This window comes from Microchirus variegatus, assembly GCF_963457635.1.
Source record: "Microchirus variegatus genome assembly, chromosome: 10".
Classification (NCBI taxonomy): Eukaryota; Metazoa; Chordata; class Actinopteri; order Pleuronectiformes; family Soleidae; genus Microchirus; species Microchirus variegatus.
The window spans coordinates 8,221,030-8,473,008 of record NC_139811.1 but is presented as its reverse complement, the minus strand read 5'-3'; the positions used below and the strand labels follow the sequence as shown (position 1 = coordinate 8,473,008).

Genomic DNA, 251,979 nt, shown 5'->3' with positions numbered 1-251,979 from the left:
AATGAAACGTGTGAGTATCCGTGTGTGTGTTTGCTTTGTACATGAGTGACGATGTAGAAAAGCTTGAAGGAAAAGGGGAAAGAGGATTTGTACTTTGCCCTTTCCGAACCCTTTTGCTGTGTGTTGTGTTTCAGCTCTGTTCTCTCTCTTCCTTATCACGTCATTCCGTTATCGGCAGTCATGTTTGTCTCTTGTCATTTTATTTTTTTGGTCTATAACCGTTTTTCAAACTCTTAACATTCTTCTTTGCCACCATCTCTGTCGGCCTCACTTATTTCTTCTATATTTTATCAGTTTCCTGTCGTCTCTCCTGTGTTTATCCCTTACCATGTTATTTTGTGGTGACTGGTAAAAGATGGGAATTATAGCCACTCCTACCCACAGCCATTTTAAAAACCGTCTTTTGTGGCCTAACTTTACCTCACAAGAATGAACTATTGCAACAGTTAAGTAAATACCTGTGCTTGTGCTTTGGAGTGGAATAGAATTAAGAGAGCGTTAAATCAAAAACGTTGCTGCTCTGCTCTTATGATGGAGGGTGGTGTACATTTGTACCCGCTGATCTGGCTTTTCTGTGGAGGTGTTTAAATTCGCTGCTAGTTTTTTTTTTTTGGGTTTAAAGTCGAGGTTTTTCTCCATTCTCCTGTACCATGTCTTTTGTTCTCTAGAGCACCAAATAACTTCCTGTCACTGTTCTGATTGTTGTACTGATGCTCCGCTGCATTACGCACTGAGAGCTAGCATCCTCTCTACCCTCTCCTCCTCCTCCTCTTCCTCCTTCTTTCTCTGACACTCTGTTCTGAGCTGTAACACTGCTGCTATCAGGTTTTGTTTATTTATTTTTTTATTTCACAATAAGGGCGGGGAGGGGGGCGGGGCATTTAGGTTTCATTTGTTACTCGGATTATTTGTTCCTTTATTTATTATATTTTTTCTGTTTCCCTGACGACTTCTGTGTGTTGTTGTCAGTCTCCATGGTAACCACTCGCTGTTTCTACGGCAACGGTAAGTTGTGTACAAACATCTATCACTGAACTGACCCCCCCACCCCCCACCCCCACCCCTAAAATGGGCAGTATTATGTACAGTAGACTAAGTTAAGTGTTTTTTTTTTTGCTTTTATATTAACCATACATGATAACCATAGACCTGAAACACACAGACAGCACACTAGGGTCTTTATATTTATATTTTGTCCACATGTCCGTGTCCCTTACCATGTCATTAACACCTCAATGCAAATGAAAAAAAGAATGTAATCACCTTCCTCTATCAAATCACACAGCTCTCTGCGCTCCGTTTGATTAATCCTCCGTCGGACATGTGTTTAGTTTCCCCCCCTGTTCCTAATGACTTAAAAATCAACAGAAAATGATGATGATGAAGCTTTGCTCCCTCCTTGTTGCTGCCTACCAATGCTTTTTGAGTGAATGCAGACGTCGAGCTGCAGGACAAATAACACTGCGCTGGATTAGGATTATTTCTTTGATTTCACTGACCTGCCTGCTTTTGAAATAAGTCATTTATCAACTGTTAGCCAATTGGGGGACAGCATGCATTAGAAAATGATAGAAACCACCCTGCCTCTGTTTACTGCCAAGACAAAGAGCATTGCTGTATTTTATGCAATAGAACATTTTAAGAAACTGTAAAAAGATTAGGGTTCCACCAGCTCTTCATGAATGTACTACTCAAACCTTGTTTAGTTAATTGGATTGCAAACTAAAAAAATAAGGTTTGTTTTGGTTACGTCACTTTGGTGATAATGTCGTCCCTTTATGACATAATTTAATCATAATGTTTTGTCCATAGTTCGACATCATTGAAACACATTTGTCAAGTTAATGATGATCACACTCTTAAAAGTGACAGTTAGTGGGTGTAGATATGAAGATAGTGAAAACCTTACCTACCTTACCCTTAATGGTTCCAGTAAGAACCATTGTGATCCAGAGAACCCTTTAAAACCCCTTTCCTGAAGTATAAAGGGTTTTAAAAGGGTTCTTGGTGGAATCCTCCCAAACGGTTCTCCTATGAGGACAAGCCGAAGAACCTCATATGGTTCTACTTAGCACTTTTATTTCTAAGAGTGTAAAAACAAGCTACTCTTAATCTGTAGTTAGGAGTAGTAGATGTATTAAATGTCACTTATAAATACTTTAGTCTCAGTTTTTAAATTTGAACTCGACTCCAACTCGCTGGTTATTTTAATAACAGCCAGACTGTTTCACAAATCATTCCCCATTTGACTACATCTGAGCACATCCACCACATCATGTCCTCAAAGGTTCCACGATGTAATGAAAGCGCACTGTCGAGTATTTCTGAATTTAACAGTCACTCGACGCATTATACCCGCATTTATTTTATCTTAAAAAAAGAAAAGTACCCTTTAGAAATCTCCATGTAGAGCTGTCTTCAGTCTGTCTGTCAAAGCAGGAGCTCGTGAGCGAGTGAGTGATTTGAGACACGGTCACAGTGTGTCGTGTCACCATATGCATCTCTAAACCGACATGGGGTTTACCTTTCAGTGTGTTGGGGTCTCTACTATGCTGCCATTTTATTTTTTTTTTCTCTCTCTCTCTCCTTTGGTTTGGTTTCTCGTAGTGGATTGTCTGTGTATTAGTACTTGTAGTAGTAGTAGTCGTAGTTGCAGTGTGTACTGGTCTCAGTTTGTGACACACAGTTTTCTAATGCCTGGCATAGTGACTCATGTTTATTTTATTTTGTTTCTCTCCTTTTTTGGGAATGAGGATTGCTCTCTCTCTCTCTCTCTCACTCTCACATGCTCTCTCTTACTCTCTCTTACTCTCTCTCTCTCTCCTTCATCCTTTGGTGCTCTGTTTCTCAACCCACCAATGATATTTTCAGGAGAATGGTCACCAAATCTAATTGCTTTATTTGAATGATGCACCTTGGTATACATGTTGTGTTTTCAAACAGTAATTGTTATTAGTTATTTTATGTTGCTCATGTAAACCCCCCCCCTCTTTTTCTCTGTCTCTTCACTCCATCTTTACATCCCCCTGTTTTTTTTTTTGTATATGGACTGGCTCTGTCTCTTTTTCCTTCTCACTTGCATCCTTGTTTTCTTAACTTCCCTGTCCACATCTTTGTCTCGTACGTGTTCGTATGTGGGAGTTCTGCGATTGTTTTAATTGGTCTCTATGCTGCATCCAACGCTTGCTGATTGGCTGAATTTTTTTTGTTTTTTTTCTTTATTTTGTTTTTGTCACTCACTCTTGGCCATGTTATCTGCCCATATTTGGCTGCGTGTAATTTCTGTTATATGAGTATTAATTTTGTCAAAACAAAATGTTTTTGCACCCCTCCTCTTTCTCTCCCTTGTGTTTATTTTTAATATTTCTTTTTAGGTATGTAAACCCCACAAGTTTGGTTTCATATGGAAATGTGACTTTGTTCTGTCCAGGTTTATTGTTCAGTGGGAGGGCAAAAGTGGGATTAGCAAGGCTGAATGTTTTTTATTAATTACCATTAACGCTTAAAGAAGACTGACCTTTAATATGCTCTGCTGATTTGCATGTGTTACTACAAATGTTAACCCGACTTCCTATAATGTGCAGTACACAAACACAGCTGATTGCCCACCGTTAGTAAGGGCTATGTGCACAATGGAACTTACGCCTAGCAACCGTGGCTGCTGGTACGCTGGGTTTCTTCCGGTAGGTCGTGTTGTCGTTGTGATTTCCCGCGAGTGAAGTGCTAAGTAGTAGAGTCAGCTTTATTAGTAATAATTGGCGTATTTCGGATACAAGAGAGACATTGTTGTGTACCCCTTTGTACAAATTTGTCTCGGTACAATAGTACAATAAACTTTCATAGGTTTCCGGTGGATGTGTGTGTGCGAGCTGAATGGATGGTGAAAGGACGGCGGGACGAGGACATCCGAGTTTATACGTCCTCGTCCGCACATTAAACATTTCTTATTTTTTTAAAGTCGTACCGATATACAAGTGATTAATAAGCACACGTCACAAGACTGAGCGCCGCATTTGCTGCCTGGGTCTCTGCTACCACACGCTCAACCTCCGTGTTGGTACTTGGGAATTATTCCAAGTATAAAGAGCAGGAACGTCACCTTTCTTAAACCTCGTCAATTTCCTCAGCGTGACAACAAAATCTTCCTTTTTGAAATGCCAGCTACAAACTTGTGTGAAGTTGTCCAGCCGTCCCCTCACCATCAATTCAGCTCGCTCACAAACATCCACCGGGAACCTATGAAAGTTTATCATACTATTGCACAGAGACAAATTTGTTCAAAGGGGTACACAACAATGTAGGGTTGAAGGCCACATTATACTTTGACAACTGCGTAATGCGTTTTCCAACTGCGTAACCACGGAGACACCTCGATAACTGTCTCTCTTGTATCCGAAATCCGCAAATTTTTTACTAACAAAACTGACTCTACTGCTTAGCACTTCGCTAGCGTCTCCGGGAAATCACAACAACAACACGACCTACCGGAAGCAGCCCAGTGTAACCAGCAGCTGCGGTTGCTAGGCAGAAGTTCCATTGTGCACGTAGCCTATCAGTATATGACGCAATGTTGACTTCGATCCTGTAAACATGCAAAGATATGAGCACGCAGACACTTGCAGGCAGGTGTGCCGGAAAGCGAGCCAGGCCACGCTAATTGAGACATTTGCCACTGACCTTGCAATTTGCAATGGAGCAAAAATGAGGAAAAACCTCATTTCCATTTGAATGAAGCTCAGTACATAAAGTACATGACTCACTGCAAAAAAAAAAGTAATGTGTAAGGCAGTCTGGGCCTTAATGGCCCCCAAAATAAGAGTGCTGTGGGTAAGTACGCACAAGCACTCTCTTCTTCTTTGTTACGCACACACACACACGCTCCCCTCATCTCGTCAAAAAGGTCATTAATCTTAATCTTGTCATGCAGTCAGATACGGAGCTTCATCCGCACACTCGGACAGTCTGCGTTATTACAGAGGGCTGCAATATCCGTCTCTTAAAGCCCATCAAAGGAAGCTCAGGAGACATCAAGAGGCCAGAGTGAGAGCCTTTGAAGCTCACACAGGAGATTAGCAGCCATCTTGGACTGGAGAGGCTTAAGCATTCAGTCAGAAATGTCACTTTGCATAAACACACATCTCAAAATCCACACTTTTTGTTACCTGCGCATGGAAAAACGAGTAAAGCTACGTTTTCCTTTGCGAGCGTCGTTGCCCATGGCAGCCCCCTTATCTCTCCACTGTCAATCACCAAAACCTGCAATTTTGTAATTTTTAATTGCATGATGACTGAAACAAGAAACCTTTTCAACATTCGCTGCACTCCGCACACGAGCAAGGACGCACACACGTACACTCACTGTCGACTGTGATGCTAGACGATTACATTAGTGAAGAGTTAAGGTCATGTGACATCCATGTTGTTGGTGGGCCAACAATTTTTAAAGCAGCTTTACTGCAAGCGACTAATCATCCCCTTAAATAAGCAAAATAGTAAATATAAACTAAATTTAAATAAATGGTGTATAAAAGATAATAATGTAATAAATCAGCCTCAACCATGTGATCTTATAATCTTTTATTTTATGTGCTGCATATTTTTTCTCTGTTTGAACTGTTGTCCATGTCCCTGACCGTCTGCTGCTCCATCTCCAGGTGAATAACGCCACCGCCCGGGTGATGACTAACAAGAAAATTGTCAGCCCGTACCCTAACGGAGAGGCTCTGAGCACTCTGCCTTATGGTAACCACACACACACACACACTTGTCTAATAACACAAACAGCATAGGTGCTGCAGAGACGGCGTGGATAAATTACACAACTTGACACGCAGCAGCATCATCAGCGTTCCCTCCCTGCAGGCTCTGCTCACCGTGTCCTGTTAAGCCTGTTCATGCGGAATATTTTAGTCGTAATGTGTTTTCCATTCTGCCGACCCTGACACAACTTCACAATTGAGCTCATACTTGGCTCCAGATCCACATTATCATACCGTGTGGTCATAAAAAAAAGAACAAGTACAAACAGCTTCATTTAAAAGCATGACGAAACAAAGATGACCTGGATAGGAAAATCGTCTTAAATGAAGCATTAATCAGTAAAAAAAATAATTAAAATAACTCTATATATGCTGTATAGAAGTGCCTGCAGTATGTTCTTTGTACATTTCTCTGTGTTAATTCTTTGCCCTCTCTCTCTCTCTCTGTGTGACCATCAGCGGGGTGGAAATTGAGTCCCATGATGGGGGCTGTGTATGGCCCAGAGCTGTATGCAGGTAAGAGCGTCTCATCTCCGTCGTCTCTTCAACCTCCCCCATTAAAATAACCCGTTTTACATTTTCTGAACTTTAACAGAACTTTTCATAGTATCTAATTGCCTAGTCTTTCTCCTCGCTGACATTTAAAGTGATATCAAGCCCTCAAGGCTAAATTTGGATTATTATCTTCTCTCTCTGCTCCTCAATTCATGCTACCACTCTTCTTTTTCTTCTCCTCCAGTGCCAGGGTTTCCCTACCCATCAGCAGCAGCGGCAGCCACAACAGCAGCAGCAGCGTTCCGGGGCGCTCACCTCAGAGGCAGAGGTCGTCCCGTTTACAGCGCTGTTCGAGCCGCTGTGCCTCAGCCGGCAATTCCCGCTTACCCCGGGTAAGAAGTGCACACGGGCTCCAAACGAGAGCAGCGGTTGACTTCACACACACACACTCACTCACAAAAAAAAATCTATTCGGCAACACCTCCAGGAGTGCCGTTTTTCGACAAATCTGTTTGACCAGGTCTGTTTCTCATACAGCTGTGCTCATAGCGCACCTCTCACGCTCAAACACATCATCCACACACATTACTCTCTTCAGCAGTCCAGCTGGCACATTGTCACAAGCTGTTGAGTGCAGTGCGACACACTGATGCGACTGCACCGGCGCAGGTTCATTTCAATAAACACTCCAGATAGCGCGCGCTCAGCACATTTGCATAAACACACACGCACACACACACCACAGTCATTATGCAGAAGCAGTCGCCTCTGCTCACACATTTGATAGAAATGATTCGCATTTACAGTCATGTTGATGTTCAAACTGCATGTCGTCGCTGTGCTGTGATGATTGGCTAATGGGATTATGATTGCGGTGTGATGTGGTATTCAGATCAAAGCGGAATTGATTGTTAACGGCCTTGCGGTTGCTTTACGACGACGACGATGATGATGATGATGATGATGTCATAGAAATCCAGCTTAATAGGATAAGATATCGGTGGCTGTAGGAAATACCCTCTCTCCATATTTGCTCCACTGAGAACTGCACTACTCACAATTTTACGACGTTATTTAGGCAAAGTGGCCTTTGCTGCCTCCATTTCCTTGCACCTGGGGACCGATCGCACTTTAATGGCGTCGGTTCAGTACGGTGAATTTTATCTATTAGCCCCGTGAGTGTGCGTTTAATGTTTTTTTGTTGCAGGAGTGGAGCTTAAATGGAAGTTGTATTTCCTCTGCATGCTGCATGGGTGTGAAATAATGTTTCTTTCTCTCTCTCTCTCTCTCTCTCCTCCCTCCTCCTTTTTTTTTTGTTTTTGCTGTGACCATCATCCACTCTGTTTTTTGGGACTGTGTGCACCACTCCAATTGCACCCCCCCTCCCCACTTTGCTTCCCCCCCCCTCCCTCTCTCCCATTTTCTTCTCTCAGTGTGGTGTATCAGGATGGGTTTTACGGAGCGGCCGAACTGTATGTAAGTAAACTCACCTCCCAACGACGACACACCTTCTCTGTCCCCTCCCCCTCACACCTTTCTCCTGCTCTTTTTTTTTCCTCTGGGGGTGATTCTGCATGTGTTGTCCAGTCATGCCCTGCACAGAGCTGCCTGCATTAAGGTGAATGAGCCCACAATGGGGGGGGAACAAACGATTGACTTATCATCGTCTGTTGTGACAATAATCGTACTTGTGATTTAAGTGTGAAGCAGGGGTCTCAAACACCACAGCTTAGGCTGCTCTGTGGGCGTCAGTGGACGAGTGTGTGAACATTTGAACAAGTGTGTGTGTGTGAGCGTGAGTGTGTGTGTATCCAGGTTGACAACAGCTGTTTCTGTTCTCTCTATAGACTAGTGTTTCAGGACTCAGTCCTTAGTCCCAGATTGCATCAGGTAGGGTCAACTCAATACCAAACCTACAGTGTGCATTGTTTTACTTGTACTACTTCCTCTGATCCTGAGAGTCGTCTTCTGATCTGATCTGGATCATGTTGTATTTTAGTTGTTATAATAATAAACTACCTTAATTTTTAATTTTTTTATCCTACTAATGTGACTGAAATGTGCATTTTCTGATTACGGGCGAAGGACTTTGTTTGTTTTCGTCACTAAACCACTAAATGTTGAGCAGAGTGTGGATTTTTTCTTCCAGTTTCTTCAAAAGAGAGCCTGGTCTCTTTTTCATTTGGCCAATGTGGAAAAGAAATTGATATGAAATGAACATATCTTGGATTCAGAGGTCGACCGATTGTGGATTTTTAAAAGGCACATAGAATAATGATAGTTTAAAGCATTTCAAAGTGGATTGCTGATAACCCCCACCCCGTACACCATTTTCAAAGAAAATGTGCAATAAAAATATTCATTACAATACGAAATAGACAAACTCCACACTTCCCTTTTTACAGCATGTCAGCCGTCGCAAACACTTATTTATTGGACTGCCTCTGTTTGCAGAAGTGTCCTTGAATGCGTCACCAGCAGGAGTTTTGATTAGTGGACTGCGTGTGTTTGTAGAAATATTGAAATGTAAGGAGGTTACTCAACTCAACGCTGATCCAGCAAAAAAAGGTCTTTAAACAGTTGTGTTCATTATTAAACATTAGGAGAGTATGACATATACACACAGCACGAGTGGCCCTTAACTGGTCAAGATGTGCACGGCATGCTACTAGCCATCAGCAACCTTGACTCTGGAGCTTTCACGCAGACCAGTGATCTGTCTCAACATAACAGGTTTTTTAAACGGGAATTTTAATCATTTAAATCCTTATATTTGGGACTCTGGAAGCCAAATGTGAAAAAAGATGACTTGTGTCATGTTTTTGTGGTCCACCTCAGTAGTGTGGGGAAGTGTTCTATTCTTGGCTGCACAGTGCAGCACAGAGTTCTACACAAACTTCCAGCCTCAGAGGATTTACGTGTCCAGTTTTATATATGATCGGCAAATGATGGCTTTTCCAAATGCTAAATGCTAATGCTCCTGTTAGCTGCTGGAGCCTCAGTGACTATGCTGACGTAGTTTCCTGTGTCTGCACAACATTTAAAGAGACAGGCGCTCAAAAGTAAGTGTTCAGAACAGAGCTGTTTTGTTCAGGGTGATTGAACTGCTGTGGTGCTCCATCCTTAAGGTGTTTTGACCAAAGCATGTCACAGACATGTTCATTAGGACACCAGGGAGCTAGGTTCACTTGGAGAAATAGGGTATGATATAATACGAGTCCTTTAAAATGTCAACACAATTCATCAATCGACCTCTACATTCCATTCAAATTGGAGGCAAATATCTGCTCTGTGTTTTTGGTCTGCAGTGTTTAAAGCCTTCTACGTCCTTTTAAAGTAGAGAGAACATGGTCTCTTCCTGAATTAACACCCCCGACCCACTCTCAGGATGATTCTTATAGCATGTGCTGATCAGCTGCTGCATGCAGACACACTGTATTAAATGTCCTCCTTTCCCCTCCACTCACCCAGAAGGCCTTGCACTCCCTCTCCTCTCTAATGAGCCTGTTTTTCTTCCTCTCTGTCCGTCCGCCTCTGCTCCGTCTCCTTCAGGGGGTGTCGGAGAACGCAGAGGTGTTTCTGTTTCTGTTGTTGTTGTTGTACTTTGTTCTGATCAGGTCCAAATGCAGCGATGTTTTTTTTGTTTGTTTTGAATAGGGTTGGATTATAATCTGGGTGCATGCATGCAGTGTCAGTATAGGCTTGTGTGTGCGCGTGTGTGTGACTTTTCTTTCCCTCCATCTTCCTCTCTGTTTTCTCTCTTCAGAATCCATGTGTATGAACACAAATAATAATAATAATATTTGCCATAAATGTGTATGTCAGACTCCAGCATCCCTCACTGTCACAGTGTTGGCGTTCATTACCACAATCTTCTGTTTTGAAAGGCCTGACGTTTTTCTATACGACCTTAACTGTGTGAACATGTGCATCTTCCACTGTTTTTACCTCCCCTCTCTCCTGTAGTGATAATAATACAATCTAACTCAACCTCCACAGCTCAACCACCCCCCCCCCCCCCCCTCTCTGCTCTCACTGATAAATCACTCCTTATCCCACATCCTACACCCACCTTTTCCTCTCCTCTCACACAAATGCAATAGACTGATGCAGGTTGTATTTTATTTATTTATTTATTATTAATGCTAGGAAAAGGTTATTTCTTGTATCGTGTAATAGGGAATTCATTATTATATATAGTGCTGGGCATGTTAACATGACGACTGACCAGAAAAAGACACGTGTGACGTCATGTTTACGTGACTCCCGATTGTTAAAATGTGTCTCTAAAGCAGGGGTTCTCAAAGTTTTGATACCTGAGGGCGCCAATTTGGGAACCCAACATTGGACCGAGGGCGGCCAAAGGAAAAAAACAGGAAGAAATCCCATTTGTAATAATTTTAATGACTAGATTGCAGTTCTACAGTTTACACTTTTTGGTCTGTATCCAGTAATGTCCAATAAACATTTAACAAGCTTAGTAGCTCCTGGATTAAAACTATCAACTGTAATTCATTGCGGGCCGCCAGAAATGTTTCTGCGGGCCACCATTGGCCCGCGGGCCGCACTTTGAGGACCAACGCTCTAAAGTAACCCTAAACAGAGGCACACATACGCAGTACACAGGTATGCTAGTTATTTGTAGCTCTGCTCTTTTCGTTTAATAAACAAACCGCTCTAGTTCGACTGTAGGCGCGCTAACGGTGCTAAAGGAGCTAAAGGAGCTAAAGCAGCTAACAGGGCTAAAGGAGCTAACGGGGCTAACTGGTAAAAAACGGTGCCTGGACTCCGGTGCCGCAGCACGTTAATATGACGTCACGCATGTCTTTTTTCCAGTCAGTCGTGCATTAACATTGACCCAGTTAACGTGCATTAATTATATAAATTATCATAATAATCATGGTGTCTATTACCCACCTCCCCAGTCCCCCATTTTAAACACCGTAGCCCAGTTGTTTCGTTCATCAAAGGCATGTGACTTAGCTCTCCTGTGTGTGTGTGTATGTCTCTAGGGAGGCTACCCTGCTGCTGCTGCCGCCGCCGCCGCTTACCGCTACGCCCAGCCTGCAGCTGTAACCGGAGCGACTGCCGCAGCTGCCGCCTACAGTGACAGGTGAGGTCATTCCCGGGCTCACAACATCAGACGCACAACACAAGTGCTGAGGGGGCAGAGTGTGTGTGTGTGTGTGTGTGTGTGTAGCTCTCTCTTGTTTTCTTTCCTACCACAGTTTAGAAGTGTAGATGAATTCCAAGGCCAAATGATTAATTCATGACAATGTGCCCATGATTCTTTTGTAACGGCGCTGAGAACGCTGGGAATACCGAGTCAGGACGTAATACAAGGACTTAACGCTCTGTGACGCAGTGTTAATGTAGGGATACTATATCATCTTATCCTACAGGGCAGAGCATTCCAAACTTCAGAGAGACGAGATCATGAAAAATTAAGCAAAATCTTCTTGGCGCACACTGGTATTTTTATATAACATCAACAAAAGTCAGCAGAAGTTGAGCACTGCAGCTTTAAGTAAACAGATCACACTGAATTAAACATGTGTTTCCCCTGTTATTGGTGAATAATTATAAGTAATCATCTCAACATTGACCTGATAGCCCTATTTTTGTGTTTACAAATAAGCACAGTATATATTTTCCCAATATGAACAACAGAAGAATGGATATGATATCTTTTGTGTCTAAGAGCCTTTTGTCAGGGTCAGACTAAAGCTGTTTTAGTTTGGAGAAGAAAAGGTGTATTTACACATGTAAACAACCTGAGTGTGGACACACTGTCTCCTGTATGTGTCCTTCGTCTCTAACAAACACACTGAATGCATTTAACGCCTCATGCTAAGCCGTCGTCTTCTTTCCAGTTTCCTCATCACTAACTCTGCTGACTTACCTTCCCTGTGTTTGTGTTGCTAGTTATGGCCGGGTTTACACCACAGATCCATACCATGCTTTAACTCCGGCTGCTGCTGCTTACGGTGTTGGAGCCATGGTGAGTACACGACGAACACGAGCTAAACACAAAACAACCGCAACATGGACTAATAATACACAAACATGTATGTAGGCTACATATATGATATATGTACTGTTTAAATGTGTTTAGTCTTAGGGATGCAAATGTGTTTGTTATTGTCTTTTACAGAAATGAACAAATTATCAGTGATATTGTGTTTGTATTGACTGAAAATACACTGAAAGACAGACAACTGTTGTGATAGACACAACATTGAAGGTCCTGTGTTTAAGACTTAGTGACATCTAATGGTGACACGTGTCCACTCATCTCTCCTGACAAGAAGGAAACACTCTTTCACAACTGTCTTCCACTCTCCATGCTCCTCCTCTTCCTATGGAAGCCCGTTTCTGCCAGAGAAAAAAATGAAAGTCAAAAGTTTTGACATAAAATGTCAAAAGTTTTGACATAAAATGTCAAAAGTTTTGACATAAAATGTCAAAATTATGATATGAGATAAAAATATAATTATGTCTAAAAATTATTTATGTCTAAATAATGACATAAAGTGATGATTATGAGAAATAAAGTCAGAATTATGAGATAGAAAAAGTCGAAATTATGAGATAAAAGTTGAAATTATGAGAAGAAAAGTTGAAAATCATCTCTACGAGATAAAAAGTCAAAATGATGAGATTAGAAGTGCTCAATGCGCCTCAACGGCAATGTTTGTATTGGTTCCTTAATCCATCGCCTCACTGGCTTAACCACTCTCACAATGTGCAATCTTAATGAGTTTTTAGCTCATAATTTTTTCCCCTCATTCTTTTGAGCAGCGCCACCGTGTGGAGACGGGTAGTAGCGACACCCGGCGTGTGAAATGTAATTAATTAATGAAGTATATTTGCCCTGCCGTATCGGTTATCATATTGTATGAGGAAGGACGATGACGATATCACCAGATCGATATTTTGACCCACACCCTAAATTTTGATGGCAGAGTATTTTACACACTGGACCTTTAAATCTTGATGTCTGAAGGTGTTTGTGGTCAGAACAGCAGTGTGTGTAGCTGTCGTCTCATGTTGTCCCTTGTGTTTCTTGCAGGCCAGTTTATACCGGGCAGGATACAGTAGGTTTGCTCCGTACTAAAAGCCACAAATCGCATCACCCAAGGAATTTCACGTTGCTCCAAAACACTTTTTCAAGCTCTTTGTTTGGCAGGAGCTCCCTTTCAGTTTTCTGCAGGTGGACTAAAGTGACAGCTCCTTTGTTTTTTTTTGTTTTCTTTTTCTTTTTGTGGCCTGGGAGGTCAACGCCACATCATCAAGTCAAATTCCATTTCTGTCCACTTCTGTCTGTCACTGACATGGAAACGATGGAAAAGAAACAAACTACCAGGAGCCGACTTCTCTGATCTACGTGGCACAATTTAGGATGTTTTTTTTTGGTTTTTTTTAGAAACACTATGGGACCTGGAAGGAGAGAGACTATTGTTCCTGTCTGATCCTGAACACTACAAACCTTTTTCCTCTCCTAAGAGTCTCTGAACTCACCATATATCCACTGCCCTACGCGACCTAATCAAACCTACATACATACTCAAACACCAAGTATACAGTCTCCATCATAGTTTACAGTTTGACCTGCACAGAACGACGTGAAAAAGAAGGTACTCTAGTTTTTGTTTTTTTTAAAACACTACATTAATGTAAAGCTCTCACAGAAGACACGCCCCCTCTGGTTTATTATTATTATTATTATTAATAACTCTTTGACTGCTCCATATACAGTAGAGATGTGGGGAAACATCCCTGTTTTTTTTTTTATTTTGTAAAAGCCGGGACAGCGGCGACGAACATTTCGGCGAAACCCCGCGGAAGCGTCCGACTGACGGAAACCACCGTTGTCCCGGTAACGGCTACAACTACCAACGACAAACACTACGCTTGTCCTTTTTTCAATTATGTCTCAACTTTCCCCCCCCCCTCTAAAGTTTAAGAGGAAACACACAACAAAAACAACATTTGTTAATTCTGCATTACCTCAGCTTGCTTGAACTCTGTCTCATACACACACACGCATACACACGTGTGTATGTAATATGGACCTGTTCCGACCCGTCCGTTATTTCTTACGTTACAATCCGTGCGACGCTATAAGCAGATTTCCCCGGTGCTCCCTCTCCGCCTCAAACAAACCCGTTCAACCCTCGATCCGCTCCGAGGAACGCGGTATATTTCTTTCTTTCTTTCTTTCTCTCTTCCCCGTGCGCCCACGGCATCGGACGTCGCAGCTGTAGCAGCGTTTGCGGGGAATGAACGCAACAAACACAAAACAACAATACAACTGATGCTACACTAGATTTTTAGCAAAGTTGAGGTGGAGGAAACGCGCAGAATCATCTGCCACCACAGTCAGCCCAAACGGGAATATCCCTCCTGGACAGCTGAGATATTTATGCCTGCAGGCTTCAGTTAGAGCAGCTCATGTGTGTGTGTGTGTGTGTGGAAACGCTGTCTGATCTCAGAACAGCACAGCCAGATCCCTGCAGAACAGAACAGCCCAGATTAGAACACACACACACAAGCGGTCGCGCTCGTGTAATAGTAAAAACCTTGAAGTAACGAGACGTTTCTATTTATATGCATAGTTTTCACTCGTCGTCCACATCATTTTTGTAATTTTTAAAAGAAAAATCCTGCGTCATCACTCTCTCTCTCTCTCTCTGAGAGTTTTAAAGTTCTCTTTAGCGGTTTGTCTGAAGGCGTCACGAGGAAGACTTTCCTCTGTCCTGTGTGTTTCACCTCTCCGTGATTCTCTCCTGCTCTACTATCGTCGTTATTTGATGTTCATTTGCCTTTTTGGTTCCAAAGATTTCACCTGAAAGAAAGCACACGTCTGCTCCTGATGTTTCTTCTTCTTATTATTATGTTTTCTGCTTGATTTTCCTGTTATTTTTTCATTTTTTTTTGTCTCTTTTTTTGTGGGTTTGACACTGTGTTTTTCATCACACACAAAAAAAAACACAGTTTGATATTTTGCTGAAATGCGATTGACACTTATTTATTGTCTCTTGCTTTTTTTAAAAAAAGAAAAAAGAAAAACATAGGTATATATATATATATATATATGAAAATGAAATACATGGCCACGCTGTAGATGAGAGAAACCGGAGCAGATGGAATCATGAGGGACACACACACACACACACACACACACACACACACACACACACACACACACACACACACACACACACACACACACACAGGAGCCTGTGTCCGAACAATGGAACAATGTGAGTGTGATCAGGTGATTTATCACGAGCTGACAGCGTTTTTTTGAGTTGTTTTTGTATGATTGTGAGATAACTGTGTGCAGTAAAGGTCCATTAAGTATTTCCAATGCTCATACCTCTTCTTTTTTTATTTTTTATTTTTTTTTTGTCTTATTATCCCTTACAAGTATTATCATAAGTGTTGCTATGCATGCTTCTGTGAGAGAGGAAAAGGCGTCAGGAGTCGGGATCTTTTTTTTTGTCGTTTGTGTATGAATTCAAATCATAGTGCTGGAGGAGGAGGAAGGTGGGGGTGAGGAGAGGAGAGGAGGTGTAGAGCTGGGTATTGATTAAAAATCCTCACTGCGGTATATGGATGTGAATCTTTGGGTGGCTCACGATCCGATTCAAAATCGATTCTCGTTTCAAAAATTGTGTGTTAAGGCAAATTATGGCATCAAAACAATACAGTTTGTATAAGATAATGTGATTATGTGATCACACAAAGGCAAACTTAAGACAAAAGTTAACATTTATTAATTCAAAACAAATCAAAACTTATTTCCTGTACAAAAAATAACTTGCGTAAACAAAAGCTTAGACTAGCTGCCTTTTTCTCACAGAAGTTACAAAAATAAACTGTACACAAATAACACAAACTAGTGTTTTGGGTGGTTTTTGCAGAATAGGAACTTTAAAAAAACAAAACCTTTTTTTTTTTTTTTTTTTTTTCAAAAATGTATTCTTGAAGTTTATGAATTGATTCAGAATCGTGATTCCTCTTTGAATCAATTTTTTTCCCCCAACCCCTACTGTGGTATTGATATGTGGATTTTTGATAACATCCATACATCTCCTACCGATTTTATAAAATGAATTAGTTTTTTACACGACACATTAGCTCTCTGTATTCCTTGCACTTTAGGTTTCCTCCCAACACTCGTCTCTGTGACTTCCTGCCGTTCTCTGAGACTCAGTGAGCTCCTGTCCCACAGCACGCTGCATGCTTATTGGCTCTTCAATACCCAGCTCCACGCTGACTTTTCCCCGTAGTGAGAGTCCCGTGGCTGGGCTCAGCTCAGCTCAGCTCAGCTCTGCGCCTCCTGTCAGATTTTGTCTAGTTTGGGTTTGTCTTGCTTTTATAACGACGGTGAATCTCAAAGATGAACGTGGAGCGTTAGATCACCAGTGCAGAGGATTCATTAAGAGACAGAGTGAGAGAGAGAGAGATGCTCATTTTGTTTTCGGCAACATCTCCGCCTCGCTCGTCCAGTCATTGTCGGGGTGTAATGGTTATCGAGCTTTGCCTCTTGTTGTTGTTTTTGTCTCCTCTAATTTGAGTATTTATGAGGCTGCAACAAAAAAAACAGGTTTTGATGCTGGAAGGACCCCCCCCCCCCGCACTGTGCCCCCCCCCCCCTCCTAAAGTCAACCCAGTGGGAGTTTTTGTACAGGGATTTAGTAAATGGGTTTAAATTGCATGTGGAGGCTTTTTTTTTTTTTTTTTTTAAACGTCACATGCTCCTAAAAACTCGTTTATCCAAGTGATTTTTGTTTTCTTCTTCTTCTCTCCAATAAGTGACATGTATTTTTCTCACCATGTTTTATTTTGCCACCCTTGTGTCTGCCTTCTGTTTATTCTTCTTCATTATTATTGAATGTATATAATAAATAAACTGTTTGGTTTTTATATTCTGGTGATTTTGATACTTCACCTTATTGCTGCATGATGCTCTCCCCCCACACACACACACTGGTTATCAGGGAGGTGATAGAGCACATTCTTAGATTATCTACAGTCTTATCGTGTGGCTGCACTGCTGCACAGAGGTTTCTCAATCACAGCTTTAAATGGTGCAACACTGAAGGATTTCTTCTGTGATGCAACACTTTTGAGTGAACTGAACAAGAATCCGAGTCACATGACTGAAGGCACGGTTTACCTCACTCTGCTGATTCACTCTTGACTTTTTCTTCCTCCAGACCAAATTGACCATGCGATGAGAACTTTAACCCTTTACGGTACGCAAGAAAAAAGCAAAGGAAAAATTATTGCATTTTTTTATTTACTTATGATACCAAATAATGACAATCAAAATATATATATATAATTATATATGACTAGACCCTACAGTATTTCAGATAGAGGCCTCTACCAAACGGTTGAGATGTCTGTTCATAATAAACCTGGTTTGCATAATTCATAAAGTACAACATTCACAAGTTACATGAGTTCAGCTTGAGTTTTTCAATGAGATACAGTGACTTAAAGGTGCCATATGTAAGGATGTGGCCAAAAACAGTTACTACATTCAAATTCAAAATACCGAGGTCTTTTAGGTTTCGTTTTCTGACGTAACTGGCAACCCGTGGTTGCTCGGCAGCTGAGACTCTACTGACTGGTAGACGGCAGTAGGTGGCGCCACATGCCAAAACATGATTTCAAAACATAAACATGATTTGCAGCAAAATATTTATTTTAATGCAGCTATTTTGTCTGTACTGTTGTTGTTGGTGAGTTCAGTTTGTTATATGAACATTATTCCTGAGTCTCTGTGACATATTAGGAGGATTTTATGACCAGTTGCTTGAGATTTATTACATAATGCACCTTTAAAGTGTGGTCGACCAAATGGTTGAGTAGTACCCCCTCCCCTGATGTGCAACAATGTTTAATTTCATCTGGAGTTAATGGCCGTAAATGTGACGGGGGGGGAAAAAAAACCCTCATATCCCGGCTAATTGCTCTAATGCACAAGGGGACGATTGTGGATGTAATGGCCTCCTGCTCTCTGTGAGTAATTGAAGCTCGGGCTAATCTGAAAAAAAAAAACTAGATTGAAGGCCTTCTGATGAACGACGGGGGGAGATCGTATCTGCTGGAGTTGACCGGCAACTTTTATGACACCACTTATTCTGCACTCTTGTGCAAATAATTAAACAATGTGAGAGACTTTGATGATGTCACAGTGCAGCTTATGTCCCAACATTGCCCCCTGGTGGTTTAATAATGAGAGTGTGACTGAATAAATGCAGGCTTTTTTTATCACAAACCTTTTATTGACAACGCTTCTCATACAAAAAGGATATGAAATAAAGAGCTGATCAGGACTTAGACCAAACTATAGAGTAGACGTGTTTTAATACTCACAATTTGGATTTTAGGATACAAGCCGTATATATTTTACATCTGACCCTTCATGATCAATGTTTTTCCTCAATGTTTACAGAAAGAACCGATCATATTCTTAGTAGAATTATTGTTTTATTATCCAGAATAATTGAACAGTATAATAATCTTATATTTTAATAATTCATACGTTTTTAAATCCTCATTCTTGCATTTGAATATAGAGCACTCGGTGCCTGAGCTCTCGCGTCATGTTTTAAACGTGTTATAGCAGGAAAAAAATGACTTGGTAAAATACACTGTAATCGCATTATGTGTGAGGAAAAAAAACATGTAAATGTCAAAACTCAACCATTTATTTCTCTATTCTCCAGTGTTTGCACTGTGTCCAGAGCAAAGAGAGAGAGAAGTCAGCTGTTATTCCTGGTGCTCGTTCCTTTGAATACGAGGACGTAAATGAGCGATGGCACAAGACGTCCTCACTGCTGACACTTTCTCCCGTAACTCTGGTCTTCCTCCTCCTCCCGTCTTCCTCCTCCCCTTCTCTTGTCATCCTCTTGTCTCCTTTCATCCATCATCATCCTCTCTCTCTATCTGCAGATTGTTCTGCCCTGTTCAGCAGTTTGGCACTTTGTGGATTTCCCCCCATCAGCAGATCCAGCTCTGGTGATGCTGAGTCTTTTCTTTCTTCTCCTTGTGGCAGATCATTTTAAATCCAGGCAAACATTAAAAAAAAAAAAAAAAATTCATGCCAAATCCTTATAATCCCATGTCCCTAATATTCCTCATACGGTTCCCTGTAGTTGGTGGACTGAGGCCGAGGAATGGTGTAATCCTTGTCAGGGTCGATTTCCTGAAACACACATTAATCCCATATTTGTCACGATACACTGAGCTCTCATCAATGTTAAAGGTGCCATATGTAAGAATGTGGCCAAAGAACAGTTACTACATTCAAATTCAAAATACAGAGGTCTTTTAGGTTTGGTTTTCTGACATAACTGGCAACCCGTGGTTGCTCGGTAGCTGAGACTCTAATGACTGCAATGATTGGTAGACGGCGGTAGGTGGCGCCACATGCCAATACATGATTTCAAAACATAAACATGATTTGCAGTCTGCAAAATATATTTTACTGTTATATTATATATTGTACTGTTGTTGTTGGTGAGTTCAGTTTGTTATATGAACATTATTCCTGAGTCTCTGTGACATATTAGGAGGATTTTATGGCCAGTTGCTTTACATTTATTACATAATGCACCTTTAAACAGTGTAATGCAGCTCTAACCGCCTGCAGTGGTTTAAAAAAAGGTCACAGCACTTAATTGCAGAGCGTGTGGAGGCCCCATTGTCAACCCTCACGCTTTATTACTCACTCTCATGGAGAATCCAGACTCGTACGGCGACCGCAGCGATGGATCGCCTCTCCTGCCTGAAGCGAGACACATGCTACAGTTACGGCTAATTACTGCTTCATCGTCATGTATACGATTCATCACACCCACCCACGACCAGAGCCACGACCAGAGCTCTCGCTCTGTATTCCAGTTAGAGCTGAAACAATCCAACGATTAATCGATTATTAAATGAATCGTCAACTGCTTTGATAATCGATTAATCGGTTCGTAGCTTTTTTCATGATTAAAACAAGATTTCTGATTGTTTTAGGGTCTTAAATGTGAATATTTTTTAAAGAAAGAAATCAAAGAAATCATTCAAACTGAATCATTTTTGGTTTGTGGACAAAACAAGACGTTGGAGAACATGGTCATTTCCAGGTTTGACAAACACTGATCGGACATTTTATGACGATTGGGAAAATAATCGTTCGTTGCAGCTCTAATTCCACTTCATAAAGACAAGAAGAATAATGTGTGATCCAGCAAAGCAAACCAGGAAATAAGTACCATAGGTTTCAAAGTGCTTTATGAGCCAAAATGTAAACGTGGGAGTTGCTAAAGTGCTCGTTTTATTGCACTTTCTGTGTTGATAATACGCCACATTTTGGCTCATAAATATGTTATAGTAAAGTGGATTGTGTTTGTTTTGATGTTGTTTTTGCTGTGTGAGATGGAAAAAAGGGGGAGATTAAAAGTGAGACTATTTTGTTTTCAAACACACTTTGTCCCTTTACAGATAAAACTCTCTCGTTCAGCGAGCGTTTGCTTTTAAAGTCTTACGACCTCCAGCTAACAAATCATATAGATGTGTGCGCTGCTGTGCGCTGCTGTGCGCTGCGATAACGACACATCGCTTTCTATACGACTGCATACGCTGAAGTGAACTGTGCTGCGTCGTCGTTTTCCATTAGCACTTTATTGTCACTTTATGCACACACAGATGCTGTTGTTTTGTGAGTCTCACTTTTATGTCTTTAAAGGGCCTGAATACAAGTGGATGATACGCTTCTGAGTGCAGTGGATCAGCCGGATCATCCCTGTGTTCCCCGCTCTCCCCCTAAAGGACCCACATGGAGAAGGCAGTAGGTTTAGAGCCAGGATGTCATGGGGAGGCTGTATAACCATGGAAATGATGGTGGAAAGAACAGGGAACATAGGTATGGTACGGTCCCGGATCAGCTGCACCAGAAAAAAGAAAATGGTTGTCGTACTTTTGCTTCACTTTAGTGAATTGAATTCCTTCAAACATGAGTCAGCAGGTTGTGTGAAAGCTTCTTGGTCAACCATTTTCTTCTTTTTCATAGTGGTTAATCACAAAAAAAAAATCAATCAATCAATCATTTACTCGAATAAAAGAAAACCAGCCAAACCAACCCCAGCTCAAACATTCTAGTTTCCTTTATGACTCTGATTGTGTTGAGTTTCAACTGTTGATTCCACAGAAGAAGCAAAGTTTTAAAAAAAAAAGTCACCTTCAGCTTCATTGTCTGACATTTTGTTGAGTAAACCTGTTGGTTGAGAAAACGATGAGCATGTTATTAGCAACCGTTAGCTTCAGCTGCTTTTATTTTTGCCCTGTGTCCAACTCTAACACACTCTTAGAAATAAAAGTGCTAAGTAGAACCATATAAGGTTCTTCGTCCTGTCCTCATAGGAGAACCCTTTCTGGCCCTTTTGGAGGGTTCCACCAAGAACCCTTTTAAAACCCTTTATTCAGGAAAGGGCTTTTAAAGGCCTCTCTGGATCTAAATGGTTCTTACTGGAACCATAAGTGTTACCAAGAACCCTTGAAAAACCCTTTCTTCGGGAAAGGGTTTTTCAGGACCCTAACCCTTGTAGAAGAACCCTTTTGGAACCCTTATTTCTAAGAGCTTCTTACCTCTCCTGTTCTCGCTCTCGCTGTTCTCAAAGCTTCCGTTTTCTCGTCCTTCCTTCTGACTCTCCAGCCCCGTCATGTCGGCGCTGGGGCTCGTCCACCCGGCGAAGCTCAGAGGGGCGTCCTTGGACTTGCCCTCGCCCCTGCAGAGGAAGGAAACCTGGGAAAGCCCGTGCCCCATCAGCAACACCCAGCCGTTGACCACCAGCGCGATGCTGAGCGCCGGGTCGTCCCACTGCGGCCGCCGGCCCTTCTCCGGATTCCCTCTGGTGAGCATCGCGATCCACGCCACCCAGACGCCGACGGAGAGCAGCAGGGTGAGGAACACCACCGTGGCCTGCACCCTGCCCTGCACGTTCGCGGGCCCCGAGTAGCTGTAGGAGTACGTGGAGCAGGAGCGGTGCAGGAAGTGCATGGAGAGGATGAAGCTGATGGCCAGGATGCACAGCACGTAGATCTGCAGCATGGCGAACTCCGCCTGGCTGTACTCGCACGGCCTCTTGTCGCGCACCAGCACCAGGATCAGCCACTGCGTGGAGATGATGACCTGCACGGCGAAGAGGCCCAAGGCCACGGCGGGTTCCCCCCAACCCCGCGCCGCCGCGAAACCCAGCATGGCGAGGCAGCGAGCCAGCAGGCAGGAGAAGGCCAGCGAGAAGAGCACGCTGAAGAGGAAGACCCTGGTGGGGCAGGTCTGATCGGTGAGGCGGATGATGAAGGCGAAGGTCAACGCGAAGATCCCGGCCGTGGCCAACAAGAACAAGGACGTGCAGGCCACGGTGCCGCCGATGCTGCTGCGCTGACGTTTGGACGTGGCGCACAGCCAAATGTACCAGAACAGGAGGCCCAACAGGAGGCCCACGCTGAAGAGGAAGCCTGCAGACGCCAACGTCTCCAGGATAATCCCCCACGCTGCCTTGCGGTCGCACAGGTACCTGTAGACGGGATGCAGTCCTTTGCCGCAGCCTCGCACTCCCTTCAGGGAGGTGTCGTTAGTGTTTACCGTGGAACTGGTTGAGCTGCTGTTGGTGGACTGGGACAGGCAGGCGAGAGGCACGGAGAAGAGGAGGAGCACAGGGAGAAGGGATTTGTGCTTCGAGGATAAAGACGCCATGTTTTTTTTTTTTTTTTTTTAGCGATCCACGTTCCAAGAGTCGGTCCTTTTTTCCCGTTCGCCGTCCTTTGTTTCCTCCTGAAACCAAACAGCACAACGTCGAGATATGTAAGCGCGAGTTTCACCGACGCCTTGACAGATGATGATGATAAAAGGGAAAATACAGAGGTCAAAAACAACAACAACAACACAGTGAGGGTTTGACAGTGAAGAGAGCAGGAGGAGGAGGGAGTGTACAAAACATGCCACAACAAGGCAGAGCTCAGTGTGAGCCAAGAAGGGAGAAGAAGAAATAACGTAGAGTTGATGTCGGGGCAGAGAGGTAATTACACTGTGGGAGACGGAGAAAGCTGTTCACGCACAGGCAGATATTCAGCTGTGATTGTCCAGAGTCACTTCCTCTTTCCTTTGTTTGGACCTCAGATTTAAAGACGACCTTTTGTTGTTTTTTTTTTCATCACACACTAAATAACTAACGCAGACCCTTAACTCTGACACAACACTGTTGTTGTTGTTATTATTCTGCCTCTGTTTGGCCTTTGTGGACAACAATGATGTCTTTCTTTTTAACACAGAAATTGTCGAACAATACTCTCAGACCTGACCGAGGGAGCGTTTGTGTGTATACAGCAGCAGAACGGTAGCGGGTGGGGAGCAAACTGTTTTTTTTTTTTCTTAAGCTGTAGAATTCACTGTTCTTTCTCAATCGCGGCAACAAGAGATCAAAAGACAACTGAGAAACCCAGTCGTCCAAACTTACTACACAACCAGATGTTTGTTGTTGTTTTTAAAAGTTACGTACTGCAGTTTTAAACGCAGATTAGCGTTTAAAACTGCAGTACGTAACTTTTAAAAACTGCGGTAAAGCTGATTGTAGCGGCTGCGGCCCGTCTTCCAGGTTTGCTCGTTGAGGCCAAACAGGAAGGTAAGAATACACTGAATAGCCACCAGAGGGGGCGATTCCTCTTGTTACAAAAGGAATATTTAATATTTAACGTAAGCTCTGTAGTTTTGTGTTTGATAATAGCCTCTTGTTTTACTGGCTACACAAAGCACATATGGTGCATTTAAAGGAGACGATGTCTAACGTTTGGTGACTACGACTTAAACTTTTTCAAAAACACTTACCTTCTCTCCTCCCGTAAACGTCAACGCCTCCGTGGCTAAAACAGCGTCGCCGTGCAGTCATGCACCGTGTGTCGCGACGCCGCGTCCATATCTCATATCAGCTCGAGGCGAAGGAAGCGATGGAACAAATGAGACCGGGTTTCCACCTCGGATCAACAGGTCGGGTTAGAGAAAGCTGCACCTCTGCTCGTTCCTTTCCCCTCACACACCCACTCCCGACTCTGTCTCTCTCTGTCTCTCTCTCTGTCTCCTCCCACAGATCATAGGTGGGGCTCCTCACACGCCTTCAGGTGAGGCTCCACACAAACCTGAATCCTGTTTCCTGTAAGTATTAGCATGCGTCACACGGCTGCACAACGTGCACAGATTGAGACGGTGTGTCATGTGACACGAGCTGTGAAGGGAGTAAGTTAAGGTGAGTGTGTGTGTGTGTGTGTGTGTGTGTGTGTGTGTGTGTGTGTGTGTGTGTGTGTGTGTGTGTGTGTGTGTGTGTGTGTGTGTGTGTGTGTGTGTGTGTGTGTGTGTGACTCAGACTCAGAACCAGGCGTCACCTTTAGTTACTGGTGAATCACAGAGTTTTCAGCCGCGGGGGCCGAGTCGCACAGAGAGAATAGAGAGTGCTTTTTTTTCCCCCCCTCCGACTGTTGTCTTTTTACAAGTCCACACGCAACACCCCGCGCTCATGCCCGCACATGCACACGGCAGCAGTTTATAAGGTGTGTTCGGACTTAATCTCAAGTCTCTCCTGCAACTCTGAATTCATTCCACCGTCATTAAAGTCACGTGATGCATTTTTGGTTCTCACGTAAACTTTCATCGACCGAACGTTTCATGCAAAGTTTTCCCAGAGTCTCGCTCACTGCAGCCTGACGGCAGCGCTTTTGTTGTTTTTGAAGTGAAACCATAGCAACGCAGAGATGTTGATGGACAACAGCAGTGTTGAAGGACACTGGGATAACAGTGTTGGAATTAGTGATCCACCGTTTTGGTCTCGGCAAGTGCTCGATGGAGCAGGAGACGTCACTTCTGATGCTTTTATTGTGTGTTTTACACTCGTACTCCAGCTGGTTTGCAGCCGTCTTGTTTGACAAAGATTACAAAACAGACATTTGTTGATATTCAAAAGTTACGTACTACAGTTTTAAAGGTAGAATAAAGGAGGCAGTTACTGCCAGCTGCAGCTGCTCTGATCATAGACCACACACTCTGAGAAATAAGGGTTCCAAAAGGGTCCTTCTACAAGGGCTGAGGTTCTACCTGGAACCATTTGCTTCTGAAAAAGCCTTTCCCGAAGAAAGGGTTTTTCAAGGGTTCTTGGTAAGACTTGATCCAGAGAACCCTTTAAAACCCCTTTCCTGAATAAAGGGTTTTAAAAGGGTTCTTGGTGGAATTCTCCAAAAGGGTTCCAGGTGAAACCTTTATAAAAAGGTTCTACCTGGAGCCAAAAAGGGTTCTCCTATGAGGACAAGCCGAAGAACCTTATATGGTTCTACTTAGTGCTGTTATTTCTAAGAGTGTATACATACAGTATGATCAAAACAAGTGGACGTAGTCTTCGACTAAGTGAATCCAACCAGGAAGTTAGAATATATTGAATAGCCACCGGGGGGCGACGCCTCATCTAACTCTGGTAGAATGGAAGTCTATGAGAAAAAGAGCCATCTTCTAGCTTGATTTATAACATCGATAAACATTTTCCTTAGGGGTTAATGATCAATTGCAAGTCTCAGGTCTTCTTCAATAGAACATGACGTCAATTTTGTTCTTCTGCGGGTCAAATCAAAAATATAAAATCTCTTCTCAATCTCAAGGATTACACATTAGAGATGTATTAAAGTATGCCTGTCCCACACTAGAGCATAACTGGCCTTATTTTGGTTCCAATTTGGCCCTTCCCACAATCGTGGATACCTTTCTGATTCTAGGCTGATTTGAACAGATTATCTGACCAAATGATCCTGTAGTGAGGGATTAACAGACGTGTGACTTGTACTCAAGCGAAGTTGATTCTTACGTGTAGTCAGAGAGCTTTGAGGATAAAATGTAGAAGCAAATGTGATCATTTTAATTCAGAAGAGTTTGTGATATCATTATTAAAATTCACTTTTATTTGTGTTTGAAGAAAAAGAAGAAGACAGAAAGCATGATTACTAAAAAATAGACAGATTTTACTGCAGCTATGAGGACATTTCCTGTGTTAGTGTTATTTTCTCTAAGGAGAGGGCGCAGGTTCAGATGGGAGGGGTGGAGATGGAGAGTCGAGGGACTAAAGAAGGTTCCTTTTCTGTGATTATGGGGTTTATTTCCACCGCGACACCACGTTGCACTTCCTCCTCTGTGTTGACAGTGTGCACAAAGAGGAGCAAATACAATGCAAATGCAAAAAAGAAAAAGGAGGGAAGGGAAGGGAAGGGAAGTAAAAAAAAAAAGGTGAGGTAAAAAGCTTAATGCAAAATATTTACATTCAAATAGACAGATATGAGCTAATACACGCGAGCATTAAGTGTTTTGCTTGCGTACATTGCCTTGAGGGTAAGAGGGCAGGAAAAAGCAAACGCATGTGGATGAAGGGGAGGGTTTTTTCTCGTCTTCTCATTTCAAGACCTGTAATCAGTATCATATTATAACAATAATAATAATAATAATAATAATAACAATAATATTAACAATAATAATAATAGTCATATAAAAAGAACAACATCATTAGGCTCAGTGGAGAAAAGCATGAGGTAGATAGACGAGAGACGACATTAGGGGACGGCGGCGGCCTTATCACGGCGTGCCCAGCTGAACAGAGGAGGAGAGAGGGAACAGACGAGTAAGGAAGGAAGGAAGGAAGGAAGGAAGGAAGGAAGGAAGGAAGGAAGGAAGGAAGGAAGGAAGGAAGGAAGGAAGGAAGGAAGGAAGGCAGGAGGCAGCAGCAGCTTTAAATGATTCCGTATTTGGCCAAGTCGCTGAGCTCCATGTCTCCAAAGGCTTCCCATGGGCAAACCACTGTGATGTCTGTGCCCAGACCCTCCATGCCGGGGATGTCGTCGCCGAATCTGCAGAAGAGGAGATTAAACAGAGACGTCAGAGACGTCCAGAAGTCCAAGTACATCAACGCAGATCTGATGGTAAAAATAGTTTTTCTTACCCCTTTTGCCCGGGTTTAGGGGCCTTGCTCTTGAACGTGCGAGTCTGCCTCTGCTTGAACTTGGGTGGGCCCTTCTTGGGGGTGGTGGGGCCGGGTGCCGCGCCAGGGGCGAGGGCACTTCCTGCGGGGGGCGCAGCGTTCATCGCTGCTCAGAATCTCTGAAACGCAGAGGAACGTCTCTGTGTCATCACATGCTTTGAACAAAACTTAGTCAGGTTTGTCTTCCATGTTTGTAGTCTAAAATACTGCCTACACATTTCCTCCCGTGTATATATATATATATATATATATATATATGTGTATATATGTATATACATACATATATACATATATGTATATATATGTATATGTATATGTATATATATACTGCCATCTTGGTCAGGGCAAGTGTCACCCTGTAAGCCTATACATAGACCATGCAAAAACTCCTTGTTTTCCAGGTGAAGCTACTCAGGAAGTGAGAATATACTGAACAGCCACCAGGGGGCAACTTTGCTGATTGCAAAAAGACATCAGTTAACATTTTAATGTGGAATTAATAATCTCATTCACTAGTTTAAGCTCTTCTTCAGTAAAACACGATGTTAAAAGTGTAAATAATGTTCCTGATGGGCAGCCCCTCTTCACTTCCTGCTTTTGCGTTGACGAGCCCTCTAACTTAATCTGGATTGGACACACGTTCAGTTGCATGTGATCACAGTTGCCTCCCGTGGCTTCATCTGACTTCTCTCCCTCTCTCTGCTGCCCTCTGCTAATCCTATTTCCTTCCACCTCCCAATGCCAATCAGTGGCGATTACGCAGATTATTTTCAGCAGCCAGATTAGCGTTAATCCCGCTCACATTCTCAGCGGAGTCGTTATCCTTCCTGCCAAGTTCAATTAAAAATGAGCCTCTGTTATAAACTTTTGTCGTTAAGTTTTTCCATTCAGCTGCTGACGCGTGACACCTTTGTCAAACTCGGCTCTCCCTCTTGATTTGTGACGCTTAATCCCGTGTATTAGATCAGCAAAGGCTGAGAACGCCCTGGATTGACTCCACCGTATGCCCAGATCTAGACTCCCTGTGGATGTACAGACAGACAGATGCTCATACAGGGTTCAATGTCAAGTCTACTGTCAAGTTCAGATATCTGTGCAGCAGGGAATCCGCCCCAACACGTTATTAACCATGTGCTGCTGTGACTGTTGCCTCCTAAAGTCAATCCTCTTTCCAGTGGGGATTAGGAAACACGCAGCTGATCTCCTTTTTAAGTCTGCACTGATGTCTCATATAAGACTGTTTTTTTTGTTTATATCTACAGTTGCACACACGTCTGTTCAATTAATACTCTCAGATTTAAAATATCAAGGCAGAACACTGACTTTACTGAAATATTTCAGTAAAGTCATCTTCATCCGTGTCACGGTTCACCAATGACTCACCTATGAGCAAATTGTACCTCCTGTAAATCCAGCCGCAGTTGCCGCGGCAACCCCGACTGTGTATTAGCAGCTTGACGCATCACTAGAGTCAGCTCTCACCTGTTGTCACAGATATCCCAAGAGGCCACCGCCGATCTCTCTGCTCGTAGCTCCTGAGCTTCTTTTTTTCCTCCTCCTGAGTTTGTGAAGACGTGTCGCCTTCGCTCCGGCTTTTTATATCTTCATCCCTTAATCCCACTTCCCTCCAGTCACATGATCGCCGCAAAGGGTCAGCCGAACACCCCCCACCCCCCATCACAGAACTCTCCATGTCCTCGATCCCATCACTGCGTCCATCGCCGCCCTCCCCGTACCCGTCACAGTGAGAGCGTTTGTCAGTCAGAGATCAGTCTGGAAGGGTTTTACTGGGATTATCCCTTTAAACCTCAGCACACGTCTGCCATGAGGAGACGATCTGCTGCTCGCGTTTCACGTCCATGTGAGACGCTGTTCTCACACGCGCCATCTTTGCTGTGGACTCTGTGCAGTCGCTGATCAAACTGACCTTGTAGTTATTCTATTGTATTCTAGAAACTGCAGTATAATTCAATCTAGATTAAAAACAACCAAGTTTTTTTTCTCTTTGGCTGGTTCTGTTTCTTTATACACTCTTAGAAATAAAAGTGCTAAGTAGAACCATATAAGGTTCTTTCGGCTTGTCCTCATAGGAGAAACCTTTTGGAGGGTTCCACCAAGAACCCTTTTAAAACCCTTTATTCAGATAAGGGGTTTTAAAGGGTTCTCTGGATCAAAATGGTTCTTCCTGGAACAATTAGTGTTACCAAGAACCCTTCTTATAAAAAAAAAAAAAACCTTTCTTCGGGAAATGGTTTTTCAGAAGCAAATGGTTCCAGGTATATTGTATGAGTATCATCTTATAACTAACTGACAACCTAATAACTTGACTGACAAACGGATCGTAATAAATAATCCTGACGTAAATGTGTTCTTCTTCTTCTCCTTTTTTGGAGTTGACAGACTGGACGCAGCTTTCGCGTTATTCTGCCCCCTACAGTCTGAAGACGTATCTGCATTTAAGGGGTGTCCCATTTTCTAAGTGACAAAATAACCCTCAACACTTGGTTTTGAGCGCCAGTTAAGATAAGAGTTGAGCTTGAGGGTAGAAAGGTAGGAAGATAGGAATTGGAAAAGCCAGAGATATTGATAGAGATGAAACTATCTACCTCTGCTCCCTCTCACATATTGACCGACTGCTGCGCTCATGGTTTGAATGTAACAGACATTTAAAAGTTTACCACCACAGTTTTAACTTCAAATATCTATTTCATCTAAAACCACAGATGCTAATGTGCTTCTAGGACCTAAGGGGGAAAAAAAACAGAGAATCTTAAATCAGTCAGAGTTCAATCTGTGGGAAACATGAGAGAAAGTTCATGGTAATCTATCGAATAGATTTGAGAGGTAAAGTAGTAGAGACTTTTCTTCAAGCACGGCTACACATTTAAAATAGAATTAGCAGCTCATTATCTCCCTGAAATACACGTCATGGATTAACCTCCGGCCTCTAAAGCAGATTAATGGTAAACCCGGGCTACGGCTCTAATAAATACTCTTATTAAACATCTTTGCTGTCTGTATTATTGTCATCATATTTAATGATTAACTTCTCCTCCAGTTGATTATTCAACTGAAAATGGAGGCAGAGATCAGTAAGTGAGATTTATTTGGACTTTTGGAATATAATCCTGACATTGAAGACTGATGACGGCCCTTCAAACTGACAACCTTCATTTAATTTGTCAAAGTGAATCGTTCTTTCATTACAAAGGTTTGGAAGTTGTCGTCCGTCAGCTCTGATACAGTGATATACTGAGGCTTTGAGGGCGTGAGGGTGAATACAGTCCAGCTGCCTGGTCCTAAAGGAGGACAGAGACTAAGCCTCTTTAACAGTACGTAGGCCACAGATCGCAAAGGAACAGCCTCATTATCAGCGACGCAGACTCAATATTCTGCTCTATGACGCCTCAGTGAGTCACAGGCCTTTTTACCAGGTCATATCCACTATTTCTGAGTCTGGATTTTTGGCACAATTCGCTTCTAAATCCTTTATGTTTTCAGTCATACTTTCAATTTATGTCAATAAACCCTCTCTTAAAGGTTTCACCCAGGGCCGGCCCAAGCCTCCATGGGGCCCTTAGCAAAATAAGATTTTTGGGCCCTCTGTTACTGCCAATAATAAGGATTCACACACCTACTATACTAAAGGTATTCTACTTATTCTACTCTGTCACGACTACGAATACACTTGTAAAACTAAATGTGAGAACTTTTTTTTGCATGGAAACCAGATTTGCAAACTTTTGGCAAAATCAGCAACTCCCCCTACTGGCGACACAGAGAATCAATACATAAAACCAAAGGGTTTATAAATAAAATAATAAGAAATTAAGGTCTGAAAATCTAAAAATTTGCATAAACTTGGGAGGTGATTCAAAATACACTCCTGTAATACAAAGATTTGACTTTTTTTATGTAAAAAAACCCACAACATTAAATAAAATAAACAAATAAATATCAAACAAATACTAAAATGATAATGTAAATCAACAGAGGCACCCTGGACAAGGTAATAAAAATGGTTCACAAATAAAATACAAAGTTTAATAATCACATCTGATTATCTGAAAACTCTGAAAAAGCTTTGGTAAAAATGGGGAGAAAAATTCTAAATAAATGGAACAGCAATACAGACTTTTATTTTTATTTTTTTTAGTTAATTGCTCTTGGGGGCCCTCTAGTGGTCACGGGGCCCTAAGCAGCGGCTTAGTTCGCTTATGCCTTGGGCCGGCCCTGGTTTCACCCACGACCTTCATAATAATTCACCAACCTCCTCAGATTAAAGTGACAACAGATCACAGAACATCACAGCGTCGACTCTCAGGAACAGGAGGTCAGTGAGTCAGTGGTGGAGCCACCGTCTTCTGATGCTCTAATTAGATTAACATACGAAGCCTCTAAGGCCAGAAAAATAAAATAGCATCGGGACAACAACGTGATACAAGAGGAGTTCAGTGAGTGGAATGTGACTTATGTCAACATTTAAGTATGATTTCAACACACAACCATGTCCTTTCATGAACCGTAGGCATTCCTGCACGTGTGTGTGTATGTGTGTGTGTGTGTGTGTTCAAGGGAAACCATACCCTGCACTCAAAGACATCATATACAGTGCTGCATACAGTGTGCGCGTGATCCCAATGTGATATATGGAGGTTTGCTTAAACACCACAAAAAGAAACCAGACGTGGTTATTCTCAGCGTGTGAACACACTCTTTCTTTTTTAATAATCTGAAAAAAAGAGTCTCGTCAGAACTAAACCACAGTCGTCTCTTAGTGAATCCTCTCTCTATGTCCAGGTCAAAATTATATGTGTAAATTACAAAGCTTCTTATATATTCAGAGAGAGGAAAACAGTCTGGACTATTTCCAGAAAATAGGGAAAAAAGTGACCGTAACCACAAACTGTGTTGAATTGGAGAGACATTCAGTCTACGTCCGGTCAATTCTTTAGTGGGCTTCAGAGCTGTCACTTTTTATCTGCAATATGGATATCCGTTCAAACTCCAACCTTAAAATCCTGTAATGCTGTGTTCATAAAGGACGTGATGTGAGTTTAAAGACAAAGGCAACACACAGGCGCGAATTTGGAGTCTATCGCTCCAACGTTCGAGTCCAAAATGTTCTACTTTGGCGAAGAATCGCGATGACTAATCGGCGTCGAGATTCCCCGGATGACGTCACGGACTCGGCGGTCAAGTTTATCCTCAAAATGGAGGAGAACAACGCTCCACAACACCATCTGGAGTCGGACAGAACTTGGAGAGTTTCCCCGTTCACTCTGGGAGCTCCGTATGGATGAGAACCTCTTCCAGCGATGCTTACTAATGACTCATGACTTTACTTAGCTCACATCGTTATCGTCCCAACAGCGGAGCATACGGAGCTCCCAGATTAAACCGCTGTGAGACTCGCCAAGTTATGTCCGGCTCCTGACGGTGTTGTGAAAACCATACGTGACGAAAAGAAAGGCTTGTTACTTCCGTCTTCTCTTAGGCCCACTTTACATCACGCTTTTAGCGTCAGGGTGAACCCCGTGTAAAGAGAATTCCCGCTGTCTTCAAATTTTCTCCCGACAACTGCGAAGTGGTCGCCCGACAACCCAGCGGGAGTCCCCGACAACTTCAAAGTGCGTATAAAGAGAACACGTAGGGCCTGCGACAGCGGGAGGTCAGGGTTTAGGCAATTAGCATATAGCGCTTGCTAATTAGCATATACGGCGGGACCCTGTTCCAAAAAAAATGTAGGGGGTGAAGGAGGGCGCTGTACGTGGAGCACCTCCGAAACCAAGTGCCTGATCAGTATCTGGTCGGAGGACGAGATCCAGAAGAAGCTAGAGTCATCCAGGAACAAGTAGGCCGACGTAAAAATGCAACAGCGGATGCGGGAAGACGGCTACGATCGTACAGTCGAGCAAGTAAAGAGGAAAGTTGTAAGCGCCGCGGGCGTCCTGCCAGATTTCCGGTCGGTGTGTCTAAAGACGTCGCAACAGCCGCGTCCCGACATCGGGAAATGTAAAGTGGGCCTAACACTGACTTTTGGAATGGTGCATAGCGACGCAAACATCCGTGCTTGGTCTGAACGCAGCATTAGAGTTCAAAATATCCAGTATGGAAGCACATCAGACCATCTTAAGCAATTAGATCCACTTTGAATGAACTACCATTGGGAAAAAAGACAGGGATGTTGTGTTATCTTTACACAAAGATAAGCTGAACCTGCTGAACAGACGATAACGACACCAAAGCCTGTGAAAAGGAAAGTGTGTTGCCACTAGCTTATTTCAGTGCTACATACTGTATATGTACCTTGATCCCTTTTGTCTGGGGCCCTCTTGTCTCTTAAAACAGCTCTAGAATTTGCTATTCTCTGCACGAATCATGACCTCCATCCAATTACTTGGTCACAGTTGAACGACTCAAGTGGTGATAATAAAGATTACTCCACTAAATTATTGGTTTAGTGCCTGGAGAGATTGTCTATACAGAGTATATATAGACAGAGAGAGACGTTTTTATCTGAGGTTTTAGCAGGTGCATGAAACAGATGAAGTGCACACAAGACAGCGACGGCAAACTCTTAACGGTCACCTTTCCAACTGTCACAATATCATTTCAAGTTAATGTGTAATTAAGTGTTAAAGGTAAGTCGGTGGCAGATCCTGGAAAAAAAACAGTTGGCTCTGCAGGCTACGTTTTTGAATTCAAAAGTCCACGCCCCTTCCCTCTAAAGCCACGCCTCCGGAGCACGGTAACGATGCTCAATGCTTGTTCACGAAGAGCGTTGGTTTTCATGCAGATTCATGAGCACTGCGTAACTTTCGGTACTTTTCCGTGTGACGCTAGGTTTTTTTAAGATACGTAAATACTCAAATGCTAACTCTCAAAATATCGCAAAGACATAAAGTTAACCTTCCCGTCCAGTAAAAATGAATACAGATGTTCACTCTGGTCTTGGATCGCAGCCTTTTAGTAGCTTAGTAGCTTTTCTTATGCTAGCCAGTTGTCTTTTCTGTGTTGTAAAAAGCTGTGCACGCAAAAATGAGTGCACAAAGAAGGGTACGTGCATGGGCTGAGGAGGGGAGGGTGGCAGTTTGATTGATGCATCACCATCCAGTTGATCACTTCGGGCCTTTCAATATGATTGGATGGTGTTTTTATACAGGCCTGTCTGCTCCCCAGCTGTGTGCGTTAGCTACAGTACATACATGTGACGTGTACTTACATTTGTGGCTCATATGAACCAGGTCAAAGAGCTCAGACTGTCTGGTTGTCACAGTATTTGTGTCAACACTCGTGGAAACATGTTCGGAGACCACAGCACGGCCCACTGTAATCCCGTTTTAGCACTCGCTGACTCGAGTCGCTGACAGCAATAACAACTTTAGTTGCTCATACGTTTGATAAGTCAATGGATGTGGTGGCAGATTTCCACGCAATGGTGCGTTAAGAGGGGTGGACTGCACTCTGGACTTTAAGCCTGTAAAGCCCAAACCATTAAATAATTGACAGAAAATTCTAATGGAGCCTTTATTGGTCGTTCTGAACAAATATCAATTTCCATATAGGGGTTTCAATTTGCATCATATTTGATACAGCAGGTCACAATGCTCAAACATTCTTTTTTTTCTTGAACAAATAATACACAAACCAATCCAACAAATCCAAAAAAAAACAATGCAGCAATGGAACTGGCAGGGTGGAAGTCTGGAAGACATAACATTTTCAGTTATTTTTACTCATCAGATGAGCGGATCACAACCTTTTTATTTTGAGTGATGGTCGGCTTGAAAACAGCATTTGTCACAGTACACATGGGCAAAGTGGCCTACGCAGTGTTTGCATCTCTGTCGGGTTTCTTTGTCGGGTTTGTCAAGGAAAAAATTGTGACACTGCTCATGTGGAGGGTTCAAAAACGAATGTATCACGTATGATACATTTGGCGTTATAGGGTTATTAAAGAGGAAGTGGAAGAGAAAACCTCTCACCTCTGTACGACACTTTCATACCAGCAATAACTGTGTGGATCTCATTCACCTCATTCTAACCTTAGAGTGAACCAGCAGCCATTCTAACATCTCTGTGTCCTCATTCTCTCATTCCATCCCACTGGCGCTGATAGAACGGAAGGATTTTTTTTTTAAAAACCACCCCTCCTTTGCATTTTTACATAAATTAGTCTTTTCTCTCCTTTGATTGAAATTCTGTGCCACAGCTTTACGGAAAATTCACTTCAAATGCAACTAATTATTTTTCCCCTCGTTGAAGCAAAAATATTCTGCATTTCCGTGACTATCTCCTCTACGCTTTGAAGTGGAAAATCCCCTTCAATTTTAACCAAAATCAATGTGACTTTTTTTTCCGCACCTCGCAAATTCCTTTATATTGGGATTTGCCTGTAGTGAATATATTCATTTTGTTCTTCTTTCACTTTGATTAGCAGGATTTCCCTCTCTCTCTCTCTGTGCAGTGTATTTCCATTTTAAAGCACTCTGTTGTTGAACTAGCTTAGAAAGAGGTTTTTTTTTGGTGGAAGTCATGACATTTTGACTCATTAGCATAAAGACTGAGACGACAGTGCAGTTAGTGTTCAGGAACTATGAACTTTATCAGCTTGTGTCACGAAATGACTCAGGCTGAACAACTTCTAAGTTTAAAATTGACTCTGCGATGTATGCAAATAGCAAGTCATGAATATTGTAATATACTGTACTTTCTTATTAATCCCTTTTCTTATTAATCCCTGTAGGGAAATTCTCTGCATTTAACGCGTCCTTAAAAAGAATCAGGAGAAGTGGGGGTTGAGTACCTTGGTTGGGACTTAAACTGGCAACCCTCGTGTTGCAAGCCAAGTTCCCGTTCCACTTGGTCATGGTTCTGGTCATGGTCATTGCGTCACAGTATGGAGGTTAATTTTTTGATGCTATCTCATGGGACAATGTTCCACATCTTATTCTATCTATAACAACATCTATATCTATATCTTTATCTATATCTATAACACAGCAAATATTGAACTCAAAACCTCAAATTGCCATCGCAGCAGAGTTATGTAAAACAGTGGCGTATTTTAATTGCATTATTTAGCCAATGATCCGTCCTTGTCATCTCCAGTTGCATAAATCCGTGTTTGTTTTTCCCTCCGCGGACGCAGCCGAATCTCCCTTTGTGTGCCAGCGTTGTTATGTAAGACGCTAAGAAGCCGGCGTGCTCAGCTAATTGGACGCTGACGAGGATTCTCTGAAGGATAAATTGACCTGAATCTCTAATTCGCAGGCTTACATCGCACGTGTCGTCATGGGTATTTCCCTCAAAACATTCTCAGGAACTGCTATTTTAGTCCTTTTGCCGAGCACTGTTGTTGTTTTTTATTGCTTCTATGGCATTTCACAGAGGATATATCTTGCTTTAAATCAATTTATTTGGTCAAATTGGTGGTCAGAGCTCATTCATTCATTCTTCTTCTGCCGCTTTTATCCTCCACATGAGGGTCGCGGGGCTGCTGGTGCCAATCCCAGCTGACATAGGGTTAAAAGGGCGACAAACAACCATTGACTCTTACATCTACGATCACTTTGCAGCAGGGGTCACCAACCTTTTTGAGACCGAGACCTACCTGAAGGGTAAAGAATAATATGAAGGGCTACCATATTCACATTTTACGCACCATTTTTTAAAAATTAATATCATCCATTCAATTGCATGCACATTAATTCCAGTGCTTACTCCTAACAATTTTACTGAGTGATCATATGGATACAAGTGAGGTGAAATGAAGTGAGCACCACGTTGGTGACCCCTGATTTAGAGTGTCCTATTTGTGTTTTGGGAGAACATACAGTACATACAACATACAAACTCATGCAGAAAATCTCTTCTTTTTGCTGCACAGGCAACAACCGCGTGGCCCCGGTGGTCAAAGCTGCATCCAGAGCCGTTTCTTGCCATATGCGGAATATGCAGCTGCATAGGGCCCCACAGCCACCAGGGGGGCCCCCAAACTGCAAATTCAGACTCATATTTTATTCTTGAAAATTAAAAGCACCTGTCTTTATTTGCATGTATTGGATGCATTCATTATGTGAGTTTGAAAAAAAAAATAGGGGTCCCGAAATAGTATCTCGCATAGGGCAACCCCAAACAGCTAGAAACGGCCCTGGCTGCATCCTTCCATTCAGAAAAGAAGAATTCGACTCCTGCTCATGTTCTGTCACGTCCAGGCACAAACGTCTCATCCATCAATGTCCTCATGCTCTCGAGGGCAAAAATAACTTGCTTTTAATTCTCTGGTTATACGATGAGAGTGACGTACACTTGAACATCCACGACGAGACTCTAAAACAGGCTCCTCTGCCCTTAAAACCCTGTTATTTTTTCACCTCACAGACTGAGAGAGCGGCGAGTGCGACTGTGTACGACGTGTGGGTGTCCAATTATTAATATGCCGTATTTGATTTCGTGGGGCAGGAATGAAAACAGTGTGGAGGAGAGGAAGGTGGCAGCCATTATGACAAAGTCTGAATGTAAAACAGGGAGAGAAACAGTTGCGGTGCATGTTGTTGCACAGAATACTGAGGAGCATGTGTTGATGCCCCGGCCTTGGCTGTGATGTATAGTGCTTGTCAGGGAGATAAGAAAACGCAGAAAAGTTTCAGAAAATGACTCTTGAGGGAAAAAAAGAAGTGTCATTCTTGTGTCGTCCATACTGATGTGACACAGAGGGAGAGTGGTTTCTACCTCACTGAGGGGGGAAGAATATTTTAAAGCACAGAATTGTAGGGTTGAGAAATATAGAGTTTGAATATCAGGTTCAACATTTGCGTGAATGATTACGTCACACGCAAACAGCAATGCTGCAAATGACATATAATTATTATCATTATTATTATTTATTACAGTCTGTAAATGACCGGGTTCTTTTACAGTGTGCATTTAAAACACTCACGTGTACATGGAAGTCTTAATAATTATCACATTCAAACACGGTCATGACAGTTTTTGGGCGATGTGATGATGATGATGAGGATTTGATTTATTTTAAACACGTACACAGATTTAATTGTACAATTGCACCGATGGTTTATACGGTTATTTCATTTTATATATGCTAAAAAACCCTTGTTTTTGAGCATCTGCATCAAATATATCATCCACTGTGATTAACAACAGTCAGAAAAGTCGATCTATTATTGTAATTAAATGTAATGTTTTTTTGGCCCCAGTGAAAGTGACGAGACGTTTAATTATCTGCGTATATATGTGCCTGGTAATTATAAAAGAACAGGTTTGATGTCATTTCAGGAAGTTCTGTCCTCACTTTACTGTAACTGTAAACTCTGTTTTTAAGGAGATCAGATCATAACTCGACACTGTGACAGAGAAGTTGCCTCAGAACAAACAGAGACAGAGAAACTGAACGTTCCGCTCAGGCCGACGATGACGGATCGAGTTCTAGCCGCACAAACTGTGGGAAAACAACTTTAAAAAAAATAAAAAATGAAAACAAAGACAAACACAGGGAAGAATCCAGAATGTACAGGATGTTCTCTCCGTGTTTAAGGATGAACGTGAAATGAAGGAGAAGACAGATGATAAAGACATTTGAAGTATTTTAATGCATGAAGATTATCAAAATCATCATCAAAATCATCTTTTATTGCTTTACTCTGTTTTATTGGTTCACTTTTTGTCATTTTAATTGCTCTTGTTTGTGTCATTTTATCTTGTTTTGAATACAAAATCAGGGCAGTGATGTTAAAATGCTCAGTATTTTTTTTCCCTGAACAAAAATAATGGCTGATTTTTTTCACTTATCATGTCCTTCTGAATGCTAATATGAACATTATGTACAAGACAAAGCAATAAAACATTTTATATACAAGTCAAAACCACGTGAAACACATATTAAAGCTCACATAGAGTGGTCCTATCGCACATATACGCGAGTTAGAGGTCTACTTACATACATTAACTTGTTTTATGGTCAAAAACCTCGCCGAGCCGATAAAAATCTCTCCTCGCTGAAGCTCTCGTCAGCCGCGCTGTTTCAGACTGATATCTCACCCCCAGTAGACAGAACTGTGTTGTGATTGGCCAGCCAGCGAGAGCTTTCTCAACTGTCTTGCGATTGGCCAATACCTGGAAGTGACGTAATTAGCACGTCAACTCTCGGAAGCACAGCTCCCCCCTCTGGAACGGTGGATGCACTGCTACTCATTATCAAAACATTGTTTTAACAAGGTTTAAAAATAGCTTCTTCATGACTCCCCGCCGCAGTCCCTTTTATGACTTTGACCCAGAGTCAGAAGACACTGTCGCTCGTGAAACACCTCCACAACGGACGTTATTTTTCTTCTGCGGTTCAATGTACGCAACCGGATGTGCCCGGACTAGTGCACGGAGCAGGAGGATCTGCTGTTCAGGAGAAATGCTGTTTACATAACCGGACCGGGTTTTTCAGAGATCTCCCTGAGGCCGAGATTACAATAAACACAGCGTTCTCAGCAGTGGCTGAACTGTTTGTTTTGAACCTCCAGGGCTTCTTAAACAAGGTAATGACGCTGATACACACTAAAAAACTGGTCTAGGTCCACTTTAATACACTTAGAATGACTTTAGAAAAGTCTATTTTTATTCTCGTTTAGCTCCAGCTCCAAACCGTTCCACATTATATTCATTGTTGAGCCAATCTTGTTTTGTTTTTTTTCTACACATAACGCAGCTCTCTTTTCAAATAATATTCCTTATGTAACATTTTTCTGGCTGTATTAAGATTAACACCACTCCTAATATTTAACGGATGTCTCCGTTTGTCTTTTGCTGCAGTGACAAACACCTAAAACCCTCGTCTCACAGACTCTAACACTGAGATACAGCTGCTGCTGCTGCTGCTGCTGCTGATGATGAGGCCGTGTGAATAAAAATAATACTCTGAATCCTGCAGGAAGAGAAAGAAAGGGAAGCGTTTGCTTTTTCATCCTCTCCAGATGAAGTCAAAGACTCTCTCTCTCTTCACACGGCGGGGCGTCCGCTACCCACGGAGCGATTGTAGTTGAGCCAAAAAGCTCAGAGTGGGTGTCGAGAGAGCAACAAAGCAGGTCCTGGAAATACAGAAGAAAAGCAGTGAAAAATGAGGCGCAGCAGATTTGCAAGGGGTGAGAGAGGGAGGGAGGGTGAGACTGCAGGAAAAGGGAGCTGCTGTAATCTGGGCTTTAAAGCTTCTGACGGTATTAACAGAGAACACTTATTAGATTGGGGCGCGCTCTGCTCACAGGGAAAGACTAATTGGATGTCACCAAATCAGAGAGCTTGACACGGGTCAGGACCGAGCAGGTGGATGACGCTCGCTCACTCGGGCTTGAAGGCAACGGGAAGCTGCACTGATAGCAACTCAGGAAGAGGCCAGAGATGCTGAGGCGACACAGAAATAAATCCCACGCTATTTCCACTGGACACGGAACTTTTGTTTATTGAGTATCTGATATTTGTGGTTCACTGAATAATGTGCATGGAAAAGGCTCCATGTGTGGCCAAGCAATGCATTGATTGCAGTGTCACGGAGATCTGATTCCCCTCTTCCTGTCAACCAGTGATCTTTGGAGATGAACACTTGTATCACCCTGAGGGGGAAAAAATCATATATTGAAACACCTTTATGAAAATTAGGCGACCATATTTAGATCACTCTTACACTATGTTTGATAGAGTAAGGATTTTAGTTTATCTTCTAGGCCTTGACTTTTGTTATATTGTTAGGTTGTTGTGTTCACAGGTTTATATGCAAAGATATATGTATAATTGACAATAAAATAGTCAAAAAGAAGACGTTTGGCTGGTCCTCACAAATTTAAAGGGATGTTTTGAGGGTTGAGATGTGGTTTTGTGGCAAATGCTGGAATTAAAGGTGCCATATGTAAGAATGTGGCCAAAAACGGTTACTGCACTCAAATTCAAAATACAGAGGTCTTTTAGGTTTCGTTTTCTCCGCCATTGTAGCTCAGACGTAACTGGCAACCCGTGGTTGCTCGGCAGCTGAGACTGTACTGACTGCAATGATTGGTAGACAGCGGTAGGTGGCGCCACATGCCAAGACATGATTTCGGGGGCCCACGGTTGGTGTAGTGGTTAGCGCTCTTGCAGCAAGAAGACCCGGGTTTCCGGGGATCGAGCCCCGTTTGGAACAACTTCGGAACAAGGGCCTCCTTTCTGCAAGGAGTGTGTGTGCGTGGGTTTTCTCCCGGTTCTCCGGCTTCCTCCGACAGATATGGGGATTAGGTGAATTGGTCACTCTAAATTGACCGTAGGTGTGAGAGTGTGAGTTGAATGGTTGTTTGTCTCTATATGTGGCCCTGAGATGGACTGGCAAACTGTCCAGGGTGTTCCCCGCCTATCGCACAATGTCAGTTGAGGTAGGCACAGCATCCCCCGCGACCCTCTGGTGGAGGATAAAGCGGTAGATGATGGATGGATGGATGTTGTTGTTGGTGAGTTCAGTTTGTTATATGAACATTATTCCTGAGTCTCTGTGACATATTAGGAGGATTTTCTGACCAGTTCAGATTTATTACATAATGCACCTTTAAGAGTGCCTTAATTTATGAACTAAAACATCGATATTTGTCCTGGAGTAATGATTATCCGATTATATTTTGTCCCACCCTTGATATGAATGTTTTTATTGCATTTAGATGCATCCTCGCTCTGCTGAAACACAGCGTGTGACACACAGAGTAAAACACAGTTAGAGGGCGGTGGATGTTTTGCTTCTGAATGCAGGAACGAGCAAAACGAGATTAGAGCAGATGAGTTGAATGGAGGAGACGTAAAAAAGAAGCGGAGAGGTTATTTAGTGCAGCAGCGAGCTCGCCGCCATCTCTCTGCAGCGATAAAGTCCAGGAGCCGCTGAGGCTGAGTGAGTCTCCTGAGGTGATGGATGTGAGTCCGCGTTCTGCAGTGTCATGCAGTCGTCTTTCACTCTTACAGCTCTGAAGCAGCACAGCCTCGCTGCGACTCTCCCCGAGTCCCTGTTTAATTTCCACACACTTTAGTGTGTTTTCCCTCTCTGTGCCTTGCAGACTTGATTAATGCTGCATTCATTACTGGACTGGAATGAAAAAGAAAGAAGAAGAAGAAGCTTGTTTATTTATTTTTTTAGAGCCCGTCTATTTCAACCGTCCCGTATATTTACGAGATAAAAAGACATGTTAATGACGTGAATGTCGAGGACATTTATCTGCGTTTAGACTCTAAGCACTGCAGTTTTAACGTTCAGCTTAAAGCACTGTTTTTCAGCGTTTATCATCTCTGTGGAAACTTGTTTAGTCCGTCTTAAAGACGAGTTAAATAAAAATCACATTCAGTATCATTAACACAGTTAAAACAAAGCTGGAAGGCAGGATTATATGAATAAAAGAAAAAAACATAACTCATTTAATGAAGGGCTGTGTTGAAATGGAACAAAGTACAAATACTTTGTTACTCAACAAATTCCACGTATCTGTACTTTACTTTACCAGCAACTTTTACTTTTACTCCACTACATTACTACCTGTAACTATCTTTGTTACTCATTACTACCAAATAAAATCAAAAGAAGAAGAGTTAGTAATGGTCTGTGTTTATATAGAGCTTTTCTACTCTTCGGTGTCTTGCTCAAGGACACACACATAGGAGCAGATCCAGCTCTTTGACTTTTGATACTTAAAGGTGCCATATGTAAGAATGTGGCCAAAATCAGTTACTACACTCAAATTCAAAATACAGAGGTCTTTTAGGTTTCGTTTTCTGACGTAACTGGCAACCCATGGTTGCTCGGCAGCTGAGACTCTACTGACTGTAGTGATTGGTAGACGGCGGTAAGTGGCTCCACATGCCAAAACATGATTTCAAAACATAAACACGGTTTGTGGTCCACATAATGCAAATATTTTGTATGTACTGTTGTTGTTGGTGGTGATTTCATGTTTGTTATATGAACATTATTCCTGAGTCTGGATTTTACGGCCAGTTGCTTTAGATTTCTTACATAATGCACCTTTAATACAGTGAATGTCATAAACTTTAAGAATTTTACTGTGACTTCAACTTCTACCAAAGTCATTTTCTGGTAACATACTTGTACTCAAGTATCCCTTTAAGGCTGACAAAGTGTGTTTATTTACATGTTTGTTTGTTTGTGAGGTTTGGTCTCAGCAGGTAAATGCGTCTCTGTGGTTGTGTCAATGGCGTAATGGACATTTGTTTACATTTAAAAGTAATGCACGACTGTTATAGTAAGTCATAATTAGTCACACTATCACACACATACTGAGTGTGTTTTTTTTTTAACCAGGAGCAGCTGTTTTGTACATTCATGTCGTTGTGTTTAACATATTCTTCTCTCTCTCACACACACATGCAGGGCCGGCCCTAAGCATGTTGGTGCCCCAGGTGAAACTGGGCTCTCAAGTAACACCTCAGACAAACAAAGCTAGTTTTCCATCAAACAAAGTGAAACAAGTACAGTATACACCACATGTGCCCGAGGGAGCTGTAGCACCGCTCTCTTCTTCTTCTTTGGTATGGAATTGCGTCCAGACTTGTACCGCCACCCGATGGTGAAGTCAGATACTACAGGACCCTGAAGTATAAGCTGTTAATAAATAAGTCATAAAACGCTATATAGTATGGAAGTATGGACACTACAAGCAAATACTGGAAAAGAGGGGGAAAAATACTACCTTAACAGTAAATTTGAATGAAAGTAATAAATACAGAAAATGGTAAAATAAACAAAACACTGTTTCATTACAGATCATTTCAATTTGACACGTTTGAACTTCAATACTCTCTCTTTTTCTGTTTTTTTCTGTCTTAACTATTATTATATAAATATGTTCATTTATGAAGCAAAGTAAGGCAGCGATTTTTTTACGTATATATATATATGTTTTGGCCAGAGTTTGTTTGTTTGTCTGTTAGCAACATAACTCAAAAAGTCACGGGTTAGGGATTTGGATGAAATTTTCAGGAAATGTCCGCAATGGGACCAGGAACAAGTGATTAAATTTGGGCTGGTAGGGTGTATTTTGTAGGCACTGATCTGCCTTGGCGGAGGTCTGCGCTCTCCGAGTGCTTTTCTAGTTATATATATTTATTTTCTTTGAGGTCATCTGGCGTCCCTCCAGCAGATGGCGCCCTAGGTGACATGCCTCTAGCCGGCTCTGCTCTCAGATGTTTGGATGTCGTACATCGCCTCTTTTTTCCCCAACATCAATCGATGAGAAATTGCATTTGTACGTTTGTACATGTTGACGTCTTTAAACGCAGCCTAAGCATATATTCGCAGTGCGTTCGACTTTATTATTCAGAACGAGGCAGGTTTGGCCCTCGGCTCACTAAACATCTCATTTCCAGCCCACACGGAGCTCATTAATACAATAACAATGCAATGCCGCGATTTCTGCTTTTGGGCAGTCATTAAAAGCGCGTGGAATGCCGAGGAATACACATTATTATAGATCGTATATGTTGTTGTTGTTGTTGTTGGAGGCTATGTGGTAATAAAAATACAGAGGGGAAAGACTGCGATACAAGAAGAATAGAGCAGTGATGGGTTCTCTCACGCTCAACAAGAGCCTGGTTTACTCCACATAATCGTAAATGTGACACTCAGGGATGAATTACCACACAGGTCCAATCAGCCAGGACCAGAAGGCTCAGGGAACACAGCGTCTGTTTGAAGTGATCATTAACATTCGCTGCTGGAAAGTCACAGAGCTCATTTTTATTTTGATCAGGCAGCTTCTCATCTCCACTCTTGAGAAATAAAGAGTTCAGCTCCGTTCGGCCGCGGATATTCAGTCAACGTCAACAAACATGGCAACAAAGAGATGAATGAGACAGAGAAAGAATACAGAGATGTAACAAACAAAAAAACAGACAAAACAACAACCACGCAGAAATACAAAGCAACAACAACAAAAAAACAGTGAAACACAAAATGATGGACAACACAAAGACACAACACAACTACAATGAGACACAAAGATGACAGAAAATAATGACAAAGCAACCACCCAGAGACACAACAGTGGTAAAGAGATTCAACGCAACAACGAGACACAATGACAGAGAGACACAGGAAGACTACAAAGACACAAAACTACAAACAGACATACAATGATGGCACAAAAACACAACAACACAGAAATACAAAGCAACAAGAATGAGACAACAGTGACATGGAGACAGAGGGACTACAAAGAAACAAAAAACAGGGAAACACAAAATGATGGACTAGACAAAGACACAACACAACTACAATGAGACACAAAGACAACACAAAATCATGACTTAGGTACACTGAAGGACTACAAAGACACAAAAACAACAAATAAACATAAAATAATGGCAGAGGGACAACAAAGAGACACAAAAACAGTGAAACACAAAATAATGGACAACACAAAGACACAACACAACTACAATGAGACACAAAGACAACACAAAATCACGACCTAGAGACACAGAAGGACTTAAAAGACACAAAGCAACTACCCAGAGACACAGGACAACAGAGACACAACGGTGGCAAAGAGATTCAAGACAACGAGACACAATGACAGAGAGACACAAAAGGACTACAAAGACGCAAAACTAAAAACAGACATACAACGATGGCACAAAAACACAACACAACAACACAGAAATACAGAGCAGTGAGACAACAGTGACATGGAGACACAGAGGGACAACAAAGAGACACAAAAACAGTGAAACACAAAATGATGGACTGCACAAAGACACAAAACAACAACAGTGAGACAAAGGTGACAAAAAAATAATGACCTCGAGACACAGAAGGACTCTAAAAACAACCCATAACAACCACGAGAGACATGGGACAACAGAGATTCAAAACAACAACGAGACACAATGACAGTCAGACACAGAGGAACTACAAAGAGACAAAAAACAACTACAATGACACACAAATTAATGACTTGGAGAAACAGAAGGACGACAAACTCATCAAACAACCGCCCAGAGACAACAGAGACAACAGAGACAGAACTGTGACCAACAACAACAACAACGAGACACAGGAGGACGACAAAGACGTCACGTAAAACCCGAGATTCACAACGTCTTTATCAGACCCTTTTCCTGCTGATTCACCAGAACGTGGCTGCAGCACGTCCTACATCAGTGTGTTTGCTCTCAAAGATGGATGAACACGCGAGGACATGGCGGTTGTGTATTTTTGATCTGCATGTGGAAGCAAAGGCTCACAAACCGTGCAATTATATTTAGTTTCCTGTATCTGCACCAAACGTGAACTTGAACTGAGCCTCCTCTGCACCCCGATCATTCACCTACATACATGACAGAGGAAGACGTGTGTGTGTGTGTGTGTGTGTGTGTGTGTGTGTGTGTGTGTGTGTGTGTGTGTGTGTGTGTGTGTGTGTGTGTGTGTGTGTGTGTGTGTGTGTGTGTGTGTGTGTGTGTGTGTGTGTGTGTTCTTGTACTTGCGCCATACTGAGGACCAGTGAGGGTTTTTAACCAACAAAGTGAGGACATTTTTACAGAGTGAGGACTTTTGGTTGGTCCTCACTTGTTTTCATTGAAATCACTTCCTTAGGTTGCTATAACATGCTATATTGTTTGTCAAAAAAAAAAATATCAAATTTTGTACGACATAGTATATAGTATGACTTTTTTTGTCAAATTTTGGACCAAACATTTTGGGTCCAATTTTTTTATTTTAATTTTGGACCAAAACTTGTGCGTCAATTTTTTTTTCTAATTTTTGACCAAACATTTTGGGTCCAATTTTTTTTTCAAATTTTGGACCAAAAATTTTGCATACATTTTTTTTGTCATTTTTTTTTTCAAATTTTGGACCAAAAATTTTGCATCAATTTTTTTTTCAAATTTTGGACCAAACATTTTGGGTCAAATTTTATATATAAGTAGATATTTGTAATTGTGTTGATTTATAAAGTGGAAATGCTGGTCCTCACTTTGTCAGCTCTTTTACCCAGTCCTCAGTATGCAGCAAGTACAAGAATGTGTGTGTGTGTGTGTGTGTGAGAGAGAGAGAGAGAGAGAGAGAGAGAGAGAGAGAGAGAGAGAGAGAGAGAGAGAGAGAGAGAGAGAGAGAGAGAGAGAGAGAGAGAGAGAACAGGAGGAGGATTCAGAATGTTCTGATGAGGCATGGAGCGATGAGGGAGTTGCACCATCCACTCCCTCCCCGTGCAGCTATCACTGTCAGAGCTTATATCTCATTACTAGTCTTAGTCGACGGCTCTGTAACAGTCAGACAGAGGTCAGGAAAACCCCAGAGACACACGGAGAGAGAGACACTGAGAGAGATCGAGCTTGTATCGCATTTAAATTCTGAGACATGGAAAGACTGGAGAGAGATGATGAGAAGCTTGTTGTAAGAAATGAAGCGTGTAACACATGTATCAATGCAGCTGCTTGTGTGTGTGTGTGTGCGTGTGCGTGCGTGTGTGTGTGTGTGTTGTTTGACGGTCGAGAGCATCCCAATTAGTGCAGTTTGTCTCACTTTGAGGGGGAAACTGAGACATTTCACTTGACACGGGAGATGAAGCATTTTTAGTAGAATAAAACATTCTGCACCGGAGCAGCAGAGGCAAAAGAAACTAGCTATAAGATTTTATTATTGTGCTCGTTTTTTTTTACGCCAGAACAGTCATCCTGCAGCTTTGAAGAAAACTCTCCCACAAATCATACATCAGGAGGAAAGCAGCATGTATAGTTTGTGCTATATTACATTGTTCTCCTGCAGCACATATACAACTAATACATATGATAATACAGAATAAAAACAAGAGTAAATAATCAAAAAGGTTGAGGCAACATGACAAACACACAGTAGAATACACACACAACAAAGAAGAGGATTTCAGTGAGAAATCAATAACACTGGTCAACACCAAATGTATTGTTTAAGGTTTTTTTTAGCTGATTCAGGATCATTTTGATGCTGAATCCAAAAATCACATTGGTTATGCTCAATCAGGTCAACTTTCTGATCAAAGCTACGTATTTGTTTTTTAACGTTTTTTTTGTGCTAAGTAGAACCATATAAGGTTTTTCGGCTTGTCCTCATAGGAGAACCCTTTTTGGCTCCAGGTAGAACCTTTTTTTATATAAAGGTTCTACCTGGAACCCTTTTAAAACCCTTTATTCAGGAAAGGGGTTTTAAAGGGTTCTCTGGATCAAAATGGTTCTTACTGGAACCAGTAGTGTTACCAAGAACCCAACCAGGAAATGGTTCCCGGTAGAACCTCAGCCCTTGTAGAAGAACCCTTTTGGAACCCTTATTTCTAAGATGGTAGAAGATCTTGCAAAAATGTGTTACATCTGCGGAGGAATCTGTTAAATGTTTAAATTTTTTTCCTAAAACCTTTTTCTGATGATAAATATTAATGAAAATCAACTGATAATGTCACAAAAATGTAATCAATCAGAATCAACCAGAAGATCGGATTTTTCTAAATCAAATGAGCATAAAAAGCTGACCTGACTGAGAAAAATTGATTCAGCGGTGCAAACTGGTCCTAATTCAGTTGAAAAGACATAGACAAATTTTTTTGTAACCCAGTGTTATCTTCCACTGTGGTGTAGTTCCTGTGTTTAACCTGCAGGGGGCAGACAAGCTTCACTCAGCAGAGCAGTGCGGCACCACAGAGAGAGAGAGAGAGAGAGAGAGAGAGAGAGGGTGAAAGAGGACAGGACAGTTTCTCACACTGCTGTATATCTGACCACAGCTGGACATCACACACACTTCATGCATACCAGAGTCTGCTATGAATAAAGTATGTGGCTCTGTGGGTGAGAGCGCTGTGTGAGCTCAGTCCCTCTGCACAGTCAGAGAGAGAGCTGAATTTATGCATTATTAATACATTGACTTTTATTATATTGTTATAATAATACAAAAAAATACACCACTGCAGAGTTATATCTCACTGTATGTTTGTTTTCTGACAGTCTGCACACTGTGTACAGTCTGCGGTTTATGATTTGAAGTAGAGTCTATATTTTACAGTTTTTGTTGTTGTTGTTGTTTTTTTTGCCACCAAGTGACTTTTTTTTGACCAGGAGGCAGAAAACAACCTGCGTAGCTGACTCATGTTTCCTCACTGATGAAAGCTTGGGTTTCAGTCACTTGTTTATTTTGTTTATTGTGCTGTATTTCACTGGTCATATATATATAAGTATATGTATGTATATATCACTGTTGTGTTGGGAACACCTGGTAAAACAACAGGAAAGCTAAAACAGCAAACATTATTCATATTTACTTTACTGAACTAATATAGTCTCCATATCTATCTATTTCATTTTCATTTTGATCTTAAGGTCTCTGCATAAAGGAAAGATTCATGCATGGACGTTATCTGTTCACTTCTGACACTTGGTGCTGGACTCAAAGGTCACTGTCTGTCATGGCTAACCATGTAGCAGGAGTTGCTAATGTTGCTAAAGTGTGGTGGTGATGTATTGTTTCGTCTGCGTCTGCTATTGTTTTGCGTCTGCTTTTCCGAGAGCTCTGTTTGGGCTGATGTCGTGTTTGAGCTAAATGCTAAATTAATGTGATTTGTTCATGATGTGACTGAAGCGCGTGTACTGGAATATCTGCCTATTTTTTTTCCATATTTTGATTGGGTGGCGCTCTAGAGTTGAACATTTTTCAATTCTCATTTCTTCTGCTGCATGCAACACAAGCAAAGCGAAGTATCTTCACCAGAAAATGACTTTGGTAGAAGTTGAAGTCACTTTTTATATAATATTACTTAAAGGGGAAATAAGTAGTTTATAGTGCCATCTAGAGGAGAGGCTGAAATTTACAACAAAGAACTGCTGCTCTGCTCACCCCCTCCCTTCCCTGAGCGCTACGGTATCTGCAGCTGGTCAAATGTCGTCCTCGTTGTCTTTCTCCGTGTCAGCAGATGAGGTTCGTGAGGTGAGGGAGAGGGCGAGCTACCACGGCCGTAGCAGACGGAGCGGAGAGAGAGGAGGCGGGACTTCCGCTACAAGTAAAGAGACGCTTGTTTTGTTCTCTCGCGTTTGTCCTTACAGGCTCCGGTAGAAACATGGTGTCTCGCTGCTAACAGTGGCTATGCAACCGCGGCCCGCGACCATGTTATTTTACATGACTTTTTGAAACACTATGAAAATGAAACAACAACTATTATACAGCGACTAGACAATGCAGGAGCACATAATATGTATAAAAAAGTGGATTTTGGGTTATATAAACCCATAAATACTACACATTGTCCCTTTAAGTAAAAGTCTTAAAGTAAATGACATTTACTGTACTTAAATATCAAAAGTACTTTTCTAATATACAATGTACTTTAGTTGAGGATTGTGCCATGGTAATATAAAAGTGCTAAGTAGAACCATATAAGGTTCTTCGGCTTGTCCTCATCGGAGAACCCTTTTGGAGGGTTCCACCACGAACCCTTTTAAAACCCTTTATTCAGGAAATGGGTTTTAAAGGGTTCTTACTGGAACCATTAGTGTCACCAAGAACCCTTAAAAAACCCATTCTTCAGGAAAGGGTTTTTCAGACACAAATGATTCCAGGTAGAACCTCAGCCCTTGTAGAAGAACACTTTTGGAACCCTTATTTCTAAGAGTGTAAGGCAAGTTGTCTTTCAACTGGAAGGTTGTGGGTTCAATTCCTGGCTCTGCTAGTCTGTATGTGTCCTTGAGTTAGACTTAACCCCATGTAAATGAAAGATGTGTGAATGGCAAAACTATGGTGTAAAGCAGCTCGTCGAGACTGGAAAAGCTCTATATAAATAGACATTCAACAACTCTTCTTCTTGTAAACATTGCTTTAAGTACACTAACAAAGTAGTTGCATCACAACACTGGAAGCAATGGACCCACAATGCACCACCTTTGATGCTCCAGTCAAAGTGAATGAGAAGCATTTTGTGTGATGTAGACATTTATACCAGTGCTTCCTAACACTCTTGTAAAAGTAGTTGAATTTTTTTAGGTCCTCAAACCTCTGGAGCTCTTATTTATGCCACTTTCCCTTTGACTGCAACAGGAGCTGAAACCAATTCCACCTGACATCAGGGTTCATGCTGGACCGGTCAACATTCACACCTATACAGGCCAAAATGACCAGTGTGTGGACTGTGGGGGAAAACCACACTGACTTTTATTAGCAGTTCTTCTAACTTCATTTTTACCTTGTTGTCTTAGAGATTGTGCCAAACCCTGAAATAAAGCTGAGACTGTGTGAGTCTGAGAGAAGTCGAAGGAGTTGACGATGGGTGCAGTCAAGCTCTGTTGTGCTAGGTCACTGTTGTGTTCATGGCTGCATGTATATATGTGATTACACTGACCGCCTGTGACGACCAGAGAAGAGATAGATGACAATAAAAGAATCAAGAGAAAGAAAACAGACATGAGATGATGAGAGGCTGAGGTTTAAGAGATGAAGGAGAAACAGATCAATCACAGAGTAAAGAGAAATCTTAATAACACAACATTTAAGCGCCAAGACGAGGTCACACCACAAGGTGGCACAATGACATCACTTTAGGGTCTGAAACTAATCATTTTCATAATCAGTCAATGAGGTGACTGTTGATGTTGTCCTCAATATTACAATGTCCTCACAATGTTGTCGTGTTCTCAGAGAACTTGTTAAACTCAAACAGACTCGTTTAATGTCAAGATACTTCTTTGTATTTGGTCCAGTGTGTAACATTTAGGATGGTTTATTGGTAGAAATCGAATTTAATACCAGGTACAAGTACGTTTATGTTAGTAATAACAATAATATACAGGACTTTAGGGAAGAACCGTGCCTTAAGGAGGCAGCCATTTTGTGCCTCGGTGTTTCCACAGTAGCCTGAGTGATTTAGATCATTGGTGTCAAACTCATTTTCACTCAGCATAATGGTTACCCTCAAAGTGCCAGATGTGACTGTCATAGAGAATAAATGTACCTAAATGTAACCAAATATAATGTAAAATAAAGGCAACTACTCTGTAATATATTGCTTAATAACTTTCTGTATTTATTACTTATTCAAGTTCCGTTCCGCGATGGTGTTTCTTGACAAACTAACATTCTGCTGCGATCACAGTCTCAATCTCAATTTCATTCGTCGCATGATGCATATACAATGATACACTGCGATCTAGTGGCAGGATGCCACGCATTGTGGGAAATGTAGTTTATGGTCAATGCACATGCCTTAAAGCAGCATAGACCTATTTTAACACAGATTTTAGAGACCAATTAATCACTCAAGGGCCACATAAAATGACGTGGCGAGCCACATCTGGCCCCCGGGCCTTGAGTTTGACACATGTGATTTAGGATATACAAAGAAGATTGACATTGAGTTTGGTGTGTGAGGGCCACCATAGTTCCCTGGTGCACTTGGGAAAAAGAGTAGTGAGTAGAGGAGTCCTCCATTTGTTACAATCTGCAGTCTCACTATTAGTGTGTTTGTACATAGTGTTGTACAGTAACAACGTATTTGTACTGTACAAATCCACGTTATCTGTACTTTACTTTGTTAGTTATAATTCTAGCAACTTTTACTTTTACTCCACTATTTCCTCTCACTATCTTTGTTACTCGTTACGGCCAAATAAAATCAGTAGAAGAAGAAGAGTTGGTATTATGGTCTGTATTTATATAGAGCTTTTCTCATCTCGATGAACTCTTTTATGCTAGTTTTCACCCATTCACCCATTTGCTGCATCATGGGGTTAAGTGCCTTGCTCAAGGACACATACACTCTTAGAAATAAAAATGCTAAGTAGAACCATATAAGGTTCTTCGGCTTGTACTCATCGGAGAACCCTTTTGGAGGGTTCCACCAAGAACCCTTTTAAAACCCTTTATTCAGGAGAGGTTTTAAAGGGTTCTCTGGATCAAAATGGTGTTACCAAGAACCCCAGAAGCAAATGGTTCCAGGTAGAACCTCAGCCCTTGTAGAAGAACCCTTTTGGAACCCCTATATCTAAGAGTGTAGACATACTAGAGCTGTTTCCTTGTCAGCGTTTCTCAGTTGGTCTCAGTTTAAAATAAAATAAAATAAAGAATATTTGAACCATGAGCTTATTTCCCATAAACTGCCTGCAAATCATTGCTCTGGTGTGAAGATAATAAACTAAAATAAGTTCTGGCTTTTTTTTTTTTTTTTTTTTTTTTCTTTTTTTACTGACGTGAAAACTGTGCAGTGTTTATTGGTCAAAGTCATGAATTACTTTAGCAACTCATCCAGATAGAATTAAACCCAAGGATTAATGCTTATAATTAACTCTTCCCCAACTGTGGCTTCTCCGTGGCAGTAAATGGAATGTGCCATTTAATTGTAATGTTTGGCATTACCAAGCTCTTCAATCAAATTCTGCCCAGAATATTCAGACAATGCCAAATATATTCCGTGTAAATCCATTTTATAGGCATTGGTGGGCATTTATTTGCGTTGTCGAAGTTACAGCAAATAAGCTTCAAGTCCAGCTGTAAAGATTAAATTTAGAGAAAACCCAAAAGAGGTGATGTGCAGTCCAAGGCTTTAAGGCTTTGGCTGGAATGTTTTTGGCAGAAAATATGAAGCCAAGAGTAACAAGATGCTGGACAACACAGGGCAAATTTGAGTTTTTTGTTTTTTTTACAAAACTGGTCAGAGGACAGAGAGCAACACATGATAAGAAACATGGATGGATAAAAGAAAAGGGGAGAAGGTGCATATCAGATGAGTTAATTGCAGCCGTCGCAGTGTGTTTGTGGTCAGTCGTAACCATCGTTGTTGGATCTTGGTTGAGGACATTCCACCACAGCAGGACACTTAAGGAGAAGCTGCTCGCTGCACTCAGTGGCCTCCACACACTGTGCCGATGCCTGTGATCACTTGTTTGTGTTGTGTGTTTGTTTGAATGCTATCTGATGTAGCACAAGCATGCATGTGCGTGTGTATATGTGTGTATGTCCAAAAAATCGTGAAAAACCACGTGGTATTGAGCACATTTTGTCTGGTCCTCACTTCTTTATAGAGGTTTTTGGGGATTAAGACCTGGTTTTAGGGTTTAGGTTAGGGTAAAGGTGAGGGTTAGGCATTTAGTTAGGGTAAGAGGCTAGGTAATGCATTGTCTATGAGTGTCCTCACTATGTATGAAGCGCAAACGTGTGTGTGTACGTTCTTTTATGGGTATCTTTGTGAGGACCAACGCACTTTTGGCTCGTCTTCACGTTCTGTCACCCCTTAAAAAGAGTTAAGACCTAGGTTTTAAGGTTAGGGTTTGTTCCTGATAAGTTGTTTAAGGGTCGAGGGAATGCATTATGTCTATGACTGTCCTCACTCTGAATGCTGCACAAATGTGTGTGTGTGTGTATAAACATTAACATTAACTTTTTTTTGGCAAAGTGAGGACATTTTAGCTGCTCCTCACTTCTTTGTAGAGCTTTTTGGGGGTTAAGACCTGGTTTTAGGGTTGGGGTTAGGGTTTGGGTAAAGTTAAGGGTTAGGCATTTAGTTGTGATGTTAAAGTTAGGGTAAGCAGCTCGGGAATGCATTACGTCTATGAATGTCCTCACTATGAATGAAGCACAAATGTGTGTGTGTGTTCTTTTATGGGTATCTGGGACCAAATCACTTTTGGCTCATCTTCATGTTCTGGCACCCCTTAGAAGGGCCTTTTTTAGAGTTAAGACCTGGTTTTAGGGTTAGTTAGTGATAAGTTGTTTAATGGTCGAAGGAATGCATGATGTCTATGCGTGTCCTCATTTTGAATGCTGCACAACGTGTGTGTGTGTGTGTGTGTTCCAGGTTTTACTCATGTTGTGAGGACCTACATCTGTTTGCACAGTCACATTGTGGGTTTTTGTCTTCCTTAAGTGGCCAAAAATGAAATCCCCATAATGTAATTTACTACATTTTTAGGTGAAGAAAAGTTGGGCTGAGGTTAGGGTCAGGGTTAGGCCGCTAGTAAATATGGTTAAGGTTTAGACCAAGTCTCCAGGAAATCAAGGAATGTAACTTAATGGAGTGTCCTCTGAAGTCATGGAAACCAGTGTGTGTGTGTGTGTGTGTGTGTGTGTGTGAGAGAGAGAGAGTAGGTGGGTGTTGGTCACATGCCCAGCACATGTCAGTTTGTTTGAGTTGGCAGCTCAGAAGAGAAGTGGGCCACCAAAGTAAACGGCACATAAAACGGAAAAAAGTTGGATGAGGTTCTTTTGAGAAATAGAAGTGGATTATTCCAAACTATGCAGCAACAGAAACATGAACACACACACACACACACACACACACACACACACACACACACACACACACACACACACACACACACACACAGTGAGAGAGACACTTAACTCCTTCTCCCATGATGGACACAAACATGCAGCTCTGAGATGTTTAGAATATGATGCATGGAAGGCATGCATGACAGTAGGGTTAGGTTATCCCTAACCCTAACCAATGAAGTTATAGCAGGTTTGGCTTCAGAAAAGAGAGATTAAATGAGACGGTGGGAAATAATTGACATTCTACAAAGCATTCCTCTTCATCCAGCCAACAACGTCTGTCGTATACCAACAACAGTATGACAGGTTTGACAGAGGTTTGTCTTTGTGAATATGAGGTGTAAAATAAAGACATGTTTCTCTTGGAAAGACGTGTGGAACAGAGAGAGGAGACGAAGATGCTGTGGATGATGGGAGTTTATAAATATTATGAGTCACTTGTGGTTTAAGATCTAAACTCCTCTTTTAAACGTTGATAGCCGGTGGGTTTAGTCGTCCAAATATACTTCTGCTCAGTCATGTAACAGCAAATGTTTGTTCTTGATCATTATCATCTGGAAAGCACAGAGCAGCATGTACCACCTTTTATCATTTTCTTTAGACAGATAAGATCAAGAATGAATGGCATGTTGGTGCTCTAAATTTCAGAGGTAGTTGTGAGTGGATTTTTTTCCTCATTTCTTTTCAAACACAGTGCAACATGTTTATCCCTGTTTTCAGTATTTATCATTAAATGCACGTTAAAAAGTGACACAGTCTCCAGATCTGGAAACTGAAGCCAATGCAGAAGTGCCTGAAACATGTACTCTCTTGTATGTCACCTTACACCAACATGGTATCTGTCCAGATCAGTCCTTGTTCCTCCTTCGATCCTCACACTAAGAGGAAGCATTTTCACTCGCTGGCCTGAAAACTGTGGAACGAGATGCCTTTGCACACCAGACAGTCCTGACTCATTTCCTGTTTTTAAATCCTCTCTTAGAACATGTTTTCTTTCCTCTTTGGCTTATAACTCAGATGAGATTATGTTTTTACTTTTGCATTTAGTCCTCATGTCTTTCTCCAGCTGTGTTGTTTTTAGAGTCGATTGTGCTACACTCTTAGAAATAAAAGTGCTCAATAGAACCAGATAAGGTTCTTCGGCTTGTCCTCATAGGAGAACCATTTTTATAAAGGTTCCACCTGAAACCTTTTTGGAGGGTTCCACCAAGAACCATTTTAAAACCCTTTATTCAGAAAAGGACTTTTAAAGGGTTCTCTGGATCAAAATGGTTCTTACTGGAACCATTAGTGTTACCAAGAACCCAACCAGCAAATGGTTCCAGGTAGAACCTCAGCCCTTATAGAAGGACCCTTTTGGAACCCTTATTTCTAAGAGTGTAGAAGATCTTGCAAAAATAAGCCTGACGTGTTCTGTTACATCTGCAGAGGAATCTGTTAGAATTTTATTTTTTTCTAAAAGCTAAAATATTAACGAACATCAACTGATAATGTCACAAAATGTTTTCAATTTCGTCAGAAGATCGGATTTTTCTAAATCAAATTAGCATAAAAACCTGACCTGACCTGACCTACCAAGAACCCTTGAAAAACCCTTTCTTCGGGAAAGTAGCAAAGTAGAACCTCAGCCCTTGTAGAAGAACACTTTTGGAACCCTTATTTCTAAGAGTGTAAACTAAGATAAAGGACTATACAGTGTTGATATACTATTAATATAGTTGTATTGTTTCATAAAATGAGGTTCAGTCACATCATTATTCTAACATTCACATGAAAGCTCGACCAACCATCGGGGCCAAGGTTGTAGACGGCTTTGATTAGTGGGGTTTGGAAGATTGTGCTTTCATTTAATGATGTGCTCATTACCATGCAGTGCTTTATGTATCTACATTACTTTTCAATTTGTTATTGTTCTTGTCCTTTTTTAACCGTCAAACTCTTGGCAAAGTCTATGAATATGTATTTACCCAAACTTGTCCTTTAAGGCTCTGTAGCCTCTCTTGAAGCACAACATGAAAAAGAACAGTCAGTTTGAAGGGAACGGCACTATTCAATACTATATACTTGATTATGAAACCAGGACTCAAAGCCTGGACACAAGAAAATGTCCTCTTCTGATGTTCCTTTCAAATGATTTACCAGAAAAGGAAAATAGTAAAAATACTTTTTATGTGTGTGTCAAATCAGGTTTTCTTGACAATTCTACGGCAAAATTCACAGCCGCAGGACAAAAGAAGCATCAGAGGACAGTCCTGAGTAATGTCTGTCCTTCATCCAGTCTGGCACAGATCCTCCTCCTCCTCCTCCTCCTCCTCCTCCAGCCCACGGACCGACAGAGCCAAGGAATGAGCTGACATCTCACGGTGTTTTCACTTAGTCTGAGTCACTCATTTCTTAATGTGTCTACTATTTTTTCAAACAGGAAAAAAAAATATCTGCATGTGCCAAATAAGGGCCAAACCTCTTTTGGTGCAGTTGTTGTTGTTGTTGTTGTTGTTGTTGAATTTGGATTAATGTTGTGTCCACAGAGTCCACAGAGCAGCCTGAGGTTCACCTGCTCCACCACTGAGGGAAACACTAGCCTGCACAAACAGGTCAGAATATGTGTTTATGCAGACTTTTACTTTTCTTTCTCAATAGTTTACACATTTATGGTCAGGCTCTCATTATGAAATTCATCATATTTCTTTCACCATTGTTTTGTCCCGTCAAGTTTTCCTTCTTTCCAGCCGTTTCCTCCATGTTTTTGTTTCAAGCGTTCACATTATGTTCAAACCGCGGCACAATCTGATCCAGTCACATTCCTTCTCCGTGGTCTCTGTTCACCAGATCAAGTCAGGTGTGTCATACAGGTCGCAAAACATCATCATCACACACACATCCTGTTTTCCACTTATCGTTCATCTGAGCTTCTGACACAGCAGAGTATTCAAGAGTGGGGAGATTGGGGGATGGTGAGAGGTCACTGGCAGGAACGGTCGATTACATCAGTCCGCACCCATTTTGGCCCCGTTTTCACGAAGCATTCAAGTTGGGCACATTGCGCAATAAAGTTCAAAATAACCGATCTGTACCATCCTATTTTTAGCACTCTTCTGATTGAGTGACTAACACAGTGTCTGGTGTCGCCAATATATTGTGAAAGTTCATTATCCGTCTTCTGATTGAACTTTGAGTTGTTGTTTTTTTTAGTTCTTTTTTTAGACACATTTTTCCTTTACCAGTTTCGGGGTGTATTTTCCACCTTCCTCGGAACTGTCACAATGATTGTTGGTGGCGGTGACGTGCCTTATCGTCAGTTGCTACGGAGGCGTCATCTTCCTGTCAGACTTGACGTGCCGAACGCGCCTTTTCCAGCTAATTAATCGCCAAGTCTGACTTTACCTGGATTTACCAATACAGATACACACTAAGAAATCGAAGTACAAGACTGTACCTAAAAAGGTACAAATGCTTTGTCACTCCAGTTGTATCCTATCAGGGTACAAGCACTGTACCTTTCTCAGTGTGTACTTTTTTGTACACACTGAGAAAGCATTTGTACCTTTTTAGGTTCGTGACCAGTTCTTACTAAACTACAGTTTATCTGCTATTCAGTATAGCAAAAGTTCTGTCTCATAAATGCAAATACATACAAAATGGACCAAAACAGCCTTCAAGGCCATTGGTATCGCAAGCTAGATCAGGATTTAACATACCTAAGCATACTATGGTGAGCCGAACTGCACTGTAGTGCTTGGTGGAAATTGGGCTCTTGTAAGAACTCTACCAAATCTTAACTTTAAAGCGGACCCAGACCGGAAGTTCCTATTAACGCTGTTTTTTTAGTGTGTATCTGCGTCATTACCTTGTTCATGAAGCCCTGAAGTTTCGAAACAAACAGTTCAGCCACTGTTGAGAACGATGTGTTTTATTGTAATCTCGGGCTCAGCGAGATCTCTGAAAATCCTGTAATAGTTACGTAAACATCGGTTATCCTGAACAGCAGATCGTCCTGCTTCGGGCACTAGTCCGGGCACATCCGGTTGCGTACATTGAACCACAGAAGAAGAATAACGTCCGTTGTGGAGGTGTTTTACGAGCGACAGTGTCTTCTGACTCTGGGTCAAAGTCATAAAAGGGATTGCGGCGGGGAGTCGTGAAGAAGCTATTTTTAAACACTGTTAAAACAATGTTTGGATAATGAGGAGCAGTGCATCCACCGTTCCAGAGGGGGGAGCTGTGCTTCTGAGAGCTGATGTGCTGAATAGTACTGGCCAATCACAAGACTCTGTCTTCTGGGTGAGAGAGTTCACTTTGAAACATCACGGCTGACGAACAACGTCAGAAAAGAGGATTTCAATCGGCTCGTTTACAGCAACTAGGAGGTTTTTGACCATAAAAACAAGTTAATATATGTAAGTAGACCTCCATAACTAACATATATGTGCAACAGGACCACTCTATGTGAGCTTTAAGTAAGTGACTTTTAAAAAAAGAAGAAAAAAAGATGGCAAAAGAGGAGGAAAAGAAAAATTAGAGAGTATGAAATTATGCTAAGGGTTTAATTTGTAGCGGCAGGAAAATTGCCAATTAGTCTGAACTGTTGAAGACAATTGGATTCAATTGTGGTCTGCTTTAATGTCGGGCCCCTGGAGGCCCCCAAAGAACCGCCTCTGCATGGAGGTGAAGAAAAGTGGTTGCACATGAGAAGCCACAACAGAAATGAAGAGACAGGAAATAAATAATAAAAAAAGAATGAAGAGAACAGCAGCACTGGGAGGAGAGGGGTGAAAAATAAAATATGTGCATGTGATCGTTTCTTTCCATGTAATCACCCGCTCCACCTTCTCTCATCACCTCTCGTTGCCTCTCCTCGTCACGTCTGTCTCTAATTTTAGGGGCTTAAGTGTTTAAATAAAAGCGTGTCCGTTAATAATAAAAAACCTCTTTGTGTATCGTAAAAAAAAAAAAAGGGGGAAACGATCGCTCTCATCTGTCTCTTCTCTGTGTGGAAATGAGTGTTGGATGTTGACAGATTCATAAACACACATCAGATGAAGTGAATTATGTGATGTGTGTGTATGCAGGTTCACAGCCAAAAAAAACTCCGAGACCCAAACAACATGGACTTTCTTCTCGGCTGACTCCGCCCCTCTCTCTCTCCGCCCCTCCCTCTCCTATCTGTTGGTGGAGTTTATCTCCATCTCTATGTCTGTCTGAATGTTTATCTTGTTGTCTGCGTCCTGACGACTCCTGGCATAGACTGTCCTGCTATTTGGGTTTGTTGACTGTTGGTGTGTGTGTGTGTGGGGGGGGGGGGGGGGGGGTGTGTGTGTGTGTGTGTGTGTGTGTGTGTGTGTGTGTGTGTGTGTGTGTGTGTGCGTGCGTGTGTGTGTGTGTTGCTATTCACAGAGAGTGAGTGCTGGCCGACCCCAGACGTGATGCATGTGTCATTATGTAACACACACACATACACACACACACACACACAGATATACACCAGATGGATGTTGCTCAGTGTGTAACTCCTGCTCTGCTGCTGTGACAACTTGTAGAAATGGAAACATGTGTGTTTTTAATAAATTCAAGCCCGTTCAACGACGACTTAAAGGCCAATTTCTTCTGCTGTGTTGGAAAAAAATAAAAAATAAGAACAAGTTGTTCAACTTCTGGGATATTATGATGATATAATATCCTGATTTAGCCAATTAGACGGAAACAGACTGTGGGAGTGGATGGACAAATATTTATAAAGGGCTTCTTTAAGGTGGATTTGAAGTGATTCAGTGAGCCTTAATATAGTTTTAGTTACACTTTAAAGTTATTAAAGTGAAATCTTCAATTCTTTCATTAACCGGTAGCCAGTGACGTGAAGCTCAAACAGGGATAATAATGTTATTGTCTTTGTCAAAAGTGGACCTGCAGCATTTTAACTCTCATGGCTCTCCCAGATGTTCTCCTATGACTTCACGACGGCTTTACTAATTCCTGTGCTCTCCACATGTGTTCAGGTTGCTTCGCTGGTTGCCTGATGCCCCTGACGCTCATCCTCGATGTATCTACGCCTCCTCCGCGCCGTCCGCCATCACTTCACCCTCGTTTCTGCACCTTCCATAAACAGTCTGAATGTGCTCCACGTCTCCACGGCCGCCTGCTCCTGGTATCCTGAGTCAAACCGAAACAACATCCCTATTTCAAATGTACTAAACTTCATTTTAATGTGATAAGAAATCATATTAACACACATTTATCGCACTCTTTTACTTGTAGTTGTTCATTTAGTGCTTTCATTCAACTTATTTCATCTCAAAAGACTTAGTTAGACCACGCATCGTTTCCAAACAGCTCTGGAAAAAATCTTACCAAAATCACACCATATATATATATATATATATATATATATATATATATATCTGAATATACCTGAATGTTTTCTTTACAGTGAAGATTTAAAGGTGCATTATGTAATAAATCTAAATCAACTGGCCATAAAATCCTCCTAATATGTCACAGAGACTCAGGAATAATGTTCATATAACAAACTGAACTCACCAACAACAACAGTACAGACAAAATATTTGCATTAAAAGAAATATTTTGCAGACTGCAAATCATGTTTATGTTTTGAAATCATGTTTCGGCATGTGGCGCCACCTACCGCCGTCTACCAATCATTACAGTCAGTAGAGTCTCAGCTGCTGAGCAACCACGGGTTGCCAGTTACGTCAGAAAACGACACCTAAAAGACCTCTGTATTTTGAATTTGAATGTAGTAACTTTTTTTGGCCACATTCTTACATATGGCACCTTTAAGCACTGTGGTGCAGCAGTAACACAGTGGACTGTTTGTGTTTACACAGACCCTAGACGTCTAAACTTTAGTCATATTTCCACAGAAAATCCACCTTTAAATCATCAATACTCAGCCCAACATGAGACCTCCTGAGTTTATATGACACTATCATGTCTCTAAGTCGTGTGGTTTGTTTAATTTGCACGTCCTCTGATAAAAGCCAGTGAAATGAAGCCTCTCTGTTCTGCAGTGTGTTCTTTTTCATGTACCTGTTACACGTCCTCTGAGCCAGACCTCCCCTCACCTTCCTCTCCGTCCCTGCTTGTTTTCCCTCCTCGCTTCTTGCCTCTCTGTCACCTATGAAGGGCTGTATTTTGAGATGGAGGCGTGGGACTTGGACAAGGGAGTGAGCTAATGCCCCACGGGTTATGATTAAGTGGTGGAAAAGAGGGCTGATAGAAAAGAGAAGGGAGGAGAAAGAGAGAGAAAGGGAGAGAGAGAGGGCGAGGGCTTATAGGGGAGGGAGTCGGTGGGTAGAAAATGAAGGGGTGGGGGGAAAAGAGGTGAGTATAAAAGCCTCCGTTGTCAGGAATTAGAAAATATTCTCCGGGAGAGATATTTCCAAGTCTATCCAATTATCTTTCAAGGGTAAGTACATTCAAACAAAAAATAAGACTTTTAATATGAAAGTATTTGTTTAAAAAGTAGCAAAAAAAAGTGCAGGAAGTGCTTATTTTCTTTAATGCATGCTGGAAAACTGTATTAAATGTGTAGTTGATGCATATAAAGTGTGTAGACTTGGTTTGGCTCAGTGTGTCTGCTCTATTAGCATCATTCCAGTGGTTTTTTCCGATGAGGTTGGCACATTCTGTGCACGGAGGGGAGCAATGAAACCTCTAAGACCCTTGCAAGGACTCAGATGACATGCAACGCTGTTTTTCAGCACCTAGCACACACACACACACACACACGCACACACACACACACACACACACACACACACACTTGTCTGGCCACACTCGCCAGTTGATGGACGATTCTTTTTGAACTGCGGCCCCCAGATGTGATGTTCCTGTGCCCACTGGCCAAGATACACCTGAGGACCTGATGTTAATGTTGGACGCACTGTGTGTCTGGTGTGTGTGTGTGTGTATGTGTGTGTGTGTGTGTGTGTGTCTGTGTGTCATGAAAGCTTCTATTCACGGTGAAAAAAAGATGGTGTGCTGATGAAACAGAATCCTGTCCAAATCCCACAAACAGAAGACTGGCATGAAAGCTTTAACACACTGGAGGCATATGTGTGTGTGCGTGTGTGTGCGTGCGTGTGCGTGTGTGTGTGTGTGTGTGTGTGTGTGTGTGTGTGTGTGTGTGTGTGTGTGTGTGTGTGTGTGTGTGTGTGTGTGTGTGTGTGTGTGTGTGTCACATTATGATTCAAAAGCATCATTGTGAGGACACCAGAAAGTCCTCACAACTGTAGAGGAACATTTATCTGGGTTATGGTGGTTTCAGGCTTAGGTTTGGGTCAGGATCGGTGTTGGGTTTGGCGTTTAAGTTTTTAGTTGAGATGATTAAGGTTCGTTTTACGGGTTTCCGCACAGCTGTGGAGATGCAGGTTTTTTTGTGAATGAATGGAATTATTAAGTTTAAGCATTTGCAAACATCACATCACAACAACATAAAGAGATCTCGCAAAAAAAAAAAAAAAAGAAGCAGTAACTGGATCTGAAAGGAGTAAAAGAGAGAAGTGTGGAAACATCTGGTGTAGTTATTTGTACAGGTGTCACACACCTTAGCGTTAATGCGTGCGATTGAGTGCATGCGTGTAAATATGTAGGATGAGCTAAACGTGTGCAGCATACCCACTTTTTTATAGTCACATTTTATTCAGCATGAGAGCATTTGGACTCATTAGTTGGCATCTGTGCAGCTATTGTGTGCGTGCGTGCGTGCGTGCGTGCATGCGTGTGCGTGTGCGTGTGCGTGCACTGTCCAGGGCGTCAGTCCGAAGCACAGAGAAGACACTGGAAAAGACACAATATTAGTTTAGCTCCATTTGTGGTTGGTACTTGTAGAAAGTCCTTTAATACTGTAACATGTATATAATACTGTAATATGTATATAATAAACTATAATATGTGCACACGTGTTTCGGCTTCTGGCCTCAGACACTTTCTCGGCTGCTTGCGGTCGCTTCACTGTTTACCCACAGATTCAAAGTGTGAGCCGAATGTTTTTCCTCCCTCTCTCGCTATCGAAGTCTTATTTTGGGCGCTGACAGGACTCACTGAAACACCTCTCTTCTCTCTCTTCCAAGCAGACAGGCAGCAAAACAAACCCCAGGATGAGGAGCCTTCTTCGGTCTCTGGCGCTCTGTGCCGTGCTCTCCCTCTGCGTGTGCTATGGTACAGATTCTGACTTTCTCACTTTGCTTTCATGCATTTATAGCTGTGATTTATCCTTTTGTGATTAACTCTTTTGTGATTCCATGTTTTTTTACCCGTAGAGTCTCATGAAAGCACAGAATCCTTCGAAGGTGATTTTAAACGTTGTCTCTCGTTGGCGGGGAGGGGAAACGTGCACGCAACTTCTAACAAACCTGAGCCTGCTGTAATTATATAAAACGCATTAAATCCCTTCACTAACGCACCCCCCTCGTCACCTGCACTGAGAAGCATGCCTGACCCAATTAAAATGAGGACTTTGTCTAGTAAAGTTTTGTGGTTCCAGATTTGTTTGTGCCTCCAAATCGAGCCAACTCCTTCATCACGCCGCAGAGGGGCAACGTATACAACCTCCCCAGAGGGAACGGCCTCAACCATTACAACTTCATGAGGTGAAACGGCAGCCACAGACACGCACACACGCAGCACATGTCGCTTTTACTTTATCTCGCACATATGGTGCGTAAGTGCATGGACTAAAAATGGCAGGCAGGAAAACACACACACACACAATATTGTAAACCATTAAGTCTAATTAGAGTATTAAACACTGACATATGCTTGAAAACACACACGCACAGCTTCAAGCTGCTTGCTGGAAAAGTTTGACAAAGAAAGACTTGATGATATCTCCGACCTGCTGTTCCCGCCGTCTTTTGTCCAACATTGCAGGAAGATAAAGTCTCCGGCAGAGAGGCGTGCAGAGACCTGCGAGGACTACTCTCCCTGCCGCTTCTTCGCCTATCGCCACGGTTACCAGCAGGCCTATCAGAGATACTTTGGCCAGAGACCCGTGACACCCCAGAGACCCGTGACGCCCCAGAGACCCGTGACACTCCAGAGACCACAGATACCCCAGAGACCACCGATACCCCAGAGAGTCCAGATACAGCCAAGAGCCCAGAGACCGGCTGTGATCCGTCGATACTAAACTCTAAAGTGTCAACAGGGTTGTCATTTATATCGATGTATGGATGCATATTAATACAATCCATTTATATAATTTATGTATATGTTGCCTTTGTGAAATCAGCATCCAGTATAGCTCAGACCTCATGGAAACACATCATTATATCCATGTTTTCTCAGGATAACTTTTATCCCCCTCTATTACCACCACCTTCCCATCATTTATAACGCTTTAAGCGAAATACTATCCCACTGACCCATATTTTTCCCAATATTATCTCTGCCTACGTATCCCAGGCCTGCACTGCTGTCAGTGATCACTTGTATGGCTTTAAAATAAATAAATAAAAAATTCAACCCCCCCACCCCCGAGTGGGTTTTTTTTTTGTCTTCATTCTGTTTGTGCCGTTTGTTTGCCAACAAGGCTGCGTGCAGCAGATGTGCAGCAGATGGTAAAAATAGTCGCGACAAATCAAGGTGAAGCAGCGAATTGTGATAAAAACGTGCATCGTAAGGGGGTGGAGGAATCGATTAATCTGACGATTATTTTCTCGATTAATCTGTAAAATGTCAGAAAATGCCGATCAGTGTTTGTCAAACCTGGAAATGACGATGTGCTCGAATGTCTTGTTTTTGCCCACAAACCAAAACGATTCACTTTTAAGGATTTCTTCACATTTGACACTTTAAGGTACTACTCAACCATTTGGTCGACCGCACTTTACGTCACTATATCTCATTGAAAAATACATCAAGCTGAACTCACTAACACTTAATGTGACTTGTTCTGAATGTTGTACTTTATGAATTATGCAAACCAGGTTTATTATGAACGGACGTCTCAACCGTTTGGTAGAGGCCTGTATCTGAAATACTGTAGGATCTAATTAAAAAAAAAATATATATATATATTGATTGTCATTATGGTTATCATAAGTAAATATAATAAAATAATAAAAAAAGAAATCATTTTTATTTAGCTTTTTTCTTGGTGCGTACCTTAGGCCCACTTTACATGGCGCTTTTCGCGGGAAATTTCGCCGCTGTCACGATTTAGACTTTAGACACACCGCCCCGGAAATCTGGCAGGACAACTTTCCTCTTTACTTGCTCGACTGTACGATCGTAGCCGGCCTCCCCGCATCCGCTGTTGCATTTTTACGTCGGCCATCTTGTTCCTGGACGACTCCAGCTTCTTCTGGATCTCGTCCTCCGACCAGATGCTGATCGGGCACTTGGTTTTCGGAGGTGCTCCACGTACAGCGTCCAGCGCTCCCTCCTTCATTTTTTTATTTGGAACAAAAGTCCTGCGGTATATGCTAATTAGCGCGCGATATATGCTAATCGCCTAAACCCTAACCTCCCGCTGTCGCGAGCCCGACGCGTTCTCTTTAAGCTACAGAAAGTTGTCGGGGCGACCACTTTGCAGTTGTTGGGAGAAAATTTGACCTTTGTCTTTACACGGGTTTCCCGCTGTCGCGAAAAGCGTAATGTAAAGTTGGTCTTAAAGGGTTAAGAAGCTAAAACAATCAGAAATCTTGTTTTAATCATGAACAAAAGCTTCAGTGTCGGTTATACCGTCACACAGACAGATGAATGAAGCTACTCAAGGATATTCACATAAAGGCGTGTAAGTGTGTGACCGGGGGGGAGATGTATCAGACAGGAAATAGACAAGACACACACACACACATACACACACATACGTATATAAATCTGGTTTCTTGTGACCTCAGAAGGAATCTGTGCAGTGAACCACACACGTCTGTGTGTCTGCGTCGCTGCCGCTGCTGCTGCAGGTCAGCACTCTGCAGGCTTCAGCGCGGCTCAGGACCCGAGAAAGATGGCTCACGTCACATCTGTCTGTTTTTATTTTTGCGTGTCGCCACGAGGCCGCAAATGTGCGTAATTGAAGTCGTCCTGATTTCGAATCCTTGAAGTCTGTCGCTGAAATGAAACGAGGCACCAAGATTGACTAGACAGTGAAATTACAGCTTATACTGGAACAACCAGCCAGAACCTAAATATTCAGTCAAAAAAAAAAAAAAAAAAAAAAGAATTGAAAGACATTTTCATATTACAAATGAAGGAAGCTCCAATTAAAGGCAAAAATAATTATGTTTTGGAACATTTGTTAACACTTTTCTCGCGGCGAGTCGTGTTTTAATTAAAATGTAATGACACGTTCCACTCAGAGTCGGCATTTATTGGCAAGCCGCGCACTTGTTATGGTAAAAATATCCCCATTATTCCACATTTCAAATTATCCTCCTTCAAATCTTCACCGTCTTTATGCAGGAAATCACTGCGGTTTGTAATAAAAGAGAAAAAGCCTTGGATTAAACCGTGCCATATATAATGGCTCCAGTTGGTGTTGGGACGCAGATGTACTGTAGAAGTGTGCGGGTTTCTGAGGGGAAACTCTGACCCCTGGAGGCTGCCAGCCGGCACTGCATCCCTAACGTTGATGCTGCAGATGCATTTAGCTGCTTTAACCACATCTTACATTCTGTCTCTTTGTCGTGATGAAGCACTCTTCCTGACATTTCTCTGGCATTTTAAAACAAGCAAAACAACCAAAACAACCCAAAAACAAGGCTGATGTTTGTGGCTGTGAAATGTTCACCTTTGCTTTAAAACAAATACCAACACACTGGACGTCAAGTCCATAATCTTTCCCTCTGCATTTATATCTATAAATACGACTTTTGTCTTGTCGTGGAGGTGTGTATTTCTGCGTGTGTGTCACATGATGCTCCAACCAATCACATGTCCATGTGATTCTATGTAGATATATATATGTGTGTGTGTGTGTGTGTGACAGCGAGAGAGGAGAGTGATAGAGGCGTATACTTGCTCTTTGACACCGTGGAAGTTGAAGACTTAAAGCTGAAAGATGAAAACTCTGTCCGTCCTGGTTCTCTGCTCCCTGGCCGTCCTCTGTCTGACGTCAGGTAAGAGTCACTTCAGAGTGAATTAGCTCCTTATTGAAAGAGCAGCACAACATTATATTGTAAATTATCAGTGAAAAGAAAATTCCAATTTGCTTGACTTATGAAGCATTTATCCTGGCTATAAGGCATGGTTTCGATTCAAATGTTTACACATTTGCATTTACAGTATGTGACACTTTGTATTTGACCAGAATCAATGATACTAAAACACTAATTATTTCCCCTGTTGTTTACCAGACGCTTCCATCACCTGGGAGATAAAACCCTCCGATGACAACCCAGCTCAGGACGGTAAGGATTTAACAGCTCTACACATTTAGTGAATTTGAAACATATAAAGATGTATTTCAGTCATCTGGAACCAGACTGAAAATTCTGACAAATCAACAAGGCCCTTTCACTCACAGGAGACGGTCTCTTTTTCTCAGAGGTTTAACCAAGAGATGGTCACGTCACGTCCAGAGTCAGTTAAATCACCTGTGTTCCATATCGTAACTTAAAGGTGCCATATGTAAGAATGTGGCCAAAAACAGTTACTACATTCAAATTCAAAATACCAAGGTCTTTTAGGTTTCGTTTTCTGATGTAACTGGCAACCCGTGGTTGCTCGGCAGCTGAGACTCTACTGACTGCAATGATTGGTAGATGGCAGTAGGTGGCGCCACATGCCGAAACATGATTTCAAAACATAAACATGATTTGCAGTCTGCAAAATATTTGTTTTAATGCACATATTTTGTCTGTACTGTTGTTGTTGGGGAGTTCAGTTTGTTATATGAACATTATTCCTGAGTCTCTGTGACATATTAGGAGGATTTTATGGCCAGTTGCTTTAGATTTATTACATAATGCACCTTTAAGTAAAAGACTTAAAGTATATGACATTTACTGGACTTGGACGCACCAAGAAAAAAGTTTGAGAAAAGGTTGAGATGTCTGTTCATAATAAACCTGGTTTGTATAAATCATAAAGTACAACATTCAGAACAAGTGACATTAAGTGTTAGTGAGTTCAGCTTGATGAGATATAGTGACTTAAAGTGTGGTTGACCAAATGGTTAACTATCTGAGATAAAATGTACTTAAAGGTGCATTATGTAATAAATCTAAATCAACTGGCCATAAAATCCTCCTAATATGTCACAGAGACTCAGGAATAATGTTCATATAACAAACTGAACTCACCAACAACAACAGCACAGATAAAATATTTGCATTAAAAAATATATTTTTCAGACTGCAAATCATGTTTATGTTTTGAAATCATGTTTTGGCATGTGGCGCCACCTACCGCCGTCTACCAATCATTGCAGTCAGTAGAGTCTCAGCTGCCGAGCAACCACGGGTTACCAGTTACGTCAGAAAACGAAACCTAAAAGACCTCGGTATTTTGAATTTGAATGTAGTAACTGTTTTTGGCCACATTCTTACATATGGCACCTTTAAATTAGAAGTAGAAATAAAAGTAATACTCTATATGTGAGCAAGACACTTAACCCCATGTTGTAGCGTGTGAATGGGTGAAAACTGTAGCTTAAAGCAGTTCATCAAGACTAATAATGCCAACTCTTCGTCTTCTGATTTTAATTGGTAAGTGACAAAGATAGTTAGAAGAGATGTAGAGGAGTAAAAGTAAAAGTTGCGACAAATACAAATAGCAAAGTAAAGTACAGATGTGTGAATTTTGTATCGAAGCGCAGTAATAGAGTATTTATACTTTGACAGCACTGGTATTGACGCATGTATGATGTTGTTGGACGTACAGGTTTGTTTGTGGAGCAGGAGCAGGCGTCTGCAGTGGTAAGACAGAAGAGAGCTCCTCAGGAGTTATCTCCATACCAGCTGGAGAGGTGCGTATATATGTCACACATACTTTCATTTCCCCTTTAAGACACCACAGAAACACCTATTGTGTGTGTATATGTACATTTATACAGATATATATATATATATATATATATAAGTATATATATAATACCCTAACTATGCTCCTGTTCTTCCAGCCTGAGAGAAGTGTGTGAGCTGCACCTGGATTGTGAGGACATGATGGACACCAGTGGAATCATCGCTGCCTACACCACCTACTATGGACCAATTCCCTATTAGACGCGAAACCACCGTTGCTCATCCCAAATGTCTTTTCTTTACTTTGCATATTCACTTTTCCAGTTTAACTTTGTCTTTCCTGTCCCACCCACACAAGGTCATAAGAAGACATTTCCCTTTACTTTAGTGCCAGTGAGCAAAATAAAACCACAGAGGAGAAAGATGCTAGATAGCAGGAGGAAATCATTATTTTAAAAATAATGATTTCCTCCTGCTGTATGTGGGTTTATGCACACAGTTCTGTTACACTATCACTTCAGACAGCCTGTAGCGTAGTGTGATATTAAAATAAAGATATAGAATATATAAAAAAAAAACTTGAAGTCTGCTGGTTATTAATATATATCCTTATGTCATCTAAAGGTTACACCAATGAGCCTTAAAGGCGCCATATGTAAGAATGTGGCCAAAAACGGTTACTACGCTCAAATTCAAAATACAGAGGTCTTTTAGGTTTTTCAGTTTCTGACGTAACTGGCAACCCGTGGTTGCTCGGCAGCTGAGACTCTACTGACTGCAAAGATTTGTAGACAGCGGTAGGTGGCGCCACATGCCAAAACATGATTTCAAAACATAAACATGATTTGCAGTCTGCAAAAAAAAAAATGTATGTGAATATTTTGGCTGCACTGTTGTTGTTGGTGAGTTCAGTTTGTTATATGAACATTATTCCTGAGTCTCTGTGACATATTAGGAGGATTTTATGGATTTATTACATAATGCACCTTTAAATGCATATTTTTTTTGTCTCCTTTATGTCCCGAGTATCTGAGTGTCCTGTCAGTACAACCTTGAATTTAGGATTCTCTTACTTACTCTGACCAGCAAACAGTGAAACGCCGCTGTTTCAAAACCTCAGTCATAACCGCGTTTTTCACATTCCACCATAAACCAAATACTGGAAGTGCAAATGAAGTTTACTCGACGATTAGGAAACGTTTCTTTGGGAAAACATTTTACTGTCATCTGTACCACGTTTTCCCCCCTGTGAAAAAATATCATTTGGTGCTGCAGTGTTTGTGTGAGGAGAACACGGAAAGCACCTCGCGTCCTAAGTTTTTTAAAAAAAACACAGAAGGAAATGAAAAAGCCGGCCCAACCTGCAACAGGTTTCTTTTGTTTTCATTGGAACTCGTTCTCGTCGAGTGTGTTTGTGGGTCAGCGCTAACTATGGTGTTGTCCTGCAAGCGCACACCCACTCTGTCACAGGAGAACTATGTAAAAAGCATTTCCCTGAAAGAACACTTTGTCTACACTTCACATTTATTTAGGTGTGATCACCCGAAACTGAGGTGCAGTGTAAAAAGCATGCTCTTATATCTGATCGGGAATCAGGCCCTTGATGCACAAACACTGGCTCCTGAGAGGGTCTTCAGTGTGTCTGCACTACCTGAAGCCCCCTGAAGGACATGCTTATGGCGATTTTACCTCCCCTCACCACTAGGTGCCACCAAACCCTCCACACTGAACCTTTAACTTTAACTGTTGAGTGTGTTTTTAGTGAGACAACTCTTGGCATGGTGACCTGATTACAAATAACAATGGAAGGAGATTTTCAGAGTGAGATAATTAATAGTTTTGCGAGTGAACGTGTGAATGTTTCATTATGTATGTATTAAATTTCAAGGTTTCAAGTCTAAAAACATGCAGATTATAGGAAAATTAAACACTGTGTGAGTGGATGGTTGTGTGTCTTTATGTGGCCCTGTCATGGACTGGCAAACTGTCGACCTATGTCAGCTGGGATTGGCACCAGCGCCCTCTGTGTAGCCTCATGTGGAAGCTTAAGCAGTAGAGGATGGATGAATAAAGGCGCATTATCTGAGTAGAAACCTCAGGTATCAGAGGTACAGAGCGCCACAGGAAGTCATTTCTGCCTGTGGCCATTAACCTGTACAACTCCTCCCTCTGATGATCAGACTCTTTATAAATACATAAACAAACAAACACCAAACAAACAAATTATAATTACCCATTCTCATCTAACTTCTTTTCATTTGTTTATACTTACATTCACTGTATATTGTATATCTTTCCAGATTTTCTACTTTATTATTGTAATTTATTTTTCATTGTTTATTTAATTTAATTTAGCTTATTGCCTATTTTACTGTTTATTTTCTATCTAGCTCTTGTTTCCTCATGCTGTATTTCTTCCTACTTTGCACGGAGCATCTGGAACAAAAACAATTCCTCCCCCGGGGATTAATAAAGTATTCTGATTATGATTATGATTCTGATTATAGAGCTTACGTGACTCGATTGATTTTCACCTCCATGTTGGCAGGAAAACATTTTATCTGCACCAGGGCCAGAATTGACTGTGCACTTTAAATCCACAGAGATCAGGCAGTACATATATATCACAGAACCTGACTTAATGTCCCCGGGTGCTTTTCACAAGTATGGAAACAGTCAGTGTGGACATTATTCTCCACCTGCTGTAACATTTTCTACTTTCTGATATAGCTAACTCTGCAGAACACTTACTAATCTCTATTTCTTTTAAAAAGCATGTAAAATAGGCAGGATATTAAAGATAAGAGCCCGTTTTATTGCTGAGTGCTGCATTACTGGACTGTGTCATTGTCAGCTAACAGAGCTCTATAGTTTGAGTGTGTTACCTTTTTATTTACTATACAGCTATGACCATAACTGACAGCGAAAGACGTATATTTTACATTTTTAGAAAGAAATTCCACTGTTTAGTCTCAGCCACTTTCCCGTAACATTCTTCAAAATTTAAATGTACTTCCTCATTACCTCACCCTCTCTGCCCTCCCTGTGCTCAAAGTTCCCTTCCCTCCCCAGAGTTGATTACCATGCTCTGTAGAACATACTAATTAGTTGATGATCTTGTAATTTTTTTTTTTTGCTCTTGTTTGTTAATGAGCACTACGTTAACGCAGGTCTAATAATATGTATGCAGACGCGCCACAGAAAGCCCCTGACAGTCGCAGCATGTGCGTGCGTGCGTGCGTGTGTGTTTGTGTGTGTGTGTGTGTGTGTGGGCTGAACTGCTCAACCGGTCTTACTATACAGGTTGGAAAAAAACAACAAAAACACAGCTGTGTAGCAAGCGTCAGTGTTTTCATTTAAAAACGTGTGCTTTAATAAAAAACTATAGCTTTAATATCAGCAGCAAGTGTCACATTTTGCCCTATGCATCTATATAAACACTGTCAAATTCCTCTTTATAGTTTTTGTAAATAAAGACTGCTTTTATTTTGCAATTCTACACGTGTGACAGATGAATCGACATCGCAATAAACGAGGGAAACACAAAGCACCACTTATATACTTTTATAGTTAACCTCCATAACCTGGAGGTAATGGAAGTTAAAACTGAAGTTGTTATCAGCTCATTTATAGAGTTGGCTCTTTAACTCCATGCATCCCATAAGTTAAACATGTTTTTTAAAATGTTTTTAAATGTTTATGTTATTACCGTACAGCACCGTTATTTTTAATGTGCTTTATAAATACATTGGATTGAAAGAAATGTATTATTAGTATATTTTAGATACATGGAGTAGAATAAAAATTACAATATTTTATGCATTTTAAAATCTATAACTGCCAATATGTAGTTTGTAAGTCTTGCAAAAGTACTGCCCATCTCTGTATGCTTTTTTTAAACTCAGATTTTTAAACAGATTTGTGCCCTCACGCCACCGTCTACATCTTGAAATTCATGTTTTGTTTGTTTCACTTATTTCCTGTAAATCATATTTGTTGTCAGTCTGATTTTGGGATTACCAGTTACGTCACCTCGAGCGCCGTATAAAGCTCAGCACAGATCTCGACACAGCAGCAACAATCGTTCAGCCTCAGACGCAGCAATGACTCAACTAGCATTTTCGAGAGAGAACCGTGAGCGCATCCAAGCATTGGAGCATTCATTCGGTCCGTCTGGGAGACCTCTGTCTAAGCCGGGCCGCATTCTGATGGGAGAGGGTCACCTGATGAAGCAGAACCGTAAGAAGACTGGGCCCAAGGTCTTCTTCCTCTTCAACGATATTCTGGTGTACGGCAGTGTGATTCTGAGTGGCCGCTGGTACACCAACCAGAGGATAATACCACTAGGTGAGCAGCTCATCTCTTTCTGTTTTCTCCTACATTGCATTGCAGACAGACAACGTCCCATAATGATTAAAGACATGGTCAAACTTGGCACTTTGGACTTTGAAGCTAGAATCAGAGATTCATCATGTTTTTTGACTCCATAGCAAATGCATCTGCACCTGATCTTTGACCTTGTTTTGCATTGTTTTAAATATGTCATGTTCACTGTGATTTACAGAGGACCTTCAACTAGAGGACATGGAGGATGGTGTGCGACGCCAGAACCAGTGGTTAATCCGTACCCCACAGAAGTCCTTCTTTGTGTCCGCTTCTACGTACGAGGAGAAGCGGGCCTGGATGGAGCACATCAAAAGCTGCTGTGACAGCCTGCTGAAGGGCGGCACCTGTCGGCCTGGCTCCTCCTTTGCTATGTCTTGGATCCCGGACCACGCCGCTTACAGGTGCATGCGCTGCTTGAAGAAGTTCACGGCCACCGTACGTCGACACCACTGCAGGAAATGCGGCTTCGTGGTCTGCGATTCGTGCTCCACGGCGCGGGAAGTGATCGAGCACATGCACCCCACTAAGAAAAAGAGAGTCTGCTGCAAATGTCGCTCAACGGATGAAGAAGAGGAGAAGGCTCGCCTCAGGGGGGGCAGCACAGAGAGCTGCTCACAGGAGGAAGATGCGGCATCATCCAGTTGTAGTGATGATGAGGAGGAGGAGATGACGACATCTCTCCCTCCCAGTAGCTGGGTGAACTACCAGGGGGATATCTTGAGGCGACCTGTCTCTTTTTAATCCTACGACCCCTGCAGTCCAACAGACATAATTTATTATAATGAAACACTTTCCACTTTTGAATGTACTACTTGAAATGTAAATGTTGATACAAATCTGTTTTTGTCAACCCCCCCCCCCCCCCCTGAAATCCCTTGAAACACCCCTGCTCATGGGCATCACTGTCAGCTAACATAATATATAATATATTTATATAAGAATAATATGTATTGTATTTGTATTTTATCTTTACTGCACTATTTACACTTTACTTTTTTGCATTAGGTATATATATATATTTTTTTAATCTTTATTTATTTATTTATTTATTTAAGAGTGTGATAATTATTGTTTGGTGTCTAAGGAAGTTGAGATCAGTTTCCTGGGGCCAAGAAGTTTGATTAAAATCATGTGTATATGTATCAGCCACTGTTAACATGTGGATAATCAATTATGGAAACAATAAACGTCAAAACGTCAAACATGAGTGTCTGCTGTGATCATTTGAATGTTAAGGCGAGACTATTGAATAAAATAAATAAATATTAAACATTTGCAATGTCAAGACTGATATAAATTAAACATAAACTGAAAAAAGACTATGTAATCATGGGTCATGCTGCCACTGATATAGATTCACTCTGTATTTTAATTACTAGTTCAGTGCCCGTAGGAAGTATGTATTCCTGTAGTGGGCGCTGAAGACGATGTTTCAGTTATGGTAATGCATGATAAGGAACGTAAAGGCTAACATCATACAAACACTGTGCAACCTCATTAGGCACACTACAGCTAGCTACGCTAATGCTAATTGAAAATGAAAACATTTTGCGCTGTGCCTAATGAGGTTGCACAGTGTTTGTATGATGTTAGCCCTACGCTAATGCTAATCGTAGCCTCGCTAGCTTACCTTTGGAAACAGGTTCGCCAAGTTAGCCGCAAAGTAGTAGCATGCTAATGCAAAATAAATGTGTGCTCCCGTATTGGTGAACGGACACACGACTTCGTCGTTTCGGTATAACACCGTGTTCTGCTGTGAACCTTGTGAAAATGTCTCACCCACTGTGAGGACAGCCTCTTCACTCACACCTCCACGCCCCAGACAGCGCAGCTGCTGCTGATGAGCCGCTGCCTGCCTGGTGTAGTTTGATAAATCAGTGAAAATTAAAATTCATCCATATAATTGGAAAATCAAGGATGCACACCATCGGGCCATGCTCAACACATATCCAAAGTCTTAGGGAAATCTGACTAAAGGTCAGTGAGATGTGCCTGTTACAGACACACAGACGCAACTTGCTTTATAGATAGATGTGGTTTATAAACAGTGAACGGACTATACATCTAAATAGATATGGATAGAGGTATTTATCCGTAATCTTTATAGGAACATTCCACAAAACAGAGCACTCCACACGTAGAGCAGTGATATTTTATTGAGTTAAATTACCATGGTTTGGAATATGATTATCATCCTTTTTTAACGAGTCTGCATTTTATAACAAATCTAATTGCTACTTTAAAAAATTGGGTGTGGAAGTCTGAACTACTTTTTCAACATTTCTGGTGCTGTGGTTTACTGTTGTTTTTTGTTTGTTTTTTTAAATAAAATTGGAATAATCGTTTTTTACAGTTCTTATAATCTCCTTAACCTAACATCTGTTTTTGGATCGCATCCAAAATAACAATCATTTAGTTATGTTGGTCATAAACAGACAAAGAAACAGACAGGCACTAAACCTGGAGGTAATGGAAGTTCAAACTGAAGCTGTTATTAGCTATTTTATATAGTTGAGTGTTTAATTCCATGCATCCAATAAGTTAAACGTGTTGTTTTTCATGTGCTTTATAAATAAACTGGATTATTAACTAGTACTACCTGCAGTATATTTTAGTAAAATTACATTATTTTATGCATTTTAATATCTACGGTCAATATTTAGTTTAATCTTGCAAAAGTACTGTCCACCTTTGTGTGTTATTTTTAAACTCACAGATTTGTGTCCTAACACGACCGTCCTGAATGTTTTTTTTTTTTTTAAAGATAGGTGTTCCCACACTTCACTTATTTCCTGTAAAACATATTTGTCTTCAGTCTGGAAATTCCAGTTGCGTCACCTTGAGCGAGTATATATAGAGTTCAGCACAACAATCTGACAACAACAATCATTCCGTCTCAGACGCAGCAATGGATCAACAATCGTTCCTGAAGAAGAACTGTGAGCGTATCCAAGCAGTGGAGCATGCATTCGGTCCGTCTGGGAGGCCTCTGTCTAAGTCGGGCCGGATTCTGATGGGAGAGGGTCACCTGATGAAGCAGAACCGTAAGAAGACTGAGCCCAAGGTCTTCTTCCTCTTCAACGATATTCTGGTGTACGGCAGTGTGATTCTGAGTGGCCGCTGGTACACCAAGCAGAGGAAAATACCACTGGGTGAGCAGCTCATCTCTTTCTGTTTTCTCCTACATTGCATTGCAGACAGACAACACCCCATAATGATTAAAGACATGGTCAAACTTGGCACTTTGGACTTTGAAGCTAGAATCAGAGATTCATCATGTTTTTTGACTCCATAGCAAATGCATCTGCAGCTGATCTTTGACCTTGTTTTGCATTGTTTTAAATATGCCATGTTCACTGTGATTTACAGAGGACCTTCAGCTGGAGGACATGGAGGATGGTGTGCGACGCCAGAATCAGTGGTTAATCCGTACCCCACAGAAGTCCTTCTTTGTGTCCGCTTCTACGTACGAGGAGAAGCGGGCCTGGATGGAGCACATCAAAAGCTGCTGTGACAGCCTGCTGAAGGGCGGCACCTGTCGGCCTGGCTCCTGCTTTGCTATGTCTTGGATCCCGGACCACTCCGCTTACAGGTGCATGCGCTGCTTGAAGAAGTTCACGGCCACAGTTCGTCGACACCACTGCAGGAAATGCGGCTTCGTGGTCTGCAATTCGTGCTCCGCGACGCGGGAAGTGATCGAGCACATTCACCCCACTAAGAAAAAGAGAGTCTGCTGCAAATGTCGCTCAACGGGTGAAGAAGAGGAGAAGGCTCGCCTCAGGAGGGGCAGCACAGGGAACTGCTTACAGGTGGAAGATGCGGCATCATCAAGTGGTAGTGATGATGAGGAGGAGGAGATGACAACATCTCTCCCTCCCAGTAGCTGGGTGAACTCCCAGGGGGATATCTTGAGACGACCTGTCTCCTTTTAATCCTGCGACCCCTGCAGCCTTACAGACATAATTTATTATAATGAAACACTTTTCACTTTTGAATGTACTCAGTGATGAGAACATCTTGATACAAAGCTGGTTTTGTCGTGTGTGAGTGTGTGTGTTTTTGTATCAGTATATTTTTGTATTTTTTTAATTTTATCTTTATTTATTTAAGTATTATTGTATTTGAGTATGATAACTATTGTTTGGTGGAAGGAAGTTTCCTGGAGAAGTTTCCTGGGGCCCACAAGTCTGATTGAAAATCATGTGTATATGTATCAGTCACAAAATAAAAGCACTTCAAAACATGATAAACAAGAGTGTCTGCTGTGATCATTTGAATGTTGAGTGTCGAGTTGGACGCACCAATCCTACATATATATATATATATATATATATATAAACTGTATACCTGTATACAGATATACAGTATATTTATACATATATAGGATTGCTGAAGTTATTATAAGAAATTTGCACAGACATTTGCAATGTCACGCCTAATCTAAATTAAACATAAACAGAAAAAAGACTATGTAATCATGGGTCATGCTGATATAAATTCACTCTGTGAACGGACTATAAATCTAAATAGATATGTATAGAGGTATTTATGCGTAATCTTTATAGGAACATTCCACAGACAACAGAGCACTCGACACATAAGAGCAGTGATATTTTATTGAGCTAAATTACCATGGTTTGGAATATGATTATGATCCTTTTTTCAGCATTTTATAACAAATCTAACTGCTACTTTAGAAATTTGTGGGTGGATTTCCATGGTTTCAGTCAAAGAAAGTCTGAAACATTTTCAACATTTCTGCTGCTGTGGTTTACTGTTTATTTTATAAACTTGTAATCATGCCAAGTCCTCTTTAATTGTCAGGGAGAGGTTTTCTTTGATTTTGACCTGACACCTGTTTGGCTCACACTGAAGGAAGTAAATGTCTTTTTAAAATGTTCCACAACAACAACGTTTGCTGATTCTAATCCAGCACCATTCCCAGCACACAGTGTCACAGACAGCGTCTCACAGATTTGTCCCCTGGGGAAAAACACATTTGACAAAAGCAACTCATGTTTTAACAACTGATCAATGAATTTGGTTAGAAAAATGCTCAAAATTCATGTGATTTTGTTGTACTTTAAACTGCATGTTATTCACACTGGATAATAAACTACCTTACCTCAAAGTCCTGGCTTATTTTATTCTATTGCGCAAACATTGGGGTTTATTTATATGTTAAATACTGTTGTAAATTTAGCATTTTACCTTAAGTGCACTGTTGCTGTGTGGATCACCCTCACCCACAATTCCGTTGTACCCTAATGTGCAATGACAATAAAGTCTATTCTATTCTATTCTAACCAGATGGAACAGACATTCTGTACAGGAAGGACGTTTTATTTTAAAATGGCGACATCTGTTGTCTGAATGTTATACTGTGCGTAACATTAAACCAGACTTTTAAAAGCGAGTTTCACACGGAAGAAGGAAGTAAATGTCTTTTTAAAATTTTCTACAACAACAACAACGCTGATTCTAATCATTCTCAGCACCCATCGTCACAGACAGCGTCTCACAGATTTGTCCCCTGGGGAAACCAACATTTGACAAAAGCAACTCACTGATCGATGAATTTGGTTAGAAAAATGCTCAAAATTCACATTATTTTGTTCTACTTTAAGTTGAACCTATATGTCATTCACACTGGGTTTAAGGTTTGAACAAATGCAGAGATAATAAACTACATTACCTCAAAGTCCTGGCTTTTTTTATTCTATTGTGCAAATATTGTGGTTTATGTTAAATGCTGTTATAATTTTGTATTTGTTTTTTTAAATTTAGTATTCTACCTTTAGTGCACTGTTACTGTGTGGATCATCCTCAGCCACAATTTTGTTGTACCCTAATGCACAATGACAACAAAGTCTATTCGAACCAGGTGGAACAGACATTCTGTACGGGTAGGAAGTTTTATTTTAAAATGGCGACATCTGTTGTCTGAATGTTATATTGTACGTAACATTAAACCAGACTTTTAAGAGTTTACTTCCTTCTTCACACGGAAGAAGGAAGTAAATGTCTTTTTTTTTTAAATCCACAACAACAACAACACTGATTCTAATCAAACTTCTGAGAAATATATTTTAAGAACTTTAAAAAGTGTGGATTGAAATACTAATTCTTAGAATATATGTATTTAGACTATTTGTGAAATTTAAGAAACAATGGATGTGGAAACTATTGAACATATTTTTTTCAAGTGTTCTCATGTCTGTATTCTGGTTTGACATACATGATTGCTTATCTCTGAAAATAGACAATATACAATATATATGTGTGTGTGATTTAATTTGGTAAATAATATATCCACCCATGTAAATGGAAAGGAAAACATAATTAACTAATTATTTAATGTAATTCAAAATAAGGGATAAAAACAATAAGGCCATATCTGTCTCGTTATCTCTGCTAGTATATATATAGCCTTGCTCCTGTGTGCTCCTTTTTGTTTACTTAAATTTTATTTTATTTCTGTTTAATGTTCATGTTCTAGGACAGGGGTCACCAACGTGGTGCCCGCGGGCACCTGGTAGCCCGCGGGCAGCCAATACGGTGCCCGTGGGCTCACTTCACTTTACCTCACTTGCATGTATCCATATGATCACTCAGTAAAATATCTTTGATATTGTTTATAAAAACTGGTAATCGTTAGTAGTAAGCACTGGAATGAATGTGTATGCAGTTGAATGAATAATATTAATCATTTAAATGGTAAACAAACAAAAAAATATTATATGGTAGCCCTCCATATTATTTTTTACCCTTAAGGTAGCTCTCTGTCTCAAAAAGGTTGGTGACCCCTGTTCTAGGATAACCCAGCTTCATGCCCCACTTCAGTTGTATTACATGTTGTAATAATTCATTCATTTCACTGTCTTGCCTGTTTTTTTTTACATCCATGGTTTTTTCAAAATAAAAACTTTTCTCGTGTCTCCTGTTGATGACGTAAAAGTCGCCACTTCCGCTCCAGCTCGCGGCAGTAAACATGGCGGGTGGCTAACGTTGTCTTTTTGTAGCCATTCAGTCGGGATTGCGTTAGTATTCTTTTTCAGGACTCAAGCAGCACGCTTTAGTTTACAGTCGGCACCCAGTGCTGTGTGAGGAGAGCACCGCTCTCTGCAGTTCTTAAGTAAATAAGAGGTAAATATAAGTTTCTCCCGTATGTGCTCCCGTATGCTAACGATGGCCTAGCCACAAGTGCATGCTAGCGTACCTAGCTAAGTTGCCAGCCAAATGATGTATTTCACATTAACGTATATATTTCCATCATACTGAAACACACTATCGTTATAATGTCTGTTATCCCCACAATATAAGCCCAGTTCTCCCCGGCGCATCTAAGATTCACTGCATTTTTGATAAATCATGCGTTGACTGTCAATTTTGTGTCACCTTGCTAAACAGTAGTAGCTAACCGTCAGTAAAAAGTTTAATTTTTTCTTCATTATTGCGCAGTTATGTATTCCATATAGTTACAATTTCAATAACCCTGCAAATATGACACAGCAGTGTAATAATACTTAAATGTTAGTGGTTTATTTTCTATAATTAAACAATAAATCTGGAACAACTATGCATGAGTCCTTACCTTTCACACTACCTGTCCTTCAGTACCTAATTTGTGATTATTGTTGTTTATACTTTTTATGTAACAGTGTTTGGATTTATGGTGTCGGGGTATTTGCTGCTTTAATTTCATTGGGTTTTTCCCACTTGACAGGGTGAAAAAGACGCACCGCCAACATGGGGCGACGTTCAACCTCCTCCACCAAGAGTGGGAAGTTTATGAACCCCACCGACCAGGCTCGTAAGTATAGATCATTAGTGAGAGCTACCATCTCTGACACCTACCTGCTGAATAACATGATGTATTGCCGTGTTTCCACAGGTGTAAGATCTAAGAATGATAACAAGATTGTTCTTATTCTCTCTCTGTCTTATAGGAAAGGAAGCCAGGAAGAGAGAGTTAAAGAAGGTACTCGAATTAAACGATTGTTTTGTTTTGTTTGTTTGTTTGTGTTATTGTGCTCATTGCTCATGCTTCTTTGTTTGTGAATATTCCTACTAGAACAAGAAGCAGAGAATGATGGTGAGGGCAGCAGTGCTGAAGATGAAGGACCCTAGACAGATCATCAGGGACATGGAAAAGCTAGATGAAATGGGTGAGAGGCCTGAAATTACATGATGTTACTTGAGGAAATGTGAATTTGATAAAGTCTTGAACAATAACGTATAAATGTTTACTATCTGTAGTCTTAATGTATTACTACAAATGTAGTCTCGCTTTCACTGGAGGTTGCATATTTCTTAGAAACATTAAACTTGAACTGTCAGCAGTCACTTTTCTAAAATATGTGCCTTTTCAAATTTCATAAAATATTTGTGGCCTTTAAAACGCATACTAAATCTCTTCATTTTACAGAATTTAACCCAGTTCAGCAGCCCCTTCTAAATGAGAAGGTGTTGAGGGACAAGAGGAAGAAGCTACGTGAGACATTTGAACGCATTGTCCATCTGTACGAGAGGGAGAATCCGGAAACTTACAAGGAGCTACGCAAATTGGAATTAGACTATGAGACCAAACGTGGCCAGCTGGCTCTCTATTTTGACTCAGTCAAGGTCTGTATATGTCTGTTTGTTTGGTTATTGTTTTGATGCTTATGTGTAATTTTAACTTGCATGTGTGCCCAAAAACAAATACATAATGCTCTATAGTTGTTCATTTACATTTAAAACCAAGTTTTTGATTCATTTTTGTTGAAATTATTTACCTTAAAACATCAGTATGCCCTGGTTATCTTTATTGCCCTGGTTTGGTCGCTATTCTTGACAACTATGTGTATCTTGCCCTGTTTTTCAGAATGCAGAGTCAGTGGAGGTTGACAGTATCCCTTTACCAGATATGCCTCATGCCCCCTCAAATATCCACATCCAGGACATCCCACTACCGGGGGCTCAACCTCCATCCATATTAAAGAAGAGTTCCACCTTTGGGTAGACTGAGCTTCTGCATTATAACACAGCATAAGGTGTTACTGTATGTTATCGTGCCACTGAGGGAATTCTTTCCTGTATCTCAGTAAAGGGCCTCTCTCATCATCTACTGGACCAGTGTTGGCAACAGTACCTGGTGTACCACGCTTACCTCCGGGGAAGAAGCCCCCTGGCCCCCCTCCTGGGCCTCCACCTCCACAGGTCCTCGCATTGTATGGCATTCCTTCTCGACGACCTTATGGCACAGACGCAGGTAAGACACAAACATTCCCCTAATTCTCGTATTTCAGATTTTTTGATTAAAATTCCCTTTCAAAATTGTGTTATGGTGCATTACTTTCATAATTGTTTTTACGTTCACATTTTTATCTGTCACTCTTTACTCATCTTGTTCTCTTTCTTTCCTCAAAAGAGCCTTCCATTCCTGGTTTAGACAAGGATTCTCTGATGGAGTTGGGAAGAGATCAGGATAGTGGCAGCGACAGCGACCGAGATCGGGATGATCTGGACGATGATGACAGTGACTCTGAAGAGGACAGCGAAGAAGAGAGAAATGAAGGGAACGATGGAGACCACAGAATGAGTGTGGACAGGCAGGATGATAAGAGAGAAAGGGAGGAGGATAGAGACAGAAATGAAAGACATGCTGGTGAGGGTCTGTTCAGCATATTTTGCAACTTTTCAACTACAACAGTGTTTTGTTCGTCTCACAGACCTATTTTATTTACATACTATGGAGCTCAGTTGTACTTGCATACAACCTTTCGTATTACATTAATATGCTCTTTTGATTAATATTTCAATGTCCTAATGCTTTAGGACGCAGTGTGCGTTTCGCAGACATGCCTGCTGAGGTACCCCGTGATGGAAAGAAGAAGAAAAAGAGGCTGGTGAAGAAAACCAAAGCTATTACCCCTCTGCAGGCCATGATGTTAAGGATGGCAGGTACTGTATGATAATGATGTCACTACTGCACACTGTAAGAGTACACTCCGTTTTCTCTTTCTGATGTTGTGTTTTTGTCATTTCCTTTTCTTCAGGACAGTCAGTGCCTGAAGAGGAGGAAGAAGAAGAGGTAGAGGAGGAATACACAGATGACTCAGACAGCTCAGACATTGAGGATCGGGGTCCACCAGGGGACACTCAGCCCCATCTCATGGTCAATCCGCGTTTACCCCCTCCTGCTGGGCCTGTGGGACAGCAAGGACCTCCACACTTGCAAGGTCCACCAATGACCGGGCCTCCACCACTGGGTCCACCCCCAGCTCCTCCCATGAGGCCTCCTGGTCCACCCTCAGGCCCACCTCCTGGTCCACCTCCAGGTTAGATAAAACATTTCTACCTATTGAACGTGCCCACTGTGGTCGGCTACGTTCTGCATGACATTCATTTTATCATCTGCTCCATTTCACACCTACAATACTTTGAGGGCAAGCTCTTGTTTTAGTCGAAACAGACATAGAAGAATATGGTAACCATGGAAACTTGCTTCTTCTTTCCTTCACTGGTACCAACACATGTACAACTCGGGAGAACATACAGTATATACTTACAAAGTACATACAAACTGGGGCAAACTCACTACAACTGGAATGGCATGTGGAAAGTATGATCCATCCCTTGAGGATGTGGTGGTTGTATTCATCCATTTGTATTTGTTTGACACATTCTGTTATCTTTAGGTGCTCCTCCGTTCTTGAGGCCTCCTGGTATGCCTGGAGGCATTAGGGGTCCAATGCCTCGCCTTCTGCCACCTGGACCTCCACCTGGTCGACCTCCTGGCCCGCCACCAGGCCCCCCTCCTGGCCTGCCCCCAGGCCCCCCACCACGTGGACCCCCACCCAGATTACCACCCCCAGCTCCACCAGGTACACATGTGTGCAGTGACTGTGTGAGAATGTCTGTGAAACCACATAATTATATCATAATGTGAGCGCATGAACACATGGTGGGGGAATGTAAATTATGTCACACAACATAACCTGGAAATTTATATATTTATTTTAAATAATTTTACTGCTCAGCAATCACTAAATGATGTATATTCAAGCATATCTTATGTGTACATACAGGTATCCCACCTCCACCACCAAGAGCAGGTGGGCCCCCGCGTCCATTAGCACCACCACCCTCCCTCTTCCCTCCACCCCTCACCACCAATGTGCTCAGTGCTCCTCCCAGCATTGTCCAGCGGCAAAAGGGCTCAGGACCCAGCCAGGACGGTTCACAGAGCAACATGCCACCCCCTGCCATGCCAATGCGACCGGGCGTCATGCAGATGCCACCTCCCCCAGGAACAGCTGCTGCCTCGATGGGCAACAATCCCCCAGGCCACCACCACACTGCCACGATCGAAAAACGAGCCAACATCACCTCGGTCACAGCTGCAGGAGGTGGCATGGCAGCGGGCGCTGGCTCTGGTGGGGCCACCATCTCCGCCAAACCTCAGATCATCAACCCAAAGACGGAGGTCACTCGCTTTGTGCCCACAGCACTACGGGTGCGTAGGGACAAGAGCGGGCCAATGCACGGGGCGGCACCAGGCCCTCTGGAGAAAGCAGGTGGAAGTTTTGGAGGAAGAAGAGGAGATGAGGGAGGCAGCCACGGCCAGAAACACCAGGCAATGGCTGCTCCAATGTCTAACCCAGCCCAGATTGGTGCTATGCCGCAGCCCAGCATGAAGACTAAGGACCAGGTGTATGAAGCCTTTATGAGGGAGATGGAGGGACTCCTCTGAGACTCATGACGGCTTGGAGGGAAATGTTAAGTGAGGCTCTCTGAACCACAGGAGTGCATAGGTTTTCTGTGTTTTCTATCCTCAAGGCATTTGGCTAGAGCAGTATGCCAGTGTTTCTGCTCTATTTTCATCACTGATCCACATCAGGCTTAACCTCATATGATCTGGACTATTTTTCTGTTGCATCAAGAGACAATGTGAACGTGGTTTACATAATCTGATTATGTATGCCATTGGGAACATTTAGGTTTGTTGCTATTCCATTAGGTTACCCGTGACAAAAGCCTGCAAAGAATTAAATACTGCACTACCAAGTGTTATAACATGTTTTGTTTTTTTGTTTTTCCATCAGCCAACTGTCATTTGGCATGACTAGAAAATAGATTTTTGTATGACGTTTGCTGTCAACGCTGTATTTTATCAGTGAACTCGGTTGTTGAACAGTAAAACAAAAGTGTGAAATGTTTGTCAACAACTGACAGAATACATGTTTGAAAGTGTTTGACATGCAGCTAAATAAATACTTCAGAAACTGTTTTTACTTCACGTTTCACTGTGGCGTAATGTTATAGATGTGTGTGTGTGTGAATTCACTGCAAACTGTGTTTATAAATGATAAATATTGTATTCAAAATGCAATATCATGTTCACTTTCTGTAAATATCCGTACCGTTCGTTTTTTGTTATGCCTTCAAGCCTAGTAATACAACTCCCATCATCCATTGCGGGAGCTCGTGCTCGCGCTTCCGCATCTGCGCACTCCTGATCTGACGACACGTTGGGAAGGAAGCAGCATGGCGGACGACGACAGGGAGGAGAGCGAGAAGACGAACACATGTGAAATACTCGATGGCTCGAGTAGTGACAGTGATAGCGGCGACGTTAATGGCGGTGAAGACGATGTAACGGTGAAGACCTTCAAAGACCTGGTGAGTTTGTCTCACACGAAGCAAAAATAAAGGAGGAACGTTAGCTACTCGCCAGGCTGAGTTAGCTAAAGCGCTCCAAACATCATCTGTAAACATTGTTATTTTGTCCTTAAATATTACCTGGTGTGTGAAAATAAGCTGTTGACTGGCTGGACAACAGTATGAGCATCTTATTCATGTGTTACCCGGTTTCTTTACCTTCAACAGGGGGTCACAGAGGTTCTCTGTGAGGCGTGTGACCTGCTGGGATGGAAGACTCCATCAAAGATCCAGATAGAGGCGATACCAGTCGCCTTGGAAGGTCAGACACTATAGTAACATCACCGTGTTATATAAACTGTTCCCTTTGAGCGGCTCCAATAATCGAGCTTGAACAACTGTATTTAAATAACTTGCCACTGTAAATATAGACATTCCAATGAGCATAAGATACCCTTACAGTTTTAAGTTGTATTGGACAAAGCAGTGGTCGTTCTCTGTATTAATTACTTACATTTTCTGTATTACAGTCAATGCATTTATTATATGCATTATGCAATGTTTACCTTGCACAAGTTCACAGTCATGAATATGACGAGTGACTGACTTTTCAAATGTCTTTGACTTGAGACGCATTTGATTGCTTTATTGATTGCCTCTAGATAAGGGTTGCAGTAGTGTCCAGTGAACATCTGTTTTGTTGTTTATTTGATTGGTGAGAAGAAGCTGGAGAACCCAGAGAACACCCACGTACAAACGTGGAGAACATGCAAACGTCACACAGAAAAGCCTGAAACGGGGACTTTTGTATGGAATATATCATGACTTTTATCTTTCTGTGCCCCTTTTATTGAACTGCAGGTAGGGATGTTATTGGCTTGGCAGAGACTGGTTCGGGAAAGACCGGTGCCTTTGCTCTGCCCATCCTCCAGTCACTGCTGGCCTCACCCCAGAGGCTTCATACTCTCGTCCTCACCCCCACCAGGGAGTTGGCGTTTCAGATCGCTGAGCAGTTTGAAGCTTTGGGCTCCAGCATTGGTGTTAAATGTGGTATGTGTCAGTTAATTAAAACAAACATTGATGCAGCATACTTTCAATGGTGATGTACCTAAATCCTGTCTTGTTTGTGTTACAGCTGTTGTGGTTGGTGGGATTGATATGATGTCCCAGTCTTTGGTGTTGGCCAAGAAACCACACATAGTTATTGGTAAGGTCAATTTATTTGTATTTTTGCAGCTATGTAATTAACACTAGCACATTCATTCACAATAGCCCCCACTGTTAGTAATTGTTACTATTAGAAGAATTGTAGTATTGAGATGCTGACAAATGAGTGATGCATGTGTGTTTGCAGCCACACCGGGTCGGTTAATAGATCACCTGGAGAACACCAAGGGCTTCACCCTGCGAGCTCTGAAGTTCCTGGTCATGGACGAAGCAGACAGAATCCTGAACATGGACTTTGAGACTGAGGTGAGTGTTGAACTTAAACAAACAAAAACAACTCGTCAACATTTATGGCTGTAGACATCCAAAGGGATTCCACTTCGACTGAATTTGTATCTGCACTAAGGTCTCCTTGTTATCTCTTGTGCTCTCTACTCGGCAGCCTTATAGATGTAAATGTGTTATAAGTGAATAAGGAAATCAAACTCGCATTTTTCTGTGAGGAAACGTGTTGGTGGTTGTTCTGACTTTGCAAATCCTGCAGTGTTCACACTATTTGTTTTAAGACATTGTAACCTCACAGTCGACGTCTTTGACATAGTGGCATGTAATGTAAAGATGACTTTGTGTTGGCTAATTTAAATGTCAAACTGGGGAAAAGGTCTTCCATCTTTGTCGATCTGGAAGTAAAGTTAGGCAGTTCTACATTTCAACCCCTTTTGTCTCACTTTCATTCATTTCAATCTCTAGTATGAATAAATAAATATACTATATGTATGTATTGTTAAAAGAAGAAAACATGAATAGTCATCTCAACAGTAGATTGACTGACACTGAGCTTATCTTGTCTTACACTTACAGAATACCAAAGATAGTTTCTTGAGTATGCTTTCTGTTTTTGCCAGGTGGATAAAATCTTGAAAGTGATTCCCAGAGAGAGACGCACCTATTTGTTTTCTGCCACCATGACCAAAAAGGTAGGTTTACACTTTCTTTTTTTTAAAGAAAAAAACAAAAGGCTTTGCACTCATGCTGCATGGTAACCAAAAAATCTAATTATCATGCTTCTGAGCTTCTTACCATTTGAAGAGCCTGTACGCTGTTCTCTGGCTTATTATATTATTATGTTACAGGTCCAGAAACTACAGAGAGCAGCTCTAAAAGATCCAGTGAAGTGTGCCGTATCCACTAAATACTCTACAGTTGACAAACTGCAGCAATACTATGTCTTCATACCATCCAAGTACAAGGTGGTGCTCTCACAACACCACTATACATACACTGAACTTGTATGTAGTCTGTATTTCATGTCACTGAACTTATTTTTTTGTGGCTCTAGGACTGTTACCTGGTGTCCATCCTGAACGAGTTGGCTGGGAACTCGTTTATAATTTTCTGCAGCACATGTAACAGTGCCCAGCGGGTGGCGCTGTTGTTAAGGAACCTCGGAATCACTGCTATCCCTCTTCATGGCCAGATGAGTCAGGTAGAGCTGCACAGAGAAACATAGACTTATTTGGCATTTCAGCCTCTAGATTTGTGTTATGTTAATTTCTTTACAGCTAAATGAGTTTTGATGTAATTATATTCTGTATAACATAAAAAAAAGTAATGCTGTATTCGCCCTGTGTATCTTTCTTCCCTCCCTCCCAGAATAAACGTCTAGGATCGCTAAACAAATTCAAGTCCAAGTCTCGATCGGTGCTGCTGGCGACCGATGTGGCGTCCAGAGGGCTCGACATTCCTCATGTCGACTGCGTCATAAACTACGACATCCCCACTCACTCAAAGGTACCATGGAGCTTGCAGTCACACTGCTGCTTTATTTAGTGATTCGGGTTATCGATTATAATGGATCTTTATCTGTCTCTCTCAGGATTACATCCATCGAGTTGGCCGAACAGCCAGAGCAGGCCGGTCTGGGAAATCAATCACCTTTGTCACTCAGTAAGAGCAGTTCATTATCACAACTGTGCTGATACATATGCCCTGTGCAACTGGATGAAAATGGAGTTTTCTGCCCTTTTGCCTCAGGTATGATGTGGAGCTTTTCCAGCGAATCGAAACCCTCATTGGGAAGAAACTTCCTGCTTTCCCAACACAGGAAGAGGAAGTGATGATGCTGGTGGAGAGGGTGAGCGAGGCCCAGAGATATGCCAGGCTGGTAAGTCAGCTTTACCAATGTGATGATAGCAATTATTTCTTTTTTAAATGATGTTCTATAACCATATTTTTGTGCAGTTCATTTGCATGTCAATGCATTGTTTGTTAATTGTTTTTGTCATCTTTATTTTCATCCATGATGGTTTTGCATCAACCAGTTACTGTGAACTACAGTAGTTTTGGTGATATGTGAATTTACATGAGACCCACTTTCATGTGCTTATCTGGATCAACCAGATCCTGATTTGGTTCTCACTCGCGCTCTACTTTCTTATGCCATGTTTCCACCATGGCATGGTTCGGTTTGGTACAGTTGGTACTGTACAGTGTGGAAAGGCTTACATCAAGCTCATACAAAGCTTGACGTACTAAACCAAACTGTATCAAGATGAAAACACGACTAAGAAGACATCAAGCTTTATAAGAGAAAAGACTGCAGCCGTTTGCCTCGACTTCCATAGGATATTTATGTCAATAGCAAGGGAGTGACGTTTATTTCTGTGGACCAGTCAGCTGACTGTCATGTCACTGACCATACCGTACCATTTTTGTACTATTCCTAATGGAAACACAAAAAAAATGCATACTGGACCACAGTAAACTGAACAGCTCCACATCTTTAGAGAGGGTCCCAGCTTTCCAAGCACTGGATGTTATGTAAGTTTATCACAGTTTAAACTCAAGTGATTGGGCTGATAAGGGGGTTTATTTGAGTCTATTTAACAGGGCTGTTGGATTATGTTTGTTCTAAGCTCTGTAAGTTTTAGAGTAAAGGTATGTTGACTCTTTTAAGTCAATAAACAACTAAGCTGAGGAAAGTAACACTATTTTCCTCCTCAGGAAATGAGGGAGCAAGGCGAGAAAAGGAAAAGGCCCAGAGGAGGAGGAGATGGAGATGGAGATGATACAGAACAGGCAACTGGAGTGAGGAACAAAGTGAGAGGAGGTGGAGGAGGAGGTGGTGGCAGCAGAGGCGGCGGTGGTGGAGGAGGAGGAGGAGGGAAGAAGAGCAGAGGTGCCTGGAGGGGAGGGCGGTGAATCCTCCCACATCAACAGACTGTACATAACCGCAACATGAATGCCATCCCTGTTTTTGGTCTAAAACTAGATTATGACAACAGCATGTTTTAGTATGAAAGCAAATGTCTATTTAATTACAGAAACATGCCTTCCCCCTCCCTCCAGCCCTCTTTGATTGTTTTTGTTTTTTCCCTCTCTCTCCCATTTGTAATAAAATACCACTGTAAAACCAAAATGCTTGTTTGTGGTGGAGTGACGTATGATTGTGACTGTTGCTGAGCTGCTGTGTCGCTTTCAGACACAAGAGGGCAGTGTTTCAGTTTTCATAATTATTCATAGTCCATAACAACAATACTCTTAATTTAACACATGACAAAAGGAGGTTAAAATGTTCTGTCCTGGTTACCAAAGAATAATCATGATCTCAATACCAGACTACCAATTTTGCATTAACTGAATGAACACTGTTCTTTAAGATTTTTCAGTCATATGTAAATAACCAAGTGAGACTTATTTCAATTCTTTCCTCAGAACAAATATGTTTATATCGGTGCAGGCAAGCAAACGGTTGAAATGTACATTGTTTTCCATGCATCTCATTGGTTTGGAGGAAATTTGGGGGGATGGTTTCTCCCAGCCAATGGCGGAGAGGGTGAGAGGAAGACCGCAAAGTGTCAGACCAATTGTGTCCATCCTGCACTCCGTGCAGGGGGGGGTGTGTGGGGTGTGCTGTGCATAGATATTAGGTAGATATCCCGAGTTTTATTTTCTCAACGCCTCCGCCACAGTCAAAATTACACATCTCACTGTGTCCACTCAGGAGTGTGAAGCCACGGTTCTCCTCAGGTGAAGCCATAACTGTGTGGACTTATTGATGGTGTTATTGATCTGCGTGGTTACTTTCTGTGTCACCGGAGGAAGGCGGGAGCAGCAGCAGCAGCAGCAGTAGCGGTCAAGTCTGCTCGGTTAGGAGGGGCAGCACTGAGCACTGAGCCTGACTGTGGTTGTGGTGGTGGTGGTGCATTCCAGAGCCCCACATTACATGCCTCCGTTTCAACTGTAGCCTCGGTCGCACACAGGTTCGCGTCACGGCTGGACCGAACACCGAGGGTTTGACTGCTGCTGCTGCTGCTGCTGCTTCTGCTGCTTCATTCGGTCTCTGCACCTGGTGAGTTTAGTTTGTGGAGAGTGTCCGGGGCCGCGGGGGCTGACTGTGACTCACTGTGACTGACGGAGAGCGCGGTAAGTGAGCGGTGGTGCAGCCTCCGGGAGGATGGATGGATAGATGGAGACCCACGTCTGGAAACTAAAGTTAGGCTGTAGTCGTTGTTTGTGGGACTGAGTTCAGAAGAAGAAGCCTGTTGGCTCTTCCTCTCAGTGGTGTCCTACTTATTCGTAACTCATGTTCACTTCACAGTATCGTAACTTAATAATAGACGAGAGTTAAGCGGTAGCTAGCTTACTTGTAAGTCAGCATTGAAACACCGTAGAAGAAGAAAAAGTAGCGACGATATTATTGTAATGTGGGGGGGAAAACAGACTTTTCTGTATAATTGTGTATGAATTTTAATATAACTAACATTTTAGTGGCATTAAAATGTCTCTTTTTATTGCCACCATATTTTAAATGATGTGTTTTAATGTAAAAACAGCCTGTTAATGAGACAACAATGAAACGTGATAGGCTACAGTTCTGACAGGATGGGACAGATGATGAAGGCCAAAGGAGGCATTAAAGGTGCATTATGTAATAAATCTGAAGCAACTGGCCATAAAATCCTCCTAATATGTCACAGAGACTCAGGAATAATGTTCATATAACATACTGATACCTCACCAATAACAACAGTACAGCCAAACTATTTGGAATCCAAAAATTATTTTGCAGACTGCAAATCATGTTTATGTTTTGAAATCATGTTTTGGCATGTGGCGCCACCTACCGCCGTCTACCAATCATTGCAGTCAGTAGAGTCTCAGCTGCCGAGCAACCACAGGTTGCCAGTTACGTCAGAAAACGAAACCTAAAAGACCTCGGTATTTTGAATTTGAATGTAGTAACCGTTTTTGGCCACATTCTTACATATGGCATCTTTAAGGCCTTAAAATGCCTTAAATTCTCCTAAAATCTCATAAAAGGTCTTAAATACAAATTTGAAAGGTCTTAAAAATCTATTAACATGTCTTTTATTTAAAACGTGCATAAACTTCATTCTTGCTTTGAAATGTTTCTATTTTTGAGGATGCGATAACATAACTACAACACGGAACAAACGTAGGCCACCTGTGCTGCCCGGTGAGTATTTATTGAGCACCACTAGCTAGTCTGCTATGTGCGCGGTGTGTTACAGCTTAGCATAGCAGCGGAGAAAACTTAATGAAAGCCCACCGCTAAGCCGAATTGCTTGCATAAGATGGGTAAGTGCAAGTTGAACGATTTGTGGCTCGAATTTTCCTTCATGTCTTTTGTACTTTTTTTGGCAGTATGGATGTGAAATGGGTCTTAAATTGTATTCATTATGGTCTTAAAAAGTCTTAAATTTGACTTGTTGAAACCTGCAGAGACCCTGTTTTTAACTATTTGAAGTCAATTTGCCAATGCACAGCCATGTCGTCAGTATAAACTCAATTTATGTGTTACAGAAGGTTAATTAATGCACAATAAGGTTTTTACAAGAAAAACTGGGGCGTTTAGATATGAGCCATTCAGGTTGTTTAAGCTCCAGCTGAGGCTGCAACACTAGATTAAAAACCTGGTTTAAAATGTGGTGCTCAGCATTAATGTCCCTGCAACCTTCTGTGTTCTAGGTGGCCATATTGCTCTGGTAAACCTCAGGAAAGATGTCTCATCGGAGTGGGCAAGAGGACCCAGAGCGCTACCTGTTTGTGGACCGGGCTGTGGTTTACAACCCGGCCACACAGGCTGACTGGACAGCCAAGAAGCTCGTGTGGGTCCCCTCAGAGCGCCATGGGTTCGAGGCGGCCGGCATCCGAGAGGAGCGTGGCGAGGAGGTGCTGGTGGAGCTGGCCGAGAACGGCAAGAAAGTGGTCATCAACAAGGACGACATCCAGAAGATGAACCCACCCAAGTTCAGCAAGGTGGAGGACATGGCCGAGCTGACTTGTCTGAATGAGGCGTCCGTGCTGCACAACCTGAAGGACCGCTACTACTCGGGGCTCATATACGTGAGTGGATTAGACTTGGACCCCCTCAGGGAGTGTGTTTTTGTAACCGTTTATGCTTTCCACACTGTATGCAATGTTGTGTGAATGATTAACCTTTAAACTCTCAGGGCGCCTCCTTCTTACAGCTACAGTTTGAGTTTTACCCCAGGATGACAAACATAATTACAGAATGATTGGGAGGATTTCTGCCTGGATACATGCATGGCTTAACTTTTGGCTGTCTGCAGTTTGCACCCTTACATAAGAGTGAGATCTGATATTTACCATTGAGGGCAGTGAACTCTTTCTTCCATGTGAAGCCTGACCACACACAATATGAGTGACAGATGTCTAAACCTTTTTAACCATTGACAGACGTTCCCCCCCCTCTACTGGATCACCTCTCAAAAGTGCCTCTGTGTTACAGATTTTGTCCTCCCCCATAGGTTCTGTCTCACCTCTGCTGAAGACTGGCCTCTTCCATAAACACTGCTGGTTTCAGTTTGTTTGTTCTGCCCTGTGCTCCTGCTGTTGGGCCTTGTTTGATCACAGATGGCTTGACCTGTCTCTTTCTTCGGTGTAAAACTAAACACATTTGGCCCAAGATGAGGGCTAGCAGTGAATTGCTTTGACACTTTTAGCCTCACATTTAGATGTAGAGGAATCACAGCCGATACAGTTGATAAACACACACCATATCAGACAAATGGAAAGATTTCCCAGATCATAACATGCATCTATGGTATCACCGTAAAGCCACTTTCTCTATGATCCCATTTCACTACAGACAGCGCTGTTCTGTGATGTTCTAGTTGTGATTTTGACCCATTTAGTGACATGTTTCCAGGAATAGAATATGGGTTGTTATCAGCAGAGACTCAGAATCAGGGTCTGAAGAATTATTGTATTTTTTTACCCATGTTGAAAACATTACTACTGACTCTTAAATTGAAGGAAATTGCCCCCTTTGTTTATTAGAAAATCTCCTGTCAATGCAGCATTTGACAGATTGGTATCTGTCACTGTGAAGAAAACGTCCCATCAGCTGTCTTCAATTTGACTTTCCATCCACCAAATCTCTCATCTTCCTTCTCTCATACCTCAGTGTCATGTTTTCTACTCTCTCGTAGCTTCATGGAATTGCTTTGGTGCTTGTAAATTTGCCTCTTGCCCAAAAGCAATTGAAAACATGTGTGTGACTGTGTTGGTTTTCTGTCAGGAAGAGAATCGTCCGGTCCTGTTGAGCTTGTGCTTCCATGAAGAAATCCCCTACGTTCCAGACTTTTTCCAATGGTGTTTTATTAGCCCCCCAAAAGCACAGCTACGTGTACTGCAGACATAGCATAATGTCTCCCCCAGGCTGTGTTCTTAGATGAGGTGGTTGGGAATATGTCCATGTCTGAATCGCAGTGTTGATCTGCATAGTCTGCTATTTTTTCTCTTTGGGTAAACATTTAATGGGGATGCATACATTTCCCAGTACATAGCTCCCTTCACTTATAGCACAGTCAAATAGATGAGGCTCTCATTCTCTTTTGTCCCCCATGGTCATGGCCTTCACGTTGAATTCATAAAGTAAGACTCAACACCTGCCAAATAAGTCAGCGCTACTGATCAGTGTTACCACTAACAACGCCAAAACAGCAGCTAGTTCCTGGCAATGTGATAATATGATATCGGTATCGGCAGATATTGGATTTAAAATGGATTATCGGATATCAACAAGCATACCAAGACCTGTTGATACAACAGTAGGCTGCTACCTCCCTGACCTCTATGATGGCGCCCTCTACAACTATTGTTTTTATTACATTTATGTATTGCTCGATGAAGAAAATGTATATTTACATCTGCTGTGTCATGCACCGGCAAAATATTATGTATTATACTGGTACTGGGCACTAGGTTAACGCACGATGATGACTGACCGGAAATAGAGGTGCTTGACGTCATGTCTACGTGCCACAACACCGGAGTCCAGGCACCATTTACGAGTTAGTTCTGTTAGCTGCATTAGCTCCTTTAGCGCAGTTAGCGCGCCTACAGTCAAACCTGTGAACTGCGTATGAATGCCTCTGTTTTTAAAGTTTGGCGTTACATTAGGGACTAATTTTTCCAGTCAGTCGTCATGGAAACGTGCATTAATGTTGACGCTGTTAACCGATACTACGCGCCTAGCACTAGTATATACTGTATATTGATATCGGCTATCGGCCCAAGCACTCCTGATGTATTGGCATATCAAATATCGACAAAAAGTCCAATGTCATGCATCTCTTGGTGTGACCATGGCGTCTACCTTTATGCTAATTCTGTGGGTTGTCGTCACACTCCACAGCTTGCCAGCACCGGATCTCTTTAGATCATCGCTGTGTTTTTAGTCCTCTGATCTGTGTGTGACACATACTTTTACACTTACTATGACACTTTTGCTAATGCTTCCATCCATGTCGCACTCAGTTCTCTGTGAGGTGGTGAGTCACAGGCTAACTCCGTGCTAGCGCTGTGCCCCTCCATGCTAGTGGGGCTACAAGCAGGCCTTTGTGTCATGAGATAAGCCCCAGCTGTCAGAAAGCCTCAGCATTCTTCCATGGCGAAAAAGATCGTCCGTCTGTCTGTCTCTTGCCGCCCACTTCAGCTCGGCTGCTGCTGAGTGTCCGTCCGATCTTCACCAACTCTTTCTCACACTCACTCTTCCCCCCCGGCTCACAGACGTGACATGATCTGATGTCTTCTTTCTTTATGTCGTCTTTTCCTGTCCTCGTTCTTTACGTCCTTAATGGTTTGCACTGTATTGCTGTGAAGATGTCACATGACACGTGTATATTAATCAAACATGTGCTGTGTTTCTGCTCAGAACTCTGTTCTATTTTTGAATGCTGAATCTGCTGCAGGGAAAGGGATGAAGCAGCATCTATGCAAACAGAAATACACAGTCATGCTCGTTCTCATATCTACGTATGATACAAGGAGTCTCATGTCTGAGGTTAAGTCTGGTTTGTTAAAAGCATGATTTTTCACTGAATTACTAACAGACTGCAGTGTGAATTTTAAGCCAATGGCAACGCTGCTCTAAAACCCCACGATGCAAAAATCCCCAAATAATTAAAGCTGGAGCGAAGTGGAGAGCGTCCTACTGTGGCCAGTGTGATTTGATACGTTGCACCTCAGTGTATTGGACATATTTCAAGAGGCTTGTTTAAAGTTTTCTCTGGCGTTGTTTTGAAATGACTAAACTGGAACCTTGCAGGGGAACGGTCAAGGTCTCCAGATCAGTTGCAACCAGGCAGCCTCTGCACCCACAGTGCCTTCTTCATTCAGCCTCTGCAGTGGAGAACAGCACTATCCACACAGGCACACTGACTGACTGACTGACTGGTCAGAGGCAGATGGGCTCGGCTGTTGTGTCTGCTGTTGCTCGTGTGTTGCTCAGCTGTTACTAGGCCACACTATCCCTTCCCCTGGATCTGATTTCACAGTTGAAATATCACCTTCTCTTTCGTGGACAAGGCTCGGCCTGGTAGTTTGGCAGGTGTTGTTGAGGTAGTCTTATGGTCACATGTTCTTTATTATACTGTATCTTTGATGCTGTGGGGTTATAGATTGGAAGCAGCAGCAGCAACAAACATTGTAGATATTGCCACTACTTACTGTCAGTGTGGACAGTACTGAGTACAGGTCTGAATGCACACAATGCTTCCTCAGATTCAGTCAAATATCCACAATCATGGGCCACATCGTGGTTGGCGTAGTGGTTAGCAGCACTCTTGTCTTTGCAGTAAGAAGACATGGGTCTTCGACCTGGTTGGAACAAGGGTCTTTCTGCATGGGTTTTCTCTGCGTTCTCTCCGGTTTACTCCCACAGTCCAAAAACATGCAGATTTGGGGATTAAGCAAATTGTCCATAGCTGTGAGAGTGAAGGGTTGTTTGTCTCTATGTGGCCCTGTGATGGACTGGCGACCTGTCCAGGGTATACCTTGCCTTTCGCCCCCTATATGCTGGGATTGGCACCAGCACCTTACCCGACCCTCATGTGGAGGACACCATGGCTCACGGATAACGGACACAGTAGATACTCACCACCATGTTAACAGTCATATTTACTGCATTCAGATCTGATATTAGCATTTGTCATCAGTGGATTATACATTTTTAAGTGCTTTACTGATCTTAAGGGTAGGTAAGTAAGTGCAAAAGCTACCCAATGCTATCAGGGTTTGAACCATCGCAGGGAAACCACATTGAATCTGATTTCAAGTCCAGTGACCCGACAACTCGGCCATCGCAGCCTTGTCTAAAGTAATCTTGTTACAATATATTTCATAAATGTTATTGGTTATCGCAACTATTTTATCTAGTGATCTAAAGCAGACTGCATATTATGTGCACAAGTAACCAAACAAAACATGACGGAGCACTACCTGCAACAGTCAATATTGGACCTACACTCCAGGTACCGCTCTCCAGCATTGTCAGCTGCTTCTGTGCTGTTTGTCATAAAGAGGAGACCCCTCCTTATTTATAGCAGCTCCAGTTTTCAGATAAGGGCGAAATTAACATTTCATAAGCCTTGAAAAGGAGAGTGGGCAGTTAGAATTTCAGTACATCCTCCGAGCTCTCCTTCCCACTGTTTACTGGGAGGAGCAGTTGCTGACAACACGATACAGGGTTTGTCAGACCACTGCTTTTCAACTGCAGTGGACCCTCTGGGAGTGCTGTCAGCTTGATCTTTGCCACACTCTTGATTTCTTTCTGCCTTGCTTGCCTTCCCTCACCGGTTTTCTTCCCCTTTGTCATTTCTGTTGCAGCAGTATAGAGTGTTGAGGGCCCAAATTGAGAGCTGTCTACTCTTTGTGAACCTATGGGCTGCTGAGTCACTCGTGCCTTAAATGTATTTTTCATCATGCAGCAGATGTCCTGATGCTATGATGGATAAAGATCACATTTTGACAGCTTTTAGAAATATTATACATATTATATACTTAGGTCTGATACCCACCACCTGGAGGGTCAGCAATGAATAAAGACCAACTGTGCTGTTTGCTCAGATTGGCATGCAAAGGTGAAAAAGGTTGCACTCACACACACTGCATTGTGTACAGCCAACAAGCATGGGGCCACATGGTTGGAGTAGTGGTTAGCACTCAGAAAACCTTGGTTTGTGACCCGGGCCTTTCTGCATGTTCTCCCTGTGTGTGTGTGGGTTTTCTCTGGGTTCTCTTGTTTCCTTCCGCTGTCCAAAAACATGCAAAGTTGGGGGATTAGGATGGTTGTTTGTTTCTATGTGGCCCTGTGATGTACCCTGCCTTTTGTCCTATGTCAGCTGGGATTGGCACTAGCTCCACTGTGACCCTCATGTGGAGGATAAAGCCATTGAGGATGGATGGATAGAGAAAGGAAATGTCTTTACTTCCCAGTATTTGGTGTTAGTCTATTAGGTAATGGGACTTTGTTTGACTGACTGACTGAATGACTTGTTAAAGCAACAGCAACAGTGTCTGGGAAGAAGATGGAAATTGTCCTGCTCTTGTTAGCCGTTGCTGTTTTTCTTGTGAAAGAACAGAGAAGTTGCTGTTATTTGCTTGCTTTATCATTTCCGTGTGTCCAATTGGCTGAAGCTAAACAGCCAATCAATCTGGTGGATGGCCAATGCCGAATTGGCCGTTCCATGGCCCCAACAAGGTCATAAGCTACCAAACATCCAACCCTTGTGGCAGCTTGCCCATCTTACACTGACCTTGAAACCACTGCTTCTGACCTTTGGGGTCTCCATATGCTTAGCATCTTCTTCATTCTAAAGTATCTGTGTGCTATGGGACATTGTTGTGGGCATTGTTGTGAAGCATCATCTGCAACAGGTGCTGTATGTATAGAATGCTAGTGTGATAGGCAGGCTGGACATTTGTGCCTCTAGCATGCCATGAAAGTCACACTACTGGCAAGCAGCACTTTTTCTATGTCATCTATAGAAGGAATGCATAGCCCCCTATAGCATCTGCAGAATGAAAGAGAGAGCCAATGCCCCACCAGGGCCTCACTCATTCCTAGCCGCCTTGCTGCCTGGTCCATTCAGCCTACAGCATAGCTGAGAAGTGTTCATACCACACACACTCTCCGGGGAGAGATCTTTGGGCTAATTGCACAGCCAGATGCAACACCGCAAGCTAGTAGTGCAAGCATTTTGCTGTGACATTAATATTCTTACACTCTTATTTTTAACTCTTTTAGATTATATGCATTCATTAGGATGACTCTTGTTTTTGCACAAAGAGAAAATAGACTGTTTAATGTTTCTTTGCAGTCTCCATTCCTCTAATTCTGTCTGACTCTATCAGTCTGGCCTAAGTTTATCACTGTGTTCCGTGACTGCTCTCATGACGTAAGCTCCTAAAAAAAGAAAAAATGAGTAACGACCAAGTGATACAATGCAGACCAGGTGACGCTTAAAAGCCAGATACTTGCATGTTCCCGTTTAACGTGAGAACACTGATATATTGCATGTTGAAATATTTATATTTACTTCAAAGATATTTTGCCTGTTTTAAACCACATGTGTTTTTATACTTCAGGAAAGGAAATATGGTCATATATATTTTGAGATTTCCCCTTTTTCGTTTTTCCTCACTGTGTTTTTAAACTTTTGTCTGTTTTCTATCTTTAATTACAGACATACTCAGGCCTTTTCTGCGTGGTCATCAACCCCTACAAGAACCTCCCCATCTATTCAGAGAACATCATTGAGATGTACAGAGGGAAGAAGAGGCATGAGATGCCTCCACACATCTATGCCATCTCTGAGTCAGCATACCGCTGCATGCTTCAAGGTATGACACAGCCTTGTTTTTTCAAAATGTCCCCTTTTGTTTGCTTCATTTCAGACAGGTTGATGAAAGTGTTAGGGCTCTGTAAGCCTTACACTAAGTCAGTATCATCAACTTTTCCTTTTTTTAAAAGCACGTGTTTGCACCTTTGGCAGATTCCTTTCATAAAAAAGGATTTTCCTGGTAGTGAGCGAGAATGCCTCTCTTCAGGCATCGCAGTTTCACTGTAGTGAATCCTCATTGTAGGTGTGTATTATTATTATTATTATTACAGCATATTGATAATGCACCTTTAAAATAAGAGTGGGTAACAACAATGATTTTGTAATACCATCTTATTTGTAATGCATGTGGTAGCAACAAATAAAGGTGATTTATAGTGCTGGGCGCGTTAACGTGTGTTCACGGTATCAACGTTAACGCACGTTAACGCATGATACGTTTCCATGACGACTGACGTCAATGTTTACGTGACTCCGGATTGTTAAAATGAGTCTCTTAAGTTAACGCTAAACTTTAAAACAGAGGCACATATACGCAGTACACAGGTACGCTGGTTATTTGTAGCGCTGCTCTTTTTTTTGAATAAACAGACCGCTCCAGTTCGACTGTAGGCGCGCTAACCGGCGCTAAAAGGAGCTAATCCAGCTAACGGAGCTAACTGGTAAACGGTGCCTGGACTCCAGTGTCACCGCACATAAACATGACGTCACGCACGTCTTTTTCTGGTCAGTCGTCATCGAAACGCATCATGCGTTAACGTGCGTTAAGCTAGTGCCCAGCACTAGTAATATAATATTACACAAATACCATGTTATTTCCAAAGTAATATACAGCGTAATTTACTATTAACTATAGCTCTATTACTAGGTTATAACTGTACATTCTATAATAATAGTAAATCCTATTACTTCCCTGTTACCAAATTATAACCATACTATTATCAGATTATCTGGAGGTTTGATTAGTAAGCAGAACTGTGGATTTTAGTATTATGGATTTGCATTAGCAGTTTGGTCTGTCCTGGCATGGAATTTAGCTCTCTTGCAGGCAGCATGAGGTTTGGCCGCATAGTCGGGGAGATTAGTGTGTGAAGAGAGTGTGTAAACTGTGTGAAAGGTCACAAGGTCAGAGAGGATGTGACATCACTGATTATGTCTGAGATGTCCACTGTCATGGCGGGTTCCAGTCAGAGATGTAACTGTAATTGCTGGGTTTTCCCACATGTACAACACAATCATTTTTTAATATTAGGTTTAATATTGGAAATATTTAATCGCTTCTTAAACATTGTAAAAATCAGTGGGGGAAAGGATTAACGATTGAAGTGTTAAGTCTCATTCTTCATACTGCTCTGGTTCTCAATATTGTTGGCACATGATAACACTGCGCTTATGTAACCTCTTGGCTCTGCATGTTATTATTTCTCCAAACTGTGATCTTATTTTGGTTTTGAACCACACAAGTTTAACAAGTACTTCATATGTCATATTTAAAGACATGTTTTTTAAAACTTTTGTTTAGTTTATTTTTTATTTTATTGCTTTAGTTTGTATTTTGTTTCAACATCAGTAAAATATAATCGTGTGGAGTGAAGCCTTGTTTATACTCGCACGGGACGCAGATCACTGCATGTACGGTGCATGCCCAATGAGCAGCCATAGTCTGGATAAACAGGCAACGACGGTAGCTCAGTGGTAGAGGGAGGGAGTCTTCATTAACTTGAAGGTTGTGGGTTCAATTCCTCTACATGTCATTGGGCCACACACTTAAACACATATCACTCCTGACAGCTGTGCTGGCAGCATGTTACTGGGTAGAACAGGAAGTCTCTGTGTCTCAAACTTGACATGGAACTTCTTCTGTGTGTTGTCTTGTATATTATACTGTAAAAACTCTACATCAAGACCATCAAGGTCTCTCTGGTCTTTTAACTGCTCACAAAGACAAATCAGCTTGGCTAGTTTTCCCTCTCTGAGGCTTCAATTCTGTGTAAAGTGCTCGTGCGCAATCACAAAATTCAGCGGTGTGCGACATAGCAACCGTGATATCTTTTGCAGCCCTTGCACCCAACGTGTCGGGGGAAGATTGCGTTATTTTCTGCCACGTGCAGCCATGTGCCAGATGTGCTTCAGCGAGTATAAACTGAAAGTGCTGCAAGTGAAAGATAGGGTTCAGCTAAACATCAGTCTTAGATTTGTCATCCACATTAGATTTCATCCACCCTGAAAAGGCAAAGACAGCCCAAAATGGTAGTAGCGCATACTATAATGGAGAAGAGTTGCTTAACCTGTTTTGATGGATTTGTATCAAAGCTTGCACTGGTGTGTGTCTTCTCAAAACATGTTCCATGTGAGCATGGTTGGAAACTAGAGACCCACTGACTCTCTTTGGACCTCACATTTTTTATCTGTGATGTAGAATATGTCCAATATGATAACATAGTAAATATATATGACAAACTTGAGTATGTACGGATATCAATATCACGCCAATACAATCTTGCTGAGCTATAACCAGCATTCGCTTTAACTTAAGTGATGTATCGCTGTCATATTTAGCATTAATGGATGGTATCAGATTCCCTTTTCCCTGTACCTGAACCCGTTATTTCAGCCAACACGATACTGAATATCTTATTGGCTGTTTCCTAAGAAGAACCGCTGTTATGAGCTCAACCTTTATTTGAGTCTATCACTGTTTCGAGTGTGCCATCACTGTCAAACTCCTCAACCACTGCAGTACTTTCTCTGTGTAAGATGTGCTGTTTTCACTGCAGATTTTCCAATGTTAACCCTATTTTTTACATATCCAACATGTGTCAGCCTTGACATGACATTGTCACTGGTTGTCTGGTTGACCTCCACAGCTGCAGTTGTAAAGCTCCAGGGTTTGAGTGTCTTGACTGATGTGCCATAGGCTCCCTGTTATTACAGGCTGGGATCTGGTCTCTTGCCTCAGCAGGCTGCACAGCTGAGAGCTGGCCTGCAGCCCTGGACTGTGCATGCTTGGAGCCTGGACCACCAAGTTTGGTTCAAGTCCCCATAACATCAAAATCAATATTTCCAACATGCAGTATATGGCCTTATTCCAGAAATATCCTTATCATCATCCTATTTCTCAGAACTAATACCTTCAACTTCCTCTAGCCATGTTGCAGCTCGTTTTAACTAGAAATATGTAAATATGTGGAAGATACCAGCGCTCTGAGAGGCTTGTCTGAATGTGGAACACCACGCCTCTCGTTTGCCACCATTCTTTCCCCTGGGTGACCCCCTTTTCTGTGACGCTGGTGCTCATTCTTTCGGACTGCTGTCCCTCACATGGGCCAGAGCCAGGCAACCAGTGCAATGAGGTCATCACTGTCCCAGCTTTCCATACCATGCTGCATGCTAAATTCTACAAGCTGAGTCACTGTCAAATTGTCACATTCCCCCCTGGCAGCCTATTGCACAACGTTGAGCTCCTGAACAGGGGTGCGTTACCATGGATACCTGTGTGTGCGACCAAAATAACCTTCCCTTGGGATCTCAAATGGAGGTGTCACTTGTTGAGTGGCGGTAGTTTAGGTGGCAGCAGTGGAGGGCTGCGGTGTGTGTTGTTTGCTGAATCTGGTTTGATACGGCTAATGTCTCGTCGAGGGTGAGAAAAGCTGCGTCCTTAAATGCTTGAAAGCGACTGCGAACTATTGAGGAACTCCTACGGTTTCAAAATTGCCTTCTTTCTTCTGTCTGTGACAAGAGCAACTGACCTCTTTCATTTCCACCCTTTGCTTTGCTTTAGTTTCCCGTCGAGTTCTTTTTTTCTGTCTTTCAACCAGTTCTGGCTTGGAAGACACTGAAGAGGAAAATTCCCCACATCCTTGAAGGCATTTCAGTTCAAATAACACGAAAAATACAAACCACAGCTCTGCTGGAAGCTTCGTGGTAGCTCTGTTTGCTTTGTCTCCTCCCACTCGTGCTTTGATCGGGAAACACAGGACGACAAGTGTGTGGAATGTCCACCTTCCCATCACTCCTCCTCGTCAAAATACAGCCAGGGTTGCCATGGTTACGGGCCTCTGTTTTACTGACAATGTTGTGACCCCATTTTCTCTTATTTCACATCTCAACTAGCCAGACCACAGAGCTAAGTTCTTGGCAGATGTACAGATTCCCTCTGTTTGTGTGCTCTGCAGTTTTCATTCATTTCTTCAGCTCATCTAATTAATTAGTTGCCTATTTCTGGCTCATGTTGCTGTTTCTCAGGATTAGGTCAACTTACACTTAAGTGGCAGTACACTGCGATTGCATAATCTTTCACATATGTGGTTCAAAGCAGGGGGACATCTATGCATTGTGTTACAATTTGACAAGGAAATGTTGATGCAAAGTAATTGTAATAGGATTTCGTTCAAATTAGTGACCAACAATGGTCCCTTGAAGTTAAATTATAAACCTGTCAGCCTCACCTACCTATGTTTGAATTGTTGATGTCCAAGTAGGAGAAGAAAAACAATAGCAAGAACAAGAACGCTAAGTTCTCATGGACAAGATGTCCTTATCCTGATGATGTAGATTACAGTTCAATTGTCCTAACAGAAACACACAAACTCATAACAGAAAAGACCGAGGGCAGACCTCAAGATTGTGCAAAAGATGTGAGTTTATTGTTCAGGAAGAGCAGCCGTATCGATTACTGCTGTGTCTGCGTAAACAGGGCTTTCCTTGGTACAGTAGCACCTTTTTAATTGCTCAGTGTTTTGTTGTCGTTACCTTATGGAGTTGAAGAGACCACAAAGACTCATATTGTGGGATTTCTTTGCATTGCCATATTTTACAGCAGCGCTGGCTGGCTCCTACTGTCCTCTATGGCCCCCATTTACTCTGTAAAAAGGAATGTTCTCCTCAGTTGTGGAAAGATATTGGCAGTGCAGCAGTCTTGGGTGCAATTTCACTAACTGCATTATTGTTATTAAGAAGAGCCCAACACACAGAGACACAATAAAATCTTTGCCAAAGTGTATCACAGAGTTGAGAGATGTGCCCACTTCAAAAGTAGTGTTTGATGCTCCTGAATTTTTTAGCAAAAAGCAGATCCATGAAGTGCTGAAAGAGAGTTGCATTCTGTATTTTTGTTTCCAGTAATGACGAGTCCCTCTGTGCATGTGCTGCACACACTAAATATGAAGACAGATGGGATATAGGAGGTAAATCTACAGTTAGACAACTAGAAAGTGTCTGGAGAGCATTGTGGGAGACACGAGAAGAGAAGAGGAAATGTCGAAGGCCTCAGTATTGGAGGAGGGGGGGTATTTTTTATAGGGGTTGAGCCAGGATAATAGGGGGCATATGCAAGACCCCTAACAACACGATAAACAGGATTGGTAGATGGACAAAGAATAATGAGGAGGGGGTCAAGAGCAAAGATGAAAAAAAGACTCAAAAGCTGAGAAAGAGGGAGTCGGGCAGAAGCAAGAGGGGAAAGAAGGGACGGGGTTATGGGGGAAACAGAGCAGACATTACAGGGGAAAGGCAGAGGGGGCGGTCAGTATTGTGCCTCACAATGGGGGCTTTGTGCAGTCTGAAGGGGGCTGGGATCAGGGTGCTCTGTATGTGTGTGTGCGGGTGCAGGCAAGGAGGCCTGGAACTACAGAGCTCTTCCCTGGGAAATGAGGCCTCTTGTTGGGGCAATGAGGGCTGCAGCGAAGGGGCTGGTGAAGGACACTCCCTGAGACTGAGTGACAAGACAGGTGTGGAAGGTCATGGGCATTTTCCAGGGGGCTTCAGAAAGACTGGTCTGTTCTCAGTCAGGACATATTCAAGAGATGAGTTTTCAGACAAATGGGGAAGCCTGTTTAGACCGCATGTTTGCATGAGTGTCTTACACACTCAGATACACACAGGAAGAGAAATCTTTGATGGCAGACTGGAAGCTGTAATAAAATCAGGAATAAAATCATATTTTAATTTCAATTAAAGACTGATTTAAAGTATTTAAAGTACGACCTAACATAGAAAGGGTAATCATTTGGAAAGCTGTTCATCATCATGCATAAGTATGTGATTGTTTCTGGGAAATAAAACAGTGTTTTTAACATATAAAAGTGATGTTATATTAGAGATGAACAAATTCCCTATTCAGTATTTGTATTGGTCTGATATTGGTCAACATCATGCTGTAGTGATTATGAGCTTTGTGGAAGAAGAAACACCAAAACAGATGAGTGTAATTTTGTATAAAGACTGATTGATATTGGTATTGGTCGATACTCAAGGCTGTAATATCGGTATCTGACATTAAACAGTGCAGTATCGCGCCATCCCTACTCCATATTGGCTTACGTTGTGTGTTTACACACATGGAGTCAATAGTCTGCACTCGTAACTACCATGTAGCAGGTCGTGACCCGTGGTGATAGGTGTGCGTCTGTGAGTCAGCCGAGAGACTCAGATGTTGTGGAGAGATGATTTAAGGCAGAGTCGCTGTCATGTACTGCCCCTCATTCTTGGAAAGTGTTGTCATGACAGACACATAGCATTGATACCAGAAACATCAGCGGGGACAGATAGGGTTTCCCGATTGATGCCGTGGCGGGTTGCGCTCGCTGAACTCACAATCTTACAACGGTGCCTTGTGCAGACCAGGGATGGAGCAGCGAGCTGACGAGCTGCTTGATCTACTAATGTTTAATGAGCTAGTGATGATATTAATAATAATAATACTATCGGCTGACCACAGACACAAAAATGTGGCGCTTATCCAAGACTGCATACCTGGTTTATACCTTGTACACTACTGGTCAAAAGTTTGGGCTCACTTGGAAACCTCTTTATTTTAAAGGAAAAGCATTTTTTTCCAATGAATATAACATTAAATTAATCAGAAATACAAAGAAATTATAAATGTGGTAAACAACTATTCTAGCTGCAAACTTCTGTTTTTTTAATGGAATATGTACATAGGTGTATAGAGGCCCATTTCCACTGCTCTAATGGTACATTGTGTTTGCTAATCGCGTTTGAAGGCTATTGGATGCTGTTGAAAACCCTTGTGCAATGATGTTAGCACAGCTGAAAACAGTTTTGCTGGTTCTTTGACGAAAGAAAAGTTTAAAGGGCAAAATTGTTATTTTAAAAATCATTATTTCTAATCTTGTCAATGTCTTGGCTATATTTTCTATTCATTTTGCAACTCTTTTGATGAATAAAAGTGTACCTTTTAATGGAAAACACAAAAATAATGTGTATAGGTGACCCAAAACTTTTGACCGGCAGTGTATTAGAAGCTAAAATCTCTTGGAGAGTTAGCGATTCCTCTATTTACATGCTGATACCAAAACTGATACAGATGCCACAACTCATTAATGATGATAAAAAGCTTGTTTGTCTTGTTTATAAAACTACTACTCCTGAAATACTAGTATTTAGATAGGTAGTTGGTGATTTTAACAGTAATGAGACAATGATTGGACATCTTTGCAGAAATGTTCTATTTCTAATTACTTGCGTTGCAGCATTTTGGCTATTAGCTTGCAGCTTTGTTTTATCATTTTCAGTTAAACAGACAATTCCATTTGAGTCAGTCATACACTGGGTTCCATTCTGTGACTGAACCTCTGCTCCCCCTTGTGTGTCTGGATTCCTGTGGAGCTGCAGAGCTTAGCACTGTGATATTGGAGGTGCCAGCAAAAACACACGTACACAGGGAAACAGCCAGGATTATGGTGAGCCTAGCTATCACAAAGAAACCACTGTGGACCAAACAAGTCACCCGGCCGCTGCCATCTGCAATCGATTACATTGCCAAATACTTTCTGCCACAGATCCTGCGACTGCTTTCCTCTCCACTCTCGTTGGCAAAATGGCAACACCCAATCGCATGGGCTAATTTTAAACTCCATGTAGGCATGCTGTTGTGCAGCATAGCATAAACAGACATGTGCATGTGTACAGAATGTGTATAGAGCTCCAACAAAAGGAACAAACAAACATCAGGGAAGTTCTCAAGACCTGTGGCGATACAAAATGGGCTTTTATTAAATCCTCAAAGAACCACAACAAAGAACCTCAGACAGCCAATGTAGATGAAGAAAACAACAGACGGAGAAACATCGTCATGCCATATGTGTCCGGCTTATCTGAGAAATTCAGCAGCATTTTCCAGAAGCACAAGATCTGTGTAAACTTCAAACCCAGCCACACCCTGAGGCAAGGACTGGTTCGCCCCAAGCGCGAAACACCCAAGTCCCAAACTGAGCAATGTTGTGTATGCAGTGCAATGAGGAGCGCTCGGTCCTCCAGAAGAGCCAGCTCCAGGGGGAAAAGACCCAGCTTTACACCTGCATAAATGAAAAGGGACAATCTTTTGAGGATGCCAACATGTTTTGGACAGAGAAGACAAATGGTTTGATAGAGTGGTAAAGGAAGCATCTATGTCCATTCAGAGCGACCTTCCCTGAACAGAAGAGGTGGCTAAAGACACCAATTGTCAGCCACCTACAAAGCTGTCTCGAGGGCCCTCCCCCAAATAGTTTCACCCCAATTCACACTTTGACTCATGTGATTTTAACGGCACTCATTGTACTCAGGGGGAACAGTCTCTGATGAATCACACTTTGGCTCACATGATCGTTATGTTAATGACCCCAAGGTGCCACCAAGGGTTTATAAACCTGGGGAATCCCACACCAATATCAGAACTGGAGGACCCTTTTGGATGGGAGGCAAAACGTCTTCAAGAACAGAAATGCAACTTAACTATTTTAGCTTGGGAAAAGCTGCTACCTGTTCCATACTGAAATAATCCCAGGCCAGGGAAGTGTGTAAAATGTTTCCATGCTCTCGTGAGCCCTTTAACAGGTAATCCCCTTTTACAGTGACATGCATCGAGAATGCATGATGAGGTGTGACAGGAGACCTGGGAGTTGTCCGTGATCCTTAACAGCAGTAGTTTCTAGACAGATGTGATGAAAAGTAGAAAACCAGATTGGAGCCTTGCTACTTTCTTTTCTTTATTTTGTTCTCATATTTTACTGAACACCAAACAGGAAACGTTTTCCTCGGATAGAGAATATCATATATTTAAAATAACTGATGATGCACAACTGCAGGTATTGTTTGTGCTGCACATGGACTGATGGCTCTGACTTTGACTCATAGCTTGCTCCAAGCTGTGTAGTAGAAAATATTTCATTGGCCTACTGGGCTTGCATTTCTTAAAAAAGAGGTAACTTATTTCATTACCTTGGTGAGATGACAAAATCCTGAATTTCTCTTTTGGATCCACAGCGTTGGATGAACTTTGCACACTAAGGAGAACTTTGCTCACAGAGTGTTAGCAGCAAGGCATCCAAACAGCAACAGACCTAGAACTGTCAATACATTGGAACAGGCTCTGTTTTTCTAAACTTTTTGAGTTGACAGATTTGTAATTATTTGGAACAGAGTGTGTAATTAAAATGTGTATAGCCAGACTAATGAACAATGGTGTTAGTAATGAAAGAGTGTATCAGAACCAACAATTAAAACCCCATGCTGAGTCACTTTTGTTGGAAATGAGAACATGAGCGTGTTTTTTTGTTCCTACACTCTGCTATTTTGATGCTGCGGATTCTTCATCTGGCATGACCACTGTGTTCAGTGAACCAAAGTTTACTTTCACAGTTTTTTATGTAGTTTACTCACTCTCTTTCGCTGCCTGTCATAGATTTTATATATTTTTCCTTCTCTTCCTTCAACAATAAGCACAAGCTACCGATCCAGTAGCACAACAAAACTTTTAACTGCAGTTAACTGTCTCAGTCCCGCCCTCACCAGATGCTACAGTTCTACTCAATGACTCCCAACAGGGAAGCTAAGCCAAGGATTTCCATTCCACCGTCGTCACTCAACATATGTTGTTTCTCTGCCGTGCTGCCAGATAGCGGGTACATATCTTCAGGGCAGCAGACACGGACTGCAGTTAATGTGGCAGGATAAACATCTCACATTACGTCGTCTTCTAATTAGAACAAAGATGATTACCACACCAGTCTAGCACCTCTCCATGAGAAACATGTGGGACCTGATCGTCTCTTTCCCTCTTTTACTCCCTGCTGTACTTTTTTAATTTCACCCCAGTGGCAGAAGCATTTGAAAAATGTTCACTGTTGGACTTGAAAATGGAAAGACACGCATATTATGTCTATTTTTTCTTATTCTGTGGAGTGCAGCTCAGACAGTATGACACAGTGTTCCACTCCGAGGAGAAGTCCACAAGGACTGGAGCTCAGAAACTGCATTTAAAAAGAGGAGACTTTGGACCAATTCCATTTCTCATTTTTAGCCTTCCCCCTTGGAACTGAGTTACAAGAGGCAGTACTATTTAAACTATCTACCCAATCTACCCCTACAAAATGGGACACCCCTTTAATAACATGACAAGTCCTCATGTTAAAACATGTAACATCGGTCATAACGCACACCCCGCTTACCATGTAAGGTATTGTTCTCAGTCGAAACGCAAGTCTGACCAAGGGATTTAGCATTCCACACCGCCAATCCTGAATACCTATAAATGAATGACCAAATAAGTGTTGTTAAGCTGGCTTTTAAATATCAGCATGTGCCAGGATCACCCATGCGCTCTTAGCATGTGATCTCATCGGTGAGTAATATTGAAGAAAAAAAAATGTGTCATACACTCATGACATAACCAAATAATTTCTGGCAAAATAATATTGAAATTAGTTGGGCCGTTTGCCTTGACTAGAACCAATAACATTATTACCTTTAGTCTAAAAGCTGATGGAGCTTCCTCCTGTTGTCAGTGATTTACCATTCATGTTTTTATTCCATCCAACAATCTACAATTATTTGAATTGTTAACTAATGAAAATAGTGACAGTACACGGGAAGATCCATGCCTCTCGTTTGTACGTCATGTCAGCCCATGTATGAAGCTATCACCAGCAACCATGTAGCAGGATGAGAATGTTTTGTGTGTTGGATTCCCCCCACCCCCACCCCCACCCACTCACCATGGTGGTCCCTCACACTGCTGTCATTTCCGATAGGGTGGAAACATTCACGATGACAGTCTATTTCTGAGTGTGATCTCAGCTGCCAACTGCCATCACTATCACGAAACTGAATCAGAAGCACTGAAACACCCATTGGATTTTATTTCCAAGTATGTCAGCAGGTGACACGGCGATATTTATAGCTGGGAAGCTCTTATTTCCGCTCCCTCTGTTTTTTCGTCTTTTCATCAAGACTCCAATGTGCCCCTTTGATCTCTGCTATCTCCATTTTCCTCTCCTCCACCTCCTCCTATCTGGTCCAGCCCCACCACACCCATCTCTCTCATAGTCTCTTTTCCAGCCAAAACCTGTTCCACAGTCTCCCCTCTCCTGGGAAGTATTCAGTTGAGCCAAATGCTCAGGGGGAAACACCCTGTGACTGTCAGTGGGACTTTATAATGGTCTCCACCCATTTGTTCATTCACGAAGAGTGTGAAAACGATAGGCTTCGCTGGCTTGTTCTATGTTGCGGCGATTTACGCTTTCACGATTGGCACAGAGGTGCTCCTTTTATTAGTCGATGATGAAACGTGGAAGCCAATAACCATAAAAGTAAGGTTTAGCCTCCACATTGTGAACCCACCACGCCTGCCCCTCATTTCCCCTCAACATCACCTCTGTTGTGCTGCCAGCCTGCTGAAAACAACGCCTGTTCCACACCCAAGAGGCCCCAGTGCAGGCAGGGAGGGAAACCGGGGGCATTCAAATTCCACCACACACACACACACACACACACACACACACACACACACACACACACACACACACACGTAAATGACCAGTCATCTCTGTGGGGCTGTTTGCCCTTCATTTCATAGGCCCATGAATACCTATAAATGCCTAACTGGCAGCTGGTTTGACATCATTACAGTGAATAATGCAGTTGAGCTGTTTGGTCATTCAATGGTGATTAAAGGCCATGTGTACAGAGACATATAGTAACTCCAAAGAATGTGATCAATGAGCCAAAATGTCTATGAATAATATTATATATGGTCTTTGGTCATGGAGACTTTAACTGCTGATAATTGCACATGTGGTGATAACTGCTCTGGATTCTGTCTGTAACCGTGATGATGACGGGCTTGTTAGTTTTCTGTGGCTTTATTCAACTTTAGTATACATTTACTTTGTGCTGAAGATTGTAAATAGGTCTCAAAGTAAAGCAATATAAAATGTATCATAGATATTAATTCTGCTCGTCCAGCTGCTAAATAAATGAATAAAGTGGCTGTCAGTGTTTATACTTAGGGATGATTTATAGCTTCACAGTCCGTTTACGTTGTCACGACTGCAGTCGGAGGATGCTGCACGCTTGTGTGTTTTCTCCAGCCCTCTGCTCAAGTGTGTTTAATTTGCCGTCTTATCATAATTGTTCGGAAGCTTCAAAGTGACAGTTATACAGTGCAGACACCCGCAGACCGCAGCACTTCCAAGATCACGCTGACTGTTTACTACTTTCACTGTCTGGGAATGTGAACGAGCTCCGTCTCACTTGTGTGGTTCTCACACACACACACACATGCTTTGTTCATTTGGTTATAAGAACACTCTGGATTCAGTCCAGCCTCTGTTCAAGGCCTTTGCGTTTAAGTAAGGCACGACTCATACAATCACCATATTATATTCGGCATTGTTGTCTCTGCAGGTTGCCCTCACTAAATAACAGTAGTTAATGAGGGCGGCACACTGGCACTATCACTCAGGGTTTCTTAAACATGTGAAGCGGTTGCCATGACTTCACTGTGTGCAGTCATACTTTACAGCGTCTTGTATGAAGTGAATTGGTCTGCAGTATGGAAAAAATGTGTTACATCCAGTTGTAAAGACCACAAAGGACTGAACGTCATGTTTTCAAGCCAAGCTTTCATTTTTATAGCTGCGTGTTCCAAATTAGTTGTCTATGTCTTTTCAACAGAATTAGGACCATTTTGCACCGCTGAATCCAAAAATGACATCCATTTTTCTCAATCAGGTCAGGTTTTTATGCTAATTTGATTTTTGAATAATCCCAATGAACAATGGTGTATTCACCGCAGATGTAGCAGAATACGTCAGGTTTATTTTTGCAAGATCTTCTAGTTGAAGCCATTTCATTTACATGTAATACAAAAAAAACCAATAAGTCATAAGTTGGCACATGCAAATTGTTCAGAATTTGTTTATTGCAAGAAATATAAAAGAATTTTGCATCGTTTACATGTAAACAAAAACGTTTAACAAAAATATGTAGCTTTGTTCAGAAAGTTGACCTGATTGAGCAAAACCAATGTGATATTTGGATTCAGCACATCAAAATGATCCTAAATCAGCTAAAAAAAAACTTAAACAATAAGTTTGGTGTTGACCAGTGTTATCGGCATAACGCCCATAGCTGTATAGAAAGATGAATACAAAGTCAAAATGGGTAAATAAATGAGTGCATGTGTGCATTTTCATTGAGTTCCTCGGAGGGGGTTTTATAGTGAGCTTTGCCAATGTTATCACAAGTAAGACCAATGATAATAAGTGCGGGTGTAATCATGAATTGTTTGACAGCTCGCTGCTCCACAGGCACAGAGTTACCGCTAAAACAACAGTTTGCAACATTTAAGAGCAAAATCTGTGGGTTAGTCTGTGGGGCTGAGCTGCATATTGATGAGGACCATTGAAAATAAATGGACGTAATTATGACCCTTGCTTCAAGAATGTTTTTGAACACCAAGGTTTGGTTTCAGCTGAGGGATGCGGAGAATGTTTCTGGTGGTTGTGGCCAGGGAGACCGCAAACTTTTCTCAGTTTTGAGACCAAATGAGAGAAATTGTGTTCCACCCTCGGACTCATTAAAATCAAGGAAAAGAAGAAATGACTGCCGTTCATGTGGTGGCTGCTCCGAAATTGAAGGAAATCCATTTTGATCCACAGCTTATATGATACTTTTTTTTGGTGCATGTCTTAGCCCATTAACTACAATTTTTGTCAACCATTTCCACATAGTTGTTGATTGTTGAGTAAGATTGTTCCGCCTATCCCATCAGTTTGTAGTAGGTTACAAACAGTGTGTTGTGAGAAAACCGAAGGTACCGAGGCTTTACAAGGTGAAACTGGGTCGCTAAGAGGGGGTTATGCTAACGTTTGGGGCTTGTGTGGAGAAGGCGGAGAAGGGGGAATGCTCTGGAATGTGGAGTATGAGGGTTTGTCCAATCCTGATGGGGGAATAAATTATTTGCAGAAAAAGGGGAGCCCTGCTGTGTAGACTCCTGTCATGGGAGCCCAAAGTGCGATTTGTGTGAGGGATTGGTATCGCACAGCCTTGAGACATTCGCTGTGCAGTTGTTTTGACTGGAAAGACATGAGATGCACAAATCTGTATTGATGTGTGTGTGAACAGATGAATAAATGCCATGCTCACGATTGACCCTTCTTGACAGACAAATATGTAGCAAAAGAGTGGAAATGACTCGGATCCATCAACATTATTGTGTTCATAAGTGCTCGCTCTGTATTGAACTTGGAGTAGTTCAATACAGAGCTGACTGGTCTTTCTCCTGTGCCGTCATCCAAACTCATGTTGAACCGATGTCCAGACAGAGGGAAAGTTACCATGCAGAGTTACTTAACTCCTACGGTTGCAGCTAAAATTTGACTTCTGTCCTTGTCTCAGCATACAAGTCATTTATTGAGTGTGTCTGAATTCATTCCGCGAGACGGTAATTTCCCAAAACAAATTTAGCTGGCGGCTCATTTCCACCATCCATTAACCTCAAAAGATTTCATTCTTTGAGCTGGCAGGGCACATCATGCATGTGCAGAAAGCCAAGGCCAGTTTGGGTCCAGATTAATAATCTGGTATCTGGGTATGTTAGTCCGACTGTGAGAAATTTGATTAGTACAACTTCAGTTGGCCTAATATGATAATATGTATTTTAAAGGTCTTGTTGTTTTTGTTGAGCAAACACAGTAATAACATTTTGTTACATGGCATGCAACATATTAAGAGACCGAAACGTGGAAAAACTTATTTACATCTTATTTAATATACACTACCGTTCAAAAGTTTGGGGTCACTTAGAAATGTCCTTATTTTTGAAGGAAAAGCTCTTTTTTTCGATGAATACAACATTAAATTAATCATAAAGACACTCTATACATTGTTAATGTGGTAAACGACTATTCTAGCTGCAAACGTCTGGTTTTTAATGGAATATGTACATAGGTGTATAGAGGCCCATTTCCTGTGTTCTAATGGTACATTGTGTTTGCTAATCACATTAGAAGGCTATTGGATGATTAGAAAACCCTTGTGCAATGATGTTAGCACAGCTGAAAACAGTTTTGCTGGTTCTTTGACGAAATGGCAAAATTATTATTTTGAATAAAAATCATTATTCCTAATCTTGTCAATGTCTTGACCATATTTGCTATTCATTTTGCAACTCTTTTGATGAATAAAAAAAGTGTGACTTTTAATGGAAAACACAATAAAAATGTGTAAAGGTGACCCCAAACTTTTGAACGGTAGTGTATGTTAAATGTCTGGCTGTGATTTGTGCTGCGGGACATAAGTTAAACAGCTCCTCTGATGAGGTGATCAGATTAAAAACATCTGTTTTTATTTCTCCGGCAGGGCCCCACACTGTTTAGTGGTCTGGGTCTAATCAGGCTTTGCACCATTCACAGAGAAAAAGGGAAATGAGGGCAACACAGAGAAAAGAGAAGCACAAAGTGGGCAGAGATTTAGTGCGGCAGTAATGAGCTACTGGAAGGGAAGAGCACATTCACTTTGGGCTGTCCACCTACGCCTAACCAGCGTGGCATCCTGGGTAAATATGACCTAGCAGTTAGTTGCCGTGGTGATCTTGGAAGCAGTATCTGCCAAGAGGGCCAAGGTGGCAGCATGTAGCAGATGGATGTACCCACCTTCTCACACAGCTCACGTAACATTATCTATTTGAATGTGTGTACTTGAACTGCAAAAAACATATTGATTGTGCTTCTTACTACCAATATTAGTCCGATACAGTTGTTTCAGACCATTTATGATGGAACACATTTGTGCTGAGTCATTGCAAAGACACAATTCTCCCAGCTGTGTAACCAATATTCTTCTCCCAAAAAAGAAGGAATATAAACAGCCCAAAACATAGAGTCCAATGGCCTGCTGCCAATTTGTAGTCAGTGATTTACACTGGTGTGATACTTTACAGCATGGGTCTCAAACTTGCGGCCCGCGGGCCACATGCGGGCCCCTGAATCAATTGCATGTGGCCCGCCACTTAATATCAACTTATAATGAGTTTAGAAAAGTATGTCGGAATGACTTGAACTTTTACACCTTAATAATCAGCGTTCATTTTTGAAAATCAGGAAATGATCCATTTGCCCTGATACACTTTGACAGTGAGCTAAGTTTTTTCTCAAAAACAAAAAGTATCTCGGAATGACTTGAAATTTACCATCATAATAGTCGGTATCACCCTGAACTAGGATCTGTTGAAAATATCTGCATATCTCGTAAGGAATAATTTTAATGAATTTTTGAAAATCAGGAAATGATCCATTTGCCCTGATACACTTTGACAGTGAGCTGAGTTTATTCTAAAAAAAAAAAAAAAGTATCTCGGAATGACTTGAAATTTACCATCATAATAGTCGGTATCGCCCTGAACAAGGATCCATTGAAAGTATTTGCATATCTCTTAAGGAATAATTTTTATTAATTTTTGAAAATCAGGAAATGATCCATTTGCCCTGATACACTTTGACAGTGAGCTGAGTTTATTCTTAAAAAAAAAAAAGTATCTCGGAATGACTTGAAATTTACCATCATAATAGTCGGTATCGCCCTGAACAAGAATCCATTGAAAATGTTTGCATATCTCTTAAGGATAAATTTTAATGAATTTTTAAAAATCAGGAAATGATCCATTTCCTGAGTGTAGCCAAAAAAAAAGTATCTTGGAATTACTTGAAATTTGCAATCATGTGTACATATATGCACTGTAGTCAGTACAGAGACATACCTGAAGTACAGGAATATCTTGGCTGTGGTGATTCAAAGCATCTGTTTGTTGGATATTATTGTGGTTGCCCTCCATTGATGGATGTGTTACATGGACGACATTTTAAGAGACCCCCCCTTTTGTTCTGGCACTTGAGGTTCAGTGTGTAATTTGACCTTATAGTGGAATGAAATCATAAGGAATGATTGTCTATCAGAGAGAAATCTGCGGGGTTTGTGGGTGGAGGGGATGAGTCTTTGCAGAGGGATAGTACATCAAATGGAACCTTTTAGGAGGTAAGCTGGATAAAGGGGGATAGAGTGCAAATGTATATGTGTGTGTGTCACTTTCATGGATGCATCTTTTTCTTCATTTTAGGATTGAAGTATATTGAGAAGAAAAGCTGTTTGTGATGATTCAGCAGTAGTGCTGCACTTATTCTGTCTCTGACTGTGATTTATTGACAAAGACACTCAGACACTGAAATATCCCCCCGTAGTGTTTAACTTCAGTTCAGGCCCATAAATATGTTTTACTTTTTCATGCTTTGTTTTCGTCTGTGCAACAACGACGTCATGGATGGCTGCTCGTGTCACTGTTATTACAAACAAATGACCGCTGCCAGAAGCACAAAACATGCTGCAAATTCTTCTCCACCAGAGGATTGTTCTCACGAAAGAACTTACTTGTCATGCAGTATTTAGAAAAGCACTTACTTTTAAACGTTTGAATCCAAAGTACACGATACGCAGATTTGGTTTTTTTTCCCTCATTTGCGTTAGATTGCAATCAGGTGCTAATTTCAGAGCCATGAGGTCACACATGTAAACGGCTTCTTCTCTCTGTAATCAGTGGAAACCGAGTTGACGTTGCTGAGCGGCTGTGAAGTGAGTGTGTGGTTTTCATTTTCATGCTGGGTTACACAGTGTGTTGCGTGCCTCAATCCAGACTAGGCCTAAGGTCTTATGAAAGTCAGCATGTGGTGCACCTGATAAGCATCAGGTTTATGTAGAGGTGGCTGTGAAATGCAAAGTCAAATTTGACCCGTGTTTCCAAGGCTATGTCGTCATCCAGGGACACAAGTGCACAAGTGTCTATCATTAACTGTTGTTTTTCAGTATTTTTGTGCAGGGAAGTCTTTGCATGTGTGAAGATACTCACTCACACAGAGCACATTAGTCACCAGCGTTTACCACACTGTAAAAGCAATAGGTCACTTTATTTAGGGAAAAATGTGAATCAATGTTAGACGCCAACGTTTATGTAATATCTCACTAGAAACTGCATAGAATATTTTAAATGACATTTCTTAAAAAGATGTATTCCCTGACTTATCTTTGAGAGCTGCTGCTTTTCATCAGTCATGATTTTAAGCAACTTTCCAGTTTCTATGCAACGAGACACAGCCCCAGTTTTATCTACAACAGAAGCATCCGCTCCTGATCCTCCAGTAATGTAGCTTGTAGTTGTGAGGATATTGCAAGTACAGCTTTTATTTGGAGCTGCAACTAATGATTACTTTTGTAATCGCTTAATCTGTCGATTATTTTCTCGATTAATCAATTCAACGTTTCGTCCATAAAACGATCAGTGTTTGTTAAACCTGGAAATGACGATGTTCTCGAACGTCTTGTTTTCGTCCACAAATCAAACTAATTCAGTTTTAATGATTTCTTTGTTATGTGGAGCAAAGAAACAAAGAAAATATTCACATTTAAGAAGCTACGATCAATCAGAAATTAGTAATGAAAAAAGCTTCAAACCAAACCGATTATTCCATTATCAAAATAGTTGACGATTCATTTAGTAATCGATTAATAATCAATTAATTGTTTCAGCTCTAGTTTGTAGTAAGTGAAGTATCGTCATATTCTTGCTGTAACAGTGTTATATTTCATATTTATCAAATAAAGCAGGCAACATAGGTGTTGTTTACCCGTGGGCTAACCCAGTTCGGGCGTCTACAGTTTCTGCTAACAGGGTCAGGTCCCTCTGGGTTCTGGTCTTTGTAGTTCTCTGTGGGGCACAGCGAGATCTTTTTAGAGTTAAGAGGTCACACACTTCAAGTTGGCAAAGCGAATCCTGTCATCTGGACTTTGGTCTAAATTCCTCTGTGATGAAAAGCTGTCAGAGTTTCAGTTACTAACCTCAGTGTCACTTCATGGTCATTGCACAGCATGGCTTTGCAGAGTAGAGTAGAGTAACAGACTGAGGAAACGGGTATTTGAATGTGAAGTTTATTCTTTACACAGTCCACGAAACATTGCCCTACAACGTGATCATGTCTAGCATAGCTCCAACATTTGCCTCTTGATTACTTGATTGCTTTTCATTGAGTTCAGGTCCAACAACTTTACCTCAGAATCTTGTCATTGCAATTATTGTAAAAACCAACAAGAGAAAGATGGAAAGATGCTGACTCTGTTTTCTTTCTTTCTTAACACAGACCGTGAGGACCAATCAATCCTTTGCACGTGAGTACTCCAACCCTTAAATCTCTTTTAATTATCCTCCTCGTCTGTCCTCACCTTGCCTTGAGGTCACATCTCTGTTAGGACACTTGTTTCTGCTGATCATGCAACTCGATGGGCTAGATAACGAATCTGTCACAAGATGAAGATTATATAGCTCTACCTTAATAGGATTCTGTAATTCAAAGGCAGTGTCTCAATTCCTGTCCTATAGTGAACAGTTAAACTAAGCATTACAACTTCAGTGCAAGCACTTTACACGGCTCATTGCTCCCGGGGTTTCTTGGATTGCCGATCTTTTTGTCTTATTGAACTAACCCTCCTTTTTCCATCTTCTTTCATCTCTCCTTTGCCCTGGGTCAGTTGGCCGGCTCCCATCATCCTGCTTTATTTAAAGACCGGTTTCAAATAGCTTTTTGCGGAAGCTGGTTTGTGCGGCGGCTCAAGCCCAAAACTGAGGGAGTTAAGAGTGCGGTTTGGTGCCCTGCCTTTATCCACTATGACAGCGCACAATTAAGTGCCACACTCTTCCAGTGTGGCTTGAGTTGCCCCCGCCAATGAACCGTTGCATAATCTGTCTCACGCTCAGAAAACATCTCCCTCTGTTGGTGGCAGAAGAGCCTCCAAGAAACAGACATGGAGTCAAAGCTAATTTGGTCACAGACAATGGCTCTTAGAAAATCGCTTTCTAATGTCACTTAGAAATGTCCTTATTTTTGAAAGAAAAGCACTTTTTTCAATGAATATAACAGTAAATGACTCGCGAATCATTGTTAATGTGGTAAACGACTATTCTAGCTGCAAACGTCTGGTTTTTAATGGAATATGTACATAGGTGTATAGAGGCCCATTTCCAGTGTTCTAATGGTACATTGTGTTTGCTTATCCCGTTAGAAGGCTATTGGATGATTAGAAAACCCTTGTGCAATGTTGTTAGCGCAGTTGAAAACATACAAGTCATAATTTCTAATCTTGTCAATGTCTTGACTATATTTTCTATTCATTTTTCAATTCTTTTGAGGAATAAAAGTGACTTTTAATGGAAAGCACAAAAGAAATGTATAGGTGACCACAAACTGTTGAACGGTAGTGTTTTGTAATTGTATGTTAATATTTGAGTTGGCAACAGAGAGTCATTACCCATCAGCGTAAACTATCCTCAACAACTACATGAACATTGAAAGACTTAATATACCAAAAATACTGCTACCCGAGTTTAGTTTTGTTGTCTTTTATTAGTACTTATTGTATTGATCTGTCGTCCTCTAAAGTATTGATCTTGGTGAAAAGGGATTAGAGAAGCTAGCCCACAACCATATGGCCTGTGTTCATGCACAAACCTTGTAAACAACCACTTTTAATCTAGTTAAAATGGCCCCTAGCTATACTGAATGTGTGTTTATCTGTGGTACTTACAGATGGTCCCATAAAGGATCAAACAAAGGATTAACCTACGTTAAACATCGTTTGTCTTACACAGGACTGAGCGCTAAGGCTTTTGTCTCCTACATCACTATCCGAACACGCTGTGGCAGATGATCTTGTGACTTAACATATAGCTCATAACTCTGTTGTTCAGTTGCTCGGACAGTGATGACACAAAACAGAAATACACACAGAAAGTGAAGAATTGTTCTCGTGTCAGCTTGTCTATACGCTCTTTACCACAGAACAGGGAGCGGCCCGTGAGGCCAAGAACTTGTAGAATTTCCCACGTAACAATCAGCTGAAGATGTGAGACAATAGACACTCACAGTGAGGTTCCTGCTACCATAAATGGCTGCTTTAACCCACTTAATCACACCTTTTGCATGAGAGCAAAGGATATAATGTGAAAAAAGCCAGTGAATGATTATATCTTTCAGGAACATTTGCGAAACAAGCCAAACTTGGATGTGTAACTATCTTGACCTACTGTATCTCGCTTACGCCTGCATCCTGCGTTCAAGGACTCGCCCATGAGCTTCAAGCTAAAACTGCCGTCTTCCTTGCGCCGCTGAGCTAATTGCCAGCTAGACTAAAGCCACTGGTATGTAGTTAGATGTAATATTGCTTGGCCCTGGTTTTCTGGTCTTTGGGACCTGAGCTGTGGATGGCTCTTGCCTGAACACAGCTATCATTAGATACGGAGCCTGGAAACTTTGGAGAGTGGCCCACTTTAACCACACGTTTCTCCAGTAAAACCAACTGACAGAGGAATGGATGCATTTAGAAATCAGCAACACATACCGCGATAGTTGTTGACTTACTCTCCCGCACTTTCTGTTTTCTCTTGCTTTTGTTCGTTTCATGGTTTTCATCCAGCCATACTGACCAATAAGAGTTGTGTGTTAATTGACTACTAATTAAGATGTATCCATCTATCCATCTATCTATATATCCATCTATCTATCTACATCCATGATGTCTGTATTGAATTTCCTTTCAGAGGTGAATCAGGCGCTGGCAAGACTGAGAACACGAAGAAGGTCATCCAGTACCTGGCCCACGTTGCCTCCTCACACAAAGGACGCAAAGACCACAACATTCCTGTGAGAGCTTCACTGCCCACTTCCTCTCCTCTCCTCTCCTCTCATCTCCTCTCCTCTCCTCTCCTCTCCTCTCCTCCTTGATGAATGTAATCTATATAGTTAGTTTGACATTACATCGACGGTAATCAACGACTGCAAACCGTGTGTTAAGCTCTGTCGGTCAGAGTATTTTGCTATCTCGTTTTTGTTTATTCTGTACAAAGAGAAGAAAATGAATGTGTATAGTGTGTAAGGGATGAACTATTTTATACCATTTTTACACTTTAGGCAGGATTTTACATCGATCTTCTTATCTATTGATGCCAGAAAATGAAAAGGCATTTTTTTCCTCCAACAAAATGTGAATTTATGAAGTGTTTTGTAGCTAACCTGCTAGATGTCCCTGTAGCCTCGTTGCTCCTGCTTCACGTCATCCAATCCAGTGGCGTTCTGTGCTAGTGCAGCTCCTGCTGCGTTTACTGGTGTTTGTCTGTTTCCTGTGGCTTGTGTCTTGACATGAGCGCTTCAGGTTTTTAACCCTTGCATTTGTGTATCCATAACAAACAGCCAGAATCTCCCAAAGCATTCAAGCTACAGGCAAGTGTTTCTCTCGCTTCTTTCAAAAAAAAAAAAAAAAAAGTGTGTTGTCCTTTTTGGTGTTTGTGTACACTCGCATGCCCTAATCTCTCAAATCTCTCCCCTGAAATGTCTTTGACGGACTAATCTAAGCTTCTTCTTTATGAGGTATTTGTTTGTGCTGGATTAGTCTTCTCATGTGATTGTTTGAAACATAGGGAATCTTTTATTTAAATGAGAAGGCTCCTAATGATAAAACAGTCTTATAGAATAAAATAGAGATGTATCATTAGAAACACATAATAGTCAAAACTAACCTGAAAATTGATGGCAGTTGATCAACTCGTCCATATATCCGTGCATGTTTTCCACTGATGACTTCCTCTAGATGCATGCATGTAGTTATAGCAGCATTTCAATTAGTATTGGCTTGGCTTTTTTCTACAGCCTCGCCTTTGGAAATATCACCAAATGTGTTTTTTGTTGCCCAGGCAATAATCAAACACCGATTTTTAATCCACGATGTTTCGCCCCAAAAGGTCCACAAATTAAACTCTGCTGACAAAGTATTAAACTCTGCTCCAACCTCGTCCCACATAAAAATTGATATTTTTCTGGCTTCCTCGCTCTTCAAGTTGATTTATCTAAAGGCTGCTTTGGTCTCCCCCAAAGCAATACCTGATGTCTTTGCGTCCTCTGTAAATCTAATAACTGTGGAATCACAGTGAATCATATAACCCGGCAGCCTTGAGCACACACAATCTGAGTTAATGCCTGCATAATATGGTGTGTTTCAGTAGCTGCAAGTGAGAAGATACAAGTCAGTAGCTCACTGTGCTCCGACCCCCCCCCCCCCCCCCCCTGTCTGAGCACACCATCCCAACTGACCTCCTTTAATGCTGCTGTCCCTCTGAGTTGCATATGCACTGCCTCTTACCACAGGCCAGAGGAATGTAAAACTGGAGATCAAGGCAGAGCGAAGATGTGCTGCAGGAGAGGAGATTGGAAGAGGGGGTTAAGTAGGGATGTTCTGGGAGAGAAGAGGTAAAACAGACCTGAGAAGAGGCTGGAATTCTATACTCTATGGCCGTATAGGGGAAATATGAAGGAGGGTGCTCTTGGTAAAAAAACGTTCTTGGTGGAACCCTTTTAACACCCTTTATTCAGGAAGGGGATTTTAAAGGGTTCTCTGGATCAAAATGGTTCTTACTGGAACCATTAGTGTTACCAAGAACCCTAGAATCTCAGCCCTTGTAGAATAACCCTTTTGGAACCCTTATTTCTAAGAGTGTTGGAGTCAGTTCAAGTCCAGGGACTGATGGTGACACACCAGCCCTAAGTGCTATTTCTGTACTGATAGAGGAGTGTGTGTGTGTGTGTGTGTCATGTGTAGGGGGAATTAGAGGTTTCAGGGAATTGGGGGAATGTCCCCAACCGCCTATCAACCCAGGTTTTAAGATTACGGAGGAAGCCATCATAGGAAAAAAAAGAAAACGTCATGGTGGTGAAGTCTTTGGATCGACAGAATATATCATCACAGCCATAGGAATGTGCAGGCCGGAAGAACGTGCTCCCTCATCAACCCAAACTAACCGCTGACTGCAGGGCATGTGTTGGAACACACTCCCTGTTGTGCCTTTGTGGTTTCGCAGACTCAAACAATCTGTTTGGTTGTCTTGGCCCGTTAAACTCGGCAAAGCTCCCTTGACAAAAATCACATTGTACTTCAGTTGATTAGAGTATAGTCTCAAAGACCGACTCGGCCAAATTGTCATTTACCTGTTATGTTCTGTTCATATAGATTTAGTTTCAATTGTGATAAATAACTGGTTAAAGATCCATTACATTTGGAGAGGCATTGGAAACGTTGGACAGCTTGTTGGATTCTTACCTCTGTGTCTTTCTCCACAGGGTGAGTTGGAACGCCAGCTCCTGCAAGCAAACCCCATCCTGGAATCTTTTGGCAATGCCAAGACGGTGAAAAATGACAACTCGTCTCGCTTTGTGAGTTCACGGTTTCCTGTTAAAAGCATCGTTCTCTTGATTTACACGTGTGTATAGCAAGCGTTTGGAATGGAAAGATGTTAAATCCAAATTGACATTCATTTTTCAAGTTGTGTGTGTACAAAAAATTTGGAATATTTTAGAAGTTTTTGCGAATCTGATATTTGTTAGTTATCTTGAACTAATATTTGTGTTTATTTTGGGATTAAACCAACGGCAAATGTGTGCACAAGCACAACATTTTTAAGACCATTATTGACTTAATTAAATTAAATTGGCTGGACACCCTCAAGCAATAATCTGTACTTCCTCATCCCTGAATTTAATCCACTGGTCTTATTATACAGAAGCTTTAGGCAAAGCCGTAGTTTGATATTTGGGGAAATAAGCTTAGTCAGTTCTGGCTATTTTATTGATTATAGGAGCAGATTTAAAGTAATTAAAAGTGCACTTAAACTGGCTATAACGCAACAACACTAAATAAGACTCAGGACAAAATCAGACTAGAAAGGTCCATGAAAAGATCAATATTTCATGTTTGCATGGTGAACACGAAGCTTTAGCGCCAAAAGAAATCTTTTAATCAGCACATTATGTCTTGTTTTTTGGCAAACACTTCATAAAGTTCCTGCAGGAAATAAAGCAGATAAAACCAAGCTATAACTTTGTAAATTAATAGTTTGTTTTCAAGGTGCTTTTTTTTACCTTTTGTAAGAGTCTTGCTGCTCCTGGCTGTAGCATTGTATTAACTGTGCAGACATACTGTAATGAAAGTGAAGGTATTTTTCAAATTGAACTAATTTGAGTGTTTATTTCAACTGAATATTTGCTTAACCAATCGTGTTCATATTTCTTCTTTAATCTGTATTTACTCACCGTTCATTTTCTGAAAAATGTAGATTACGTTGAGTGGACTAATGCTGTGTTTGTAATATTTGTCTCACGATGTTATGATTGGTCGCAGAAATCAGATAGATTGTAGTTCTGAGCACTTAAGAATTTTTGTGTGTGGCTTAACCAGAGCGTTCCTCTGTCCTCATGATTCATTGGCTGGCTCACACGAGATGCTGTGAAAACCAGAAGACAGATGGTCCCTCTCTCTCACACACACAAACACACACACACACGTTCACACTCACGTTTCACGTTTCAGGAAACCACAGACATGCCTGACATTCTTTCTGACGTGTTAACCTGGCTTTTCCTAATATAGACATTTTATTCTTTGTTGCCTTTTTGTCATCTGCAAAAATGACACACACACACATACACACACACTCACACACAATGACATCATATGCTTTTTGATTAGTTTGCGCTGTTTCAGTGAATTTAACTGCTGGGTTTTGTTCTTTCAGGGGAAGTTCATCAGAGTCAACTTTGACGTCACAGGGTACATCGTTGGAGCCAATATTGAAACCTGTATCCTCGTTATACTGACTGAATTCTGCCATGATTGATTGGTAGCTGATAGCAGCTAGGTTGCTAAGATTCTTGAAAACCCAGTGAACTGCTTCAATTTTTTTTTCGTGTGACGATGATGTTATCGTCAACTCCTTAACTCTTAACTCTCAGACCTTCTGGAGAAGTCGAGAGCCATCAGACAGGCCAAAGATGAGAGGACCTTCCACATTTTTTACCGCCTGCTGGCAGGAGCTGGAGAACATCTCCGAAGTGAGCGCCTGACTGGAGCAATTTAGCTTATTAGGAAAACAATGAGAGAGCAAAGACAGTGTGGGTTTTAAGTTTGTGCTAATTTGCTGCAGGAAGGTCTGTTTTGAATTAGCAGCAGCGGGAAACAAATCTTTCTTTCCCATTAACTTTTAATTTAGGTTGTTTACAGTGTTACAGTGCATTGTTTTGTGATGACGCAGAAGGTGTTAAAACACACTGTTTTCCACTGTTTGAACTAGAAAATTTAAAGAGTCACTCACTGAAAAGGGATGCAAATATTATACACGAAAAGTTCCTCATCTTCATTTTGAGAGGAAAATCAACAAGTTATTTCTTTATTGAGTAGCACTTTTACTTTACTTATTGGTATCAAAAGTAAGTTACATTAGTCTATGTATTACTATTACTTTTGTAAAAACAGTCAAAAAGTTATGTAGAACTATTTTCTTAATTACTTTATTGAGTAATTACAATATTATTACTGTTTTCTTAAATTACAACACTTGTTCCCAGGTAAAGGGATGATATTACAGTAATAAATTCATGAGTAATCCATTACTGCCCAACACAAAAAAAGTGAAAGCATCAAGAACAGAATAAAAGAACTTTGGAAATCACCTCCGTTTCCTTCCCTCCTGCAGCCGACCTGCTCCTCGAAGGCTTCAACAGCTACCGTTTCCTGTCAAATGGTAACATTCCCATCCCTGGTCAGCAGGACAAGGATAATTTCCAGGAAACAATGGACGCCATGCACATCATGAGCTTCAACCACGACGAGATTGTCTGTGAGTAGCAGATATGCCTTATAATATTATAGTATATCCTCATTCTGCATTCCTTTTCTCTCTCTAACGTACGCTGCCATTCCCCTTTTACTTTTACTTCTGGGCATCAATTACTAATTACTATTTCAAGAACTATTCTCATCCTCCTCAGGCATGTTGAAGGTGGTCTCTGCAGTGCTGCAGTTTGGCAACATCCTCTTTAAAAAGGAGAGAAATACGGATCAGGCGTCCATGCCTGAGAACACAGGTAAACACTGGACAAATGGGTTATGGGTTGCGGGCGAGTGAGAAAGCATAATTTATGAGGAAAATATTGATCATAGGTTACATATTTGTACAGGTAAATGAGTAGTGAAATATTAACTGTTGTGGCTTTCAATGACATCACATCTAATCTTCATATTACACTCACACATACACAATGGTGTCATTCATGAATACAGAAAATATCCATAACCTTCAGCCTTCACCGCAGCAGCTGATAGAAAACATTCTCTTATCCACGTCACACACGCCCCCACTATCCACTGTGAGGACATGTCCTATTAAAAACATGGTACCCCCTGGTAACTGAATGTTTTTAATATGTGGATGATGTAGGCACCGTCAGATCAGTCTTTTCTATCATATACTGTAGTCACATACCGTTAACTTAAGGATAAGTATCAAAATCAAATATATAATTATGTGTGGTTTACTCAGGAGTGCTACGTAACTAATTTGGGCGTAATATCTTCATCTTATTCTGCCTCTGTTAGGTCTTTCATTAACAGAAAGTATGTAACATTATTTGTATGCTGCATCAGGATCTGTCATTCAACACGATTAGACCTGACTGAGGGAGCACTTGTGTGTATACAGCAGTAGCGCAGTGACGGTTTGGGGGAGAAACTACTGAACAATCTGTACTGTAGAAATACCTTCTGTAGCCTTTACCTGAAAGCTTATTTGTGTTTTCAATCATTCCCCAAAGTATTTGCAGTTGTCTCGCTTTACTAGCGCAATGTTGTCTATCAGTCTCAAACCTGGCGACGTCACGGGAGAACTAAACGCTCACTTATGCTGAGAAACACAGAGCGTCGTGTGGAGATGTTAGTCATCCACATTTGTTTATATTTAAAAGTTCCACACTCCAGATGATGGATGAATGGGTCCAACTTAGACATGAAGATCTGCAGTGATGAACGTGTTTATTAAGCAGTAAAATTCTTTCCTCCAGCTGCACAGAAGCTCTGCCACCTGCTTGGAATTAACGTTATGGAGTTCACCAGAGCCATTCTTACCCCGAGGATCAAAGTGGGACGAGACTATGTGCAGAAAGCACAGACCAAAGAACAGGTACAGTGTCTCTGACTGACATGAATATCATCTAACAACATATGATTTTATGTCTACTCTGTGTTTTAGATGATCTGTCCTAGTTGTAGCCTAAAGTTGGATTATCCTACCATGATAAGTCAAAAGCACTCCACAAAATGTTAATATATATGTAAGTATGTATTACTCAGTGTCAGTCTCCCTCTGGTTTAACTTTCTTCCCTTTTCCCTCAGGCTGACTTTGCTGTCGAAGCTCTGGCCAAGGCGACATATGAGCGTCTGTTCAGATGGCTGGTCCACCGCATCAACAAGGCCCTGGACAGAACCAAACGCCAGGGGGCGTCGTTCATTGGCATCCTGGACATCGCCGGATTTGAGATCTTTGAGGTGCTGAAACTGAAAAAGACAAAGTATCAGAAGACCCCACAATGTTGCACATTGTTGGAAAGTGGGGGTTCGATTAACTTTACTCGCGCTGTATTCTCTCCTTCCAGCTGAACTCGTTCGAGCAGCTTTGCATCAACTACACCAACGAGAAGCTGCAGCAGCTCTTCAACCACACCATGTTCATCCTGGAGCAGGAGGAGTACCAGAGGGAGGGCATCGAGTGGAGCTTCATCGACTTCGGCCTCGACCTGCAGCCCTGCATCGACCTCATTGAGAGACCGGTTGGTGTTGTCTACTTCTACTTTGCTACTATATGTGTGTGTATCTGCCTATTTGTTGTTATTGACCAAATATCTCTCTCTCTCAGAATAATCCTCCTGGTATTCTGGCTCTGCTGGACGAGGAGTGCTGGTTTCCCAAGGCCACAGACAAAACCTTTGTGGACAAGGTGCTGCAGGAGCAGGGAACACACACCAAGTTCCAAAAACCGCGTCAGCTCAAGGACAAAGCCGACTTCTGCATCATTCACTACGCAGGAAAGGTACGTAGATGTGGCTTGTTAAGGGTTGTGTTGTGTCTGCTCTGGTTGGACTTATTACAATGAGCTACAACTAGAAAGCAGCTTTTTAAACTTTAAAATAAATGCAGTGTGCAAATCCCTCAGTGTTTTCCTTCCTTCTGGGATGTTTTGGGCTGAACAATTAGTCAATGCAATTGTCAAATTGCAAAAACTGCAGTTTTATTGTCCTGCTTTGTTGTTAGAGCTGGGGTTAGCATTAGTTTAGTGAACACTGAATTGATTGAAAGCTTTATCAATTTTTTTAAATTATCATTTAAGTGGTTTATCTGTTTTTTTCAATAAAATGAAAAATAACTGTGATTTCAGCTTCTTAAATTTGAGTATTTACTTAATTCTACGCCTTTTTATGACATTAAATTAATTCTCTTTGATAAAAACCTAACACAGATCAACATTTTACTATTATTTTCTGCATTTTATGAAGAAATTATTATTATTATTATGATTAATTAATTAATCCATCCATCCATTATCTACCGCTTCATCCTTCACCAGAGGGTCACGGGGGGTGCTGTGCCTATCTCAGCAGACATTGGGCGATAGGCGGGGTACACCCTGGACAGTTCGCCAGTCCATCACAGGGCCACATACAGAGACAAACAACAATTCACTCACACACTCACTCCTACGGTCAATTTAGAGTAACCAATTCACCTAATCCCCATATCACATGTTTTTGGACTGTGGGAGGAAGCCGGAGAACCCGGAGAAAACCCACGCACACACGGGGAGAACAAAAATACCGATGAACTGGTAATGCAAATACTCAATATAACATGTTGGATAAAAGTCATACATTTTAAGTTCTCCTCCTACCTAAACCTAATATTTACCTTATAGGCTCAGCTGATATCATTTTTATCTCAAATCAAGTTGCAGTGATATTATATCAAAATAAATCTCACCATTAGATATTTTACTGAGATGGTCTTTTTCATAAGCGCAGACTTACCTTCTTAAGGAGCAGTTAACCAGGTCAGTGCCTGAAAACAATAGCGCGGTTGTCGTTCCAGCTTCTGCAGGAAACCACACATCTGCTTCACATTGGTGTGTGAGAATTTGATGCCTGGTGGTTACACAACGGAGACTTTCAACTTTCACCTTGCGTATGGCGGGCAGTCTGCCATCTGCAAAGTGAAAATTATGCTTCACTATATTCCTGTGAGAAAACTTGTCACTCATAGTGTAAAAACAATCAGATCTTACCCCAATCCTGTTATTTTATTTAGATTAACCTGTCTCCATTTTCTCTCGTACATGAGAGTCACTCAGCCGAGGCTAAATACTTGGTCCTGGACCTGATCCTTATCATGACAAACAGGTGAAAACCCCAGACTTGGCTAAATATCAAGCGCCCAGTGTTCGTCGCTGAAGCCAAGAATACATTTGAATGTCATGAACTAAATCCTGCGTGACCGAGCAACACTGAAGGGGAGAATAAGTCAAAACACTGTGAGTTTGCTTTTTCTGAGACTTCAATGAAATCCATATGGCGATCTGACATTCCTGGTCTCAGGTTCTCTGACCCGTGTCATTTTAGGGTGATGTTCTGCTCACTGTGGACGTAAGACACATGCCTTTTCATCATGTTACTCTCGCTCATAATACAGTTCCTCAAATCCTATTTGTCGAGTCTTTTATGCGATTGTTTGATTCCCTGAACTTTTCTCCTACCACTCACTGTACAGTCACGTAGCACATGCGGCACACACACACACACACACACACACACACACACACACATCTGGTGCTGCTCCCTCGGGAGTTAAAACAACGGCAGCAGCAGAGTGGTGTTTGGAAACACTTAGAGCCAGATCTGGCTGTCAGCTGAAGACATACGACACACAGACTGTTACAGACAGGTGAAGCAACAGACCGGTGACACTTCATCAGAAACCTGAAGCCCGACGTCGGAACCTGGATTTTGAAAGCATTCTTTCATTTGCGATGTTGTCAATGGCATAGAATCAGAATCAGAAACGGGTTTACTGCCGTGTATGCTAGAATCCATACGGGGGAATTTGCAGTGGTGAAAATTGGTGGCAAAATACAATAAAAAACAACAAATTTAAATTACACACTATATTAAACAGGTCCATAAATAAAATCTAATTCAACCTACATTTTTTGACGTGCAGGCCGCTGTGTTTTCATGTTTGCTGTTTTTTCCATCTTTCCTTAGGTGGACTACAAAGCTGATGAATGGCTCATGAAGAACATGGATCCCCTAAATGACAACGTGGCCACGCTACTGCACCAGTCGACTGACAAGTTTGTGGCTGAGCTCTGGAAAGATGGTGAGTCTCTCGACAAGTGACTGTTTAGACAAGATCTCTTTTGTATTACTAGCTCAGTGCCCATAGGAAGTATGTATTCCTATAGTGGGAGCTGAAGAAGATTTTTCAGTTTTGGTAATGCATGATAAGGAACGTAAAGGCTAACATAATGCAAACACCGACGTGACTGACAGTCGCAAAACAGCTAGCTATGCTAATGCTAATGCGGAAATGAAAACATTTGCGTTGTGCCCGATGAGGTCGCACAGTGTTTGTATTATTAGCCCTACGCTAACGCTAATCGTAGCCTCGCTAGCTTACCTCTTGAAACAGGTTCACCAAGTTAGCCGGAAAGTAGTAGCATGCTAATGCAAAATAAATATGTGCTTGCGTATTGGTGAATGGACACCGTTGTTTCAGTATAACACCATGTTCTGCGGTGAACCGTGTCTCACCCACCATGAGGACAGCTTCTTCATTTCCAACTCCCTGCTCCAGACAGCGCAGCTGCTGTTGATGAGCCGCTGCCTGGCTGGTGTTGCGTGATAAATCATTGAAAATTCTAATTTCTCCAAAAAATGTGAAAATCAAGGATGTACACCATCAGGCCAATGCTCAACCCATATCCAAAGTCTTAGGGCGATCGGTCAGCGAGATATGCCTGTCACAGACAGACAGACGCAACTTGCTTTATAGATAGATTGTTATAAACAGATATTAAACAAAATGCTCTGTGCTGGAGCTCACTGGGGTTTCAATAAGTATGTATTGTGCAGTATACACACATCTTTAGGTGTAAAAGACGTGCGTTTAATCCGAGTAGATTATACACCTGAGAGACAAAAGGCAGAAGCATTCTTTCCTTCACTTTTCAATCACTTTTGGTTTTTCCTGCTTTTGATTTTCACACCTACTCACTCCTACTTTACTGGTCCCGCCAGTAAAAACACATAATATAAAGCAGGTAAAACCACGGGCCAGCACAGCACACGCTCTCTCCTCTCACATCTCGCTGACTGATTTATTGCCCGTGCTGTATTTTCTCCTCCGCTGTTTATGTTCCAGCCAGATGGGAAACTGTGGTCTCAGTAATCCTTATTTTAATGTGACATTTTGTTTATGCGGAATCACTGGCAGGGTCAAATGGAAAGTATAATGGTTATATAACACGTTGACTAATATTTTCCCTGAGTGATGACCAGCACTGACAGGGCAACACTAGCTTTTAATAACACACGTTTTAATCAGTGCTTGTGAAAGTTTGTGGATATATGAGTGGACAGAACTGTGTGTGTGTGTGTGTGTGTGTGTGCGTTCTTTTTCTCTCTCACTCTCTCCTGTCTTCTTCCTGTGTCTGTGTAGACATTCAGACGTTTCAGAGAGCGTCTTTCTATGACAATGTGTCTGGGCTCCATGAAGCTCCAGGTGAATGATAGTAAACGACTTAACCATCATGTACCACGTGCTCCTCTTCATCTTCTCTGCACTGGAAGCGCTCGGTGGTCGCCTCAGTCTCATCACAGCTCCCCTCTGGCTTTGCATGGCTGCTCTACTGCTCTATTTAACCCCCCCTGACTAAAAATGATCATCCTACCATCGATGCTTGTGGCTTACTCCTCCTGCATTATTTCAACACCTGTTGCTTGGGTGATCGGCCAAGTATTAAGTGCTCAATACGCTCAATATTGTTTATTTCAGTTTAACATGAGACCGACACGCTGTGACACCATATTCACAGTTGTAAATGATGCAGTTGTTAGTCCTCATACTGACTCACTGATGCACTTTTAGTGACAAATATCCGAATGACTCGGTAACAGAGACTTAATCCAGAGTCTTATCACAGGTCAGAAGCCAATGGAAAGAAATAGCAACGAGGAACATCTCTGGATCCAGAAGAGATTTAAGCTCCTGCTTACTCATTTTACCCACTGATAAAAAAAAAAAGGAATATCTGAGAATCCTACAGGCAAAGCCAAATCACTGAATATATTCAGTGATATATTCAGCAGAAGTACACAGCCTTAAAGTTTCTAACAGGAATAACATGAATGTTAAAGTAAAATAGGACATATGACATGTTCATTTCAATTTTCTGTGTAATGTGATACATATTTTCCCCACTTTTCTTTTTTTATGGCTTGAGTTCTGTCAATAAACAGGGAAAACAGAAAAGGGATTTTTTTTTTTTATCAAATTAAATAAGTTACAAAAGGGAGTGAGAGAAAAAAATAATTTTACAATTTCATTTTCCCTTATATAAAAAAAGTATTTTTTAAATCAAATTAAATAAATACATGTTACAAATTAAAGGACAGAGGGGTTATGTTGGGAATAGAGCAGTTGCAAAGAACAGTTCAGAATAACACAATGTAATATTTATGTATTCTATGGAAATAAATATAAATATTTGATCATTTCATTATTTATAAATATTGTAAATCATGTCAGTTATGACCCCCAGAGTTGCTGTTCCTTGTTTCTAAGAGATTAGTTGCAGCTCTTCCCCATTGAGTTTTTCTTCTATTATTAAGTCTTTAGGTGTCTTGGTATTTACTTCATACTTCTGTACTTAATTAAACAATACTTTGCTGTATGTATTGATAATAATAGCCTTATTAATAAGGATACAGGACAGAAGTGATAGACATCTCCTGCTGAATCAGGTGTCATCATCATGACGCTGTGTTCACTTGTGATGCCTGACCATCATTTTTCACCTTAATTTGTCGATGAACTGCTTCTGCTTGTGAAATCCAGAACCTTTCACCAACAGCTGAATGGAAAACAATTCAGATTGAATTTCATCTCATGTCACCAGTTTTTATTCTTTCCTCTAGAGTTGTTGCTATTTTTATATACATTTATTATTTTACCTTTTTCTAATTGGGTAATTTATATATTTATTTTTTTTGTTGAATTAGAGTGAGAGGGCCATTCATAATGTAATTATAACATAATGAGGCCAAAAATAAACACACATCACATTTATTTAATCAGAAATGAGTTACCCAATAATTGGCAGAATAAAAAAAGATGTTATGTTTCATTAAACCAGCTGATGGTGCGACACCATTGTCTGTTTTCATGCTTTTTCTCGACAAAAGAAATAAAATATGCTCATTCAAAGTTTGTTTTCATTTCCTGATGGATATTCACGTTTGATTTAAACAGCAATGATACATTTATTTTTTTCTACATTCATGTAAGTAGCACTCAAAGTAAAACAAGTGTGGGTTAGTGATGGTGTTCCTCCATTTACACAATCTCTTCATCTCGTTGTTCATCACCAGTTGACCGCATCGTGGGTCTTGACCAGGTTGCGGGAATGAACGAGACGGCGTTCGGCGCCGCCTACAAGACCAAGAAGGGCATGTTCCGCACCGTGGGTCAGCTTTACAAGGAGCAGCTGTCTAAGCTGATGGCCACACTGAGGAACACCAACCCCAACTTTGTCCGCTGCATCATCCCCAACCACGAAAAAAGAGTGAGTGTCAAGATTCTTACACTGACGGTCAACAGTGAACCTGTTGGCCCTGCAAGTTCCAGTCTTTTTTTTTTATTTCTACTGTAAGTGACTGTTTATACATTTAGTGGGGAAATGTTATTACCTGTACTGTATGTACACTACTGTTCAAAAGTTTGGGGTCACTTAGAAATGTCCTTATTTTTTAAGGAATAACACTTTTTGTTCAATGAATATAACACATCAGATGAATCAGAAATATACTCTATACATTGTTAACGACTATTCTAGCTGCAAACGTCTGGTTTTTAATGGAATATGTACATAGGTGTATAGAGGCCCATTTCCAGTGTTCTAATGGTACATTGTGTTTGCTAATCGCGTTAGAAGGCTATTGGATGATTAGAAAACCCTTGTGCAATGATGTTAGCACAGCTGAAAACAGTTTTGCTGATTCTTTGACGAAAGGGCAAAATTATTAATAATCTCGTCAATGTCTTGACTATATTTTCTATTCATTTTGCAACTCTTTGGCTGAATAAAAGTGTGACTTTTAATGGAAAACACAAAACATTTGTATAGGCTTTTGAACGGTAGTGTATGACCATGTGATCCTGCTCCAACAGGCCGGTAAACTGGACCCACACCTGGTCCTGGACCAGCTGAGGTGTAACGGTGTGCTGGAGGGAATCCGTATCTGCAGACAGGGATTCCCTAACCGCATCGTCTTCCAGGAGTTCAGACAGAGGTAATGTTTCGCTGCTGACATCTTGTTTCCAATTATGGATTATTTTAGGAAATGTAGAATATACGGCAAAGCACATACAGTAACCTATGTCTACTATTTGTCCAGGTATGAGATCCTCACTCCTAACGCCATTCCCAAAGGCTTCATGGATGGAAAGCAGGCTTGTGAGAGAATGGTGAGAACTTGACAAATGTTGACTGCTGCCTCTTGAAACAAAGCATTTACTATGATTTTCTCATTGACAAAAAACAAACTGAACAAAAATTGCGTGAAAGGACTAAATATTTTTGTCTGTCTGAATACAGAACAATTGACTAGCTTGTTATTAAAGCCCAGAAAACATTATTGTAATCCTCATCTAAGCCACCTGTTTTTGGCCTTTCTCTCGTCGGTAGATTCAAGCTCTGGAGCTTGACGGAAACCTGTTTCGTATCGGCCAGAGTAAGATCTTCTTCAGGGCTGGAGTCTTGGCTCACCTGGAGGAAGAGCGGGACCTGAAGATCACCGACATCATCATTTACTTCCAGGCCGTCTGCCGAGGATATCTGGCACGCAAGTAAGAGCTTGTTTGAGAGTTTGAGAGTCGCATCTATCTGTTCAATTCACAAAAAAAAAAGGTATATTTTGCTCTTGTCTCACTCTGTCATCGTCATTGTCTCAGGGCTTTTGCTAAGAAGCAGCAGCAGCTCAGTGCTCTGAAAGTCCTCCAGAGGAACTGCGCTGCCTACCTGAAGCTGCGTCACTGGCAGTGGTGGAGACTCTTCACTAAGGTGTGTGCTTATGTGATGTTCACGCGTAAATATTCCCCACTTGTGGAGAACGTTCCACTGAAGCTTCTCGTGTTGATCGACACGTGCAGGTGAAGCCTCTGCTGCAGGTGACCAGGCAGGAGGAAGAGATGCAGGCCAAGGATGAGGAGCTGGTCAAGGTGAAGGAGAAGCAGACCAAAGTGGAAGGAGAGCTGGTGGAGATGGAGAGGAAACACCAGCAGGTCAGTTACAACAATCATTAACGTAAACTAACGTGGTTTTCTGTGGTAAATAACGGATGCTTTGAATGTTGTTTATGTGCAGTTAGTGGAGGAGAAGAATATCTTAGCAGAGCAGCTGCAGGCAGAGACTGAGCTGTTCGCAGAGGCCGAGGAGATGAGAGCTCGCCTGGCTTCCAAAAAGCAAGAGCTGGAGGAGATTCTTCATGACCTGGAGTCCAGGCTGGAGGAAGAGGAGGAGAGGACTCAGGGCATGCAGAACGAGAAAAAGAAGATGCAGTCCCACATCCAGGTGGGTGGACGTGCTCATCATGAAACATGCTGGTTTTCATGCTGTTGGAAATATATTATAAACGATAACGTTCCTGAATCTGTTTTTGCTTTTTCGTCGTTGTTGTTGTTGTTGTTGTTGTGAATCATTCTTTGCATGTGTAGGACCTGGAGGAACAGCTGGATGAGGAGGAGGCTGCCCGGCAGAAGCTGCAGCTGGAGAAAGTGACAGCTGAGGCCAAAATGAAAAAATATGAAGAGGACATTTTGCTGCTGGAGGACCAGAACTCCAAATTCCAAAAGGTGAGGGAGAAGAGAAAGCTCTGGAGTTTGACACGCAATGGTTTAAAAGGAAAGAAGTAATGAGAGAAGATGGAGGATCTCTCACATGAATGAGTTTTACTGCACACTAAGATACTGACTAAAGCCTAAAGACGCGAGCTGCTGTGTATCAACCATTGTGTTTTTGTCTTGCTGGTTTAGGAGAAGAAGTTGATGGAAGACCGGATCAGCGAGGTGACCACACTGCTGGCTGAAGAGGAGGAGAAGGCCAAGAACTTGGGCAAGGTCAAGAACAAGCAGGAGATGATGCTAGTCGACCTGGAGGGTAATGGAGTAAAACAATCTGCAAGGAAAATATGTTTTTAAACCACTGACTTATCATCACATCTCATCATATCCTTTCTTTTCTGTTTCAGAGAGGCTGAAGAAGGAGGAGAAGACCCGACAGGAACTGGAGAAGGCTAAGAGGAAACTGGACGGAGAGACGTCAGACCTGCAGGACCAGATCACTGAGCAACAGGTCGCGATGGAGGAGCTCAAAGGTCAAATGACCAAGAAGGAAGAGGAGCAGCAGATGATGCAGGCAAGGTACGAGATGCTGGGATCAACAAAGAGAGATATTCACAACTAATGAACTGTTGAACACCAACAAAGACTCTGTGTGAGTCACTGAGATTCTACTTCATGATGTGAATCAGTGCCCTATATAACTGTGCAGCATCATCATCATCATCATCATCAATATAACAGTGTTCTAACCCCCACCTCTGTCATTTAGACACGCACCAGACGCCTTTACAGCAGTGACGTTATAGTCTTGTAAAAATAGACTGTTGTTCAGCCCGTTTTGTGACGTGCGGCGGCTGCTGCTGCTTTTATTCACTGATTCTCACTGCAGTGGAATGTGGTGCACAGTCACTTATTATGGTGTATTTTGTAAGTGTGAGACCATGCTCTGAGGCAGGTTTTTCAGAGCACACACAGCGACAACACAGCAGGTCTCTGCTGCCACCTAGTGGAGCGGTGCAGCACTATGTTGTGAATAGAGATAAATCTGTAAATAGATGATATTAATGTATAATTAATGTTGCATTGTGGACTTTTTGTCAAAGGAATAAACAGTTTAGATGTAAGAAAATAACTTTAATTCAAAGGGAAAAGGCACTGAGGTTCCTTGGCCATACTTCAGCTATGGCATTCCTCTTGCTAAAGGTTTTTTTTTTGTTTTTATCTGCGTTTATCAGGGGTGAGGATGAAGTTAGCCAGAAGAACAACGCTCTGAAGCAGGTGAGGGAGATGCAGGCTCAGATGTCTGAGCTGCAGGAAGACCTGGAGACAGAGAAACAGGCCAGGAACAAAGCCGAGAAACTCAAGAGGGATCTGAGTGAGGAGCTCGAGGCCCTTAAAACTGAGCTGGAAGACACGCTCGATACGACAGCTGCACAGCAGGAGCTCAGGTACTGTGCTGTGTTGCATTTGGAACTGTTGTTTTTATGTTTTCTACAGTATTTTATTGTTTTATTGTATGTGTTATTGTTTGTTCTTAGGTCGATTAGGTCACACGTTTGTATGTTTTATTTGATTTATTTATTTATCTATGATGTACAGCACCTTGTTTCAGATGTTGTTGTTTTTAAAGTGCTTTATAAATAAAGTTGGATTGGATTGGACTAACTTGTTTTGCATTTGCAGCTTTATTATAACTTAGGAAATAGGAAAATAAGGAGTTTTCTTTTATTCCATATGTAGGTCCAAGCGTGAGCAGGAGGTTACTGAGCTGAAAAAGACCATCGAGGAGGAGACTAAAAACCATGAATCTCAGATCCAGGAGATGAGACAGAGGCATGGCACATCTTTGGAAGAGCTGTCTGAACAGCTGGAGCAGGCCAAGAGGGTAACATTTTAGTTTTACCACACTCTAGAGTATATCATAATAGAAACAAAGAGAAGAGATGAGAGCTTGTCTGATTATGTTTTTAGTTCAAGGCAAACCTGGAGAAGACCAAGCAGAGCCAGGAGAGCGCCAATAAGGAGCTGACCAACGAGGTGAAGACCCTGCAGCAGACAAAGACCGAGTCGGAACACAAGAGGAAGAAACTGGAGGCTCAGCTGCAGGAGTTCATGGCCAGAGTCACAGAGGGAGAGAGGGCCAAGGGAGAGCTCGCTGAACGCTCACACAAACTGCAGGTGACGTTTGTCTTACCTTCATGCAGAGGAGTCAGTCTTAGTAAGACTTTACACTACCGTTCAAAAGTTTGTCACCTATACAACTTGTTTGTGTTTTCCATTAAAAGTCATACTTTTATCCATCAAAAGAGTTGCAAAATGAATAGAAAATATAGTCAAGACATTGATAAGATTAGAAATAATGATTTTTATTCAAAATAATAACTTTGCCCTTTCGTCAAAGAACTGTTTTCAGCTGTGGTAACATAATTGCACAAAGGTTTTCAAGGGTTTTCTAATCATCAAATAGACTTCTTATGCAATTAGCAAACACAATGTACCATTAGAACACTGGAAATGGGCCTCTATACGCCTATGTACATATTACATTAAAAATATGTAAAAAATTTCAGATAGAATAGTCGTTTAACCACATTAGCAATGTATAGAGTGTATTTCTGATTCATTTAAAAAAAAGTGCTTTTCCTTAAAAAATAAGGACATTTCTAAGTGAGCCCAAACTTTTGAACAGTAGTGTACAACCAAAAAATTGTTTAGAACCAACTCTCTCAGGAAAATCAGAAATACTTTTGACTGAAGTGCATAGAAAATGAAAAATATATAATAAATGAAACGATAATAATTAGAGTCGCCTTATCTCTCGCTCCATCTTGATCTAATTTCTCTATACCAGCATTTGTATATGTGAGGAAGTGGAGGATGACAAGAGACCAATGATCTTATTGGGATTAAATTTCCCTCCTGTGAAAAGTCTGTAGCCTCTTTACACCACTGTGTTTTAGTATATGTGTATATTTAGGCCATAACTCCTCTAAATCTTACACATTGGACGTGTAAAAGTACATTAAAACTTACACCTGATTTTAACTTACGCACAGACGGAGTTAGACAATGTGTCAGCCATGCTGGAAGACGCCGAGAGGAAGGGGATCAAGACTGCCAAAGACGTCGCCGGACTGGAGAGTCAACTCCAAGACACACAGGTGATGATCGATGTCTCTGAGCTGAAATCATCAAACCAAATGTCATTTTCTATCCCAACTAAATAAACCAATATTGGGTTTTCTCGTAGGAGCTGCTCCAAGAGGAGACGCGTCAGAAGCTGAACTTCGGCAGTCGCATGCGGCAGCTGGAGGACGAGAAGAACGCTCTTCAGGAGCAACAAGAGGAGGACGAGGAGACGCGCAAGAATCTGGAAAAACAGATGTTGACTCTCCAGGCTCATGTAGGACATCATGTGATCTCTAGTGTACGCAAACTATCTTTAAACATCTTTTTTTGTGCTGATTTTGATGTATATCTTCTGTTCAAAGTTATCAGAGAGCAAGAAGAAGCTGGAGGACGATGTGGGAACAATAGAGGGCCTGGAGGAGACAAAGAAGAAGCTGCACAAGGACCTGGAGCTGACCACCCAGCGTCTGGAGGAGAAGACGATCGCCTTTGAAAAGATGGAGAAGACGAAGACTCGTCTGCAGCAGGAGTTGGACGATCTAACCGTGGATTTGGATCACCAGAGACAGATTGTTTCCAGCCTGGAGAAGAAGCAGAAGAAGTTTGATCAGGTGAGAACACTTCTCTTATCCTCTTGTCTTAGATTTACCTTTCACACAATTCCAGTGTCTTCCCGATTCTGACTTTATAACCCTGCTGTGTAGATGCTGGCTGAAGAGAAGAGCATCTCAGCTCGCTATGCTGAAGAACGTGACCGCGCTGAAGCAGAGGCCAGAGAGAAGGAGACCAAAGCTCTGTCCATGACTAGAGCTCTGGATGAGGCACTGGAGGCCAAAGAGGAGCTGGAGAGGGCGAACAAGCAGCTCCGTGCTGACATGGAAGATCTGATGAGCTCAAAGGACGATGTTGGCAAGAATGTGAGTGTTTGGATCAATTAAGTGAATGTTTTTTTCCATCAGGACAGGACATTAGTTCAGCCAATCACTTTATCTCCTGCCTTTCAGGTCCACGAGCTGGAGAAGTCCAAGCGCACTCTGGAGCAGCAGCTGGAGGAGATGAAGACGCAGCTGGAGGAGCTGGAGGATGAGCTGCAGGGCACGGAAGACGCCAAGCTGCGTCTGGAGGTCAACATGCAGGCCATGAAAGCCCAGTTTGAGAGAGACCTCCAGGGTCGGGACGATCAGAACGATGAGAAGAAGCGAGCGTTGGTCAAACAGGTGCAGAGCAACACCTGACACTGAGTTAAAAAAAAACACTGTCATTCCATCACACTAAAGACTTCTCCTTTCAGGTGCGAGAGATGGAGGCGGAGTTAGAGGATGAGAGGAAGCAGAGAGGCCTGGCTGTCGCTGCGAAGAAGAAACTGGAGATGGATTTGAAGGATATCGAGGGTCACATAGAGGGCGCTAACAAGGCTCGAGATGAGGCCATCAAACAGCTGCGCAAGTTACAGGTAAAGCTTTGATTCATGCAGTACATAGAGTTGAGTCAGTTAATGTTGTTACATATTTTTCAGTCACTCTCCTTCATCCATTTGTGTCTCCAGGCCCAAATGAAAGACTATCAGAGGGAGTTGGAAGATGCTCGAGCTTCCAGAGATGATATTTTTGCCCTTTCCAAGGAAAATGAGAAGAAACTCAAAAGTCTGGAGGCTGAGATTGTACAGCTACATGAGGTCCACGTGATATTATTTTATTATCTCACTCAAATATCGTGTTTTTATTAGTGCACAGAGTATTCATCTGTATTCTTTCTGTGCAGGATCTGGCGTCGTCTGAGCGAGGTCGGCGTCATGCCGAGCAGGAGCGGGATGAGCTGCAAGACGAGATTTCAAATAGCACGTCTGGAAAGTACGTCACACACCACATGTGGACTCTTTTTCACCCAAACTTTTTATGATGACACTTTAAAGATGGCAAACTATCACCACCCATTTCACATACTGTAAATTGTGACATACTGCCTAAATTTTACTGCCATTTCTGATAAACCAGCTGTTTTTAAAAGATATGTGATTGATGTTTTATGCATGTTATTTAATAATTCTTAAATATAAAGCTAATAAAAATATTAGCAAATGTATTTGGTGACACGGTCTCTTGGAAAGACGACCTGCTCTACCTACTTAATCACAGACACCCCATTTATCCTGGGATGAATATGCTGTATGTTTATTTTAGGCAAAGTCACTTTGAATTTCTCTGGGTAAACATCATTAACTTGTAGAAGAGTAGATGTCGTCCTGAAAGCAACTTATTTCCTACGCTTATACTGAATGTACTGAACTTTCGAGTTTTGACATTTTCGTTCACACTTATTTCTTAGTCGCACCTTTCAGCACAGACATCCAGTGGTGATGGAGGCGAATGATGCAGTCGCATACTTGATCTGATGTTTTCCTGTTCCTCCTGTGGGTGCAGGTCTGCTCTCATGGACGAGAAGAGGAGGCTGGAGGCTCGCATCGCTCAGCTGGAGGAGGAGCTGGAGGAGGAGCAGGGCAACATGGAGCTGCTCAATGACCGCTTCAGAAAAACCACCATGCAGGTGTGGTGGTGCTCCACTGGGGAAGAATTACACAACTCCTCGTTTATTATTTGTTCCTCATCCCTCTGTTCATTACCTCTGAGGTTATGTTTTTGGCTGTGTTTTGTCTGGCTGATGCAGGATTCATTTAAAACAACTGTTAACCTTGAGAAAAACAGGAGTGTATTAAAGCACTTGAATGCTTGACTAATACCGATTTCTCCTTCTGTTGTCTCCCTCGCTCCTTCTCCCTCCAGGTGGACACCCTGACCACAGAGTTGAGCGCCGAGCGCAGCACGGCCCAGAAGAGCGAGAACGCTCGCCAGCAACTGGAGCGACAGAACAAGGAGCTTCGGGCCAAGCTGGGTGAGCTGGAGGGTTCGGTGAAGAACAGGTTCAAGGCCTCCATCACCGCTCTGGAAGCCAAGATAGCACAGCTGGAGGAGCAGCTGGAGCAGGAGGCCAGGTGAGAATTTAACGCAGTGAGCTTTGAGAATGTGAGATCAGAACCAGCGACTACAATCTGTTTGACCCTCTCTGCTAAAGGGAGCGGGCAGCGGCCAACAAGATCGTGAGAAGGACCGAGAAGAAGCTGAAGGAGGTCTGCATGCAGGTGGAGGACGAGCGTCGCCATGCCGACCAGTTTAAAGAACAAGTAAGTCACCATATATATACAGAGGCTGTATGTGGAATATATTGATATCCTTCGGCACAACCTATAGGCAAGCTGATGAATTGATATATTTTATAATATGTACAATATAAACACACCAGAGCTGATACGAAAAATCTTTATAATCGGATTGAATTTGTGAAATTTGGAAACATCATAGTTCAAAGTTCGCTCGGTTAATTTTTTTAAACCAAAATGTAAAGAAAATCTTGTCTATTTTGTGACTTCTGCAAAATGATCACTAGTCCCATTTAAAGAATGAATATGTGAGATAAAATGAATCATAATTTTGACTCAACAACACATTAAAAAGACGCATTTTGTAAAGCCTGCAGATGTGACCTATAAACACACACACCCTCAAGAGATCTCATCTTGTTCTCAGCACATTTGTGATGTGGGTTTTAATCTGTGTGTTTTAGGTGGAGAAGGCCAACTCTCGTATGAAGCAGCTGAAGCGTCAGCTGGAGGAGGCGGAGGAGGAGGCCACGCGGGCCAACGCCTCGCGCAGGAAACTGCAGCGGGAGCTGGACGACGCCACCGAGGCCAGCGAGGGCCTGAGCCGCGAGGTTCACACTCTCAAGAACCGCCTCAGGTACGGCGTTGTAGCAGTCACTATCGGACATTCACAGTTTATTGAGTTTACCTGTTTGGAAAAAATGGGCTCCGATACTATCAGACCTGACTGAGGGAGCGTTTGTGTGTATACACCAGCAGCACAGGGGTGGGTGGGGGCAATAGAATTCACTTCTGAATCTGTCCTTCAGCGCCTTTTTGTGTCGTCAGTCGTACTCCAACCTGTTTCCTCCGTCGCCACTTTGGACATGTGTTGATATGACAAAGTAACACAACTACGTCTTTGCTCCTGCAGGCGCGGCGGCCCCATCAGCTTCTCCTCCAGTCGCTCGGGCCGACGCCAGCTGCAGGTGGAAGGAACTTCCTCCTTGGACCTTCTGTCTGACGAGGAGCTGGAAAACAAGATCACTGACAACAATGCCAACGAGACGCCGGCGCCCCAGTCCCAGTCAGAGTAGACGAGCAGAAGCTTGGACTTTTGCTTTCCCCATTCGTTCTATCTCATCTCAGAAACACCCAGAAGAAAGAGTTTTTCTTCTTCTAGCATCGTCATGAAAGACTCTCACAGCCGCTGAGCTCTCTTCAAAGCACACACAGCATGATCTAAGCAAGAGTCTGGTGTTTATCAGCCCTAAATCTTAGCAGACAACAATGCCATTTGTTTTCTTCCCCACATACAGAAACTTTAAATGCCCGTGTCGAGCTGCAGGTTCAAAAAGAGACTGCTTCACTGGGCCCTGATATACAACTCCCTACTTTCTTGTGCACATTTTAGAAATGAGTAAACCTTCCAGTTGGAGTTGAGTTGTACTTGTGATTCAGTGAGTGCATGTGTCAAAATCATCCCGTGCTTTGGACCATTGTTTCGATAAATGCTTCTAAATGCTAATATAATAGCATTGCAATATTTAATAAAACAAAAAGGAGCAGACGGCGATAGAAGACTCTCTCTGCGACATACACTCCTATGTGAATCATATATGACTTGGTTTAGTTACGTTAGTTGAAGTATAACTGAGTAGTTTTATATTTGCAGTCCTGTGCTAGAACCGTGTGCTTTGCCCGTAGAAATGTGACTGCCGGCTGCCTCGTTGCCTTCGTGCGCTCCACGACGTCGCTCCTTTGACCAGCGTTGGTTCCTCAGATGTTTGACAGTAGGTCAGTGTTGACTTGTAATTATTTGGTGGCGAGCGGTGAAAGTAACGGTCACACTCTCATGCTCTCGTGCTTTCTTCTTCTTCTACTTCTTCTTCTGTGCCTTCTTCGCTCACTTGAAACTCATTTATGCCACATATACTGTTCATGTATTGAAGCACACATAATATCACAAAGGTATTTTCATAAAATATTCATACGTTTGCATATGAAATGAGATATTAGCGGACGCCCGATTTCCTTTGATTTGTACGTCCTATAGTTTTTACTGTATGTTACAGCGATGATTGATATGTCAAGCGGTCGGGGATTCTTTGTAGATGGGTGCTATGACTTTTCTTATTGATAACTTTTATACTTTTTGAGTTATTAAGACTTAAAAACAAACCTATAGACGACGACTGTATTTATATCTCTGCTGTTGTATACAGTGCAAATTCCATTCATACTTCAGAATGCTAAGTATTGCACATTGATCAACTGTACCTGTGCTTATTACCCTGACATGTACAGTTCATGAGTTATTAGGAGCTATGTAATGCATTAAAGTCTATGGAGCCCAGTTCACTCGCACTGTGTTTATAACTCGACCTTTGAACTGTAAAATCCTGCTCCTGCACTTTTGCATCGATATTTAGACATGGAGGAAAGTCCAAGGTTCTGGAGTGTTTGTAATTCTGTAATTAATTACAATTTTGACTTTTCCATTTGGTGCTATTTTCTGTTTTACTCAACAATTCTTTCTTTATTTATTCATTGGTTTACATCATTACCATCAATATTTACTCTGAAAGTAAGTATGTAGTCGAACAAATGTGAGCATATATGTCCAATATTTGTTCATCTACAAATTTCACCATCCGTATTTTATATAATTATACATATGTGTGTGTGTATTATCATAATAGTAATTATACTAGTGCATATGGCAATATCAGTAGTATATCACAAAGTTCTGGTGTAGGACATTTTATCCATTTTACATTTAATTATGATTTTTGAGTTATAGCACTTCACAAGTTTGGTATTAGGTGTGTAAGGTAGGTAAGTAGATAGTAGGTAGGTAGGTAGGTAGTTGGGTAGATAGATAGTAGGTAGTTAGATAGAAGGTAGGTAAATAGTAGGTAGGTAGACAAGTAGATAGGTAGTAGGTTGGTCTGGAGCATAAAACGAAGGATCTGTTTAGATTTCAGTGTCACTGAATCGATGTAATGCCAATCAATAGTCAATAAACCATTATATTTAGTGTTCAGTAATGTGATCATTAGTCCAATCATGAGCATGATTTACAAAAAAAACAAAAAACTGTAAGAACCAAACTGTTAAGTGTTCAGTGTCATTTACAGGCAGGAGTGAAACAAGAGTGTGTCATTCTCTGTGTGACAGACAGAAGATAAAGAGACTGTAATGCGCAGAGTTGTGGAAACAACTTCTCTCTAATCCTTTCATCATGTGACTCATAGTAATAATCACTTCATAATGAAGAGACAAAGGCGGGAGGAAGGAGCAGTGGTCACTCAGTCTGTCCACAGAGCTGCACTGACACACACACACACACCTCAGTGGAATCCTGCGGTAAGTGGAAAACAACTGACAGTCAGTTTATGCTTCTTACATGTGATTTGACTGTAGATTCTCACTTATCCAGGTCATAGTTGTCCAAAAGTCACTGAATCAGTGTTTTTGATGTGTTTTATTTCAACAAAACAAGATTAACAACAAATGTAAGTTAGTATTAAGAGATGTAAAATAATTTTATTAAAAAAGGAGTAGGAAGAATTCATTGTCTACAGCTTTATCCTCCACATGAGGTTCACTGGAGCTATTTATTCAAATATATCAAAGTTTTTTCTTTCTTTTTACAAATGATTCAAAAGTAATTATTTGCTTTCATCTTTCTGTTCAGACTGTTTTTCCACAGACTCACTCCAGACTATTATTTATTGAAATGTGGTTTTATTTATATTCAGCAGCTGCTCCTGGTCAGTGAACTGTCATTGGTTATTAAGCTGTTTGTTGTAATTATTTAAACAAAACCAAAAAAAAAAAACTAATGGACAAAGTTAATTGTAAGCTTGGAAAAATTGCTGGACACAGTCGTCATCACATATTCAAATGCAAATGAGGCGGTGAATCACCGCCGGGAGATTTGTTCTATAAGAACACTCACAAACTCTGCATGTTTTGCTCTCAGGGTCTGACACAGAGCAGAGGTGAAGCTCTGCAGAGCCGCGGAGAAGAACACGACATCCACCAAGGTTCGTTTATTGTGAAGGAGAAGAAGAAGAAGACGCTGAGATCATATGATGTCTGTTGTGGGCGCGCAGCCTTTCATCAAACCAATGCAGCCGCCGCCTTCTGTCTCTCCCGGCATCCAGAGGAGACACACGCTCCCCGCGAGCGAAGTGCGACCGCTCAACACGCAAGATGCGATCAGCGTGTTTGAAATCGAGCGAGAAGGTGAGTAAATCGACTGTTATCTCAGCAGAAAAAGCCACAGGAGCAAGAAAGACGCGGTGGCGCAGACGGAGCTCATGCTGTGCGTAAAAACACACTAAACGCAACGAAACATTTATTTGTTAACATTTCATTCAGTCACTTACTTTTGTTTGTTATCATAATGTGTCCTTGCTGTATTTGTATCGTGTTTACTGGACGCGTATTGATCGGTTTTCGCCGCATCCACTCTGCGTAAAAGTTGTGCCAAAACCATTTACGCACGGGCCAATCTCTCTCTCCCTCCTCCTTCTGTTTCTTCCAGCCTTTATCTCAGTGTCAGGTGATTGTCCTCTCCACCTGGACGAGGTGCGTCACTTCCTCACGCTGTGTCCGGAGCTGTCTATGGGATGGTTTGAGGAGGGAAGACTGGTGGCGTTCATCATCGGCTCTCTCTGGGACCAGGACAGACTCACAACGGTAAGCATGCATGTCCCGCCCTCATCCCTCTCTCTCTCAAATAAAGTTAAATACATTTAAAGGTGCATTATGTAATAAATCTAAAGCAACTGGCCATAAAATCCTCCTAATATGTCACAGAGACTCAGGAATAATGTTCATATAACAAACTGAACTCACCAACAACAACAGTACAGACAAAATATTTGCATTAAAAGAAATATTTTGCAGACTGCAAATCATGTTTATGTTTTGAAATCCTGTTTTGGCATGTGGCGCCACCTACCGTTGTCTACCAATCATTGCAGTTACTAGAGTCTCAGCTGCAGAGCAACCACAGGTTGCCAGTTACATCAGAAAAGGAAACCTAAAAGACCTCGGTATTTTGAATTTGAATGTAGAAACCGTTTTTGGCCACATTCTTACATATGGCACCTTTAAATAAAAAAGTACAGGACTCGTGACTTCTATAAACTTTGTGAACTCCAGGAGGCGCTGACTCTCCACAAACCCCGCGGCTCCACCGTCCACATCCACGTCCTCGCCGTCCATCGCACCTTCAGACAACAGGGCAAGGGTCCCATCCTGATGTGGCGCTACCTGCAGTACCTGCGCTGTCTGCCCAGCGTGCGCCGAGCGGTGCTCATGTGCGAGGACTTCCTGGTTCCCTTCTACCGCAAGTCGGGCTTTAAAGTGCAAGGACGCTGCGCCATCACCGTGGCCAACCTGACCTTCACAGAGATGTGGTATCCCATCAGCGGCCACGCGTACATGCGCCGCAACAGCGAAGCGATCCGCTTCCCTCAGCATTCGCTGACGCTGCCGCTGACAAAGACTGAGGAACACGTTGCTGCTGCTGCTGCTGCTGCTGCTGCTGCTGCTGCTGATGTGTGAATGACTGTCCTCTCTGACATCAGACACCTGCTCTCTTTGTCTCTCGTTTAAATAAAGCAGTGATGTGATCTGTGAGATCCAGGGATTTAAAGTTGCTGCTCAAAACTCTTGTTTGTGTTTGTAATCAAATCACAAACTGAAGCTCATCAGTCCATGACAGAGGCGTGCACAGACGTTTTAGGGGCCAGGGGCTTAAGTGAAAATGGGTAAAGTTGTTGTGGGGGGGAAAAGCATTTACTACCAGATCAAATGACTCGTGCTCAATGCATGTGGGTTTTTAGCGGCTTTTGGGCGTGTTTCCACTCAGCGGAACAGTTCGGTACAGTATGGATTTTTTGCGTTTCCGTTAGGAATGATACCAAAATAACTGGTATGGTACAGGTGGAGCGTGACCCATGACAGTCAGCTGATTGGGCGACAGGAAAGCGGTGTTTTTGTAACATTTGCAGTCAATTCTCCTACAAAGCTCGACGTCTTGCTGAGACAAAAGAGCTGCTGGACGTCCTCCTGTTGTCAGCTTTGCACGCTGTGTATCTCCATGCCTGACCCAGGGGTTTTGCCATTCCAAACTGTACCGTACTGTACCAACGCGATCTGTACCATGATGGAAACACGGCGTTAGGCTCAGCGGCAACAGAATGATTTCTTCCTCATCTTCTGCTTCATTTTTAGCAGCCTGTCCTTTAGCGCTCAGTATTTTTATTCTTCCGTTGATTGGCTCAAGTAAAACACTGTGGCCACGTTTACCGAGCGTAACATTTTCACTGAGCTTCAAGGAGGAGTTGTTTTTCTTCAGTTTGTTTCCAACATTGGTGTTAATCACCTTTTTTTTTAAGTGGGTCACAGGTTTAAAACTTGCTCGTCTTAGTGCCACAGAGACCGTAAACATCTATGTATTCATTTTAAATAACATTCACTCATGCTTTTTTACAACTCTTTGGACGATAATATACAAAAGCAAATGAAGAGTGGCCACTTTGTGTGAACGTCTCTTACTGTGTACGATTGTGATGATCTGTCACTCTGTTAGTGGCTCACCTTGTACAGGTCCAGAGGATCGCGTGTTGAGCGCGTAATTCTGTAAATTTTGCGTGCGGTGCGTTTGACTGACGACGATGTGGATTTGTCCAGTGTAAGCCGTCCCCTGCTTTGCGCCTTGCTGGCCTTCCTTCACAGCTGTGGACTGACGTCAGGCCTTAGGCTCCTGCGGCTCTTATTAGGCAGCTTTAGCTGCTGTGAACGGTGAGGGATTTAGAAGAGGATCCGTTCATCGGTTAGACTGCGTTCAATGAGCAGGCTTTTGTTTGGTTAGACGCTGTGTCACTTTGTGAGGTCAGGACTTTGTCTTGTGATGATTTTTTTTTTTTCTTTTCTAAGTGTTGCATTATCACACTTTCAATCAAATAAAATGTTTTCTACTGTTTTGTAAATTGAAAACAAAAGAATGTCACTTCTTTTTCCACTACATACATCGTCTAGTGCATGAGACATCAGTGATTTAATGAATGAGACTTAGCATAGACAATGTGTGTGTGTGTTCTTGTACTTGCGGCATGAGGACCAGTGAGGGTTTTTAACCAACAAAGTGAGGTCATTTTTACAAAGTGGGGACATTTTGGTCAGTCCTTTTTTTCAGCCCTGGTGTTTCACACACTTTTTGCTCTGGGGCTCCACCTGCAGACATTTTTATGGTACTGCACCTAGTAGTTCTTTATAGATGTCATTCATGAAGTAGATATTTGTAATTGTGTTGATTTATAAAGTAGAAACGCTGGTCCTCACTTTGTCAGCACTTTTACCTGGTCCTCAGTATGCAGCAAGTACAAGAATGTGTGTGTGCGTGCGTGCGTGTGTGTGTGTGCGTGTGCATGTGTGTGTGTGTGTGTGTGTGTGTGACTGGAGATTTAATCCATGACACAGTCACACACTCATGTCTAATCCACTAACATGTCAGGGGTGACCTCCTGTGAAGGTCAAACTGACTAATTATCTCAACAAATCACACACAATAGTTGTTCCCCAATGCTCTTATCAATAAATAAAACACAATAAAATGAGTAAAGAAAGAGGAGAAATGGGTACCACTCTGGCTTTTCTGCATGGGGTTTACATGTTCTCCCCGTGTGTGCATGGAATATGGGGATTAAGTAAATGAAACACTCTAAATTGACAATAGGTGTGAGTGTGTCAGCTGAGATTGCTGCAAGATCCCCCCCCCCCCTCCCCCTAAATGAGAGTCATTTTTCATTTGTTTTAACAGCGTGAGGAGGAAGTGTCTGCAGGATGGAGATATGGCCCACAGCAGCATTGGTTTCAGGATGATGCAGTCCAGCTGACATCTGTGATCTGTGAGCTTTACTACACTTTATCTCCTCTGGCAAAGAGAGTCAATGTATTTTAGGATCTGAGTCTGTTTGTGATGTTTTTTCCCACATTTATAATCACATTCAGTCGTAATATTAGAATCTGTTTGAGCTCTGATTTCTTTCTTTACACATTTGCTATTTACATGTTTTGTTTTATATTCTTTTTTACATCTTATAGACATCTGTTTAGTCCTAGTTGTATTCCTTTTTCCCAAAATAATAAAATAAATAAATAATATTGACACTGATTTTAATGTTAATTTTAAATGTGCATTATGTAATAAATCTAAAGCAACAGGCCATAAAATCCTCCTATGTCACAGAGACTCAGGAATAATGTTCATATAACAAACTGAACTCACCAACAACAACAGTACAGACAAAATATTTGCATTAAAAATAATCTTTTGCAGACTGCAAATCATGTTTATGTTTTCATCTTTTGGCATGTGGCGCCACCTACCGCCGTCCACCAATCATTGCAGTCAGTAGAGTCTCAGCTGCGGAGCAACCACGGGTTGCCAGTTATGTCAGAAAACGAAACCTCAAAGACCTTAGTATTTTGAATTTTAGCATAGTAACCGTTTTTGGCCACATTCTTACATATGACACCTTTAATGTTAATCCTTATATAAATGTACCACTTGTATATAAACTCTTGGGAGGTAGAAGGTTGTTTGTCTCCATCTCAGCTACCATAGGATGAAAGGTGGGGTCGCACCCTGGATACAATTCTATTGCTGTTATTTTTAAATATGTTATGTTACCGTTTGAAGACGTAAATAAGGCACTCACTGACAGCTTTTCTGTTTTAATTGCAGGGCGCAGATGAGGCGTTATGACCATGCTCATTGTCAAAGGGTTAAACCATTTGCAGTGCTCGGAATAATAATAATAATAATAATGATAAACCAGCAGAACAAAAAAAGGAGCTACCAATTATGACGTACATCACCCAGAATTTATTTCCAAGGCAGTCATTACGACTCCACTCAGTGAACCAGCACACAGACGAGGATCCATTCATTCAGGAAACAGCTTTTTCACTTTGCCGTCAATGCGAGGTCAACAGTGCACGCTGAGGTGTAATGACACCACCCCCACCTCCCCCCAACCCGTAGACGCAGAGTGGGGCCACATTAGCCTCCAGACAGGCTCATGTGCTGTAATCCCACAAAGTCCTTTCAGTCACCAGGTAATCTCATCCCAGCTGAGATATGCTGCATATTCCCACAACATCAACGCCGTTTACTGTAACCCACACAGTGGAGTCAGTCGGGGAGGTCTGTGTGACCATGGGTTCATGTACTTTCACACCAATGAACAATGCTTTGTTGACCAGGTTTTAGCTGTAATTATGACCAACGGGTCCCCATATTAAATTATATTATTGTTACCAGTTTGTGCTTAAATGTTAAATAAGTCTTTGTTTTTAATTTGTCTTTTGTTTGAGCGAATTCATATTTGTCTGTCGTTCAGGAGGCTCAAACTTACCAAATTTAAATGTTAAAGGTGCAATATGTAAGAATGTGGCCAAAAAAGGTTACTACGCTCAAATTCAAAATACCGAGGTCTTTTAGGTTCGTTTTTGACGCAACTGGCAACCCATGGTTGCTCGGCAGCTGAGACTCTACTGACTGCAATGATTAGTAGACGGCAGTAGGTGGCGCCACATGCCAAAACATAAATATGATTTGCAGTCTGCAAAATAATTTTTTTTAATGCAAATATTTTGTCTGTACTGTTGTTGTTGGTGTGTTCAGTTTGTTATATGAACATTATTCCTGAGTCTCTGTGACATATTAGGAGGATTTTATGGCCAGTTGCTTTAGATTTATTACATAATGCACCTTTAAATAAACAAGTTAAATCTCTAAACTTGCATAATTAATTTCTTGTTGGCAGAGCCATATCTTTGTAAAAAAAATAATAATAATAATGTGAATAATTATTCATTTTAACACTGACAACATAGATGTTCTTTTGTCAATGTATATATTGTTTTCTTTAAATTAATATCAATATCAACACATAAATATGGTTTATTTATAACGTGTACATTCAGCAGTGTACATGTGTACATGGTTGAACACGTCTCACGTTGACCCAGGAGTGCGACCTTGTGAACATCAGCACACATACATGCTTGAGTCATATTTAATCTGTATCCTTAATCCATCATTTCCCAGCATATTAACTCCACGTGGTTGACGAGAAGTGAGCAGCTACTGTATTTAGCCTTATGAGATATAGACTTAGATGCTGTAGATATTTACTGCTGAGAGGAGAAATATGCTTCATAGATTGTATATCCTTTGTGTTATTATTAATGCAATAACTTTAACAATATCAATCTTTATTATCTGGATATATTTGGACCTGACTCTAATTGCGTTGTGTGCCATTAAATATAGTAACGTTCAAGGAGTTTATTTGATGTATTATTTGTAAGTTTTAGTTGTATAAAATAATCACAGCAGTAGAATTTACCTATACTTCAAATTATAATGACCTAATGAAAAAGTCAGGGATATTCAAAGTTATTATTACTAATCCAGAATAATTAATATGATTTGAATGTCATGTGAACCCGTTTTTTGGTTTTTTTTGCAGTTCTAAAATAGACCTGATGGTGGCGCTAGAGGAAAACTCAGCAGCTCAAGAAGGTAAAAGGGTTTCTACTACTACTCTACAGTGTGTGTGTGTGTATGTGTACAGTCGCTGTTTTAAATAAGAGCAACAACAAAAACGAGCATGTGAAGTTTGTGGAGTTTAATAAACACTTTATTTATGAACACTTTACTGTCGTTTGAGGATGCATGAAAAACAATAAACTGTACCACGTAAAACATAAACATTACCCACGGGGAGAAAAAAAACACACACACATCAATTTTTCAACCAAAATTAAACGTTTTTCCAGTGTTTTCAAAGACGTCTGAGTAAGTGTACGACCCTATTGCTTTATCCTTCATTTCTTCACATGTAGAATTTCTCTCTCTCTCTCTCTCTCTCTCTCTCTCTCTCTAGCACCTGTGGCAAAAAAACATTGCACCTAAACCGTATATTTAAAGTTTCTTGTAAGACGAGTTAAATCGATAGTTGGAGTACGATGGAGCGTTCGCAGAATCTGTGGAGACGACGGGAAGCAGCAGGAGCCCGGTGCTGAGGTCTCTCTTACAGCGATCCATTGCCTCCTTGTACGTCATCTTCTCCTTGGTGATGGGGTCGACCAGCTCCTTCGTGTGAGACGCCTCTTTTTCCAGCTGACCGGCGGTCGCGCTGTCGATTATATTGCTAGCGAGAGCTTCTTGGACAGTAAGGCGACCTGCTTTCCTGGGATCCACCAGCCCACCAGTGAGATACTGAGCCTCCAGGTACCGTATGGCGTTTTCCTGGGTGATGTATCCTTTTTGTGCCGCCTGTCCGACGGCGAGGCGCTCTTTCGTCACGGGATCTTCCACTCCAGTGAAGGCTTTCTGGGCATTCAGAAGTTTATACATGTTGCCGTGGTCGATGAGGCCGTGTTCGGCTGCCTTGTGCACGGACAGTTTGTCCTTTTTGTTGATATCGACGATACCGCCCGAGGCTGCTTGTGCCTCGAGTAACTTGAGAGCCGTGTCGGTGTCGATGAGTTTGCGGGTGAGGGCGCTTCTCACGGACATGCGACTCTCTGTGGTGGTGTCAAAAACGCCGGAGATTGGAAAGTATTCGTCGCCGGCAGTGGGCGACATGGGAGACACCGGGGACATCGGGGTGGCCAAGTTGGTCATGCTGCCGCTGAGGCTCGTGTAGGAGGAAGATCTCCTCGTGGTCGACAGTTGGTTAAAGGGAGAGAGCGGAGCAGGTTTGGTTGGCGATTTTGGGATCACTAGCGGAGGGACAAAGGGCTTCTTGGTTTCCCCCGCGACGAGCAGGGCAAACTCAGAAATGGACATTTTCCCGTCCTTGAAGCGGCTCAAATCGTATTCGGTCAGGCGACCGCTCTTCAGCGCGTCCTTGACAGAGTACTGCTTCCCGCTCTTGCGATCCTGCAGAATCGTTGTGTCGCCGTCTGGGCCAGTGGAAGTGATCTCCTCCCAGTCGCACTCCAATTCTGCCAGGTTAATGTACTGGGTACGATCGATCATTCCCTGCAGGTAGGCGTCATAGGGCGACAGGTCTTTACCAGTTTCTGGATCAAGGATGGTGATCTTGGTGGAGAGGTTCGTCTCTCTGGTGTGAGTTTCTGAATGGTCGTCCTTCTGAAGGGTGTTCTGCAGCTCGATGATGTACGCCTCCTTCTGGTGTATTCTGTCTTTTTCGCTCAGGATCTCTCTCTCCAGCCGTTGGATTTCGGTTGAGGTCTTCAGACTGCGTTGCCGTGCGATCTGGGTCCTCTCACTCACCAGCTTGGTCTGCTGCTGGAAGCTGATGGTGATGCTCTGTCTTTGAGACTCCAGCATTTTGAGTTGCTTGAGAAGATCGTCTTTCTCTCGCTGCAGAGCGTCTCTGTTAGTGATGAGAGTTTTCTCCTCCTGAGTGGACACAGTCTTTGACGTGTTCAGATGTGTGATTTTGATGTTGATGCTTTGAACGTTGTCTTCCACGTCCCGCCTGAGGTTCCTCTCGTGTGACACGAGGTCTCTTAGACGTTCCCTTTCAGCCTCCACAGCCGGGTCTTTCTCCACACGAACAACCTCCCTGTAAACAACCTTCTCCAATGACTTTTCCTTTTGCAGAATTTCCAATTTCAACCTCAGGTTTCGGATTTCTCTCTCCAGTCGACTGATATTGTTGCCTTCTGTCTCCAATCCGACACGGATGTCATCGGTAAGTCTTTCCAACTTTGGATCCCTCTCCACTTTCAGGACCTCCTCAATAATGATCTTCTCCTCGACGGGGGCGGGAGCGTTTTCCAGTTCAAGAATGCGAGCCCTGATCTGCCTGAGCTCTGACTCCACTTGAATCTTCCTCTGACGATCGTCCATTTGAGCCAGGGTGCTCTCTCTCTCTTGAACCAGCGCCCTGAGCTGTCTGACCTCTAACTCCAGCTTCCTGCGGGTTTTCACTTCATCATCCAGGGACTTGTTCAACTTTTCGTGCTCTACGATCTGCTTGGGGTCTTTCTGAAGACGTACCGTCTCTTGCATGATGATCTTCTCCTCTGGCTTTTGCCTCTCAAGGACAATGTACTGGTTCTGAAGGTCAAAGAGCAACTCCTCCAAGCTGCGGCGCTGCTGGATCTCCTCTCGCACGTTTCTCCTCAGTCTGTCAGCCTCTTTTTCAAGGAGAGGATCGTTCTCATATTTGATCAATTCTCTGGTGACAAGTTTTGTCTCCACTTTGGATTTTTCAGCCTTCAGCTGGTCTCTCTCTTTGCGTAAGTGGGAGAGCAGCTCCAGGGTGGTGTCATAGTTGACTTGCAGACGTGAAACTTGGTTGCTCAGCCTCTGTAATTCCCTGACGACCTCTGGGCTTTTCTCTTCTTTGATCACTTCCTGCGTCACCTCTTTGTACTCCACTTTGGGTTTCTGAGCTCGTAAAGTAGTCACGGTTGTCGTGACTGTGGTGATTTCCCTCTCCGTGTTGGTTCGGTTTCGGCTACAGTCCTGCAGCTGCTTCTTCAGACGTACCAGCTCAAGTTCCGTTTCCGGGTCGATCCTGTAGATCTCGTTGATGATCTCTTTGACCTCAACCTTTTGCTTGAACCGCTCCACTTCGCTGTAACGTAGCTGAAGCGTGGTCAACTCCTTCATCAGTATCGCGTTCTCATCTTTCTCCTCCTCGAGAGCCATTCGTAATTTTTTGGATTCCTCGACTGAGTCAGGGTCTTGTTGGACTTGCTTCACCACCTTGGTGACTATCTTAGGCTGAATGGTGGGAATGACTCTTTCTAGTGTGTTTATCTGGCTCCTTGTGCTAAAGATGGTATCATTCAGGGACTTGCACCGGGACTCTTCCTCCGCGATATCTCCTTGGATTATGAAAACACCTTTCAGCATCTCTGGGTCCTTTTCAAGCCTCACGACCTCCTTCTTAACGATCTTCTGCCTGATTTTTGGTTTCTGCTGGGACAGAACTGTGATCTCAGATTTCACATGAATGGTTTCGGAGTCTCTCGTTTCTACTTCCAGTTGTATCCTGCGCATCTCCTCTCTAATCCTGACTGCCTCTTTGTCCAGCTGTGGGTCTCTCTCGTATTCAGTCAGCACCTTGGTCACCAGTTTAGGTTCAACTTTTGTGATCTGCGTTTCCATACTGAAAACCTTCTCGTTGTAAATTTCGATCTCTGAGCGGGTTCTTGACCTCTTAGATGATTCATCCTGGATGCGCTTTTTTAGGGACTCCAGTTCCAACTCCACTTTAGGGTCACGGTAGTACTGCACCACCTCCTTCTCTTGAAACCTCTCCACTCCTCTCCTGTTCTTCAGAGACACAAACCTTAGGCGGTACGTTTCCAGGTCTTTTTCGGCATGTAAGCGCCTAGTGATCTCCTCATTTAATTCCCTTTTCAGACTATCACTTGTCTCCAGGTCTCTCTGCTGACTCTGCAGCTGCAGCTGCTGATTTACAACGACCTGACTGACTCTCTCTTCATTCTGCACAGAAATAAAAGGACAAGAGGAACAGGTTTAGAAAAGGCGATTGTGAACACGCATATTGCTGATATTATTTGTGATTAATGACATCATACCCTGGCCATTATGATCTTTGTCATCCCCAACTGGTTGTTGAGCTGGTTGTTCTCGGCAGATACGGCAGAGTAGAGGTTGAGCAGATCTTTCTCCTTTAGCGGAAGCACAAGGCAAAGTTAGAGAAAAGTTAGAGTTTGATAATATTTGAGAAAAAGCATTCACTCAGTTAAGAGTTCATAAATTTTTACCTTTCTCTGCACAGCTTTAGCCAACGTTGCAGTCGGACGTTTTTTCAGAACCGGTTCGTCGTTGTCGTCGTCATCATCATCGTCATCGTCGTCGTCGTCATTCAGACTGCCACGGTAAGTGTTTGACTTAACATCGTACTCCTGAAATTAAATACGGGATATTAAACCTTTTATAGGGAATTGGCACACACACACACACTCACACACACACACACACACACACACACACACACACACACACATAACACGTATATATCTCAATACAACACAAAAGCTGATTGTTTTTGACAATAATGGTTGTGAATTATTGATCAATCTTTGTGGTGGTTTTAGTGTTTTATATTTATATATATATTTATATTGATTATTGACTTCTGTGTTTTATTGGTTTTACATTCAGTTTTTATTGTTTTTCTTTACATTGTTTCCTATCCTGTCTGTCTTCATGTATTCATGCGATGTAAAAGCACGTTGAATTCGGATTGGACTGGAAAATGTGCTCCACTTTTTAAAATGTTATTAAACTTTTTAGTTTAGATATTTAAGCACCTTTAAGATTTTTTGCTTTTGAAATATTTTATAAACATTTTGTTTATAAGATATAAGATTTATAGGATAAAACCTAATAAGTACTTTTTATTCCCACGCCACCAAGTAAAGCTGCAAATACAAATCAGAGCCTACTTTTTTATATATATTATGTGTTTACTTACCGTGTATGTATTTTTTCTAACTTTTAAAAAATTTCTCTTACCTTTTTAAGACGACCTTTTTACTCCTTTTACCTCTTTTAACACTTTAATATTCTTAAAATGTCCATTTCTTTAATTATCTTATAATCATATTTATCTATTTTACTTTGTTATCATTTGAATTATAAGAGTTACGTTGATTTCTGATAAATCTCTTTTGTTTTTAATCTTTTATGCTTCAGAGCGTGAACTCACGGTTAAGACGTTCTGCAAATCGTGTGAAAGTTCCTTGACTCGGTCCAAATCCTTTGATTTTCTCTTGATGTCCTCCACCACGATCTAAACACGAGACGGAATAGTAAGATCACGTCGTTGCAGAAACAGCTTCAGTCGGTTGAATTGACATTGGGATGTGTTTAATGTACGTGGAACAGTGTCACTCACCCTCTGAGAGTTCTGCTTGGCTGTGATCTGAGCCACATCATCTGTTGGTTTGATTGTGTTATTGGGCAAATTGACCAAGAAGAAATCCAGTGACTGTGAAGCGTTCTGGAAATCTTGGTTTTTATTGTTCGCCTCCTGTAGGAGATTAGCTCTGAAGCAAGATAAAGACAAGACTTAGACAATGCCTTTGACGGAGGAAGTGTAAAAAGATGCAAACATGCAGATGTTCCTCCCTCACCTGTCTTGGAGCTGATTATTGACATTGGAGAAGCGATTCTTCAGATGTTTCACCTCAGTCTCCTGACGGTAGATGTCAGGACAGTATTCATTGAAACTCTGCTGCATGGAACTGCAGGCCTGCTTCGTCAGGTCCAAGTCTTTGCCCAACTTGATCAACTCACTCTTCTTTGAAGCGACGTCCTTGTAAATATCCTGTTTTAATGGCACACAGACAAAGTTATAGGTGTTATTATTAATAATAATAATGTTCTCTATTAGTTTCCTGGCCGCAGGCTCCTCCTCACCTGCAGACGCTGGTTGCGACTCTGGAGGACGTTGGGCTGATCGAGGACGGTGCCGTCCTTCGCGAGCTGGTCCTCAAACCCAGAGACAAAGCCGTCCACGTTGTACATTTGTTTTTCCAGGAACATGGAGGCTGTAGCTCTGGTGACAGGAGAGAAATACTCAATACTGACAAACTGAATGACAGGTAAACTTGTAGAAAAAAATGAATATCTACTTCATCCACAGGATGATGCCCATTTTCACTTGGATTTTGTAAATATTTCTATTTCTAAATGTCTAGTGAAGGGGTGTCAAACTCATTTTCACTGAGGGTCACATCAGCATAATGGTTACCCTCAAAGAGCCAGATGTGACTGTCATACAGAATAAATGTAACTGAATATAATGTAAAATAAAGGTAAATACTACGTAACATATTGCTAAATAACGTCTTTCTGTATTTTTTTACTTATTCAATTTCACTCGTCGCTTTATACATATACAATGATACACTGCGTTCTAGTGGCAGTGCTATCACTTTGCAGGTAACGCACTCGCCATGCATTGTGGGAAATGTAGTTTATGGTCAACGCACGCCTTAAAGCAGCATTGACCTATTTTAACACAGACCAATTAATCACTCGCGGGCCACATAAAATGACGTGGCGGGCCACATCTGGCCCCCGGGCCTTGAGTTTGACACATGTGGTCTAGTGTGTAACATGTAGCAGGGTCTATTGGTAGAAAATGAATAAACTACCCATAAGTATGTTCGTTTAAGTGTATAACTGCTTTAAAGTAAAAAAAAAATAATGTTTTTTATGTCTAGGCTACTTAAGGCAAGGACCTTACTCTATGGAGGCGGCCATTTTGTGCTACCATGTTTCTACAGTAGCCTGAATGGACAAAACTGCCAGTGTTTGTTTTGCTTTTAGGAAGATTACTAAACAGAGAAGAAAAACGGCTTCACCAACCCAACGCAAGAACCGACTAAGACTATTGTTTATACCTTATATCTAGTGTCGTTGCCTCATGCCACCATTAGATGTCGCTAATTCTTACTGGAAAGCTCAAATTATTTTTGCATGAACAAAAATGGCATCACTGCGATGTCAATGTGATCTTACTTTTTATCATAAATAGTAATAAGTGAGTCAATGTCATCGAGCTTGTTGTTGGCAGCGTTGAGTTTCAGCGGCAGCGTCGAGGCGATGGGTCCCACAGGAGTCTTGGCCACGATGGGCCCCATCTCTCTCTGGACTCTTGCCTTCTCCGCCTCCAGCCTCCGAGCACTCTGAGCAGATTTCTGTCAGGGCGAGTATAGGAAATAACATTTATGAAGGAAATGTGACGATGAAACGGCAAAATAGATGATTTTATTAAGGCGTCGATGTGTCCGTGTTCACCTCTTGCTCTTGCAGTCTGTTGGCCAGGTCCTGCGTGGGGCTGCGGTTGTCAATCGGAGATCTGACCCGGCTCTGGACCTCTTTCTGAACCCTGTCCAGGGATCGATTGATGTTGTCTAAGTCACTGGCGAGCTCTGCAACTCTGGGATCTTCCGGAGCACTTTTCACTGGAGCTGAGGACGAGTGAAAACAATCATGTGATCCAAAAATATTGACTGTGCTGTGATGATGAACTGTACATGCATTGACTGTCATATTTTAGGGGTGGGGGAAAAATTTTGAAAAAAAAAAATATATATATATATATATATATTTTTTTTTAACGTTTTTGTCAAATTTTGGACCTAATTTTTTTTTTTTTCAAATGAGTCACTGTAGAGTTGTTAGCACTTATAATTTTATAGTAATCTTGTTTTTACGACGTACTAATAATAGCTTCTCCTTAACAATGAGAAGCAGTATTTTGTTTTTATGCCTTTAAAACTTTTGAACAGACTCCTTCTACTTCTACCTACTTATCACATCTGATGGCGTTTTGTTTTTCCAGAGCTTTTAAGAAGCTCTGACATATCATGCAATATCTTTGTGTTTGTTTCTTTATCTTATCGACTTTCAAACCTTTTGATTCCAACTGAGATTGTTTTAAACCTGTGTTATTTGCAGTGTCCTTTCGTTGTTTTAACGTTTCCCGCCGTTCTATCTCTACTCTGCTGTGTTCAAACTATTTAAATTGTTTTCTGTAAAGTTTTCTGCAGTATGTCTATGAATGAACGTGTGTTTTCCTCTCACCTGCCCTCTGAGGACGAACCACCTCCACTGTAGCATTCCTAAAAGAGGTCATTAAAGTCGATCTACGGCTCTTCAGGTTGCTCAGTTCTCTGTCCAGGCTGATCACACACACACACACACACACAGGATGAAGACGGTTAAAGGTGCCATATGTAAGAATGTGGCCAAAATCAGTTACTACATTTAAATTCAAAATACCGACGTCTTTTAGGTTTCGTTTTCTGACGTAACTGGCCGCTGAGACTCTACTGACTGCAATGACTGGTAGATGGCGGTAGGTGGCGCCACATGCCAAAACATGATTTCAAAACATAAACATGATTTGCTAAATATTTTTTTAATGCAAATATTTTGTCTGTACTGTTGTTGTTGGTGAGTTCAGTTTGTTATATGAACATTATTCCTGAGTCTCTGTGACATATTAGGAGGATTTAATGGCCAGTTGCTTTAGATTTATACATAATGCACCTTTAATAAACCTCGGTTTCAGGGTTGTTTGATAAGACACTGAGAGTTTGTATCTGTACCTGTTCACTTTCTCCACTGCCTCAGTGTCAGGAGGTGGGATCACGAAACAAGCCCCTGGAAGAGTTTTGACTTTCCCCGAGCTGGTCTGAAGCTCCCAGTCCTTATTGTCAGCGTTGGACCTCAGAGTGAGCTTCTCACCACGCTTCACTGTGTCCTGAACACACGCAGAAGAAATAAAGACGTTGGAAACAGGAACAGCTTTGTTTTTTTGTTGTTTTTTTTACCACGTTGTCACACGCCTCCTGATCCTTTACCTCCTCATCGGCCCAGTCACACAGCGCCACAGCAGTAGTGGCTTTGCTGGGCCTCAGGCGTCGTAACTTCAGAGGCATGATGCTGCTGCTGTTTTCCTTGAGGAAGGCCAGACGTTGCTCATTCCTCTTCACTGCTGGTTCATCTCCCTGAAGGCCAGATTGAGTTCAATCAACAGTTAAGCCTGATAAGACCATCAGTCTATTAGGTATACATTCAGATTAACAGATTCTTTCTTTCAACATTTATTTCTGATTTTGGACGAAAAAATGTAGCATGACATTGAGGTCGACGACATAGTATAGTATGACGTTTTGGTCACATTTTGGGCAAAAAAAAATGCGAATTTTTTTTCTGATTTTATAGGGCATAGTATAGTATGTTGTTTTTGTCAAATTTTGGACCAATTTTTTTTTTTTTAAATTGTCACACTATGGACGACAGTATAGTAGGACGTACTACATAGTATATTCTGAGGTTTTTGTCAAGTTTTGGACCAAAAAAACGTTTTTCATAAAATTTGTCAGATTTTGGACGACATAGTATAGTATGTCGTTTTTGTCAAATTTTGGACCAATTTTTTTTTCAACAAATGGTCACATTATGGACACCATAGTATAGTAGGACGTACTACATAGTATAGTATGACGTTTTTGTCAAGTTTTGGACCAAAAAAACGTTTTTCATAAAATTTGTCACATTATGGAAGATATAGTATAGTAGGACGTACTACATAGTATAGTATGACGTTTTTGTCAAGTTTTGGACCAAGAAAACGTTTTTCAAACATTTGTCAGATTTTGGACGACATAGTATAGTATGTCGTTTTTGTCAAATTTTGGACCAATTTTTTTTTTTCAAAAAATGGTCACATTATGGAAGATATAGTATAGTATGAAGTACTACATAGTATAGTATGACGTTTTTGTCAAGTTTTGGACCAAAAAAACGTTTTTCATAAAATTAGTCAGATTTTGGACGACATAGTATAGTATGTCGTTTTTGTCAAATTTTGGACCAATTTTTTTTTTCAAAAAATGGTCACATTATGGACACCATAGTATAGTAGGACGTACTACATAGTATAGTATGACGTTTTTGTCAAGTTTTGGACCAAAAAAAGTTTTTCATAAAATTTGTCAGATTTTGGACGACATAGTATTTCGTATGTCGTTTTTGTCAAATTTTGGACACATTTTTTTTTTTCAAAAAATGGTCACATTATGGAAGATATAGTATAGTATGAAGTACTACATAGTATAGTATGACGTTTTTGTCAAGTTTTGGACCAAGAAAACGTTTTTCAAACATTTGTCAGATTTTGGACGACATAGTATAGTATGTCGTTTTTGTCAAATTGTGGACCTCTTTTTTTTTTTCAAAAAATGGTCACATTATGGAAGATATAGTATAGTAGGAAGTACTACATAGTATAGTATGACGTTTTTGTCAAGTTTTGGACCAAGAAAACGTTTTTCATAAAATTTGTCAGATTTTGGACGACATAGTATAGTATGTCGTTTTTGTCAAATTTTGGACCAATTTTTTTTTTTCAAAAAATGGTCACATTATGGAAGACATAGTATAGTAGGAAGTACTACATAGTATAGTATGACGTTTTTGTCGAGTTTTGGACCAAGAAAAAGTTTTTCAAACATTTGTCAGATTTTGGACAACATTGTATAGTATGTCGTTTTTGTCAAATTTTGGACCAATTTTTTTTTTTCAAAAAATGGTCACATTATGGAAGATATAGTATAGTATGAAGTACTACATAGTATAGTATGACGTTTTTGTCAAGTTTTGGACCAAAAAAACGAGTTTCAAAAAATTTGTCAGATTTTGGACGACATAGTATATAGTATGTCGTTTTTGTCAAATTTTGGACCAATTTTTTTTTTCAACAAATGGTCACATTATGGACACCATAGTAAAGTAGGACGTACTACATAGTATAGTATGACGTTTTTGTCAAGTTTTGGACCAAAAAAACGTTTTTCATAAAATTTGTCAGATTTTGGACGACATAGTATAGTATGTCGTTTTTGTCAAATTTTGGACCAATTTTTTTTTTCAAAAAATGGTCACATTATGGACACCATAGTATAGTAGGACGTACTACATAGTATAGTATGACGTTTTTGTCAATTTTTGGATCAAGAAAACGTTTTCAAAAAATGGTCACATTATGGACACCATAGTATAGTAGGACGTACTACATAGTATAGTATGACGTTTTTGTCAAGTTTTGGACCAAGAAAACGTTTTTCAAAAATTTGTCAGATTTTGGACGACATAGTTTTGTATGTCGTTTTTGTCAAATTGTGGACCATTTTTTTTTTTCAAAAAATGGACACATTATGGACACCATAGTATACTTGGACGTACTACATAGTATAGTATGACGTTTTTGTCAAGTTTTGGACCAAAAAAACGAGTTTCAAAAAATTTGTCAGATTTTGGACGACATAGTATAGTATGTCGTTTTTGTCAAATTGTTGACCATTTCTTTTTTTCAAAAAATGGTCACATTATGGACACCATAGTATAGTAGTACGTACTACATAGTATAGTATGACGTTTTTGTCAAGTTTTGGACCAGGAAAAGGTTTTTCAAAAAATTAGTCAGATTTTGGACGACATAGTATAGTATGTCGTTTTTGTCAAATTTTGGACCAATTTTTTTTTTCAAAAAATGGTCACATTATGGACAACATAGTATAGTAGGACGTACTACATAGTATAGTATGACGTTTTTGTCAAGTTTTGGACCAAAAAAACGTTTTTCATAAAATTAGTCAGATTTTGGACGACATAGTACAGTATGTCGTTTTTGTCAAATTGTGGACCATTTCTTTTTTTCAAAAAATGGTCTTATTATGGACACCATAGTATAGTAGGACGTACTACATAGTATAGTATGACGTTTTTGTCAAGTTTTGGACCAGGAAAAGGTTTTTCAAAAATTTGTCAGATTTTGGACGACATAGTATAGTATGTCGTTTTTGTCAAATTGTGGACCTTTTTTTTTTTCAAAAAATGGTCACTTTATGGACACCATAGTATAGTAGGACGTACTACATAGTATAGTATGACGTTTTTGTCAAGTTTTGGACCAAGAAAACGTTTTTCAAACATTTGTCAGATTTTGGACGACATAGTATAGTATGTCGTTTTTGTCAAATTTTGGACCAATTTTTTTTTTTCAAAAAATGGTCACATTATGGACACCATAGTATAGTAGGAAGTACTACATAGTATAGTATGACGTTTTTGTCAAGTTTTGGACCAAGAAAACGTTTTTCAAACATTTGTCAGATTTTGGACGACATAGTATAGTATGACGTTTTTGTCAAATTGTGGACCTTTTTTTTTTTTTCAAAAAATTGTCACATTATGGACACCATAGTATAGTAGGGCGTACTACATAGTATAGTATGACGTTTTTGTCAAGTTTTGGACCAGGAAAAGGTTTTTCAAAAAATTAGTCAGATTTTGGACGACATAGTATAGTATGTCGTTTTTGTCAAATTGTGGACCAATTTTTTTTTTCAAAAAAAGGTCACATTATGGAAAATATAGTATAGTAGGAAGTACTACATAGTATAGTATGACGTTTTTGTCAACTTTTGGACCAAGAAAACGTTTTTCAAACATTTGTCAGATTTTGGACGACATAGTATAGTATGTCGTTTTTGTCAAATTGTGGACCAATTCTTTTTTTCAAAAAATTGTCACATTATGGACAACATAGTATAGTAGGACGTACTACATAGTATAGTAGGACGTTTTTGTCAAGTTTTGGACCAAGAAAACGTTTTTCAAAAAATTTGTCAGATTTTGGACGACATAGTATATAGTATGTCGTTTTTGTCAAATTGTGGACCATTTTTTTTTTTTTTTAAATGGTCACATTATGGAAGATATAGTAAAGTAGGACGTACTATATAGTATAGTATGACGTTTTTGTCAAGTTTTGGACCAAGAAAACGTTTTTCAAAAAATTAGTCAGATTTTGGACGACATAGTATAGTATGTCGTTTTTGTCGAATTTTGGACCAATTCTTTTTTTTCAAAAAATTGTCACATTATGGAAGATATAGTATAGTAGGACGTACTACATAGTATAGTATGACGTTTTTGTCAAATTGTGGACCAAATTTCTTTTTCAAAAAATGGTCACATTATGGACAACATAGTATAGTAGGACGTACTACATAGTATAGTATGTCGTTTTTGTCAAATATTGGACCAATTTTTTTTTTCAAAAAATGGTCACATTATGGAAGATATAGTATAGTAGGACGTACTACATAGTATAGTATGACGTTTTTGTCAAGTTTTGGACCAAAAAAACGTTTTTCATAAAATTTGTCAGATTTTGGACGACATAGTATAGTATGTCGTTTTTGTCAAATTGTGGACCATTCTTTTTTTTTCAAAAAATGGTCACTTTATGGACACCATAGTATAGTAGGACGTACTACATAGTATAGTATGACGTTTTTGTCAAGTTTTGGACCAAGAAAACGTTTTTCATAAAATTAGTCAGATTTTGGACGACATAGTATAGTATGTCGTTTTTGTCAAATTGTGGACCATTTCTTTTTTTCAAAAAATGGTCTTATTATGGACACCATAGTATAGTAGGACGTACTACATAGTATAATATGACGTTTTTGTCAAGTTTTGGACCAGGAAAAGGTTTTTCAAAAATTTGTCAGATTTTGGACGACATAGTATATAGTATGTCGTTTTTGTCAAATTGTCGACCTTTTTTTTTTTCAAAAAATGGTCACTTTATGGACACCATAGTATAGTAGGACGTACTACATAGTATAGTATGACGTTTTTGTCAAGTTTTGGACCAAGAAAACGTTTTTCAAACATTTGTCAGATTTTGGACGACATAGTATAGTATGTCGTTTTTGTCAAATTTTGTACCAATTTTTTTTTTTCAAAAAATGGTCACATTATGGACACCATAGTATAGTAGGAAGTACTACATAGTATAGTATGACGTTTTTGTCACGTTTTGGACCAAGAAAACGTTTTTCAAACATTTGTCAGATTTTGGACGACATAGTATAGTATGTCGTTTTTGTCAAATTGTGGACCTTTTTTTTTTTTCAAAAAATTGTCACATTATGGACACCATAGTATAGTAGGACGTACTACATAGTATAGTATGACGTTTTTGTCAAGTTTTGGACCAAAAAAACGTTTTTCATAAAATTAGTCAGATTTTGGACGACATAGTATAGTATGACGTTTTTGTCAAGTTTTGGACCAGGAAAAGGTTTTTCAAAAAATTAGTCAGATTTTGGACGACATAGTATAGTATGTCGTTTTTGTCAAATTGTGGACCAATTTTTTTTTTCAAAAAAAGGTCACATTATGGAAAATATAGTATAGTAGGAAGTACTACATAGTATAGTATGACGTTTTTGTCAACTTTTGGACCAAGAAAACGTTTTTCAAACATTTGTCAGATTTTGGACGACATAGTATAGTATGTCGTTTTTGTAAAATTTTGGACCAATTTTTTTTTTCAAAAAATTGTCACATTATGGACACCATAGTATAGTAGGACGTACTACATAGTATAGTATGACGTTTTTGTCAATTTTTGGACCAAGAAAACGTTTTCAAAAAATGGTCACATTATGGACACCATAGTATAGTAGGACGTACTACATAGTATAGTATGACGTTTTTGTCAAGTTTTGGACCAAGAAAACGTTTTTCAAAAATTTGTCAGATTTTGGACGACATAGTTTTGTATGTCGTTTTTGTCAAATTGTGGACCTTTTTTTTTTTTCAAAAAATGGACACATTATGGACACCATAGTATACTTGGACGTACTACATAGGTATAGTATGACGTTTTTGTCAAGTTTTGGACCAAAAAAACGAGTTTAAAAAAATTTGTCAGATTTTGGACGACATAGTATAGTATGTCGTTTTTGTCAAATTGTTGACCATTTCTTTTTTTCAAAAAATGGTCACATTATGGACACCATAGTATAGTAGTACGTACTACATAGTATAGTATGACGTTTTTGTCAAGTTTTGGACCAGGAAAAGGTTTTTCAAAAAATTAGTCAGATTTTGGACGACATAGTATAGTATGTCGTTTTTGTCAAATTTTGGACCAATTTTTTTTTTCAAAAAATAGTCACATTATGGACAACATAGTATAGTAGGACGTACTACATAGTATAGTATGACGTTTTTGTCAAGTTTTGGACCAAAAAAACGTTTTTCATAAAATTAGTCAGATTTTGGACGACATAGTATAGTATGTCGTTTTTGTCAAATTGTGGACCATTTCTTTTTTTCAAAAAATGGTCTTATTATGGACACCATAGTATAGTAGGACGTACTACATAGTATAGTATGACGTTTTTGTCAAGTTTTGGACCAGGAAAAGGTTTTTCAAAAATTTGTCAGATTTTGGACGACACAGTACAGTATGTCGTTTTTGTCAAATTGTGGACCTTTTTTTTTTCAAAAAATTGTCACTTTATGGACACCATAGTATAGTAGGACGTACTACATAGTATAGTATGACGTTTTTGTCAAGTTTTGGACCAAGAAAACGTTTTTCAAACATTTGTCAGATTTTGGACGACATAGTATAGTATGTCGTTTTTGTCAAATTGTGGACCTTTTTTTTTTTTCAAAAAATTGTCACATTATGGACACCATAGTATAGTAGGACGTACTACATAGTATAGTATGACGTTTTTGTCAAGTTTTGGACCAAAAAAACGTTTTTCATAAAATTAGTCAGATTTTGGACGACATAGTATAGTGTGACGTTTTTGTCAAATTGTGGACCAATTTTTTTTTTCAAAAAAAGGTCACATTATGGAAAATATAGTATAGTAGGAAGTACTACATAGTATAGTATGACGTTTTTGTCAACTTTTGGACCAAGAAAACGTTTTTCAAACATTTGTCAGATTTTGGACGACATAGTATAGTATGTCGTTTTTGTCAAATTGTGGACCTCTTTTTTTTTTTCAAAAAATGGTCACATTATGGAAGATATAGTATAGTAGGAAGTACTACATAGTATAGTATGACGTTTTTATCAAATTTTGGACCAATTTTTTTTTCAAAAAATGGTCACATTATGGACAACATCGTATAGTAGAACGTACTACATAGTATAGTATGACGTTTTTGTCAAGTTTTGGACCAAAAAAACGTTTTTCATAAAATTTGTCAGATTTTGGACGACATGGTATATATAGTATGTCGTTTTTGTCATATTGTGGACCATTTTTTTTTTCAAAAAATGGTCACATTATGGACACCATAGTATAGTAGGACGTACTACATAGTATAGTATGACGTTTTTGTCAAGTTTTGGACCAATTTTTTTTTTCAAAAAATGGTCACATTATGGAAGATATAGTATAGTAGGACGTACTACATAGTATAGTATGACGTTTTTGTCAAGTTTTTGACCAAGAAAATGTTTTTCAAAAATTTGTCAGATTTTGGACGACATAGTATAGTATGTCGTTTTTGTCAAATTGTGGACCATTTTGTTTTTCAAAAAATGGTCACATTATGGACACCATAGTATAGTAGGACGTACTACATAGTATAGTATGATGTTTTTGTCAATTTTTGGACCAAGAAAACGTTTTCAAAAAATGGTCACATTATGGACACCATAGTATAGTAGGACGTACTACATAGTATAGTATGACGTTTTTGTCAAGTTTTGGACCAAAAAAACGTTTTTCAAAAAATTTGTCAGATTTTGGACGACATAGTATAGTATGTCGTTTTTGTCAAATTTTGGACCAATTTTTTTTTTCAAAAAATGGTCACATTATGGAAGATATAGTATAGTAGGACGTACTACATAGTATAGTATGACGTTTTTGTCAAGTTTTGGACCAAAAAAACGTTTTTCAAAAAATTTGTCAGATTTTGGACGACATAGTATATAGTATGTCGTTTTTGTCAAATTGTGGACCATTTCTTTTTTTCAAAAAATGGTCTTATTATGGACACCATAGTATAGTAGGACGTACTACATAGTATAGTATGACGTTTTTGTCAAGTTTTGGACCAAAAAAATGGTTTTCAAAAAAATTGTCAGATTTTGGACGACATAGTATAGTATGTCGTTTTTGTAAAATTTTGGACCAATCTTTTTTTCCAAAAATCGTCACATTTTGGACGACATAGTATAGTATGGCGTACTACATAGTATAGTATGACGTTTTTGTCAAGTTTTGGACCAAAAAAATGGTTTTCAAAAAAATTGTCAGATTTTGGACGACATAGTATAGTATGTCGTTTTTGTCAAATTGTGGACAAATTCTTTTTTTCAAAAAATTGTCACATTATGGACAACATAGTATAGTAGGACGTACTACATAGTATAGTATGACGTTTTTGTCAAGTTTTGGACCAAAAAAACGTTTTTCATAAAATTTGTCAGATTTTGGACAACATAGTGTAGTATGTCGTTTTTGTCAAATTGTGGACCAATTTTTTTTTTCAAAAAATGGTCACATTATGGAAGATATAGTATAGTATGACGTACTACATAGTATAGTATGACGTTTTTGTCAAATTGTGGACAAATTCTTTTTTTCAAAAAATTGTCACATTATGGACAACATAGTAAAGTAGGACGTACTACATAGTATAGTATGACGTTTTTGTCAAGTTTTGGACCAAAAAAACGTTTTTCATAAAATTTGTCAGATTTTGGACGACATAGTATAGTATGTTGTTTTTGTCAAATTGTGGACCAATTTTTTTTTCAAAAAATGGTCACATTATGGACAATAGTATAGTAGGACATACTACATAGTATAGTATGACGCTTTTGTCAAGTTTTGGACCAAAAGAACGTTTTTCATAAAATTTGTCAGATTTTGGACGACATAGTATAGTATGTCGTTTTTGTCAAATTTTGGACCAATTTTTTTTTTCAAAAAATGGTCACATTATGGAAGATATAGTATAGTATGACGTACTACATAGTATAGTATGACGTTTTTGTCAACTTTTGGACCAAAAAAACGTTTTTCATATAATTAGTCAGATTTTGGACGAAATAGTATAGTATGTCGTTTTTGTCAAATTGTGGATCAATTTTTTTTTTCAAAAAATGGTCACATTATGGACAACATAGTATAGTAGGACGTACTACATAGTATAGTATGACGTTTTTGTCAAGTTTTGGACCAAAAAAACGTTTTTCAAAAATTTGTCAGATTTTGGACGACATAGTATAGTATGTCGTTTTTGTCAAATTTTGGACCAATTTTTTTTTTCAAAAAATGGTCACATTATGGAAGATATAGTATAGTATGACGTACTACATAGTATAGTATGACGTTTTTGTCAACTTTTGGACCAAAAAAACGTTTTTCATATAATTAGTCAGATTTTGGACGAAATAGTATAGTATGTCGTTTTTGTCAAATTGTGGACCATTTCTTTTTTCAAAAAATGGTCACATTATGGACACCATAGTATAGTAGGACGTACTACATAGTATAGTATGACGTTTTTGTCAAGTTTTGGACCAGGAAAAGGTTTTTCAAAAATTTGTCCGATTTTGGACGACATAGTATAGTATGTCGTTTTTGTCAAATTGTGGATCAATTTTTTTTTTCAAAAAATGGTCACATTATGGACAACATAGTATAGTAGGACGTACTACATAGTATAGTATGACGTTTTTGTCAAGTTTTGGACCAAAAAAACGTTTTTCAAAAATTTGTCAGATTTTGGACGACATAGTATAGTATGTCGTTTTTGTCAACTTTTGGACCAAGAAAACGTTTTTCAAACATTTGTCAGATTTTGGACGACATAGTATAGTATGTCGTTTTTGTCAAATTTTGGACCAATTTTTTTTTCTTCAAAAAATGTTCACATTTTGGAAGACATAGTATAGTATGACGTACTACATAGCATAGTATGACGTTTTGTCAAGTTTTGGACCAAAAAAAATGTTTTTCAAAAAAAATTTCAGATTTTGGACGACATAGTATAGTATGTCGTTTTTGTCAAATTGTGGACAAATTCTTTTTCTCAAAAAATTATCACATTATGGACAACATAGTATAGTAGGACGTACTACATAGTATAGTATGTCGTTTTTGTCATATTGTGGACCATTTTTTTTTTTTCAAAAAATAGTCACATTATGGACACCATAATATAGTAGGACGTACTACATAGTATAGTATGACGTTTTTGTCAAGTTTTGGACCAAAAAAACGTTTTTCAAAAAATTTGTCAGATTTTGGACGACATAGTATAGTATGTCGTTTTTGTCAAATTGTGGACCAATTCTTTTTTTCAAAAAATTGTCACATTATGGACAACATAGTATAGTAGGACGTACTACATAGTATAGTAGGACGTTTTTGTCAAGTTTTGGACCAAGAAAACGTTTTTCAAAAAATTTGTCAGATTTTGGACGACATAGTATATAGTATGTCGTTTTTGTCAAATTGTGGACCATTTTTTTTTTTTTTTAAATGGTCACATTATGGAAGATATAGTAAAGTAGGACGTACTATATAGTATAGTATGACGTTTTTGTCAAGTTTTGGACCAAGAAAACGTTTTTCAAAAAATTAGTCAGATTTTGGACGACATAGTATAGTATGTCGTTTTTGTCGAATTTTGGACCAATTCTTTTTTTTCAAAAAATGGTCACATTATGGAAGATATAGTATAGTAGGACGTACTACATAGTATAGTATGACGTTTTTGTCAAATTGTGGACCAAATTTTTTTTTTCAAAAAATGGTCACATTATGGACAACATAGTATAGTAGGACGTACTACATAGTATAGTATGTCGTTTTTGTCAAATATTGGACCAATTTTTTTTTTCAAAAAATGGTCACATTATGGAAGATATAGTATAGTAGGACGTACTACATAGTATAGTATGACGTTTTTGTCAAGTTTTGGACCAAAAAAACGTTTTTCATAAAATTTGTCAGATTTTGGACGACATAGTATAGTATGTCATTTTTGTCAAATTGTGGACCAACATTTTCTTTTTTAAAAAATGGTCAGATATTGGACGAAATAGTATAGTATTACATTGAGGTCTATGACATTATATAGTATGACGTTTTGGTCACATTTTGAAGTAAAAAAAAAAAAAATTTAATTGTCTGATATGGACTGTGATGGACTGTGATATGGACGACAGTATTGTATGACTTTTTTGTACATTTTTGGACGACATAGTATAGTATGACGTTTTTGTCAAATTTTGGACAGCATACTTTATGACATTTAGTCACTTCTATTATGTTATGTCAACATATCTGTCGTTATCAAAGTAAAAGTGGCATCTGCTAACAACTCCGCACTCATTACGTCTTATGTCAGAGAGACATATGTAGACTTTGACTTTGTTTATGAGGAAAAGTTTGTACTCATTAGCCAAAGTAGAGGTTTATTTATATTTACACAGAGACTTTTATTACCTCACATTCACTCCTGACGGACAGTTTGTCCCAAATAACTGACTAAACTTGTAACTGATAAAAACAAATACTGTGTGTCAACAAAAGAGTCGGGTGTTGTTCATAAAACTTGCAGAACTGATCAGGTCACTTTGTGCACACACACACACACACACACACACACGCACACTGAACCTACTCAAACAGCTTAAACTAACATGTCAGTTAATAGTTATTATTATACAATTACACATTTATGGCATTTTGAAGTTTTTGTTTTTAAAAAATAGATTTTATCAGGGAAAAATAAATAAAATATTCAGAACATTTAAAATGTTTAACTTAATTTTTAACTTGGTTTACTTTTAGCAGTAGCGTCTGAAAAGGGGAGCAGTATTTAAAAGTGTGTCATCCTCTGGTTGTCAGTGAATTTTTCATGTTTAAAACATAATTGAAGAGTTTCTTCAACAAAACTCTTCAATTATCTGGCATTAATGGTGAACGTCTTTATCGTGATAATGTTTGTGAGTTGTTTTGTTGTCACTCAATCAGCCTCTAACCAAACACTACATCATAAAAACCGGGCCTTACCTCCAGGGCAAACAGGATTTCATGGTTGCTTTTGTTGGCCGTGGACTTTGGGTCCAGAGTGGAGTTGAGTCTCTCCATCGACTCAGACAGAGTCTCGGCGTCGAGCTGGAACTGCACAGAATGCACATCAACAAATAGTTAACACAATGTTATCGTGATGAAGTCACAGTTTGCCGTCATCGGACAGTTTGGTTACCTTCTTGTAATCCTCAATGTTGTCCAGGTGGGTTTCTTGTGCGAGACACAGGTTGAGAAAGGCCTGCCACTCGCTCTGCACGGAGTCTCTGTGCGTCTGAGGAAAGAATAACAACAAAGAGAACTCAGCTCAGTGTCGTTCACTGTGATGATGATGATGATGATGATGATGAGGGTCTGTCCTCATGTCTGACAGACGCAGCGTAATGTACCTTTATCGTCGGAGTGCCAGGATGTTTCATTTGAACCAGACGATCTCCTTCATCCTGCAGCTGGTTGATCTCACTTTCGTGTGCAAGCAGTCCATTGTTTTTGAATTTCTGGGGGAAAAAAACATATAAATAGGGACTATAAGAATGTGCCTTTTTACAGCACAACCTAGGCAAAAAAAATTTTTTAAATTCACCAATTATGTTAACACACCTGAATTTGGAAAAAAAGTCAGAGTTCAAAGTTCACATGGCTCGTTTTTATAAACAGAAACAGAAAAAAGGAAAGAAAAATTGTCTGTTTGTGCACAATTATTGCTACTTTACATCACTACACTCTTAGAAATAAGGGTTACTTCCCACAAGACCCCTCGAGGCTTCATACTTCTGAGTCGTGGTGACGGATACGCACTGCAATTTCCCGCCCGATCAGTAGGGGTCGCTGCGCAAGGTTGTTGTGCTTTTGGCTACGCAGGAGTATAAATTGGGCTTAAGAGTGTACTGCAAAAATGTGATACAAAATGAATCATAACTTTGATTTAACAACGAGAAAAACACATTTTTTTAAAGCTGAATACGTGACCTAAAAACACACACCCCCAGGATGTCCATATAAGGAGTTGTGTGTTATTCCCACGACAATTTAACATGAGCACTACGGGTTAAAATGACTGCTCCACCAACAGAACGCAAATCAGGCGCTCTCTAAATCGCTGCCTCCATGTGCCACACACAACACACCTGCTGCTGCTGTTCCTGCACTTTGCAGCTCCAATTTTTCTGAAGTGTTGCTACTTTAAAAGACAGACATACATAACTTATTGTATGTAAGTGTATATATAAAGTAGAGAGAGGTGAAGAGGGGAAGGGTGGGGAGAGGGAGGGAGAGGGAGGGAGAGGGAGGGAGAGAGAGAGAGAAGCTGAGGTGTTTGGGTAATAAAAGTAAAACACTGGATGTTTAAGTATTCAAATCAAAATTCCACAGCAAGTAAAGACAAAGTATGCACTATACTGAACTGAGCTGTACTATACTGGTTATACCTGTTGACTCCCGAGCTGGTAAAACAGGACCATGAGGGTTGTGCTTGAAGGCAAGCTGACAACGTTTTTCTTCCGCTGTCATATTGTGGCAAAACTTATGTAGTCGTAAAAATGCCATGTTGTTTTCTAACGACTGTAGTTTGTAGTTTTCCAGGTTTCACGAGTGAGACGCCGTCATTTAAAGACACAGAGGCAAATCATTTAAAGGTGCCATATGTAAGAATGTGGCCAAAAACGGTTACTACATTCAAATTCAAAACACCGAGGTCTTTTAGGTTTCGTTTTTGACGTAACTGGCAACCCGTGGTTGCTCGGCAGCTGAGACTCTACTGACTGCAATGATTGGTAGACGGCGGTAGGTGGCGCCACATGCCAAAACATAATTTCAAAACATACATGATGATTTGCAGTCTGCAAAATATTTTTTTTTAATGCAAATATTTTGTCTGTACTGTTGTTGTTGGTGAGTTCAGTTTGTTACATGAATATTATTCCTGAGTCTCTGTGACATATTAGGAGGATTTTACGGCCAGTTGCTTTAGATTTATTACATAATGCACCTTTAAATAATATTGAACAATTAAACATCCGTCGTTTCCAGGCTCTAAAGTGCTGTGTGTGTGTGTGTGTGTGTGTGTGTGTGTGTGTGTGTGTGTGTGTGTGTGTGTGTGTGTGTGTGTGTGTGTGTGTGTGTGTGTGTGTGTGTGTGTGTGTGTGTGTTTGTGCTCCACTGTGGGCTCTTCACCTCATACTCCATACGGACGCTCGGGGGGTCGACCATGCGGTCGCTCCAGTCTCTCTGCAGGATTCTCTCCTGCTGACCGGACAGGTAAACCAGCTCCTTACTGCAGCTCTGCATGTAGTCGTACAGGGAGGCCAGCGAGCTTCGCCTCTGCTGGGATGTTTCCTGCAAAACACACACACACACACACACAACAATCATATGAAGAAGAAACAGACTCTATGTGTGTGTGTCTGTAAAAAAGACACAGCAAAAGATAAGAAAACGAACACCACTTACTAAAAGTTTTGCATATTTGTCCTTGACGGCGGCGTATTGCTCCTGAAAACAAACACATGAACAAACAGATTGTTGAGAGTGTTGTTGTGCAGAGAGCACACACACACACACACACACACATTCTTGTACTTGCTGCATACTGAGGACCAGCATTTCCACTTTATGAATCAACACAATTACAAATATCTACTTCATGAATGACATCTATAAAGAACTACTGGTTGCAGTACCATAACATGTCCAAAAACAAACCAAAATAAAAAAAAAAAATTTTACCAAAAGTTTTTGGTCCAAAATTTGACAAAAACATCATACTATGTCGACCAACATTTTAACAAATCTTTGACAAAAAAATGTTGGTCCAAAATCTGACAAAAAAAATGTTGGTCCAAAATTTGACAAAAAAAATGTTGGTCCAAAATTTGACAAAAAAAAATTGGTCCAAAATTTGACAAAAAAAAAATTAGTCCAAAATTTGACAAAAAAAATGTTGGTCCAAAATTTTACCAAAAACATTTTGGTCCAAAATTTGACAAAAAAAAAATTGGACAAATTGAGTATAGCATGTTATAGCAACCTAGGGAAGTGATTTCAATAAAATCAAAGTGAGGACCGGCCAAAATGTCCTCACTTTCAAGAACACACACACACACACACACGTGTGTTGCTGTTGTGTGTTGTTACCTGTGAGGTGGTGGAGCCCGGCTGCAGCTGAGCGTTGTATGCCTCGATCTCCTGGTGCAGGATGTTATGAGCCGCAATCTGCTTCTCGACGTCAGAGAGTTTGGGGCCGTACGCCTCGGTGTCTAACTGTTTCTGTGAAAACAGAAGAAAGAGACACTTTATTGGTATGAAGGTGTTTAGAAATTGAGTTTTGCACACTTCATTTTTGACTTTGGCCCCTGTGGCTTTGACAACAAATGTTTTAATTCATTGTAACCGTGGTTCTATACATACATACATACATTCTTTTTTATTCATGTGTTCATTATTTTTCTGTTCCTGAGTGTTTTTTTAAGCTCCCATAGAGTGGTCCTGTTGCACATATATGTGAGTTATGGAGGTCTACTTACATACATTAACTTGTTTTTATGGTCAAAAACCTCCTAGTTGCTGTAAACGAGCGGATAGAAATCCTCTTTTCTGACGCTGTACGCCAGGCGCGAGATTTCAGACTCAACTCTCTCGCCCAGAAGACAGACTGTGTTGTGATTGGCCAGTACCCGGAAGTGACATATTCAGCACACCCGCTCTCAGAAGCACAGCTCCCCCCTCTGGAACGGTGGATGCACTGCTCCTCATTATCAAAACATTGTTTTAACAATGTTTAAAAGTAGCTTCTTCACGACTCCCCGCCGCAGTCACTTTTATGACTTTGACCCGGAGTCAGAAGACACTGTCGCTCGTGAAACACCTCCACAACGGACGTTATTCTTCTTCCGCGGTTCAATGTACGCAACCGGATGTGCCCGGACTAGTGCCCGGAGCAGGAGGATCTGCTGTTCCGGAGAAATGCTGTTTACATAACCGCTGAGCCCGAGATTACAATAAAACACAGCGTTCTCAGAAGTGGCTGAAATGTTTGTTTTGAACCTTCAGGGCTTCTTAAACAAGGTAATGACGCAGATACACACTAAAAAACAGCGGTAATTGGAACTTCCGGTCTAGGTCCGCTTTAATTCCTGGAGGAGCAAATGTAGCACATATAACGACATAATAATAATAAACGATTCTACACTCTCGGTACATATTTGTGTTATGATCTGACCAGTTTTTCGTCCAGCAGAGAGCTCCAGCGAATCTTCGGCGCCAGCTCCAGGTCTTGCACCTGGTCGTAGAGTTCCCTGTAGGTGGCGCAGTCTTTGGCCCAGCGGACGTGGAGGTTATTCACGCTGAAATCAAACACAATCAAACTCACAGAAGTGGCAAAGCCGAGAGGGGCGGAGAACAGCGAAGAGTGGTGATCATATCTCAGCGGAGCGCGATGATGGATTGATGGATGGACTTTCAGGTGTGTCTGCTGACATAAGAATGCTGCCACACATTCTAATGTTTTTTTTGTGTTGATATACATGTAATGAACTCACTCTTTGTCTATCTCATGAGCCTGAGGGTGCTGCAGCCTCTTGGCTTTGTCCACGTCCATGAAGAGGTCCTTCAGCAGCCCCTCGGCATCCGTCAGGTTCTCGGCATTGGTCTTCTGATGGATCAACTGCTGGTTCCTCTTCTCACGCTCAGTGTCCTGCACAGAAGCAGCAGCAGCAGCAGCAGGAGAAAGAGGAGGACACAAGTGTCATATTAAAATCTTAAAATTTGACAACACAGAATTGTTAAGACAAATGCAAGAGTGTCATTTTATAGAAGTATAGTAAAAAAAAAAATCCTGTTTCTGACCATTTTTGCATCTTATCTGTTTTTCACAATAAAATTATATCCATATAATAATAAATTTGACTTTTTTTTTAGTCTGAGGCAAGATTTTCCATCATGCTGTTTTGCTCATGCTCATAATATATACTCATACATACTCATATTGCTCCTTTGTGTATACATTTAAGCTTTGTATAGTCTCATTTTGCAAAATTCTTGTAAATAAACTGCTTTTATTTTCTTGATTTAATACACTTCTACTGACACCGAGTGGGTTTTTTTGTAACCTTTATCTGTATTTTCTCATTTCTGCATTCTGTGTTCTGCAAATTCCTTGTATTTTAACACCTACTTGGCAATAAAAACTGATTCTGATTCTGATTTCATCCCAAATCTTATCTCTAATCCTGGTCATTTGGTGATTTCCATCTACTACTCTACTATCTACTACTTTGATGTTTCTGGGTGATAGTGCAATGGCAAGACACACATTTGCATACGTGGATTACAGTGTGCTGTATATTGTATGGAAATGGGAAAACCGGGGCTCATTTTTGGGTAATTTTTCACACTCATAACACAGATTTTGTCAGATGTAAATGATTCCTTCCATAATATAATATGAGATAATAGTAATAGCTGCTGCAGGTGTGGCAGGTGTTTACCTCGAGCAGCAGCTCCTCCGCTCTCAGGATGTTCTTCTCCACTCGGTCTGCGTTGTTCTGCATGCGAGCGATCAGCATGGCCAGGTCCTGAGCCTGGAACCTGGGCAAGAAAACAACAACAACAGGTAAATATGATGACTCTGCACATCATACACTTGAAGACTGAGGAGAGAGGCAAACTGTTTATGACCACGTGGTGATGACGGTTTATTTAACATACTCATTATAAGAGGATCTTAGTGATTGGATTGTTAGCTATTTTAAACATGCATTAGGACAAACTACGCTGCTCCTGTTACGGTAACTCGAGCTTCTTTGTGTGATAAGGGTCAGGTAATTTATGCTCACGGAAGATTTCTAAGGCATATTTGTGTTCAAATACTTTTAGAGCACAAGAATTACAGAGTCAGTCAAGAAAAAGGGCAGGTATGTCAGGTATGACCTGGTTTCTACAGCAGTGGAGGCACAACAGAGATTTTACAAGAGGAGAAGGAAAAAATAATATTTGCAGCAAGTTAAATAGTTAGGTTAAATATAAAAAAAAATAAAAGTACACAGTGTGGTATTATATGCATTAATACCCTAATCTTAATCTATACTATTGTGATATAAGTGTGTCACATTTGAAAGTAGACCAAGAGTATTGTTAAATGAACATTATTACACCATTTTTGCTCAGGGAAACATACTGCAGATGATATAACGCATAGGTTTTCTTAGGTTTAATAACCAAAAAGCTTTGCTCTGTATCATTTTGTGCTATTTAAATTAAGAAGTCGTCTTTATCAGTGTGGTAGTTGTCACACAGAGGGGAATAAAAGAGAATTGACAACTGCACAGATTTCTAAAGACCAGCATCAGAGGAATCTGTTCGTGGTTGTTTTACTGCTCAGACGTATGAACCTGCACAGCTTTCTGCAAAGATGACTCTACACTCTTAGAAATAAGGGTTCCAAAAGGGTTCTTCTACAAGGGCTGAGGTTCTACCTGGAACCATTTGATTCTGAGAAACCCTTTCCCAAAGAAAGGGTTTTTCAAGGGTTATTGGTAACACTAATGGTTCCAGTAAGAACCATTTTGATCCAGAGAACCCTTTAAAACCCCGTATAAAGGGTTTTAAAAGGGTTCTTGGTGGAACCCTCCAAAAGGGTTCCAGGTAGAACCTAAAGAGGTTCAAAAAAGGGTTCTCCTACGAGGACAAGCCGTAGAACCTTATATGGTTATGGTTAATTTCTAACAGTGTAGGTCCATGATCCAACGTCTCCATAGACGAGAAAACACAAAACTTGCCATACTTGACAAACTCCTCTGATTGAATGTAACAGACATGTGTTGATATTTGAAAAGTGACACACACTCAATCATTGTTGGGGTTTACACTGTTTACTCATAGTAAACCAGCTGCCTCTGCGGTTCAACCCCAATCGTCTTCAACACAATGCCACCATTCTCCTGCGGCCCTCGGCCTAATGACACATGAGTCAATGAAAGAACGTGACACACGCACACACACACACACACACAGGGAGTCAGAGTCAGAGTCAGCGTTTCAGACAAACACGTTTTTCCCCCTTCCACATTCTCGGCTCATCATCACGGGCCGTGTCACTCATGAACGCAGTCCGCGGACCTGTTTGTGCTCTTGCGAGGCTTGTTTGTTCTGTGACACGCCCTGGATCCAGACCCGAGGGACACATTGCTGAGGGGGGAGTGTCGCTCCTCCTTTTCAAACACCTGAGGAATGCGGTCGGTGAGAGACAGAGACATTCCTGCTCACAGGAATCTCTTATCAGGACACTCAGACATCATGGCTCGCCTTGTAGTAAGAAGGTGGAGGAGGAAGATGATGATGATTGTGTTGTTTTTTTTTTTTTATTGCTGCCAGTGATGAAGTAAGAACATGTTTGAGTTGCTCTTTGAATATTTTCTCTTTACGCCTCTTTAGACAATAGACTACACACAGTTAACCTGCTGCCTTAGCATTTCATCACTTCCTTTTCTTATGTCGCAGCATTAACACACTAAAATATTATTTTAGAGATGTGTTGACATTGGGCCACAGCTTCCTGGTGGGCTACGAGGGTACTGCAGGTGATACGCAAGAGATAAGAAAAGGAAAGAGGGATTTTGTCATTAAGCTTTAAATAATTGTAAAATATTAAGGCAAATTATAGCATTTATGTGGATGGATTTGGACATTTGAGGACTTGTTTTTATTTCCTAAGGGTTAGGGTTGGGGGGGGGGCTATTTAACATAACGCAATAACTGTAAACTGTAGTTATATAAGAAGTTTTTAAGACATTTAACAGTGTAGATTCAAATGTTATTTCTGGATAAATAATATATACATATATATATATATATATATATATATATATGGTTTTGGTGGACAGAGGGTGAACTGTGCTGCAGTATTCTTCTTCGTCAGTGTGGACTCGGCTGACAGAATTAATCACTTTTGGCTCATGTTTGCAGTGATTACAGCCCCGAGTCTCCTGGATGGTGACTTAAGAAGATTTGATATTTGATATCTTAGACTCTGATGTTTGCAGCCTTTCTGCTCTTCAGAAATGGGTTTGCCTGGGTCATCCTGTTACGGTCACTCTGTCTGCTCTGAGCTCCTCCGTGCTGTCGTTTAATCATCTGCACGGTGTAGGTGATGAGTGTTTCCCTCCTGATATGATGCTTAGAAGAGTTCAGACTCTCAGGTTTCAGACTCTCTCTGGTCTTTTGAAGCACAGACCAGTGGAGTTGAACCTTCACCCAGGATCTCTGAACTCCTGGTCATGGAGATCACGCTCTCGTGGCTCATAGGAAATCTGCGTTTGCAGCAGAGCGTCTGTGCAGCTTTGCTCTGGCGGCTCTGCTGTGACACACCATTCAGGCACAGAAAATCATTCCCAAATTGTTTGACGACGAACTGACAGATAAGGGTAATTAATGGGAGTAAATCATTCATTTACATCATAGATTAGCATGAAGCTGAAACGTGAAAACGAAGGTGAAGAGGTTGTGATTAATGTACACATGATGAAAGGTGAATGATTGGATGATTAGAGATAATTAGTTCAACGATGATAATTTGCACCTAATTATATTTTTGCAATAACCACGAATGAATGAGCTTAAATAAACTAATCTGAAAAGGTTGCTGGTTTAAGTCCATGCCAGATGACGGGCTGGGGTACCCCTGAGCAAGGCACACAATCCCACTGCTTCATTGTTAATTGGACACACTAAATCCACTCCTCGTGTTCAGATAAATGGGAGGGTTGTGTCAGGAAGAGGATGCGGTATTTAAAAAAAAAAATCTCTGCCAAATCAAATATGCGGATTATCTGTGCCGAGTCCTGGAGAGAGAAGCCAAAAAAAGAACTACAACAGTACAAAAGTAGACGTTTACTTCTTATACCGTGGGATTACTACTTAATGAAGGGATGAGGATTCATCCTCCATCATCTCTGCAGCAAATATTACACATCACATGTGCGAGACTTCAGGTTTTTCTCTACGGATGTAATCTAATTGATTATTAATCGATGACTAAATCATTCAAATCAATTTTGATTATCGATTAATCGTTTTCTGATTGTTTTAGCTTCTTAAATGTGAATATATGTGAAATCATTCGAACTGAATCATTTTGGTTTGTGGACAAAAACATAGACATTGGAGAACATCGTAATTTCCAGGTTTGACAAAAACTGATCAACGTCTTTTTTTCTGACTCGTGGCCCAAACGATTCATCGAGAAAATAATCGACAGATTCATCGATTATGAGGATAATCCTTAGTCGCAGATCTATGCAGGTTTCTACCTGACTCACTCGCTCACTTCCATTCAAACTGAAGACAAACGCTGATGAAGACAAACACACGGCGAGCTGCAGAGACCCTGCCCTGCCACTCCCCTCTGTCACTATCTTCTTGAGCCTTTGGCTTCAAGGCGCGCCTCACTAATGGACCTGCTGCTGCTGCTGCTTAGTCACAGTAAAGGTCGGGGGGTGGAGTGGGGTCTAGGTTTCACAATGACAAACAGGTGGGAGTGTGCACCATTTATTGCCGCGTTAAACTTCATAAAACATCATTGATCAACCCCCTCTGGAACTAAAGCCTGACAGCACGAGCGATACCGCAGCGCGTTAAAGGTCTCTCACTCATGACCTGACAGCTAATAATGAGTCACAGCGGTGGCCTGCAGTGTGATACCACACGCCCTCTCAGCAAAGACACAAATGAAAATATGCGGTCAGGGTCACGTAATCAGGTGACAGCTAATGAAGTCGACTGTGCATGTACAATAACACGGTTTTATCTAAGCAAACAGGACAACAGTGGCATGTTTCACGTTCACAGTCACGTCCTAAAGCCCCTCGTTCAGAGAATGACATGTTTTTCTTTTAACAGTTCATGTCACGGCTGCTTTCAGGTGACACCTGGTTCCTGTGATGTGTTTGTTATTGTCGGCGTCTGTTCAGTGCAAACATGGATGTTGTGGTGCTTTAAAATGCCCCCATGCTGCAGGAACCACACACACACAAAAGCATGGAGACAGCAACACAAGACTAGAAAACATGACACACACACACCCACACACACACACACACACACACACACACACAGGAACTCACTTGCTGATCTTGACAGAACTGTATTCCTTGTTCTTCGACATGTTGGGACACTTGTTCAGGCCCGTCCGTTGTAATCTGAGTCTGACTGTGTATCTTCCAACTCCTCTCTCTCTCTCTCTCTCTCTCGCTCTCCTCTCCTCTTTCCTTGTCCTCTCACTCCTTCTCGCCTCCTGGAGCGTCCGTCTCTCTCTCTTCCTTCCTCGGGTGAAGTTAAAGGAGAGTCCACCTGTCTCAGCTCCGCCCAGACCAGCAGGTGTGTCACTGGTTCAAAGATACCGGGCGGACCTGTTCCACTCTCTCTCCCTCTCACTCTTCATATTCTAACAGCCTTTTTCCTGCATGCATGCAAGCATTCTACACAATCATTGGTCATCGCATTTGCTCCCAGTGGTGAGTTCTGTTTGAAAAACAAGAGTGGGAAACAGGTTAGAAACTCAGAAAGAGACTCTTTAAAGACTCGAACTTCCAGTGTTGTGTGTTTTTCTGACTCTACACATGCACCTGTCTATATAAACAGTCCCGCTGCCTCTGACTTTAACTCCACGCTGCACTAAAACCATGCCATTATAAGTGGAAAAACATTGATAATGTTCACAGAGGAATGCGGCCGAACTCGTCTACTCTGCATGGCTGGATATCAAGACCGTCATTAACACTTAACTCGTATTGTCGGTGTGGTTATGACAAGCAAAAGTCTCCTATTTGTTTGTATAAACCTCCTCAAATAAACGTAGAGTGGGTTTTTTCCATGTAACAGTGGAAAAAAACAACATGCTGTGACAGTGTCGACTCTGCAATAATACAGTATAGAACAGGGGTCTGTAACTATGGGGCTCTTCAGCCTCTCCATAGTGGCTCCTTCTAGCTTTTCACACTCTTTTTGTCAAGATAAAGGCATAAATAAAAGTGTAAAACCTCCCCCGAAAGCCATTAAACTGGCTCATTTTGGAGTCCTGTCCATCTTTAGATCCATGTACTTACGCTAGGCAGGTTTTCTCAGACATAAACTACATGAAATTGATTGATATTTAATTTCAAAGTGCTTTTCCTACAATTTAGAGTTTGCGACAAACTGTAGTTCTTTTAATATGGTATATATGTGTAAAAAAAAACAACTTTGCATGTGATTTTATCTTCATTTTAGGGATCAAATAGGTTTTATTTGGGTAGCGAGGGGACAAAAATGGCTCTTTTCATTTTCAAGGTTGCAGACCCCTGGTATAGGACGGTGCTTCGTTGACTCGATTAATCATCATTATTATTATTTAATAACTAAGGATCAGTGCGCTGCTTGACAGTTCTGTAGTAAAAATACTTTATCTTTATCTTTAGAGTCACGCCCTGTAAAATGACCTTTGTGGCATCCTGGAGAAGCAGAACTGTGCATGTCTGAGAGACAGAAATGTAAACTTCAGTCGCTGCCAGATAATAAAAAGGGATCGCAATCAAAACTAGTAATACATGCATGCACACACTCTGGCATGTGTGTGTGTGTGTGTGTGTGAAGACAAAACACAAAATGTGCACTATTTCTGTTGCAGAGTGGGTGGGCGGTGGGAGTTGGATTCACCTGTGTGTGTGTGGAACAATGTGACTTCTTCATGCCTCAGTGGGAGGGAGGAAAAAAATGGCTCGACATGCTGCTCCGGCTCATGCTTGCAGTGGGTGTGTGACAGACGCACACCCAGAGCAGTTCCTCCTCAGACCAACACCCACATACCTGCAGGCAGAGGGAGGGAGGGAGGGAGGGAGGGATTACCTGCACGGAACAAAAAAACTATCTACAATTACACACGAGTGTGTGCGTGCATGCGTGCGTGTGGAATGAGTGCAAGAGTGCAGGGATGACAGAGGAAGGCATTTAGTCTCACTTGGCCTTGACCTTTGTCTCCAGGTGTGAATAACCCCCCCCCCCTGAACATAAAGTCAGTCTTTTACTAAAAAGAAATGAATGAAATGTGATAATATTAAAGGGATCTGAGATAGAGTTGAAATAATAAATAATAAACGATAATTTTTTTTTGGTTGTCAGGCCTCTGGAATCACTCACGTTTACATTGACTCCCTTACGCACACAGATCTAGAGTCTCTAAAGTTGCATTCCACACTGTATAGATTCTTTATTAAAGGTGCATTATGTAATAAATCTAACCCAACTGGCCATTAAATCCTCCTAATATGTCACAGAGACTCAGGAATAATGTTCATATAACAAACTGAACTCACCAACAACAACAGCACAGACAAAATATTTGCATTAAAAAAAATATTTTGCAGACTGCAAATCATGTTTATGTTTTGAAATCATGTTTTGGAATGTGGCGCCACCTACCGCCGTCTACCAATCATTGCGGTCAGTAGAGTCTCAGCTGCCAAGCAACCAAGGGTTGCCAGTTACGTCACAAAACGAAACCTAAAAGACCTTGGTATTTTGAATTTTAATGTAGTAACCGTTTTTGGCCACATTCTTACATATGGCGCCTTTAAAGGTACAATGTGTTGGATTTAGAAACATCTTAGTTATATATTCCCTTTTAACCCTAGAACACTATCGCTCAAGTTCAAAACACCATCACTAACGCCGGGTGATTTTTACCCGAGATAATAAATACACCCAATAAAAAAGTATTATATATCAAAACATGACAATACATGACAAATTTGAGTAGTGTACTTTTATTTGAAACTGTCTAACAAAATGAAAGAAAATCATCATGAGGGCACCATAGAAAAATGCTCCAAAATTACTGGAAAATTAGGAATTTGGGAACAACAAAAACAAAACAAAAAACATAATAATAATAATGAAGATGAAGACTTGGTTTTCATGAAAATCACATACATTTATTTGCTCATGTGAAAACCATCCAATGATGTTCTAGGGTTAAGCATGTAGGAGAACATTTGGTAGCCTTTACTTACTACTTATTCAAACTTAAACTGTGTTTAATTTTGTCTGTATTGTTGTTGTTGGTGAGTTCAGTTTGTTATATGAACATTATTCCTGAGTCTCTGTGACATATTAGGAGGATTTTATGGTCAGTTGCTTTAGATTTATTACATAATGCACCTTTAAATACAGTGATATATTTCAAGGTTAAAAACCACATGTTTACAACTCCACAGTTCACATCAGGTGCTCAATAATACAAAGAGTGAATCCACCTGTAAATAAAAGAAAATAGAGAAAAGACAAATAAATTAGTGGAAATAATGCTTATAAAGACACTCCTTTAAAGGATTAGCTGTACACTAGATAATATTATGATATATATATATATATATATGATATAGGCTGTATACCTGTGTTATTGTGTCCACCTCAGAGCTTCAGTCGAGCACAATCCACTTGTTTAAACTCCACATTGCGCAATTCTGCCTGAGATAAGGATAGTTTGTCCAGCGGTGATAACCTGTCACCTGTAGTTTTACGCATTTTCAACAATGAAAATAGGCTTTTTGAGGCCAATCACATAATTCACTCATTCATTCATTCATTCATTCATTCGTATAAACCACACGTTTTTAATGGAAATACGCGTACAATCTTAGTAACGTAGTACGTGCATTTGCATACACTACGGAAAAAGCTGCTTGTCAATCACGGCTTCATTGTTAAAAGTCCTGACTGTTTCATTGGTGCTCCACTGTCACTGGAGCTCATTGTTATCAGTGTCACCTCAAACTGTCAACTGCAAGGTGTGGCTGTCATCTAGTAAAAAAAATAAAGGAGAAGAAAAAAATGGGGGCAATTCTTCAACAGGTGAAATGATCAACACTCTGCTGCTCTGTAGTATTTGCACAGAGAGCGTTCCACGCATAGTTCCAGGCCGCTGCTCTGTAAATATGTAGAGAGAGCAATTTAAATCAGCTGCACCCACAGCACTAAAGAACAGCAGTGCTCTAATCTGATCTGTAATCAGCAGGAGCTGCTGCTGACCTGTGATCAGCCCACACAGCAACAGTAATAAGGGACACATGTAGGACATAATATGCGGCCTGGTCCACTTCCTCTATTCAAGCGAACAATAAGGATAAGATAGAATCAAAACATCAACAAAGAAGCACAAGTGTTGACCTAGATCTGGATTTAAGTCCTTAAAAAACGTTGTTTCACTGAGCTCGAGTCAAATTTAGGAACGCAATAAATTGAAATATTTGACATAACTTTGTTTTAAAACTAGAAGTCCAGTGGTTTATTTAATTATGTTCCAACACGGGGGTTAAAACTTTCAACCAAATTCAAAAATTCACAGTTTGAAATGTTTGGATTGACATTCTTGCTAATACTCCAACTTGTTGGTCTGCTGAACAGTGAGAGGTCCAATGCTGCCCTCCACAGTTCAAAGCACCAAATCACATTCTGGTAGTCTGAAATCACAGATCAATGTCCTTCCTTACAGCACAGATCCAAGTTGAACCTCACTCTGGTCAGATATGACAGAACACTTTCAAATTAAAAGGCAACATGCATGTACGTGCGTCTCCAGACTGTGCCTGGTGTTTGCCGTTTCCAAAGATCTATCGTCTCATAATGGGTGAGCACTTAAAAATCGTCATACTAGAGCACCACCCTGTGACATCTCAACTGTGGTTTGGCCTTCTACCACAAGGTGGAGACAACTTTGACCAACTACTTATACATTTTGTGGTTGTGTAGTGCTTAAAAATCAAGCCCATTCTCAGCCTGGTCAGAGTGCATCCCACCTTTCAGGCCACATCATAAGATTTAGTTGTAAGACCTCATCAAATGATCATTAGTGTGAACCATCTTCCACAGTACAAGTGTGTCACCCTCAGCTGCTGAGTCATTGATGAGAAAGTGCTCAATCACAGCTTTCATTTTTATAATTTTCCAGCATTGCATCCTACAAACCTTTACTTTCATGTTAAATGACAAGGTGATCGCAGGGTTCCACATACTTAAGTCTCATGTTAGACATAAAAAAAGACACCTGGCGGAAGGTAGAGTTCATAATTTGTAATGGTCAGGAAAAACAACAAACCCAAGTCATAATTTTGTTTGTTTTTATTTGAAAGATCATGCAGTGCACTTCCAGGGTAGGAGCTTAACATCACCTTCAATGATACGTGTGAAAAAAACAGTACATCTGTAATTGCCTAATACAAAACATAACCATTACTAAAGGAATGTAACAAATTAAATAATAATCGGAAAAGTGTGCAACGCCACTATTGCCGCACTGCAGATCTTAAAAGGCTTGACAGAGGTAACATTTGAAACCCTGTAAGGTAAATACAAAAAAAAAAAGAAAAAAAGAACTGGGTTGTCTATATAAAACTCAACAGGACAAAAAAGCAATAAATTACTTCTTTCAAGTGTGTATGGTGCATTTACTGAGTGAACTGAGGGGGCAGGGTGTACGGCACCAGCGGCGGAGGATGCTGCTGCTGCTGCTGTGGGGCCTGTGTCTGGGGGAAGGTGAAGGGGGCGTGGCTAGCACCATTCTGTGCCTGGAAGTTGTTCTGACCTCCAAAGGCCCCCGCTGGGTTGTTAAAGTTGGACTGTCCATTACCATTGTAGCTAGCTCCATTGTAGCCATTGCCGCTGGTGGCACTGTTCCCATAGCCTCCATTCTGTGTGTTTGCGCCAAAAGATTTGTTTGGTCCATTTTCAAAGCCTCTACCATTCTCCCTGTCCCTAAAATTTCCGAAATCGCGCCTTCCAGAGGAATACCTATCCCTGCGGTCATCCCTGTAATCACCACCTCGGCCTCCCCTTGAACGACCTGGGGGGAGAAAAAAGTGAACGCGCATTAAATTAGAAAGCTATAGCAGTGTTATTTGGGGAAAAAATGTTTAAAACCAGAAACTGGCTTGAAGTACCAATAAATTTAAGAGGATTAACTATCCACTTCTCAGAATAAAAAAGGAGAGCAGCAGGAAAGAAAAGTGGCTGCGGTTCACAGCACAGTTTCTGTATCTCACCAATTGGATTTACCTCCTCTGTCTTCAGCCATTTGGAGGAGCTTGGGGTTGATTGCCTGGTTGGCCTCGCGAAGCACAGATATGAGGTCGGCGGCCTGTCTCATGTTGTTTGGAGTGAAGAAGGTATAAGCTGTGCCTGTCTTTTGGCTACGAGCTGTTCTGCCAATGCGGTGGATATAGTCCTCTGAGTTGTTTGGGTAGTCATAGTTGATGACAAATTTCACGTCTTCAACATCTGTAAGATTGTGTAGCGATGTGGCATAAAGGAAGAGGGCAGCACACGCAAGACGTGCACCAACACCACCACAACAACCAGATCAAAAACAAAAAGGCCAAGTTAGTAAAGTTGCACAGTGGGGTTGAGCCATTTAAGCTGTAAAAACTGCAATTAGACAAAAGATGCACAAACCAACTTCCCTGGGGAGACTACAGTGGGAAAAGAAAAATGCACACTCCAGCTTCCAATCCTGGTGGACTAAATAAAACCCACCCTGCTGAGCTTACCATCAAAGAATGGATCAGAAGTCTTAGCATGTTTTGGAGCATGCATTCACTAGTCCGTTCCCATTGCAGCACATTTCCCCACATATTGACAAATGACCCTTGGTTGTTCTCTACACAGAGCTGATGCAACTACAACTAATGCTTCCCCCCCAATAACACTTAACCAGTGTCTCAGTCAGTCTCATGAGCTACCGCAACGCTCACACTGTAGTATTGCTTGCCATGAAAACAGTAGCTCTGAACCAATATGAAGGATGCCTGGAAACAATGCACCACCACTCGACATGGCAAGATTTTTTTCCAGACGCAGTGTTCACTTGTTCAGTGTCTCTCGTTGGCAGGTCTCGACATGACTTTGAAACGCAGGCGAGGGAGGAGTGTGAGCTTGGATTTTATCCAAGTGTCCAACTAGCATGTCCCACTGTCACCTAAAGCGCCAGTAGCCATGTCTTTACAGAGGTGATGTATGATCGATCTGACGGACTGCTCTTCCGACAGAAGTTTAGGAGACTGCAACAGCAACACCACCCATGCTTTCGACACATCTACGCAACAGAAAGCTCCGTCCAAATGACTTGCAATGCTCGGCCCAAACAAATGTGCAAGACAAGAGAAGACGGTGAAGCCGGGCTTTGAGGTGGGACAGTTACAGAGACTGGCTGTGTGAAGCAGTCCAAAACATTGCCAGAGAACAGACCAGCATATTGGGGTGGAACTGTGGCCAGCCCTGAACTCTCCCCCGTTTTTAGGCAGGCCTGCACGTTATGCTGCTCTTGGGCCTGGTCACCTCTGTCTATCTGCACGACTGGGAGACCCGTGCCTCGCCAGTCAGGACACCTCCAAGAATGCTCCTTCCCCCTCTGGAGACCTGGGCTTGTCATGCCAAGGCCCTGCCACGTAGACCGCTCCTTCAGGTCAGGGGAGAGACTCAGAAAGAAGCAGAAAAGTTAAAGAAAGCAAATGCACTTTCTTTTTCAAATACATTGGCGTGGTACACCGTTCGAATACTGACCTAGACCCCTGGAGGCAACATCTGTAGCTATGAGAATTGGGGCCTTTCCATATTTGAACTCTGAAAAAAAAAAAACTGTTAGATAACAGACTTGTGTAGTTCTGGTCAAGTGAAGTCAATGGTTATTCGTGCTTACCATTGAGAACCCAGTCTCTCTCCTGTTGGCTTTTATCCCCATGGATTCCCATTGCTGGCCACCTATAAGAATTGTTTTAATGTTAATTAATTCAAGCACATCACATTCAGAAACGTACAGACATACTAGGTGGCAAAACTTACCCATCCCTCCTCATCCTCCTTGTGAGATCATCACACCGCCTCTTTGTCTCCACAAAGATGATGGTCTTGTTCTCCTTCTCACTCATGATTTCCTCAAGCAGACGAAGCAGCCTTTAAAAAGGGAAAAAGGGTTAAGAATCTACCATAGACTCAGGCCAATGTCCACAGATCTTTTTCAGCAGCACTCGCCGTCAACATCATGAACGTCACTTACTTGTTCTCCTTTTCTCCATCATTGCAGACATCAACAATCTGCAGGATGTTGTGGTTGGCACTGAGCTGCAGTGCTCCAATATTAATCTGAACATAGTCCTTCAGGAAGTCCTCGGCCAACTGGCGAACCTCTTTAGGCCAAGTGGCACTCCACATCAGAGTCTGGCGGTCAGGCTGCAAAAACAATTAGCGACACATTCTCTTAGAGTAGAGTACAACTAGCAAAGAAGCCTTTCACATCCATTTGTGCCAATTAAAAAAATAACCATCAGACCACTTAAGAAACCTACCCTGATTTGGTCGACAATTTTACGGATCTGCGGCTCAAAACCCATGTCCAGCATTCTGTCGGCCTCGTCCAGCACAAGATATGTGCATCGACGAAGGTTTGTCTTTCCTGCCTCAAGGAAATCAATGAGCCTGCCAGGAGTGGCAATGCAGATCTCCACACCTGTAAGAGTAAAGCCGTTAGAACCAAGAACACAAAAGTGAAAATGTGCCACATTCTACATTGTAATTAAATACCTCTTTCCAAATCACGGATCTGTGGTCCCTTTGGTGCACCTCCGTAGATGCAGGTAGACTTCAGGCGAGAAGCTCTGCCATATTCTGCCGCCACCTGTTGTACCTGCTGAGCCAACTCACGGGTTGGGGCCAGCACCAATGTCTGCAGGAGAGGAGAGGAGCTTTTAAGCAAAGTAACTTCGGTACAATTTCCCAAAAAATGTGAGGTCAACCAGAGGAGCCGTAAAACTTGTACAAAAATTTATGTTACTTACAATTGGACCATCTCCACGTTCCAGGAAAGGCTGATGGTTGATGTGTACAATGGCAGGCAACAGATACTGCAGAGCAAATAATCACATACATCAGTTTCATTATAGGAATGAAGTAATATTTGAAGAAATTAATGCAGAAAGTCATATCACAATAGCATTTAAAGAAACTAATGCAGAACTTACAGAGAGCGTTTTGCCAGAGCCAGTCTGTGCAATGCCAACCATATCCTTGCCACTAAGAGCCAGAGGCCACCCCTGAGCCTGGATGGGTGTTGGATCAGTCCAGTTCATTTTGTCAATAACTTCCATCACATAAGCTGTGGAAACAAAATTGATTAACCGATGCAGACCATAGCTCCATTAAAACGTTTACTGTAGACATCACTTTGTTCAAACTTACTTGGAAAGCTGGCCTCGTGGAACTTCATAATGGGGTTAGGGCACTCTCTCCCCTTGAATGTAATTGTTTTGGCCCTCCTGTATTGCTCAACTTCTTGCTAAAAGACGAGAATAAATCAGAATGAACGACCAAATATAATCCAGCAGTCATAACCTATTACGTCACAGACACGTGCGGGAGAGCGCACATTTAACAGCGTTGCATAACATGGCCTGGACCACGCTCACGACATACCGGTGACCTGCGGACAACATCGGGGTGCTGCTGATAGAAGTTCTTCTCAAACTTGGGGAGTTCGTCCATGTTCCAGTGTTTTTTGCGCAGCCGTTCCCCGGGATTGCCAAACTTTCCTCCTCCGCCGCCTCCTCCACCACGATTGCCTCCAAAGCGAGGAGGACCACCGCCATAACTGCAATAAAATGAACACGGAGTCAATCGGCGGTTTAACAGTTTAAATTGCGCATAATCAAATCACAACTTCTTCACCCTAGATATGTCATATACTTTCCAACCGGCAGAGGAACAATGGAGTAACAGTCGGCATTTTGTATCCGCATCCAATCTGCCACATGGCGGAAAGCCGACCGGTCAGCTGTAGCCGCGTCAATAAAGCGGATTAATAACATACCGATGTACGTCTTAAAACACGAATAATAGAGGTGTCGATCACAGTGTCGCCATTATGATTGAAATATATTACGGAAGTGTAACACTCGGGGATGACACTCAACGCAGCGTAGACTAACGGGATGCTAACGCTATCAAGAAGCTAACGAAAGGCTGCGGTGCCGGTGCACGAGGCCAGACAAGGCCTCGAGCCAAAGACAACGGGCTCCAGCCACCGGAGGCCGGGGCCTTGTCGGAAAAAACGAAGCCAGTCGAAATGTCTTCAGATACTCACACTCGCTCTAGTCGCATTTAACACATAACGTAAAAATACAAACGAGGCGTTGCTTTATAGCCACCCAATTCCGTTGTTTGAGTCGTTTCTGTCGGCTTTAAGTCTAGTCGGCCATTTCTACGGTTAATACGGCAACGAAACTCGTCTTAAAAGAGGACAGTGTACTTACCCTCTATCTCTATCCCTGCCGCGGTCTCTGTCGGAATATCCAGGCATTGTGTAAATGAACTGTTTAAATAAAAAAAGATAAATAATCTACCGTGTGGCTTTTCCGCCGACTAAAAAAGATGCGACCGGCAGTTAAGCTGAAATGCCGGTAATGTGAAAACAAGGTCCGGATTATATAACAAGAGGAAGTCCACCTTCCGGTGTATTCATCCGCCGTACACTTCTGATGAAAGTGTCTTCTATCGAAACTAGACCGGGCAGAAAAGGAGAACAGTGTTTTAAATACACACGCTCTGTTGTTATTATATAACGTTATATATCTTGAAAAAATCGATACAATACCAGCCTCTTACTTAATATCCTTTCAACAGAGTAGAGTAAAATCACTAGGTTAAATCATCCAGCGAGGATTTATGTGGAGTTTCATAACAAGATACTATGTTCTGTGAGACTTTATATAAGGCGAAAGAATGTTTCAAAGCAAACCTTTGAACTCTTTTTCCGCCGCTGTATTTCCTTTAATGTGCGGGTTTTTCTTAGATACTAACAACAGGCGTTGGCGGATGCATATGTACGAGACAGAAAGTGGTGATTCGGCCTTTGACGACACTGCTGCTGGTTTACGGAAATTTACGTCATCGTGACCAACCCTAACATGTGCGAGACTCGACTGTAATGAACACTGTTGTCTTCTTTTCTCCTTCTTCTTCTTCTTTTCTTTATGAAACAGAAGGTGTGGTGAAACGTGTTTTACTTTATTTCTTAATCATACGTGAACACGTAAATGTAATGGAATGAATACAGTATGTTGTTACCTGTGCTAAAAAAATAACAACAACCCTTGTGACTTGTGAATGTTGTACTGTATGAATTATGCAAACCAGGTTTATTATGAACAGACGTCTCAACCGTTTGGTAGAGGCCTGTATCTGAAATACTGTAGGGTCTAATAAAAAAAATAAAAAAAAGATTGTTGCTATTGTTATCATAAGTACAACAAATAAAATAAAAAAAATTCAAATAAATATTTTTCCTTTGCTTTTTTCTTGGTGCGTACCGTAAAGGGTTCAAGGTAAAAAGTTAAGATGAAATATAAATACAAGAATGCAAAATGCTTAGAAAGATTTGGTGAGGTGATAGTGGGGGGGGGGGGGGGGTAGTCATGATGGGTAAAATAATCTGAAAAGGTACGTTTTTAGTTGGGATTTGAAGGCAGATGGTGATGATATTGTTCTGATGTGTTGTGTGGGAGTGAATTCCAGAGAATGCTGGAAGGTGTATAAGAGTGTGGAGGTCAGTGAGATATGGAGGAGCTTTGCTATGGAGGGTTTTGAATGTTAAAAGAAGGATTGGGGATGTTGTTTCAGGACGGGGTGATGTGCTCTGGGATTCTGGTGATGATACAAGTGGCTGAGTTCTGAACCAGTTGAAGTGTATGGAGGGATTCGTGAGGAGTGCATTGTAGTTTCTGCAGGAAGTTTGTTCCACACAACACTAAACATTTAACCCTTGTTTGTCTCTACGTTGGCCCTGTGATGGACGGTCGACCTGTACCCCGCCTTTCTCCTCACGTCAGCTGGGATTGGCACCAACGACCCGTTTTCATCTTCCAGACACCTTAGAAGTGATACCAATGAATACCCAGTGGGAGGTTCAAACGTGCGCCATTCTGATGTAAAACACTAGTCGTTGCTTCCCCCACGTGTGTGATGCACATTCATGTAAAAAAGCCGTCTTGTTGCGAAACAAGGACACATCTTTAGACAAGGCCCTTAACATTGTTAGACAAAGGCAAGTTTAATTAGAACTAATAACACACAAAAATAAAATACTCTTACAAAATGATAGTGTTAACATACATCAAATTGCATCAGTCAGCTGAGATATAGTCCTGCTAAGTGGATCATGCTATCGAACCAAACAAACAAACAACCGGGGAAAAAAAAAAAAGAACCAAGAGCTGCGTCTCACGGCTGACTTTGAATATAAAGTTCAGTTCTTCGACGAGAGGCAGCGATGCCGAGTGACGTCGTCGTGTAGGAACAGACAGTGAGGTGACGGTGACGGAGCGTGTGCACTGAATATAAACGTCATTGTTGAATATCTGGTGTTAAATACACATGGGTGTCTTCATTCTGTTTGTGTGCAATTTCTCATTTCTGTTTTTTTTTTTAAAAACAAAGGAAAAAAAAGAATCTTTTTGTACTGAAGTTAAAGATAAATTACAAGGTTGATTTGATCCACATACAGTACATGAACATTATCTTATTACTGTACAAAGCACCATCGGAGGACACCTTTTTTTTCACTTTGCATACACTTGTCTACGTAAAAGAATGAAAACAAAATTTTTTTCCTTTTTCTTTTTTTTAGTGTATGCAATTGTAAAGAACAGTCCACGGTCGTAGAGATTGCAAGACAGGCAGCATCTTCTGAAAAAACATTCAAGAACTTCCTTTCCTTTCCTCTAACCACCTTCCCACGAAAACAAAACATAACTGTAGGATTCACTTTCACACACATGGAGGACACATGCGACAAGTACTGTGTTGATGGTCAGAATTATTGGTTTCTCAGATCACGAGATGTTCCAGAGTAGGTAGAACACCTCCTGAGAACGCCGTGACGAGGGAAAAGAAAAACTGTGCGCTTAAAGCAGTCGTATGTCAGTGAGTACGGTTGCCAATATAAGACTCAATTTAATGCTATTTAGCACCACGTGGTTCAAAGGTAGTCGGTAGGAACGGTAAAAATAAAACAACAAAGAGACTGTGATCGACTTCCATTACAAAAAATTAGTGCTGGGCGCGCTAACGAGATAGCGGCGGTTATCGGTCAACGCACGTTAATTCATGACGCGTTTCCATGGCAACTGACTGACGGAAAAAGACGCATGTGACGTCATGTTTACGCGACTCCGGATTGTTAAAATTAGTCTCTAAAGTAACGCTAAACTTTAAAAACAGAGGCACACATACGCAGTACACAGGTACAGCTGGTTATATGTAGCGCTGCTCTTCGACTGTAGGCGCTCTAACGGCGCTAAAGGAGCTAGCGCAGCTAACTGGTAAACGGTGCCTGGACTCCGGTGTCGCGGTCACGTAAACAAGACGTAAACACGTGCGTCTTTTTCCCGGTCAGTCGTCACGGAAACGCGCCGCGAGTTAACGTGCGCTAACCTAGCGTCCAGCACTATAACAAATGAAGGTAGGTTTCATGCGAGTGAAGTGACGTGAATATTAAATGACAAACTGTTAAAAAAGAGGGGTCACAGAAGGTCAACACACCACCGTACGGACTGTAATCCCAGGATGAATCAGTAGAATTTAAAGGGTGCGCTCAATAATGGTTAAGATTTATTCACACAACAATGTTTATGGCACTCATAAGGACATAATGTTTGTGTTTTTTTGCCTTTAAAGCACAATCTCTCTCTTTGTACATGAGCGGTGATGTCGAGAGAGAGACCTCAGCATTCCTTAAGTGATATTCAGTCAAGCTCATTTCATTCCACAAATGCTTTTCTATAATTGAAGCAGTAACATTTCAAATATTTTTTCAATGAAATAATGGAAGATGGGGGGGTTTTCTGAAATATAACAATAAATTATATATATTATATTTCATGTTATTGTTTCTTTTTCTTTTCTTTTTTTTTTGAACTGTTATATAAAAATAACACATTTCAACCGATCCATTCATTTCTTCACTTTCAAACACGTGAAATATTCGGGGTTTGTGGGAATGCAGACTCAGGAGCAGAAGTCCCCGATGACATCTTTGGAGAAGGTTGTAAACAGTTGGGCTGCGTCCGCGTCCATGCCTTCTCATCTGCACACGTTTATCAACCCCTGTGTTAGCGAGAGCCTCAGCACGATCACTCTGAGGCACCAAAGTCATGCTGCATCCAAACAAACTGTTTCCGAGTGGTTGTGGTCACCAATGATAATAATAATAACCCTGTGCTCTAGAAACAAACCAGTCTTGTTAGTGCTGTTTCAGAGTGAACTGAGCTTGTGTTCTGCTTAAATGGTGCATTGCTACATAGATACAGTCTATTTTTTTTATTTTCTTAAATGCTAAAATGAACTTAGAAAAAAAAGGGGCAGAGCCAGCAAATGTTGCAGGTTCCACAAGTTAGTAAATAGTCTTGAGTTATTAGCAGCTGAAGAGATCCTTTTCAACGATAAAAAAAGATATAAAGAAGGGCAGAAAGGTCTGAAAACCCCCACAGTCTTGACTTTTTCTCTCCTCTTCCCATGAGCTCTGCCACATGACCCCAGGTAGTGAGTGCGTCCCTGGGTGAAGCAACAGTGGATGACCCCCGTCTGAGTGGACTGATCTGTTGTCTGAGTGTGTGTGTGTGTGTGTGTGGGGGGGGGGATGTGTAGATGGGCTCATCGTGGCCAAACCATGTTGCTCCTGGTTGTTGCAAAGCACGGCCCACGTTCACGACTCACTCACTCGACAGCAAAGCCGCACGTCTCCTCGATGGCAGTGAGCAACTTGTCGTAGAGTTTGTCGTATTGCTCGTACGGAGGAATGTCGATCCGATTGAAACTAGGAGAAGAGAAGGGATTTAAAAAATCAAGCCGTAACCACTGAAAACACAAAGATCTTAGCTACACATCTCGTCTTAAATGCAAGTCACGTGACCAGAGCAGTTAGCTCACCATGTGTGGGCTTTGGGCAGGTTGTTGGTGCTGGCATCAATCTGGTGGATGGTGAAGAGACGTGGACCAGCAGCACCTGTAGAAGAATTAAGTGTGGAGTAAAACAGATAAAGACACAACTGCAGACACTGATACCAGAGTTCCTACACATTTTACATTTCAAAATTCCATACTTTCCCAGACTCAAATTTCCAGACTTTCAGTCAATATTAAACATCGGAATACCAATTGTTAGATGCTTATTATGCGAATAAATGGTTTTAAAATCCGTCAATCATTTTTCAGGAAGCCAGCCCTCGGAAAACTTGCGACGGCACGTATTCTACAGCCAGCTTGATTAGTTTCATATCATCTACAGGTAGGCTATGTTGCGTTAGTAACTTGTTTCGATTTGTATATATTAATATATGTCATTTTAGAAAGTGAGATAATAGTCTGGAAATTACTCAAATTCCATACTTTTCCATGCTGTGTAGGAACCCTGTGATATTTGCAGTTTGGACTGTTTAAAAAAATAATTTATTTTTTCAAAAACAGATAATAATACAATGCCAAAGGAAGGCTGATTGAGGTGAAATGTGCTGTGTTTGATTCCATCAGGATCCTTAAAAGTGTTTTTAGGTGTAAGGACTGGAAATGCAGGCATACATTTGACATTATGCAACTTAAAATGACTGAAAATCTTAAAAGCAATATCTAAAACCTCATTTTTTAAATTTATTAGGGGGTAAGTTTTACTATTCAGTTTTACACAATTGTATGGTGGTTATAACTGTGTTTATTTGTCATTATATAGACAAAGATGTGTGTAAGTTACAAAAGTCATTTATCACACCTTAATAATCCCTTTTTTCTACCTCACCACAGACAGACTCTGTAATTCCAAGTTGGTGAGTGAGTTGTTTTTTTGGGTCTTTTGGTCATCTTTTTGCTGATGTTTTGATGAAGATCAGAGATCAGAGAAACCCAGAGGTGCAAACACACACAGGGAGGCAAATAATCTCTTGTAAAGGGCTGAATGTGTTGCGTACAACATAGAGTAGAGAGACTACACTACCACACCTTAATAAAGGAATGATCTGACATTAAAGAATGAAGTATTTCACACAGTTTCCAACAACATGACCTGCCTCAGCCTGGTGTAAGTCCATCACACAAAGCCTGTTCAGACCAAGCCACTTAATCTTTTGTATGTACACGCCCCAAGACTTACAGTATTAGCATGTACTACATAACAATGCCACTGCAAATGGAGCATTTAAATAACAAAAAAACATATTATGCACACAGTCACAGTCTGTTTCCATGCACAGTTACGATGAGTTACTGTGGCTGTAGCTCAACTACAATGTCCACAATTGGACCACTATCATTGTCCTAGTATACAAGAACTAGCAGGGAATAGATTTATTCAATGTTAGTGGGCGATACGCCGTTTTCATTTTGTTAGTATTAGATACACTACCGTTCAAAAGTTTGGTGTCACTTATACAATTTTCTTTGTGTTTTCCATTAAAAGTCACAATTTTTATTCATCAAAAGAGTTGCAAAATGAATAGGAAATATTGTCAAGACATTGACAAGATTAGAAATAATGATTTTGATTCAAAATAATCATTTTGCCATTTCGTCAAAGAACCAGCAAAACTGTTTTCAGCTGTGCTAACATCATTGCACAAGGGTTTTCAAGGGTTTTCTAATCATCCAATAGTCTTCTATCGCCATTAGCAAACACAATGTACCATTATAAGACTGGAAATGGGCCTCTATACACCTATGTACATATTCCATTAAAAACCAGACATGTGCAGCTAGAATAGTCGTTTACCACATTAACAATGTATAGAGTGTATTTCTGATTAAATTTAACATTGTATTCATTGAAAAAAAGTGCTTTTCCTTAAAAAATAAGGACATTTCTAACTAGTGAACCCAAACTTTTGAACGGTAGTGTAGCTTCTGGTTTAGCTTGCGGCTAGTTGTTAGCACTCTCTTACATCCGTCAACTAAAAAATATCTAATAGACTGAACTCTGAACTGACAAATCAGTCCCTTGTCAGTGTACAGACCTCTTTTATTATGTAGCTTAGTATAAGCTGAGAGTGAGAATTTGGCACATGCACATGTCTGTGTAAATGGAATGCTGTGTTTACCTTGGAGGGCCTTGAAGCCCTGCAAAGGAACTCTGGAGGAGCCGGTGACAAACTGCAGCAGCCGGGCTCGGCGCTCCTCGTCGAACGACTCCACAGCTTTCCAGAACCACTTCACGCTGTTGCTGTCCGGCGTGCAGTGTTTGAGCCGCGTGTTGGACTTCCAGTCGTGGATGTCGATTTTACCCAGGCCGCATACAATCAGCTACAGACGGAGACATCGTTTCAATATATTACGTTAAATGTACTAGAAGGGGAATCAAGATATATGGCACAAGCGGACGAATGAAGTACCTCGAGCTCCTTCTCGTCGAAAGACTTGAGCAGGTGCTGGGGGATGACTTCATTGAAGCCCTTCTGAAGAGCCAGAAACTGGGCCTCGATGCCTCGGAGAAAACGCCAGTTGACGTAAAGCCGCACGTACTCCTTCTTGGTGTCCTGGGTGACAGGAATGCTCTTACCGTTGGGCTTGAGCTCATGCTGGATGATCTCTCCGTAAGCATTGTGTTCCACGCAGAAGGTGTGGTCCAGCACACCGGTGATGTCGTTGTCCCTGAAGACAGAAACAAGATTGGAATTATTTAATAATAGATAATGATGAAAAGCAACAAAAAAAAAGAAAAACAAACTGTTTTTTATTTTGAAAACATGCAGTGTAAAGACAAGTGTTTAAGAACTACTGATGTAAAACATGTTCAAAGACCCCAGGGGGCGCTGTTGTCATGGTATAGGAGAGAGATTATACTGAGGGGAAAACCTCAAACTACATTTTTATTTGAACATAGAATTCTGTTCATAATGATTACCATAAATCCCTTTATTTACACAGATGCTGTTAAATCACATTAGTTTAGTTCATTTTTGCACACACAAATAGCATAAAACTAATATTAAAATGTGCTAGGTGACTAAACCTCTCTTGTACGTACAGAATCCAGACAAGGCTGTTGTGCAGGTCGGGGTCCACAGACTCCATGTCGTCCAGAGTGATGGGTTTACCAAGCAGCTGTTTGTAGAAGGGTAGAGTAAAACCTCCGTCTATGTAGTGGCCGTGAAACACAGCCATTCCCATGATACGGCCAACGAAGTGAAAGTACGACAAATGTTCCTGCAGACAAAAACAAAGACATGAGACGAGAGACAAAACATCTTCAGTTTCCAAAAGAACAGACGGATTAAAGTGTTTGTTAAAGCAGACGTTATCTAACATACACAAACCTCCATGATAGGAGAAGTGTGTGTATTAACAAGGTGAAGAGATAACCGCTTTCAAACATTTGAGATTTGAATATCCCTTCTTGTATACATCGACAATGAAAGACCAAACGGCACAGTCTCAACACAACAGCCCAGCCACTGCTCCAGAGTACACGTCAGTTTGGTGAGTTCATACCCACTGACTGCAGATCAGCAGCTGAAAGCACCGCTGCCAGCCCAAACAAACACGGAGAACGATGAAAGTTGTGCAATAAAGAAACAAACGACCCGTGTCCCTGACCGTATTTGAAGTGAAGCGGCCAGACTGGATAATTAACTTAGATCAAAGAAGGTATTCAGATCACCGCAGACTGTGTTTCAGGTGTCATCGGTAATGACTGTGACTCACGGGGTTGACAGCAGAGTCTGGGTTTATCTGCAGCGTGTAGATGTCATCGCGGGAGTACTGGAACAGGCCGTAGTACGGGTTCAGCATCTCGTGTGATAGCAGATAAAGCCACTCCCTGCACATGGAACACAGAGGCAGGAGATGAGGGAGAAGAACAAAGAAGAAGACATACCAGTGAGATCAGAACATGCACCCGAGCTAATGAAGTGGGCTCATTCATCCACTAGGAGGCAGACGTCTGAGTAACAAGTGATGGAGAGTACACTCGTAGAATTAAAAGTGCCAAGTAGAATCATATAAGGTTCTTCGGCTTTTCCTCATAGCAGAACCCTTTTTGGCTTAGGTTCTACCTGAAACTCTTTTGGAGGGTTCCACAAAGAACCCTTTTAAAACCCTTTATTCAGGAAAGGGATTTTAAAGGGTTCTCTGGATCAAAATGGTTCTTACTGGAACCATTAGTGTTACCAAGAACCCTTGAAAAACCCTTTCCCGAAGCAAATGGTTCCAGGTAGAACCTCAGCCCTCGTAGAAGGACCCTTTAGGAACCCTTATTTCTAAGGGTGTATTCACAAAACTCCTTACCTGGCCACTCCTCCGTAGTCGAGCCCCTCTTCTCCTCTAAACTTCACCATTAGCCTTTTCCACAGATCCTTTGGCCTCATCTTCATCACCTGTCGATAAGATTCCTGCAACACACACACAAACAAAGAAAAACCCATCTGGTCAAAGAGAGTGACAGCAGTGAGGCAGCTGCTGTATGAACCTTAATGAATTATATTTACTCTCCGAGAATATATGAGCTATAGGAGGTACAGTGCGTTGTTTATTGAAAGAAACTGAATATATACTACCGTTCAAAAGTTTGGGGCCACTTAATGTCCTTATTTTTGAAGGAAAAGCAATTTTTGTTTTAATATAACATTAAATGAATCAGAAATACTCTCTATACATTGTTAATGTGGTAAACGACAATTCTAGCTGCAAACGTCTGGTTTTTAATGGAATATGTACATAGGTGTATTGAGACCCCCCATATTTAACCCATTCATACAACATGCCCCGAATTAGGCTATGCTAAAATTAGTGACGTTAAGAGCTACAGAAAAAAGCAGTAACAGGGAGTGTCCTACAAGAAAAAACAAGACACAATGTGGTTCCACACACTTTCAATTGGTTCTATGTTTGCGAGGCCTCTCGCCACCACAATTGGTGTTCATCCCATCTGCAGACAGGGGGGAGTGTTCATTTAAAGTGGATTAGGGGGCAGTTATAATAAACACAAGCGTAAGACTATAATAACATAGCCTCTCCACTGTGCCCACTCGAGACAGCCGAGCGGTGCCGTGGGAGAAATGGAAACGTCTTATCTGCGGTGAAAAGTACACACTGAGACAGCTCTGACAGTCTTAGCAGCTAACACTTGCATATGCCTTCATAATTTAATGCTCCAGCTGGTCTGGTGAAGCTATGCACTTCTATCTCTCTCTCTCTCTCTCTCTCTCTCTCTCTCTCTCTCTCTCTCAACCTCATGACGTCCTCTTCGTTCAGATTAACAGACGAGGCTGTTCCAGCACATTCCAGTGCATATTTTATGAGAGTCGCACAGTCTGTTGCAGGTGGTGCTGTTCTGACGAAGGCCCTGCACCTCTATGATGCAGGAAAACACACACACACACACATGCTGAGAAAATGTACTTGAGAAAACCCACATCTCAAGCAAGTCTGCTTTAGATTTTGAGCAGACTACCTTCACACATCATAGATAACTGTGTGCGAGACAGAAATCATTCTCACAGCCAACTGCTATGGGCAATGACCTTTATGTGGATAGAAAAAAAGGAAAAATCTTTAGGTGAGTCTGTGTATGCAGAGTGGATAGGGTTTCTTATGAAGCCAAATATCAATTTGTTGGCTGGATTTTTGGTAAAAAAAAAAAGGAGGCTGTGCAAAGGAGCCAATCTTACATCACTGTGATGTTTTACTAGCATTTTGTTCTGCATTTTCATTTCTTTCATGCATCCTCTAACTGTGAAAACCAAATTTCCCCCAAGATTAAATTATTTGCACATTTGGGATGAGTTTTTAAATCACTGGAACAACCCCCCCTCGTGATGAGCATGATAAGAGGGACATGACTGAGCTCGTTTCTTTCCATCGTCGTCACCTCAAAAATCTCCTCACGGGACACCTCGATGCGGCAGTGGCCAGCCTGAGGCTGCTGCTGGGACAGTTCCTGGCGGAGGATCTTGAGCTTCTGAACAAGGTCTCTCTTGTACTTGGGTACTGTGAGGCACTCGGCTTCCTCTGGGAGTTGACTGGGAGACACCAGAGCCTGCTGGGCCTGATCCTTCAACTGGTTCTGACGACTGCAGGGAGAGAGAGAAGAAAGAGACTGTTAGTTTTACATTTACAAATACAAAATGCACTGTGCGAAATACAGGGGGGTCTGGGGAGGGGCTAGACCCCCTGAAAGTGTCCAAACATTGGACATTTTTCGTATATAGATTACATAATACACTTTTCATGCTTTCTTATCCTTTATAACCAGATAAAATTTACATTATTTTATTTGTAATTTTGTATATTAATGTTTTTATTAATTTCTTTCCAGATTGCGCTGTGGAAAAGGCCCACCACAAGCCCACATCTGACAGGGAAGATAGCCAATACTGCAGGGTAGCACCTGGGGTGGCGAAACAGTATTTGGAGCCCCCCTGCCCCGCCGATTATTAATGAGTATTTCGCACACTGGTTAAAAGCTTGAACAAAACTAACAAGAGGAAGACCAAAACACTCAAAATACTCCTCTGCTGACTGCAGAGAACGAGGAGTAAACACACTGAGGTCATCTGGGAAGCACATCAAGTCAAACAGCTGCCTCAGCCCCTCACACGCAGACAGACATAGGTGTGGAGGTGGGATTGCTGGAGGTAAGACATCTCACTCACATACCACACGTCTTCCTCCTCTCCTCATCTCCACCTGGCAGAGGCTTGAAGGCGGTCAAACTATTTTTTTTTTGTGATACAGACGAGCAGCAGAGTGTGACAGAGCGCAAAAGAAAGTTCTGCAAATCTCCGTTGCCTCCGCTTTCGTGCACTCGAGGTAAAGTAAGGCCACTGAGGCCACTCTGCAGAGGCGTAGTGATTTATTTTGACAAGTCTAAAGGTTTGTCTAAACAGGGACAGAGAGAGAGAGAATACTGCAGACACTGTGATACGATGTACCGGCCGACAAAGCCGAGATGCAATGAGTAAGGACTTGGTCAAAACCATGGACTGGATATAAAATTGGACACAGTAGTCTTGCATTTACGCAAAACAAACTAGAGTTTTGAAGCCTCAAGATTTGACTGCGTCATGTCAGTTTTTTTTCAAACCAGAAGCTCACAGACATGTGTCCACTCATATGTACTGTGCATTTTCCTAAATGTGAACATAATTTTACAAAACTGACATCATGTTCCACTGAAGAAGACGAGCAAATGAGATCATTGACTTCTCGGACATTAGATTCCCATAGACTGCCATTCAAATGTCCCGCTGTGGGCTTCACTTTTATAACGGGAAGCCTGCGTCTACTTTCATATACAGACTATAGCCAAAATGTTACAAAAAATATATGTGAAGCTGTCAGAGACAGACAACTAGCGAGGAGAGCTACTGTAGCCAATGCTATAGCCTCAGCTGCTAGTGCTTTAAATAAAAATGTTATTTTAACAAGCTGGAAATTGTGATAAAATTTGAATCTTTTCCAACTTATTTGTTACTCTACTTAACAACGAGTCTTCCAACCATGGCACCTATTGGATGATCCTGCTCCATGCAATGTTTAATGACGTTAAAGATCTTTTAAAATGCAATCTTAAAACCCATTTTTACTCTTTGAGACGTTGGTTTTTATCTTTTTTATAGTTTTATTGTATGACCTGTTTATTTGTGTTGTTTTTATATTTTCCACAGTATTTTTTTATTGTTTTAGTGTTTGTTCTAAGGTCTATTAGGTCATATGTTTGTATGTTTTATTTGTTTTCTTTATTTATTTATCTCTGATGTACAGCACTTTGTTTCAGCTGTTGTTGTTGTTTTTAAATAAAGTTGGATTGGATTGGAGAAATCAAATTGTGAACATATTCCATTTAAACTGAATTCTATTTGCAACCAGTGGAGTCGCCCCCTAGTGGTTAACTCCTCCTTCTGTGCAAACCAGACGAGCATGTCCATTTTTAGACCGTCTATGATTGTAGCCTCTGGATTGTGTATCATATGATGAGGTTGTAGGAAATTCTAGACCCTAGCCAGTATGGATATGCATGGTATGACGTCATTCCCAAAGCGATGCCAAGTTTTAGGTGCACACTTTTAACAGATAATTACCTACGCAAACAAATACGGGGGACTTATTTTAACTGTCAACTGAATCGCTTCATGTCAGGACACAGTTTGTTACGCATTCATTTAGCTCAAGAGTCCGGCGTATCCACCCAAAAGCTTGCATTTCCCCGTACCACAATGACAAAGTCTCCTTAACAAGTGGTCTAAAAAAAAAACTAACTGGTTTCTGCTGGGCAGACACCAGAAACCAAAACTCAATCACTTCCTGCTATCCCAGAAAGCCACAGGGCCCCATAGGACACTCAAGACCTCCTCGTGAATCCCTTTATTTCCTGCAGACTAGACTCGGAGGGAGGGAAGGCAGTGAGTAGAGACAGGAAGGGCACTCTGCTGACAGCACCCAAACACTGCAGACAGCTCTGAGGGAGAGAAGAGGGGGATTACAGAGAGAGAGGAGCATCTCATCCTGCACTTTCACCCATAAGTCAAAGTTTTTTCTTTGGCTCCTTCTTTCACAGCTGCATACAAACACGATCCACAGGTTTTCTCTTTCCTTTACGACTATTTACTCTACATCACCTGAAGACCAATCAGTATTCTATGCAACACCATTCTAAATGCATTGCACTTCATTATCAATGCATTAGCATTTTTGCAGAATGACAGCACACGAGGGGTAAAAAGACTTGAAAATCCCTGACTTGATAAAAGGCAGATGTGGAAATCGACGACGACGACTGATATCTTTTCCAGAGTTTTGTCACACAAGCAAGAAAGTCACTCAAGAGTCATAGAAATTCAGAAAAGACTGAGAGGAAGGTTCTGGTTCAGCCTCTTTCATGCACAATTTATAATAAAGTTGAATGGAATATTCCAATAAAAGGTAAATAAACTATCTGTACATCACCACACAGCCCGTTCAACGATTCATGTGTATTTATATCATCTAATTTCTAACTGCACGAAATCCACATAACAAAAATGTGCAATTGCACTTAATATGTGCACAACACTAATATCACCACGAGCTACAGACGTACCAATTTCCTTTCCCTGTATAAAACGAGTCCTGTGATATTACTTAGAAAAACAGACATTTCCTGGGTTTAATGTGAAGTTATTATCTAACCAGTTATTATCCTCTCAGACTACATATATGATAGAATTTTCTATGCATGAGATTTTTCACACATCTGGGCATAATCACGCTCATGACAAAAAAATTCCTACATTTAAAACAAATGTGGCGTGCCAGGCTACATTTTTTATACGATTTTTCAGAGGAATACAAAGCCCCAAACACGTTCTTTGATCCATCAGAACAGGGGAAAAAAAAGAGGAAACCTGATCTCTCAGTCGATGCATTCCGTCTCTCTGCACGGAGAAGGAATGAGGTCAGGCAGAGGAGGCCCACCGAGGCACCCATACACTGCTCCACCTTTGTGAAGCAAAGGCCTGTGGGTAATTCTACGGCTATCGTAGCATCTTATGTGTTTGAACAGCTGCGCCGAGGAAGAGATTCTCGACACGTGCGTCCAGGCATGTACCGCGGACACTCACACATTTACGCAGACATACACGGTTCATTCATTGACTCCGGCATCAAATTTATGCTCAGTTTCCTGGACGTAAGACGCTCCTCAGCAACACAGACACAGAAGCCTTGGTTTCCACTCTGCTATCTGATGTCTGGCCAAATCCAGCTTTGTGACGGATTGTGTGCTAAAAAACGCCGTTGTGATCAAAACCTCAGCGGGACTGAGGAATTTGAGTTTGTGTGTGGAAAGACAGACTGTGGGGGAGTGTGCTGTTTATGTATCGCTGCCCGTTTGTGAGTGAGTGAGTGAGTGAGTGCTGCACCCCTACAGGTGGCGAACACACCCTGGCACAGAATCCCGCTGTAAAGCGAGTGTGTGAACGTCTGAGAGAGCGCACGCATGTGTGTGTTCCCGTCTGTGTGAGGAGAGGATGCTGGCACGAGGCCCAACATTTACCTGACATTCTGACTTTCGATGCCTCCTCGAGATCCATTAGGGCTCGGACTACAGATGCAAAACAAAGACAGAAACGAGGACAGACGTTAGAATAAATCTCTTTGCTGACATTATTTTACCGTCACTTTCTTTCCCCTCAAATGTGCAGCAACCCTTACTTTAGGACTAGATGCAGGTTGGCGGAGAGGCGTGGGTCTGTGAACTGAGTTGTTCTGTTGTTGTGGTCAACAAAGTAAACCCTCCCTGTGGCGGTGTTGCGAATCTCCCACCCTGGAGGTAGAGGACCCAGCTCCTCACAGTTCACATTGCTCAGATCTCTGTGGCGCAGCAGAACACAACAAAACATTAGTATTGTGTGAGAACAGATGAAAACTAGGAGCAACATATTGTGAGAAAAAAGGAAGGAGAGACCAAGATCAAGCGCACAATAAGATACAAAACATACCAAAGCACTGAGTAACTGGACTCATGCAGACAGCGAGAGTCCGAGATGTCTGAAAAATCACTTTTATACTATTTTTTCTTCTCGCTTCCATCTAAATTATTTACTGCTGCCCTGCAAACCCTTTCAGCTGGACTCCGAGGAGACATTGCAACAGGCTAAAGATGCTGGCGCTGACATTTCTGTTCAACATGCTTGAAGCCAAAAGGGACCAGAGCCTCACAAGAGATGAGGGCTTGGCAGCTGAGTCACTGTTTAATGTTGGAGCTGTCTGAGGAGCACTCACAGTGAGGTGTGGCATGACCAAAAGCAACGAAAAATAGAATTTATCACTCATACATTGATGGACTGTAAAGAGAGCAGTGGCCAGGTGTTTAAATCATAGCCATGTTTTATTGAAAGCTTCTGGAGTGCACACAGTCTGTGGTAAAGCTCATTGAGACCTGTGTGCACCGTGACACGGGTCGTCTCATAGCACGCTAGACATACACTACCGTTCAAAAGTTTGGGGTCACTTAGAAATGTTCTTGTTTTTGAAGGAAAACCACTTTTTTTCAATGATTATAACATTAAATGAATCAGAAATATACTCTATACATTGTTAATGTGGTAAACGACTATTCTAGCTGCAAACGTTTTTAATGGAATATGTACATAGGTGTATAGAGGCCCATTTCCAGTGTTCTAATGGTACATTGTGTTTGCTAATCGTGTTAGAAGACTATTGGATGATTAGAAAACCCTTGAAAACCCTTGTGCAATGTTAGCACAGCAATAAAAATCACGATTTCTAATCTTGTCAGTGTCTTGACTATATTTTCTATTCATTTTGTGACTCTTTGGATTAATAAAAGTGTGACTTTTAATGGAAAACACAACATAATTGTATAAGTGACCCCTAACTTTTGAACCAGTTGCAGGTTTACAATGAAATAAAAAGGCAATTAGGATAAAGCGACTGCCACAACACGCACTGCAAGACGATTTATCCAAAACAGTAGAGCGTAACTTTAGATTCTAAGATTATAAATATTATAAATTAAATTCAAACTATTCTCAAATGACTTCACACAATGCTGATTAAACCTATTAAAGCAGATTCTTGTTGGCTGGTGACATTCTTGCATTTTATAACAAGACAGACGGAGGCAACAGCAACATTGCGCTAGTAAAGCAAGACGACGTATGACTGAAAACACACAAAGAAGTGCAGCATATGAATAATGTTACATTCAAAGGCAATAATGTGAAACAAGGTTAGTTTTCTGTAGTCTGACGTCATGTTCATGTTTCCTGTGACATACCTGGGTACTCGGGGATCGTGCCACGTGCTGACACCTGTCTGAGTGTGGAGGAAGTACACCTGTCCTTGCTGCGTGGTTCTTTGCTCTGGATAAAGAGAGAGAAACAGAGTTCATCATCAATGGAAGTGTTCATATCTAAGTTTGAATAAATTCCAAAAGGAGGAAAGCATAACATTTTTTGCTTTTATCTTAACATGCAGTATATGAAAAATGAAATCAAGTGGCACACGTAGGCAGAGTGCATTTATAATTCGTCTGCGTGAAAGACAGATCACAAAGATGGAGCTGAAGGAGTCAGTGAAGATCTGACAAGGCAGCCAGGAAGAGGCAGAGGGCGGGGGAGGAGGAGGGGAGGTGAGAGAGAGGCTGAAGAAGAGGAAAGAAGAGGGGAGAGATGTGGTGTCTGACTTTTGAGTTGATGAGCTCATTCATCACAGCCTGACACAGATATTTCCACGGAGCTTCCAGCCAGCGAGCTCCTCTCTGGCATTTCTTTGGAACCTACCACCCTGATGCTTTAACATGCATGCATGTACACACCAAACCTTCCAAACCCACACCCACCACCGCCAGTTAAGTGCAATACGTCGGGCATAGAGAGCATAAAATATCTTGGCTTGTGTGACCTCACAAGGTTTTTATAGAACTAACTAATAAGAGAGTAAGACAGAGATAGAGAGAGCGAGATATACAGACAGACAAGCACAAGTGAGGCTTGGAGCAGCCTAATCTGTGTTGTTCTTCCATGACTCTGACTCTTAAATCCTCCACAAGATTTCACTGTGAGGATAAACACAACTCCATGAGGCTGTGTGAGGCAGTGTGTGGGTGTGTGTGTGTGTGTGTGTGTGTGTGTGTGTGTGTGTGTGTGTGTGTGTGTGTGTGTGTGTGTGTGTGTGTGTTTGCTTTTACATGAATGCGTCAGATTGTCTGACTGTGTGTGTGCAGAGTGGAGAACAGAGGAGAGGGAGTGAACGGCTGCCGCCAGCCATTAACAACTAGATCAATTCAATTAGATTGTCTAAAATGGAGCCAGTATTTCAGGCTCCTTGTGTGGAGCTGCGACGTCATCGCAGCAGCTGGACAGAACTGAATGAGAGCACTGATCAGTCGGGGTTTACTGTGCATAGAGCGGGGAGATAAATGATCACAATAGCCTTTCAGCGATGACACAATTCATGATGGAGGTCGTAAAAGCCTTTGATAGTGGATTAAGCCACACACTTTCAATCATTATCAAAACTAGTGCTGGGCGCGTCATGGAAACGCGTCATGCCTTAACGTTGACGCATGACGCGTTTCCATGAAGACTGACCGGAAAAAGACACGCGTAACGTCATGTTTACGTGACTTCGGGTTGTTAAAATGAGTCTCTAAAGTAACGCTAACCTTTAAAAACAGAGGCACACATATACGCAGTGCAAAGGTACGCCGGTTATTTGTAGCGCTGCTCTTTTCGGTTAATAAACAGACCGCTCCAGTTCGACCACAGGCACGCTAACCGGCACTAAAAGGAGCTAAGCTAATGCAGCTAACCGAGCTAACTGGTAAGCGGTGCCTGGACTCCGGTGTCGCGGCACGTAAACATGACGTCACACGCCTTTTTCCGGTCAGTCGTCATGGAAACGCATCGTGCGCTAACCTAGTGCCCAGCACTGATCAAAACATATTTTTAGTTTTCCAAAATTAGCTGAACTAGTCCATGACTTTTCCAGATATCGCCACGGCAACCACATAAGAGCCACTGATTGGAAACTGAAAATAAATTGGCTAGAAACACTTAATCAACAACCATAAAGCGACTGAGGACCAACTCAAATAACGATAACATCTTAAATAAGCAACGTGGCAAGCTCATATACAGTATTTTCATGAAATTTATAATATAGTTCCGTCTCCAAGGCTACCTGCAAAATATAATGTTTTCAGTTGTATACATATTTATACAGGTATCAGTTCACTCCACTTCCACTCACCATATCCCTCAGGCAGATCCGGGGGCATGTGCAGGTGGGTTCTGCTCATGTAGTTGCGGTGCCTCTGCGAGCGGACTCGTCTCTCCTGGGCCCGCTGCTCGCCATTACTGGGCGGCAGTGCTGTGGTGGGCGTGGCCCCGTTTGTACTGACCGGCGTGTTCTCGTCCACGATGCAGCTGAGCGGCCGGCCAGGGCTCGAGTACTCTGATGCAGGCCTGAGCAGAGAGAGAGAGAGAAGGTTGATGGAGAACAAACACAGAAAGGAATATGATCGAGGGCCCGATTGTAAACAAGAAGCTGATTCTCTCCTCTGCTGTTGTTAGCTTAGTCAAAGCAGGGATTTCTATGTGTATCAGACTGAAAATGTCATGAAACTAAGACTGAAAGTAAGTGTTAATAGTGATTATCATTGAGTCATTGCGCAGATAAGAACCAATCAGGAAGTAGGTAACTGCATCGTTGTTCACAACGGTTTTCCCACGTTCATTTTAAGGGGTTCAAAATGCTGGGATAGTGTGGATGGCGGCGGGATTCAAACAAAAACTAGATCATTGCCCATTCAATATGAGGCTGTTTTTTGAGGGGGCAGAAGTGGCTCTTTTATATGTTTTACTTCATTCATCTATTGGAGTAGTACTATTGTACCTAATGGTTCCCTGAGGGGAAAAGGAGTGTAAGAACTGAGTAATAAGTTGCAATGTGGCTGAAAATCCCAGTAAAAAAAGAAGCACAAGTATAAACGATGGAGGCAGATGCCTCCATTTCCACTCTTGTCAGCTTCTCCACATCATTTAACACCACTGACTGGAACATTATGTCTTACACCCAGTTTTAAGGAGCCCACTCCAGTTTTGGACGGCGTTCACCCGTTTGGGAGCACTGAGGTCAGAGATTGAGGTCTGCCATTAGCCTGCCACTGTTTGATTTAAAGAGGTCTGGGTTTCAGTCTCTGCGGGCTGCAGAGTGTACTCACCTGGTAGGCCTCTCCCACTGTGTGGTGCGTGTGATGTGGTTCAAGTACTGGATTCGTCCAGACGCGGTCCTCCTCTCCTCCCATCTGGCCGCAGAAACATACACAGACACAGCAGTGAGCGGACATGGTTAAGTAGCCGCAGAACCATCGGGTAATCTGGCTGCTTTCTCTCCACATGCAAACATTGTGTATGTCCTTACCCCATCGACTTGAAGGCAGCATTTATTTATTTTTTGTGTTTTGGATTTGCAGCCTCTAAAAATATTCTTGAGATGATAAGAGATTTCCCTCAACTCACTCACCCATCTGGAAGATCATTGTCAAACAGTCGACTGCAGTCCACCACAGGGCCTCCTGTGCCTATCCGGTCCCTAGACTGCAGGCTCACTGCAGCAACACATGGCAGACAGATGCACACACTAGGATTACTAGACAGCAAATTACAGTGCAGGCACAGATATTTTATCTGAGCACAAAATTGAGCTATATTTCTTTATGAGGAACAGGTTACCTTTTATATGTGCAATTCCACATAGAGCATTTTTCTTCTACCTCTGCTTTTCCTCATGATTGAAAGACAGTGATATTGAAATATTATAGTAATATTTAAAATGTAATACTACATTTTAAACTTTTTAGACTGTGGTGTGGAACACGGATAATTAGCACTCAGAGTTTACATTTATATTTTTAGAGTCCTAATAACGTTTAAGTATAGCCTGAAGGGTTTTCTTTCACATGTGTGTTCTACACGTCAACATGCAAAAAAAAAAAAAAAAACCAACAAGCTGCATGTTTACGACAACAGATGTCAAATAAAACAAACACCTCCACTTCCAACCTTGTTGCAATAATGAATCTGAATGTTGGCCATATAACTTGTTTTTCCCCCACTCCATCTGATGAAATATGTTTCGAATTATAAATAATACACATTATTGCTGAACCGAAATAAACATGAACACTGATGCATCTCTAAAACCTGCATTTTGTGTCTGCACTACAGTGCACTTATGTATCTTCAATAAAAAAATCACATACACACTACCGTTCAAAAGTTTGGGGTCACCTATATAATTTTTTGTGTTTTCCATTAAAAGTCACACTGTTATTCATCAAAAAAGTTGCAAAATGAATTGAAAATATAGTCAAGACATTGACAAGATTAGAAATAATGATTTTTATTCAAAATAATAATTTTGCCCTTTCGTCAAAGAACCAGCAAAACTGTTTTCAGCTGTGCTAACATCATTGCACAAGGGTTTTCAAGGGTTTTCTAATCATCCAATAGCCTTCTAACGCCATTAGCAAACACAATGTACCATTAGAACACTGGAAATAGGCCTCTATACACCTATGTACATATTCCATTAAAAACCAGACGTTTGCAGCTAGAATAGTTGTTTATCACATTAACAATGTATAGAGTGTATTTCTGATTCATTCAATGTTATATTCATTGAAAAAAAGTGCTTTTCCTTTTAAAATAAGGACATTTCTAAGTGACCCCAAACTTTTGAACAGTAGAGTAACTAATCAGTGAATACATGAAACAGATCATTAAAAAACTTGAAACAAAACAACAAAGTTCTACTAAGTTAAAACCTCAACTGTACTCAACAGTGATTGTTTTTCTACCTTTTGTTTAGTGTGTGTGTGTGTGTGTGTGTGTGTGTGTGTGTGTGTGTGTGTGTGTGTGTGTGTGTGTGTGTGTCCTTGTGTGTACTCACCCACTATTTGGCCTCTGACTGTATCGCTGTCATTGGGACTCAGCTTGTTCAAGTCTAGTCTCTGGTCTATTTAGGAGAGATCAGAAAGGAGAAATTGAGAGAACTCAGGGAATAAAGATCAGAGAAAAAAAAGTAATGAGGAATCATTAGGACCCCTGAAAGATGCACGGAAATGATCACGGGCCGCTTGGGGATGTATTCCGTCCCATCGCTGTGTATCATTTATATCACTCAGAGTCAAGTTCCCTCTCCCTCATTATCTGTCTCTCATTTTTTCTGACAGCAGACCACAGCTTGGCTTTGCCCAGGAACAGATGGTCTGGTCTGTGGAACAGCCACTGGCTGTAAAAATCTCACTGAGCATCGGTACAGAGCAGGCTTCAGTTCAAATGCAGAGGTCAAACATTTGACAAATTTCAGTACAAAGCCTGCACTATTCCACTCCGTCTTAGCATGGACATGAACTTCTGCCAAAGTCTGGAAACTCTTTGTCTGAACTTCTTAAAGTCTGTGGAATTTGAGAGTGAGGGAGAAGGAGAGAGAGGGAGAGATCAGGCGGAAAAGAAAGAAAAAAAAATATATCCAAGTTGCCTGCAGACATGAGAAATGCCACTATCTGCTCTCTGTTGTCTGGGTGTCATGCAGATCAGCTCAGGATGTGTGTCTAGACTAAACAGGGACCAAAACAGGCAATGGTCAAACTGTTACAAGGCTGGCCAGAGGTCAGCAGCCACAGAGAAAACAGAAATTGGACGAGCATAGACAGTAAAAAATAAGTATGCACTCACACACTTGAAATACATACAAGTATATACATTTAAATATACACAAAGACATTATAAACATTAAAAGTCAAGCCAAGACGCTCTGCAATTATATACAAATGTCAGTCGTCAAAGCCAGCGCCTTCTCCGAGGCATGCGGAGAGAACAAATCTGCTACTGCCGCTAAACACACACACACAAAAACAACAGAATGACAAACACACAGAGGGGGAGAGACCACAACAGAGAGAACACAACCAATCTACGCTAACTTAAATAGCAGTACAATTACGCATGTCTGCGTGAAATGACCAGCTGTCTAGATCAGCAGACAGAGATAGAGGTTAGTCACAATAGCATTTTGTGTTTATGTTCGCATGCGCGCATGCCGTCAGTTCACGGAGCAGACTCGAGTTGAAACCGAAGGGGTGAGGTGGAGGCCAGGCGAAAAAAAAGGAAATGCGGAGGAAAACCATTCACAGCTGTGGCATAAGGCTCAGGTTTCCTGTGTTGCTCCAGGAAAACAACAGTGACAGGGGGTTCTAGGAAAAGCAGCGGGATTCTTTCCCGTTTCTGCCCACGAGGCCCGGAGAGCAGGTAACGACCTCACCACCATGAAGCAATAATCGCTACAGGAACACTTTGTCAAACCAACAACTGTCTGAGACTGCGTTTACTGGGAGCTATTCACTAAAGACTCAGCGTCATTTATCCAGTTAGCTTCTGACATGAGACATTTTTACTGTAATTACAGGGTGATGCTGATTGGCTCTTCCTGTTCTGGCAGGGGCACGAGCGTTGACCCCTCTCACACTGCCGTCCTGGCCTCTGTCAGCACTACTGAGGCAGACGGGGACATTAAAAGGAGCGAGTCCACGTTCTATCACAGCTCTGACAGTGGTACTGTGTTATTAAGAGACAGGTTTAAGGGGCCTGTTGCACACGCAGCACATGGAAGAAGCCAGAGATGTCGCGCTCATCATTAGAAAGCTGCAAGAGCTGCAGAGAGGACTGTGGTTGATGCAGCTTCACTGATTTAACAAAGAAAAAATGACTGATTATCACTGCAGCTGTTCATTATCTGTGCGTGGGACTCTCCTTTACCAACTGATTTGGGAGGATAATGGAGGTTCACAGTTCATTTCAGTATTTCCAAAGGCCGGGTTGACCTACTTTATTTGGCCTGAGTATCAAAAAAGTCGCAATATTTATATTTTCATCTTATTTTTATGTGGATGTGACAAGGAAACCAAGCGTGTCACAGGGGATGTGCATCACATAACCCTAACCCTAACCCCAAACCTAACCCTAAAGGCCACATCATACACTGTTAGAAATAAAAGTGCTAAATAGAACCATATAAGGCTCTTTGGCTTTACGCAGGAGTATAAATCGGGCTCAACCCTAACCCCAACCTCAACCTTGTTACTCTCATTTGTGTATGCGCCTACATAGCAGAGAGCAACAAAAGCAATAAGTCAATGTACCATATATTTGTAAAACATGGAAATTCGAATGAATGTAACAGTGATTTCAGCTGAGTAACACTTACAGCCTGTGTCTTTAAGGCGGTTGATGGCGTTGGACAGAAGGCGGACACAGCCCAGGAAACCAGCCCCTTGCTTCTTGTGAATCTTCTTGTGATTCCACACACTGATAGTGATGGAGTCTGATTTTCCAACATATCTGCAGGGAATAAATTACATTAGATGCAGTTAATAATCTGCGATGACACGGTGAGAATGTGACCAGATTGCAGCGACAGTCTCCGTGTCATATTAGTCATAATGTCAAGCTGCTAGACGTTACAAGAGACATATGTGGTTTCAACATGTAGCACAAGTGCAGACAAGTGTCTCCACATCGTTGCAGGCAGCAAAACATGCGCCACAGAGCCTCCTCAACAACAAGGACACACATCACATGAAAGAGTCAGGGCACGGAGGTGGAAGAGGAAGGTGGGGAGCTGAAAAGGGATTTTCCAGCCAGTAAATCTGACCCTGAGCGTCTGAGTATGAAATGGAACATGAGCAGACTATGATCCTGTGAATCATTTATAACACCCCAGACAGTCCTGGCTTCAACAGGGCTCACAATCCTCTAAAATATTACGCATAATCTTTTCCTAGTTATTAAAAAACATAAAAATTAACACAAGCTCTTAAATGGAAGTGTGATTAGCATGAAGAGTCATCAATTATACTGCCAAATTACTTTTAATATAGTTAATATAGTTGGCTGTTAGCTTGCAAGTAAATTATTCACCTATCCGTTTAGCCTCGCTGACTTTCAAGCAGTGCAGTTTTGTTTAGTTTTGTGTTTCCATTGTCAAAACTTGCAAAGTAAGTGACCTGTACCAATCCTTGGGTATCAAGCATCATGGTCCTGCTCTATAAGATGGAGCCGGAAACTCTCAATAAAGTATCTATCTATCTATCTATCTATCTATCTATCTATCTATCTATCTATCTATCTATCTATCTATCTATCTATCTATCTATCTATCTATCTATCTATCTATCTATCTATCTATCTATCTATCTATCTATCTATCTATCTACACTCTTAGAAATAAAAGTGCTAAGTAGAACCATATAAGGCTCAGCTTGTCCTCATAGGAGAACCCTTTTAGAGGGTTATGGGTTAGGGTTTAAAAGCCTTTATACAGGAAAGGGGTTTTAAAGGGTTCTCTGGATCAAAATGTTTTTTACTGGAACCATTAGTGTCACCAAGAACCCTTGAGAAACCCTTTCTTCGGGAAAGGGTTTTTCAGAAGTAAATGGTTCCAGGTAGAACCTCAGCCCTTGTAGAAGGACCGTTTTGGAACCATTATTTCTAAGAGTGTACAGACATTTGTGGCTTCCACGCAACGGAAAAAAACCAAAAAATACATGCAGCCTACTCGCAAACAAAGCTCATCTTCATCGTGAGATTAACATCCATTATGCCAAGAGCGGGAAAACACAAAATGCTGGATGTTCTCTAAGAAAGGAGAAGATACCATCTCCAGGGTTAAGAGTGTCAACTAATGGGGGGTTAGGTTAAAAGTTAAAGAACACGGATACAGATTTCCAGGTAGGTGTGTGCAAGAAGAGTCAGTATGGCTATGGTGACTTCAATAATGTAGGACATATCAAACGTATACGAAAAAAACAGACCATCAATGGATGAAACATAACGCTATAAACACTTTGTTTACAGTGTTGCGTTCCTCTCCTGCTTTGTGGAATTTATTGACAGGCTACACTGCGTGGCACTGGTATAACGTCGTCATGCTAGTTTTATTTTTAGCTGATGCAGCCATCATCACCATCATCACCATCATCATCATCATCCGGCTCGCACACGCCACCGTGGAAATGCAAGCCAGATCAGGATGTGCCGTTCCAAACTGACCGCGTGGTGGAAACAAGGCTTAAGGTGTAATGGATTTTCTCGATTAATCGATGAATGGTTTGGTCCATAAAATGTCAGAAAATGTTCAAAAACGTTGATCATGACCATGTTCTCGAATGTGGAGCAAAGAAACAAAGAAATTATTCACATTTAAGAAGCTAAAACGATCAGAAATCTTGTATTAATCATGAAAAAAAGCTTCAAACCGATTAATCGATTATCAAAATAGTTGAAGATTAATTTAGTAATGGATTAATTGTTTCAGCTCTAGAGGAGTGTAATCAATGCAACCTCTGCCTTTCTTAACTAAAAGCAGTTTTAAAGGAACTTTTTTTAAATCTTCTTATACCAGGAAAAGAACCAAATTGGGTAATTACACAGTTCACAGACTGCCAAATATGTGTTGGGGGAAAAACAGAGACATCTACAAATAACAGATTATTTCCTGACTGCCTGCATTGGTGTGTTGCAGCACATTCTTATATAGTACCGTGTCGTCTCGGTTGCTCCCCGTGTGTCAGGTGAGACCAGAGTGTGTGATAAAATCTCCCCACGTGTCGTGAACCTGTCGCGGCACATCTGCTCGGGTGGGCTCGCCTCCTTCTGTCGAAAGCTAATCATGTGTACGATTCTGCAGAACTGCGTCCCACTGTAATTATCACGGTTCTTACCAAAAGGGATATGAAACAATGGGGCTGTGAGTAAGATGTCTGGACATTTTGAGTCCATGCCAAATGCTTGTCTGTGCTATGTGTGTGTGAGAGAGAGAGAGAGCGAGAGCTGCTGTGTCAGACAGACATGACGGGAGGGAAGTATTATAACCAAACCCTAGTCATCTGGATCGCACTCTATGTCATAAAATTCATTAGTCTGGCTGAGATTTTTAATAGCAGTCATCGGCAATAACATACACACACACACACCGACAATGGGAAAATTGTAACAAAAAGCAAAAGACGGATTTAAAGGCACAGATGTGCCTTCTAAATGTATCCATTTATTTGGCAGACTGTATTCTTATTCTTATTATTATTATTCAGGGGGATTTCAGAAAGTGTTAAGAACACATGGTCAAAGTAAAAGGGAAAAACAAAAGTGTGGGCTCGCTAATAAGATTTAAATCTCTGGACTGGATCCGGCTGTTGCCCTTTAATGGACGAGTTATAAAAACTACTAAACAATAGAATGTTGCATAAACAGTGGAAGTAGTGAAGGTGATGTATTCATTTTTGGAGTTAGTTTTAAGAAATGAGAAAACTACTGTTGCAATATCAACTTGTATATATGAATAGGGTTAAATGACATCCAATTGCAAATGAATGGGTTTGAAATATGACTTGATGATGATGATAATGAAGGATCATTTGAGTTAACCTGATGGAGTTGTGTGCGTGTACACATCTGAAAAAAAGGAAGATTTAGAACTACTGCTCTAGAACGATAAATCGTACGTGATGAATGAAAGCTGTTTAAAATAAAATACACTTGGATGGATATTTGTTATGACAGTGAAGCTTTCATCAAAGTGAGAATGAAACATTAAAACAGACTTATCTAATAAACATGTATATCAATATCAAGAGGAGCTCCTATAATACAACGTGGCACTAATGCTGATGACGTTTACATAGAAATTAAGTTATGATACAGTATAAAAAGAACAATGGATGTGTAAGCAGATATAATTGTAGCCTGTACTGGGCACTTAACATCACATTTTGATGTGACATCTGAAGAAGAACTCCTGATTCAGAGTAAACACATGTTTACCTTTTAAAGAGGATGAAGGATGAATTAAATATACTACCCATAAGTACAGTATGTTAGCTTGTGTGTAAAATTGTTTTAAAATAAAACAATGTTGTTCTTAATACTTCAGGCCTCCATCTTGCACCACCACGTTTCTATAGCAACTTCAACAGACAAACCGGCATTTCATGTTGTAAAGAAATAGGTTTACTTAAAAATAAAGCCGCACAACATCATTTCTTGTATCTGGTTCTTTTTATCTGCAGTCTCGTCATTACAAGTCTCTAAATCTTACACGGTGGATGAGTTTAAATGGGGCTTAAATGAGTAGAAATGAGTTTGCCCTTATCTGACAAATTAAAATATTTCCTTAATGTCAATGATATGCTGCTGTTATTGGTCACTGTAGTGTTTTTTTTTTTTACACATTGACTGTGTGTGCGCCGTCCCTGGCTTTTTGACCACATCCTGCACAACAAAAATGAAACGGTCAGAGGTTACAGGCCAATGAAACACATGCTTGCACACAGGACTTCTACACCCTCTCACATGAGACTATAACATAAAGTAATAATAATAATTTTAGTAAGGAAGACCACCAGGCAAGATTTTCTAGGGCTGCTCTGCCTGAACTAAAACCTCAATCGCTTAATCGTTTGGTCCATAAAATGTTTGTCAAACCTGGAAATGATGATGTTCTTGAATGTTTTGTCCACAAACCAAAAATGATTCAGTTTTAATGATTTCTTTGTTATGTGGAGCAGAAATTAAGAAAATATTCACATTTCAGAAGCTAAAACGATCAGAAATCTTGTTTTAATCATGAAAAAAAGCTTCAAACCAATTAATCGATTATCAAAATAGTTGACGATTAATAGTTTCAGCCCTACTGGACACTAACAGACAGTTTAAATGGTGCAGTGATGTTAAACTTATCCGTAGCACGGAAACACAAGTCGACTACAGTATGTCTGCAGGCTCTGGGGACAAAGAGCACAGAGAAACTCTTCTAAGCCAAGTCTCTGTCCCCCCTTAACATCTATTTATCTTTAGCATACGTATGCGTATGTGTGACTTTTTCAAATATGACAGGAGCAGCTTATTTAACAGACACGTACAAAGAGGGTCCTGTATCCCCAGCAACCAAACAAACGGAGACATGTGCTTCCTCTTGCCGTTGGCTTACGCATGACGCTTTGGATAAACAACCGGGGCGAATACTGGAAACTTTCACTCTCACACTTTCACTCACGCGCTCCCTTCGTCTCATAAGGTTTTTTTTCCAGGCTAACTTTCACAGCACAAATCTATCTTTGGGAAGAGAGGCAATCAGGGCGCAACACGACGAGCACGCGTTCCAGTCAATGGAAGAAAATACTATTGGAGACGCCCATCGTTTCCAGTGCTTTAAATACTGTTCCAAGGTACATTTTTAGACTGTTTGCTGGCGCTGCGGGGTTATGTCATTACAGAGTATCTAATGTGTTAGCGGCCAGATGCAACGGCTGTTTGCATCTGTTTCTGTTCAGGTCCCGCTAATGGCACTGACCTGACACAGTCGGTGAGGCATCGTAGCATTGCCTCAACCTGCTGTTTGTAATCAGACTATGCCTTCAGGTGGGTGTGAGGTTTTCTTATAAACCGAAGAAGGAATCTAAAAACAGAAATGGCTGTGCGAGAGAAACACTGAAGGACTCACAGGTCATAGTGTTGATTCCACTTGGGGTCAAGCGTGTTCCTCACAGTGTCTGTCGAGTGGCATTGCCCTGAACCATCCACAACCACCTTAGCAAAGGGATCAGGAAGGCCTGCAGACAGAGAGAAGGAACATTATTACACTCAGACACCAATAAGCAAGAACAATCAGATAAACAGGTGTACAACACACAGATGACATCATTACACAGTGGTGTGATGGATGGAGATAAACACGCCATGTTGTCTAACAGTCCAGACTTACAGATTACTCATTGTTTATTTCCACACACTTCTGTCTTTTGATGTCACATGTGGCAAACAGGGAATAACCAATATCTATTTTGGTCGTTTTTTAGGGGAAAATACAAACTAAAAAAACGTGTAGGTGAGTTTCTGTTTAGCTTCTGATGATTCAGAATGGACATTTGATTGCTGGCATTTTATACACAAATTAGCTGACACTACAAATGATCCCTGTGGTAAATCTGGTTGCACATGAAGCACTGCAAACACCGCAGATAAAAATAGAAAAGCACTGTATAGATTTAGCTCACGGAAAAAAAAGACAGAGGCGCGTTTATCGACGGTTTCAGTGCTGCTCTCCAGCCGCTTCCTAACTGACTGTTTGCTCAGCTCCTGAGTGTTGGAATGGCAGGAATGGGCACCACAGAAACCACCTGAGTGAGCACAGGACCTTGACACGCTCATTCACCATGACAGCCTGACCCAAACACACCAAAACACTCCCGACACCTGACATGAACCATTTTAATTCGTTAAAATGAACTGGCTGTGGAAAAGTTGCTAATATACACAAGGACCCGCAATGGAGTGGCGAACTGTGCAGGATGTTGAAACCCATCTTTGTAAGCTCCAGCCCCCCTGCAGCCTCATGTGGAGGATAAAGCAGTAGATAGCATACACTACCGTTCAAAAGTTTGGGGTCACTTAGAAATGTCTTTATTTTTGAAGGAAAAGCACCTTTTTCAATATATATATATATAACATTAAATGAATCATAAATACACTCTATACATTGTTAATGTGGTAAACGACTATTCTAGCTGCAAATGTCTGGTTTTTAATGGAATATGTACATAGGTGTATAGAGGCCCATTTCCAACAACCATCTCTCATGCAATGATGTTATAGCACAGCAGTTGAATAAAAATCATTATTTCTAAACTTGTTAATGTCTTGACTATATTTTCTATTCACTTTGCAACTCTTTTGATGAATAAAAGTGTGAGTTTTAATGGAAAACACACACCAAAATTGTATAGGTGACCCCAAACCTTTGAATGGTAGTGTATACTATTACTAGCAAGGACTGTAAACCTTCCAAATGTGCTGTCAATGACTTTATAAGTGTGGCTGACAGCTAACAGACGTTTCCTAAATGTCTTAATCTCAAAAAAATGACTTTATAATGCATGTTATCATATATCCGCAAAACCAAAGGAATGGAAAATATACTGGCAGATACTTACGGAAGAAGTCTTTCTTTGCAAGGTTTTTGGCACAGAGGACTGAAAGAGAAAGGAGAGACTTAATTTACCATAACATCAATGCAAAAAAATGTTTGTTTAATTTTGTTAAACAAGTGACAAAATTGTCTTGGGTCGGAAATGATGAGTGTAGTTTAAGAATCAACGCTCAGAAAAACAGAATTATAGAGCACTGTTAAAGACAACCCAACCCAAATGAGATTGCATTTCTATTCACCTTATCAACAACAGCAAGGGAAGCAAGACACAGGCTTTTCTTGAATTTTTGAGCATTTAAGAGTCATATCAGTAAAAGAGAAACAGCTGGAGGAGGTGATTTTGGTTTCGTCCCCCTCATCCTCTCTATGCTCTGTGGTCTGAATATGGTTATGGTTGATTAACTGGATCAAACAGAAATGATACGCATAACTTACAGCGTTAATTTATCAAAACCTGATTAATTAATTACAATCATTATTGTAAAAAATCTGAAATACTGGACACTTTTCAAAAGAAAGAAAAAGTCTCTTCTTTGTGAAAATATGTGTTCACTAATTATTATGACAGTTTGATCTAATGATGATTAATGACGCACGGTTTTAAAGCTGCTTTAATTTATCCGATGAAGGCGGAAAAATGTGCACTTGCTTACTTTACATACGACTTTAAATGTACTTCGTGTCTAGCAGCATGACGCCTTACACGAGTTTGGGAGGCCTCCCATGGTCTGACATGCAAAGTTTATGTGTGGTCTGGACACCTGAAACCTCCTGTGCACTTAGGTGGAGAAAAGTAACCATATAAGACAGTTTATTATTCTAACAGGATATTTTTAAAAACATAATATGATCTGGATCTCCATGTACAGCAAAACTTGATCTAATAATTAGTGCTGGGCACGTTTACGGCGGTTAACGGCCTCAACGTTAACGCACGTTTACGGCATGACGCGTTTCCATGACCGTGACATTATATTTACCAGGCACCGTTTACCAGTTAGCTATGTTAGCTGCTTTAGCTCCGTTAGGGCCGCTAGTGCGCCCATCGTCGAACTGGAGCGGTCTGAGCAGCGCAACAAATAACCGGCGTACCCGTGTACTGCGTATGTGTGTCTTTGTTTTTGAACTTTAGCGTTACTTTAGAGACTCGTTTTAACAATCGGGAGTCACGTAAACATCAGTCGCCATGGAAACGCGACATGCGTCAAAGTTGACGCCGTTAACCACCGTTATCGTGTAAACATGCCCAGCACCACTAATAAACAGTTTAAAGGTGCCATATGTAAGAATGTGGCCAAAAACGGTTACTTCATTCAAATTCAAAACACTGAGGTCTTTTAGGACGTAACTGGCATCCCGTGGTTGCTTGGCAGCTGAGACTCTACTGACTGCAATGATTGGTAGACGGCGGTAGGTGGCGCCACATGCCAAAACATAAACATGATTTGCAGTCTGTAAAATATTTTTTTTAATGCACATTTTCTGTACTGTTGTTGTTGGTGAGTTCAGTTTGTTATATGAACATTATTCCTGAGTCTCTGTGACATATTAGGAGGATTTTATGGCCAGTTGCTTTAGATTTATTACATAATGCACCTTTAAATCTCATGATTTTTCTTTAATTGACATAAGTTAGGTTTTCCTTATCAACAATGGACAATCATTGGGAATATTAATTTTATAATTTGAAATGGTTAACCTAAAAATGGGTCAAATGAACAAATTAATTATTAGTTGCATACTTGACTGGATATGTCTCTTTCCTTTGGCCTGACTTTCTAGCTCTTACTCGCCTCGATGTGCAGGTGAAAGTGCTCAGAAGTTACTTTGCTAACACAAATAGACAAAAGGCATAGCCGTCGAGGCAGACTGCAGCTTAAGCCATTCAATATGCAGCCGTTGCCTATTCATCTACCCCCATGCCACACATACTCAGACACACAACCACACCATGTGAAATATCACCCTGAATCACTGAGCTGGGCCTGAGCTGAAATAATTTTGCCCACAAGGAAACCGCAGGAGGAGGACGCCGCCGACGGACCTTCTTCTGCGTGGACAAAATTAAATTAAATACACAAATCATCGGCTTCACACACACACACACACAAACGTCTACATGTGCATGTTGTTTACAGCTGCACAACGCACACACAGGACAGTGTGGGTTTAATGACAAGAACCCCATTAAGAGAGAAAGAAGTGAAAACAGACGACAAAATTGGATGCTTTCGCTCTTGTTGGGGTAGGGGGGGCGCGCGTGGGGGGGGGTGCAGAACATGCTCGACAGATGAGGAAGAATTTCTTTCCGCAAACATCCCTGGGAATGTGTTACGTTCCAGTGAAACCCACCTCATCTCTGAAACATCTGGTATGCATCGCTTTGAGCCACACTTCGCTTGAACACACAGAAGTGAACATGTGCCCGCACACGCACACACACACACACACCTACATGTTTTTACCACATTGTGGGGACCACGTTTGGGACGGGGCATAATGTCCCCACAAGGAAAAATGTCCCCACGAAAAAGGTGTTTTACCAGGGGGTGGTCCACACAAGCATAGAAAGACAAGAGCACACGCACACAGACACACATCTTCATGTCTTTACCACATTGTGGGGACCAGGTTCGGGACCGGGTATAATGTCGCCACAAGGAGAAATGTCCCCACAAAAAAGGTGTTTTGCCAGGGGGTGGTCCACACAAGCATAGGAAGACAAGAGCATATCCACACACACACACACACACACACACACACACACACACACACACACACACACACACACACACACACACACACACACACACACACACACACACACACACACACACACACACACACACACACACACACACACACACACACACACACACACACACACACACACACACACACAAGAGGCTTTGAAGGATGTTAAAAAGTTAGAGTAAGGTAAAAATGTGACAGTTTTTATTTTCTACTTCTACAGTGTTAATGCCCACATGTGTATAGTGCGAGTACGACAGTGATTAACGATATTTCCAGAGGGCTAAAACATGAAGACCTCAGTTTCCCAAGTCCATAAGTCAAAACACGATTAATCCACAAGAGGGTAAAGAGAAAAAAAAACAAAACTGGGAAACATTTCTTTAAATCAAAGTAGGGCAGCGACAAGAAAACATGAAATCACAACCCAGACAGGAACAAGGAAATGACAACGACTGCATTGTAAATCAGGGCCCACACAACAGCCAGCTCAGCTTAAAGCGAGCTGCAGACCGACAGACCCGCGTGTGCATAAGCAGTAGTCAGCTCGCCGCACAGCAGTATTTATACCTATACTGACTTCTTGGGAAAACATTCAAGGGGCCGAATTACAGCTAAAAACAGAAAATGTACAGAAAAACCACTGGAATGGCAGACGCCGGCGAGACAATGGGAGCAGTGAAGCCAAGTGAGAGAGTGAGGCTGCAGCAAAGCAGGGTGGCAATAAGAACTCAGCAAAACAGACGTATCGTTACACACTGAAGAAACAACCATATAATGGAACAAACTGAATGTGATGCATGAAAACTTTGTACCTCAATGAAACTGTTCGGAAAAGCTGCAAGATCGATCGGAGCAGGCCAAGCAATCAAACCCAGCACAACTGCTAACCTTACACTCTTAGAAATAAGGGATCCAAAAGTGTTCTTCTACAAGGGCTGAGGTTCTACCTGGAACCATTTGTTCAAGAAACAAAGAAAATATTCACATTTAAGAAGTTAAAACAACTAGAAATCTTGTTTTAATCATGAAAAAAGCTGCAAACCGATTATCGATCATCAAAATAGTTGACGATTAATTTCGTAATCGATTAATGATCTAAAATTAAGTAATCTATAGTGCCACCTTTTGACATGTAAAGGGTGCAGAGTTGCCTGATTGTACGCAAACAGTATTAGTAGAAGCAACTTCACTTCTGGAAATATGTCACGTTTTTTTTTTTTTTTTTTTTTTTTTTTTTTCGGGCAGACGTGTGATAACCCATACCAGGAAGTCATGACTGAAACAACTTTCAACATGAACGCCAATCAGAATCAAGATGGGCAGAAATGACCTCTCTCGATTGGAATGACATTTCTTTCCAACTGAGTCATATCAGAGCAGAGTATTAAGAATGGCATGTTTACATGAAGCATTTCTATTCAACCAGTCTCTCTCTCTCTCTGGGAGACAATCGCAGCACTGTGCTCGGCCGTCGACATGAAAATGGCAACAAACTGATTGTGTAACATATGACACAAATAAGAGCTTGAGAGAACACTTTTGGCACTTCTCCACGATACAGTTCTGGCATGACTCTGCTAAATGTGATGTTGACAGACTGCTGGCCACTGATTGGTCAGAGTGCGTCGTCACTGGAAGAGTCGTGAACGCGACGTACGACACAAGAATCAAACCAAACAGTAAATCAGTTAAAAAGACTTTAGCGTGAGCACTGCCGAATGCCAGCAACCGCGAGCCGCATCCAGAGTCTGTGCTACGGTCATAGAGGAAGTACTAAATTAATCTTTTTAATAGTGCTGGGCACTAGGTTAACGCATTTTAACGCATGTTACCGCGTTTCCATGACGACTGACCAGAAAAAGACGCGTGTGACGTCATTTTTACGTCCAGCGACACCGGAGTCCAGGCGGCAGCTCCGTTAGCTACTTTAGCATGCCTACAGTCGAACTGTAGCGGTCTGTTTATTAAACGGAAAGAGCAGCGCTACAAATAACTAGCGTACCTGTGTACTGCGTATGTGTGCCTCTGTTTTTAAAGTTTAGCGTTACTTTAGAGACTCATTTTAACAAACGTGACGTCACGTAAACATGACGTCACGTGCGTCTTTTTCCAGTCAGTCGTCATGGAAACGCGATGTGCGCTAACGTTGACGCCGTTAACCACCGCTAACTCGTTTAACACCCCCAGCACTACTTTTTCAATGAACTTATTCTAATGATTAAGTAAACCGGAAACAACTGCTTTGCTCGTCACTAGTTTTGCATCAGGTATAGAATGACGTCACTGCAATTTTGTGCCGCCATGCTATGACGACCTCGCCCACATTGAGGAGGTACAAAAGTAATGGAAAATGACGTGCCTGATACCAAGCCAAGTAGAGCCGGGTTCGATTAGTGCTAGAACTGTATCGTGGAAAAGTGCCATTTTTAACCTTAAGTCGAAAAGCCATATTTTCTTCAATCCGATGATAAAACCATTCTGATTTCTCATTTCAGTGTTTGTTGTTTCTATGTAAACATAGCTTCAGTCAGATTGCCACTTTGAGAAAAATGACAGAAATGGCTACATCCTCAGAACATATGATGGTGTGATGAGAGGAGGGAAGACATTTTCTGAAGCTCTCCAACAATCTGACAAGAAATCATACACACCAAAGCACAAAAACACACAACAGCATGGAAGAAATGGGGCAGACGGAATGTTTTCACCCTTACTACATCTACACGTGTCAATGGCGTCTGTCATACATAAGGTCCACTACTTGAGTCAGTGAAACGTATTTTTGTGTTGAAGCTCTTGAGGCCAGAAGTTCAAACAAAGCTGAACATAGTGAAGGAGTTCAACTATTTCAACTATAGCTAAGTAAAAGTTAGACAAAAAAAATGACTTCAGATCAAAGCCCAAAATCTAAGCATCTAATGAGAAGGTGCAATCAGTCAACAGCTGCCATGACAGAAGGACTGCAGGGATTCTAGAGATGGATGACATACGAGCCAAAAAAAAGTCTGCATTCATATTCAAACCAGACCAGGTTTCCATCCAAATTTGCTTTGAAACGCAGCCAAATTTGAATACATGTTTAATTTCTAGTAGTGTTTATGGAGGTAAACAGTCGGTCACTGTAACGCGGTCAGGCAGAGGTCATCGTTTTTTTCAAAATAGAATTATGGTCAAGAAGGTCCACAATTTTTAATGAGCAGAGCAATAGTTGTTAATATACTGAAATTTGTTTTTTAGTTTGTATTTACTTACTAGATTTTTTTTTCTTTTTTGTAATTGTAATGTCTCATTTTGGTTTATGTTGTTCACGTTCTGGAAACAATTATTGTATTATTCTTTATCCAGGAAACAAACTGATTTACGGTTTAATCTTTCAACCTTTTTTAATGTTTAATCATGTGAAAAGACACACGGAACTAGTCTGCAACAGAATATCATTAACTTTCCTCTGCATTCACTCAAAGGAAGCATTTACATGTTCAAGTTTTCCATAAATGTTGATGTTTTTGTTATATACCCACTATTTAACAGCATAGAGTACACGTAAATGTCTTTTTTCTTTTTAATAAAACAGTGAAGTGATGTTGCACATGATGAAACACTGTTTTCTGGGACAAGGTTTACTACTTTACTTTATTTAAACTTAAACTCACACTTGCTTGGCTGATACAAAGGGCTTCACTCTTTTAGATTAAACCTTTGACTTTAAGTTAATGTAAATATATGCGATATGGCCAAGCCAAAAAAAACATGTTATTTCTTTAAGAACCTGCCTTATAAGCTAAAAGGTGAGAGACCCTATGGCGCACACATCCAAATAAGGGAAAAGGGATCAAAATGAACCAGCCAGACTACATGTACTTGTCATGCAAGTTGACATGGTTTCATTTGTTTTAATGCAGCTTCTCTAGAGGATTTCCCCCTTTGTTCTGGCACTTTATCCTCCCACTATTTGCATGAAATCTGGATTTATAACACATGCCCTGATCATAAAAGTCTCTTTAATGATGTTGTCGATTCAACTGTGACATCCTGAATTTATTTTGGAAGCAAATCAAACATGCAAAAAAGAAAAATGTGGACTTTTTTTTTTTATTTGGGGTCAGGCAGGTAAGCTGGCAGAAAGAGAAAAAAGATCAAATTTCAATATGGTTTTAAATGGGATTTGATCCAGTGATTGAAAAATTAGTGGGTACTATACTATCACTAAATGAACCCATAGACAAAAATGCCATTACATTTAAATCTTTTCATAGTGACATTGAGTAAAATACCGGTGCTTCTTTACCTGCAACCCAAGATTTATGTCACTGTGAGAAATAAGAGTCATAATGACAGTTTGCACCTACAAGGCAGTACCATCAATCTTGACTTTTATTGGTCAATCTGGACTGGCTTCCTTATGCTCACACACACACACAAATGTAATTACAAGCTCCCGCTCTTTCTACTTTATTACATGAACATGGGAGAGAACAGGGCTGCAAGTACTGACAATGTTTTGCGGTCAACTAGTCATCAATCACAGAGACAACTAATTGACTATTAGGATAACCTTTAAAACACGAACGAAAATGGAATACGAGTACTGAAATTCAGATTTCGTTTTGTTTTTTACTTGACGCAAGTGGTGTAAGAAGTAATAATGGCTTGACTGGAAAATCACACAGATAGTTTTCAGTCATGTGACTCTCGCATTGGACACGAGTCTGTGTTCGTTAACTTCATCGCAATTTAAAGGTGAAGTAAGTAGTTTATAGAAGAGGCTGAAATTTACAACAAAGACCTGCTGCTCTGCTCACCCCCTCCCTTCCCTGAGCGCTACGGTATCCGCAGCCGGTCAAATGTCGTCTTCGTCGTCTTTCTCCGTGTCAGCAGATGAGGTTTGTGAGGTGAGGGAGAGGGCGAGCTACCGCAGCCGTAGCAGACGAAGCGGAGAGAGAGGAGGCGGGACTTCCGCTACAAGTAAAGAGACGCTTGATTTGTTCTCTCGCGTTTGTCCTTACAGGCTCCGTTAGAAACATGGCGTCTCGCTGCTAACAGTGGCTATGCAACCGCGGCCCGCGACCATGTTATTTTACATGACTTTTTGAAACACTACGAAAATGAAACAAAAACTATTATACATCGACTAGACAATGCAGGAGCACATAATATGTATAAAAAAGTGGATTTTGGGTTATATAAACCCAGAAATAATACATAGTGTCCCTTTAAATCGCATCAAAATAACAAACATTCAAATCACTCGATGTCCACAAAAAAACAGACTTATGAGTGCTGGGGACGTTAACGCGTCAACGTTAGCGCATGGCGCGTTTCCATGACGACTGACCGGACATAATGTTTATGCGACTCCCGATTGTTAAAATGAGTCTCTAAAGTAACGCTAAACTTTAAGGCACGCGTACGCAGTACACAGGTACGCTGGTTATTTTTAGCACTGCTCTTTTTGTTTAATAAACAGTCCGCTCCAGTTCGACCGTAGGTGTGTTAACGGCACTAAAGGAGCTAACGCACCTAACAGAGCTAACTGTGCCTGGACTCCGGTACCGCGGCACGCAAACATGACGTCACACACGTAATTTTCTGGTCAGTCGTCATGGAAACGTGTCATGCGTTAACGTTGACGCCTCCAATCTAGCGTTACTTTTATTCCGCTATCATTAGCTTATTTGCTAATAGCAACACTTGCTATTTCACTCATCATCTGTGGGATTATTTCTCTTAGTCTTTGGAGAGAAAAAAAATGCACAAAAACAAAACAACTACATTAAGATATATAAAGAAGCACTTGCCTTTGATAAAATACGATCTGAAGAAAGACATATGCACATCATGATCACCATTCCTGTGTTCCTTCCCCAGGGACGCAGGCTCGTCTCATGGCATTAATCAACAATCTTCTTCGGTCTGAGTTTCCTTCTTTACTTTAGAAAACACAAGCCAGGCTCGTCTCCTTGTTGATTAGTGCAACGATGGAGAATGGAGCAACAACTGTCGGGGTTTTTGATAACATAGGAGATGTCAATGAAAGTTCACGGCAAAGTCTGGATGAGAAAGCCACATTCTGGCCTCCAGCAGGCGTTCCCAACGGAGAGCAATGTCACGCAAATCTGTCTTCACCGAGAGTTTTTTGTCTGTGTGATTTTCCAGTCAAGCCAATCTTCTTCTTCTGTTTTTTTGTTGTTGTTTGTTTGTTTGTTTGTTTTCGCGGTCGTCTGCAAAGTAAGAACGACTTCCAGGTCTAACAGCAAATACTAAACTGTCTGCAAAAAAAACCTCAAGATGTAAATAACCCTGGCACCCAATGTACAATATGCCAGAATCTCATAAATGGACTGCTACATAAACTACATAAACAAAGTCCTTCTTTTTTGGCAGTTGTGTTCTCGCCCTTGGTGTGTATTTTTAAACAAATCTTATTTGGGTTTTGGCCTGGACATGGACTGTTGGAAGAAATGCTCTGCTAGCAAATGTCTCACATTTTAAAACTGTCTTATTCAGTGTGGGGTGGACGACTTTTACACTCTGACAAACATTGACAATAGTGAAGAATATTCTTTAGCATCCATTTCTTATATTTATTATCCAATAATGTCACTTGAAGGAAGATACAATTTGATTTGCCATAGCATCATCTGTGTGTTTTGAATAACCAGGTCTGGATCGCATCAACCACAAGATGACCGTCTCAAAAGCATCACATAACCCCCGTGCATCTCAGCACCATCTAAAATCCACCGTAGCCATAGCAATGACTGAGAAGAAGGGTTTCTCTGTGTCGCCTGTGTTTCTCATTCCGGTCGCACTGTCACACACACACACACAGACTGCAGCACTGGGGGGGGTGTAAGGAAAAACCCCTGCAGAGACAGACAGGATGATCACCACTGAGACATTCGCAGCAAGACACCGGAACAGACATTTAAACTTCTTATTATTATTTTTATTTTAATTATTTAATTTAACCTTTATTTATCCCCCCCCTCCCCCCCCCATTGAGGTTAAGAACCTCATTCACAATCAAGGAAGATCTAACCAAGATTAGAATGCAACGAAAGTGCATTATATGAAAGCTTCACCACCTCCATCACTGGGTTGCACACAGTTCTCTCCATCTGATAAATGACCGAAACCTTTTAGGTTGAAGGCACACGTCACAAACAAGACCAACAAAGTGGCTGAAGGAATTCTAATCCACACAAAATGTTTAAAACAAATGAAAGCGTAGCCTTTTTGTTTTTTAAATGCAGCATCATCTAACGAGCACACACACACACACACTCTCGCACACACACACAGCCTCACACAATACCACTTCACGAGAGCCCTGCGCTCTCAGGAGCTGACTGCAGCTTATTAGTCACATAATGGCTTTCCACATTACAGCCCAAACAAGGCTGCTTCCCAGAGGACAAACGCCACACACCGCTGATCGTGCACGCACACACTTTTGCTTAGCTCCTGCCTCATAACAAAAATCAATTCCTCCGAGAGGCGACAGCAGCTCTGTGCAGAGAGAGAGAGAGAGATATATACTTAAACCTTGGGGGTGAAGTTAACGTTCCACCTGTGGGGAGAGGATGGGCAGAGTTTCTCACAGGCTGGGACACAAAGAGCCCCACTGTGCAGGCGAATCAATGAAGTTCGCCAGACTCAAGCCAAACACCTGGGGAGGGGTAGCTCATGCGACGTCTAAGGGAGGGGGGGTGGGGTGGGTAGGGTAGGGTCGGGTGCGTCGCCATGGCAGCAATCGCCGGGTCAAGAGACAAGATGGAACTGGGAACATTCTTTTGTCTGCTGTCAACTGAAACATACAGAGATTTTCATAGTTATAAAGTAACACTAGGGGGTGGAGAGGGTTCACACTCGAGCTGCAGATATTGAATATGTTTGTAATTGAGTATTCAACCAATTATTTTTCGATTAATCGAGGGCGCAAAACGCAGGTTTATTATTATTATTGTGTTGTTGTTCCGTTTTTTAAAATCTGATTACTCGATTAATCAAGAAATAATCGGTAGAATACTCGATTACAAAAATATTCAATAGCTGCAGCTCAAGTAAGCTACATGAAATCAGCTCAGATCAATGTGGGAAGCGTTAGCAACTGGATGCTATCGGCTCAGATACTGAATCATTGAGGACGTGCTGTTGTGGTTACGCCAGTTCAGTAGTCGTTTACAGTGGCTAGCTGCACCTTGTTGGCTTGTTTAAGCGTGAAATGGTCACACACTTTGGACATTGGCTGTTTCACTCTCCGTCTCCGCCATCGTGCCAGTTGAAATCCAGAAGTGCGTCTGCTAAAACGGTCCGTGTGGAACAATGATCCCTGTGCTGAACAGGCCGCGCGAGATAGGAAAAAACAAATACTTTTTTGTTATCAAGTTACTCCAATCACTCGAGTAATCGTTGCAGCCCTAGTCCACACTCCCTCTCTCTGTGGTTAACCATTACTCTGAAGGAAATGGGGGTGTGTGTGGGAATAGAGACAAACCACTTAGTCCTGTTGCTCCTTTCCCATCAAATTTAGGCCCAAACTGCGTGGAAGCAGCCCGACTGGAAGAGACGGGGGCATTTAAAAAAAATCAGCTGTTCATCATCGCTGTGTGAGAACTTAAATAAATCCCTCCAAGCCCACAAGCTCAGGTTGACCCTGTTCTGAACCTCCTTTCCTGTCCACCTGGCTCCTCCAGTCCAGTGCACTGACCTTCCCCCGCCAGACAGTCTGACACATCTTCAGGGAAAAAAAAAAACTCCCCAGCCCCCACCACCTCCATCCACAACTCCCCAGCCCCCAGCCTGTCTGCATGTTTGTCTGTCTGCCCTGTTTTGACTCCAGACCCGGGACCGTGCAATCTCATGCGTAGCATTGTTCTTGTATAAACAAAAGGCTTCCTTTTCCCCTCCCCACTCCTCCTTTACTTCTTTGGGACTTGAAACCTAAAAGGAGGGCAAAATGTAAATGAAGGAGGCCGAGTAATAACTTGACAAGTGCTAATGGATGGTGCTGGTGAACCTGTTTTGTACCAGTCTCTTGCTAAACTCTGAGCACCTCCCGATCAATCTCCCCCTGACAGGATGTTGGGTAATGTTTAGTCTTGAAAACAGCCTCTGCGAGCGCCTGTCACTGAGGCTAATATAGGCTGGATGCTGGACCTTCATGCATGGAGCAACCTCACAGACGTGGAGCCATTCAGTCTTACACAGGAAGGAAACAAGGCGCAGTTCATTGGGAATAAATCCAAGTTAATTTTGAACCGGACCAATCTCCCTTTTTAACGAAACAGGCCCAGGAAATATGGAGCCCGACAAGCGAAACTCTGAGACTTTAATTTCCTGTTTGCATTTCCATCATCCAGAAAAAAAAAGGTGAAAATTAGATCAATGCTGGACTCAAATAATATTTTTTCAAAATGCTGGTTGAAACATGAAGAGACAGGCGATAATATAGTATTAACTTTTGTAAATCCGTTTCAAAATTAAGAAGAAGGCAAATTGTATCCTGTTATAATCATAAAACACAGAATACACAGAGAGCTCAAGCCATGGAGTGGGTCATCTCTTTGTTGTTGTCAGAAGTGATGTTGAGATACCAACCATCAGCCAGCATACTGTACATGTGTTCCTATTAGTGGTGCAGGGTTAGGGTTAGTACTCCTGAATGTTTGTAGTAAACAATAAGTGTTTTGGGTCCAAATACTTCATTAATATTAGCTCTGTTTTATAGGGAATCATAAGTACTTGTTCCGTTAAAACAAAGAAACAAAAGATAATTTATCATCTGCCTCCATATTCAGATGAATTATAACTGCAACAAAAAGCAAATTGTTTCCTAAAGATTTAGACATAACAAGCATCCATTAACTGGAGTCAAGCAAAAATAGTGCAAGAACTTGAGCAGCGCAGGATTTTCTAAACTCAGTCCAACTCTTCAACTGTGGAAATGTGGTTGAGGTAAATTTACTTGTAAGGCACTGGGAAATATCTCAGCCATGATAGATCTTTAAATAATAGCAAATCCACTCGTGTCATAAGCAAATCTAATAAGATGTCTACGATTACAGATATTAGAGGCACTTGTAAGACAGTGATCATGGAGCCAGGAAAAACGTCTAATGCCTCTACACAGAGCTGCAATTTCCAAGATTTGCGAAAATTAAAAGGGAAAATGTGTAACGAAATCTCCCTGTGCATCACTTTATTCTGAAAGGAACACTGTGCAAAAAAGAGAGGCGGGGGGAGAGAAACCTCAATCCCCTTCTTCCAAGTTAAAGGCATTCAAAATACCTCATCTCTATTTCACACTTGCCCAGTGTGTGAAGGGGAAAGACCAATCCTGTCAATGACAGGGGAGTGGAGAGGAAACTACGGACAGATCATGATTGATAACAATGTTTTTAGAGCAGTTAAATTTTACAATCTGCAGATAATCAATAAAAGCAACCACTTTGATAATCAATTACAAAGCTTGGAGTCATGAAAAATCAATTAACGCTCTGGTTCCAGCTTGATTATTCGGTTCTTTCAAGACTCACTCGCCCTGCAAAATAAGAATATTTTTATGATTCTTTTCTTTCTCTACTTATTTTGTTTATGAGTGCATTTCAACTTCAGACTGTTGAAACACACACAAACAGACCAACTTATTAATCAGTAAAACAGGTATAATAATCGGTGATAGATTATCAGAGCTTCACAGTCTCATCCTCCTTTGCTGAAACCTGTTTCACTACACGAGGAAACTCGCCGCACACAACCGCATGCGAGAGGAAAGAGCCTGGCAACAGTTTGAGTGTGAGAACATTTCATCCATCTCACGTCACCTTTTCCCTCAGTGATACAGTCAACTGTAATTGCATAATAGAGGAGTCCATTCCCCCCCCCCCCCCCCGACTATTTTCAGCTCCGAATAGCGAGAAACCATGCCACACTGGCAATTCTTAGTGGCATTTCTGTTACCTCTGCATAGAACATCACCCTCTCTTTCCACTCTGCATCACAACGCACGTCTTCCAAAGTACCGTCACCACTGCCACAAAGTAAGAAGTCAAAAACCATGAGCAGATCAGAGCTCACGCTTGCTTGCAAGCTTGCACCGCCGTTGGCTGGGACTCTGGGCTGCACTGAGTGACTGCATGGCTCTCCGAGATTCTTGGCTCTTTCGCCTTCTCTGATGTAATGGAGAAGAGAAGGCCTGGACTGGTGCTGTAGTAGAGAGACTGGACCGTACTAAACCGGTTTAACAGAATTTGAGGAACATCTCAGCGACAGAACGGAGTTAATTTACTCCACTATAGTCGCCCCCCCCCCTCGGCAATTTCTGGAGAGTTTTAGCTGCTAAGAATTCATTCTCAACTTCATCTAGGCGCGGTGTTACATCATTATCACCCAGCCATCACAACCGTGCCAATAAATGTGTTGGACAGAAAGAACTGTGAGACACACTTAAGAATCAGGATGGTAAACGTGCCAAAATCATCATATCCTTCGAGGTTTCTCCCTTTCTTGGCATAAAATTTTGGTTTATTATCCGTTTTTAATCAACATGTAAAACATGTGATGTACCAGATGCAGCTGTGCACAGGTGCATACAATAAACACTGTTTTACGACATACATGTCATGTTTAAATTAGACGAATCGCGAACCCTAACCCCATATTTTAAGACGTCTGCGTTGATTATTTTTAACAGTTTGGTTAAAAAATAACGGGCAATGTGACAAATGCTTTATTAACATGTAGATTTATGGTCGTTGGAGGTGGAACTTTACGATCAAGCTAAGGAAAAGACATGTTTGTGTGGAGAATGCTGCATGCACATACACTTTCCATCAGCGCTGATAGGAGCTGAAGGTAACTTGTGATGATAAACCGTGTCACTGCTAAGTCAAGAAGCTGTTGGCATCACTTTTAAGAACTTCCAATGTGTGCTAAATAATCCCAGAGAGACGTCAGTCACAACCAGCAGCCACGGAAGTCAGAGACAGAACGAGGGAACATGACTCTGGAAACTGTTGATATCACGGGGTTGTTGCCAAGTTTATTGTAAAAGATTTACAGTCCTTCGACTGCAGTGGCGTCCATTTGTTTCAACAGCAATCCCTGTTTGTGCTCTGGTTGTGAGGTTAAAAAAAAAGTACATCTCTGCATTCAGACACGCTAAGCATCAAATTACATTGAAGTATCAGCGGTGATAAGTAGCACCGGTGTCAACTTAATCCTAATGATGCTTATCCCTGATGGGGCTCTGCACATAACTGTGGATTCTTTTCAATCTTAGTCAAGCGTGTCAGGGATAGGGCTGGGCATCATTTTCATTTTCAATTAGAATATGCAATTTAAAACAGTGCCGTCATCAAATTGCAAAGGCTGCAATTTAATTCATCTCATTTTGATAGTTCCATTGTTATGTGCCAATTTAAAGACCACAGTAGTTCATATTGTGCTGGTATCTCATGGTAGATTTCCAGCGTGATTTAAGTTGTAATACGGTTCTGAAAAGCTTCACTTAAAAAAGTCAACATTCCCGATAAAAGCCAGAAAAATACTTTTATCCAGCCCGATTCGCGGAGGAAAAAATCCCAACATTCGAGTATCACATTCGCTTCTCTGTGCTCAGCTGCACAGGAATCTCCTGTGGTGTATTTGTTCAACTTTAGCAGAGATGCCATTTGAAACGTGATCGGGTGTGAATATAAACATCTCTCTTCTGATCCCGTCTCCTCAGAGGACTGAAGGGGCTCAAACATAAGGCCGAGGCACGGACAGACGCCTCCAGTCAGCTGTTGGCGTCTTGCGGCTTTTGTAACCCCCCCCCCCCCCAAAACGAACACACTTAAAGACTTGAGAGACCCCCATCTGCTTGAGGTTAGTCAGAGTTAATCGTATCAACCCATGTCCATCCAGGTTTAAAGCAGAGCCGAGCAGGTCGAAGTATTAATCTCAGGTTACCCTCGCTCATCAGACAGCTGGGCAGCAGCAGCAGCAGCAACGCTCTGGCCGTCCTGCCTCTACCACCACTCATCGGGAAAGTGAAAGCTTCTCTCCACGAATCGATGTCAAATGTCAGATCTCAACCATTGATGAGAGATAAGAATTACACACGGAAGAAGAAGACTAATAACTAATACCACAGCTGGAAACAAACACAAGAGAAGTGGAACATTAACCAATGTAATGATTCGAGGTCTGGGCACTGTTGTACCAGCATGTTGTTCTGACCTAGCACGAGGATGATGGCAGGCTTTTAGACAGCAGGGAGTCCGGGCGTCCTGGAGACTCCCTGTACTGAAAATGAAAAAGAAATTAGACGCCCTACTTTTAGGCAGGACACCCTAAAGACGTCTTATTTTTATCTCCAGTTACACCCGGTAACCACCAAAATGATGTTGTGATGACGCATGCAAAAACTTCGGCCAGCACGCGCCTGTCTATACCCACTTAGAGTCGGTCTAAGATCAGTTTGGAACACCAATAAAATGATTCCAACAAGATGTGAGTACACAGTGAAACAGCACCTATTAAATGCTGGAAAGTCTCTTTGCGCAAAAGCAAAACTTGGCTGCAAAAAGCGCAGATTCTGAACTCCCCACGACACAACTCTCTTCTATCTCTGTTTGAGCAGTTAATCAACGAGATCAGCTGATCTGATGCATCGTTATTCCCTTAATAACAGCGCTAAATCGTCTTCTACACAAAGATTGGGACACTCTTTAAAAAAATCCTAGCTAAAAGCCTGAATGATGGTGATCTACCACACTCTCTTACGAGCACAAAAGCACACTGGTGATGTGGTAATGACAATGTGATGGAGAGCTTTTTACTGAGCCAACACATGAATTGAATTTATCAGCAGTTCAGCATGAATTTCCACATTCATTTCAGAATGAGGTGCAGCACTCTACAAGGCAAGGCCCACTACCTCTACTTTGGGTATATGACTAACTGCAGCTGTGGGAATGAGCTTGTATCAGAACAGCCTTAAAACATAACTCGTGCTTTTACTCAGTGATGCTCTGTATAAGCTGCAACAAAGTCAATTTGTTCAGTCATTTTCAAACCATTCTCGCAGCAACACAACACTAAAGCCAATCTTAAGTCAAATGGGTTTAAACATTGATGTAAGATATATGTGCAGCTACGTCAGATGAAAAATATGTTTCTCAACTTCAAAGAAAGCACTAGTTTTAAAATAAAAATGAAGGCGATGGCTGATGCAGTGTATAGGGACAGCATTGAGACCAGGCAGGCAGGGAAGGAAGGATGGGATAAGAGCCTGCAGACAAGAATCAGTTTAGTTCTCACTGGAACTCCCCTCCCTCACACTCGCCACTAATCCAATTCTGAACCATTAACCACCAAAACAAAGTTAACAGATCAGGCCTTTGAAGGTCTCCGCCAAACCACCCAAGAGGATTAGCACTTCTCCACGGCTAAAGAAACACTCACATTAGAAGAAGAAAAAAAAACTGTATGTAAGCATCAGTTGCCAGCTTGTTTTCCTCTCACTGGATGAATTTTCTACGCACTATGGTACATCCCAGTCATTTGCCACTTTACCAAATGAATGTGAAGTCATACAATTAATCGTAAGAAAGCATAAGCATCACATCTACAAGTAGCCTTGGTTGTGATTGAATGAAAAGTCCAGTATTAACTGAGAACAAGGTTGGTAAGTTTCTCTCTTTCGTCCGGCTCCAAATGAAACATGGCGTGTGGATACGGGAAAATATTATTTGGCGTTACTGTTACAAAGCAGGCATTCTCAAGTGTTGTTGCTCTCTTCGGCAGGAAGAGCCGCTCTTCCCAAACTACACATGCCGCCCACTAATCAAACCCACGGCACGCTGTTATAATACAGTGACAGGACAGAATTGCGAGCCACCCAGTGATATAAGCAACACAGCAGACAAGACGCCTCGTGTCCTGCTGAGTAATACGACAGTTCTTCGCTTTATTGTTGCAGGGGAACCTCGAAAGGGTTGGAATCTGGACTGTTCTGCTCCCCACCTGTCAGGGGTGACGTTTGGACAAGTGTTTGGGTCTGGGGAGCACTTCCTCTCTCAGAAGCTGCTCACTCTCTCCCCTCGCTACATCTGGTCTCCTCCTGGCCGGAGTTGAAGGCAGTTGAGGGTAAAGCAACCGCATAAAGGCTCTGTCCTCATTGAAAAGCAGCTGAACCAACAGGAAAGCCAACCCAAGTCAGTCAATTAATTGATGGAAGAATTTTAAATGATGGGAGGCTCTCAACGGGGGGAAAGAAAAATGTCTACAAATGATATACAATAATTGCTTGTTATGTTCTCTTTGCGATCTCCTGACCCCAGTGTTTTCCCTGGTCTTTGGCCACTATTATTTTGTTTTCTTTCACATCTTGTTAGGAGGAAAATGTGGAGATGTTTGCAGAAAAGGCATGCCCAAGTTATGCCCAGTAGACTCAACAGTTCACCACATGCAGCTAATCACTGCGTATTAACAACGTATCCTGTCTGAACACCCAGATGAACCCAAATCACTTCCATGCAGCCACTCTGTAAAACTGAGACCACATGAATGCGTCAAGTGCCAGCTTTCAACCACATTAAAACTCTCTTGATGATCAGGTCCTGTGCCTCCACAGAGCCATCTGTGCCCATCTGTGGGAGTTTCTTATTCAAATCATCCTACATCCAAAGATCTGCAGACTAAAGTCAGACCAAGTGAGGAGTTGCACTAAAAAAAAAAGATACCTTAGCCTTGTGCTCAAAGCCACACAGTGGACTATTTAGCATATTATGCAAAATCAACTTTTTAATCATTTAAATCCTTAAATTTGCGACTCTGGAGGTCCTATCAGTCGGCAAAGTGTGAAAAAAGACGACTCACTCATGTTTTTGTGGTCCTCCTCAGTCTAAGTCCAGGAGATGAAACACTCCTGCGCTCATTGGGACGTCACAATGCGCTAACTTCCTGGAATTGTTGTCTCGCGGAGCTCCGTTTTGTCCGTAAAACATGCGAGAGTGCAGGCGAGGTCAACGGTATCCGATAACCGGAAGTCTGCGAAGTCCACGAAAAGTTCTATTCTTGGCTCCACAGTGCAGCACAGAGTTCTACACAAACTTCCAGCCTCATAGGATTTATCTGTCCAGTGGATGCATGTTATACATGACGGCAATGTGCCTGCTAGAGCCTGCAAATGATCACTTTTCCAAATGCTAACTGCTGTTAGCTCCCAGTAGCCTCTGTGGCTGATGTCATTTCCTGTCCCTTAAGTTTTGTTTTACTTTTTTTTTAAGGTGGACCTAAAAAGATACTACTAAAGGAAGCGTTCTAAACAGGGCTGTTTTGGCAGGGTGATTGAACTGCTGTGGTGCTTCATCCTAAAGGTATTTTGACCAAAGCATGTCACAGACATGTTCATTAGGACACCAGGGAACTAGGTTAACTTGGAGAAATAGAGTATAATATGTCCCCTTTACGTAAATCTGTTTTCTCAGGCAGTGTCTAGGTCAGGGAAATACCACGAAAATGTAGTGAACTGCAGCACATTCAAATTCTGATCATCTGCACTTGAATTAATAGATAATAACACCTACAGATGTATCAAACAAATCAAGAAAGTGCGTAGGAAGCTCAGATAAGGGTGGGAGTGAAATATGCCTCAGACTTGGTTTGAAGGGGAAGAAGCCTCCAGTCGGAAAGAACAGGAGTGACTCAGAGAGGAAGAGGTGGGAATGCGAATGGAGAATTCTAGGGAATCCCACTGAGATAGCTCTTTTTTCGCTGGTCTGCGCCGCGCCAAAGAATCCAGATGAGCAAACCACATGCTTAACAAGTCATACGTAAACTCTCAGCTAAGACGAAAAAAAGAAATGGCAATAAACGTCAAGAATCTGAATCGCACCAGAAAATCAAACACACGGCAGATCATTTGTTACCGTGATGCATGTATTTCTGTGCAAAGAAAACATTTAGAAGAGCAGAGACAGAGCATCGCTGACAATTCTATATGAGATCACAGATTGCGATTAACTCGAGGAATGTCGTCTCCTTTCTGCAAAGTTTCATTCATATTACAGGGAACTCCGACTTGGCACTCTTCATCGTGTCATCAGATTTATGGTTGCATGCAAAGCGCTGCAAATTATGCCATGAGCCATGTCTGCGTGACAGAATCTAAAAATGATCTGACAAGGCAATGAGCCATTTCTTAACGATGTAATTTATTACTCCATAGATCATGCATATTATGCCAGTGCCTGAGTTTGTGTGTCGTGTAGTTTCATCAGCTGTGGAGAAGAAAGGGAACCTGTCCCGTCTAGTCAAGGGGCAATTCTCACCCCAAGTGTTAGTTTTAGCAGCTTGCTTGCCATATTTTTCCAGTTTAATAGCTGGCAAAACATCTGCAACATCTGGTTCAAATGGACAGGGGGGTTGTCAACGCGGAGCGACGCCTACAGCGCAAACAGCTACAGGCCTCTTCTAAATGTAGCAACTCGTCATTCACAACCTGCTCGGAAACAAACTCATCGGCAAGTATGCGTCAAAAACTGCGACTCGACTACAGATGACAACATGGAGCCGCAATGTCGCAATGACACTTTCTGGGATCGTTACTGCCCAAACGGTGATCTAAGCGACCTAGCATAAACAGCTGTGCGGCACTATGAAAAATAAATAAATAAGCATAACGAGAATAATAAGTGAGTGCTACGTCTTTACGATCAGATGGCTGCCTTCCTATAGAGTTTATTTGCATGCCCTAAATACTGATTTACACTGGAGACAGGGCTGGCCGTGTAGATGACAGAACAACATGTTGCATAATTAGTGAAACATATAAAGACTGATGTCACAAAAAAAAACATTTTATGGACTTGTATTGCTCCCTAGCAGAGATTATATTTATTCTGGAAGGGCGTACAGTCAGTGTCGCTCAGCATCAAGAGGAGCGGTGGTCTGTGAGGTCCTGCTCTCGCCCATTTTTCACTGTGGACTCACATTCTTAGCATTCCAGCAGGAGACCACTGCACTTCATCACAGAACGTGGCGACAGAACTGATTCACAACCTTCGCAGCGACTCCTCTGGATTGCAACACGATGGTTTGCGTACGTAAAGATGATGTAGTGGCGTGTCTCTGAGGGACATCAGGCAAATGATAAAGTGAGCAATTCTTACACAGCGCCTCGCAAATTGTTGCTGTACGACGGTGCATTCGACAGAACGGTAACAGGTTCAAGCCTTTTTAAGAAGTATAGGTCCTGGATAAGAATTATAACCTAAACCATACATTTCCCTAGAGGGCAAATCTTATTAAGATCCCTCCTTCATGTCTCCACTTATTCCTATTAGAAACAGCACCATCTTAAATATTTGATTTGGCCTGTCCTGATAGGAGCAGGCAGCCCTGGAATTTGATTCAGGTCAGAGCCTGGACCTACATCAAACAGGGCAGCTGTTAAGTTCCAGTCAAAACATTGTGCGCTCATGTAAACCTTTTCCCTGTTTGTGTTGAAAAGGCACAAACCAAACAGCTGAGGGAGAGAGGAAAGGAGGGAGAAGGAGTCCAAACAAAGCTCCACAACTGTACGTTGTTCTTCACAACAAATTATTTGATTTATGTGTGCAGACATTATCAAGTGTATTGGCATGTGGTGGCTTTGGTAAAGACGTAGCCGTGCCCGTGTTTGCGGTGCAACTTTCAAAAGAGAATGCAGGGAAAAATTGGAAGTGCATCATCTCGCTCTCCAAACAATCATCCTGTCACGTCGCTGTGCAGCACTCCTCAATCACACAAGAAAAACCTAGCAACAGACGACTCCTCCATAATATTCTTCAGAATCAGTAATTAATTCCTTTCCTTACAGCACCAATTTTCATGTTATCATTATATGTTTAAAGGGGATGGTGAAGTTTTTTTTTGAACAGAGAAAATCTGCCTTTTTTTTTATTTTACAAGAACACTGACGCAAACCTAACAAAGGAGGTCAAGCACCAAAGTCACAAGATAATGTTTTTGAGCTTAGAGATGGAGGCAGCTGTAGAGAAACAACTCCCTGTGTGGCATAAATAAAAAGCCAAAGAAAAGTAAACTTCAGAATAGGTACATTTCTTTAGGTCAGCCTTTTGTTAAGTGGTAAAAAAAAAAAAAAAAAGTGTCCCTGTGTGTCCAGGTTCCAAGCTTGTCGTTCAATAACATGCTTTTGGCAAAGTCAGGGTATTAATACACATGTGTCAAACTCAAGGCCCGGGGTCCAGATGAGGCCCGCCAAGTCATTTTATGTGGCCCGCGAGTGATTAATTGGTCTTAAAAATCTGTGTTACAATAGGTCTGTGCTGCTTTAAGGCGTGCGTGACCATAAACTTCATTTCCCACAACGCATGGCCATTGCGTTACCCCGCAAAGCGACGGCACCGCCACTAGATCGCAGTGTATCATTGTATATGCATATAATATGATATGCAGAAAGTTATTTAGCAATATATTATAGTAGTAGTTACCTTTATTTTACATTATATTTGGTTACATTTAGTTACATTTATTCTGTATGACAGTTACATCTGGCTCTTTGAGGGTAACCGTTATGCTGATGTGACCCTCAGTGAAAATGAGTTTGACACCCCTGTATTAATACCTCATACAACCTCACTTCCAAAAAACAACCAAACTGAACTTTTCCTTTATGACTGACGCAAGAGAAAATGTGCATTCACACCCAAATGCATCAGTGGAAATGTGATTTGAATCCCATTACAAACCACCTCCAAAACTGGTATAAATCAGACTTTCACAGTCTTATTAGTCATTGTGGGGTTGCATTTTCATGTTGACCTGTTTAGACAACAATGACAAAGGAGTCAGCTGTCTGTCAGTTAGCAGTTATGGGACACTGTTCACTGTGTAGTGGCAGTTGCACACTCGTGTGACCTGTGGAGCAGCCAACCCGCCAGCCGCTCATATCAGCCCGGGTTTGTTCTGGCATAAAGGCTCGATTATGACAAAACTGCCAGCCAGTCTGGCTAGGCTAACGTCGGCTAGCCAACTTTATGTGAGAGCCCCATCTGTCAGCAGCGCTACTGCTGGGTAGCCCTCCTACAAATGTGCAGACATGCGTTTATTATATGTATTAATATTTTTTGTTTAATGAAATAATAACAAACTAAAGGCAGGGAAACATATAGCTAGTCTGGGAGCCGTGTTACCACTCGTCTGGTGGTGGTGGTGGTGGTTGTGGCGACAGTCATACACACACACACACACACACATACACACACACACACACACACACACACACACACACACACGGTTGAGTCTATTTCCAAGAACAGGGATATTACATTCACCGTTGTTCTCCGTTTAGCAGTGTTTAGCGACAACCATGCACAATTCAACGGTAACGTAGCTGTACACAACAACGTGAGAACCACATGAGACACAATACGGCGGAAAGCTAAACTCCATAGCCCATGGGAACTGTTCTCGTCCAACAAATACACCGAGCCCTCCAAGCGAGTGTGTGCGGGAGGGGAATAGAGTTGGAGGGGGGTTTAAAAAAGCGTTGCTAGCTACCTGTTAGTCGTAGCTTCACCGGGCCATTCCGCCGAACTCCTTGGTTAGACATGTCCTCTTGGTACCAGCCTCCACTGCGCGCAATAAAAATGTGTCGTTAAATGTAAAAAAAATATATATATATTAAAAAAATATTAATAATAATAATAACAAGCACTCCCGTCAGTTTTACACAATAGTGGAGTCAAGACATTGTGGCCCGGATGTGGACTCAACTGCCACAGCGAGAGCTCACAAATGCTATGGATAATATTAATAATTATAATATTTTTAAATTTAAAAAAATTATAATATAAAAGGTTGGGTAAATAAAATAGCGCTGCAGCAGAGACCATTCAATGAGAATGACTTCTGCTCGGGGGGGAACATAGAAGCGGGCAGCTGGAGAGGGGGGAGTCGCGGCGCTGCTGTTACGCGGTGTTTGTCTTCACATCTTCGTGAGGAGCCTCCGCTTCTGCCCCCGGACTGACTCTGTCCTCCTCTCCGCTCTCCGCTCTCCAGGCTCCGCTCGGTGAGAGAGAGCTGAAGTGTGTGGAGGAGATCCCACCTCAGGAGGACGCTGGTAGGAGCTGACCGGTGACGACAGCACACGGTAAGGGGGGGCGGAGAGGGCGGAGAGGGGGGAGTCAAACCAGACTCCAGCATGTGGTGGCACCGAAATGTAATAACACACACACACAAACACACAGATCCCAGTGTGTCCTTGAGTACCGAACACTTTTTACTTTTCCGGTCTTTTTCCGGACATTTACCCTTTAAGGTACTACTCAACCATTTGGTCGACCACACTTTAAAGGTGCATTATGTAATAAATCTAAAGCAACTGGCCATAAAATCCTCCTAATATGTCACAGAGACTCAGGAATAATGTTCATATAACAAACTGAACTCACCAACAACAACAGTACAGCCAAAATATTTGCATTAAAAAAAATATTTTACAGACTGCAAATCGTGTTTATGTTTTGAAATCACGTTTTGGCATGTGGCCCCACCTACCTCCGTCTAC

The 251,979-nt window shown here is 41.3% G+C and overlaps 13 protein-coding genes across 15 annotated transcripts in view; 8 read left to right on the top strand and 5 right to left on the bottom strand.

Moving 5' to 3' along the window:
• The window catches only part of LOC310933515 (RNA binding protein fox-1 homolog 2-like), a gene marked incomplete at its 5' end in the record, with an annotated part of 46,038 nt that extends 32,619 nt beyond the window's left edge, over positions 1-13,419 (top strand). Inside the window, 7 exons of the mRNA XM_083897024.1 lie at positions 5,655-5,742; positions 6,219-6,275; positions 6,499-6,646; positions 7,688-7,730; positions 11,267-11,367; positions 12,180-12,255; positions 13,327-13,419. Coding sequence (XP_083753150.1) covers positions 5,655-5,742; positions 6,219-6,275; positions 6,499-6,646; positions 7,688-7,730; positions 11,267-11,367; positions 12,180-12,255; positions 13,327-13,371 — 558 coding nt within the window. The 3' untranslated portion in view covers positions 13,372-13,419. The remainder of the gene's footprint in view (positions 1-5,654; positions 5,743-6,218; positions 6,276-6,498; positions 6,647-7,687; positions 7,731-11,266; positions 11,368-12,179; positions 12,256-13,326) is intronic.
• Positions 13,420-18,686: 5,267 nt separating this feature from the next.
• Positions 18,687-23,022, bottom strand: LOC310933113 (G-protein coupled receptor family C group 5 member D; the record flags this gene model as incomplete). Its single annotated transcript, XM_083896535.1, has 4 exons — positions 18,687-19,482; positions 20,009-20,064; positions 21,505-21,540; positions 21,912-23,022. 4 exons carry the CDS (start codon positions 23,020-23,022, stop codon positions 19,405-19,407), a joined length of 1,281 nt encoding a protein of 426 aa, XP_083752661.1. The 3' UTR covers positions 18,687-19,404.
• Positions 23,023-27,076: 4,054 nt separating this feature from the next.
• pde6hb (phosphodiesterase 6H, cGMP-specific, cone, gamma, paralog b) lies at positions 27,077-27,429 on the bottom strand (the record flags this gene model as incomplete). Its single annotated transcript, XM_083896260.1, has 2 exons — positions 27,077-27,194; positions 27,287-27,429. 2 exons carry the CDS (start codon positions 27,427-27,429, stop codon positions 27,077-27,079), a joined length of 261 nt encoding a protein of 86 aa, XP_083752386.1.
• A 35,523-nt stretch (positions 27,430-62,952) lies between these two features.
• On the top strand, positions 62,953-66,112 carry mgp (matrix Gla protein). Its single transcript, XM_083896670.1, has 5 exons — positions 62,953-63,051; positions 64,721-64,805; positions 64,907-64,936; positions 65,131-65,236; positions 65,517-66,112. Exons 2-5 carry the CDS (start codon positions 64,745-64,747, stop codon positions 65,773-65,775), a joined length of 456 nt encoding a protein of 151 aa, XP_083752796.1. The 5' UTR covers positions 62,953-63,051; positions 64,721-64,744; the 3' UTR covers positions 65,776-66,112.
• A 2,477-nt stretch (positions 66,113-68,589) lies between these two features.
• bglap (bone gamma-carboxyglutamate (gla) protein) lies at positions 68,590-71,064 on the top strand. Its single transcript, XM_083897003.1, has 4 exons — positions 68,590-68,707; positions 68,945-68,998; positions 70,473-70,557; positions 70,711-71,064. The coding sequence occupies exons 1-4, from the start codon at positions 68,650-68,652 to the stop codon at positions 70,811-70,813; spliced, it is 300 nt and encodes a 99-aa protein (XP_083753129.1). The 5' UTR covers positions 68,590-68,649; the 3' UTR covers positions 70,814-71,064.
• A 3,591-nt stretch (positions 71,065-74,655) lies between these two features.
• Positions 74,656-79,111, top strand: LOC310933112 (uncharacterized protein; the record flags this gene model as incomplete). Its single annotated transcript, XM_083896534.1, has 4 exons — positions 74,656-74,899; positions 75,117-75,626; positions 77,839-78,090; positions 78,308-79,111. The coding sequence occupies 4 exons, from the start codon at positions 74,656-74,658 to the stop codon at positions 78,868-78,870; spliced, it is 1,569 nt and encodes a 522-aa protein (XP_083752660.1). The 3' UTR covers positions 78,871-79,111.
• A 2,866-nt stretch (positions 79,112-81,977) lies between these two features.
• Positions 81,978-87,062, top strand: wbp11 (WW domain binding protein 11). The gene is made up of 12 exons (XM_083896646.1): positions 81,978-82,084; positions 82,665-82,751; positions 82,888-82,919; positions 83,013-83,106; positions 83,367-83,563; positions 83,805-83,938; positions 84,025-84,191; positions 84,351-84,587; positions 84,758-84,883; positions 84,979-85,260; positions 85,621-85,806; positions 86,011-87,062. The coding sequence occupies exons 2-12, from the start codon at positions 82,688-82,690 to the stop codon at positions 86,673-86,675; spliced, it is 2,184 nt and encodes a 727-aa protein (XP_083752772.1). The 5' UTR covers positions 81,978-82,084; positions 82,665-82,687; the 3' UTR covers positions 86,676-87,062.
• Positions 87,063-87,469: 407 nt separating this feature from the next.
• ddx47 (DEAD (Asp-Glu-Ala-Asp) box polypeptide 47) lies at positions 87,470-92,117 on the top strand (the record flags this gene model as incomplete). Its single annotated transcript, XM_083896376.1, has 12 exons — positions 87,470-87,604; positions 87,812-87,905; positions 88,445-88,633; positions 88,719-88,790; positions 88,938-89,056; positions 89,656-89,727; positions 89,884-90,000; positions 90,090-90,236; positions 90,404-90,541; positions 90,627-90,697; positions 90,785-90,914; positions 91,754-92,117. 12 exons carry the CDS (start codon positions 87,470-87,472, stop codon positions 91,949-91,951), a joined length of 1,482 nt encoding a protein of 493 aa, XP_083752502.1. The 3' UTR covers positions 91,952-92,117.
• A 581-nt stretch (positions 92,118-92,698) lies between these two features.
• Positions 92,699-147,869, top strand: LOC310933605 (myosin-10-like). Of its 2 annotated transcripts, XM_083897124.1 has the most exons (42): positions 92,699-92,779; positions 94,742-95,119; positions 101,767-101,923; positions 121,389-121,416; positions 123,842-123,944; positions 124,491-124,520; positions 126,411-126,503; positions 127,862-127,925; positions 128,079-128,177; positions 128,819-128,962; positions 129,114-129,209; positions 130,182-130,300; positions 130,514-130,666; positions 130,774-130,947; positions 131,034-131,207; positions 133,429-133,543; positions 136,816-137,009; positions 137,615-137,736; positions 137,842-137,911; positions 138,132-138,292; positions 138,398-138,506; positions 138,596-138,727; positions 138,810-139,016; positions 139,160-139,297; positions 139,478-139,601; positions 139,693-139,864; positions 140,521-140,733; positions 141,026-141,170; positions 141,257-141,463; positions 142,342-142,446; positions 142,536-142,688; positions 142,777-143,025; positions 143,119-143,331; positions 143,419-143,631; positions 143,706-143,867; positions 143,961-144,089; positions 144,176-144,264; positions 144,835-144,958; positions 145,195-145,403; positions 145,484-145,592; positions 146,033-146,205; positions 146,482-147,869. In XM_083897124.1, the coding sequence occupies exons 2-42, from the start codon at positions 94,775-94,777 to the stop codon at positions 146,642-146,644; spliced, it is 5,979 nt and encodes a 1,992-aa protein (XP_083753250.1). In that variant the 5' UTR covers positions 92,699-92,779; positions 94,742-94,774; the 3' UTR covers positions 146,645-147,869. The 2 variants fall into 2 exon arrangements, with proteins under 2 accessions (XP_083753250.1, XP_083753249.1); XM_083897123.1 differs by lacking the exon at positions 124,491-124,520.
• Positions 147,870-149,644: 1,775 nt separating this feature from the next.
• Positions 149,645-151,130, top strand: LOC310933111 (serotonin N-acetyltransferase-like; the record flags this gene model as incomplete). Its single annotated transcript, XM_083896533.1, has 3 exons — positions 149,645-149,801; positions 150,103-150,257; positions 150,726-151,130. 3 exons carry the CDS (start codon positions 149,645-149,647, stop codon positions 151,128-151,130), a joined length of 717 nt encoding a protein of 238 aa, XP_083752659.1.
• A 5,233-nt stretch (positions 151,131-156,363) lies between these two features.
• Positions 156,364-187,221, bottom strand: LOC310933110 (envoplakin-like; the record flags this gene model as incomplete). The annotated part of the gene is made up of 25 exons (XM_083896532.1): positions 156,364-160,077; positions 160,173-160,265; positions 160,362-160,502; positions 161,309-161,392; positions 161,498-161,648; positions 161,736-161,929; positions 162,022-162,160; positions 163,129-163,307; positions 163,408-163,580; positions 164,197-164,294; positions 164,724-164,878; positions 164,979-165,125; positions 177,048-177,158; positions 177,244-177,339; positions 177,455-177,562; positions 179,238-179,399; positions 179,514-179,555; positions 180,198-180,329; positions 181,282-181,405; positions 181,601-181,755; positions 182,549-182,648; positions 184,179-184,282; positions 185,293-185,415; positions 185,513-185,531; positions 187,181-187,221. 25 exons carry the CDS (start codon positions 187,219-187,221, stop codon positions 156,565-156,567), a joined length of 6,384 nt encoding a protein of 2,127 aa, XP_083752658.1. The 3' UTR covers positions 156,364-156,564.
• A 4,992-nt stretch (positions 187,222-192,213) lies between these two features.
• On the bottom strand, positions 192,214-197,528 carry ddx5 (DEAD (Asp-Glu-Ala-Asp) box helicase 5). 2 transcript variants are annotated; one of them, XM_083896771.1, is made up of 13 exons: positions 197,387-197,528; positions 196,551-196,725; positions 196,317-196,413; positions 196,100-196,233; positions 195,917-195,982; positions 195,663-195,804; positions 195,428-195,588; positions 195,139-195,311; positions 194,925-195,035; positions 194,782-194,843; positions 194,646-194,705; positions 193,143-193,364; positions 192,214-192,930 (listed from the first exon to the last, which is right to left on the bottom strand). In XM_083896771.1, the coding sequence occupies exons 1-13, from the start codon at positions 197,431-197,433 to the stop codon at positions 192,536-192,538; spliced, it is 1,845 nt and encodes a 614-aa protein (XP_083752897.1). In that variant the 5' UTR covers positions 197,434-197,528; the 3' UTR covers positions 192,214-192,535. The 2 variants fall into 2 exon arrangements, with proteins under 2 accessions (XP_083752897.1, XP_083752898.1); XM_083896772.1 differs by having other exon boundaries at positions 192,758-192,930; positions 193,130-193,364.
• A 3,853-nt stretch (positions 197,529-201,381) lies between these two features.
• On the bottom strand, positions 201,382-251,086 carry smurf2 (SMAD specific E3 ubiquitin protein ligase 2). Its single transcript, XM_083896902.1, has 19 exons — positions 250,971-251,086; positions 227,665-227,703; positions 226,176-226,284; positions 220,884-221,017; positions 218,568-218,633; positions 217,140-217,224; positions 216,838-216,921; positions 215,865-216,079; positions 213,889-213,973; positions 212,301-212,459; positions 212,143-212,190; positions 207,979-208,180; positions 206,397-206,500; positions 205,815-205,929; positions 205,138-205,316; positions 204,503-204,761; positions 204,212-204,413; positions 202,059-202,134; positions 201,382-201,945 (listed from the first exon to the last, which is right to left on the bottom strand). The coding sequence occupies exons 1-19, from the start codon at positions 251,020-251,022 to the stop codon at positions 201,846-201,848; spliced, it is 2,313 nt and encodes a 770-aa protein (XP_083753028.1). The 5' UTR covers positions 251,023-251,086; the 3' UTR covers positions 201,382-201,845.
• Positions 251,087-251,979: the final 893 nt, after the last annotated feature.

Coding starts and splice junctions, on each gene's coding strand:
- bglap (XM_083897003.1), top strand. CDS start 68,650: ATGAAAACTCTGTCCGTCCTGGTTCTCTGCTCCCTGGCCGTCCTCTGT. Junction 68,999..70,472: donor TGACAACCCAGCTCAGGACG/GTAAGGATTTAA, acceptor TTGGACGTACAG/GTTTGTTTGTGGAGCAGGAG. Junction 70,558..70,710: donor TCTCCATACCAGCTGGAGAG/GTGCGTATATAT, acceptor CTGTTCTTCCAG/CCTGAGAGAAGTGTGTGAGC.
- mgp (XM_083896670.1), top strand. CDS start 64,745: ATGAGGAGCCTTCTTCGGTCTCTGGCGCTCTGTGCCGTGCTCTCCCTC. Junction 64,937..65,130: donor AAGCACAGAATCCTTCGAAG/GTGATTTTAAAC, acceptor TTGTGGTTCCAG/ATTTGTTTGTGCCTCCAAAT. Junction 65,237..65,516: donor AACCATTACAACTTCATGAG/GTGAAACGGCAG, acceptor CCAACATTGCAG/GAAGATAAAGTCTCCGGCAG.
- ddx5 (XM_083896771.1), bottom strand. CDS start 197,433: ATGCCTGGATATTCCGACAGAGACCGCGGCAGGGATAGAGATAGAGG. Junction 195,312..195,427: donor AAATTGTCGACCAAATCAGG/GTAGGTTTCTTA, acceptor TTGTTTTTGCAG/CCTGACCGCCAGACTCTGAT. Junction 195,036..195,138: donor GATGGAGAAAAGGAGAACAA/GTAAGTGACGTT, acceptor CCCTTTTTAAAG/GCTGCTTCGTCTGCTTGAGG.
- LOC310933605 (XM_083897124.1), top strand. CDS start 94,775: ATGTCTCATCGGAGTGGGCAAGAGGACCCAGAGCGCTACCTGTTTGTG. Junction 121,417..123,841: donor GACCAATCAATCCTTTGCAC/GTGAGTACTCCA, acceptor ATTTCCTTTCAG/AGGTGAATCAGGCGCTGGCA. Junction 129,210..130,181: donor GTCCATGCCTGAGAACACAG/GTAAACACTGGA, acceptor TCTTTCCTCCAG/CTGCACAGAAGCTCTGCCAC.
- wbp11 (XM_083896646.1), top strand. CDS start 82,688: ATGGGGCGACGTTCAACCTCCTCCACCAAGAGTGGGAAGTTTATGAAC. Junction 83,939..84,024: donor AAGAAGAGTTCCACCTTTGG/GTAGACTGAGCT, acceptor CCTGTATCTCAG/TAAAGGGCCTCTCTCATCAT. Junction 84,192..84,350: donor ACCTTATGGCACAGACGCAG/GTAAGACACAAA, acceptor TTTCCTCAAAAG/AGCCTTCCATTCCTGGTTTA.
- smurf2 (XM_083896902.1), bottom strand. CDS start 251,022: ATGTCTAACCAAGGAGTTCGGCGGAATGGCCCGGTGAAGCTACGACTA. Junction 212,191..212,300: donor AACCTGCATCTAGTCCTAAA/GTAAGGGTTGCT, acceptor TTGCATCTGTAG/TCCGAGCCCTAATGGATCTC. Junction 205,317..205,814: donor CAGACTCTGCTGTCAACCCC/GTGAGTCACAGT, acceptor TTTTGTCTGCAG/GAACATTTGTCGTACTTTCA.